At 44.4% G+C, this 288,358-nt stretch overlaps 1 protein-coding gene and 1 pseudogene across 1 annotated transcript; one reads left to right on the top strand and one right to left on the bottom strand.

The window, feature by feature from the left end:
• The first annotated feature begins 47,709 nt into the window (after window positions 1-47,709).
• LOC126184443 (nose resistant to fluoxetine protein 6-like) lies at window positions 47,710-271,470 on the top strand. Its single transcript, XM_049926833.1, has 16 exons — window positions 47,710-47,937; window positions 56,218-56,341; window positions 114,828-114,976; window positions 153,791-153,954; window positions 167,414-167,508; window positions 175,104-175,202; window positions 182,871-183,038; window positions 187,089-187,182; window positions 195,146-195,274; window positions 200,429-200,594; window positions 205,812-205,891; window positions 220,295-220,390; window positions 222,516-222,645; window positions 258,126-258,297; window positions 261,754-261,896; window positions 270,913-271,470. Exons 1-16 carry the CDS (start codon window positions 47,710-47,712, stop codon window positions 271,039-271,041), a joined length of 2,166 nt encoding a protein of 721 aa, XP_049782790.1. The 3' UTR covers window positions 271,042-271,470.
• On the bottom strand, window positions 59,050-59,167 carry LOC126185874 (5S ribosomal RNA; annotated as a pseudogene).
• Window positions 271,471-288,358: the final 16,888 nt, after the last annotated feature.

Here is a 288,358-nt window from a genome sequence, read left to right as displayed (position 1 = left end):
TACTGTGGAGACCTCACGCCCCACGTGTTGAGCAATTCGGCGGTACGTCCACCCGGCCTCCCGCATGCCCACTATACGCCCTCGCTCAAAGTCCGTCAACTGCACATACGGTTCACGTCCACGCTGTCGCGGCATGCTACCAGTGTTAAAGACTGCGATGGAGCTCCGTATGCCACGGCAAACTGGCTGACACTGACGGCGGCGGTGCACAAATGCTGCGCAGCTAGCGCCATTCGACGGCCAACACCGCGGTTCCTGGTGTGTCCGCTGTGCCGTGCGTGTGATCATTGCTTGTACAGCCCTCTCGCAGTGTCCGGAGCAAGTATGGTGGGTCTGACACACCGGTGTCAATGTGTTCTTTTTTCCATTTCCAGGAGTGTATATTCCTGTCATGTGACGCACATGCCGTCACCAGTGTCGTATACAATATATCAGACGTGTTTTCCTGTTGAGGAATCGTTTGACCTATGACCTTGCGATCAAATGTTTTCGGTTCCTATTGGAGAGGCACGTCCTTTCGTCTACTAATCGCACGGTTTTGCGGTGTGGTCGCAAAACACAGACTCTAAACTTATTACAGTGAACAGAGACGTCAATGAATGAACGGACAGATCGTAACTTTGCGAAAATAAAGGAAGTAAAATTTTCACTCGAGGGAATACTCGAACCAAGGACCTCACGTTCCACAGCCGCTCACTCTAATCACGGGACCACGGCACTCCTCAGCTCACATTGTCCTTGATGTTGCTTATCTTCCGCATGGACTACTCAGTTTGTATATTTTGGTTATTTTTCCATAGTTCCACACAACTGCTTCCTGTTTTCTCGATTGATCTGTGTTCAGTTTTTCAAGGTCTATCCCTGTGCCAACTTACAACTAAATCTGAGGGGGATGCGATGGGGAGGTTCCCTTGTGAGTGTAGATTTTCTTTGAATGATCCTACAAGTGTTACGGCGGAATCAGGTGGACGGTAAACACATCTGATGATGAACTTGAGTTCTCTCAGGCCGGTTACAGGACACGAGAGACAGGCGTCCATGGCGTCGACATGAGCCACAAATTGCAGATGTCTGCACGCTGCACCCTCCATAGCTGCAGGCAGGGCCTCCTCAACATCTCGGATGAGCTTTCTTTCCTCACTCCAGCATACCGAGCGCACAGTGGGTTTCTTTCCAGCCCTGTATGCCGTTTTACTAATGGGCACCACACGCGACTAATATCGGAGGCCCCGATAACTTGTAAACCTCTTCCCCTGTGTGCCTGCTGCTGAAGGAACGGCCATCTCTCCACTCACAGGGTGAACAAGCAATGTAGGATGGCCAGTTCCCAGGCAGACCCTCCACCTGAAGCTACGCAAACGTGTTTAACACGCCATTTGCGGTAAGAAAGGATCCCCCGCGGCTGGTACACTGTAAGGTGCCTCGGTAGCATTGCCCGTGGGCGTGACAAGTGACACTTGAGCTATTTTACGTTACTCGGCAGATTCTCCGTCCCCGCTACAGCCCGAGGCAGCAGCCTGCATGGCTGATCGCGGTAAGCATTGTCTTCAGCTATTCGCCAACTGCGGCCAGCTCCTCCTGCACACACCCTATCCACTACTGTTAATTTGAGAATTAAACTGTAAAATCACACCGAAAAAGGTAACTATGTACACTACTGGCCATTAAAATTACTATACCACGAAGATGACGTGCTACAGACGCGAAATTTAACCGACAGGAAGACGATGCTGTGATATGCAAATGATTAGCTTTTCAGAGCATTCACACAACGTTGGCGCCAGTGGCGACACCTACAACGTGCTGACATGAGAAAAGCTTCCAACCGATTTCCCATACACAAGCAGCAGTTGACCGGCGTTGCCTGGTGAAACGTTGTTGTGATGTCTCATGTAAGAAGGAGAAATGCGTACCATCACGTTTCCGGATTGTACCCTATCGCAATTGCGATTTATCGTAACGCGACATTTCTGCTCTCGATGGTCAAGATCCAATGACTGTTAGCAGAATGTGGAGTCGGTGGGTTCAGGAGAGTAATACGGAACGCCGTGCTGGATCCCAACGGCCTCGTATCACTAGCAGTCGAGATGACAGGCATCTTATCCGCATGGCTGTAACGGATTGTGCAGCCACGTCTCGATCTCTGAGTCAACAGATGGGGACGTTTGCAAGACAACAACCATCTGCACGAACAGTTCGACGACGTTTACAGTAGCATGGACTATCAGCTCGTAGACCACGGCTGCGGTTACCCTTGACGCTGCATCACAGACAGGAGCGCCTGCGATGGTGAACTCAACGACGAACCTGGGTGCACGAATGGCAAAACATCATTTTTTCGGATGAATCCAGGTTCTGTTTATCGCATCATGATGGTCGCATCCGTGTTTGGCGACATCGCGGTGAACGCACATTGGAAGAGTGTATTCGTCATCGCCATATTGGCGTATCATCCGGCGTGATGGTATGGGGTGCCATTGGTTACACGTCTCGGTCACCTCTTGTTCGCATTGACGGCACTTTGAACAGTGGATGTTACATTTCAGATGTGTTACGACCCGTGGCTCTACCCTTCATTCGATCCCTGCGAAACCCTACATTTCAGCAGGATAATACACGACCGCATGTTGCAGGTCCTGTACGGGCCTTTCTGGATACAGGATATGTTCGACTGCTGCCCTGGCCAGCACATTCTCCAGATCTCTCACCAACTGAAAACGTCTGGTCAGTGGTGGCCGAGCAACTGGCTCATCACAATACGCCAGTCACTACTCTTGAATGACTGTGGTATCGCGTTGAAGCTGCATGGGCAGCTGTACCTGTACACGCCATCCAAGCTCTGGTTGACTCAATGCCCAGGCGTATCAAGGCCTTTATTACGGCCAGAGGTGGTTGTTCTGGGTACAGATTTCTCAGGATTTATGCACCCAAATTGCGTGAAAATATAATCACATGTCAGTCTGGAGTGAGGAAAGAAAGCTCATCCGAGATGTTGAGGAGGCCCTGCCTGCAGCTATGGGGGGTGCAGCGTGCAGACATCTGCAATTTGTGACTCATGTCGACGCCATGGACGCCTGTCCCTCGTGTCCTGTAACCGGCCTGTAATATTCTTCTACCTTGCCCGATTTAGATTTTCTTGTGGATGTGATAATCACTCCCAAAGAAGTGATGAAAACATGAGAGTTTGTCACATAAACTGCAACAAATGAATGCAACAGTTTCACAGTCGCACAGTTTTCCCTGTGCTCTGTCAAAACATATGTTTTTTACGTTTTCAAATGTTTCCGTGTGTAGACCGTCAAATCCTGCATATGTCCAAACAAATCTGAACATGTCCTGGAATTTTGGAGAGCGAAGTTGATTATGTGTGAGTGCCTGAACTTTGATAATTGTCTAAAAATAAAAAATTAAACTTTTCACTCGAGAGAAGATTTGAGCCAAGGACTTCTCGTTCTGTAGCTGCTCACGCTAACCACGGGACCACGGCGCTCGTAAGCTCACACGTTCCTTGATGTTGCCTACCTTGCACATGGACTACTCAGTTTGTATATTTTGTTTATTTTTTTCATAGTTCCACACAAATTCTTCCTGTTTTCTCGATTGATCTGTGTTCAGTTTTTCTAGGTCTATCCCTGTGCCAACTTATAACTAAATCTGAGGGGGGTGCGATTGGGAGGTTCCCTTGTCAGTAGCGCGGCAATACCCCCATTAGTCAGAGGCGATTTTAGTCTACCGAGTATAGGCTTGGGACGTCTATGGATTCGTTGCATGTTTACAGACAGACCGTCTTCTGAAGTAGTTGTGAATACATTTTCCGAAAGCTGTCTTGAGCAGATATTTCGAGAACCCAAAAATGCTCAAATATGTGTGAAATCTTATGGGACTTAACTGCTAAGGTCATCAGTGCCTAAGCGTACACACTACTTAACCTAAATTATCCGAAGGACAGTCACACACGCCCATGCCCAAGTGAGGACTCGAACTCCGCCGGGACCTGCCGCACAGTCCATGACTGCAGCGCCCTAGATCGCTCGGCTAATCCCACGCGGCTCGACAACCCAAACGCAATGGAAATATTTTAGACCTTGTAGCTACAAACAGACCTTATCGATAGTGTCACTACAGAGGCAGTGATATCATATGGACAATGATTACTAAAATTAAAGAAGGTTCAAATCAAATGGCTCTGAGCACTATGGGACTCAACTGCTGAGGTCATAAGTCCCCTAGAACTTAGAACTACTTAAACCTAACTAACCTAAGGACAACACACACATCCATGCCCGAGGCAGGATTCGAACCTGCGACCGTAGCGGTCGCGCGGTTCCAGACTGTAGCGCCAGAACCGCTCGGCCACCAGCGGCCGGCAAAGAAGGCTAGGATAGCATTTACGCTAGGGAGGCAGATAACAAGTTGTTAGCATAGTTCCAATATAACAGACGTAGAGAAATTATCGGAAAAGTTTAAACTGACTGCTAATCGCGCTATGGAGAAGTATGTGCCGAATAAGTGGATTAAGGACGGAAACGACCCACCGTGGTTTAATAACAGAATTCGGAAAATGCTGAGGAAGCAGAGTTTTCTGCAGTCCCTGGTCAAAAATGAAAGTGGGAATTTCGACAGGCAAAAGTTGGTAGGAATTCGTGCGTCTATAAAAAGATCAGTGCGTAAAGCATCGTCAGACCTTAGCAAAACATTTGTCGAGAACCCGAGAAAATTTTGGTCCAACGTAAAATCGGTAAGCGGGTCGAAAGCTTCAATCGGGTCACACATTGACCAGTCTGGCGTGGCAATAGAAAACAGCAAAAGGAAAGCTGAAGTTTTAAATTTCGCGTTTAAGTAACCATTCAAGCAAAAGGTTTGTACAAAAAACAGTGATTGGAGAATCTCACAGACTCCCTTGGGGAAGACTTAGTATAAGGGGCAGTAAAATGAAAACGAGACAGATGGAAAAAAGTAAGTGAACTGCTTGTTATTTGGAGGGCAACGGCCTTGCCGCAGTGGATACACCGGTTCCCGTCAGATCACCGAAGTTAAGCGCTGTCGGGCGTGGCCGGCACTTGGATGGGTGACCATCCGGGCCGCCATGCGGGGTGCACTCAGCCTCGTGATGCGAATTGAGGAGCTACTCGACCGAATAGTAGCAGCTCCGGTCAAAGAAAACCATCATAACGACTGGGAGAGCGGTGTGCTGACCACACGCCCCTCCTATCCGCATCCTCACTGAGGATGACACGGCGGTCAGATGGTCCCGGTGGGCCACATGTGGCCTGAAGACGGAGTGCTTATTATTTGGAAAGTAATCGCCATAACTGTTAATACATTTCTCTCACTGTGAGACAAGAAGGTCAGTGCGTTCATAGAAAAAATATTTGTGGTTGCCTACAGAATCTTGATGGTATCCAGATTTGCACCTATTCGCCCGAAGCAAATCAACGGCCACCAATGTCTCTTTTTAGGACACCAAAAATATGGAATTCGTATGGGGAGAGATCGGGACTGTGTGCAGCAGATGTGTAAGGGCTTGACTAAGGCGCAGAAGTTTCGTTGAGAAGCCCTTACATATCCTCCACGTGAAACTTCTGCAGCATAATCGAAACCGTGGCAGCATGGAGGCTCCTTTGGGCTGGCGTGAACCAACTCCTGGCCATCCCCGAGGAGTCCTTGGTTCTCATTCCACACGTGGGTGCCTTTTGTACCCGAATTGATGCCGAGTGGCCGCTTGCCTTGTAGAAGCACCCTCCTGCAGCAGACTTGTGTGCATGTGCCAATGACGCTGCTCTCTTCGTCGAGGTCCTGGGTTCAGGTGCGCCCTCTACGCTGCCACCTGGCGCTACAGGGCCTGACACTGCCTGTTAACACGTCGAGTGCGGGGTCGGTCGTGCTGCATCGGCATCTGAAGCAGCGCCACTGGAACACGGTTTTTACACCACAAGGCCACCGCACCGCAGTTCTTGCTGAGCGTAGCAGCTACTGCTGCCACATTTTGCTGTATTGTTTTGCTGGGGAGTGCACTGCTGCTCACGGTCAACGCACGATGACACAATGCCGCCTCTGGTGGCTGAATGAATTCCAATAAATAAAATTTGTTGTTGATACCTCTGTATTTCTAATGCCACGACGGCCGAAGGACAGGTTCCTCGCACCTACCGCCTAGCTTATCTTCTTGAAGCGTCATCTTGACGTTTTACGGTGTCAATAATGTTAGGACCGTCCTGGCACCATAATAGTGTGCTTCACATCAGACTCACAGACGACTTTGGGCTTCTTCGTTTCGGTGTGGACCTCTTAACCACGCCTTTCACCTTAGATAGAGACAGCGATGATACGAGGTGCATTCAAGTTCTAAGGCCTCCGATTTTTTTTCTAATTAACTACTCACCCGAAATCGATGAAACTGGCGTTACTTCTCGACGTAATCGCCCTGCAGACGTACACATTTTTCACAACGCTGACACCATGATACCATGGCAGCGGCGAAGGCTTCTTTAGGAGTCTGTTTTGACCACTGCAAAATCGCTGAGGCAATAGCAGCACGGCTGGTGAATGTGCGGCCACGGAGAGTGTCTTTCATTGTTGGAAAAAGCCAAAAGTCACTAGGAACCAGGTCAGGTGAGTAGGGAGCATGAGGAATCACTACAAAGTTGTTATCATGAAGAAACTGTTGCGTAACGTTAGCTCGATGTGCGGGTGCGTTGTCTTGGTGAAACAGCACACGTGCAGCCCTTCCCGGACGTTTTAATTGCAGTGCAGGAAGGAATTTGTTCTTCAAAGCATTTTCGTAGGATGCACCTGTTACCATAGTGCCCTTTGGAATGCAATGGGTAAGGATTACGCCCTCGCTGTCCCAGAACATGGACACCATCATTTTTTCAGCACTGGCGGTTACCCGAAATTTTTTTGGTTGAGGTGAATCTGTGTGCTTCCATTGAGCTGACTGGCGCTTTGTTTCTGGATTGAAAAATGGCATCCACGTCTCATCCATTGTCACAACCGACGAAAAGAAAGTCCCATTCATGCTGTCGTTGCACGTCAACATTGCTTGGCAACATGCCACACGGGCAGCCGTGTGGTTGTCCGTCAGCATTCGTGGCACCCACCTGGATGACACTTTTCGCATTTTCAGGTCGTCATGCAGGATTGTGTGCACAGAACCCACAGAAATGCCAACTCTGGAGGCGATCTGTTCAACAGTCATTCGGCGATCCCCCAAAACAATTCTCTCCACTTTCTCGATCATGTCGTCAGACTGGCTTGTGCGAGCCCGAGGTTGTTTCGGTTTGTTGTCACATGATGTTCTGCCTTCATTAAACTGTCGCACCCACGAACACACTTTCAACACATCCATAACTCCATCACCACATGTCTCCTTCAACTGTCGATGAATTTCAATTGGTTTCACACCACGCAAATTCAGAAAACGAATGATTGCATGCTGTTCAAGTAAGGAAAACGTCGCCATTTTAAGTATTTAAAACAGTTCTCATTCTCGCCGCTGGCGGTAAAATTCCATCTGCCGTATGGTGCTGCCATCTCTGGGACGTATTGACAATGAACGCGGCCTCATTTTAAAACAATGCGCATGTTTGTATCTCTTTCCAGTCTGGAGAAAAAAAATCGGAAGCCTTATAACTTGAATGCACCTCGTATTGTCATTGTGGACACATGGCTCAACTTTGCTCTATTAGACTTGGAAGGAGATCGTTTGATTGTAGCCTTTGCCAGTTCTGTGAGGCAAAAAGTGCCATCACGGCAACTCCGCCAAGGCAAGAGCACTTGCTTGTGCGTTAGTTTGTGGCAGCTTCCGTTGAAAGAGCCAAAACTGAGGAGACATTTATCTGGAATGTTGTCTTGGTTATTGTAACAAATGAAGTTGCAAAGGTGAATGGTGCTTGAGCTTGCAAATTCGATATTATCGTAGTGACTTTTATTTCCTGGTCTTCTTTTCATCTAGTAATAGGCGGAATGCACGGCACCAAACATTATGGTTGACTTTGCAGTTCACACAGAACAGGGTAGCTAAACTGTTGCCATCATCGTGGGAAGCTTAGCCACATGTTCCGTAAGTTGCCCGTCCACTGCGTGACGTGGTGGTGTGGCCATAGTCCCGACACATAAAGCAGCGTATTCGGTTAGGGACAAATGGTCTCCCTTTCAGGTCAAAATAAATGTAGCTGTCTTTTCGAATTCACCATTCACTCGCTTCATTTGATACTCGAAATCTGTCACGCCGTCATCGTCCCACTCTTCGTTCAGTTTCTCTCTATATCTGTATCCATCCGAGTTATCCATGTTCAGCCCCCTTGCTATAGTGAAGGATGTTATGTACGAAGTTATGTCTCCGAATTTTTTATTGTTCTCAACATCGGTTGAGGTATTATATGTCATGCTTATTAATTGGTCGCCTTTTCCGCTTCCCTGACGCAAATTGCAACTCTCTGCCGATAGTGGGCTCCGAATTGTAGTGTGTCATGGCAGTGTGTAACGTACACTACTGGCCACTAAAATTGCTACACCACGAAGACGACTTGCTACAGAAGCGAAATTTAACCGACGGGAAGAAGATGCTGTGATATGCAAATGATTAGCTTTTCAGAGCATTCACACAAGGTTCAAATGGTTCAAATGACTCTGAGCACTATGGGACTAAACTTCTGAGGTCATCAGTCCCCTAGAACTTAGAACTACTTAAACCTAACTAGCCTAAGTACATCACACACATCCATGCCCGAGGCAGGATTCGAACCTGCGACCGTAGCAGTCGCGCGGTTCCAGACTGTAGCGCCTAGATCCGCTCGGCCACTCCGGCCGGCTTCACACAAGATTGGCGCCGGTGGCGACACCTACAACATGCTGACATGAGGGAAGTTTCCAACCGTTTTCAACCGATTTCTCATACACAAACAGCAGTTGACCGGCGTTGCCTGGTGAAACGTTGTTGTGATACCTCGTTTAAGGAGGAGAAATGCGTACCATCACGTTTCCCACTTTGATAAAGGTCGGATAGTAGCCTATCGCGATTGCGGTTTATCGTATCGCGACAGTGCGACAGTGCTGCTAACGTTGGTCGAGATCCAATGAGTGTTAGCAGAATATGGAATCGGTGGGTTCAGGAGGGAAATACGGAACTCCGTGCTGGATCGCAACGGCCTCGTATCACTAGCATTCGAGATGACAGCCATCTTATCCACATGGCTGTAATGGATCGTGCAGCCACGTCTCGATCCCTGAGTCAACAGATGGGGACGTTTGAAAGACAACAACCATCTGCACGAACAGTTCGACGACATTTACAGTAGCATGGACTATCAGCTCGGAGACCACGGCTGCGGTTACCCTTGACGCTGCATCATAGACAGGAGCGCCAGCGATGGTGAACTCAATGACGAACCTGGGTGCACGAATGGCTAAACGTCATTTTTTCGGATGAATCCAGGTTCTGTTTACAGCATCATAATGGTCGCATCCGTGTTTGGCGACATCGCGGTGAACGCACATTGGAAGCGTGTATTCGTCATCGCCATATTGGCGTATCACCCAGGGCGATGGTATGGGGTACCATTGGTTACACGTGTCGGTCACCTCTTGTTCGCATTGACGACACTTTGAACAGTGTACGTTACATTTCAGATGTGTTACGACCAGTGGCTCCACCCTTCATTAGATCCCTGCGAAATCCTACATTTCAGCAGGATAATGCACGACCGCATGTTGCAGGTCCTGTACAGGCCTTTCTGGATACATAAAATGTTTGATTGCTGTCCTGGCCAGCACATTCCCCAGATCTCTCACCAATTGAAGACATGTGGTCAATGGTGACCGAGCAACTGGCTCGTCACAATACGCCAGTCACTACTCTTGACGAACTGTGGTACCGTGTTGAAGCTGCATGGGCAGCTGTACCTGTACAGTCCATCCAAGCTCTGTTTGACTCAATGCCCAGGCGTATCAAGGCCGTTATTACGGCCAGAGGTGGCTGTTCTGGGTACTGATTTCTGAGGATCTATGGACCCAAATTTCGTGAAAATGTAATCACATGTCAGTTCTAGTATAATGTATTTGTCCAATGAATACCTGTTTATCATCTGCATTTCTTCTTGGTGTAGCAATTTCAATGGCCAGTAGTGTAATTACGTCGGTTCGTGAGAAACAGCGTGCTGTAATCGAGTTTCGAATTCTAAGAGTTCTTCCACACATGGAGCACCCCCTCCTTCAGCATAACAATGCCAGACCACACAGCGTGCTGCAACATCTGCAACACTCCGATGCCTTGAGTTCACTGTCGTCGACCACCCTTCATACAGTCTCAAATTGACCCCTCCCGATTTTCATCTGTTCCCAGAAGTTAAAGAATCTCTTCGAGGACTTCACTTCGATGGTGATGAAGCGATGCAAGCAGAGGTGAGGTGTCGGTTCCGTCAACAAAGTGAAACATTCTACAGTGACTGTATCATCAAACTGGTTTCTTGGTGGGAGAAATTTGTTCGTCGCCAGGGTGACTATGTCGAGAAATAAATATGTAGACACAAAGACCAAAGATGTAAAATGTTAATAAAGTTTGTTTTATATAAAAAGCTTTAACATTTTTCACATAAAAAATTCGTTGGCTTTATTTTTGGGTACGCCCAAGTAATTTAGAAACAACTGGATATTTTCCAAGAGTTTTCACTTACTGTAGGAGTTAGTTTAATGTGATACGGCAGTTTTTTCCATTAGTGTGCCGTTGCTTAAACGCTTGATAGATTTCTGTGTGCCTGCTGTACATTTTAGTCCGTTATTTAAATAGGAAGGCAACACTTATTCAAATCTCCCTAATTACGCGAAACATATTTTGATACACAAGTGTCCTGTTCTTCACAGGCTTTCGTCTTTGCGATCTGCTACCTAAGGCCGTTTTTCTTAGATGGGTGTTATACCTCCCACACTAACCAGCAGTCCCGTTGGGAGCACTTTTATGTTAGAGATTCGCCATGGTGTTCCTACATGCAGCTAGGGAAACAAGAGTCCACCCAGTCAGACGCCAGCTTGCTTGAGTAAACCTCATACAACTGACATGCAAAAGGATCCCCAGACATTGTCCGATAACGACTATTTAACGTCAGCAGCCATCTAACTCATAGGCACTTAGCGCTGCTTGAGGTTGAGATTTATTTTTGTAGAGGTTTATACCACCTTGCGTCTAGGAGGTTAAATCAAGACTCTCGTTCCCTGTGACACACACAGACCCATCACCACACCGCATGATGGTCACTAAATCACATTTTTATTTAATCTTTTACCAACAAATATCTTCGAATAGTTTTACCACCTGTTCATAACTAGCGAGCCGCCCAGGCTTCGCACAGGTAGAACTAAATATCAGAGCTGGATGACTTATGTACATAAACCTTCCTCGTGAATCAGTCTGTTAGATAAGACCGTGTCAAAATCCCTACAGTAGTTCCTGAGCTTACCCTTCACCTACAGGCAGAAAAACGCGACGCGGAACTTTAAATTATGTTATGTATAGGGAGATATATAGTGGTAAACATGTATCTGGACATCTCAGCCATCTATTAGTGAACATTAGTACAGTGTGTGTATCCTTCGCCTTTATGCTTCTTGAACGCTCTTGAGGAGACATCCAATGAGGTGTTCCATTTTGTCTCAAGAGATGAAATCAGAGAAGATAGTGAGGTTGGACGCCGGATCTGGAGCGAAGTCGACGTTCTAACGCATCCAATAAGTTTTCTGTTGGGTTCAGGTTGGGAACCTAGACAGACTATTTCATTTCAGGAATGTTATTGTTCACAAATCATTGCCTCACTGATGCTGCTTTATGATAGGGTGCATTTCCACACTGATAATAACAGTCACTCTCACAACTGTTCCTCTACCGCATTTAGCACAGAATGCTGTAAAATATGTTCATAGCCTTCCACATTTATCGTTTTCTTAAGCGCAATAAGGGGACAACACCTTAACGACGAAAAACACACCCATACCATAACACCATCTCCTCTGTACTATACTGTTGGCGCTACACATGATGGCAGGTAATGTCCTCCAGGACAGCCCAAATCATTCCATTGCCATAAGATATGACGTGTTGCATCTCTCCAAATCGCTACTTTCCATTCATCCACTGTACTATGGCGGAGCTCTTTATATCACCTCAGGCAGTGCTTAGCATTAGGTACAGCAACGCGTGGCTTATGATGAGCTGCTCAAGCACTGTATCCCACTCTTTTTAACTCCCTACGCACTGTCGATATGCTAGCTAGACTGCTGGCAGTGCTTTGGAACTCGCGAGTAATCCCTTCCATTGAACTATTTTATCATCCACCCACCACAATGTTGACGGTTTCTGTCCATCAGTATATGTCTGCCTGGTGTTGGTTCAGCTGTGGTTGTTCCTTCGCGTTTCCACTTTACAATCATAACACGAACAGTCGACTTTCACTGCTGTAGAAGGGTTGAAATGACCCTGATGGATCTATTACTTGGGTGACATCCAATGACTAGGGTCAGTTCAAAGCCACTGAGTCCTACTGATCGAACTGAGCTGTTACTGCTTCTGCGCTGATAACACAATACTTCCCACATCCTTTTATACAGTTGGGTCCGCCTCTCGTCACACCTAGCGGTCAGGGATGTTCGTATACTTTTGATCAAATGGTACAGATTCTGGTCAAGCTTTGATGCTCTCTAGAATTCCAGTGGCTGTTTACTTTACTGCTTTTCCCACTAGATGCCACCTCCGCTATAGCTGACAAGCTCGTAGCTCCCATCATTGCCACGAGATGTCACTCCAAACGCCAATTAAATATGGAACAGGTAATAATAACCGTATTACACACTCATCATTACTATAGCTGTAAATGATATACACTAACCTACATCGTGAATCAGTCTGTTTTACTCGAAACTGTAACAAGTTCCCTACACTCATGAGCAACATACTAACGAACTGCTAAAGCGCCTAAACAAGTATGTGTTTGCAATGCGAATGATGTAAGACATAGGAGATATAAATATAAAAAACTGGCATATTTTACTTATTTTCACTCCATCATGTCATATGGTATCATATTTTAGGATACTCCACAAACAGAGAAAAAAGTTTTAGAGTACAGAAGCGTATAATAAGGGTAATGAGTAGTGTAAATCCAAGAACATCATGTCGAAACCTATTCAAAGAATTGGGCATATTAACCACAGCTTCTCAGCATATTTATTCCTTAATGAAGTTTGTTGTAAATAATACATCTCTTTTTCCAAGTAACTGCTTAGTACACAGTATCAATACTAGGAATAAGAACAATATACATAAAGATTTAAAATCACTTACTCTTGCACAGAAGGGAGTCCAGTATTCAGCAACGCATATTTTCAATAAGTTACCAGCAACCATTAAGAGTTTGGTTTCAGACAAGGCACAATTTAAACATAATTTAAAAGAATTTTTGGTGGCCAACTCCTATTCCATCCATGAGTTTCTCAACAAGTGCAGTAGACCATTTTAATGAAAATTTATTATACTTTAATTTTTGACAATACTTGGTTGTAACAGCCAAGTAACTACCTACTGTGTGAATGATCGATGTACGGAAAGCAGATGTAAGTCTTAAGTCTGTAAATAATGGAAGTTTAATTTTAAATCTTGTACATAATCTGAGTGTTCTTAACTGAGGATCACTGAAATGAATTATTTACTTTAATTTTTGATAATACTTGGTTGTAATAACCATGAAACTAGTAGATTTCTGAATGATGGATTTAATGAAAGCAGATGTAAGTATGAAACCTGTAAATATTAGAAGCTTAAATTTAATTCATGTACATAATTTTACTGTTTATTCACCGAGGATCATTAAAATTAATGAAACTCAAGTTTTTCTAATTACATTTTTGTAATGTGTTTATCTGACATGTTCCACACCCAGGAGGACTCCCTCTTTTATGGGTCTATGGAATGAATAATTAATCTAATCTCATCTAATCTACAGTAGTTCCTGAGTTAGCCTTCACATACAGACAGAAAAACGTAGCGAGGGACATTATAATATGTACAGATGTTGAATTTTATCATTCGTCCCATTAATAATCTCATTCACCCCAGTAATTCCCTCCATCTATCTCCCACTGCTGAAGATACCATAAAATTCATGACAATCGACCTTCCAAACATCCATCCATTTCAACGACAGCACACACACCAACACATCTCCCTTGCTGCTCGCACCGTGTTCCATCTAAACTCTCAAGCTACCTACTCCCATCATGAGGTTCACCTCCTCTTCACTCCACTCGACACCCTATACTAAGCCCCCCACTAGTCCTCATCCCCACAAACAACTCTTATCCCTTATAATTCGTGACACACTACAACGTCCTGTACCACGCTATCCACTTTGTAACCACTAACAAACATGTATTCATGCAAATCCTGTTGCAACACAACGTCCAATTCTTCATTCTTAATGAAACGATCTTCCAACCCTACTGCTTCAAATGACATCCTAGCATCTACCAACCTCCTTGGACGCCTCACTGCAGAAGTCCTCGATCTGATTGGAAGTGACCACCTATCTGTAATCCTCATCATCTCCTTCACACATCGTCGTCCGCATGCATTCCCTCCCAGTTTTCCAAGACTACTCCCATGCCAACTGTAATGCCTACCAGACATCAACAGAAACCTTAATTGGAAGCCACCACCTAACCTTCCAGTAACCTGATGATATCCCTCATGCCATGTCCCTCCTGCAGTAGACCTCGTTGTTGTTGTTGTGGTCTTCAGTCCTGAGACTGGTTTGATGCAGCTCTCCATGCTACTCTATCCTGTGCAAGCTTCTTCATCTCCCAGTATCTACTGCAACCTACATCCTTCTGAATCTGCTTAGTGTATTCATCTCTTGGTCTCCCTCTACGATTTTTACCCTCCACACTGCCCTCCAATGCTAAATTTGTGATCCCTTGATGCCTCAAAACATGTCCTACCAACCGATCCCTTCTTCTAGTCAAGTTGTGCCACAAACTTCTCTTCTCCCCAATCCTATTCAATACCTCCTCATTAGTTACGTGATCTACCCACCTTATCTTCAGCATTCTTCTGTAGCACCACATTTCGAAAGCTTCTATTCTCTTCTTGTCCAAACTAGTTATCGTCCATGTTTCACTTCCATACATGGCTACACTCCATACAAATACTTTCAGAAACGACTTCCTGACACCTAAATCTATGCTCGATGTTAACAAATTCCTCTTCTTGAGAAACGCTTTCCTTGCCATTGCCAGTCTACATTTTATATCCTCTCTACTTCGACCATCATCGGTTATTTTACTCCCTAAATAGCAAAACTCCTTTACTACTTTAAGTGTCTCATTTCCTAATCTAATTCCCTCAGCATCACCCGACTTAATTTGACTACATTCCATTATCCTCGTTTTGCTTTTGTTGATGTTCATCTTATATCCTCCTTTCAAGACACTGTCCATTCCGTTCAACTGCTCTTCCAAGTCCTTTGCTGTCTCTGACAGAATTGCAATGTCATCGGCAAACCTCAAAGTTTTTACTTCTTCTCCATGAATTTTAATACCTACTCCGAATTTTTCTTTTGTTTCCTTTACTGCTTGCTCAATATACAGATTGAATAACATCGGGGAGAGGCTACAACCCTGTCTTACTCCTTTCCCAACCACTGCTTCCCTTTCATGCCCCTCGACTCTTATAACTGCCATCTGGTTTCTGTACAAACTGTAAATAGCCTTTCGCTCCCTGTATTTTACCCCTGCCACCTTCAGAATTTGAAAGAGGGTATTCCAGTTAACATTGTCAAAAGCTTTCTCTAAGTCTACAAATGCTAGAAACGTAGGTTTGCCTTTTCTTAATCTTTCTTCTAAGATAAGTCGTAAGGTCAGTATTGCCTCACGTGTTCCAACATTTCTACGGAATCCAAACTGATCTTCCCCGAGGTCGGCTTCTACCAGTTTTTCCATTCGTCTGTAAAGAATTCGCGTAAGTATTTTGCAGCTGTGACTTATTAAACTGATAGTTCGGTAATTTTCACATCTGTCAACACCTGCTTTCTTTGGGATTGGAATTATTATATTCTTCTTGAAGTCTGAGGGTATTTCGCCTGTCTCATACATCGTGCTCACCAGATGGTAGAGTTTTTTCATGACTGGCTCTCCTGAGGCCATCAGTAGTTCAAATGGAATGTTGTCTACTCCCGGGGCCTTGTTTCGACTCAGGTCTTTCAGTGCTCTGTCAAACTCTTCACGCAGTATCTTATCTCCCATTTCATCTTCATCTACATCCTCTTCCATTTCCATAATATTGTCCTCAAGTACATCGCCCTTGTATAAACCCTCTATATACTCCTTCCACCTTTCTGCCTTCCCTTCTTTGCTTAGAACTGGGTTTCCATCTGAGCTCTTGATGTTCATACAAGTGGTTCTCTTATCTCCAAAGGTCTCTTTAATTTTCCTGTAGGCAGTATCTATCTTACCCCTAGTGAGACAAGCCTCTACATCCTTGCATTTGTCCTCTAGCCATCCCTGCTTAGCCATTTTGCACTTCCTGTCGATATCATTTTTGAGACGTTTGTATTCCTTTTTGCCTGCTTCATTTACTGCATTTTTATATTTTCTCCTTTCATCAATTAAATTCAATATTTCTTCTGTTACCCAAGGATTTCTATTAGCCCTCGTCTTTTTACCTACTTGATCCTCTGCTGCCTTCACTACTTCATCCCTCAGAGCTACCCATTCTTCTTCTACTGTATTTCTTTCCCCCATTCCTGTCAATTGTTCCCTTATGCTCTCCCTGAAACTCTCTACAACCTCTGGTTCTTTCAGTTTATCCAGGTCCCATCTCCTTAAATTCCCACCTTTTTGCAGTTTCTTCAGTTTCAATCTGCAGTTCATAACCAATAGATTGTGGTCAGAATCCACATCTGCCCCAGGAAATGTCTTACAATTTAAAACCTGGTTCCTAAATCTCTGTCTTACCATTATATAATCTATCTGATACCTTTTAGTATCTCCAGGATTCTTCCAGGTATACAACCTTCTTTTATGATTCTTGAACCAAGTGTTGGCTATGATTAAGTTATGCTCTGTGCAAAATTCTACAAGGCGGCTTCCTCTTTCATTCCTTCCCCCCAATCCATATTCACCTACTATGTTTCCTTCTCTCCCTTTTCCTACTGACGAATTCCAGTCACCCATGACTATTAAATTTTCATCTCCCTTCACTACCTGAATATTTTCTTTTATCTCGTCATACATTTCATCTATTTCTTCATCGTCTGCAGAGGTAGTTGGCATATAAACTTGTACTACTGTAGTAGGCATGGGCTTTGTGTCTATCTTGGCCACCATAATGCGTTCACTATGCTGTTTGTAGTAGCTAACCCGCACTCCTATTTTTTTATTCATTATTAAACCTACTCCTGCATTACCCCTATTTGATTTTGTATTTATAACCCTGTAATCACCTGACCAAAAGTCTTGTTCCTCCTGCCACCGAACTTCACTAATTCCCACTATATCTAACTTTAACCTATCCATTTCCCTTTTTAAATTTTCTAACCTACCTGCCCGATTAAGGGATCTGACATTCCACGCTCCGATCCGTAGAACGCCAGTTTTCTTTCTCCTGATAACGACGTCCTCCTGAGTAGTCCCCGCCCGGAGATCCGAATGGGGGACTATTTTACCTCCGGAATATTTTACCCAAGAGGACGCCATCATCATTTAATCATACAGTAGAGCTGCATGTCCTCGGGAAAAATTACGGCCGTAGTTTCCCCTTGCTTTCAGCCGTTCGCAGTACCAGCACAGCAAGGCCGTTTTGGTTAATGTTACAAGGCCACTGCCCACACACCTTCCAAAACCATATATCCCTCAACAAGCGCTACTGCTCCTCAGAATCCCATCGCTTGCACCATTCCTTCATGTGGACTCATGACCAGGATACATTCACATGCCACTGGCATATAAAGGGACACCTCAGGAATTTATTAAATGTATAAAAACACTGGGACTGGCGCCAGACATTCATCAGACTCAACTCTACACTCCCCATTAATTCTTCCAAGTACTGAAAGTATTTCATCGCCTCATTGGCAATAACCTCATCCCTCACTTCCTGCTCCTCCACAACAACCATCACTTACCTGACAACCTTAGCAAAGCTGACCACTTTGCATCCTATCTCTCTGACGTCTTCTCCATCCTTGATGACCCTCATTTTGAGTACTCCCTGTTTCCTAGCATCCAAAACACAGAATTAAATACACCACTCACAGCACATGACATAGAACCAATACTACAAAAAAAAAAAGAAAGAAAGAATCCAGACACCGCCCCTGAGTATGATTGCATTACATATTGACACCTCAAAGAATCCTCCTCCCCCCCCCCCCCCCTCTTCTTTTCAGTCGTCACTGGAACCCTTTACCACATTATTCTTTCAACAGGTTATTATCCTCAGCTATGAAAACCTCAAATATCCTATTTTTCCTCAAATTGCACAAACCTCCAGATACGTCCTCCTACCGCCCCATCTGCCTCACCTCATTGTTTAGCAAAGTCTTCGAATCCATCCTCTCCTGACGCTTCTATCAAGACCTGAACAACACCACCTCCTTCCTGTAAACCATGCTGCTTCCCTCCCAACTTCTTTGATGACCAGTTTATACACCTCATCCATCTCTTATCACCGCGCGACCGCTACAGTCGCAGGTTCGAGTCCTTCCTTGGGCATGGACGTGTGTGATGTCCTTAGGTTAGTTAGGTTTAAGTAGTTCTAAGTTCTAGAGGACTGATGAGCTCAGCAGTTCCAGTTAAGTCCCATAGTGCTCAGAGCCATTTGAGCCATCTCTTATCCCACCAGCTCAACACCTGTAAATTCCATATTTTTGCCTCTCTGGACCTAGAAAAAGCCTATGACCATGTATGACGTACCAGTCTCCTGCACTTCCAGTTAACTATGTCCATCTTATTGCATCCTTCCTCGTTCCTATCTAACTGCCCATCCTTTGAACAGTACCAACGCTCCATCCTCTCACCTCTCAGTCGTCTCCTCTACACTACGGATATGCCCAAACCACCTCCACCAGTACATCTCCTTCAGAATGCTGATAATACCACTTTCCTCGCTCTCTACCCTACACTCAAGAAATCCCAATGATGTCTTCAAATCCTCCTCAGTCAGTTTACTTCATGGTGTAACCGATGGCTCCTTAAGATCAATCCCTCCAAAACCCAGGTAATAATTATAGGACAAACCACCCACACCTCCTATCTCCATGACTTACCTTACCATTCATGACCTTCATATCCAGTTAACTACTACGCTACAACATCTTGGACCGCCAACTAACATGGAAATTGTATGTACCAACCATCCAGCAGAAAGCCCACAATAGACTAAAACTGCTAACTGGCCAAACTTTGGGACTGCATCCCACCACTGTCCTCCACACCTACAAAACCTTGATCCGTTCCATCGTCTGCTATGCAAATGTTGCATTGATATCTGGCCCACCAAAGTTCTATAAGTCGTTCAAATCATCAAATGCTATGCACTCAGTCTTGCTTCTTGCATCTGTTTACCGTCCTCCACATGGATCCTCTAGCATCTCATCAAATTCCCACACCCCCACATCCCCTATACTATACACAAACTAGATTCCAGTAACCCCATTGTTTCCTCTCTGTTCGCCAATGCCAGAATACTGCCACACCTTTACAAACAGATCCTACTGTCCTTACACCTATGCACACTCCACATCCTGTCCCAATATAACTTCAGCAGACTCCCTCTCCCAGACAATGAACTCCACCCGATATTTATCCATGCTTCCAGATTTATCTTTCCCCACCTATTTTCCACTCCACTCCACGTCAGGGCTTACCCCTTCCTCTTCACTCTCCATTTCACCCCATCCTTTCCTCTCCTGAGAAGACGGCCCTGCCCACCCACAAAACTCATCCTTCCTTTTCGTTTTCCCAGTACCCACTCTATCACCCAACGGCTTCAAAATTTACACCCACAACCATCCTCCCTACAGCACAGCCCGCCTTTCATATTCCTACAACCTCTTACCCAGTGCAGGGCCTTTAGCTTTTTAATGACAGTGCTGTGCTCGTTTTTTAAGAAACATCGCCGTCATTTTTAATGATTTTTAAATATATATTTGGTCTTATTTTTGTTTGTCAGAAAGTTATTCTCTTTTCTAATATTTTAAACGAGGAAAATAACTTTCTGTATTATAAACAGCATCATATAGTCATTTCTTTATTAGATTTTAAAAATTTTGTATCCATAAATATTTTTTGTCTTCATACAATCTCTTGGCCGAAGAGCGGAATATTGTACCACTGGCAGCCCACTATCCACCCACATGGGACGAAGGGGATGAAATAATAATACAGGAAAAAAATTTATCATTTAGACTGTGTATACTCAGTTCTATTTTTCGTCTTCTATTCACTGTCTGTATTGCACAATGGAACCTTTCATCTTCCATGGAAACTTTATATCGGCTGTCTGTGTACTCGTATGTGATATTTCCTTTTGAGGGATGTTCCAATTTTTGCATCTGAACAGTAGCGAAGATGTTGCAGTAATCATATCGAATTTTAGCAATGTATCCTAGTAATGAAGAAGACAACTCGCAAAGTCTACTGATTATTCCGATGCTGTTTTTTAATAATTAAGTATTTTGAGAAAGAATGAACGTAAAACAAAAAACAAGGTAATATGATCTGATGAAACGAGAGATTTAATATGGGGTGGAAAATAATTTATAGCTTTCTTATTGGCTTGTATTTCTGTTTTGTACCACCTTGGCGTCCACACGTCCACACCGCTATCGCTTTATTTAAGTGCCTTGCCGTGCAGTCTTGTGAAATAAGTGTGCCCCCTTTGCAGATGTGTGCTGAAACACATCTTGGCAGAACTTCGACTTTTAATGCTAAGTGCCATGACCCCTGCCCTTAAGAACAGTGCAGTCACAAACAAATAACGGGCATGTGGCTGACCCAAAAAGTAAAATGGATGGAGAGCCAGTTGCTGAAATCCAACGCGCAAAATTTCTGGGCGATCAACAGGACCGCAAATAAAAGATGAACTAAGCATATTGACACACTGCTTAAGAAACGTAACGGCGCATGCTTTCGTTATCGAAATATTGACACTGCCGTCAAACGCTTGGAGCACTTGACTTACTGTTCTTGTGTGTAGTACTGTTGGGCAATTTCTGATGCTCTGCTGCTCAAACCGTTTTAAGTTTTTATAGTGCAAATAATATTAGTATCAATACGATTAATCTATTCAACAAGCAGAAAACTTTCCAGTGCTCTCCGAATCATTATAGCAATCAGCCAAGACCTTATGGGGAATCTGAACCACCACGACTCTAGCTATGCTTCTCACAACCGAAACAATGTGATTTTCTGTACACTCTATTTTAATAAAATCGTGTTCAGTTATGCTTTTAAGACTAATCAATTTTCCCCACATACCATCGTCCAATATTTCTTAAAAATAATCTAAAGCCAGCATAAATCTAAAACATGAAGAGAAATTAGTGCTGTCATACCCAGCAATGAACGAAGAAGCTGCTAAATTTAAACGTAAATTACAAAATTCAGTGCCAAGACATCGGGCTCGGCGATGGAAGCAGAACAAATTCATGCCCTCAGAAAATGATATTCGTGTTGCATACATTTTCTTTAGTATGGATGAACGTTAAGCGATTACTGATGGTTATTTATCTCGGAAACGAAGTACGAATAACATAAACCCACGAAACAAACACTAATAATAGTTTTAAGCTAAAATTTCAGTTTACTCTAAGAAATTCATGTTCCATGAACAGGATGTTCGGAAATCCCGTTACAATCTTCTAGGGCTTTTAGAGGGTAGTGAGTGGATGATATTTTGAAGCAGAACTATGTCCGGAAACGTACGACTCCCTGTGATACAACCACTTGAAAACAAGTTGGTAACGATACCATTTTTACAAATAATTGATTAGGCGTGATCCAGTACATCACCCCTTTTACAATTCCACGCATTAATAGCCAAAGAAATTGTTCGTGCGCTCGTTGATGGGTTCTCATCAACGGACGCAGTACGGCCTGTTCCAATTCGGGTGTGCGGCGTCTACTTAGAGGACCACAGTCACATCTGCTGACAGTGAAGGCATCCTTTCTCGAAGCCGTTGCTTAATTGCGGCGATAACGGTATACAATGGAGTCAGATGTCGTGGACAACCATCTTGACAAAGGCGACGAACAGCTCTTGCATTGTGGCGAGTTTCGCCTTTCAGAAGGATCATATCGGTGTACTCTGCAAACGTGTTTTCAACCATGTTGCTCTAACACTCACAGACAATTGAATGAGACTCGAACCAGGTCACAAAGGTAGACTAGACGTCAAATGACATCAACCGATACGGCGTAAACCCCCCCCCCCCCACCGACAGTACTCTGTTGCATACCTACCTAGCGAAGAATGTTTTCAAACGGCTGTGGGTTCCTATTCGAAACATTACGTACTCACTCTGCTCTTAGTCCTAGAAGTTTGGGACAGGAATTTCCGAACACCCTGTATAATTTTAGCGTATATACACTCATACTCATAAATTAAGGCTAATCGCAGAATGTGGTGCCACACAACGTGGCACTACACAAAACTGGCGCTAATAGCATAGGCACATAGGGAACACACACGACACAGATCTGTAAGTCCACGGTATTGGTGATAAGTTGAGAAAACCGTCCCGAAACACATGTGATACAAAACGCCACTGTTTCCTGCGCGTGTACCCCGACATCAATATGGGATGTGGTCACCATGCACACGTACACAGGCCGCACAACGGGTTGGCATACTCTGGATCAGGTGGTCGAGCAGCTGCTGGGGTATAGCCTCTCATTCTTGCACCAGTGCCTGTCGGAGCTCCTGAAGTGTCGTAGGGGTTTGAAGACGTGCAGCGATACGTCGACCGAGAGCATCCCAGACGTGCTCGATGGGGTTTAGGTCTGGAGAACAGCTAGGCCACTCCATTCGCCTGATAGCTTCTGTTTCAAGGTACTCTTCCACGATGGCAGGTCGGTGGGGCCGGGCGTTATCTGTCATCCATCAGGAGGAAGGTGGGTCTCACTGCACCCCTGAAAAGGCGGACATACTGGTGCAAAATGACGTCCCGATACACCTGACCTGTTACAGTTTGTCTGTCAAACAGATGCAGGGGTGTACGTACACCAATCATAAGCCCACTCCACACCATCAAACCAGGACCTCCATGCAGGTCTCTTTCAAGGACATTAAGGGGTTGGTATCTGGTTCCTGGTTCACGCCATATGAAAACCCGGCGAGAATCACGGTTCAAACTATACCTGGACTCGTCCGTGAACATAACCTAGGACCATTGTTCTAATGACCATGTACTGTGTTCTTGACACCAGGATTTAGGGACTCTCCTGTGACCTGGGATCAGTGGAATGCACTTTGCAGGTCTCCAGGAGAATAATCCATGTGTGTTCAGTAGTCTGTAGGCTGTGTGTCTGGAGACCAATGTTCCAGTGGCTGCTGTAAGGTCCCGAGCAAGGCTACCTGCAGTACGCCGTGGCCGTCTGCGGCACTGATGGTGAGATATCGCTTGTCTTGTGGTGTTGTACACCGTGGACGTCCCGTACTGTCGTACTGTAGCGCCTGGACACGTTTCATGTCTGCTGGAATCGTTGCCACTTTGTGGCACACAGAGGGCCCGTGCTACGACCTGCTGTGTTTGAACAGCCTCCAGTCGCCCTAGTATTCTACCCCTCATAACGTCATCAGTATGTGTTCTTTGAGCCATTTTCAACCCACAGTCACCATTAGCACGTCTGAAAACGTCTGCACACTTACACGCTGCACCGTACTCTGACATGTACCAACACAACTCTGCGTATGTGGACTGCTGCCAGCGCCACTGTGTGGCGACCGCAGGTCAAATGCACCGCATGGTCATACCCCGAGGAGATTTAAACCCGCAAACCGTCCACCAGAGCGTTGTTTCACCAAGTATCACCAGTATCCTTAATTTATGAACATGAGTGTAGATGTCGTTTCCTTAGCAGACATCATGTGGGCTGTTACGCCGTTTATACTGAAACAACTTTCAGTTCCGCGACATATATACCCCACCAGGGATGACAGAAACATTAATCGGTGTAACCGAGCAAACTTGCCACTTTTGCAATCTTTACTACTTGAGGGACTTCAGCCTTACTTAAACCTGCGAGACAAGATTACTTTGCTACGCCTCCTGCCTCATGCTATTTTGAGTCCCGTGTCAGTGTGATTGGTACGTAGCAAAAACTCCACAGACTCGACCACTGTACTGGAGTAAGAAACACAGCGTACCTTCTACACTCAAGTAGCTGCTTGTGTCCCAATAACAACACTGAAAAGTCTGCACATAAGAAGGAGAACAGAAATCTTTACATAAAATGAAACCTTTTGGTTCTCTTGGAGTAACACAGCTTATTCGTTTAATTGAAATTCCCCGAGTCCGTTCTTTGAGACCATAGCCTACTCCAGCCGGCTATTAAGATTTTCGCTTACACTAATTTCCTGCCGAAAAGTATAGCACCCGTGAAAAAAGACGTAGCCGCGCTACACACTCTCCCAAAACATTTAAATCGTGGTTCAGTCCCTCTGGACTACGACTTTCATTCCTCAAACTACTAGCACGCCATGGACACTTTCTTCCAATTTCTGTGCACCCATGTTCTGTGGGTACTGGGACAGCAGCTGTTACATATGTATGCTATAATGATAATACCTTCAGCTATATATGTTAGTTTTTATTTATTTGCCACCGTTTTCGGTGGGACAGTCCACCCTTTTCAGGGCCCTATATACAGCAAACATATCATTTATCGTACTACACAAAGAACATCATCATAATATATATATATTTACTCTTTTAATCACGAAATATTAGCTATATTACACAGAACAAATTTTCATTACACATGTGTGTGACCAGTTTTGTACCAAAACTATAAAGACATCAACTACAGATAGCATATTCACTGTAGCAAATTTGTAATAATTGTTGGAAAACCAAATAACCTATACCGTAGGAACATATGGTTGTTCAACAGCGTTTAAAACCTGTGAGGCTACAGAAATCTTAGGAAGAGGACTGTATTCCTCTTTTGTCGGTCTCATTAACACCGTCAAATGTTGTGGTGCCCAATGTTTCACATGCATGGTGCTGGATATGAACATAAAATAAAACACTTATAGCTAAGATGGTTCAAACTGAAACATATGGTAAAAATCATATTCATATAAGGTAGAAATATTATTTTTAATGAATAGGTTACAAATGGTTGCCTATGATGACCCATACACTTCTTCCAACTAAGACAGTAACATCCTATTACTACGAAGGCAACATGGGGTAAATTGTATACCTATCCTCGGCTACACAATGCAAATACACTTATCCACATAGTGTACTACGGCTATGTATGAGGTGGTGTCTAAATGTGAAGCCAGAAGGTATATAAGAAGAAGAACAATGGGGTAGTTAAGAAGGCGCTCGTGGGCTAATCATGTTACGCGATGATATCAGATGTGGCTTTAAATCGTAGTAAGTTCTAAACTGCGTTTTATAATGCACTATTCTATTTCCCCTACGTAACTGAACTGCAACCTAGTAAAGGAGTACATAATAATACATGTTTGTCAATCTGGAAACGGATGCCTATCTAACGTAAACATATCAAGCTTGTCATAAACACAGAATGCGACAATAACACTTGTAGGTCGATATGAACGTCGCTGTAGTTGGTTTACTACAATTAGTACAACATACGTATTAACTCCTATTGCACAAATTTATAAGAAAGAACAAAAAGCTGCTCACCTCTAGAATTCATGGTGATCACATTTTAAACCGTTGATTTAAGGAGAAACTACTGGTTTATATTGATTTGAACTTCTTCTTTACATTTTTCCCTGCAAATATGCTTCTCTAATTTATAGTTCTCCATGATATAAAAATGGGTTCTGTATGTACATGGTACTCAGACAGACATAATATCTGAACTTCCTTCTGACATTCTAGATCGTGGAAGCAACAGATTACGAGGTGCATTCAAGTTCTATGGCCTCCGATTTTTTTTTTTTTTTTCTAATTAACTACTCATCCGAAATCGATGAAACTGGCGTTACTTCTCGACGTAATCGCCCTGCAGAATTACACATTTTTCACAACGTTGACGCCATGATTCCATGGCAACGGCGAAGGCTTCTTTAGGAGTCTGTTTTGACCACTGGAAAATCGCTGAGGCAATAGCAGCACGACTGGTGAATGTGCGGCCACGGAGAGTGTCTTTCATTGTTGGAAAAAGCCAAAAGTCACTAGGAGCCAGGTCAGGTGAGTAGGGAGCATGAGGAATCACTTCAAAGTTGTTATCACGAAGAAACTGTTGCGTAACGTTAGCTCGATGTGCGGGTGCGTTGTCTTGGTGAAACAGCACACGCGCAACCCTTCCTGGACGTTTTTGTTGCAGTGCAGGAAGGAATTTGTTCTTCAAAACATTTTCGTAGGATGCACCTGTTACCGTAGTGCCCTTTGGAACACAATGGGTAAGGATTACGCCCTCGCTGTCCCAGAACATAGACAACATCATTTTTTCAGCACTGGCGATTACCCGAAATTTTTTTGGTGGCGGTGAATCTGTGTGCTTCCATTGAGCTGACTGGCGCTTTGTTTCTGGATTGAAAAATGGCATCCACATCTCATCCATTGTCACAACCGACGAAAAGAAAGTCCCATTCATGCTGTCGTTGCGCGTCAACATTGCCTGGCAACATGCCACACGGGCAGCCATGTGGTCGTCCGTCAGCATTCGTGGCACCCACCTGGATGACACTTTTCGCATTTTCAGGTCGTCATGCAGGATTGTGTGCACAGAACCCACAGAAATGCCAACTCTGGAGGCGATCTGTTCAACAGTCATTCGGCGATCCCCCAAAACAATTCTCTCCACTTTCTCGATCATGTCGTCAGACCGGCTTGTGCAAGCCGGAGGTTGTTTCGGTTTGTTGTCCCACAATGTTCTGCCTTCATTAAACTGTCGCACCCACGAACGCACTTTCGACACATCCATAACTCCATCACCACATGTCTCCTTCAACTGTCTATGAATTTCAATTGGTTTCACACCACGCAAATTCAGAAAACGAATAATTGCGCGCTGTTCAAGTAAGGAAAACGTCGCCATTTTAAGTATTTAAAACAGTTCTCATTCTCGCCGCTGGCGGTAAAATTCCATCTGCCGTACGGTGCTGCCATCTCTGAGACGTATTGACAATGAACGCGGCCTCATTTTAAAACAATGCGCATGTTTCTATCTTTTTCCAGTCCGGAGAAAAAAAATCGGAGGCCTTAGAACTTGATTGCACCTCGTACGACGTATTCGCCCCCTATTGTTCTGTGGCAAGCGTTGGTTACCTGTAATACTGATCCTGTGTCACTCATTGGCTGGAAGAATTGCAAAATTAACTGTACTGCATATCGATGTCACACTATTGACTTTATTCTTTTAGACTTACGAGACATCGACTGTAGCTCGAAGTGGCGGTCGTGTCTTCAGTTATTTAAAACTAGCCAAAGGAAATGATTGAAACAGGGAAGAAATGTTGTAGAAATTCACGTACTATGTGAATATTTGTTTATTTTATATCATTAAGAGATATTAAAAGAGAAGAGACCATCGCAGTGAATTTTGGACGGTCACGTGCCGTTGCCAAGGATACTGAAAGGAATTTATGCCATGAGGTTTTAGGTAATTTAATCAAAAAACTGAAAACGTAGGAAATGCAGGCTTCATTAACTAGCTCATTCGTATCACTATATCTGCTATGTTTGGCCCCAATATCAACGCACAGTTTAGAGATTACTTGGGAGCAGCAACAGTACTACATTTCGTTTGACAACTTCACAGTCGGGTTCCGCTCTAGTACTCAGTCGGTAGAAATCGGAAAAATCGTAAACCTTCGGTCAAACAGCATATTTGCTTCAGCACCCACTCGACGAACACTGGGATGCTACAATACCGTAGCGAAGTAGCAGCAAGACGATTGCTGAATATAAACGACTTCGGTAGACAGTAGCTATATGAATCAAGTGAAATGTTGCCACATAAAACATATTAGGTCAGTAACATTGTTTTTTTTTTACTATGTTATTTGGACAAAGCGGCACTACAGAAATGATACTGTGTTGTAGTCGCAGGTCGAGGGAAAGTCGTCTTCCGGTAGGCAGCAGATAGGAAAACGAGGTTTAGCAGAACTCACGTACCTCTCTTGGTTAATTCTTAAACACATTTTCTTTATTGTTTATTTTTTACGGACAGTTTTGTGTTCCCTCTGCGCCTGAGCCCCTGGTGGGGACTTACCTTGTGAAAAGCCCTGGTTAGTTGCTTAAGAAAACTGACAATAGTGGAGCAGAGTGATCCTGGTAGATCATATTTAAGGACTTGACACAAGAAACTCAGTATATAGGAAAGTCAAAACAACCTCCGGTGAAATTAAAAGCGATGATGGTAACATTAAGAGCACAACGGGAATTCCACTGTTAAATGCCAAGGAGAGAGCGGATAGGTGAAAAGAGTATACTGAAGGCACCTATGAGGGGGACGATTGGTCTGATGTGATAGAAGAAGAAACAGGAGTCGATTTAGAAGAAATAGAAGAGATTAGAATCAGAATTTGAGAGAGCTTTGGAGGACTTAAATCAAATAAGGCAGAAGGGATAGATAACATTCCATCAGAATTTCTGAAATCATTGGAGGAAGTGGCAACAAAACGACTATTAACGTTGGTGTGTAGAATGTATGAGTCTGGCGACATATCATCTGACTTTCGGAAAAATATCATCCATACAATTACGAACACTGAAAGAGCTGATAAGTGAGAGAATTATCGCACAAATCACCTCATGCATCAAAGTTACTTACAACAATAATATACAGAAGAATGGAAAAGAAATCTGAGGATGTTTTAGACGACGATCAGTTTGTCTTTACTAAAGGTAAAGGCACCAGAGATGCAATTTTAACGTTGCGGTAGATAACGGAAGCAAAACCAAAGAAAAATCAAGACATGCTCATAGGATTTGTCGACCTGAAAAAAGCGTTCGACAATGTAAAATGGTGCAGGATGTTCGAAATTCTGAAAAAAATATGAGTAAGCTATAGGGAGAGACGGGTAGTATACAATACGAACAAGAGCGAAGAGGGAATAATAAGAGTCGACGACCAAGAAGGAACTGCTCGGATTAAAAATGGAGTAAGACACTATTCAATCTGTACATCGAAGAAGCAATGGAAATAAAGGAAAGGTTCTGGAATGGAATTAAGATTCAAGGTGACAGGATATCAAAGATACGATTCACTGAAGACATTGCTATCCTGAGTGAAAGTGACGAAGAATTACATGATCTGCTGAATCGAATGAACAGTCTAGTGAGTACGTAATGTGGACTGAGAGTAAATCGAAGAAACAAGAAAGTAATGAGAAGAAGCAGAAATGAGAACAGCGAGAAACTCAACATCAGGACTGATGGTCACGAAATAGATGAAGTTAAGGAATTCTACTACCTAGGCAGCAAAATAAACAATGACGGACGGAGCAAGGAGGACATGAAAAGCAGACGAGCACTGGCAAAAAGGGCATTCCTGACCAACAGAAGTCTACTACACTACTGGCCATTAAAATTGCTACACCACGAAGATGAGGTGCTACAGACGCGAAATTTAACCGACAGGAAGAAGATGCTGTGATATAAGAATGATTAGTTTTTCAGGGCATTCACACAAGATTGGTGCCGGTGGCGACACCTACAACGTGCTGTCATGTGGAAAGTTTCCAACCGATTTCCAATACACAAACAACAGTTGACCGGCGTTGCCTGGTGAAATGTTGTTGTGATGCCTCGTGTAAGAAGCAGAAATGCGTACCATCACGTTTCCGACGTTGATAAAGGTCGGATTGTAGCCTATCGCGATTACGGTTTATCGTATCGCGACATTGCTGCTCGCGTTGGTCGAGATCCAATGACTGTTAGCAGAATATGGAATCGGTGAGTTCAGGAGGGAAATACGGAACGCCGTGCTGGACCCCAACGGCCTCGTATCACTAGCAGTCGAGATGACAGTCATCTTATCCGCATGGCTGTAACGGATCGTGCAGTCACGTCTCGATCTCTGAGTCAACAGATGGGGACGTTTGCAACAACCATCTGTACAAACAGTTCGACGACGTTTGCAGGAGCATGGACTATCAGCTCGGAGACCATGGCTGCGGTTACCCTTGACGCTGCATCACAGACACGAGCGCCTGCGATGGTGTACTCGATGGCGAACCTGGGTGCACGAACGGCAAAACGTCATTTTTTCGGATGAATCCAGGTTCTGTTTACAGCATCATGATGGTAGCATGCGTGTTTGGCGACATCGCGGTGATCGCACATTAGATGCGTGTATTCGTCATCGCAATACTGGCGTATCACCCGGCGTGATGGTATGTGGTGCCATTGGTTACACGTCTCGGTCACCTCTTGTTCGCATTGACGGCACTTTGAACAGTGGACGTTACATTTCAGATGTGTTACGACCCGTGGCTCCACCCTTCATTCGATTCCTGCGAAACCCTACATTTCAGCAGGATAATGCACGACTACATGTTGCAGGTCCTGTACGGGCCTTTCTGGATACAGGAAATGTTCGATTGCTGCCCTTTCCAGCACATTCTCCAGATCTCTCACCAATTGAAAACGTCTGGTCAATGGTGGCCGAGCAACTGGCTCGTCACAATACGCCAGTCACTACTCTTGATGAACTGTGGTATCGTGTTGAAGCTGCATGGGCAGCTGTACCTATACGCGCCATCCAAGCTCTGTTTGACTCAGTGCCCAGGCGTATGAAGGCCGTTGTTACGGCCAGAGGTGGTTGTTCTGGGTACTGATTTCTCAGGATCTATGCACCCAAATTTCGTGAAAATGTAATCACATGTCAGTTCTAGTATAATATATTTGTCCAATGGATACCCGTTTATCATCTGCATTTCTTCTTGGTGTAGCAATTTTAATGGCCAGTAGTGTAGTAGCAAACATAGGCCTTAATGTGAGGAAGAAATTTCTGAGAATGTGCGTTTGGAGCACAGCATTTTATGGTAGTGAAACATGGACTGTGGGAAAACCGGAACAGAATAGAATCGAAGCATTTGAGGTGTGGTGCTACAGACCAATGTTGAAAATTAGGTGGACGGATAATGTAAGGAATGAGGAGGGTCTGCGCAGAATCGGTAAGGAAAGGAACACGTGGAAAGAACCGTCAAGGAGAAGGGACAACAGGGAAAGATTTCCATGGTGCTAGAGGAAAATATAGAGGACAAAAACTGTAGAGGAAGGCAAAGGTTGGAAAACATCCAGCAAATAATTAAGGATGTAGGTTGCAACTGCTGTCTGTGTAGGAGCGAGTTTCTTTAATTTTAGCGTCGCAATGATTACGCGATATGTATAAAGTAACTTGAGGGCGCTGTCGGGCTCATTGACAACCACGTGATTTTGTTATTTTCTGCTGCCCACCAACCGAGGTGCTTTAGTTGAACTTGTAGCTCGATGAATGTTGCAAGGAGAGCAATAGGCACAATTTTAATGTGTAATCTGCTTTCTGCTACGGTCGCAGGTTCGAATCCTGCCTCGGGCATGGATGTGTGTGATGTCCTTAGGTTAGTTAGGTTTAAGTAGTTCTAAGTTCTAGGGGACTGATGACCACAGATGTTAAGTCCCATAGTGCTCAGAGCCATTTGAACAATTTTTTTTTGTAATCTGCTTTGACACAGTCAAATTGCATAAAAATCTCGGCATGTTTATTTTATTTTGTCTACTGTAGATCTAATGATGGTGATCAAAGAGATCCCAACTGGCTATGAGAAACGAAAATACCCTTTTACGATAAATGCGGTGAAAAAGCTTGTTATGAATTGTAAGGATCGCATATCCCAGAACTATGTAAAATATTCATTTTCTTTCCTTTAAATTTCATTATTAAACAAAATTGGGACACAAGTGCATCATTTTTCTTCGACATAGCCTTCCTGTCGTTCAACATATTATTTCCTTCGGCGTGAAGGAGGTGCACCAATGCACCAACACCTAAAAAAAAAAAAAAATTTTTTTTGTCGCGGCTTCTCATGTTCTCATGGTCTGCATCATTTCAGCTTAACGAATACCATTGCCTTTCTAGTGCTCCAGAAGTGGGATTACTCGGTGCGATCACCTGCTGCTTCAAAGCACCGCAAACGTTCTTCACAGGCGTCAACGCGTCGCTCTTTCAGTTATGGAGTGAGCTTCCTTGGCACACATCTTGCAGACACTTATGAAACTTAAGCACTTCATGAATGCTACGTGATGAGCCATGACTACCGTTGAGATTTTCGGATATTTCATCCACCGTCACACAGTGATCTTCCATCATAGTGGCTTCAACTGTTGCAGCAGAATATGGTGTCACAACGCGTTATGCTGGCCCGGGGCTGAGCATCTGTGAGAGAAGTCACGCCTTTTCCGATCTTTCTGCTCCATTCATACACTTGCTGCAGCGATAGACATTCAGCAGCATACTGGACCTCCATACGCCGATGGATTTCAATTGGTTTAGTACGTTCACTGTTCAGAAAACGAATGACAGAGAGCTGTTTTTCCTTTGTTCTAGAAGTATACAAGGGGTGGTTATAAAATAATGGAACTGTTGCTATAAAACATTTTATGTCAAAAATGTACATATTTAGTTATCTTCACCCTCAATATATTCCCCTGTGAATTTTCCATTGGTGGGAACAGTGCTAGAAGTCTTCCTCTGTGAGCTCTCTGATGACGCGTGCCGCTTTCCTTTCACTGCTTCAACAGCCTGAGATCTTGTTCCTTTTAATGAAGATTTGACCTTGTGGAATAAGTAAAAGTCACATACCGCTAGGTCAGTTGGATGGTGTAACATGGTGTGACATGGCTGTTAATATACTTTCCGGGATGTGAGGTCGTGGTCCAAGAACTTTTCTGCTCCTTACGTTTTGTCCAGGACTGCGCTGGACTTCCTCAGAGGCGCTGCTCCGCTGAGTCTTGCATGAAACGGTGTGTTGTCTTGGTAAAAAACCCATGACTTGTTCTGTCACAATTAGATACATTTTTTCTTACTTTCCCACTCAAGGCAGTAATGTTGATTAATAGTTCGACCAACAGAAACGCAGTGAAGACACACAGTTCCATGTAACTCGACGTGACCAGAAATCGAAGACCAACTAAGATACGGACAAGCCTCCCATGCATCGACACGACATGATATCCCGAGTTTTCCGACAAAAACAAATGAGATTAATTCAAGTCATCACAAAATACCACATATTTGGAACCGTTGGAATGTCAGAAATGAGAACTGCTTCACTCACACAATCTCATATACCGGGTGATCAAAAAGTCAGTATAAATTTGAAAACTGAATAAATCACGGAATAGTGTAGATAGAGAGGTACAAATTGACACACATGCTTGGAATGACATGGGGTTTTATTAGAACCAAACAAATACAAAAGTTCAAACAACGTCCGACAGATGGCGCCTCATCTGATCAGAATAGGAATAATTAGCATAACAAAGTAAGACAAAGCAAAGATGATGTTCTTTACAGGAAATGCTCAATATGTCCACCATCATTCCTCAGCAATAGCTGTAGTCGAGGAATAATGTTGTGAACAGCACTGTAAAGCATGTCCGGAGTTGTGGTGAGGAAATGGCGTCGGATGTTGTCTTTCAGCATCCCTAGAGATGTCGGTCGATCACGATACACTTGCGACTTCAGGTAACCCCAAAGCCAATAATCGCACGGACTGAGGTTTGGGGACCTGGGAGGTCAAGCATGACGAAAGTGGCGCTTGAGCACACGATCATCACCAAACGACGCGCGCAAGAGATCTTTCACGCGTCTAGGAATATGGGGTTTTTTGGTTGCAATAAAACCCCATGTCATTCCAAGCATGTGTGTCAATTTTTACCTCTCTATCTACATTATTCCGTGCTTTATTAAGTTTTCAAATTTATACTGACTTTTTGATCTCCCGGTAGCTATACGCCAGAATTCATCCCATGGATATCGACAAAATCATCTAAACCCAGTTCCCAATCCACAAGAAGATCCGGAATTGTACGACATAGTAGTAAAAAACATGATTCACGGACCATACGGGCCATTAAACCCAAATTTGCCATGTATGAGTGATGGAAAATGTACCAAAAAATACCCAAAACCATACTCGGACGACACACAAATCGGAGTAGATGGCTATCCCAAATACAGAAGATGATCACTCTAAAACGGCTGCCTCACAGCAAAAATACGAATGCGAGGCAGCGACGAACTGGAAATATAATCAATGGGTAGTGCCATAAACACACTACTTTCCAAAGTGTTCCAAGAACACATAAACGTACAACACTGCAATTCAGTGAAATCCCTCAAGTATGTCTGTAAGTATGTGAACGAAAACAGTGACATGGCAGTATTTCAATCAGCCAACGACAGCGAACAACAAAACACACACGACGAGATCCTCATGTACCAAATGGGAAGATACGTCAACAGTAACGAAGCAGCGTGGAGGATTTTCGGTTTTCCAATACACGAACGCGAACCAACTTTGCAAGATCTAGCAGTACATTTGGAGAATGGACACAGAGTTTACTTCACAAAAGACAAAGCCAGAAAAATTGCAAAACGAACCACTTCAAAACACAACATTAATGGCTTTTTGCCAACTGCGCCAAACGGATCCACTCGCGTAAACATTATTAAACGTCGACGTCCCTACCAATTATACGTAGAACACAACAATAAAAATCTTTCAACGATAAAAACAAAGAATTCCAGTTGACGATCATCAAGGAATCATGAAAACTGGCGTACTAGGCCGAGTATACACCGTACATCCGAACAACGCCGATTGTTTCTATCTCCGAATGCTGCTACAAGAAATACGGGGACCAACAACTTTCACAGGTCTCAAGACTGTTGACGGTTATCTATGCCAGCCGTACAGAGAAGCATGTCAACGCTTAGGACTACTGGCAAACGACAACTACTGGGAATTAACACTATAAGACGCCCCACTGACAGCCTCAGCTGAACAAATGAGAAACTTATTCGCCATAATTCTAACAAAACAAAAAAAAATGTAACCCATCGAATCCAAAATAGCTATGGTATTCCTTCAAAGAGAGTATGACTGATGACATACTGCACCAAATCCGACAAGATCATTCTGAACTGACCATCGAATCCAACGATGACATCTTCAATGAAACACTTATTCGCCTAGAAGATAAATCTTTAGCAGTAAACAACCAGACCTTAGTACAACTTGGGATGCAAACACCGCGAAAAAATGCTATCAGTGTGCTAAACTTCGAAGTTACAGATGAAAAAAGCTACAACATCAAAGAACTACTTCACTTTATTTCTCACAACAAACCGCGCCTCAGTGACAATCAAAAGGAAATTTACAACGTTATCATGGACCGGATCGACAACAACACTGGCAGAATTATATACATGGATGCACCAGGCGGCACTGGGAAAACGTTTCTAACAAATCTGTTGCTGGCAGAAATACGTGTTAAACAACACATCGCACTTGTACTGGCATCATCCGGCATTGCAGCCAGACTTATGGAAGGAGGACGAGCTGCCCTGCCCTACAACTACCGTTGAATATAGCCGAAGAACAATTCCCGGTACGTAAAATCTCAAGAGTTTCTGGAGGGGTGAACTTCTAAAGCAAGCTTGTGGGACGAATGCACAATGGCACATAAGAAATCACTCAAAGCCAAGGACAAAACATTACAGGCCTGAAGTGATAGGAGTTCTGTTTATACTCTCAGGAGATTTTCGACAGACACTTCCAGTTATCCCCAGGTCAACACCAGCAGACAAGATCGATGCATCCTTAAGAAAAATCATAGCTCTGGCTGCACATACAATACTGCGACTAAGAAAAAGTATGAGAGTTGAACCGCGCAGGGTAACCGTGCGGTCTCAGACGCCTTGCCACGGTTCGCAGCGGGTGTCCCCGTCGGAGGTTCGAGTCCTCCCTCGGGCATGGTTGCGTGCTGTCCTAAACGTAAGTTAGTATAAGTTACATTAAGTAGTGTATAAGCCTAGAGACCGATGACCTCAGCAGTTCTGTCCCATAGGAACTTACCGTCAATTTCCAATTTATGTGAGTTGAACAATTGAAAGACGAAACAACAGTACATTTTGCTCAACAACTTTTACGAATAGGCGAAGGCACATATCCTACTGACCAGAGTACCGGCCTCATTAAACTAAACAGTGATTTCTGCAACACAGCCATTGCTTAAGACGAACTCATCGACCAAATGTATCAAAATATTGTTCACAACTATACCAATCAGGACTGGCTATTTGAAAGGGCAATTTTGGCTACTAAAAATAATATTGTCGATGGTATCAACTTTATCATTCAAAAGAAAATTTGCCGTGAAGAGAGAATATACAAATCGATCGACACGATGGTAAACGTTGAAGAGAGTGTGAACTTTCCTACAGAATTTCTAAACTCTTTCCAAGTACCAGGAATGCTGTCACACTGCCTTCGACTTAAATCCGGATATTCGATCATACTACTCAGAGATCTCAACTTACCAAAACTGTGTAATGGAACGAGGATGATCGCCAAACAGCTATAGAATAACATCGTCGAAGCCGAACTTATGACTGAATAGTACAAAGGACACACACTGTTTATTTCCAGAATACCACTGATCTCTACTGAACTGCCATTCCAATTTAAAAGACTGTAGTTTCTAATCAAATTAGCCCACAGTTTTACAGTTAACAAAGCGCAAGGACAACTTTTAAAATACTGCGCCATCAAACTCAAAAATTCTTGCTTCTCTCACAGTCAACGATACGTAGTTTGCTCTCGTATAGGAAATTCCAAAAATTTGTACATATATACCCCGGGTAACAAAATGAAAAATGTTCTTTATAAACAAGTATTGGATGCAGTTACAATATGTTTTCAATAAAAAAATTTTTACCCCTCAAACTTTAACAAGTATTGTAAATAGTTGCCGGCCGAAGTGGCCGTGCGGTTAAAGGCGCTGCAGTCTGGAACCGCAAGACCGCTACGGTCGCAGGTTCGAATCCTGCCTCGGGCATGGATGTTTGTGATGTCCTTTGGTTAGTTAGGTTTAACTAGTTCTAAGTTCTAGGGGACTGATGACCTCAGAAGTTGAGTCCCATAGTGCTCAGAGCCATTTTTTTTTGTAAATAGTTATAATATGTTTTCAATAACTTTTTTTTTTACGTCTTGTACTCGGCGCTCGGCCCTACCAACAGAAACTGCAACGTTTAACGTCACCTCGCAATTTTGACACTACTGCTGCTGCTTCGCTGGTATTTGCAGAAATGAAAAGAACAAGGATGTAGACATGAAGTATCCCAGACAAATTCGATATGTGACGAAACCGAACGATGGACCCATCGGACACCTTTTATTGTGCCACTTTCATGCAGTTACCATTGTTAGCAAAACGGTTATCGCCAAGCGTGAACGTGCATTGTTTTCCTTTCATTTCTTACTCTAAGGAGGACAAGCAGGCTGCTAGCTTGTTGATGTACGGAACATCTAATAATAAATCAATACTTAATTATGCAGCTCTAAAACTGGCAGTATATGTACAATGCGCAACCGATATTTTTTTGCCCGTATGTCGATTTTTTCCGTCGATATATCGATAATTTTTTCGATATGCTGTGGGCCGATAATGACACTTTTTAAATACCTATATACCGGACTCCCGATATTTTTAAAATATGGACAGTCCTACTGTGTCCTTACGCTTTACTTCTGCCAGCAGAGAGGACACTACAGATCATTATAAAAAAACATTTCTACCACAGTGTGGGGCAAATACAAATGACTCACTACGTTCTCGGAGATGAAATCTTGAGATATAGAGGCGCTTGAAACACCCTTTGCGCTCGAGTGAATTAACGACTTTTTTAAGGCTATTGTCTTGTGGTGGTACAACTAGTCTGCTCACTCGTTCCTGTAACAAGTGGAACCCAACGAAAGTGATTCCATTTCGCGTCGCATCGAAGTCATCATACTGAGTGACACCAATGAGTGTATATAACGGCCTGTAGTGTGTTTTTTGTTAGAACAGCTGGCTACACCTAGGAAAAGAAATACACATGTCAAACACCGATACACCTGAAGATCGGAGTATAAGCGCTGGAAACGAGTCGTGAAGGAAAATAAAAGAGTGACTTATACAGATAGAAAGACTAGGGCTAGCAGAAATCGTCGGGGAATAGAAGAGATTTTGAATTTAACTGATGAAAGGAGAAAATATAAAAATGCAGTAAATGAAGCAGGCGAAAAGGAATACAAACGTCTCAAAAATGAGATCGACTGGAAGCGTAAAACGGCTAAGCAGGGATGGTTGGAGGACAAATGTAAGGATGTAGAAGCATATATCACTAGGGGTTGGGGTTGTTTGGGGGAAGAGACCAAACAGCGAGGTCGTCGGTCTCATCGGACTAGGGAAGGATGGGGAAGGACGTTGGCCGCGCCCTTTCAAAGGAACCATCCCCGCATTTACCTGGAGCGATTTAGGGAAATCACGGGAAACCTAAATCAATATGGTCGGACGCGGGACTGAACCGTCGGCCTCCCGAATGCGAGTCCAGTTGTAACACCACAGCTCTTATGCTGTATGGATTCATTTTGCTTTATTTAATGTCACATTGTTGATCTTCTGTAAGTGTGATTGAATCGATAACATAAAATTGTGTACTCTTTTCTTTGTCAAACCTTTGATGTCGTGATTTGATTCTATGCAAAGTAGTGTATCTGTAATTTAAAGTTCTTTGTCCCATTTGGAGGGAACAAAACTTATTGTATATAATTGTAATTTTGTGTGAATAATTTTTTGTAGAAGTGTCAATATGTGAAAATGTTCTGTTTTATTTAATGTATTTGTTTGCTGTTATGTAAATTGCTGATCCTCACTTAGGGTTCTTAGTTAGTTTGTATGTAAATGGTGTAGTGGTTCCCCTCTGGAACGGAAATGTGTAGCGCGCGCAAATTGTGGTTGGCATAGGTGGAAAAGGTGGAACTGATAGTCAGTCGGAGATGAGCAGTCAGTCGGAAAGGAGCTACGAGTCTGTGCACTGCTTGTATAAAGGTGCATATTGTGATGATTCAGAGAGAGGCTTTTCCTGCTTCTTTCCAATGCCTCGGATGGGTGGACAAATAGCTGGAACTATTCTGGAATTTGTATTTATCATCGCCACCAAGAAATGACAGAGTCCAGCAATTCTACCTGCAATTCCACCTACCAACATGCAGTTGCCACCACATTGCGCAATCACTGTAACGTAATACTATATTGATGTACAGTGAAGGATCAGCCTAATGGATTTGTTAGTGTGCTGAAATATAAGGTAATTCATATCGGAATTTATTTACCTACCTTGATTTTACTCCTCATCATAACACCTCTCAGGGTCCTCTCCGTTTGAAGTAAAGTGATTACCGAGTGTCCTTATTGAAAGTACGTTGAAGCCTAGAGCTCTGTTAAATAATGCCTCTTGAACTTATTAAAGAGAAAGTTAAAGTCAATGATAATTGCTGAAAACAATTTTCCTAGTAAAACTGCTTATCAAAGTACTGTTGCTAACGGTAAAATTAAAAGTCCTTAAGTAAAGTAAATGAACACATTGTTGCCTGTAGTAAATTCTAAAAGGAGAGTCAGTTTCTTGCAATTTTGTCAACATTGTGTTTCGTTGTAGTAAAAGTGAGAAAGCTGCAGTTGTGAAACGTTACATTCTCATGTTTGCCAAATGTTTGTCTCTCTTGTGTATTAGAAGTGCACATTAATAATAATGTTATAAAGACCATTCACTTTGTGTAAACCCTGAAAGTAATAGTGTGTTTCGGTATCTGTTATAATTCTGAAAATAGTTCATGCTGCTCTAACTGTTAGTTTCAATCTTAAAACATATGTGTGTCAGAGTTCATTGCACTCGGGTGTGACTATCTAGGTTGTGTTTGTCCGTTCTGGTTACTTATACCTGCTCTCTTAAACGAGAACGTTAATCTTTCTCGTGCCTAATTAGGCTGGCGACCGTTTCCCTTATTCTAGGAATAGTATAGCTAGGCAAAATTTTCTTTGTCACTATTCCAATATTTTCGTAATTCTTACTTTCATTTCCGATAAGCCACCTCCGTTAGGAACAACACGGTCAAACTAACAAAATTCCTCTCAGAGGATAACACTGCTCTGTTGCTTTGTGCCATAGTTTCTTTTACAAAATTGTTTTATGTTACAACCTGCTTCTGGCATTGAGGTCATGGTACAGTAGTAGCAGACAGGGAGTGTTATACGTGGCTTTTCCGTGACAGGACTATTTGTTCTGTTGGGGCATACTACGTAATAAACCAAATTTGGTAATTGATTACGTAAGCTACGTAAACGCAGTTGTAGTGTTATACAGTGTGCTAACCACTGCCATATATCACTAGGGACAAGATAGATACTGCCTACAGGAAAATTAAGGAGACCTTTGGAGAAAAGAGAACCACCTGTATGAATATCAAGAGCTCAGATGCAAAACTAGCCCTAAGCGAAGAAGGGAAAGCAGAAAGATGGAAGTAGTAAAAAAAAAAAAAAAATTGTAAATCTGTGGTAAGACCTTATGGGACCAAACTGCGTAGGTCATCGGTCCCTAAGTTTACACACTACTTAATCTAACTTAAACTAACTCACGCTATGGACAACACACGCGCCCATGCCCGAGGGAGGAATCGAACATCCGACGGAGGGAGCCGCGCGGACCGTGACAAAACGCCCTAGACCGCGCGGCTACTCCGCGTGGCGAAGGAGTACGTAGAGGGGCTATAAAAGGGCGATGTACTTGAGGGAAATATTATGGAAATGGAAGAGGCAGTAGATGAACATGAAATAGGAGATATCTACATCTACATCTGCATTTATACTCCGCAAGCCACCCAACGGTGTGTGGCGGAGGGCACTTTACGTGCCACTGTCATTACCTCCCTTTCCTGTTCCAGTCGCGTATGGTTCGCGGGAAGAACGACTGTCTGAAAGCCTCCGTGCGCGCTCTAATCTCTCTAATTTTACATTCGTGATTTCCTCGGGAGGTATAAGTAGGGAGAAGCAATATATTCGATACCCCATCCAGAAACGCACCCTCTCGAAACCTGGCGAGCAAGCTACACCGCGATGCAGAGCGCCTCTCTTGCAGAGTCTGCCACTTGAGTTTGTTAAACATCTCCGTAACGCTATCACGGTTACCAAATAACTCTGTGACGATCCGCGCCGCTCTTCTTTGGATCTTCTCTATCTCCTCCGTCAACCCGATCTGGTACGGATCCCAGACTGATGAGCAATACTCAAGTATAGGTCGAACGAGTGTTTTCTAAGCCACCTCATTTGTTGATGGACTACATTTTCTAAGGACTCTCCCAATGAATCTCAACCTGGTACCCGCCTTACCAACAATTAATTTAATATGATCATTCCACTTCAAATCGTTCCGCACCCATACTCCCAGATATTTTACAGAAGTAACTGCTACCAGTGTTTGTCCCGCTATCATATAATCATACAATAAAGGAGCCTACGATTTATCTTAGAAGATAGGTTAAGTAAAGGCAAACCCATGTTTCTAGCATTTGTAGACTAAGAAAAAGTTTTTGGACAATGTTGACTGGAATACGATCTTTCAAATTCTGAAGGTGACAGGTGTAAAACATAGGGAGTGAAAGGCTATTTACAATTTGTACAGAAACCAGATGACAGTTATAAGAGTCAAGGGACATGAAAGGGAAGCAGCGTTGAGAAGGGAGTGAGACAGGATTGTATCCTATCCCCGACGTTATTCAATCTATATACTGAGCAAGCAGTAAAGGAAACGAAAGAAAAATTTCGAGCAGGAATTCAAATCCATGGCGAAGAAATCAAAACTTTGAGGTTTGCCGACGACATTGTAATTCTGTCAGAGATAGCAAAGGACCTGGAAGAATGGCTGAACGGAATGGACGGTTTTCTGAAAGGAGGGTATAAGCCAAGCGTCAACAAAAGCAAAACGAGGATAATGGAACGTAGTCGTATTAAATCTACATCTACATCTACATCTACATTTATACTCCGCAAGCCACCCAACGGTGTGTGGCGGAGGGCACTTTACGTGCCACTGTCATTACCTCCCTTTTCTGTTCCAGTCGCGTATGGTTCGCGGGAAGAACGACTGCCGGAAACCCTCCGTGCGCGCTCGAATCTCTCTAATTTTACATTCGTGATCTCCTCGGGGGGTAGAAGTAGGGGGAAGTAATATATTCGGTACCTCATCCAGAAACGCACTCTCTCGAAACCTGGACAGCAAACTACACCGCGATGCAGAGCGCCTCTCTTGCACAGTCTGCCACTTGAGTTTGCTAAACATCTCCGTAACGCTATCACGCTTACCAAATAACCCTGTGACAAAACGCGCCGCTCTTCTTTGGATCTTCTCTATCTCCTCCGTCAACCCGATCTGGTACGGATCCCACACTGATGAGCCATACTCAAGTATAGGTCGAACGAGTGTTTTGTAAGCCACCTCGTTTGTTGAGGGACTATATTTTCTAAGGACTCTCCCAATGAATCTCAACCTGGTACCCGTTTTACCAACAATTAATTTAATATGATCATTCCACTTCAAATCGTTCCGCACGCATACTCCCAGATATTTTACAGAAGTAACTGCTACCAGTGTTTGTCCCGCTATCATATAATCATACAATAAAGGATCCTTCTTTCTATGTATTCGCAATACATTACATTTGTCTGTGTTAAGGGTCAGTTGCCACTCCCTGCCTTTCCGCTGCAGATCTTCCTGCATTTCGCTACAATTTTCTAATGCTGCAACTTCTCTGTATACTACAGCATCATCCGCGAAAAGCTGCATGGAACTTCCGACACTATCTACTAGGTCATTTATATATATTGTGAAAAGCAATGGTCCTATAACACTCCCCTGTGGCACGCCAGAGGTTACTTTAACGTCTGTAGACGTCTCTCCATTGAAAACAACATGCTGTGTTCTGTTTGCTAAAAACTCTTAAATCCAACCACACAGCTGGTCTGATATTCCGTAGGCTCTTACTTTGTTTATCAGGCGACAGTGCGGAGCTGTGTCGGAAGTCAAGGAAAATAGCATCTACCTGGGAGCCTGTATCTGATATTTTCTGGGTCTCATGAACAAATAAAGCGAGTTGGGTTTCCCACGATCGCTGTTTCCGGAATCCATGTTGATTCCTACAGAGTAGATTCTGGGTTTCCAGAAACGACATGATACGCGAGCAAAAAACATGTTCTACAATTCTACAACTGATCGACGTCAGAGATATAGGCCTATAGTTTTGCGCATCTGCTCGACGACCCTTCTTGAAGACTGGGACTACCTGTGATCTTTTCCAGTCATTTGGAACCTTCCGTTCCTCTAGAGACTTGCGGTACACGGCAGTTAGAAGGGGGCCAAGTTCTTTCGCGTACTCTGTGTTGAATCGAATTGGACTTTCCTCTGCTGAGTGATTTCAGTTGCTTTTCTATTCCTTGGACACTTATTTCGATGTCAGCCATTTTTTCGTTTGTGCGAGGATTTAGAGAAGGAAATGCAGTGCGGTCTTCCTCTGTGAAACAGCTTTGGAAAAAGGTGTTTAGTATTTCAGCTTTACGCCTGTCATCCTCTGTTTCAATGCCATCATCATCCCGGAGTGTCTGGATATGCTGTTTCGAGCCACTTATTGATTTAACATAAGACCAGAACTTCCCAGGATTTTCTGTCAAGTCGGTACATAGAATTTTACTATCGAATTCACTGAACGCTTCACGCATAGCCCTCCTTGCGCTAACTTTGACATCGTTTATCTTCTGTCTGAGAGGTTTTGACTGCGTTTAAACTTGCAGTGAAGCTCTCTTTGCTTTCGCAGGTGATGCTGAGGGAATTAGATTAGGAAATGAGACACTTAAAGTAGTAGATGAGTTTAGCTATTTGGGGAGCAAAATAACTGATGACGGTCGAAGAAGAGAGATGGTGGTGGTGGTGGTACGTTCCTATGGGAGCAAACGGCTGAGGGCATCGGTCTCTAGGCTTACACACTACTTAAACTAACTCAAAATAACTTACGCTAAGGACAATACACACACACATACACACATGCCAGGGGGAGGACTCGAACCTCCGACGGGGGAAGCCGCGCGAACCGTGATAAGCCGCTTCAGCTCGCGCAGCTACCCCGCGCGGCTAAGTAGAGAGGATATAAAATATAGAATGGCTATAGCAAGGAAGGCGTTTTTGAAGAAGAGAAATTTGTAAACAAATGGTTCAAATGGCTCTGAGCACTATGGGACTTAACATCTGAGGATATCATTCCCGTCGAACTACTTAAACCCAATTAACCTAAGAACATGACACACATCCATGTCCGAGGCAGGATTCGAACCTACGACCGTAGTGGTCGCGCGGTTCCAGACTGAAGCGTCTAGAACCGCTCAGCCACCACGGCCGGCATTTGTTAACATCGACTATAGATTTAAGTGTTAGGAAGTCTTTTCTGAAAGTATTTGTATGGAGTGTAGCCATGTATGGAAGTGAAACATGGATGATAAACAGTGTAGACAAGTAGAGAATAGAAGCTTTCGAAAAGTGGTGCTACAGAATAATGCTGAAGATTAGATGGGGAGATCACGTAACTAATGAGAAGTACGGAATAGAATTGGGGAGACAAGGAATTAGTGGCACAACTTGACAAGAAGGAGGGATCGGTTGGTAGGACACGTTCTGAGGCATCAAGGAATTACCAATTTAGTATTGGAGGGAAGCGTTGAGGGTAAAAATCGTAGAGAGAGACCAAGAGATGAATACACTTAGCAGATTCAGAAGGATGTAGGTCGCAATAGATATTCGGGGATGTAGAGGCCTCCACAGGATAGAGTAACACGGAGAGCTGCATCAAACCAGTCTCTGGACTGAAGACCATAACAACAACATACAGATAATTATTTTTATCGTCAACATCATCATCATCATTTAAGACTGATTATGCCTTTCAGCGTTCAGTCTGGAGCATAGTCCCCCTTATAAAATTCCTCCATGATCCCCTATTCAGTGCTAACATTGGTGCCTCTTCTGATGTTAAGCCTATTACTACAAAATCATTCTAAACCGTATCCAGGTACTTTCTCCTTGGTCTACCCCGACTCCTCCTACTCCCTACTGCTGAACCCATGAGTCTCTTGGGTAACCTTGCTTCTCCCATGCGTGTAACATGACCACACCATCTAAGCCTGTTTGCCCTGACTGCTACATGTATAGAGTTCATTCCCAGTTTTTCTTTGATTTCCTGGACACCTTCCTGCCATTGTTCCCATCTACTAGTACCTGCAATCATCCTACCTACTTTCATATCCGTAACCTCAACCTTATTGATAAGGTAACCTAAATCCACCCAGCTTTCGCTCCCGTACAACAAAGTTGGTCGAAAGATTGAACGGTGCACAGATAACTTAGTCTTGGTACTGACTTCCTTCTTGCAGAAGAGAGTAGATCGTAGCTGAGCGCTCACTGCATTAGCTTTGCTACACCTCGCTTCCAGTTCTTTCACTATGTTGCCATCCTGTGAGAATATGCATCCTAAGTACTTGAAACCGTCCGCCTGTTCTAACTTTGTTCGTCCTATTTGGCACTCAATCCGTTTATATCTCTTTCCCACTGACATTACTTTCGTTTTGGAGATGCTAATCTTCATACCATAGTCCTTACGTTTCTGATCTAGCTCTGAAATATTACTTTGCAAACTTTCAATCGAATATACCATCACAACTAAATCATCCGCATATGCGACACTTCTTATTTTGTGTTCACATATCTTAATCTCACCCAGACAGTCTATTGTTTTCAACATATGATCCATAAATAATATGAACAACAGTGGAGACAAAATGGTTCAAATGGCTCTGAGCACTATGCGACTAAACTTCTGAGGTCATCAGTCGCCTAGAACTTAGAGCTAATTAAACCTAACTAACCTAAGGACATCACACACATCCATGACCGAGCCAGGATTCAAACCTGCGACCGTAGCGGTCACGCGGTTCCAGACTGAAGCGCCTAGAACAGTGGAGACAGGTTGCAGCCTTGTCTTACCCCTGAAACTATTCTGAACTGTGAACTCAATTTACCGTCAACTCTAACTGCTGCCTGACTGTCTATGTAAAGACCTTTAATTGCTTGCAAAAGTTTGCCTCCTATTCCATAATCTCGCAGAACAGACAATAACTTCCTCCTAGAAACCCAGTCATATGCCTTTTCTAGATCTATAGAGCATAGATAAAATTCCCTTTTCCACTCGTAACACTTCTCCATTATTTGCCGTAAGCTAAAGAATTGGTCCTGACAACCTCTAAGAGGCCTAAACCCACACTGAGTTTCATCCAATTTGTCCTCAACTAATACTCGCACTTTCCTTTCAACAATACCTGAGAAGATTTTACCCACAACGCTTATTAAAGAGATACCTCTGTAGTTGTTACAATGTTTTCTGTTTCCATGTTTAAAGATTTGTGTGATTACTGCTTTCGTCCAGTCTGATGGAACCTGTCCCGACTCCCACGCCATTTCGATTATCCTGTGTAGGCATTTAAGATATATATACTAAGATGGTATCTGTTCTTTCGGACATGTCCGAAAGAACAGATACCATCTTAGTATATATATAGTTATGGCTCACCGGCCACTTGAACATCTTCTTCTTCTGTGCGAATGCACAAACAGTGCCCGAACTCTTACGGGAATCGGCAACGCGCCGCGAGTAATGAGTATAATGGGCGGGGGCACTACGAATATAGTGCCGGACAATACGTCGAGTATGTGGGTTTCGCGGTAGGCGTGCTAGAGATAAATCCCTGCAGTCGCGCTATCCTCTGTGTCCTCGGTGGCTCAGCTGGATACCGGCACGGTAGCTCAGCGTGTTCGGCCAGAGAGCCGGTTGGCCTCTGTAATAAAAAAACTGAGTGGAAAGATCAACCACCGAACCTGAACAGGATGTCTTGCGACGTCCGCAACGACCAAACACAACGAAAAAAGATGGATAGAGCGTCTGCCATGTAAGCAAGAGATCCCGGGTTCGAGTCGCGGTCGGGGCACACATTTTGATCTGTCCCCGTTGACGTATGTCAACACCTGTAAGCAGCTAAGGGTGTTCATTTCATTGTAATGCCATTTAAGACCTGACATTCCACTGTATTTGATGAGTTCCGACTTAGTTTCATCTACTGCTTTATTGCACTGCAAACTATTGACCATTTTCTCCACTTCCTCAAATGTGATCCTATTTCCATCATCATTCCTATCCCATTGTACATCGAAATCTGAAACATTACTGATTATTTTTATTTTATCTTTTCTATCGAAATAGTCGCGGTTGCCAAACCACAGTCCAACACGGAAGAAATGAGCTCCCTCGACAGGATTTATTCTTTTATGTGAAATCTCATGTGCGAAAAGAGCGCCAGATTGGCCCGAAAGTATGAAAGCGGGCGCGGCCGTCGTTGCCAAAGAGTGTGGAAGCTGCGTGCTGAATGGAGGGGCGGCGAGCCGGGGTTTATAGTAGTGCGGAGAAAGGCGGGCCGCAGCCTCACTGTTACCATGGCCGCCGCCGGGCCGCCACTGCCTCTCCTGCTGCTAGCTGCCGCTGCCGCTGCCGCCGTCGCACACGGACAGGTAAGCCGGAACCGACCGCGCTCTCGCCGCCACTTCTGTTGTGTGCCGCACTTGCTGTGTTCCTGTTCGTGAAGCAAGCTACGCGTTGGCTTAGAAGACACACGGATTTGTGATTTCCTGTCTGAGAGGTCACAGTTCGTAGTAACTGACGGAAAGTCATCGAATAAACCAGAAGTTCCGACTCCCAGGGGATCTCAAGTTGATTCCGTATTTCTAGATTTCCGGAAAGCTTTTGACACCGTGCCTCACAAGCGACTTCTAATCAAGCTGCGGGCCTATGGGGTATCGTCTCAGTTGTGCGACTGGATTCGTGATTTCCTGTCAGGAAGGTCGCAGTTCGTAGTAATAGACGGCAAATCATCGCGCGGTCGGTTCCGGCTTACCTGTCCGTGAAGTGATATCAAGTGTTCCCCAGGGAAGCGTCCTGGGACCTCTGCTGTTCCTGATCTATATAAATGACCTGGGTGACAATCTGAGCAGTTCTCTTAGGTTGTTCGCAGATGATGCTGTAATTTACCGTCTAGTAAGGTCATCCGAAGACCGGTATCAGTTGCAAAGCGATCTAGAAAAGATTGCTGTATAGTGTGGTAGGTGGCAGTTGACGCTAAATAACTAAAAGTGTGAGGTGATCCACATGAGTTCCAAAAGAAATCCGCTGGAATTCGATTACTCGATAAATAGTACAATTCTCAAGGCTGTTAATTCAACTAAGTACCTGGGTGTTAAAATTACGAACAACTTCAGTTGGCAAGACCACATAGAAAATATTGTGGGAAAGGCGAGCCAAAGGTTGCGTTTCATTGGCAGGACACTTAGAAGATGCAACAAGTCAACTAAAGAGACAGCTTACACTACACTCGCTCGTCCTCTGTTAGAATATTGCTGCGCGGTGTGGGATCCTTACCAGGTGGGATTGACGGAGGACATCGAAAGGGTGCAAAAAAGGGCAGCTCGATTTGTATTATCACGTAATAGGGGAGAGAGTGTGACAGATATGATACGCGAGTTGGGATGGAAGTCATTAAAGCAAAGACGTTTTCCGTCGCGGCAAGATCTATTTGCGAAATTTCAGTCACCAACTTTCTCTTCCGAATGCGAAAATATTTTGTTGAGCCCAACCTACATAAGTAGGAATGATCATCAAAATAAAATAAGAGGAATCAGAGCTCGAACAGAAAGGTTTAAGTGTTCGTTTTTCCCGCGCGCTGTTCGGGAGTGGAATGGTAGGGAGATAGTATGATTGTGGTTCGATGGACCCTCTGCCAAGCACTTAAGTGTAGATTGGAGAGTAATCATGTAGATGTAGATGTAGATGTAGAAGTGATTTCTGGCGGTCCCCAAGGTAGTGTTATAGGCCCTTTGCTGTTCCTTATCTATATAAACGATTTGGGAGACAATCTGAGAAGCCGTCTTCGGTTGTTTGCAGATGACGCTGTCGTTTATCGACTAATAAAGTCATCAGAAGATCAAAACAAACTGCAAAACGATTTAGAAAAAATATCTGAATGGTGCGAAAAGTGTCAGTTGACCCTGAATAACGAAAAGTGTGAGGTCATCCACATGAGTGCTAAAAGGAACTCGTTAAACTTCGGTTACACGATAAATCAGTCTAATCTAAAAGTCGTAAATTGAACTAAATACCTAGGTATTACAATTACGAACAACTTAAATTGGAAGGAACACATAAAATGTTGTGGGGAAGACTACGTTTTATTGGCAGGACACTTAGAATATGTAACAGATCTACTAAGGAGGCTGCCTGCACTACGCTTGTCCGTCCTCTTTTAGAACACTGCTGCGCGGTGTGGGATCCTTACTAGATAGGACTGACGGAGTACATCGAAAAAGTTCAAATTATTATCGCGAAATATGGGAGAGAGTGTCACAGGAATGGTACAGGATTTGGACTGGAAATCGATACAAGACAGGCGTTTTTCGTTGCGACGGAATCTTCTCACGAAATTCCAGTCACCAACTTTCTCCTCCGAATGCGAAAATATTTTGTTGACACCGACCTACATAGGGAGGAACGATCACCACGATAAAATAGGGAAATCAGAGCTCGTACGGAAAGATATAGGTGTTCATTCCTTCCGCTCGCTATACGAGATTGGAATAATAGAGAATTGTGAAGGTGGTTCGATGAATCCTTTGGCAGGCACTTAAACGTGATTAGCAGAGTATCGGTGTAGATGTACATGTAGATGTAGAAGTGCGCTGGCTCCCAACATAGAACGACTGATCGTGACGAACACGCGTTCATTACGTTTCCCCTAGAGCACAAATGTCGCGATTTTAATGTGAAAACAAACGACTGTATTAATATTATTATTTCTTTTGACTCATTAACCCTTTATGTGGACTTAACAGATATATCCACTCGTTCTCACTGAGTTCGTCGGATATGTCCGTCCTCGGGGATTCTGTGGTCTTTCCTTAATGGGAATGACGAGTCATAGGCTGACTGGTGTTATGTCGTAGGTAAAGCTGATTTCAATACGCGGTATCTCTCTTCAGTTCCACCGGCCGTTGTGGCCGAGCGGTTCTAGGCGCTTCCGTCCGGAACCGCGCTGCTGCTACGGTCGCAGGTTCGAATCCTGCCTCGGGTATGGATGTGAGTGATGTCCTTCGGTTGAAGTAGTTCTAAGTCTATGGACTGATGACCTCAGATATTAAGTCCTATAGTGCTCAGAGCCATTTGAACCATTTTTTCTCTTCAGTTTCGTGCGTCGGGTGTCAGTAAAAAAAAAACCGCTTTTCGTACAATTTCTGTTGTATTACTAGTGTGAAACTGTCTGTGACGGCAAAAGGGCGTAGTCTGTCGGAATCAGAACTAGAACGGTTTCTTTAGACAGTGATAACAAGTTTAGTGACAAATCTGAGAGTTGGCGAAACATGGGAGGTAAGGGAAACAGGTTTAGAATCATCTGACGACAATACGGCACTGTAACGGACGCCACAATATGCTGTTGTTCGTGACAGTTCGGTTTTGCCACCGCTTTTCTTTTAATGGTGAGAAAGATGTAAATATGTCACTAATACAAAAGCGAGCGATAAATTGTTTTCAGTGTTTTGTACATTAATCTTTGTGCAGAACAACAACTGACGTAACCAGCTTATCTGCACATCAGTACTCAGTTACTCATCCAAATCTTGCAGCAAAATCTAGGTTCGCAGTTGGCAAGACACAACAAGTGATGAAGTAAAGATACTGCTCGGGACATTATTCTTCAGAGCATTCTGAACAAGTTGGGACCCAAACTGCACTTTTGGAAGATGGAGTCGCTTGACATATCATGCTTTAAGAAACATGAATGAAGAAGATTGCACTGATTGTTGAAATTTTTCCACTTTGCAGACAGTACATCATATGACCCCTTAGAAACTGTTAGAAGAAAATATTTCAAAGCAGAGCCGATTGCGAAACAGCTGAGACACACATTCGGATCAGACTGTACGCCAAACACAGACATTAATATTGACGAATCACTGTTTTCCTAAAAAGAACGTTTCGGATGTAGGAAATTAGTTCCTTCCAAGCGTACCAGATTGAGCGTCACTTTATTTTAGTTGTTTGGAAGCTGTTCCACTTTATTGTTTGTACTGGAAAGTACACAGTTCCATTTAATTTTGATTCATAAATTAAAATAGACCAAGAAATGTTTTCATCAGTGAGCAAGACACGCGGTGTGACTAAGCCAGCCTGCACTACCGGAAATTACCCACTGAGGCGTGCGCGCGTAAAATACTCACTTTTTTAGACTCCTTTCTCTTAGTTATTAGGATTTGAGTTCATGAAAATCGATATTCTGCTTGTATGTAGTCCGTGTAGTTGGCAGTAGCTCAACGGCAACTTCTGGCAGCTGATTTTAGGAGGTGACCAACCACCGTACTTCGGTTTTTCGGGTCACGTTTTGATGTGGGAAATTTCATTGAATAATCGTGAGTTGCCCTTTCGAACTAGGTGCCCCTAAATTTCAGACATATTTTCCATCCGAAAGTTTTCTACAATATCTATTGTTCCAATTTCTCGAAGGCACTGACACTGTTAGTGGTAATGTCTGAATTGCGTAGAGTGCTTCTGAAAGAAGGACTGTTTTTCGTGGCGATGTTTGGCGCTGGTTGAGAGGACTTTCTTGTTATAAATATTCCAGAGACTACGTACGCTTTAAGCGGTTTTTCTTTGTGGGTGTTATTGTGTACTCCGTCACTGTCTGTGTTGCCGATGATTGTTTAACTTGATGCATCCCAAGTCTGTGTGGTTGGACTTAAAGTATTGTGTTTTCTCCTAAGATATTTGGTGTCTTTTTTTTTGTAAAAATTCAAGAAGAAAATGTTTCTCGACGTGTAGCCGTTGTCGATAATTTGTCGAACGGTAAATAATTTCAATGATGCGTATATGTCTAAGAAATTTACTCGCTTTCCTCGGGTTTCCGTTTTCGCTGTACATCGCACGTCTTCCGAATTTTCATTCGTTGGTCTTGCGCTGTTTTGTGCTTATTTGTACCCTATGGTAACGTGGACAAGTGTCAGATTACAATACTGAAAGGCATGGGTTCTATCCATAGTCGATCCCAGGGTTTCTTTGTGCCACTTATTATTTGTTTCACCTGTGGCAGTAATTTGTTAACGCGAAAATGCCAAGCTGCGCCGAGGCTCGGGCTTCACCTTAAATAATAAGTCGAACTAAGGTAGCCATACCACCTCCAATAAAACAATGTCTAGTAAAATCATATAGCGTTAAAATAAATATTCGGGCTGATGATACCATCGCCTTTTTTGTTAGTGTTTTAGACCAGACTACATCTGATAGAATTGCAGTATTTATTGCAGCATTCTTTTTAGGCTCTTTATTCTTCGATATAATGTTCGTGGATTCGCTTTGGTTCTGCTACTTCTCTTACGTATAGACGTGCATTAAGTGCTCTGTAACGATATCCTGTTACTTACTTAATGCGCTGGTGTGTGCACGTCTCTTCGTGCGGTAGTTACAAGAAATTCACGCAAAGTTGTGAGAAGCATAACGTCTCTGAAAACAAATGACAAGCTGCACGTGAATCAGATGGCACCACAGTGCTACTATCCACATCGGTTACACCGGTCAGAGCGCAATGTGCAGTTGAGATGTAGGAAAACGTGTCATGCACAACATGTCATTTAAATGTTTTAGCTTTGTTTATGAAGCAGCTTGCATTGGCATCGACAGTGAAAACAGCTTACTTTTCTTACCGTGTGAGTTCTGGGAATGCGATGTAATGTTTACTATAGTTTTGCGGATGTATTTATTTTAAATTACCGAAGCATAGACAATGCGTGTTGCTTGATTATCTGAACGTGCTCTTTCTTTTTGTGCGTCTTATCTCTAAGCTGACTGGCCAAGTTCTAGTATTTGACGCTTTGGTATTTGGTAATGCGTAAAATTTTTAAATGATTCACAAATACAACTAAAGCAGAGTAGAACCATTATGAAACAGGACGTGGAATACGTAAGTTAGTTTACGACTGTTTTGAGACATCTTCCTATTCGTACCAAATTCAGAATCTTAAGAAGTGACATGAGGCCATGCTGCACTACAAGAGACACTCTGCATCACAACGCTTCTTGAAAGTTATTATCGTTTTGAGCATTTGTTCTTGCTAATAGTGTTTCAATTATTTACTTCGAAATTTGTGTTTAGAATTATCTATGTATAGGGGCAAAATTAATTGAGGACCAGTAATTCAACACGTGTGGCGAAATTATTTAGTTTATTATGTCACATTGCCAAGAAACTGCACATCCATTTGTAAACGAGCAACGTTGATGTAATGTAAAACTCTCCAAAAAAATTTACAACTCATCAGGATCTGCAACAAACTACTGGCAATAAAAAAAACTATTTCAAATTTCTGATTGCTGGTTGAGGTAAGAAGGTCATTACTATGCGCTAAAATTGATTATTTGGCATTTCGTTGTGGGTTCGAATATCGACAGCGGTAGTAGGCAAAATGACGGGAAATCTACATTTCCATTCGTGAAAGAAGTGGCCTACAAAATATTCATTGGAACGATTCTTGAATACTGATCGTATAGATCAGTGTCAGATTACCTAACCTGGTGACGTTGGATTAATAGAAGAGAGGGAGAAGATCTAAGGAAAAGAAGCGCGTTTCGTCACGGGTTCGTTTTGCTAGCGCAGGGGCGTAAGGGAGATGTTGAGCTAACTCCTGTGGCAGCAGCCACAAAGTGAGACGCCGTGCATCGCGGAGAGATTAAGAGATCACGCGTTCCGAGAGGAGGCAGGCGACGCCTTATTCCCTACCACACACGTCTCACGAAATAATCGCGACGAGGAAAATAAGAGAAATCAGAGCGCGTACCAAGAATCGTGCTCACAGCGCTCCATTCGCGAATGGAACGGGAAGGGGGAGAAATCCGTTTGGTACCCTAACACCCTCCGCCGCACGCCGTAGGGTTGCTTGCAGAGTATAGATTAGACATGTAAGTACAACTGAAGTGAAAATCTGAAATGCTGTGTAAAAGAGGGACGAAACAAACAGAAATCATAGAATGACAAAACTGTAGAGTGCACTTGTTAAACGACGCGGCAAAAATAATAAGCACGCCGTTAGACGGGGAATTCGGGCCAAGTGACATGTTTCAACTGAATAGATGACCATTTTTCTAGCTTTACTGCTGCTCTGATGTTCGAAACATTTTTCTAGAATTTTTATGTAAATAAAAAGTACCAAAATTATATTTTTCTTTCATGTAAAAAGAAATTAAAGTTTCTTGCAGTTCCATAATATTTAAGAACTATGCACTCGGCATTTCCCCTTTATTGGTCTCGTCTTTTTCGGATCATTGCAGTGACGAAGCCTGCTGTATTTTAGCTAGCGAATCCTGAAGTAAAAGCTGTAGTAGTGATCAGTTCCTTGCAATTGTTTCGGTTGGCAGCAACTGAATTTGACAGAAATCTGTGATTCGTTAGAAGAGAAGTGGTGTTCCGAAAATGCGGTGTCTAGTCTAATGTACATTCACTAATCTTATTCTTTTTTATCACAAGTGATATTTACTTAAATGTACTTATGTTTTAGAGTGTTTGCATATGATTACTGAGTACATTTTTGAGACCTCTCTTCTTCTTCTTCCAATTCTTCACATATGACCTCTGTATGACCACAAGTTGTCCTTTATGGATCAGGTCTTCCTCTTCTGCTTCAGCAACCTTTTGATCCTATCTCTTCTTCTCACTCCTATTCTTCAGTGGTCTGCAGTACCCTCCTTCCCTCTTTTTCTTGTCAGCTCCACTGGTGGTTCTCCCAGATTTTCCTGCACTCTTTTGTCGTTTATCTTTAGCATATTGGTCGGCTTATACTTGCTTTTTCTATTTCACTTCTCTTCCGCCTTGATCCTTACCTCAAATCAAGTCTTCCTGCATCCAACAGTCCACTTAGTTCTTGTCTTTCCTATTGTCTTACCCGTTGTCTCTTACACTTTTGGTCATTCTACTCATGTCTATCCTGATCTCGCAAATCTAATCATTTTCAGCCTGATTTCTCCTGATATTGTACACATTCTCCGGTACCGTTCATCCTTAGGCCTTCGCATCCATATTTCACCGCCTCCTTTAGTGCCCAGTATTTCCCTAAGAAGTTTTTTTTCTTTTTTCTCTAGTTTTTGCGCACCATGTGTTGTTATTGTTATCGTCTGAGCCGCATATACTACTGAATTTCTCACCATTTTATTGTAATCATTGATCTTTATGTCTGTAGATGAAAGTGTTGTATTGTAGACTTCTCGATTCGTACAGAAAGCTGATCACATCTTCTTCGTTCCCCCTATTATCCTCTCACTGCTCCTGTTTGTTCCTGTCGTATATTCCCCTAGGCATTTAGATTTGCCCACATTTTGAGGGGTTGCCCCCTTGCGTTTTGCAATCTCCAGTGGTATTTTGTGTCTTCGTTTTGTTGCTGCAAGCAGTCTTCAATCCTACCCTTCTGGCTACCCTACTTAGGTTGTTAGGTTGTTTCTTTTGCGCATTCTTCTGTCCCACTTACTATCGCTATGTCTTTCGCAGAGACTAGGCAGACCACTAGGGCCCTATTGTCCTTTGTTTCCCTCACGTGCCTCTTCGGTGCTCGCATTTCGTTGTTTATTACTCTCTACTAACTGACCTTATTCTTGCACTTGCCTTTCTGTCCGGCAGGATCACCGTTATCAATACTCGCATTTAGTGAAGTCTCTGAGATATCGGTGGTAAGTGGACGGCATTGTGAACACTATGTCTATGTTCGCAGGAATGGAGCAGTCTGTACTCACTGGAGCGGGCGCAAGGCGCGCAGGAGTTGAGCGACACTTGCAGCGCCCACATGCGGATGTACACGCAGAACCTGCGCAACGGAACCTTCTGGGCGCAGTACAGTGAGTACAAACAGTTATCCTGACATTAAAAAGCTGTACTTATTACCTCAGGACCAATGGAATACCGTCGCATACGTGCGATCGACTGTCGACTGCAATCGCGTATTTACTATCAGAATTTTCGCAGTGCGTTGTACACTGAATAGCCAGAGCCAATGAAACTGGTACACCTGCCTAATATCGCGTAGGGCCCCCGCGAGCACACGGAAATGCCGGAACACGACGTGGCGTGGACTCGACCCATATCTGAAGTAGTGTTGGAGGGAATTCACACCATGAATCCTGCAGGGCTGGATATCTCTTCTGAACAGCACGTTGGAAGGCATCCCAGATGTGCTCAATAATGTTCATGTCTAGGGAGTTTGGTGGCCAGCGGAGGTGTTTAAACTCAGAAGAGTGTTCCTGAAGCCACTGTGTAGCAATTCTGGACGTGTGGGGTGTGACATTGTCCTGCTGGAATTGCCAAAGTCCGTCGGAATGCACAATGGACACGAATGGCTGCAGGTGATCACACAGGATGCTTACGTACGTGCCACTTGTCAGAGTCGTATCTAGACGTATCAGGGGTTCCATAATACTCCAACTGCACACTCCCCACACCATTAAGAGCCTCCACCAGCTTGGACAGTCCCCTGCTGACATGTAGGGTCCATGGATTCATGAGGTTGTCTCCATATCCGTACACGTCCATCCGCTCGAAACAATTTGAAACGAGACAGTCCAATGTCGGTGTTGACGGGCCCAGGCGAGACATAAAGCTTGTGTCGTGCAGTCACCAAAGGTACATGAGTGGGCCTTCGGCTCCGAAAGCCCATATCGATGATGTTTCGTTGAATGGTTGGCGCGCTCACACTTGTTGAGGGTCCAGCACTGAAATCTACAGCAATATGCAGAAGGGTTGCACTGCGGTCGCGTTGAACGATTCTCTTCACTTGTCGTTAATCCTATTCTTGCAGGATCTTTTTTCCGGCGGCAGCGATGTCGGATGTTTTACCGGATTCCTGATATTCATGGTACACTCGTGAAATGGTCGTACCGGAAAACCTCTCCTTCATCGCTACCTCGGAGATGCTGTGTTCCATCGCCCGTGCGCCGACCATAACACCACGTTCCAACTCGCATAAATCTTGATAACCAGCCATTGTAGCAGCAGTAACCGATCTAACAACTGCTCCAGACACTTGTCTTAGATAGGCGTTACCGACCGTAGCGTCGTATTTTGCCTGTTTACGTATCTCTGTATTTGAATACGCATGCCAATACCAGTTTCTTTTGCTTTTCAGTGTAATTGACGGGTAGTGATCCAGTAAAACTGAACTTACATCTGGTTCTCTAAAGCAGTGTGATAAGCCCTTTGAAGTTCATGATCTACAGGGTACACCTATGCGGTGGCGCTGGAGTCTACGCGCTCTTCGAATAATGGAGTCAGATGACATTTTCACGAGTATTTGGGCGACAAGAGGTGGAGAGGTAAAAAGGATGGAAAATGAGGGTTTAAACTCCCGTCGATCTCGAGGCCATTAGAGACGGAGCACAAGCTCCGAATATTACGAGGACGGGGAAGGAACTTGGCCGTGCCCTTTGAAAGCAGTCATCTAGGCATTTTCCTGGAGCGGTTTAAGGAAATCACGGAGGAGATGTTGTGGTCTAATGATCCTGGTTACCAGACTTTGCGCCAAGGTTCTGGATTAAATTCCAAACCTCTCCGTTGCATCTCATGAAGTGAGAGCATGTGACACTGTTGATGGTGAATCGTCCGTCGGATGGGGACGTGAAGCTCGGCGGCCTACCTTGTACTATTCCAGAGGAGTAGGCCCTGAGCCAGCACCAGGTTTTACCTTCTCCCTACTCTCGTCATCGTCGTACAACACATACATAACGCTACACTATACGCGTCTGCATTACATTTACCCACATTCCACAAATACATTCGCAACACAACAAGCCGCAAGGAAACTGAACCCACCCCGTGAAATTTTCCAGCCAACAATACCATACGGCATTTACATCTTTAGCGAAAAGTCACTCGTGTGAAAATACACTATAATAGCAGAAAAAACTACCGGTAGACGTGGGTCCACCAACAAGCCGTTTGGAAGCTGATATGTGGTTATGAGCCGCCACTGACTTTAGTATGAAATATTGTTCTGGTTAGTACAGATGTATTTGAAATGTGAACTTCTCGTTTAATTCATCCAACTGGACTCGAATTTCAGCCACGTCCCCTGGTTGGCGAATGTGTTCAAAATGTTCAAATGTGTGTGAAATCTTATGGGACTTAACTGCTACGGTCATCAGTCCCTAAGCTTACACACTACTTAACCTAAATTATCCTAAGGACAAACACACACCCATGCCCGAGGGAGGACTCGAACCTCCGCCGGGACCAGCCGCACTGGCGAATGTGATAGATGTACGAAAACGTACTGAAAATTAATGCCTCCGAATGTTTTACTGAAAAGCCTTAAAGCTTTTTAAGTAAAAACTAAAAAGTAAACTGTGTCCGAAAAGGCTTTGGAAGGCTCAATGGTACCTACCGGCCGCCGTGTCATCCTCAGCCCATAGGCGTCAATGGATGTGGATATGGAGGGGCATGTGTCAGTACATGGCTCCCCCGGCCGTATGTCAGTTTACGAGACCGGAGCCGCTACTACTTCTCAATCAAGTAGCTCTTCAGTTTGCTTCACAAGGGCTGAGTGCACTCTGCTTTCCAACAGCGCTTGGCAGACCGGATGGTCACCCATCCTAGTGCTAGCCCAGCCCGACAGCGCTTAATTTCGGTGATCTGACGGGAACCAGTGTGACCACTGCGGCAAGGCTGTTGGCACTTTTTAAGTAAAACAAATAGCCAGAGCTATTAACATTCCACATATTTATTCTTCATGTCTACACATTTATTTCTCATCATAGTCACCGTGGCTAAGAACACATTTCTCCCAACGATAGACTAGTTTGTTGATACCACGGTGCCACAACCTCACCTCCACTTGCTCCGCTTCATCACAACCAAAGGGAAGTCCTCGAAAGTGTCCTTTAAGTTTTGGAAACAAACGGAAATCAGATGGGGCCAAGTCGGGACTGTATGGAGAATGATCGATGACGGTGAACCCGTGGGATTGTTGGAAATGTCGCAGCGCACGCGTGTGATCTGGCAGTGCCAAGCTGAAGGAGAGGATGCTCCCTGTCCAAAAATGGTTCAAATGGCTCTGAGCACTATGGGACTTAACTGCTGAGGTCATCAGTCCCCTAGAACGTAGAACTACTTAAACCTAACTAGCCTAAGGACATCACACACATCCATGCCCGAGGCAGGATTCGAACCTGCGATCGTAGCGGTCGCGCCGTTCCAGACTGTAGCGCCTAGAACCGCTCGGCCACTGCGGCCGGCCGATGCTCCCTGTGTGGACGAACTCTTCAAATTCGAAACTCGATTACAGCACTCTATTTCTCAAGCACTGACTTAGTTCCGTTACACACTGCAATGTTACACGCTACAATTGGGACGCTTCTAGTGGCAGCGGGCTGCAAATATGTAGAGATGAACAATAAAACTGCCATGTTACATGCTACAATTGGGAGCCCTTTTGTGTCAGATAGCTGTAAATATATAGAGATGAAGAATAAAGATGTAGAGTTTTAATAACTTTTTATTTAATTTAAAGAGCTTTAAGAATTTTTCACATAAGAAATTCGGAGACGTTACTTTTCAGCATGCCCTCTAGACTGTTTGCAGATAATGCCGTCCTTTATCGTCTAGTGACCGCAACAGAAGTTAAAAACAAATAAAAAATGGTGTTGATAAGATATTTGAATTGTGCAAAAGTGGCCATAGACCTTGAAAAATAAATGTGTGAGTCACTCCTAATTAGTACTAAGACAGCTCTGTTTAATTGCTGTTACATGACAAACGACACAAAGTTATAGGTTGCAGATTTAACTTAACACCTATGTATGACAGTCAGGAACAACTTACGTTTGAAAGATGACAAAGAAAATGTTGTTTGAAAGGCAGAGTACAGACTGCGTTTTACTGGCAGAACACTGAGAAACTGCAAAAATCTACTAAAGAAATTTTTTTCACTACGTTAGTCATTTCTCTTCTAGAATGCTATTGCGCAGTATGGGATTCTTACCATATAGGATTGACGGAAGACATCGAAAACGTCATAGGAGGGTGTGTCGTTTTTTGTTATCACGAAACAGAAGAGAGTTGGGACGACACTCACTCAATAAAACCAAGGAGTTTTTTTATCGCGGGATATCTTTTCAAGAAACGTCAATAAACAACTTTCTCCTCTGAATAACAAACTATTTTGTTGCCTATTACTTACACAGGGACAAATGAAATAGGAGAAATCATAGCTCGTTCGGAAAGATTTAGGTGTTAACTTTTTACAAACTTAATTAGAGAGTGGAATAGTAGAGATATGGTTTTAAAATGGCTTCTTCTACCTTCTGCCAAGCACTTAATTGTAAACTGAAGAGTAATGTTGCTGCTGTAGGTTATCAAAATGACAGTGGATAGACACCTGTAACTCACTTTGAGGATAACTGACAATTTTGCTTTTTTTGCTTCTATCGAACTTTTCATCTTCAAATTATTTCCATACCCTATTTCTGAACCTGTTGATTTATTGTGGCGAGTCCCTGAAGCCCTGTGACCAGCTGGTGCACAAACAAGAGTGATCTTTCCAGAGTTTGGCTGGTAACGGGAAATGATACCACGATAGTTACTGATCAGATTCTTCGCTAGTTCCCTGCATAAAATTCCAAAGTTCTCTTCAGAGTGTCGTTCAGTGACTTTGCTGATGGTTTGTCGGTTAGGAGCCTTAAGCTTGTTGACGCCTTAGTACTTTCCGAAAGAGATACGTTATTGACTGGCACCATATCTTACCTAATGTGTCACTTCCATTATTAACAACACAATAATAGGTCCTGTGGGCACTAAACATTTGCCTGCAATGTAGACGAATACTTGAAAGGCGTCAACCAATTCGCGCTAAGAGGATATGCTAAAGGCGCAAGAACCACAGAACACTCCATTACAGGGCGAGTTGCGCCGTGACTCGCATAGAGGAGGGGGGGGGGGGGCGGATTGAAATCCCTGCCTGGGGTTCAAAGAGTTTAGGCTCTCTGTGGTTTTCATAAAATCACTTTAAATGAACGTGGAGATACCTTCTCTGATAAGGCCCCGCCTGATATCCTGCACATCATCTTCTGGTCTGAAGGAGGAAGAGCAAATTAGGATTTAAAGTCCCGTCGACGACAACGTCATTAGAGAAGGAGCACATGGCGATGTCGGAGCCCAGACTGACGGCTTAAGTGATGGCAGAATGACTTCTTGAATGTGGTGCTACGGTCCCGAAACTGATAGCAAGAAAAAAATGATAAAAGAAATAAATAAAACAGTGTAGTTGTGGGAAGTCTATTTCCAAAACAAATACTTCATTAGCTACTCACCGAGAGTAAAATTCTTCTTGAAAAATAATAGAGAGGTTAACGAAAAAAAGTTATAAGCAAGATTATCTTTCTGTGTCCATCCGATTGTGAATACGGTGTAAAAGGCTAATACGAGGCAGTTCGACGAGGAGCTCGATGGAAATACCGGTATATAGTGCCTATCAGAGCTGTTGAGTCATGGTTTGTAAGTCGCGCAGATATATTTGTATTGGCCTGCGCACATTCGAACAAGTACCTCCTAAGAAGTGCAAATCGCTCGGGGATAGATTATATGCAGTCTTTGGCAAAAACTAGTACTTTAACATATCCGAAAGAATGCACTTCTAACTATTTATAAACTGTGCTGCCAAGCGTACTAATATTTTGCATTTTAAGCACACTATGGATCAAAAGTATCCGGACACCTCCAAAAACGTACGTTTTTCATATTAGGTGTGCTGCCGCCTACTGCCAGGTACTCCATATTAGAGACCTCAGTAGTCATTAAACATCATGAGAGAGCAGAATGGGGCGCTCCGCGGAACTCACGCACTTCGAACGTAGTCAGGGGATTGGTTGTCACTTGTGTCATACGTCTGTACACGGGATTTCCACACTTCTAAGCATTCCTAGGTCTACTGTTTCCGATGTGACAGTGAAGTGGAAACGTGAAGGGACACGTATAGCACAAAAGCGTACAGGCCGACCTCGTCTGTTGACTGACAGAGACCGCCGACAGTTGAAGAGGGCCGTAATGTGTAATAAGCAGACATATGTCCAGACCATTACACAGGAATTCCAAACTGCATTAGGATCCACTGAAAGTACTATGACACTTTGGTGGGGGTTGAGAAAACTTGGATTTCATGGTCGAGCGGCTGGTCATAAGTCACACATCACGCCGGTAAATGCTAATCGACGCCTCGCTTGGTGTAAGGAACGTAAACATTGGACGATTGGACAGTGGAAAAACGTTGTGTGGAGTGACGAATCACGGTACACAATGTGGCGATCCGATGGCAGAGTGTGGGTATGGCGAATGCCAGGTGAACGTCATCTGCCAGCGTGTGTAGTGCCAACAGTAAAATTCGGAGGAGGTGGTGTTATGGTGTGGTCGTGTTTCTCATGGAGGAGGCTTGCATCCATAGTTGTTTTGCGTCCTACAATGATGTTTTAGGCACCTTATTGCTTCCCACTGTTGAAGAGCAATTCGGGAATGGCTATTGCATCTTTCAACACGATGGAGCACGGCCTGTGGCGGATTGGTCACAAGACGATAACATCCCTGTAATGGATTGACCTGCACAGAACCCTGACCTGAATCCTATAGAACACCTTTGAGATGTTTTGGAACTCCGACTTCGTGCCAGGCCTCACCGACCGACATCGATACCTCTCCTCAGTGCGGCACTCCGTGAAGAATGGGCTGCCATTCCCCAAGAAACCTTCCAGCACCTGATTGAACGTATGCTTACGAGAGTGGAAGCTGCCGTGAAGGCTAAGGGTGGGCCAACACCATATTGAATTCCAGTATTACCTATGGAGGGCGCCACAAACTTGTAAGTCATTTTGAACCAGGTGTCCCGATACTTTTGATCTCACAGTGTATCTTAGTTTCAGTTGTAGCGTTTGCGGAAACAAACCTGTATATTTCGACTTTGCTTCATTTGTAGCTTCAAAAAAGGCCAGTAGAACTGTTCTGTGATTGCTGTTTGTATTCGATCCGCACACATCGTAGTGCGATGTCACAGTGATATAGACGACAATACTTCCCTTTGTGGAGAGGATACATCAGCGAATACCGCTAGCACCACCGACTGCATCAGCGAAGGTTTCTTGGACCAAGAAAGGTGAAGAGCAAGCTTCTCGTCCAAATGTCAGGATAGCGAGCAGTTCGGTGATGGGAAGCTTGTTCAGAAATGACTTGTGGCTTTCTGCCAGGAACAGTTCCGGTGTTTCCGAGCGGTCTACGGCGCTGCAGTCCTGGACTGTGCGGTTGGTCCCGGCGGAGGTTCGAGTCCTCCCTCCGGCATGGGTGTGTGTGTTTGTCCTTAGGATAATTTAGGTTAAGTAGTGTGTAAGCTTAGGGACTGATGACCTTTGCAGTTAAGTCCCATAAGATTTCACACACATTTTTAGTCCTGGTGTTTACTGTAAGTTGTTGGAAAAAACGGCAGATAAGCTGCATCATGACTGAGTTAGGACTCAAGACAAAGTATATCAGCAACTAACCAGTGTTTACCATTTTTCAACTCACTTTTCTCGATGGCTATGGCTGTTTTGTAATTCGTGTCTCGAAACATCCCGATGTGTGAGATTTCGGCCAGAGATAGTACGAAATTTCAAAAGCTTTCCATATTGGTGCAGACAGAGAAAGGGAGATTAAGGTTTTACGTTCCGTCGACTACGAGGTCGTTAGAGACGGAGGAAAAACTGGGAGCGGAGAAAGAAATCGGCCATGTCTTTTTCAGAGGAATCGTCCCAGAATTTTTTTAAGCTATGCAGGGAGACCATGGGAAAACTTGGATGACCTAACGGAGAACTGAATCCCAGTCCAGCCGAATGCGGGTCGCCTGTGCCACATTGCTTCGTTATGTTACGGCAAGCGATACTACTCTATAAAATAGCATTTCGCTAATGTTTTGTTTGTGGTCTTCAATCCAGAGACTGGTCTGATGCAGCTCTCCATGTTACTCTATCCTGTGCAAGCTTCTTCATCTCCCAGTACCTACTGCAACCTACATCCTTCTGAATCTGTTCAGTGTATTCATCCCTTGGTCTACCTCTACGATTTTTACCCTAAAAAAAAATGGCTCAAATGGCTCTGAGCAGTATGGGACTCAACATCTTAGGTCATAAGTCCCCTAGAACTTAGAACTACTTAAACCTAACTAACCTAAGGACATCACACGCACCCATGCCCGAGGCAGGATTCGAACCTGCGACCGTAGCAGTCCCGCGGTTCCGTTTTTACCCTCCACGCTGCCCTCCAGTACTAAATTGGTGATCCCTTGATGCCTCAGAATTTGTCCTACCAACCGATCCCTTCTTCTAATCAAGTTGTGCCACAAATTTCTCTTCTCCCCAATTCTGTTCAATACCTCCTCATTAGTTATGTGATCTACCCATCTAATCTTCAGCATTCTCTATATCACCACATTTCGAAAGCTTCTATTCTCTTCTTGTCTAAAGTATTTATCGTCCACGTTTCACTTCCATATATGGCTACACTCCATACAAATACTTTCAGAAAGGACTTCCTGACACTTAAATCTATACTCGATGTTAACAAATTTCTCCTCTTCAGAAACGCTTTCCTTGCCATTGCCAGTCTACATTTTATATTCTCTCTACTTCGACCATCATCAGTTATTTTGCTCCCAAAATAGCAAAACTCCTTTGCTACTTTAAGCGTCTCATTTCCTAATCTAATTCCCGCAGCATCACCCGATTTAATTCGAGTACATTCCATTATCCTCGTTTTGCTTTTGTTGATGTTCATATCATATCCTCCTTTCAAGACACTGTCCATTCTGTTCAACTGCTCTTCCAGGTCCTTTGCTGTCTCTGACAGAATTACAATGTCATCGACGAACCGCGATAAAAATTCTGTCACTACTTAGAATGAGAGGCTGCTGAAATGTTTTGTGTTAGAAAGAACATGGGCGGTACAGCAAGTCAGCTGCAGGCTTAGTTAGGCTTGTGATGGTTAGAGTTGGCTATCGGTCATTCTTTCATAGTAAAGGACATAATGTCCTGAGAAAACCATACCACTGCTGGTATACTGAAAGAGGACTTCATCTGGTTCAGTATACACTCCTGGAAATTGAAATAAGAACACCGTGAATTCATTGTCCCAGGAAGGGGAAACTTTATTGACACATTCCTGGGGTCAGACACATCACATGATCACACTGACAGAACCACAGGCACATAGACACAGGCAACAGAGCATGCACAATGTCGGCACTAGTACAGTGTATATCCACCTTTCGCAGCAATGCAGGCTGCTATTCTCCCATGGAGACGATCGTAGAGATGCTGGATGTAGTCCTGTGGAACGGCTTGCCATGCCATTTCCACCTGGCGCCTCAGTTGGACCAGCGTTCGTGCTGGACGTGCAGACCGCGTGAGACGACGCTTCATCCAGTCCAAACATGCTCAATGGGGGACAGATCCGGAGATCTTGCTGGCCAGGGTAGTTGACTTACACCTTCTAGAGCACGTTGGGTGGCACGGGATACATGCGGACGTGCATTGTCCTGTTGGAACAGCAAGTTCCCTTGCCGGTCTAGGAATGGTAGAACGATGGGTTCGATGACGGTTTGGATGTACCGTGCACTATTCAGTGTCCCCTCGACGATCACCAGTGGTGTACGGCCAGTGTAGGAGATCGCTCCCCACACCATGATGCCGGGTGTTGGCCCTGTGTGCCTCGGTCGTATGCAGTCCTGATTGTGGCGCTCACCTGCACGGCGCCAAACACGCATACGACCATCATTGGCACCAAGGCAGAAGCGACTCTCATCGCTGAAGACGACACGTCTCCGTTCGTCCCTCCATTCACGCCTGTCGCGACACCACTGGAGGCGGGCTGCACGATGTTGGGGCGTGAGCGGAAGACGGCCTAACGGTGTGCGGGACCGTAGCCCAGCTTCATGGAGACGGTTGCGAATGGTCCTCGCCGATACCCCAGGAGCAACAGTGTCCCTAATTTGCTGGGAAGTGGCGGTGCGGTCCCCTACGGCACTGCGTAGGATCCTACGGTCTTGGCGTGCATCCGTGCGTCGCTGCGGTCCGGTCCCAGGTCGACGGGCACGTGCACCTTCCGCCGACCACTGGCGACAACATCGATGTACTGTGGAGACCTCACGCCCCACGTGTTGAGCAATTCGGCGGTACGTCCACCCGGCCTCCCGCATGCCCACTATACGCCCTCGCTCAAAGTCCGTCAACTGCACATACGGTTCACGTCCACGCTGTCGCGGCATGCTACCAGTGTTAAAGACTGCGATGGAGCTCCGTATGCCACGGCAAACTGGCTGACACTGACGGCGGCGGTGCACAAATGCTGCGCAGCTAGCGCCATTCGACGGCCAACACCGCGGTTCCTGGTGTGTCCGCTGTGCCGTGCGTGTGATCATTGCTTGTACAGCCCTCTCGCAGTGTCCGGAGCAAGTATGGTGGGTCTGACACACCGGTGTCAATGTGTTCTTTTTTCCATTTCCAGGAGTGTATTTATTTGTCGAGTACGGTTTTTGGCCTGATAAATAAATCATCTTCAGTGTCGCAAAGTTTGTATGAAGGATGAGGGTGTAGCATTAAACTAAAATTTTGGACAAACTGTTCATTGCAACCTGTAACACCTCCGTTTTTATCCTGACCTGATCTGATAGAATAGCAGCCCAATATTTATTATTAACATGACCATGAACCTAATGGGGCTGGTAATCGGAATTGACTGCTACGGAAGTTGTTACTTTCCAGTTCGTCCTGTTCAATACTATAATACTGAATGTATGGTAATAAGGAACACCAACACAGTTTTACTAATTATGAACTTATATTCTTCTCAAAATACAAAAAGGAGACAGCCACTGCCTTCGTCATACATATCTAATTACGGATAATCTCAGCACAGGCTTTCTTCATTTGCCATTATCATCACACGCTAATCCATCACTGCATCCAACACTGCAACCCAAGGTTAGGCCGGCGCGGTAGACGCGAAACTAAATATCGGCACTAGTAACGTCACTGATCACTTTTACAAAGATACTTCATCACTTTCCCGGCATTCATTTATTATCGAGGGGTCTAACCACGGCGATGGTGACACCCTTCTCGGTTAAAAACCCTGTATTCCAATAATGGCCTCCACACACACACCATTCCCGCCAACCGCTCTGGCGCATCTCGGCATTCGCTCTCTCAACACGTCACAATCGATTGTTCGCCCTATCGACCTGTGCCGAGTGCAAAGTTATAGTAAGGGCCTACGGACCCCTTACAAACCTGACTTCAAGACATTAAATTGGTAATTTTAAAAAAAAAATGCAGTGATCCAGACGGAGTTTTCAAAAATGGTTCAAATGGCTCAGAGTACTATGGGACTTAACATCTGTGGTCATCACTCCTCTAGAACTTAGAACGACTTAAACCTAACTAACCTAAGGACATCACACACATCCATGCCCGAGGCAGGATTCGAACCTGCGACCGTAGCAGTCGCGCGGTTCCGGACTGCGCGCCTAGAACCGCTAGACCACCGCACCGCGGCCGGCTCGGAGTTTTCATTCATCTTTCTTTCTGCCCGTGTAGAATGGTAGATTTAATTCTTTCCATGTTCACGACAATAAATTTCAGAGCCATCAGGGAGAACAGTCGTTCTCCATATTGAAAGACAAAGAGAAGAAACTGTCGGTATAGTTTGGTAAGAGATGCTGTCACTATCCCGACACCTTTGTGGCGTTGCCCTAGGGGAAATCCTAAACGTCTCATCACCAGCTGGATGTCGCAACGCCCGCGCTGCGTCACGCTATTCATTTCACAATGGAGGCTGCTCGTTCCGGCGCAGACAGCCACAGACACGCACGCGGGTCCGGAGGCTGGGCAGGGCAGGGATGGCCGCAGCGGTGTCTCTATTTGGCGAAGCCGCCTCGGATTTCTCTCCCGGCCAAACTGGCTTATGGCCTCTTGCTTTCCCTGTCGCACTTTAGTCAGCAAGGCGGAGAGAGTGGATGACAAATATCCGGCTTCTACTGGGCCGAAATTTTCTGTCCACGAAAGTGAGAACAAAATTCCGGGGCACGAGTAAACTTTTCACTGGCCGGTGTTTTACGCCTGCTGTTTCCTAAGCACTTTTATTTATTTATCGTTATTGTTGGTACATTACTTAGAAAACTACTGTGGTCATTTTTGTACATTGTATTTTTGAAACAAATTGTACAAAAATACACTTAATTGTTTCTAAAATGAAATTTTCACTCTACAGCGGAGTGTGTGCTGATATGAAACTTCCTGGCAGATTAAAACTGTGTGCCGGACCGAGACTCGAACTCGGGACCTTTGCCTTTCGGGGGCAAGTGCTCTACCAACAGAGCTACCCAAGCACGACTCACGCCACGTCCTCACAGCTTTACTTCTGCCAATACCTCGTCTCATACCTTCCAAACTTTGGTAGAGCGCTTGCCCGCGAAAGGCAAAGGTCCCGAGTTGGAGTCTCGGTCCGGCACACAGTTGTAATCTGCCATTAAGTTTCACTTTATTGTTATTTCTTGAAGTACCTGCGTTTATTTCTTTTATCAAAAATAAGGTATTTATTTAACTATTACTAAGTTACCAAAATGGCTCTGAGCGCTATGGGAGTTAACGTGTGAGATCATCAGTCCCCTAGAATTTAGAACTAATTAAACCTAAGTAACTTAAGGACATCACACACATCCATGCCCGAGGCAGGTTTCGAACCTGCGACCATAGCAGTCGTGCGGTTCCAGACTGAAGCGCCTAGAACCGCTCGGTCACAAAGACCGGCTACTAAGTTACCCATTAAAACTGCCCTCCATCTAATATTGCAACAGAAAACTCCAATAATAAGGAAAGAGAACTAATAGTACTAAGAAGTGAGGGAGGGTGAATGGAAAGAAGAACAGAAATTTTTTAAAAAAGTAGTTTGCTTTCATTATAAAAATACGTGGAGCAGGTGACAAATACTACGACAGTTTTTGTATGATCTTAAGTATTCTCAGCCAGCTTCATTTTCGCGCTAGCTTCAGAAATCTCGTGGATCTGAAAACAAGTCGATGGTGCACCGGAATATTTCGCTTTTGATCACGTATGATGCATGTTAGCTTCTGGGTATCGCCGAGCGGTCTAAGGCGCTGCAGTCGTGGACTGTGCTGCTGGTCCAGGAGGGGGGGGGGGGGTCGAGTCCTCCCTCGGGCATGGGTGTGTGTGTTTGTCCTTAGGATAATTTAGGTTAAGTAGTGTGTAAGCTTGGGGACTGATGACCTTAGCAGTTAAGTCCCATAAGATTTCACACATATTTGAACATTTTTTTGTTCTGGGTATCCAGGCTCTATTTCAAGCTCGACTTCGGTTCCGAAGACAGCATGGCTTCGGAAACGAAGACAAGTTGATGATTTACTAGATTTTCCTACCTTTGTTCTGTTTTTTCTGGTAAGTCACATCCTTCTGCACTGAGTATGCATTAACTGATTAGTATACTCTCTTTCCGCTGTCTGTGAGGGTACTGAGGCTATTGCGTTCAAGAAGGCAAATTTCTGCCCATAGGAGAGGTGAGCGGTAGCTGCATTCTGTGTTCTGTCAACAAGGACGGTTAAAATGGATATAGCAGTAGGACTTGTGCAGGTGTTACAATGGTTTCGGTCTCACAACTGAATCGCTGTGTTCTTACGAATTGATGGAGTACAATTGTTGATAATATTAGAGAATGACGCAATGATTATGCTTATGTTGCCATGCCGTCGGCAATGCGTATTACTTCCGCCAGACAAGAAAGGCCATCGCTTAGGTGGTAGATTCTCCGATTAAAATGCTTGAAATGCCCATATGAGTCAAAAACAGAGGTTCTTTGGTGACCGCTTGCTCGCCGTAGTGAGAACATTTACAGTGGGGGCCCAACCTTAGTTGTCGACCAAGTTAACACAGTAGCTAATAGGCTAGACTCGTATATCGGAGGTGCGGATTTAGTCTATTTGTGGCCATCCAGAGTTACATGTTCCGATGATTTTTCCTCAACAAGTGAGCCGCTGTGGTTCCCTTGAATATACCTTGGATGCCAATTTTCCACATCATATGCAGTTGAGGAAGTCCTCCGCCTCTAATGACATTGCTATAGAAGGGAGATCGCACTCAGACCTTTCGTTAATGAACTTAGTATTCGAAAAATGTTATGATTATCTCAGTGAGCTTAAGAGAAGGACATCAGTTATGTCTCGGTTGTAGTCATTAGTCACTACTAAAGGCACTTTCTCACGAAGAGGCTTCAGGGACTGTTCGACTATGACTGCTCCTTTACTGAAAAAATTTAATCTCTGTCCGTGGCGACCGTATTATCTGACAGTTTTATCTTCGTTGCCAACAGAGTGTTTCCACTGCAGGCAGAAGCGGAACAGGATTCACTCAGCCTCATGAGAACAGCTAGCAGCTCCTCGAGAGAGGAGAAGCGATATAATTAAAGCTCTGATCAACCCAAAAGTTGATCTGATCAGCACAGAGTTGTACTGCCAGGGGTCCTATTTGGAGAAGGAAGAAAGATGAAAGTTTCACGTCCCGTCGACAGCGCCGTTATCAGAGCCGAGCATAACATGGGATTACGAAAGGATGGGGAAGGAAATCTACCGTGTCCTTTTCATTAGAATCATCCAGGCTAACCCTCCTGGAAGTGGGTTGCCCTATCTTTATTCTGACTTCTGAACTAACTAATTACAGAGGGTCCTGCAGTTTAGCGGGGGCTCCTAGCCACGGTACAAGTTGGACTTACGTATGCAAATCATTGCTCGATATGGAAGAATCTAGAAGCGACAGAAAAAAAAACACTGTCCCTTATGATCTGTAGTCTCGCACTTACCCCATCAACCACGAAGCCAAAAAAGCGTTTATGCTTCGAAAATTGACATGTAGGAATGTCGTACTCGCCCTTATCCCTTCAGTCCTGTGTTCTAATGACGTCACAAGTATGAGGTGAATCAGCAGTCTGTGGACAAATCAGTGTCCTAAAGTATGACAGCGCCACCATGTAACATGTGCAAAATATTTTCCACTTTCAAAATTCGCGATGCTAGTGGAGTTGTAGTAAAACTCATTGCACCTAGTTTTAATTTGTACTCTACCCATTGTACATCCAATCTACTCAGAAAAAAATTATCGGTAGTGCAAATTGAGATTCATCCTGATTTTCAAATACACTCCTGGAAATTGAAATAAGAACACCGTGAATTCATTGTCCCAGGAAGGGGAAACTTTATTGACACATTCCTGGGGTCAGATACATCACATGATCACACTGACAGAACCACAGGCACATAGACACAGGCAACAGAGCATGCACAATGTCGGCACTAGTACAGTGTATATCCACCTTTCGCAGCAATGCAGGCTGCTATTCTCCCATGGAGACGATCGTAGAGATGCTGGATGTAGTCCTGTGGAACGGCTTGCCATGCCATTTCCACCTGGCGCCTCAGTTGGACCAGCGTTCGTGCTGGACGTGCAGACCGCGTGAGACGACGCTTCATCCAGTCCCAAACATGCTCAATGGGGGACAGATCCGGAGATCTTGCTGGCCAGGGTAGTTGACTTACACCTTCTAGAGCACGTTGGGTGGCACGGGATACATGCGGACGTGCATTGTCCTGTTGGAACAGCAAGTTCCCTTCCCGGTCTAGAAATGGTAGAACGATGGGTTCGATGACGGTTTGGATGTACCGTGCACTACTCAGTGTCCCCTCGACGATCACCAGTGGTGTACGGCCAGTGTAGGAGATCGCTCCCCACACCATGATGCCGGGTGTTGGCCCTGTGTGCCTCGGTCGTATGCAGTCCTGATTGTGGCGCTCACCTGCACGGCGCCAAACACGCATACGACCATCATTGGCACCAAGGCAGAAGCGACTCTCATCGCTGAAGACGACACGTCTCCATTCGTCCCTCCATTCACGCCTGTCGCGACACCACTGGAGGCGGGCTGCACGATGTTGGGGCGTGAGCGGAAGACGGCCTAACGGTGTGCGGGACCGTAGCCCAGCTTCATGGAGACGGTTGCGAATGGTCCTCGCCGATACCCCAGGAGCAACAGTGTCCCTAATTTGCTGGGAAGTGGCCGTGCGGTCCCCTACGGCACTGCGTAGGATCCTACGGTCTTGGCGTGCATCCGTGCGTCGCTGCGGTCCGGTCCCAGGTCGACGGGCACGTGCACCTTCCGCCGACCACTGGCGACAACATCGATGTACTGTGGAGACCTCACGCCCCACGTGTTGAGCAATTCGGCGGTACGTCCACCCGGCCTCCCGCATGCCCACTATACGCCCTCGCTCAAAGTCCGTCAACTGCACATACGGTTCACGTCCACGCTGTCGCGGCATGCTACCAGTGTTAAAGACTGCGATGGAGCTCCGTATGCCACGGCAAACTGGCTGACACTGACGGCGGCGGTGCACAAATGCTGCGCAGCTAGCGCCATTCGACGGCCAACACCGCGGTTCCTGGTGTGTCCGCTGTGCCGTGCGTGTGATCATTGCTTGTACAGCCCTCTCGCAGTGTCCGGAGCAAGTATGGTGGGTCTGACACACCGGTGTCAATGTGTTCTTTTTTCCATTTCCAGGAGTGTACAATCCCGTACATTACCGGTGAAAGAATTGAGTTAACGGACTGTGAAATGCTGTTTCGGTGGATACGGTAACAAATTCTTTACCAGTTGGTTCCGATTAAATTTTGCATTCAAACACCATTTCACTGAAGTTACGAAAATATTTTTACAATACGATACTGCAGTGCCTGCGTTGTTAAGAAAAACGATGTAATGTTTCTTCGGATATGCAAACATGTCCGAAGCAACATTGCATTGTTTCTTCTTAATAACGCAGGCTCTGAAGTACAGTATTTATCCGCCGGTACCAGGCAGCGACTTTTAGTTAAAATATCCCTCCCCCCCCCCCCCCACACACACACCTCTGTACGAGAATTACATAATGTGTGTAGGAGTATAGGTTGTGACGCAGTAACGACGACATATGGAAGTGGCCGTGAATTGTGCACGGATAGCCAAAGCAGTTAAGGCGACGGCCCGCGCAAAGCGGGCGATCTGGATTCGAGTCCCGGCCTGGGACAAATTTTCACTGTCGTCATTCCCTTACGCAGCTGATGGTTGCTGGTATTCGCAACTGCGAATACATTTCATGCATGTTACCATTAGTTGGAAGGCAAGTGAAATCTGAGTTTAAGGAGCATAGCGACGACGTGTTTAGATATTCGGCAAGTGCCGATCGGAGAGGGAAAGGGGAGCGTACGCGAGGCTGCTTGATAAAGTGAAAGATTTTGGATCAAAAATGAAGAAACATGAAAGCTGTAAGATTACTGATTTCCAGCGAGAACGTCATTGTTTACTTTTACCTATGTTCGTCAAATAGCCTCTAGTGATTCTTGATGCAAGGAGAGATGGTAGGGTTCTAACGTTCTATCGTCGCTTAGGTCATTAAAGACTAGGCGCTGGCTTGAACTAGAAAGTGACGGGGATGAAAATCGGCCACCATCGCCTAGATGCACCGTCCTGGTAAAAGAGAAGCGTAAACAGTTATTGGATGGGAGACACCGAAGTGTAAGTTTAGCCCCTTGTCGGAAATTGTGTTCTTCCTCCGCACACAATGGCCTCTTTCCACGCACTGGTTGAGAGTTGTGTATTAAGTGTATCTGCTGAGTGTGGGGGCGGTAGTCCGTGTGCACATAATGTACTGTCTTGTTTGTGTTGTATGAAGATGGGAGAGCGTGAAAGCCGGTGCCAGTACATAGCTTACACAACCTGAATAGCAACAAACCCACCGCCGGACTTAACTACTCCATTAAACTGACATATTACCATCAACAGTATCACATGCCATGACCTCATGACACACTACGGACAGGTCTGAAATTTAATCTGGGACACTGCGTTAACACAGGGTCTGGTCGTCAGGAACTTTACGCCAACACCACTCCTCCTCTTGCCGCTCAAATACACTTTGCGAAAAGTTCTTCCGCCACCAGAAGCGTTATTTTTTACAGCCAAGGAAAACGAAACCTGGGCTGCATTTGAAGTGGAACCGCCTCCTGGTTCTCCCACTTTGGAAACCAATTTTTTTAACTCTTGTGCCACCTCGTTCCATGATCTCTGACGGATTGGTTCAGAAACGTGGCGGGCCATTCTGTCTTCAGATCTTTCCGCAACTGAGATGAGTTAGCTAGTCTTTATACGAATCCCGGCAAAGCCAAGAAATGAAAAACGCAAGCAGAATGTTATCTTTTTTATTTAATCGTATGGCTAGGGCCTCCCGTCGGGCAGACCGTTCGCCGGGTGCCGGTCTTTCAATTTGATGCCACTTCGGCGACCTGCAGTCGATGAGGATGGTAGGATGATGATGAGGACAGCACAACAAACCAGTCCCTGGGCGGAGAAAATACCCCGACCCAGCCGGGAATCGAACCCGAGCCCTGAGGATTGACAATTCGTCACGCTGACCTTTTTCTTTTCATTTTGTTCGTCATGGCTCGTTGTATTTGGTCGTAGTGGACGTCACATGACATCCGTTGAAGTTCGTTGTTGTTCCTTTTATTCAGTTTTTTTTTTTTTTTTTTTTTTTTTTTTACAGAGGGCAGCTAACCCTCTGACCCAACACGCTGGGCTACCGTGCCGGCTTACCATTCAGCTACCGGGGGCGGACAGGATGTTATCTAATAATGCTGATTATTACTCTACTCAGCAAAATTTGCAATAATACTGATGACCCACTTAGGAAAAATAATATTTAGATCTCTAAATCCGTCAGAAAAAACCTGAACACAGACTGACAGTATCAGGCACAAATAATGAGTGTATGCGAGAGCGTCGTGAAGGGCAATGCCTCCGAATTATTTATGGGAAATCTCTTAAAGCTTTTTTAATAAAAGAAACATTATTAACATTGTGCGTATTTATTTCTCAAGATAGTTACCCTAGCAACGAGCACATTTCTTCCAACAAGAGAAGAGTTCATTGACACTGTCACTGTGGAATGTTTGACTTTGTTGACAGAGCTACAACCTCGCTTCTGCTTGCACTGCATCATCACCATTGAAAGAGATGAAAATCGGATGGGGCCAGTCGGGACTGTATGGAGGATGATCATGACAGTGAACCCAAGGCGTTGGATTCTTGCAAATGTCGCAGCGCTAGTGTGTGATCTGGGGCACTGTTATCCTGAAAGAAAGCGTGTCCCATGTGTGGATGAACACCTCGAATTCGAAACTCGATTACAGCACGCTGCTTCCCACGGAGCGACATCGTTACGCTAACCACTGCCACGTTACACACCACACAATTCGGAGCTCTCTAGCTGCAGAGGGCAGCAAAAGTGTAGACATGAAGAACAATACAATCCTTATTGGCGTAGCTACGTGTCGTAAGCACTGTATATAGACTTGATGTGTCAGTAGAACTGCTGTGCCCGCCTTAAGCTACACTTAAAGGGGGGGGGGGGATATGTTTGGCAACCAACAAGCGATAAAGCGAACATAGATAACAGCAAGTAAAAATCCAACGGTCTGGATTCTTAGGTGTAGCGTAGGGAGGCACATCACTCCATTTGACTTACCGTAGCAAGTCTGTGTGCATTTCTTGCGACACGTTACTATATTAATATGGATTGTAGCGATATTTCTTTCTTTTCTGTTTGATCCAAAGTGTTGGTAACCATCATCAAGAAAGAAAACTGCAAAATGGTCCAAATGGTTCTGAGCACTATGGGACTTAACATCGGAGGTCATTAGTCCCTAGAACTTAGAACTACTTAAATCTAACTAACCTAAGGACATCACACTCACCCATGCCTGAGGCAGGATTCCAACCTGCGACCGTAGCAGTCGCGCGGTTCCGGACTGAAGGCCCTAGAACCGCTCGGCCACCGCGGCCGGCAAGAAAACTGCAACAAGCCAGTTTCGCGTAGTAGTGACGGGCTATGATTGGGATCTTTGGGATCTTTCGTCTTTTGTAGTGATGTCAAGATGATTCTTAACTGCTGAAACTGGCTTCAGGATTGTTGTTATTTTTGAGATGAAGATTAACAATTAAATTGTTACAGTTCGTCTTTTATTAATATTGAGGCGCTGACGAAACGTGCAGACATGCAGGGATCTTCTGAGGGATAGAGTATAGCTGCAGTGGTGGGATCGGTGTATAACGCTTAGTGGCACGGTGTCAGCTGATCGTGAGTCAAATGATCTTATGGCATTGTTGGCCGAGAGGTCCCATCCGGGGAAGTTCGGCCGCCAAGTGCAAGTCTTATTTCAGTCGTCGCCACATTGGGCGACTTGCACGCCCGTGATGAGTATGAAATGGAAGGAGGACATTACAACACCCAGACCACGGGCGGAGAAAACCTCTAACCCGGCTGGGAATCGAACCCGGGCCCGCTGCGTGGGCGGCAAGCACATTACCACCCAGCTAAGCAGGCGGACCGTGTGTGTGGCGCGAGGACGCAAGAGAACGCCAGATTGGCAGTGAACTGCACGCTGCCGAAGCCGCCCACGTGGCGCGAGATAACCGGAGAAAGTACTTCCATCAGCGGAGACGCGTCGCTTTCCTGCAGAACCGGTTTCCGGAAAGGACGCCAGCCGGCCCTGCTTTCCACGTTGCGACTCTGGCCTCCGAATGGATCCCAAGTTCATTCTCATCGCAGCCACTGACTCCCCACGTTTTTCTTTTTTTGTATGGTGGCATTTTCCTCTCTGGGCTGTGTAGTACTTTCTTCTACGTGCGCGTGACCCACTTCGACCATTATCTCATTCGCATGTGTGACATTGTACAGAATATTAATGAATTCTATGGAAGGTATATGGTGAACCATCCAGCATCATAAAACTGATCAAAATTATCTATCACCATATGCCGGCTTAAGCACATATAAACTAAGACATATACAGCCAGTAGCGGAAAATGTCTTTATTTTGAGGTTTTATCGGGGTTGTGGAACCGTATCGAAAGAAAACTCTTCAGTATACTTTTTTACTACACTCAAAATAAGTATAAGTCTGGGAGGACGAATATCGCAAACTGATTTACTGGATGGTGTCTGCTGCGTTTCCCTACCATGCTCTTCAACACGTAACGAGATGGTGTAGTGGTTCAACCGTACACGGGAGAAGCGTGGTTAAAATCCTAATCCGGCTACCCACTCTTCGGTTTTACTTAGGCACTTAAAGCGAATGACGAAATTTTTCGTTTACAAATTCGTGGACATTTACCTGCCCTATCCTTGTCCATCCCGATCTTGTCTTCCGTTCCTAACGACAGGACGTTAAAACCCAAATCTGTCTCACTTGCCTTTGCTTGTTGCGTGTCTAATACGTCTATATCGATGGAATATTTAAACTTTAATTTTACTGATTTATTTTTTTGCTTTTAAAACGCAGGGAAGGTGTACTTTAAAATAATGTTTTCTTGACTAAAACACATGAAAAAAATGTGAGAGTAATACGGTCCAATCCTTAAACTTGGGTTTATTTAGGGCACTTCTGACAGTTACTATCACCTGTTAGAGAAATTATGCTATAATGATTTAAAAAATAATTTTTTTAATGTGTAGCACGACATGTTTCAGGAATTTATTCCCATTTTTAAGCACTGTGTAGGAGGAATTATATCTGTAGGTACATAGGCCCTCTACTAAATACATTGGTTTCTAACATTAGCATTTACAAATTCCAATATTGTTCAATTTTGGTAAACATTTTTGGAATACAGTGATCAATAGATTATTATATTTTAACTAAAGTTCAGTCTTCGCAGCAGCTGAGGAGAGCTCCGCCTACCATCCTCCAAGGAAGCCATGGGTCTGAAGATGTTTATATAAATATAACCGAAACCGGTCACCTATGTTATTGAGACATAAGTGTTGTGATCAAGACTGAACTTTAGTTAAAATATCCAATATCGCTATATATAAACATGGGGATGATTTTAACAGGAAAGAAGAAGCCATGAAACTCAGTGATATATGGGCTGTGGGGCTACAGAATCGATGAGAAGTTTTTATCTTTGACGTACTATAATTGATAGTTAAAATAATTTTATCTTTGACAAGGTTTATCTCTGCTATCACGTGAAATACAGACCACGACACTTTCCACGGTGTTTAGGCCACTCTTCGACGTCCGACTCACCAGTCGGCAAGACTCGGCAAAATGAGGAGCACCTGCGAAGATGTCCAACGTAGCCTTGGACGAAACGTCAGGGATTGAAGAGTTCCGTGGACCAGGGCCATACAACACGGAAGAGTTCTCAGCAGTTGAAACATCCGCTCGTGAAAGCCTTCATTGTATGATAGCTGGTAAATGCCATCGTGCCCAGGAAAAACGAACTGAATGTGGGTGCGGAGTGGCCCCAAGGAGAGATGCATACTAGTGGAGATCCATTGTGCCTTCAAGAATGACGAGATCACCCTGGGCATTCCACGAAAACATTCCCCGGACAATAATGCTCCCTCCTTCGGTCTGGACGAGGCGCGGCTCGTAATTAAAGGCTCTGAGGCGGAGCCGCCGCAAAATATACAGTATGTTAAAGTAAATTTCGCAAGAACGTATTACATAATTTAAATTATCAGGACGAATTTCGCATATTTCCCATTCCGATTAAAATAACGACGGTCAACGTTTTTGGAACTGTTTGTATCGATAGATGTTTTCCGAACGGTTAATAGTGCTTAGGCTGCGCCTTGGAACGTCCGTAAGCTGCATGTAGTAGCGGTTTGGGGGCGTGGCTTCTACATAGTACTGCTCTTTATGGGCGACCCGAAGGCTCAGAGTTTGCAGCCTAAGGGTATCATACCAACCACCACACGTTTTTCACGTTCCACTATCTATGTAACAAAGGAATGTAGAGTGGCCGAAACTTCGCTATCCAATCTCTGTCTCTGCACATCTCTACTACGCTTCGATGCGTCATTAATCGACATTTAGTATTATTGTTTTGACAATGTTTTACATAGTTGTTTTCTTTCTGCCATTGCCTGTTTTATCCACATTTAGAATAAGTTTGCAAATATCCAGCCAGAGTGCACTATACTACAGTAACATAACAGTACTGCCGTCTAGCGAGAGTTTCATAAGTGATTAGAGGACAAAGCGCGCGAAATTTGTTCCATTACTTTACTTTCCTTGCTTGTTGATGCTGACTGCTTTTGTTGATATCGTGTGATATTAGCAAGTTTCTTTTTAGGAATGTATTTTGCAAGATTTTAGTGAGTTTTACTTGCACAAGACATGTGACGTCACCAAAAGATCACAATATCGTCATGCGAACTCGTAAAATTCGAGCTTTGGAGGTAAACCACAATAAACGCCTTAAGTTTATAACTGAAAACACCTAAAATATTAATCAGCCACAAAGTTAACATTCATCGCATTAAAGACCTCTCCGAAACGCGTCTTTTCATATGATTTGCTGCAAAGTGTCAGAAAATGTAATGATGACGTATAAAAACACTAACCAAAGATTTTAACTCAAAGTTAGCTTCTAATGATATTTAATACCTGATTACAAAAGACACAGTACGTAAAATTATGGGTAGATGGTGATATGCCCCCTCCCCCTCACCCTGAATTCTTAGTTGTTTATGTCAGACTAATCTGTAGCGTAACCCGAGCTCTATGTTGGCTCCGATCGATAAATACCGCAGCCTTCCCCAGTAGAGAAACCACGAGCCGCGCCTGGTCTGGACGCTTCCGACGAATGTTGCAGAGTCTTTGCTTTCAGACGCTTCACGTCGCACACGCCAGTGGCCATCTGATCGATGGAGCATAAAACGTGATTCATCTGAAAAGACCACCTTTTGCCACTCAGTGGGCGTCCAGTTGCGATATTGACCTGTAAGTTCCAACCTTCGTCACCGATGAACAGCAGTCAGCATGGGTGGATGAACTAGGCGCCTGCTGCGAAGGCCCATATGCACCAGTGGTCGTTGAGGAGACATTGTTGTTAGCCCTTTGGTTCATCTGGACGATCAGTTGCTCAACAGTTGCGCGTCTATTCGTCCTTACGCACTTCCGCAGCCATCGTTCACCTCTGTCATCTATTGGAGTCATACATTACACTACTGGCCATTAAAATTGCTACAACAAAAAGAAATGCAGATGATAACGGGTATTCATTGGACAAATATATTATACTAGAACTGACATGTGATTACATTTTCACGCAGTTTGGGTGCATAGATCCTGAGAAATCAGTACCCGGAACAACCACCTCTGGCCGTAATAACGGCCTGGGCATTGAGTCAAACAGAGCTTGGATGGCGTGTATAGGTATAGCTGCCCATGCAGCTTCGACACAATACCACAATTCATCAAGAGTAGTGACTGGCGTATTGTGACGAGCCAGTTGCTCGGCCACCATTGACCAGACGTTTTCAATTGGTGAGAAATCTGGAGAATGTGCTGGCCAGGGCAGCAGTCGAACATTTTCTGCATCCAGAAAGGCCCGAACAGGACCTGCAACATATGGTCGTGCATTATCCTGCTGAAATGTAGGGTTTCGCAAGGATCGAATGAAGGGTAGAGCCACGGGTCGTAACACATCGGAAATGTGACGTCCACTGTTCAAAGTGGCGTCAATGCGAACAAGAGGTGACCGAGACGTGTAACCAATGGCACCCCATACCATCATGCCGGGAGATACGCCAGTACGGCGATGACGAATACACGCTTCCAATGTGCGTTCACCGCGATGTCGCCAAACACGGATGCGACCAATATTATGGTGTAAGCAGAATCTGAATTCATCCGAAAAAAATATGTTTTGCCATTCGTGCACCCAGGTTCGTCGTTGAGTACACCATCGCAGGCGCTCCTGTCTGTGATGCGGCGTCAAGGGTAACCGCAGCCATGGTCTCCGAGCTGATAGTCCATGCTGCTGCAAACGTCGTCGAACTGTTCGTGCAGATGGTTGTTGTCTTGCAAACGTCCCCATCTGTGTTGTCAGGGATCGAGACGTGGCTGCACGATCCGTTATAGCCATGCGGATAAGATGCCTGTCATCTCGACTGCTAGTGATACGAGGCCGTTGGGATCCAGAACGGCGTTCCGTGTTACCCTCCTGAACCCACCGATTCCATATTCTGCTAACAGTCATTGGATCTTGACCAACGCGAGCAGCAATGTCGCGATACGACAAACCGCAATCGCGACAGGCTACAATCCGACCTTTATCAAAGTCGGAAACGTGATGGTACGCATTTCTCCTCCTTACACGAGGCATCACAACAACGTTTCACCAGGCAACGCCGGTCAACTGCTGTTTGTGTATGAGAAATCGGATGGAAACTTTCCTCATGTCAGCACGTTGTAGGTGCCGCCACCGGCGCCAACCTTGTGTGAATGCTCTGAAAAGCTAATCATTTGCATATCACAGCATCTTCTTCCTGTCGGTTAAATTTCGCGTCTGTAGCACGTCCTCTTCGTGGTGTAGCAATTTTAATGACCAGTAGTGTAATACCTTCAGCTGCCGACGGGCGTTGATATATATCAACGGGAACAGGTGAAAATGTGCGCCCCGACCGGGACACGAACGCGGGATCTCCTGCTTATAGGGCAGACGCGCTATCCATCTGGGCCACCGAGGGCACAGAGGATATTGTGACTGTAGGGACTATCTGGCGCACGCCTCCCGCGAGACCCACATTCACACCTTGTATGTCCACACACTACTTTCGTAGTGTCCCTAGCAAACACACTCATTACTCGTGAAAGACATTCTTACCAAGTCCCGTAAGAGTTCGGGGAAAATTTGTGCATCCGCACAGAAGACGAAGGTCAGGGCCGGTATTGCCAGAACTATATTCTTCAATGGATATGGTGTGTGTTCTTTTGGACATGTCCAGAAGAAAAGACACCATATCCATATAAGTATATCTGTCATCTATGGCCCATGGTGAACCATAGTAACATCGGTGCCGGTTTTGAATAGCGCCATTTTGCCACGCGTGGCATACTTTAACCATGGTGTTACGTTAACAGCTTACAGACTTAACCGTTTCGAAAATACTTCCATCCTTGACCCGAAAGCCAATGGTTGCGCTCTTTTGAACATCAGATAAATCGCTCCGTTTCCACATTAGGACAATGACTGCGCTGTTATCCGCGTCCCTCAGATACGCTTTGTACAGGGTGTTACAAAAAGGTACGGCCAAACTTTCAGGAAACATTCCTCACACACAAATAAAGAAAAGATGTTATGTGGACATGTGTCCGGAAACGCTTAATTTCCATGTTAGAGCTCATTCTAGTTTCGTCAGTATGTACTGTACTTCCTCGATTCACTGCCATGATTTCATACGGGATACTCTACCTGTGCTGCTAGAACATGTGCCTTTACAAGTACGACGCAACATGTGGTTCATGTACGATGGAGCTCCTGCACATTTCAGTCGAAGTGTTCGTACGCTTCTCAACAACAGATTCGGTGACCGATGGATTGGTAGAGGCGGACCAATTCCATGGCCTCCACGCTCGCCTGACCTCAACCCTCTTGACTTTCATTTATGGGGGCATTTGAAATCTCTTGTCTACGCAACCCCGGTGCCAAATGTAGAGACTCGTCGTGCTCGTATTGTGGACGGCTGTGATTAAATACGCCATTCTCCAGGGCTGCATCAGCGCATCAGGGATTCCATACGACGGAGGGTGGATGCATGTATCATCGCTAACGGAGGACATTTTGAACATTTCCTGTAACAAAGTGTTTGAAGTCACGCTGGTGGGTTCTGTTGCTGTGTGTTTCCATTCCATGATTAATGTGATTTGAAAAGAAGTAATAAAATGAGCTCTAACATGGAAAGTAAGCGTTTCCGGACACATGTCCACATAACACATTTTCTTTCTTTGTGTGTGATGAATGTTTCCTGGAAGTTTGGCCGTACCTTTTTGTAACACCCTGTATACCCTCCACTATTAGTTCTGCTGTCTGCCGCCAATAAGTGATTATTGCACGTTGACGTCGAAGTAATCTGTGGACACATTAATGTGACTGGACCGTGGTTTATTCGTTTTCAAAGTCCTATATTTTCCAAAGTATAACACGTACAAATATGATTGATGCACGAATAGAATCGAAAACTCACCGTGTTTTCATTGTGCCTAACAGTTGCCGTTACAAGTGCGGTGCCTTGACAAAATGGTGGCAAAGAAAGAAAAAAATTTTGTGTGTTGGAATAGGCGAATGCTTATCTGTTACAGCATTGCAGCATGTGCTGAGAAGGAATTATGGAAAAGAACCGCTATGTATACGGAGCTTTGTGCGTTGGTAATGACAGTTTGGTTACTCTGGTTGTCTCTGTAAACAGAGAGGTGCTGGTCGACCAAGTGTGTCAGATGCAACTGTAGAGAGAGTGAAGGGAAGTTTCCTATGTTTGTGTCGGGTACCTCTTACCTAAGTATGTTGCAGTTGTGGTTGTTTGCACAGCTGCTTACTGATTAGGAGAGTTTCATTTCCCAAAATGAAGAATTGGAGCATCGAGTACGTCGCTACCTAAACAATGACCTTACGCATTACTGGATTTGGCATAGTGGAGAAAATGATGTAGCTCCGCTCCCTTGGCCCCGCACGTCTCCTGACCTAACGTCTTGTGACTTCTTTCTTTTGAGGTACATTAAGGACCGTGTTTACGTACAGCTTCTGTCAAGAACACTGGAACAGCTCTAAGAACGCATCGATTCTGCTGTCACGACCATTGACTGGATGTAAGTACATAAGGTATGGCACGAACTTTACTACCACTTGGACGTGTGTCGTGTGACCAGAGAGTCACTCATAAAAAATTGTAGAGAGCAAAATAAAAGCTTGGTTAGTTGACGGTTCTATTCTTGCACTATTCACATTTTTACATGTGATAGTTTGGAAAATTTAGAGCTATGAAAACGAGTGAATCATTTATAGCCGCCCTGTAATTTCCTTACCGAATCACGTGCCAGCAACACCAGCAGTCGGAATTCTATCTCGCGACGGACAGTGGTCATCATATTTCAGCTCATCAGGGTATAAACTTGGAGATAGTTCATAGTGAGGCTAGCTGGTAGTTACGTCTCCCGCCTTCATCTTACGGACGTGACAACAAATCCGTAGGTATACTCTCTCGTCCTCAGCATTAGATGACGGTGAGAAGTGTGAACGGGGCCACCTGCAGCCCACATTTCAGGGTCAAGATTATACAACGGCAGAGGAACCTAGACGGAGCAATTAGTGGTAAGGAAAAAATCTTCTCTCACACCTTCCTACAACATCTCCTCACATCCTACTGTGCGAACGATAACGACCCAGTTTCTCTCCGTTAGGACGATGTCAGACACGAATCTTTTCTCTGTACATTCGTTCGGCTTTCCTAAAACTTTATCCTGCTGCACAAAATATTAGATGCATATCTGTAAGTTGATGTACTAAGTAAAGCTCCGTCTTCGACTACTAGTGGCGAACTGTAAACGATGGTAAACTCCGAAACGTGGACACGTCACAAAGGATTCTGTATTATTATTCGAGACCCAGCAGTCCTCAGTCTGTTATGAATCATAGGCTGTTTACAAACACCTGCCCCCAACACACTACTACGTCAAGACCTCATTTTTACTGAAATATTTGTTCACTTCCATTGATTCCTCATCTTACAATGTTCATTTCACGATCCTCTATCGTCTGCATAACATAGGCCAAGAGGGTGTGGGGCACACTGAATAGTTTATTGTTCGGCTGGTAAACAATGGACACCGTTACTGAGACATGTTCGGGAAAACAGACTTATAATTTTAAAAAAGAGACAGAAATATGGACTGTCTGCTATATCTGAGTCATAAGTGATGGGAGGGTAGGAAAGATCTGTACACGTTTTTAAAGAACGTTTTTTAATAGTGCTTCACTGGAATGAACACACGTTAGTTATAATTTATTTCTAGGTTGTGGGAACTATTTCATTCACCAAACTTTATCGAATCTGATGAATAGGTTTTAAAATGAAAATAATCAGTGTTATCAACTGCCATAAATCTAAAACATCTATATCGATTATAGTTATTTTAAAGCAGGTACCATCTCCTTTGTTTCGTTTAAAATCAACTCTGACGAGATAACTTTTCCTGCTACAATAGGATGTGAGTTTAACTACGAGTCCAGTTATCTCATGAAGAAAATCAGCCGACATCTTGTTCATAAAACAACTCGAGCATCCGCCTAAGGTCACTTACGGAAACTACTGAAATCAGAATGTTCGGATTAGTCTTTGAATGCTGCTCACGCCGTGTAGGAGTTAAGTGCCCTATGTCTAATACTGTACACTCGGCTGTAGCTTATCTCTGATGCTTTGCATCGAGAATAACAATTTTCGCCACAATCCTCACCCACTTGGGAACTCGTGATAAACGAGTATTTGGAGTCGGAATAGTATGAAAGCCCACTTCCTGTGACGGCGTTGACAGAATGTGTACTCACTAACCAAAGGAGACCGTTTGTTATCTAGAAGCGCTCAAGACTTTCATTGCAAACACGTATGTCAACATTTTCTGTACCAGTGTGTCTTATTCTAGGATTGTAGACGCAGTTCTGTTCAAACTGTGTCAATTTTAAAATCTGTAGTCCCCATGGAAATAAGTGGTTACTCAGAAATCCAGTTATTGTTAAATAAATTAAGTAATCAGTCTTATTCTAGTATAGTAGATGCTGTTTTCTTCGTTTTTTAATCATCATCTCATCATCATCATCATTTAAGACTGATTATGCCTTTCAGCGTTCAGTCTGGAGCATAGCCCCCCTTATACAGTTCCTCCATGATCCCCTATTCAGTGCTAACATTGGTGCCTCTTCTGATGTTAAACCTATTACTTCAAAATCATTCTTAACCGAATCCAGGTACCTTCTCCTCGGTCTGCCCCGACTCCTTCTACCCTCTACTGCTGAATCCATGAGTCTCTTGGGTAACCTTGCTTCTCCCATGCGTGTAACATGACCCCACCATCTAAGCCTGTTCACCCTGACTGCTACATCTATAGAGTTCATTCCCAGTTTTTCTTTGATTTCCTCATTGTGGACACCCTCCTGCCATTTTTCCCATCTACTAGTACCTGCAATCATCCTAGCTACTTTCATATCCGTAACCTCAACCTTGTTGATAAGGTAACCTGAATCCACCCAGCTTTCGCTCCCATACAACAAAGTTGGTCGAAAGATTGAACGGTGCACAGATAACTTAGTCTTGGTACTGACTTCCTTCTTGCAGAAGACAGTAGATCGTAGCTGAGCGCTCACTGCATTAGCTTTGCTACACCTCGCTTCCAGTTCTTTCACTATGTTGCCATCCTGTGAGAATATGCATCCTAAGTACTTGAAACCGTCCACCTGTTCTAACTTTGTTCCTCCTATTTGGCACTCAATCCGTTTATATTTCTTTCCCACTGACATTACTTTCGTTTTGGAGATGCTAATCTTCATACCATAGTCCTTACATTTCTGATCTAGCTCTGAAATATTACTTTGCAAACTTTCAATCGAATCTGCCATCTCAACTAAGTCATCCGCATATGCAAGACTGCTTATTTTGTGTTCACATATCTTAATCTCACCCAGACAGTCTATTGTTTTCAACATATGATCCATAAATAATATGAACAACAGTGGAGACAGGTTGCAGCCTTGTCTTACCCCTGAAACTACTCTGAACCATGAACTCAATTTACCGTCAACTCTAACTGCTGCCTGACTATCCATGTAAAGACCTTTAATTGCTTGCAAAAGTTTGCCTCCTATTCCATAATCTTGTAGAACAGACAATAACTTCCTCCTAGGAACCCGGTCATATGCCTTTTCTAGATCTATAAAGCATAGATACAATTCCCTGTTCCACTCATAACACTTCTCCATTATTTGCCGTAAGCTAAAGATCTGGTCCTGTCAAGCTCTAAGAGGCCTAAACCCACACTGATTTTCATCCAGTTGGTCCTCAACTAATACTCGCACTTTCCTTTCAACAATACCTGAGAAGATTTTACCCACAACGCTGATTAAAGAGATACCTCTGTAGTTGTTACAATCTTTTCTGTTTCCATGTTTAAAGATTGGTGTGATTACTGCTTTTGTCCAGTCTGATGGAACCTGTCCCAACTCCCAGGCCATTTCAATTATCCTGTGTAGCCATTTAAGCGGAATTAAATTTGAAATCTGTAGTCTCCAAGAAGAAAGCGGTTATTCAGAAATCTAGTTGTTGGTAGAGATATTAGGTAATTTTTCGTAGTTCCCATGGAGAAGCGTATGATCAAGTGCTAAGAGTCCTCATGACACGGAATGCAATATTTTCATTCTGACTGACGACATCGTTGTTGGCCGTTAGTCGTGCCGCAAAATTGCTTCTCGAATTTTCCTCTTCGCTTATTTCAGTGATATGAGTTGCATTTTAAGCAGTACAATAACTTAGCTGTACTTTCCGAAACTGGAAAAGCCGAAACTTTTCAGGAGAACGCTTTTAAAGAACTTAAATTAAGTCTCCTTGAGGTAAATTGTTGTGTGGATGGACATACTGAAGTTGTTGTTATTTCTATATAGCGACGAAACCGGTGCCAACGACAGCGGACGTTTCCGTTGTTTGCGCGCGACTGATTCCGGTCTGTTTCGCTGGTGCTACCTGGCTTTTCCTGACTAATGAGAAATCCTTGTGTACAAGGGCCCGTTCCGGCTTACGTAATTTCAGCCGTAAGCGGACTAAAGTTTCACGTAGTGCGTGTTGCATCAGTTAAGAGGAAGCCGGCAACTTTCTTCCAGTAACTAGGCGAAAGTCTCCTTTCGCACGTAGTCCGCCTTGTATTCCTTTTGTAGGATACTGGGACCATGTAAGTATCGTTTCCTCAGTATTATGTAATACACAGAAAGGGTGAGTCTCAGATTCCCTTCCTTAAACTCAGATTTAGGCTTTTACAAACCGAATTAAGGCAAATGCCGACAGGGGCATCAGAATTAAAAGTCAGACATAAAAGTATTGCATAAAAACAGAAATGATGATTGGTCTTTAGCCTCCCGTGTATAACGATATCATTGAAAACGAAGCACAAGCTGAAACTGGACAGAGGTGGGAAAGGAAATTGGTTATGGCCATTTAAAATTGGTTGTGTCCATCTCTGTCCAGTCCTAGTTTGCTCTCTGTCTCCAATGATATCGTCATCGACGTGATGCTAGACTCTAATCAACGTTCCTGTTTGTTACGCAATATTTTTGCATCTGACTTTTAGCTGTGATGCTCCTGTTGCTAGTTTCTACATTGATCAGCGTGTTTTCATAAGAGATGGCATTCCACTAGGTCAGCTACACAATTCGTTCCGTAGGCCCACAATCGGGAGATCCTGGAGGAAGTTGAACATATCAGAAATACTGAATACATAAAATGTGATAATGTACCTTGCACGGATCCTAAGCGCTACAGTCCTCAAGAATGAGAACAAGACCAATGGTGCCTTATACCAAAATACTCAGATAATTTCTCGGAAAACCTCAGAAGTTTTTTCAGAATTCGAGTACACACAGGATGAAGAAAAGTTCACGCGTTAAGACTTTTCAGCGCGATTGCCTGCACACTGCAATATAAAAATGTCTGAAATAGAATTTCGTTCCGTGCATAATTTTGGTAGAAAATGGACGTCAAAGAATCACAATTTAGCGAAACCATAATCAAATGTACGAGAGGTACCTTTAAAAAAAATGGGTCAAATGGCTCTGAGCACTATGGGACTTAGCATCTGAGGTCATCAGTCCCCTAGACCTTAGAACTACTTAAATCTAACTAACCTAAGGACATCACACACATCCATGCCCGAGGCAGTATTCGAACCTGCGACCGTAGCGGTCGCGCTGTTCCAGACTGAAGCGCCTAGAACCGCTCGGCCACACCGGCCAGCAGAGGTACCTTTACTCAATACATTGTAACAGAGCTACGCAATAACTCCAGTAGGAAGAATTTTGAATTAGGAGATAAGGAGCTCGATCCTGGGCACAGAAATTCCGAGAATGCCCACACGAAGCGTAATCAAACAACATACTACTGCACCTCATGTATATCTCGCGAAATGAGGAAGATGAGAAAAATCAAAGAAATTAGAACTCATAATGAGGCTTATTGACAGTCAATCATCTTGTGCATGGATTGTGAAGTATGCGAGGTGGACCACTGATAGTATATATAGTACCTTCCGCCATACACAATAAGATAGCTTGCGGAGAATAGATATACAAGGTAGGCAGAAACAGTCTGAAAAGCTTCTAAGAGGATTGCACAGTAGGGTGTGCTGAGAAATAATTTTTAAGAAAAAAAATTCGATACTTTGCGTTGTTTCCGAGTTAATCAGAACTGAAGTTAGCCAATCAGGCCGCTGCGGGAGCTAATTCAAGCGGCTCGCCAGATACTATGTGTTTTCGTCGTAGCGTGGATGATAGCACACGAGACTGCTCAGCCTTTGGTTCGGGTTCGGTTCTTACTACCGTCTCATGTCCAATTCCTGTATCACTGTTTTGTTTGGTTTTAGGAAACCAAAGGAAGGACATGCTTGGCGACACCATCCCTGGCGGGCCACTTGAATTTGCGGGCTACGGCCTGATTGGCAATCTTCAGTGACAATAAACTCGGAAACGGCGCAATGTATTGAATTTTTTTCTAAACGATTATTTTCAGCATAACCTACCCTGCATCCTTAAAAGTTTTTCAGACTGTTTCTGACCACCCTGTATACAGATTGTTCCACAATTTCTATTAAAGGGTCCTCGGGTTTGCCGGCCGCGGTGGCCGTGCGGTTCTGGCGCTGCAGTCCGGAACCGCGGGACTGCTACGGTAGCAGGTTCGAATCCTGCCTCGGGCATGGGTGTGTGTGATGTCAAAATGGCTCTGAGCACTATGGGACTCAACTGCTGTGGTCATAAGTCCCCTAGAACTTAGAACTACTTAAACCTAACTAACCTAAGGACATCACACACATCCATGCCCGAGGCAGGATTCGAACCTGCGACCGTAGCGGTCGTGCGGTTCCAGACTGTAGCGCCTTTAACCGCTCGGCCACTCCGGCCGGCTGTGTGTGATGTCCTTAGGTTAGTTAGGTTTAAGTAGTTCTAAGTTCTAGGAGACTTATGACCTAAGACGTTGAGTCCCATAGTGCTCAGAGCCATTTGAACCATTTTTTTTCCTCGGGTTTGTAGAGGGGACTTATTGTATAATGTTCTGATAAGGATCTCATGGATGGAAATGTACCGTTTGGATGTGAAATAAAACTGCTCTTACGTTTCAAGGTGCAAAGTGGTGCAGGACCCACTTAACTGTCCACATTTTATGAAACCAATTTTAAAAATGTCCTGAATTTTTCTCACCTTAAAACTCTGTAATTGAGGGCTTTTCTCACCTTAAAACTCTGTAACTGAGGAATTAAGAACTTAAAACTTTGTAACTGGGGAACTAAGAATGCTGCTTAAGTAGCTTTACTATGTTATACATCACTTAGTTCTACAACTCACAATATTTACAGTCGCAGTACAAAATACAACCTCATGTCTCACAATAACAAAAACAGCAGAAAATGCTGGCGGTTTCTAATGCTCATTCTTTCATGTAAATATAAAATCAGTCACTGGATTTAAACACCAACCAGAAAATATCATGTGTTCCTAGGTTCACTACCCTCCAGGTACAACACTTTCCTCTACGAGTTTCTCGCAGCTGTTGTAGTTGGACGATAATGGTATGTGATGTCATAATTACAGCAAGGACTGACGACTCTGTTGATCCATTGTGGACGTGGGACAGCGGCTGGTCAAATATTTAACTAAGAAATTCGCCAAGCAGCCGTGCAAATTGAGAAGTTATTTTATTTGATTTTCGCTACCAATTTCGACAATTCAATATGACATCTGCAGGCCAGTGCGTAAGAGATAGAGTATACATATAGTGTGTATCAAGGTGTAACACAACAAACTTTACAGAAAGTGATGGGTAACAATAAAAGTACTTAAAACCTACAAAATGCACGTAACAGCGTTAAGATAAGTACCTGTCTACATATAGCACAATAAAATTGAATATGTGCACATACTGGCTAGCCGGTTACATTTTTAGACCTAAATTGACACATTCCTCGATCATGTGTGGGATATTAGGTACTCACTGACTGGATTTCATGACTAGGATTCAGTTAGTTTATCATTGTTCTAGCTTTGTGACCTTTACGTCACCATACAAATTATGGCGAAAATTATGATGTTCTTACCAGATGCGCGTTTTATGATGTTTATGGATTTCTGATTGTTGTCGACGTGACGATAGTTATGAATTTTGAGTTTGTGGGCTACTTTTGTGAGCCATAATTGATTTGAGACTCCAGGCATATTTAGGCTTGTACCAAGACATTCTTTCATCATCTTGGGTTCCTCCGTCACTTCCAATGTTTTGAGTAGTATTGTTCCACTCCATGAATAGCTTATAATATGATGCCATTTAATAACTCTTTTTTCGCTCACAGTTGTTGCCCCATTTTGTGCGCAAGTATGTTCCTTAATTAGTGGGCTTGTACTTTCGTCTTTTGTTGGTCTTCACACAGTTACCTATCTTTTAGGTTTGTCTATCCCCGCATTACCTATTGCGATTCAAGTTGCTATGCATCAGTTCCTATTTGGTTCGGTTTGTCATTTTATATTTAGGGCATTAGTCTGATCCATTATATTCCCAGACATTGTAAGACGTTGTCAGCTGGAGGAATCCCCTTAGTTAATATGGATTTGAGATTCTTGTTTGTTCCACTCTTGAATTTCCCGCCTGTTAAGTGCTGTAAGGGATACCAAGTCATATCTTTTTACTTCGATCTGGTATATATGTATGCTCTCAAGGTATTTTTGAGTATTCTTCGCCTATTCTTTGCTTTCCGTTATTCACTTAATATGTTGTCTGCCGCTGGGTTTAGCGTCAGGTTGCATGTTTGATGTTGTGACAACTAATTATGATATATCACCAGTAGTGATAATACTTAGGCGCCTTGCCACGGTTCGCGCGGCTCCCTCCGTCAGAGGTTCGAGTCCTCCCTCGGGCATGGGTGTGTGTGTTGTCCTTAGCGTAAGTTAGTTTAAGTTAGATTAAATAGTGTGTAAGTCTAGGGACCGATGACCTCAGCAGTTTGGTCCCATAGGAACGTACCACCACCACTATAGATATGCACACTGTTGTGCACTTCACAGATTATAGTGCAACGTTTTACTTTGAACGAGGATACGTCCTCATATGAACTAGGGGTTTTCTCATCAGTAAGAGTTGTGTAGGTATTTTTTATATTAAAAATAATTAGACAAACTTTGTTCGGGTGAGCTTCTGATTGTATATTTTCTACTTTTGGTCTCCTTAAAGTTTGGCATGTTTACTTATAACTCTGCGATATTAAAATAGTTTCAGTGCTAGCCAGTATGTGCACATATACTATTTTATTGTGCTTGTGTACACAAGAACTTGTCTTAACGCTGCTACTTGCATTTTTTATGTTTTAAGTACTTTTATTAATACCTGCCACGTTCTGTAAACTTTGCTGTGGTACACCTTCATATACACTGCGTGTATACTCTTTTTATTATGCAGGTGCCTGAAGATGGCATACTGAATTGCCGAAACTGGTACCGAAAATAAGATAAAATAATTTATCAATCTGCACGGCTGTTTGGAGAATTTCTTTGTTGAATATAGGACTGACGAAGGTTCCCTCTTCTCAGTTTGTGAGCGTACTGTGAAGCAGAAGATTTGAAAGTGATTCATTCATCAAACTTATTTTACATCCAAACGGTACATTTCCAGAAACTGGTTTTTTATCAAAACTGTTCCATCTACAAAAACTTTGGAGGCTCTAATAGTAATTGTGAAACACCCCTTTACAAAAACTATAGGGAAAGCTGAAACGCTGTGTTAAAAGAGGGACGAATCGAAATGCATGACAAAGCCGTGGGAGGACTGAGGGGGGACAAAACGTCACGTCAGAACACGTGTTTCAGTTTAGTAGATAAAAACTGTATCAGTTCTGCTCTGATTAAATAAGTTTATTTATGGCAAATATTGGACACTAGTGTCTAGCGACAGTGCATAGGCGATGCTGATGCTCGTAAAATACGTTTTACATACTTAATATTTTTTACTGTGTAACAATATTTCCTGAAACTGTTGATTCAGGTAGTTACAAAACATTTCTTAACTATGCAACAAGTCCCATTTTTGGTCTTCTCTTTTCCGTAATGTTGCAACAACGAAGACCGCTGTATTTTAGCCAGAGAATCCCGACGAGCAAGCTGTAGTAATGAGTCTTCTCGCACTCGGCTGGGTTAGCAGCAATTGAGGTTAGGAGAAATCTTTGTTTCGTTAGGAGAGAAACGGGATTCCGAAATGGCCTCCGCCGAAGTGCCGTGTTGTCTGCGAAGCGGTGACTGGCTGACTCACTTTCTTCCGAGAGGTGGGCGGCAGAGTGGAGGTGCGTTGCGGCTCCGTAGCTGGTGGACCCAGCACCTTCGCACCTCTGCCGCGTCCGCTCGCGTAATTAGATTCGAAACCACGGCTTGAAGAAGATCAGTTACAGATGCTCTGGCCACGGCTCAGAGCGGTACACTGGTTGGCTTCTCAACCTCGCGACAACTGCACGTAAAAAATAACACTGATTCGTTTCCCAACAGGCTGAGCAAGTTTGTTTTACGAACAGTTGAAGACACTTTTAACAGGTTCCACTAGCTCAAAAAATCTGTCGTCACGTCTTATCTAACAAATCCTACTGTGAGTTGAGGATTCTGAACCTGAGAGCCGCTCTTACCAGGCTCTAGTTTGAAACAGATGCCGAATAATGATCGGTTAAGAAAGAAGCATTGCTTCAACAACCCCTCCAACTGGCTACCGTTTTAATCATACACGCTGTTGCCATTGAATACAGATGCATCCCAACTAATTTCAGAGCGAACATTGTGACAGAAACTGCATGAAATGAACGTTTTGGATTGGGTCCCACGCAAAACGTCATTGCTCACAGCAGCACATAAAGCTGGACGTCTCCAATGAGCCAAACAACTCAGGAATTGGGCAGGAGCTGAATGGAGATCTGTACTGTTCTCCGTCAAGTCGCGACTTTGCCTCTTTTGAAATGTTGCAAGGTGTCGACGGCCCATTGTGGAATTTAATACGTGGAGAATGTAGCACAGGCTAAATGTTGGTCTGTAATATTTTGGGGGTGTTTTGTTACTAGGTCCACCCCGATAGCTGAGTGGTCAGTGCGGAGGTCTGTCACGCCAAGGGGACCGGGTTCGATTCCCGGCTGGGTCGGAGATTTTCCCCGCTCAGGGACTGGGTGGTGTGTTGCCCTCATTATCATTTCATCATCACCAGTGGAAGCCAACGAGAAACCACCACTGGAATCACATCTCTAGACACTCATGCGGTGGACCTCTCTGACGAGACTTCCCCCATGACAAGTAAGGCAGAACACAAGGTTTTTTTTAATTTTTTTTTTACTAGGACATGGGCCCACGCATACAGGCTACTCAGGCAACTTATCGCACTCTGATGGGTCAACTAAATCACGCGACCTTAGTCCCACAGCAAATGTCGTAGTATTTGGAACAGTGGGTGAGACGGAGCAATCAGTATTCCCGCAACTTTGTAGCTATACGGACTCTTAACCATCAATGCGTGGCTGCAGCAGGGCATAGCACAACTGAAAAAGCTTGTGGACTGCCTTCCTCGCCAATCTGAGGCCATTATCAGGGCAAGGGGTAGTGTTACACGGTATTACTGTGAAATGTCCTTGGCGAGGCTAATTTTTTATACAGTCTGATTACGTAGCAAGTATACTCTTATTAATTTTATCTCTAATGTAAATATATCAATTATCTAGGTATGTACTGTGAAGCTTATATTACGGTTTTTCTCTCTCTCTCTCCCTTTCGTTTTCTCATTTTATTTAATTCATCTAACGTGGCACCATATAATGTGTATTCTGAGACAACGTTCTCTCTCCTCACGTAGTTAAGAAAAAGATATTGTATGCGCTTCACTTAAAGCAACCAATAAACTGGCATTCAAGATTTTTGACTTAGGTACTAAGGACTATAAACTGTGTGTAGAAGGCTGTAGTTGAAGAAATCTAAAGATCAACGAAGAAGTTAAAAAATAACTACGTAAGTGGAAGCCGTTGTAGAGTAGACGAGGAAGGAGAATGTAAGAGCAAGACATCAGCACTACTCAACCACGGTTCTGTCTTCTCCTTGCAGTGTCAGCCCTCTTAAGCCAACTTGGAGATTACTCGATCACTCCATGTGACATGATGCACAGCAAAAAGTATGCACGTGGGCGCGCTGAAAATTAGTACCTCCGAATTTTTGTGTGACATCTCTCAAAGCATTTTAAATACACTCCTGGAAATTGAAATAAGAACACCGTGAATTCATTGTCCCAGGAAGGGGAAACTTTATTGACACATTCCTGGGGTCAGATACATCACATGATCACACTGACAGAACCACAGGCACATAGACACAGGCAACAGAGCATGCACAATGTCGGCACTAGTACAGTGTATATCCACCTTTCGCAGCAATGCAGGCTGCTATTCTCCCATGGAGACGATCGTAGAGATGCTGGATGTAGTCCTGTGGAACGGCTTGAAATGCCATTTCCACCAGGCGCCTCAGTTGGACCAGCGTTCGTGCTGGACGTGCAGACCGCGTGAGACGACGCTTCATCCAGTCCCAAACATGCTCAATGGGGGACAGATCCGGAGATCTTGCTGGCCAGGGTAGTTGACTTACACCTTCTAGAGCACGTTGGGTGGCACGGGATACATGCGGACGTGCATTGTCCTGTTGGAACAGCAAGTTCCCTTGCCGGTCTAGGAATGGTAGAACGATGGGTTCGATGACGGTTTGGATGTACCGTGCACTATTCAGTGTCCCCTCGACGATCACCAGTGGTGTACGGCCAGTGTAGGAGATCGCTCCCCACACCATGATGCCGGGTGTTGGCCCTGTGTGCCTCGGTCGTATGCAGTCCTGATTGTGGCGCTCACCTGCACGGTACCAAACACGCATACGACCATCATTGGCACCAAGGCAGAAGCGACTCTCATCGCTGAAGACGACACGTCTCCATTCGTCCCTCCATTCACGCCTGTCACGACACCACTGGAGGCGGGCTGCACGATGTTGGGGCGTGAGCGGAAGACGGCCTAACGGTGTGCGGGACCGTAGCCCAGCTTCATGGAGACGGTTGCGAATGGTCCTCGCCGATACCCCAGGAGCAACAGTGTCCCTAATTTGCTGGGAAGTGGCGGTGCGGTCCCCTACGGCACTGCGTAGGATCCTACGGTCTTGGCGTGCATCCGTGCGTCGCTGCGGTCCGGTCCCAGGTCGACGGGCACGTGCACCTTCCGCCGACCACTGGCGACAACATCGATGTACTGTGGAGACCTCACGCCCCACGTGTTGAGCAATTCGGCGGTACGTCCACCCGGCCTCCCGCATGCCCACTATACACCCTCGCTCAAAGTCCGTCAACTGCACATACGGTTCACGTCCACGCTGTCGCGGCATGCTACCAGTGTTAAAGACTGCGATGGAGCTCCGTATGCCACGGCAAACTGGCTGACACTGACGGCGGCAGTGCACAAATGCTGCGCAGCTAGCGCCATTCGACGGCCAACACCGCGGTTCCTGGTGTGTCCGCTGTGCCGTGCGTGTGATCATTGCTTGTACAGCCCTCTCGCAGTGTCCGGAGCAAGTATGGCGGGTCTGACACACCGGTGTCAATGTGTTCTTTTTTCCATTTCCAGGAGTGTAATTTACAGCCCACTGCCGTTGGAGGGCTCCGAATTGTAACGTGTAATATAGTGGCGTGTAACGTAACTATGTCGGTGAGTCAGAAACAACGTGCTATAACTGAACTTCGAATTCTAAGAATTCGTCGATCCATGGAGCTGCTTCTCTTTCAGCATGACAATACCAAACCACAAACGAGCGAAGAGACATCTGGAATAATCCAGCGCCTTGGGTTCACTGTCATCGATCATCCTCTACACAGTCCCGACTTGGACCCATCCGATTTTCATACGTTCTCGAAACTTAAAGAATCTTTCGAAATCTACACTTTGATAGTGATGAAGTGGTGCAAGCAGATGTGATGCTGTGACTCCATCAACAAATTCAAACATTCTACAATGATGGTATCAACGAACTGGTCTCACCTTGGGAGAAATGGGTTCCTCGCCAGGGAGACTATGTTGAAAATAAATATGTAGACATGAAGAATAAAGATGTAAAATGTTAATGAAGTTTGTTTTATGTAAAATAAAAAAATCAGAGGCATTACTTTTCAGCAAGCCCTTGTATAACGGGCTGTTTTATTTAAAATAAAAAAATATGCAGAGGCATTATTTTTCAGCAAGCCCTCGTGTAACGACCAGCTCGCGGTTCTAGGTACAGACTATCCTCTTGGGATTGTCGCAATGCTACCTTCCCTCTCACCAGTGGCGTGTCTCTGGCGATGCAGCCTAAAGTATCATATCGCTGTGTTCGTTATCCTAGTCGACGTCGGATACAGCAGAATTAAGTTCGCTAACGCACTCTTGTGCGATGGCCCTTGACTTGAATGTAGCCAGTTCGAATGTGAGACTGTTTTCTAGTTTCGTCACATTAAAAAATACGGTACCAGCTCCCAGGGTCTTTTATGATACACTTTTCCACGGCTCGTTCATTCGTAAAACGCGAATACGTTTCTCTTAACTTTGTTGACTACAGTCAGGGTCGTACAGATGAACAGGTTCTGAAACCAGCGCGGGCCTGGAATGCTTAAAGTGACTTTTCTTTTTTTTTCTTTTAGGTATTTTACACGTTATTTCAGGAACACACACATACTCACACCCATCCACCCACCCACCGAACCACACACACACACACACACACACACACACACACGCACGCACGCACGCACACGCACACACTAACTCTGATGAGCCAAAAATATTATAACCACTGCTCACCGCGTGACTGAATGTCTCCTGGCCGTGTTCCGCGCACGTGACGCAATAAGGGAGACGAATGGGCAGTCAAAGCGAAGATACAGACCGCGGAAATCCAATGAAGTAAGCGGTTTTGACAAAGAGCATATTTTTGGCCCTGATGCTGGAAACGAGAACCTCTGAAATGGCGAAGCTGGTCGCCTGCTGGCGTACTACTGTCGTGAACACCAATGGAAAGTATATACGTATATGGATATGGTGTCTGTTCTTTCGGACATATATTAATACTTTCAGGTGCTGACGGGCGTTGATATATATCAACGGGGGGACAGGTAAAAATGTGTGATCCGACCGGGACTCGAACCCGGGCTCTCCTGCTTACATGGCAGACGCTCTATCCATCTGAGCCACCGAGGGCACAGAGTATAGGACGACTGCAGGGACTATATCGCGCACGCCTCCCGCTAGACCCATATTCTCTCCTTATATGTCCACACACTACATTCGTAGCGTCCTTACCAAGTCCGGTAAGAGTTCGGGGAATATGTGTGCATCCGCACAGAAGAAGACGGTCGTGGCCGGTATTGCCAGAACTATATACTTATATGCATATGGTGTCTGTTCTTTTGGGACTTGGTAAGAATGTGTGGACAAATAAGATGAGAATGTGGGTCTTGCGGGAGGCGTGCGCGAAATAGTCCCTGCAGTTGCATTATCCTCTGTGCCCTCGATGGCTCAGATGGGTAGAGCGTGTGCAATGTAAGCAGGAGATCCCGGGTTCGAGTCGCGCTCGGGGCACACATTATCACCTGTCCCTGTTGATATATATCAACGCCCGTTAGCAGCTGAAGGTATTAATACAGGGCTATTACAAATGATTGAAGTGATTTCATAAATTCACTGTAGCTCCATTCATTGACATATGGTCACGACACACTACAGATACGTAGAAAAACTGGTAAAGTTTTGTTCGGCTGAAGCCGCACTTCAGGTTTCTGCCGCCAGAGCGCTCGAGAGCGCAGTGAGACAAAATGGCGACAGGAGCCGAGAAAGCGTATGTCGTGCTTGAAATGCACTCACATCAGTCAGTCATAACAGTGCAACGACACTTCAGGACGAAGTTCAACAAAGATCCACCAACTGCTAACTCTGTTCGGCGATGGTATGCGCAGTTTAAAGCTTCTTGATGGCTCTCTAAGGGGAAATCAACGGGTCGGCCTGCAGTGAGCGAAGAAACGGTTGAACGCGTGCGGGCAAGTTTCACGCGTAGCCCGCGGAAGTCGACGAATAAAGCAAGCAGGGAGCTAAACGTACCACAGCCGACGGTTTGGAAAATCTTACGGAAAAGGCTAAAGCAGAAGCTACAATTGCTACAAGCCCTGACACTCGATGACAAAGTCATGTCGGTCGTGGTGGAGATCATGATCAGCAATTCATGTCATGGCCTCCACGCTCTCCCGACTTAACCCCATGCGATTTCTTTCTGTGGGTTATGTGAAAGATTCAGTGCTTAAACCTCCTCTACCAAGAAACGTGCCAGAACTACGAGCTCACATCAACGATGCTTTCGAACTCATTGATGGGGACATGCTGCCCCGAGTGTGGGAGGAACTTGATTATCGGCTTGATGTCTGCCGAATCACTAAAGGGGTACACATGGAACATTTGTGAATGCCTAAAAAAACTTTTTGAGTTTTTGTATGTGTGTGCAAAGCATTGTGAAAATATCTCAAATAATAAAGTTATTGTAGAGCTGTGAAATCGCTTCAATCATTTGTAATAACCCTGTATATAATTCTAATTTGTTCCTATGGAAAGTGGTTGGAGGATGGTGAAACGCCGAGTAGGCCGTAAAGCATTGTACGACCACGTCTCATCGCAGTTAATAGAGGACGGAAGATCTCTCACTGTGTAATACAGGACAGGCAGCGACCAGTGCCAGATCTGACGACAGAGTAGAGTACTGGTGTAGGCACAAGCGCTTCAGAGCACACCGTTCAAAGGCCGTTGTTGAACGTGGAGCTCCACATCACACGCCCCCTATTAGTTCTTGTGTTGACCCGACGACATCGTCAGTTATGATTGCAGTGGGTACAGCGTCAACGAGGAACAGTAGAAACGTGTGTCGTGTCGAATGAATCGCATTTCTTGTTACTCCAGGTCGATCGATGGTTGTGTCCTTACACGCCGTCATCCAGACGAATGGATGCACGAAACATGAACCACGCCACAGATGCAGGCCGGCGAGGACAGAATTATGCAAAGAAGTACACTGAGTTAGGCTTTCATGGAGTCTGTTGACGGATTGCCGTCGTACGGGCCCGGCTTCGATTTCTGGCTGGGCCGGGGATTTTTTCCGCTCAGGAACTGGCTGTTGTGCTGTCTTGATCATCATTTCATCCTCATCCGGCGCGCAGGTCGCCCAATGTGGCGTAGAATGTAATAAGACTTGCTCCGCAAGGGTCCTCCCGGCCAATGACGCCAAACGCACATTTCCATTTTCCACGGAGTCTGTGGTGGTAATTGAAGGCATCATGACAGCAGTGAACAGCGTGAACGTTGTTGAGAACGACTTGCATCGCTTCATTTTTGAAGTCTTCTCCTGCGACGGTGACATCTTACAGCAAGATAACTGTACGTGTTACAAGGTCAGAATCGTGCTACAGTGGTTTGAGGGGAATTATAATGAACTCACATTGATATCTTGGAGAGCAAATGTGCCCAATCTGCACAAATTGGAACACATATCGGGCGCCAGCTACTTGCCCGTAATTTGCGTATATTGGTTGACCTGTGCTAGGCATATCGTGCCACGTACTTCTGGAATCCTGTCAAGGATTTGTAGAATCCACGCCAAGCAGAATCTCTATTGTACTGCGTTTGAAAAGTGGAACAACGCGCTATTAAACAGGCAGATGGTCATAACGTTTTGGCTCATCGGTATGTACAGGGTTACAGTTATTGAACTATATGAAATACAATCGTCATAACTTCTGAACGATTTGCATTTGGACGTTCAAACTGCACGGTTGGCCGCGGAGCATGATGAGAATTAGTATGGGCATACACGGTTTGGTTTAGCGACGAAGCCCACTTTCATTTGGATGAGTTTGTCAATAAACAAAATTGGCACATTTTGGGGGACTGAGAATCCGCATTTCGCAATCGAGAAGTCTCTTCACCCTCAACGTGTGACTGGGTGGTGTGCCATGTCCAGTCACGGAATAATCGGTTCGATATTCCTTGATGACTACCGAACGGTACGTGAAGGTTTTGGAAGATGATTTCATCCCCATTATCCAAAGTGACCCTGATTTCGACAAGATGTGGTTCGTGCAAGACAGAACTCGATCCCATCGAAGCAGGAGAGTGTGTGACGACCTGCAGGAGCAAATTTGGGGACCGCATTCTATCTCTGGGGTACCCAGAGGCCCCTGGTATGGGCCTCGATTGGCCGCCGTATTCTCCGGATCTGAACACATACGACTCCTTCTTGTGCTGCTATATTAAAGACAAGGTGTACATCAATAACCCCAAAACCATAGCTGAGCTGTAAACAGCCATTCAGGAGGTCATCGACGGCACTGATGTTCCGACACTTCAGCAGGTCATGCAGAATTTCGCTATTCGTCTGCGCCACATCATCGCCAGTGATATCAGGCTCATTGAACACGTCATAGCCTAAATCAGAATATACGTAGTGACCTTTACATGTTGAATAAAGTGTGTGCACGCCATATATACAGGGTGAGTCACCTAACGTTACCGCTGGATATATTTCGTAAACCACATCAAATACTGACGAACCGATTCCACAGACCGAACGTGAGGAGAGGGGCTAGTGTAATTGTTTAATACAAACCATAAAAAATGCACGGAAGTATGTTTTTTAACACAAACCTACGTTTTTTTAAATGGAACCACGTTAGTTTCGTTAGCACATCTGAACATATAAACAAATACGTAATCAGTGCCGTTTGTTGCATTGTAAAATGTTAATTACATCCGGAGATATTGTAACCTAAAGTTGACGCTTGAAACCTCCGACATTCAGTTGCGTGTTGTAACAAACAGCTGCAACATACATCGCGTTTCTACAGAATGATCTGCCAACGTTGCTCGAAAATATCCCACTGGAAACGCGTCGACGTATGTGGTATCAGCATGATGGTGCAGCTGCACATTCCGCAATTAACACTAGGCTGACCCTTGACAGGATGTTCGACGGGCGTTTCATAGGACGTGGGGGACGCATAAATCGGCCAGCCCGTTCTTCTGATCTTACACCTCTGGACTTATTTCTGTGGGGTACGTTAAAGCAGAATGTGTACCGTGATGTGCCTACAACCCCAGAGGATATGAAACAACGTATTGTGGCAGCCTGCGGTGACATTACACCAGATGTACTGCGGCGTGTACGACATTCATTACGCCAGAGATAGCAATTGTGTGCAGCAAATGATGGCCACCACATTGAACACTATTGGCCTGACATGTCGGGACATACTCTATTCCACTCCATAATTGAAAACGGAAACCACGTGTGTACGTGTACCTCACCCCTCATGGTAATGTACATGTGTGTCAGTGAAAAAGACCAATAAAAAGGTGTTAGCATGTGGACGTAATGTGCTGTTCCAGTCTCTTCTGTACCTAAGGTCCATCACCGTTCCCTTTGGATCCCTACGTAATTCGGTGCTCTCCGATACACACGATCGAACAGCGGAGGAGTGGTACTCAAGCGTCAACTTTAGCGTTATCTCCGGATGTAATTAACATTTTACAATGCAACAAACGGCACTGATTACCTATTTGTTTATATGTTCAGATGTGCTAACAAAACTAACGGGGTTCCATACTTCCTTGCATTTTTTTATGGTTTGTATTAACCAATTACACTAGCCCCTCTCCTCGCGTTCTGTCTGTGAAATCGATTCGTCAGTATTTGATGTGGTTTACGAAATATATCTAGCGGTAATGTTAGGTGACTCACCCTGTATATATAGTGTGTTTCACTAAATGTGTTTGCCTCTGTGAGTTACAAAGTAATAGGCGACGGAAATACACTCCTGGAAATGGAAAAAAGAACACATTGACACCGGTGTGTCAGACCCACCATACTTGCTCCGGACACTGCGAGAGGGCTGTACAAGCAATGATCACACGCACGGCACAGCGGACACACCAGGAACCGCGGTGTTGGCCGTCGAATGGCGCTAGCTGCGCAGCATTTGTGCACCGCCGCCTTCAGTGTCAGCCAGTTTGCCGTGGCATACGGAGCTCCAACGCAGTCTTTAACACTGGTAGCATGCCGCGACAGCGTGGACGCGAACCGTATGTGCAGTTGACGGACTTTGAGCGAGGGCGTATAGTGGGCATGCGGGAGGCCGGGTGGACGTACCGCCGAATTGCTCAACACGTGGGGCGTGCGGTCTCCACAGTACATCGATGTTGTCGCCAGTGGTCGGCGGAAGGTGCACGTGCCCGTCGACCTGGGACCGGACCGCAGCGACGCACGGATGCACGCCAAGACCGTAGGATCCTACGCAGTGCCGTAGGGGACCGCACCGCCACTTCCCAGCAAATTAGGGACACTGTTGCTCCTGGGGTATCGGCGAGGACCATTCGCAACCGTCTCCATGAAGTTGGGCTACGGTCCCGCACACCGTTAGGCCGTCTTCCGCTCACACCCCAACATCGTGCAGCCCGCCTCCAGTGGTGTCGCGACAGGCGTGAATGGAGGGACGAATGGAGACGTGTCGTCTTCAGCGATGAGAGTCGCTTCTGCCTTGGTGCCAATGATGGTCGAATGCGTGTTTGGCGCCGTGCAGGTGAGCGCCACAATCAGGACTGCATACGACCGAGGCGCACAGGGCCAACACCCGGCATCATGGTGTGGGGAGCGATCTCCTACACTGGCCGTACACCCCTGGTGATCGTCGAGGGGACACTGAATAGTGCACGGTACATCCAAACCGTCATCGAACCCATCGTTGTACCATTCCTAGACCGGCAAGGGAACTTGCTGTTCCAACAGAACAATGCACGTCCGCATGTATCCCGTGCCATCCAACGTGCTCTAGAAGGTGTAAATCAACTACCCTGGCCAGCAAGATCTCCGGATCTGTCCCCCATTGAGCATGTTTGGGACTGGATGAAGCGTCGTCTCACGCGGTCTGCACGTCCAGCATGAACGCTGGTCCAACTGAGGCGCCAGGTGGAAATGGCATGGCAAGCCGTTCCACAGGACTACATCCAGCATCTCTACGATCGTCTCCATGGGAGAATAGCAGCCTGCATTGCTGCGAAAGGTGGATATACACTGTACTAGTGCCGACATTGTGCATGCTCTGTTGCCTGTGTCTATGTGCCTGTGGTTCTGTCAGTGTGATCATGTGATGTATCTGACCCCAGGAATGTGTCGATAAAGTTTCCCCTTCCTGGGACAATGAATTCACGGTGTTCTTATTTCAATTTGCAGGAGTGTATTTATTGCGGTAGGTCACCATAAGAAACGTTACACGGTCTGCGGAGCTATGGACATAGCTTATTGTGTTATTATGCAAAGAGTTACAGCAAAAAGATACAGTTTTTTAAATGGAACAATAGTTGTTTCTATCATGCACTGGAATCAGTAACGGAGCACAAGCTCTGACTGTGTGAAGGGTGGGGAAGAAAATCGACAGTGCCCTTCCGAAGGAACCATCCCGGCAGTTGCCTGGAGCCTGAATCTGGGTAGCTGAACGTGGGTTTGAACCGTCGTCCAGCCGAATGCGAGTCCAGAGTGCTCAGGCAATCACTGGAGTGGAACCATCGGCAATCACCAAAACAGAAGATATTCAAGGCAGTTCCCTCTGCTGGTAAAGTCATGATGACAGTCTTTTGGGGCAGTGATAGTGTCATGTTCTTGGATGTGTTACCAAAAGGGTCAACCATTTATTCAGAGGCATGTGTGAAGACTCTGTAAAACTTAATAATTTTTCCGACATGTTCCATGTGACAAGAATCCAATAGCAATCTTGTTCTAACACGACAGCGCGCGCCTACACACAGTCACAGAACCCGAGAACACACCGCATCCACCCTATTGCTGAACTTGACGCCCTCGGACTTCCATCTGTTTGGGCCACTTAAGGATTCACTACGTGGTACACACTTTGAAGGCGATGAGAGCGCGATTCATGCATTGAAAACAAAGCTACGAGTGCGGTGTAAGATCATAGAGCCTGATGGATCCTATGTTGAAAAACAGTACATAGAAGAGAAATATTGATTAGTATTGCTACCACATTCTAGCTCTTAAGAATACATAAGTTCTGAACCAAAAATTGTGGGGCAATATTAATTGGACGACCCTCATAATACAGCGCTGCGTTTATTTTATAAACAGCTTCGAAGTAAGTCTTTTTTATTGCTATTGTTACTATATGAGATCACTCCTAGACAGGCACACTATGTGATCAAATGTATCCGGACACACACAAAAACATACGTTTTTCTTATTAGGTGCATTGTGCTCCCACCTACTGGCAGGTACTCCATATCAGTGACATCATTAGTCATTAGACATCGTGGGAGAGCAGGATGGGGCTCTCTGGGGAACTCACGGACTTCGAACGTGGTGAGGTGATTGGGTATCACTTTGTCATACGTCTGTACGCGAGATTTCCACACTCCTAAACATCCCTAGGTCCACTGTTTCCGATGTGATAGTGAAGTAGAAACGTGAAGGGACACGTACAGCACAAAAGCGTACAGGCCGACCTTGTCTGTTAACTGACAGAGACCTCTGACAGTTGAAGAGGGTCGTAATGTGTAATAGGGAGGCATCTATCCAGACCATCACAGGGAGGTGAGAAAACTTGGATTTCATGGTCGAGCGGCTGCTCATAAACCACACATCACGCAGGTAAATGCCAAACGACGCCTCGCTTGGAGCGTAAACCTTGGACGACTGAACAGTGGAGAAACGTTGTGTGGAGTGACGAGTCACAGTACACAATGTGGCGATTCGATGGCAGGGTGTAGGTATGGCGAATGCCCGGTGAACTTCATCTGCCAGACAGTGTAGTGCCAACAGTAAAATTCGGAAGCGGTGGTGTTATGGTGTGGTCGTGTTTTTCATGGAGGGGGCTTGGACACCTAGTTGTTTTGCGTGGCACAATCACAACACAGACCTACATTGATGTTTTAAGCACCTTCTCGCTTCCCACTGTTGAAGAGAAATTCGGGGATCGCAACTGCGTCTTTCAACATGATCTAGCACCTGTTCATAATGCATGGCCTGTGGTGGAGTGGTTACACGACAATAACATCCCTGTTATGGACTGGCCTGCACAGAGTCCTGACCTGAATCCTATAGAACACCTTTGGGATGTTTTGGAACGCCGACTTCGTGCCAGGCCTCACCGAAGACATCGATACCTCTCCTCAGTGCAGCACTTCGTAAAGAATGGGGTGCCATTCCCCAAGAAACCTTCCAGCACCTGATTGAATGTATGCCTGCGAGAGTGGAAACTGTCGCCATGGCGAAGGGTGGGCCGACACCATACTGAATTCCAGCATTACCGATGGAGGACGCCACGAACTTGTAAGTCATTTTCAGCCAGGTGTCCGGATACTTTTGATTACGTAGTGTATGTCCCATCTACAAATGCCTCTCGTGATGTTCACGCTAACAAGATCTAATGGTTTGTTTTGCATCCATATAGATCTACTTAGACCTTACGGTTGATAAGAGTGGAGATGCAGACTTCCGCGTTGTTTTTCGCAGCTGGACATGTTTCCTGGCGATCTGTGGCACACATGGAATTTGAGACCCAAGTCCAAGATGTGGAAAGTGGCTAACTTTCCACGGTACTTGGAGGCACCACAAAATCACGGAACGTAACAGCGGGAAAGTGTTCCGCTCTAAGCAAGTCGTTAGCCTCTTCTTAGTGACAGATCTAAAATGCAGATGGTAACTACATTTTCAAATATGCTTTATTCAGAGAAAGTGTACTTTGGTCAATCAAGGGTTTACAGCTTGCCTTTTCAAGAATGTTGTATTATGAATACGTCTGTAGGCGTTCTTAAGTCGATTTGTTCCGCTGTGGCTACAGATATGAATTCTTTTCAGTTTACTCTGTGTCATCTTACAGTAAGACTTTGTTGATGAGTCTAGCCATTTATTCTTCGTTCTCATTCTGAATTATAGATTATTCTGATCAGTAGTTCTTCATCGTTATAATTGACATATACAGCCAAATTTAATTTTAAAATTCAATTACAAGTAAGACGACATTTACGACGACAGACTGGTTCACAGATGCTCAGACTTTTGTCTTATCGTAATAGCTGTTGTCCATTAAAGGTAATCCCGAGTAGAACAGAGTTACGATTCGTTCTTTAGTACTGTAGTTTCAGCTTATAGTCGTAGCGAGGCATTAATTGAAATTGGCGAAGGAAGTCATGGACAAATAATTCCCACTGATACGCTGTTTAGGTTCATATTGTGAGGTTAGTGCGTTGTTCCTTACATACAGACACCTAGTGTGGGAAATATCTCAGGACGGAAAGAAAAAATTGCAACTAAAATTATTGAATCACGAGCAGTGTACAACATAAAAAATCGGGATAAAAAAAATTGTGAAGGTGGACGCTTTGAAAGATTAAACGTGACGACGAAAAAAAAAAGAAAGAAATTACAAATGATGGACAAATGTTTCTTAGTATCGTTACAACTGCCAGTAGCAGAACATAATAGTACATTTATGCCATGATGAACGTGATTGCTATCATTCTGTGCAGCATCATCTGCTAGGTGTGTTAAATAGTCAGATTAGACACAGCCAGCTCCGAAATGTGGGTGGGAGTATCACATCCTAAAACCGTACGCTAAACCTTGAATTTATCCCTGTGCTGCATGTAGAATGCAAATGTTACGTCGATACTTCACATTTATCGGTTCAAAAAAGAAATCAAAATATTATGAGCACCTGCTTAAGAGCGTGTTAGTCCACCTTTGGAATGCAGTACAGCAGCGATTTTGTGTGACATGGAATCGACAGGACCTGCGTAGGTTTAGGGAGATATGTAGCACCAGAACTCTACCCACAGGTCACATAATTCCCGTAAATTACCGGCCGGTGGTTAGTGGGCGTACGATAGTGTCCCAGATGTGTTTTATCGAGTTCACATCACGCTAATTTTGTGGCCAAGACCTTAACGTGAGATCACTATAACGCACCTGAAACCACTATAACACTTTTCTGGTCTTGTGACATCCTGTTGGAAGATGCTTTCGCCGTCAGGGGAGACATCAGGCATGGAAGGACTCAGGTGATGCGCAATAATGTCCCATGGAAGACCAGGCGAATATTTCCCTATTTCCCACAGATAATACCGCAGTAATCGGCCAGAGTCCGTGGCGCGGTTGTACAGGTTGCCCATAAAGTAAGTATCCATTTTCATTTTCCAGATGTGCTACAACAAAATAAACATTATATTTAGAGAGAGTAGCTAATACTATTCAGCAAGTCCATCTTCATTGGCAACACACTGTTCCCACCGCCTTGTGGTTGCATGGAACACGCGCTGTAACATTTGAGGGGTTGCTAGGCATGCCTCTCGTATTCGCCGTTTCAGTTCATTCAAATGTGGCACCCTGGTAGCATAAACTCGGGTCTTGATGAAACCCCACGCAAAAAAGTCCTCTGCCGAGTTCCGGCAATCGTGTTTCTTGACGACGCCGCAGTCATGAAATGTCGCCTCGTCGCTGAACATAGCAAGATTCATCAGGTTCTTCTCGGTTACAGCCTCCAACAGATACACATCGCTGCTCGTGCCGCATGATCTTCACCCTCTAGCTGGTGAAGCACCTGGATATGATACGACTTCTTTTTAAGGGTGTAGTGAAGCACTTTCTACACTCTGGATTTCGGCATGGATAGTTCACGACTCAGCCGGCTGGTAGATGCCGTTGGACTTCTTTCGATAGCTTCCCTCACACGCTGCATAGATTGTGGGCTGACCGGTGGTCGCCCAGCGCATCTCTCATCAGCAACAGATCCTGTACGCCGGAATTTGTTGACGTGCTTCCGAATGGCAATTCTTGTAGGGGCATCCTTCCGATACTTTCTCTCAAACAGCCTCTGGACCTCAGCATAGGTTTCGCCACGTAAACGATGTACCAGAATTGTGATTCTTTCGGCAATTGTTAACATTGTGATGTCTCTTCACAGTACAGTAGAGTCTCGATAGTTCGAGTTTCCAATAATCCGAGCCTCTTTTTTTTTTTTAAAGAAAATGTTGCAACGATCTACTTTCTTTTTTTTTACTGACATGATAAATAATGAAAACATCATTGTAAAAGATAGATAGGGAGAGCTCAGTGACAAAGCAGACAACAATGCAATCAACACTGACGATTAGCTCGCTGCCCTGTTGCACGAACATCTGTTGTCAGTATGGCACGAAATACCCCGACTGCTGCCGGCTACTACCGATCAAAACTGGGGAGTTCATTCGCTGCTGTAGTTCCCAGTACCTGTACTGTCCAGTGTTGTGTGTCGTTTTGTTTGTTGACTGTGTATTCCGTTGTACACCTTACAAAGATGAGTGCTGTAACAAAAAAGAGGATATTTGTGCCTTTGCATCTAAAATTAGAAGCGCTAAGATGACTTGACAAAGGAGAAACAATAAAAAAATTTGCTCTCGAATATGGTGTCGGTGAAGTTACTATTGGTGACTGGCAAAGAAACCGACTTAAATTGGAACAGTTTTCTTCACAGAAATGCTCACACGAATCTCTCAATCGAAGAAGTATAAGGAAGTCAGACTTCGAAAAAACAAGTGAGGCATAGTTCATGTGGTTTACCCAACAGAGACAGAAGGGTGCTCCGATTTCTGGCCCAATCTTGCAAGAAAAAGCTTCGTTTTTAGAAACCAGCTGCAGGAAGGAGATGACAATTTCACCGCTAGTGTGGGATGACTTGTCAAGTGGAAGAAGAGGTATGGAGTGCGTCAACTGGACGTATGTGGAGAAAAACTCTCTGGTGACGCTCAGGCCATTTCAAAATTTATCGTCGAGTTAAAAAAAATCATAACTGACGAAAATTTGTGTAATGAACAAATATATAACTGTGACGAAACTGGGCTACATTTTAAAATGTTACCAGCGAGAACACTTGCTTCTTGTGAAGAAAAAAGTGCTCCTGGGCACAAAAAAAAGCAAAGCGCGGCTCACAGTAATGGCAGCTTCAAATGCAACTGGAAACCACAAACCAAAACTAGTTGTGATTGGGAAGTCTGCCAAGCCAAGAGCATTCAAGAATGTATCCATCTCAGCTCTTCCGTTGTCTATACACATCAGAATAATGCCTGGATGAATCAGGAAATTTTCAAGAACTGGATTTTTAACTCATTTGTATCTGACTGCAAGAATTTTTTAAAAGAAAGGGGACTGCCATGCAAAGCAATTTTGCTTATGGATAATGCGTCCTTGGCGTGACATTGCCGCGATGAAACGTTGCAGCTTCGCCAAACAAAAGACACTTCACTATTACTTGTCTAAATAAATAATTATTGTTATTCTGCCAATGCAAATGTATGTGTAAATACTTTTATTTTAATAAAGTTCATATTGTGACCTGTATTACTTACAATATCATAATATTTCTTTTTCCCATTTAAATTTCGATAGTCCGAGTTTTAGATAGTTCGAGGTGGTTCCAGTCCCGTTCACCTCGAACTGTCGAGACTCTGCTGTACCTGTAACAGAAACAATGCGTATGTACGTTTTCCCCAAAATGGATACTTACTTTATGGGCACCCAGTATTTCGAGCAGTCGTTCGGCTGGATGACGGTGCGTTTGTAGACGACAATCGACCTGGTGTAACAAAAAACATAATTCATCAGATTAGGCGACACGTTTCCATTGGACCATATTCCAAGCTCTATAATGTCGTGCCCCTGCAATCGTGAGTGACGATATCATTGGTTCAGCATGGGAACACATAGGAGTCATCTGATGCGGAGCTCCCTGTTCAACAACAACGAAACACCAGAATGAGATTTTCACTCTGCAGAGGAGTGTGCGCTGATATGAAACTTCCTGGCAGATTAAAACTGTGTGCCCGACCGAGACTCGAACTCGGGACCTTTGCCTTTCGCGGGCAAGTGCTCTACCATCTGAGCTACCGAAGCACGACTAACGCCCGGTACTCACAGCCTTACTTCTGCCAGTATCTCGTCTCCTACCTTCCAAACTTTGCAGAAGCTCTCCTGCGAACCTTGCAGAACTAGCACTCCTGAAAGAAAGGATATAGCGGAGACATGGCTTAGCCACAGCCTGGGGGATGTTTCCAGAAAACATTTCTGGAAACATCCCCCAGGCTGTGGCTAAGCCATGTCTCCGCTATATCCTTTCTTTCAGGAGTGCTAGTTCTGCAAGGTTCGCAGGAGAGCTTCTGTAAAGTTTGGAAGGTAGGAGACGAGATACTGGCAGAAGTAAGGCTGTGAGTACCGGGCGTGAGTCGTGCTTCGGTAGCTCAGATGGTAGAGCACTTGCCCGCGAAAGGCAAAGGTCCCGAGTTCGAGTCTCGGTCGGGCACACAGTTTTAATCTGCCAGGAAGTTTCAACAACGAAACACTTGCGCCTGCACCAGCAGTGTACTCTGCCTTCAGATCTACCACAGCTCGCAGCGGGCAAGCCTCCGACCCCAACAGTTTGTGATGAGGAAGTCCAACACCTTGTCGCCTACTCATCACATCATCGTCCTTCAGCCACTCACGACATTATCAAGCGTACAGACGACGCGCTTCGCCGTTTCCGAAATTCTCGTTCCCAAGCACCGGGCCGTAACAATCTGCCCTTTGTCAAAGCACCTATGTTGGGAGATGTCCCTATTTGTTGCTAATACCGTTGCTAGAAGGAATCCTCATTCGTCTCTGCTCCGGTCACATGCTTGCAATACCACCGCTGAGGGCAGTAATCACAACATTTTAGTTCGTCGATGTATATTAGAAATATTTCATTTCAAGATTCGATCTTTCGTAATCTGTTTGATAGTCAGCCACAGTACCGACCTACTCTACACTTCCGTAATAAAACCCTCTACATTGTATACAATTACCGGTTTCTTCGCAATCAGACACGCAGAGAGATCTTTTCTATAATGAGTATTGATGGTTAGTAGTGGACAATGTATTTCTGGATTTCCGGAAGGCTATTTACACTGTATCACACAAGCGACTTGTAGTGAAATTGCTTGCTTATGGAATAACGTCTCAGTTATGTGACCGGATTCGCGGTTTCCTGTCAGAGAGGTCACAGTTCGTAGTAATTGACGGAAAGTCATCGAGTAAAACAGAAGTGATTTCTGGCGTCCCCACAGGTAATGTCATATGCTATTTGCAGTTCCTTATCTATATAAACGATTTGGGAGACAATTTGAGCAACCCCCTTAGGTTGTTTGCAGGTGACGCTTTCGTTTATCGACTAGTAAAGTTGTCAGAAGATCAAAACAAATTGCAAAACGATTTAGGATAGATGTTTGTGTGGCGTGAAAATTGGCAGTTGTCCTAAATAACGAAAAGTGAGACGTCATCCACGTGAGTGCTAAAAGGAATCCGTTAAAATTCGGTTACACGATATATCAATCAAAGACCGTAAATTTAACTAAATACCTAGGAATTACAATTACGAACAACTTAAATTGGAAGGAACACATAGAAAATGTTGTGGGGAAGGCTAACCAAAGACTGCGTTTTATTGGCACGGCACTTAGGAAATGTAACAGATCTATTAAGGAGGCTGCCTACACTACGTTTGTCCGTCCTCTCTTAGAGTACTGCTGCGCGGTGTGGGATTCTTACCAGACAGGACTGACGGAGTACATCGTAAAAGTTCAAAGAAGGGGAGCACGTTTTGTATTATGGTGAAATACGGGAGAGAGTGTCACTGAAATGATACAGGATTTGGGGTGGACATTAAAGCAAAGGCGTTTTTCGTGGGGCCAGAATCTTCTAACGAAATTCCAGCCACCAACTTTCTCTTCCGAATGCGAAAATATCTTGTTGACACTTGAAACTTCCCCTTTGAATATTAAGAGTGGCAGTGCTGGAAAAACTCTTACGCTAATTGATTTTAAAACAGCTGAGCAAAACTGAACGTACTCAGATAGTTCTCTCTTTACTTATTGTGATCATCACTGAACTGACACACAATATTTTTAGCGCAACGGAATCTGACTTTCAATAATCCCTAGAAAAGAATGGCTCTGACTAACAATAACCTATACTTTTCATGAATCACTTACCTCACAAAAATCTTCGTTACTCGAACTACTGCAATATAGCGAGCGCCAATACTGCCAGCTAAATAAAAGATTCTAACTACTGAAGGCACTAACTACTGATAGGCATAGTTAGCAAATGAAAGATTTTGATATAGAACAAACAATGTATTCACCTTAATAGTGTTCAAAAGTCATTATATATATATATATATATATATATATATATATATATATATATATTTTCTGACGGACACACGTCCAGATCGTCAGCTCATAGTAACCTCTCAAAACTCTGCCATCTCTCTCCCCACATCCACCACTGCTGGCGGCTCACCTCCAACTGCCCAACGCTACGCACTGTTCACATCCAACTGCCCAACGCTACACAAGCGAATATTCCAAACAATGAGTCCAACCAGCCACAGACTGCACTCAGCGCATTCAGCAATTTTCATACAGAGCAGTACGTGGCGTAACCGACATAAAAACCTAAACAGCCTACTTACACACCGACCTACATAGGGAGAAACGATCACCACGATAAAATAAGGGAAATCTGAGCTCGTACGGAAAGATATGGGTGTTCGTTTATTCCGCGCGCTGTGCGAGATTGGAACAATAGAGAATTGTGAAGGTGGTTCGATGAGCCCTCTGCCAGGCACTTAAATGTGATTTGCAGAGTATCTGTGTAGATGTAGATGTAGGGGAATCATGACACCTGTTGACAAAGTGTATCGCAACTGCACGCGAACGGCAATATGCAGTGAGGCAAAAAACTGGCGGAAAGTATCTCACCATCTACCGTATGGAGGATCTCATCTAGATGTGCAGAGCAAGTAACGGCGATTCATTTGCTAAACTACACGACGGCTACAGTGAGGCAAATCTGTGCACCTCTCCTGTGAAATGACGAGTAAGGCTGAATGTAAAGCGCGTCGCTAGGCTCTCTGCGTGTGGATGGACTGCTTCCCGCATGAATGAAACGTTACGTGGTGTGTTGCAGTGTGGGACGCGAGCGGCCGCTACTCGTCGCAGTTCCTGTGGGGCAACAGCTACCGCCTGGGCTCTTACACGCAGTGCACGGAGACCGAGGCGCCCTTCCCGGCTGCCTTCAGCGTCGCCTCCGTCGCCTTCCAGCAACCCGGGGCAGAGGTCGGTACCCACCATCGTCTTATCCAGATCCTTTAGACAGCAAGTATCCTGAAATTTCTGTGTTAAAAATTAAAAAAAATACACGTAAAGGTAGACGTAGTAAACACACGCTAGTGTGGCGGTGTAGCCGCGCGGTCTAAGGCTCCTTCCCATTGTTCGCCGACTCCCCCCGTCGGAGGTTCAAGTCCTCCCTCGGGCATGTGTGTGTGTGTTATCCTTAACGTAAGTTAGTTTAAGTCAGATTAAGTAGTGTGTAAGTGTTGTGTACATAGTTCCGCGCGCCGGCCGAAGTGGCCGCGCGGTTCTGGCGCTGCAGTCTGGAACCGCGAGACCGCTACGGTCGCAGGTTCGAATCCTGCCTCGGGCATGGATGTGTGTGATGTCCTTAGGTTAGTTAGGTTTAACTAGTTCTAAGTTCTAGGGGACTAATGACCTCAGCAGTTGAGTCCCATAGTGCTCAGAGCCATTTTGAACCATAGTTCCGCGTAGTCAGCGCGTACACAACTTTCCCACTAGAGCGCGCTCCGCTAAGCACAACAGCGCAGGCGCAGCGCTCGTCCGTCTCCGCACTACGAGATGGCGCTGCCTTAGAAACGGACCAAATTCTGCTTCCGCCGATACGCGTATTAATATGTAACGCAACCAATGAGATTGCTGCTAACGTAGAACCTTTTCTCCTCGTGGATCACACTCGCGCAGTGATACCTGAATGCGCGAGGTATTATGAGTGTACAGACCTCCGATTAGTCAGTCTGCGTTTGTCTGCACCAGTCTGTACCAGTCTGTAGTCAAGTTTCAGTGTGCACCTAATAAGATTATCATATTCCTGTACATAGCCATGAAGATAAATGTATAGACACTTTGTCAAGTATCAGAGATATGTAAGAATAAGATTAACGTACCAAGACCAATTTTAAATAGCATCCAGAATCAAGTTAAGTAATTTTATGCTTGTTATTATTTTAATAAATGTGTGTGAAAATTAATCAAGTTCTGTTTAAAGTTGGTCACCGTCAATCTGTTACTCTAAGTGTGCAAGTGGCATTTCTATCGTCTGACCTAACGGCAGAAGATAAACACGCCACGATAAGACCACGAGACATATTGCTGACACTCGCCTACTTCGTTAGAGCGACAAGTTAAATAATCTGATGGTGTGTGTACCGAAGGTCTTACAGTACGCACAACACAGTAAGCCTAGGGACTGATGACCTCAGCAGTTTGGTCCCATAGGAACTAACTTAGCCGGCCGCTGTGGTCGAGCGGTTCGAGGCGCTTCAGTCCGGAACCGCGCTGCTGCTACGGTCGCAGGTTCGAATTCTGCTTCGGGCATGGATGCGTGTGATGTCCTTAGGTTAGTTAGGTTTACGTAGTTCTGACAAGGGAACCTCCCCATCGCACTCCCCTCAGATTTAGTTATAAGTTGGCACAGTGGATAGGCCTTGAAAAACTGAACACAGATCAATCGAGAAAACAGGAAGAAGTTGTGTAGAACTATGAAAAAAATAAGCAAAATATACAAACTGAGTAGTCCATGTGCAAGATAGCCAACATCAAGGAGAATCTGAGCTCAGGAGCGCCGTGGTCCCGTGGTCAGCGTGAGCAGCTGCGGAACGCCAGGTCCTTGGTTCAAGTCTTCTCCCGGGTGAGAAGTTTACTTTCTTTATTTTCGCAAAGTTATGATCTGTCCGTTCGTTCATTGACGTCTCTGTTCACTGTAATAAGTTTAGTGTCTGTGTTTTGCGACCGCAGCGCAATTAGTAGACGAAAGGACGTGCCTCTCCAATGGGAACCGAAAACATTTGATCGCAAGGTCATAGGTCAAGCGATTGCTCCACATGAAAACACGTCTGATATATTCTACACGACACTGGTGACGGCATGTGCGTCACATGACAGGAATATGTTGTCGACCCACCTAACTTGTACACTTGGCGAATGGGTAAAAAGATTCTACTACCTTGCCCGATTTAGGTTTTCTTGTGGATGTGATAATCACTCCCAAAAAAGTGACCGCATCGGACGGACGGACAGATAATAATTGTCTGAAAATAAAACTTTTCACGCGAGGGAAGACTTGAACCAAGGACCTCTCGTTCCGCAGCTGCTCACGCTAACCACGGGACCACGGCGCTCCTGAGCTCACATTATCCTTTATGTTGCCTATCTTGTGTATGGACTACTCAGTTTGTATATTTTGCTTATTTTTTTCGTAGTTCCACACAACTTCTTCCTGTTTTCTCGATTGATCTGTGTTCAGTTTTTCAAGGCTTATCCACTGTGCCAACTTATAACTAAATCTGAGGGGGGGTGCGATGGGGAGGTTCCCTTGCAAGTCTAGGAGACTAATAACTTCAGATCTTATGTCCCATAGCGCTGAGAGCCATTTGAACCATTTTTTGAACTAACTTACTACCACTACCACACACTAGTGTGAGAACTTTAGGTAGCCGGGACGAATCCTGTTCGTACGAAACTTCCCCCCCCCCCCCCCCCCTCCCCGCCGACAATATGGCCCTCAACGGGAGATAGGATGGCGATGTGCAGTTGGAGATTACCTGCCTGTACTCAATTCCGAAACTTCTTCACTGTGTCTCAGGGCCTATGGCATTTATAGTAGTCCCCTTGCTGCTAATCGAGATTAGTACACTAGGTTTCACTCTAACCTTTCATTCATCTGTACTATGATTCACAACGACAAAACTCCAGTCTACACTACAGAGCGAGTGGCGCCGAGATAAGGCACTGGGCTCGCATTCGGAAGGACCAGGTCTCAAGTCCCAGTGTGAACATGTAGATTCATATTTCCTTACCTAGATCGCTTAAGCGAGTAGCAGACAGTTCCTTCGAAAAGGACACTGCCGATTTCCTTCCTTATACTTGTACACTTCAAGATGAAACTCCTAAGCCGGCCAGTGTGGCCGAACGGTTCTAGGCGCTACAGTCTGGAACTGCGAGACCGCTACGGTAGCAGGTTCGAATCCTGCCTCGGGCATGGATGTGTGTGATGTCCTTAGGTTAGTTAGGTTTAAGTAATTCTAAGTTTTAGGGGACTGCTGACCTCAGAAGTTAAGTCCCATAGTGCTCAGAGCCATTTGAACCATTTGTAACTCCTACTCCATCCCTAATGACTTTATCGTAGACTGGACGATAAACCCCAATATTCTTTCCAGCTCACACTCAACAAGGACTGTTGTATGTTATCTGTCATGTTGTAGTTTTGAAATAGTGGTAATTAACTCAGCAGTAGCGAGGTATTTTCCATACCACGCATTACTAAGAGGGTGGGCGGGGGGGGGGGGGGTAGGAGTACTTTATACCTAACCTAAAAAAGTTAAAAAATCTTTAATTATTGTTCATTTATATTAACAACATGCTATTAACCAGGTACTGATGTTTTACTAGGGTCCAGAACCCGAAAATATCTTTTAGAACACTTTTAGCAACATCAACGCATTTTCAATAACGTGTGCTACCAAGCTGGCGGTACTCCAGTACAAAAGAAAAATAAAACGCAACTTTCGTTAACTTTTGTGGACTTTTACTCGCAACATACTGTTTAAATAGGTGCTGATGGGTAAGTAAGGTCCTGAACCTCAAAATATTGCAGAAAGTAACATCTATTACTAAATTTTTGCGTTAAGTTTAACTGAAAAATTTATAACATTTATGGATTCTGGTAGAAGAACTCATCAAAAATAGTAATAATTTTTTCCAAACTTTTAAAATGTAAAGTAATTGACGACATTTCAATATTTTAGAATGCCTTGCCCGCCTTGCAGGCGTTAAAGTACCACAGAAGTTTGCCCTCATAAAATGCCTTCTTTCAGTTATGAATATTGACCTATAAAGATAATTGTGTGATACAACGCATCTACTGTTCAGGAATAACTCAACACAGGTACATATATTAAGCGCAGCGGTTAAGAGAGGCCTCAGAATTATTTAGTATTTTGTAACGAGTGATCTTCCTATCACTGAAACTAACATGTGGTCCTACAGTCATTTCATATGTTATGCGCTATGGGCAAGGCAAGTTCAAAGAACATGTTTCGTTCTTGCTTACAAACCAGAATACTTTTCTATAGAGAAACTGAGCACACAAGACGTTTACAAAACATTGCGTAGAACATGGCTCCACCACTGCTAATCCGAATTTCTCATCTAAACGTTCCTTCTGGAACCTGAAATGAGTCTACTACAATACAGCAAGTCATCTTTCGCTTTGAAGAACCTGTACGTTGCGAAAATAATTATGATTGAAGTAACGGTCGTGCTGATGGCACAGGACTGTAATTAATCCTTACCGCACGATATAAATGCACCTAGCGTCATGTATTTCAAAGACAAACTTCATAAAAATGTACGTTTGTTGTTAATTTTATGAGGGATCGACGTGTAAATAAATCCAAAATATTTTGTAATATCTGATAATTATTGAAAACCACAATGTACAATAAGTTTTACAAGTAACATAGTGATTTATATTAGAAAAGTCACGTGAGACCCATGGCCACGAATGTTACAGGTATTCTATTATATTTTATCGGATGGCAGGCAAATATGTGAAGGGATTATGATGTGTTTGGTGCACAATACTGCAATCCTTCACTATGGTGGTCAGACAAGTATGCTTGTCCTCAAATTACCGTAACGTCCAACATTAGGCCACTGTTTGATTAGAATTCCGTACAAGTCTGGATCTCGCTCGATTCGACCAGCTGCCCGGATGGAGGAGACCCACAATGAGGTCCCTTTCAAACACTGTTAAGTGCTGATAACTATGTCTCACACGAGTACGAGGCTTCTTCGTGTCCTTCACGGTGATCGCTCAGCATTTGCTGATGTTCACGTCTATACTCTACCAGGCCTGGTGACAACACCAAGCACGAACAGTACACACCTCTGTGGCCGTTCCACGTGTCACAGAGAATAGCAACATTACCAATGATGAAACAGCAATACTGGAGTCAGCCGCTTGAGGGGACTGAAACATTCAGTGGTGACATTTCCCGCTTTACGTGAGTAGTCGCCTTAACCGCTTCAGATATACGGGCAGCTTCACGTCCAATCCAAACTTCCAACTTGTCCCAGACTACTTCGGCCGAGCGGCCGCTTCAGTCCGGAACCGCGCTGCTGCTACGGTCGCAGGTTCGAATCCTGCCTCAGGCATGGGTGTGTGTGATGTCCTTAGGTTAGTTAGGTTTAATTAGTTCTAAGTATAGGGGATTGATGATTGCAGATGTTAAGTCCCACAGTGCTCAGAGCCATTTGAACCCAGACTACTTCCGTAGCGCCTTCCATTTTCCTCATCGCTCGCAGCATCTCGCATGATTCCCGCAAGAGGACGGACCTAATGTGCATTCACACTGAAGATGCTATGAAATGAATCAAATGAATTCGCAACTGCGAATAAGGCTCTGAGCACTATGGGACTCAACTGCTGAGGTCATTAGTCCCCTAGAACTTAGAACTAGTTAAACCTAACTAACCTAAGGACATCACAAACATCCATGCCCGAGGCAGGATTCGAACCTGCGACCGTAGCGGTCTTGCGGTTCCAGACTGCAGCGCCTTTAACCGCACGGCCACTTCGGCCGGCTATTGCGAATAAGGGCTACCATCGACCGTAGAATGGAATGGCGACAATGAAAATTTGTGCCGGATCGTGACTCGAACCCTGATTTCCCGCTCATCGCGATCGGTTGCCTTACCATTTGGCTATCCGCGCACCACTCACAGCAAACCCAAACTTCCATATGTCCATTGTCTATATTCCCGTGCAGGTCAGACGTTGTACTTGAAAGTCGCTTGGCCGGTATCGGCAGATAAATACGATATTGCAGCGCCTGTGTTATTCTGATTACGATGCAAAGTTTCTTTGGACATGCATGCACATCCAAAGGAACAGGCACTGCGGCGGCCACAGCCGTTACGAAACACAAAAATGAATTCGCAACTGCGAATAAGGACTACCATCATCGATAGTCCGGCACAAATTTTCATTGTCGTCGTTCCATTCTACAGCTGATGGTAGTCCTTATTCGCAATCGTGAATTCATTTGATGTGTTTCGTAACGGCTGTGGTGGCTGCAGTGTCTATTCCTTTGGACCAAAGAAACTTTGCATCGTAATCAGAATAACACAGGCGCTGCAATAGCGTATTATGAAATGCCATCAACGCGTAGTATTAGTGTTATATGTGTGGTATCTGTTCTTCCAGACATACTCCAATGAAATGTTAAAAAGTCTCCTTTGATAGTATGTCATGAAGATTAGAGAACCTTGTTACAGCATGTAGGGGCTTCCTACATTACTGAACCAGCGGAAAAATGCTCCTATTTGAGCTCAAAGAAAGCATATATATTCGTGTTTATTTATAAGACTGTGACTGAAAGCCCCCCGATGTGGCCGAGCGGTTCTAGGCGCTTCAGTCTGGAACCGCGTGACCATTACGGTCGCAAGTTCGAATCCTGCCTCGGGCATGGATGTGTGTAATGTTCTTTGGTTAGTTAGGTTTAAGTAGTTCTAAGTTCTAGGGGACTGATGACCTCAGATGTTAAGTCCCATGGTGCTCAGAACCATTTGAACCATTTTTTGTGACTGAAAAGTGGGGTATCAGCTGCCACAGTCTTCTTTCCTTAGCACCTCTAACAATTTTCGCAAAATTCTGGCATACGAATAAATTCGCGCTTTTTTTAACATGCAGCACACCTCAAATTACCACAAGATCCCCTAACTGCATCTCACTCACACCCACTAGTCCATCAATGTAAGTCGCTCATACGCGTCCACTCCCAGCTGGCCTTTCTCACTCACTCATCCAGCCAACTCATTGTTGTTATCTCATGTTGTCTCTCTGTCATTTGTCTCCTATGTCACAGCCCAGTCCCCTTCGTTCTGTCCTACTACTACAGTCTCCGCCCACTGTCTCCCTCTTGCTCTCTCTTAACGCTACTATCTTCTTCCTTCCTTCCTATTGTTGCTGTATCTTCTCACTGTCACTGTCTCCGTCTCTTTCTCGTTGTCATTGTCATATACTCTGTCTCTCCTTATCACTGGCTCTCATCCACTTCCACTTACTCTTTCTCTCCATTGCCCTCCTCCCCTTGGCACTGCCTCCATCACTCTTTTCCTAGCACTGTTCTGTCAACTATGTTCCACTGCCACAGGGTTCCTTTCATTCTCCCACGCTGCCATTATCTCCTTCGCTGTTTCTGCAGAGTGAAAAGTATTTAAACCGACAAACTCTGGGAGGTTGCAGGGGACATCAAAACAAATATTTTTCCCTAATGTCATTTTTTCCTATGAGGAGTATTTAAACCGGTAGAAGAAGATTTATCTGGCGGCAAATTAATTAAACCAACAAACACTTTTCCATTTTTTTTATGACCAAGAGACAACACATTAACACAAGCCAATTTCAATTACAGTAGATTTTCAAAAATGCCTCCATTGACACATAAACAAAGGTTAAACCGTCGGATCATGTTCTGTCTGACACGGGCAAACACCCCAGGAGTATCCTGAATTGTTCCTGCTGTTGCTACTATCTGGGCAACCAGATCCTCTTCTGATGCAGCGGGAGTTGCCTAAACAAGGTTGCGCATCTCTCCCCACACAAAAAAGTCCAGAGGGGACATATCTGGGGATCGAGCAGACCATGATACAGGACCACCTCTGCAATCCACGTTTCTGGGAACCGTCGGTCCAGGAATCGACGCACACGACGACTGAAAGGTGCCAGCGCCCCGTCATTGTGGAACCACATGTGTTGTATTGAAGCGAGCGGGACGTCTTCTAGCAACTTCCTCAAATTGCAGCGTTCTTGCTGTGCGACGGCGTCCCTCTCCACGTAATCTGCTAAATGACCCGGTCTCATGTAGACGTTGGTACACAGCAGCAAAGGTCGTATGATGCGGGATACGGCGATTAGGATATTCTTGTTGATAAACCCGCTGTACAGCTCGTCCGTTGTGGTGTGCTACGTAGTACTCACCAACCATATCAATGTGCTCACTCCAGGTGTATCGATCCATTAGTAAACAGAGAAATGCACTACTACACTGGTGGACAGCAGTTGCCTACAACCGAAGAGCTTAATACGCCCTCTAACAACCGTAATACGGCCTCTAACAACTGAAGAGCGTAATATGACCTCCACTGGTTTAAATAATCCTCATAGGAAAGAATGACATTAGAGAAAAATATTTGTTTTGATGTCCCCTACAACCTCCCAGAGTTTGTCGGTTTAAATACTTTTCACTCTGTATAACATAACCGCCGTCTGCCATCTTCCAGAGTTTATTACTTTTCTCTCTATTTGCCACTGTCATACTTTGTTCTCCGTCAGCGTAAAAAACCGCGAATATCTCCGCATGCCAAAATTTTGAAGGTGCTGAGGAAGGTACAATGTTGCAGTTTGTACCCCACTTTTCAGTCAGGCTGTTTTAAGTAAACAGGAACAAATTCTCATTTTTTTTCTCCGATAGGAGCATTTTTCCGCTGGTTCCCTTCTTCTCCCTGCTGCAGCAGGGCATGTAAATCATATGAAAAGAAATATGTGAGTCAGCGAAATTTAGGTAGTTGGCTTATGTGAAACTGAAGTAACGCAAAACTAATTTTACACCTCAGACCGGATTTTAAGTGAAAAAAAAATCCATGTGCTTCATTACTAGAACAGCATGGGATTGCCGGACGGTAATGGAGACACATTACAGCATATTTCTACGTCACATGTCACTTTATAACTACGTTTCCGCCTTACACCAGATTTTACGTGCATATTTTACCTGTACAAGTAGGGTAACTTGGAACCTCTGTATCTTGGAAACGGACAAAGGTATGAAGGAAAATTTCAAGTTTATTCTTGCGGGAATCATGAGAGATCGGTATCTTAGGCATGCATAGTAAAATTAGTCGTTTGATATGCTTAGCTATCTCGGAATCCGCGGCTGGGTTTTGGTACCCGAAAAACAAGTTTTTGGGGTGTTTCTCCATAACGGATAAAGACTTTTGGAAACGGGGAGATGTCCCCTCCAGGTAAATGCCTTGAGGATATACCAGTAAGATTCGAGCAATTTTCTGCTGTTATTTATTATCTAGATCTCGCCACATACCGAATTGTACGTGTAGAAGTAGGGTAAATTTGAACCTGTGTATATTAGAAATGGATAAGGACATCAAGAAAATTTTCGAGATATTTTGAGATCGAGCTCGTAGGAATATATCGTAAGAATTTCAGCCATCTGCTGTGCATAGTTATCTAGGAATCCTCGGCTGGCTTTTGGTCCGCTGGGACGGCAAAAATATATTGGGAAAACCCTTTTTTGGGATTTTCAGAGGAACCGCCCATGAACTTATTGTGCCTTCATAAGACACATCAAGACCACCGTAGACGACATCAAATGCGAAAAGAACCAGCCGATTTGCTCCATTTGCTAAGCAGAAGGAAGTGTGTAATAGCCGGCAGCGGTGGCCGTGCGCTTCTAGGCGCTGCAGTCCGGGACCGCGGGACTGCTACGGTCGCAGGTTCGAATCCTGCCTCGGTCATGGATGTGCGTGCTGTCCTTAGGTTAGTTAGGTTTAAGTAGTTGTAAGTTATAGGGGACTGATGACCTAAGATGTTAAGTCCCATAGTGCTCAGAGCCACTTGAACCACTTGAAGTGTGTAATATTCATACTTTGACCCTGTAGTGTAGAATAGTGACTCTAAGGCGATTCTTCTGTTGGATATACAAATGGTCCCTAGCCCACGGGATCTCCAAAACACTTGATTCTACCTTTTTATCAGCAACAGAAGCCCGTTTTTATGTGCAGCATTTTGGAACATAATAGGTACGCATGATTCAACATGGATACCGATTCTGGAAGTGGGAGATCATGTATTGCTACGTAATCCTCAGAACTAACGTGTGATATAAAATTAATTTTAGTCATTCGTATCCCCTTGACTGTAATGCTTTCACAAACGTTAGTGTGGTTTTCTCAGTACGTCTACATATACAGGGTAAGTCACCTAACGTTACCGCTGGATATTTTTCGTAAACTACATCAAATACTGTCGAATCGAATCCACAGACCGAACGTGAGGAGAGGGGCTAGTGTAATTGGTTAATACAAACCATAAAAAAATGCACGGAAGTATGTTTTTTAACACAAACCTACGTTTTTTAATGGAACCCCGTTAGTTTTGTTAGCACATCTGAACATATAAACAAATACGTAATCAGTGCCGTTTGTTGCATTGTAAAATGTTAATTACATCCGGAGATATTGTAACCTAACGTTGACGCTTGAGTACCAGTCCTCCGCTGTTCGATCGTGTGTATCGGAGAGCACCGAATTACGTAGGGATCCTAAGGGAACGGTGATGGACCTTAGGTACAGAAGAGACTGGAACAGCACATTACGTCCACATGCTAACACCTTTCTATTGGTCTTTTTCACTGACGCACATGTACATTACCATGAGGGGTGAGGTACACGTACACACGTGGTTTCCGTTTTCAATTACGGAGTGGAATAGAGTGTGTCCCGACATGTCAGGCCAATAGATGTTCAATGTGGTGGCCATCATGTACCGTGTGTACCGTGATGTGCCTACAACCCCAGAGGATATGAAACAACGTATTGTGGCAGCCTGCGGCGACATTACACCAGATGTACTGCGGCGTGTACGACATTCATTGCGCCAGAGATTGCAATTGTGTGCAGCAAACGATGGCCACCACATTGAACATCTATTGGCCTGACATGTCGGGACACACTCTATTCCACTCCGTAATTGAAAACGGAAACCACGTGTGTACGTGTAACTCACCCCTCATGGTAATGTACATGTGCGTCAGTGAAAAAGACCAATAAAAAGGGGTTAGCATGTGGACATAATGTGCTGTTCCAGTCTCTTCTGTACCTAAGGTCCATCACAGTTCCCTTTAGATCCCTACGTAATTCGGTGCTCTCCGATACACACGATCGAACAGCGGAGGAGTGGTATTCAAGCGTCAACTTTAGGTTACAATATCTCCGGATGTAATTAACATTTTACAATGCAACAAACGGCACTGATTACGTATTTGTTTATATGTTCAGATGTGCTAACAAAACTAACGGGGTTCCATTAAAAAAACGTAGGTTTGTGTTAAAAAACATACTTCCGTGCATTTTTTTATGGTTTGTATTAACCAATTACACTAGCCCCTCTCCTCACGTTCGGTCTGTGGAATCGATTCGTCAGTATTTGATGTGGTTTACGAAATACATCCAGCGGTAATGTTAGGTGACTCACCCTGTACACTCCGCCAGTCACTGCGTTTGCATGTTGTAGGATACTTCGTGCCAATGATAGAGATTTTCTGTTCAAGTCCATTCAATTATTGTCCGAGGGGAAAGTTACTGCCAGGGTGACTCGCTATCTCGAGTATCTTATTCCCAAGACCCCTACGCAAGGTACAAGGTAGAGGCGATAGAGTCTTCTTCAAATATCAACCTTTCGTATGAATCAGTTGCACAAAGAATCGGATTCACGGTATCCAGTTTTATGGTACTATACGATAAGCTTGTTGATTCGAAGAAAGCGTATGGGGCTTGGCCAGAAGATGGCAAAATGAATTGCCGAACCTGGTAGCGCTCGAAATAAAATAAAATAAAGTATACGGCTGTTGGTAAAGTTTATTGAATTGAAAAGTACGTACCAGCCGATGTCCCCTGGCCATAATGGACCGACAGAGAATAAATCAGAATGGCCGGACGCGGATTTGAATCATCGTCCTCACGAATGCGACGAATATCAATTCTCGGTACTCGACTCGTATTCGAAGGCGGTGGTTCTAATCCCTTTCTGGCCATCCAGCTTTTCTTCGACAAAGAAGATTAGTAATCGTAAGCTAAGAATCGAAATTATATCAGAAATTTCAATGTAAGAGACAACTTTGAATCCTAACGCGAAACATTTTGGATTTCTTACTTCAGACAACATCCCTTCGAGAGACGAGTACGCTGCTAAGTAGAGGACATCGGTAGTCAGATATCATCTAGTATTCTAATAGGATGTCGCAGGGAGCACTAAGAGACTGTATAGCATAGAAAAGTGTCAGTCGCTGTCGTATAACATCACAGTAGCAAAGACGGGGAAATGAAACATTCGCGACTAAGAGCATTCAGTTATCAACGTATTCCCCCCCCCCCCCCCCGATTTCTTAAATGGGCAGCGGTAGTTACGGGTACGGGGCAAAATTGCAGATGGCTGAAATTCTTACGATATATTCCTATGAGCTCGATCTCAAAATATCTCGAAAATTTTCTTGATGTCCTTATCCGTTTCTAATATACACAGGTTCAAATTTACCCTACTTCTACACGTACAATTCGGTATCTGGCGAGGTCTAAATAATAAATAACAGCAGAAAATTGCTCGAATCTTACTGATATATCCTCAAGGCATTTATCCGGAGGGGATATCTCCCCGTTTCCAAAAGTCTTTATCTGCTATGGAGAAACACCCCAAAAACTTGTTTTTCGGGTACCTAAACCCAGCCGCGGATTCCGAGATGGCTAAGCATATCAAATGACTAATTTTTACTATGCATGCCTAAGATACCGATCTCTCATGATTCCCGCAAGAATAAACTTGAAATTTTTCTTCATACCTTTATCCGTTTCCAAGATACAGAGGTTCCAAGTTACCCTACTTGTACAGGTAAAATATGCACGTAAAATCTGGTTTAAGGCGGAAACGTAGTTATAAAGTGACATGTCACGTAGAAATATGCTGTAATGCGTCTCCATTACCATCCGGCAATACCATGCCCCAACAGTGGAAGATTCATTTCACGAAAATGGTCTGCCTGACGGACACCACAAATTAAAGATAGTCTTATTTCTTGCCGGCTGTGGCAGCATACATCACGTTACAGATTGTATCCGAAATGAACCTAAGTGCATCGATACCAGCTGACTGACAGATCAATATTCTGCACGACGTACTGAAAAGGCAGAGATATGGAAACCGCTCAACTAGCAGCTGTTTGCGAGGGCTGATTAAGACGTATTACGCATCATTTCGTGTTTAATTCGTCATGTGAAAGGTATCACGAAATGTACTGAAGCCGATTACACAGACAGCAGCAGCATACGAGGGTTACCCAGAAAGTAAGTTCCGATCGGTCGCGAAGTGGAAACCACAGTGAAAACCAGAAACGTTTTATTTGCAACAGTTAGGTACACCTTCCACCTACTTCCCTATATAGTCGCTGCTCCAACTTCGAGTGTTGTCGTAGTGTTGTATCACCTATGCAACATCCTCGTCATAGAAAGCAGCCGCCTGTGCTTTCGGCCAGTTATCTGCACTGGTCTGCAGCTCGTTGTCTGTGGAAAAAATTTTGTCTTCATAGCCAGCGGTTCTTGTGAGCAGAGATGAGACTCAGGTGGAACCTGTGGTGTCACCGCCAGACACCACACTTGCTAGGTGGTAGCCTTTAAATCGGCCGCGGTCCGTTAGTATACGTCGGACCCGCGTGTCGCCACTGTCAGTGATTGCAGACCGAGCGCCGCCACACGGCAGGTCTAGAGAGACGTCCTAGCACTCGCCCCAGTTGTACAGCCGACTTTGCTAGCGAAGCTACACTGACAAATTACGCTCTCATTTGCCGAGACGATAGTTAGCATAGCCTTCAGCTACGTCATTTGCTACGACCAAGCAAGGCGCCATTACCAGTTTATATCGAGATTATAATTCATGTATCAACAAGAGCGATGTTCTCCAATTATGAATTAAAGTTAAGTATTACATCAACTACGTACTTTATTTGGTACTATAATTCCCTTAACAGTTCCAGACCTCACGCCAGCCTGCGTGAGCTTTAACCCGTGCCTTTCGGCTTCCTCGCATAGTGAATTGGCTGTCTTGCCAAGTCACAACAAGTTTGCATCCAATGTGCTGTGCACGCGTGGGTTCGAATCCCATCCTCGTCACCAAACTTGTTGTGACTTGGCAAGACAGCCAAGTCACTATGCGAGGAAGCCGAAAGGCACGCGTTAAAGCTCACGCAGGCTGGCGTGAGGTCTGGAACTGTTAAGGGAATTATAGTAGCAAATAAAGTACGTAGTTGATGTAATACTTAACTTTAATCCATAACTGGAGAACATCGCTCTTGTTGATACATGAATTATAATCTCAATATAAACTGGTAATGGCGCCTTGCTAGGTCGTAGCAAATGACGTAGCTGAAGGGTATGCTAACTATCGTCTCGGCAAATGAGAGCGTATTTGTCAGTGTAGCTTCGCTAGCAAAGTCGGCTGTACAACTGGGGCGAGTGCTAGGACGTCTCTCTAGACCTGCCGTGTGGCGGCGCTCGGTCTGCTATCACTGACAGTGGCGACACGCGGGTCCGACGTATACTAACGGACCGCGGCCGATTTAAAGGCTACCACCTAGCAAGTGTGGTGTCTGGCGGTGACACCACAGAACCAATTACGGTCTGTATTGTGGGTGATCAAACATTTCTCATCGGAAACGTTGCAGGAGCGTCTTCATTGCCCCTGCAGTGTGCGGCCGAGAATTGGCATGAAGAAGGAACTGCTCGACAGTTGTGTTATGTGGGCTGCAAGACACAGGCGAAATCTCTAACCAGGCCCTCATACTTGGCGGGGGACGCTATTCCCTACGCATCTTTACGTGCTCACTGTTCACTCAAAACAGAAAAGAGCGACGCGACACGATCGACGGGCACACTAGAGACACTGCCCAACACATCTGTGCAAATTTTTACCGAATTTTGCCAGTGGTTTCAATTTCGCGACCGATCGAAACTTACTCTCTGGACAACCCTCGTATATCAATATTACCTGAATTGTGTAGTAAATATACAATTTTCAAAGCAGTTTCTCCGTATTTTGTGTGACACGCAACATACGCAGAGGTTTTACTGTCTTAGTGGGAGTGTGGGGGTTCAGATAAAGTCATACAGGACTTATTGGTCCACTGCTGACAGCCAGTTGCAGAATACTGCTCTAATTCTATACAGAATTTAGCTCCCCACTTAACCACAATATGTCGTAGATTCTTTGAAGAAAATAATGTGCTCAATAGTTGAAAGAAAGCGCAGGTGACACCCATCTAAAGGAAGCATAACGGAAGTGATCTACAAAACAGTCCAAAATCTTTGACATGTATTTGCTGTAAAATCTGAGAATATATTCTGAGCTCAAACGTAATTCGGTATCTCGAAAATAATCGCTTCCTCCATGGCAGCCAGAACGGATTCAGGAAACGCCGGTCATGTGAAAGCCGTTTTCCTCATACGCATCCTGAAAACCATGGCTCAAAGCAATCAGATAGATGCAGTGTTTCTTGACTTCCGAAAAGCATTTCATTCAGTGCCACACCAACGCTTATGGAAACACCGTTATATCTGATTTCAGACAAAATCTGTGGCTGTATTGAGAATTTTTTGGTAGGGAGGACGCAGCACTTTTACTTGGATGGAGAGTAATCGACAGTCATATAGAAGTAATTCCAGGCGTACTAGGGAAATGTTTTAGGACCCTTGCCATTCGTGTTGTATATCAGTTATCTATCAGTGATCACTTCAGATATTTACAGATGATGCAGTTATCTATAATGAGGTATTAAGTGAAAAAAACTGTGGAAATATCCAGCGCTTTACAAAACGCAAAGAGCTAGTATCTTGTGATTAAAACATCAATGAGGCACACTTGGAACCAGTCAACTCATACAAATACCTGTGTGGGGATACGAAGTGGTCTGCTTCTGTCATAGGTGTAGCAGCTGGTAGAATTCAGTCCATTAGTGGGATACTGGAAAAATCCTGTCGGTCTACAAGCTCCGTCCGTGCAGGCCTTGAAGGCCGATTGGTGCCGACCGCCGTGTCATTTTCAGCCCATAGGCGACACCGGATGCGATTGTTAAGGGGCATTAGGTAGGCACAGCGCGCACCCGGCCCTTGTCAGATTTCGTAACCGGAGCTCCTCAATTGGTCTCACAAGAGCTGAGTGCATCCCGCTTGTTAACAGCACTTAGGCAGACCCCAACGGTCACCCTTGCAGCTGCTAACCAAGCCCGACAGGACTTAAGTACGTGATCTGACGGGTACCGATGTTACCACTGCGGCAAGACCGTTTGTGTCTGTCTATGAAGGAGACTATTTACATAAATCTCTTGCAACCGATCCTAGAATATTGCTCAAGAGTTAAAACCTGCACCAAATACAGCGTGTATTTAATTGTACGATGATAGGGAAAGGCAGTGCGAATGTTCACGGGTTTGTTTGATACATGAGAGAGCATCACCTAAATGATGAGAAAACTGAATTGACAGAGTCTTGAACACAGACGCCAACTGTATGCGAAAGCCTATTTATCAAGTTTCGAGAAATAATATTAAGAGAAGAAACTAGGAATATATTACAGCCTCGTACGTATGTCTTCCGTGCGGACCTTGAAGACAAGATTAAACTAATTACACGCAGAGGCATTTGAAATATCATTCGCCATGCGCCACATGCTCGAATGAAACTCTAAGAAACCCTCACATACACATGTGGTACAATGAGAAGTACTCTCTTCCATGTAGTTACTTTGCGAATTATGGATATAAACCTAAATCAACATACATTTATGGCAGTAGTTTTCAGTCTGTTTTAGCCGGCCGCGGTGGCCGTGCGGTTCTAGGCGCTTCAGTCCGGAACCGCGAGACTGCTACGGTCGCAGGTTCGAATCCTGCCCCGGGCATGGATGTGTGTGATGTCCTTAGGTTAGTTAGGTTTAAGTAGTTCTAAGTTCTAGGGGACTGATGACCTCAGATGATAAGTCCCATAGTGCTCAGAGCCATTTGAACCATTTTTTCAGTCTGTTTGTGTCAACAAAAATAACCGACAGTACCTTACGACAGAAGAATTGAGATGAAAATATTTTGTTTGCCTGAATTGCTTTTGTTTTGTAGGTGGATCGACGAATCCCTAATTAATCTAGAGAGTAACGGAATCTCCTCGAACTGCATTGAATCGGAACAATGTACTGTGAAATAAGATACTTCTGCTCTATGGTGGAATCTAAATACATTGTCGAAACTAGAACAGTAACTCAGGTCATTGAAGTATCCACATAATAAATAGACTTTATTCCGTGATTCTGGTATGATATCGTTAAATAACAAAGAGTACCCATTTATAAAAAATTTTCATTGTGCTGGCTAGAATGTATTGCCATGTTTAAGAGAGATTCTAATTACGGATTAAACGGAAAAAGCCGCTTAATTCGAAAATCTTGTATGCCGATTGCTCCGCATCTGCATGTTCCTGATAAAGCATATCTTGATGCACACCATGCGCTGCGCTTCTGAAGTACTTACGTGCCAAATCGGTGTTCGGGCTTACAGCTTCAACATCAGTGGCATGTGTTACGCAGGAGAAACAAAAAAATGTTTGAATACTTGCGTCAATAACACAAGAACACTTTCATATGCCCCAAAGTAGGAGAAAAGATTACATACATTCTGTGCACGTCTCCGTCACACGCTGTGGCTGATCGTTAATATTCTACGAAAAAAGAAAATTCTAAAAGATTATACAACCCCTGTACGCTGGTAAACTTGAAGCAGTCGCTAGTTACAAAAACTGGTGCATCATCCCACATGTTTACAAAACTTCAGATAACCTCGAAAAGCCGCAGATTAAGACCTGTATTTCGTAATACCAACAGCATCAAAAATTTTTATTTAATTGCTAAAACAAGCTGCAGCCCTTAACACAGAGTAGTGTGTGTAAAATCACATGCAAGCACTATGGAAAAATATATGTTTGTCAATAAGATATTACTGTGATAGCTGGGTTATGCGAACATGAGAGAAGTTAGAGGTTAAAAAAGAAAGTTTCAGCCCTTGCCGAATATCTTTTGACTGAAAACCAGGCATTTAATATAGACTCTGACGTTTTACATTCTGTTAAGAAAAGCAGGAAGATGACCCTTTTATTTTATTATATGGAACTGGGGACCTAGAAACTACGAGAGGCTTCGTCCCCGCCGTAGCCCTGAGTGGTCCACTCACCACACCATCGTCCCACACCAAACCCAGGGTTATTGTGCCGTTCGGCCCCCAGTGGACCCCCCTCCTCCCCTCCTGGGAACGTCTCATACCAGACGAGCGTAACCCCAATGTTTACGTGTTAGAGTAATTATGGTGTACGCGTACGTGGAGAAAGTGTTTGCGCAGCAATCGCCGACATAGTGTAACTGAGGCGGAATAAGGGGAACCAGCCAGCATTCGCCGAGGCAGATGGAAAACCACCTTAAAAACCATCCACAGACTGGCCGGCACACCGGACCTCGACACTAATCCGCCGGGCGAATTAGTGCTAGGGACCGGCACGCCTTCCAGCCCGGAAAGCAGTGCGTTAGACCGCACGGATAACCGGGCGGGCTCAAGATGACCCTACTGGAAATCATGGACATCAATAAATATATGAGACAGCATGACAGCTTAGTGTTAAATGACAAAAAACAATTTCGTTTTTGTCCTGTGTTAAATTAGGTTTTAATTAGAAAAATATTAGATTTAGATTGTAAATTCAGCTTCATTCTTCATCTCTTGTTAAATGTATCTCCGCATAAAAAGTTTTACTTTTTCGTAAAGGGAACTAATTCTGCATGGCATGAGAATGTAAAAATCTACATGTCAACAATCGCACCTCATTTTATCTGTGTTTGCGACATTCATTTGACACCTAAGACGTCAAAAAGTGATTAGTGACCAAATAATTACAATTTTATAGAACATTAGCATGTGTTTCCTATTTAGTATTGTTATCATGTTGTGCCAAGCACCGACGAAAAATTCAGTTAATGTTAAAACCTTTGTGGTGGTTATACATGGTGGTCAGGAACAGTCTAAAAGGCTTGTAAGGGTGTTGCAGGAGAGGTTCCAGTGCTAAATAATTGTTGAGAAAAAAATTCTATACGTTGCGCCGTTGCCGAGTTAATTATCATTGAACTTCGCCAATCAGGTCGTTGCGTACGCAAATTCAAGCGGCCCGCCACAGTCAGTGTCGCCAAGCGTGTCCTAAAACCGAAAGAGAGAGCGATACAAAAATAGGACATGGGACAGTAGTAAGGATCGAACCCGAACCTAAGGCTTAGCAGTCTCATGCTCCAGCATCTATGCTATGAGAACATCTGAGTCTAATAGTATCTGGCGGGCCGCTTGAATTTCCGCAGCTTTTCAAACTGTTCCTTACCACCCAGCATATATTATCGATCTAGAAACACAGAAATCCGACGAATATTTAAAAATATAGTGCACAAATTTGCTATTTATTCTCTGTATCAGGTGAGTCTGATGATGGGCTATATACCCCAATACCGGTTTGGCAAATAAAATACTTTCGAATTGAGGTTAATGGTGTACAACGAGATATCAAATGGTTCAAATGGCTCTGAGCACTATGCGACTTAACTTCTGAGGTCATCAGTCGCCTAGAACGTAGAACTAATTAAACCTAACTAACCTAAGGACATCACACACATCCATGCCCGAGGCAGGATTCGAACCTGAGACCGTAGCGGTCGCTCGGATCCAGACTGTCGCGCCTAGAACCGCACGGCCACTCTGGCCGGCAACGAGATATCCTTTTTCATATACTGAATACTTCGTGTACAGGATTGGGAGTCAGTGATCAACAATCCGCGAACGTCGTTGCCATGTGTAACAATACGTCTAGTTCTGGCGCATCGAGGAGATATAACAAGATATAGAAAACATCAGTGGCACAGAAAACACATGGGTAAAATGATTTATTAGATCTTGTGTCAGTGAGGTTGAGCGGTTTACATAAACCGCACTTATAACATCGGATACAGCAAAATTGACATTGACGTGAAATGTTTCATTGTATCGGCCGTATGATATTTCTAATTGAGTACCTACAGTGTGATTGGGAAAAAAAATTGTTTTAAGTTCACAGACGAGCTGCGACAGAATCTTCTGATGAATCCAGTTTTTGCTGAAGCGACACAGTGAACGTAACAAACCAATTGGTTTCGACATGGTGAATAAAGTAGCGGTAATTTAAAAGTGCTCGCTTTCTAAACTCTCACACTATCACTGATTCTCCGACGGTTTCGCTTTTTAATTAGAACGCTCAGCTCTTCTGAGCTTTACCTTGTTTAACGAAAAATACCGTAATATTGTCATCTATGGAAGACAGAAAGACTTAGACTTTAGCTTTGTAAAGCAGTTCCCGTAATTGTTACATAATAACCCGTAAAAATCTGCAAGTATAATTGAACCGGGAACACAGTAATTGAAAGTAAGCTACCACCGTTTCTAATTTGCTAGCTGCCGGCTTGTTATTTTAGGCAGATTTTCGTATTAAGCAAACAATGGACTGGAATTTCATTTACTCCTTCCGGCGTACTTGCCGTAAAACCGTCTAATGGCCACAGCACATTATATTATGTCGATGGAGGCCGTTCATGGATCGTGACCGACCAGGGTACCGCGCTTGGGATTAGCAATTAATCATTCGCTCAGTCCAGTCCAGATACCTCATCTGTCCCGCTGATTTTCTGGCTATGCTCTGTGTCATTTATAGGCAGTGCACATGAAAGCCGGCACTTAATTAAGGAAGTAGTCAGTGGCTGTCATCCAAAAATAAAATGAGTGATTGTAGTTAAAATCAAAATATAAGGTGCTTTAAACCTACGTACAGCCACTTCTTGTCGGAAATTGTGGTCCTGATCCTTTTCGCATGAAATGTGTTTTAAACAAACTACATCTACATCGACATCGATACTCTGCAAATCACATTTAAGTGCCTGGCAGAGGGTTCATCCAACCACTTTCACAATTCTCTATTGTTCCAATCTCGTATAGCACGCGAAATGAACGAACACCTATATCTTTCCGTACGAGCTCTGATTTCCCTTATTTTATCGTGGTGATCGTTTCTCCCTATGTAGGTCGGTGTCAACAAAATATTTTCGTATTTGGAGAAGAAACTTGGTGATTAAAATTTCGTGAGAAGATTCCGCCCCCACGAAAACGCTTTTGTTTTAAAGATGTCCACCCCAAATCCTGTATCATTTCAGTGACACTCTCCCCCCTATTTCACCATAATACAAAACGTGCTCCCCTTCTTTGAACTTTTACGATGTACTCCGTCAATCCTGTCTGGTAAGAATCCCACACCGCGCAGCAGTATTCTAAGCGAGGATGGACAAGCGTAGTGTAGGCAGTCTCCTTAGTAGATCTGTTACATTTTCTCAGTCCCGTGCCAATAAAACGCAGTCTTCGGTTAGCCTTCCCCACAACATTTTCTATGTGTTCCTTCCAATTTAAGTTGTTCGTAATTGTAACACGTAGGTATTTAGTTGAATTTAGTGATTTATCGTGTAACCGAAGTATAACGAGTTCCTTTTAGCACTCATGTGGATGACCTCACACTTTTCGTTATTTAGGGTCAATTGCCACTTTTCGCACCATTCAGATATCTTTTCTAAATCATTTTGCAGTTTGTTTTGAACTTCTGATGACTTTATTAGTCGATAAACGACAGCGTCATTTGCAAACAACCTAAGACGGCTGCTCAAATTGTCTCCAAAATCGTTTATATAGATGAGGAACAGCAAAGGGCCTATAACACTATCTGGGGAACGCCAGAAATCACTTCTGTTTTACTCGATGACTTTTCGTCAATTACTACGAACTGTGGCCTCTCTGACCTCTCTCTGGATGATAAGGGTGTACAGAATAACTATCCCCACATTGCATGGAAAATATTGGCAAATGAGAAATGAATTCAACTTCTGAATTTAAAATGGGAACTTGGGGAAAAAATAGTACCATTGCCAAAATGTCCCAAAACTGAACATTTTGTATGAACATTTTTTTTGTGTGTTTCGCGCCTTAACTTATTCTTGAGCTGACAATTTGATTAACGCTTGAAGAAAAAAAATTAAGTTTGTAGGATAGTGAGGGTACTTTTTGACCTTGTTCTAATAACTTAGAACAAATTTCACTTGGAATTTTTATTTTTACAGCAAATTAATAGATAATATTATCTCGTTCTGTTTCGGCTTAATAGGTGTTTGAAGTGTTTTCTGCCTTGCTTCTAGCACAGTCCTGCCCGTCTTTGTGCACTTCGCGTACCCATAAGTATCACTGAAACTGCGAGCGACCGCCATTTTTCACGAATCGCGATTTATATATCACCTCTCGTTGCAGCACATTGTTGATACGTTCCCATCATAAATGATAAAGAAAATTTAAATCTGGTAACCGTGGTGGCTAAGTCGCTGGCCCTCCTCTTTCACTTCTAAGACCAGGAAAAATTTGATTTAAGCTACACGTGATCACCAAGGAAAAATGTGCTGGACATTCGTCTTGTTGCAACGACATTAACAGCCGTGCTGCTAGCGAAACTCCTTCTGTCAACTCTGTCAGTACATCAACTTAGATTCAGAGTACCAGTCGTCCATTTAAATGTTTACCAAAAAATAATGTCCAGTAATTTTATCATGATAAGTCCATATTAGATACCTATGTTCCAGGCAAGCTGGTTGTCTTGCTGATGTAAACAGTGAGAGTTGTATTCTGATCGACAGTTAGCATTGTTGATATCAACCGCACCATTAGTTTCGAAAGTCGCTTCATTAGTTCAAAGTATGGCCGTCGAAAATTTCCGATTTCGATTTAGTAACCTAGTGTAGAAAGCGGTTCTTGTATGAAAATCACTTCTCTTAATGTCTAATGAACATGAATGTGATGCGGACGTAAATAATTATTCACATCTACACAATTACTCTGCAATTCACACTGAAGCGTTTCGAAGACGATTCATAGAACCACTTTCAGACTACTTCTCAAGGGTTGCCTATTCGAGTAGCACATCGCTTGGCCTGTTTCGGAGGGAGCTTTTTCGGTCGAAGATCTGAACTTTCATAGAGGTTGAGATTATTGGTAGTTGGGATCTCCAATATTAGGAGCATGATGGAGGCCATTAGGGATGTCATACAGCACAAGGTGCAGCTAACTGCAGACGGTGACTCATGTCGATGCTAATAATATATGTCGATTTGGATAGATTCTCTCTGGTTTCCGGCGCCTATATGATGTGACAAAGATAGTGACTCTTTCTTGCAAGGTGAAGGCGGAGCTCAGCATATGTGACATCTTTGATAGGAACGACTTCGGACCTATGGTACAGGGCCGAATGGAGGGTGTGAATCAGAGGTTCAGACCATTCTGCGACTGTTTAGGCTGCAAGTTCCACTTAACAGATGAGGGGTCCATCACACACAGGGAGCGGCTACAGTGGTAGTGGGGGCTGTATGGAGGACATTGTACAGTTTTTTTGGTAGAGGATCTCGGCACTGTAGTTATAAACTGTCATGGCTGTGTTGGGAAAGAACCAGAGCTCCATCCCTGATAGAAAGCAATGAAGCAGAAATCGATATAGGAACTGACAGCTGGCTAAAACCGGAGATAAGTTCAGCCGAAGTTTTTGCCGAGGACTTAACAGTGTTCAGAAAGCATGCTTCATTTGAAAGAACCTAAAATCTGATATATTGGAGATGTTTTACAGAATCTCGAAATATAACGCGGACTTCAATGTGAGATGCTTTTAACAATTTCCACAACGAAAGTCTGGTTAGAATTCTGGCAGAAAAACCAAAGAGATTCTCATCGTATGTGACGCAGACCTGAGGCAAGACGCAATAGCTTCACTGCTCGATAGCAATGGTAGCTAATGCAACCGACAGCAGCGTCGGTAAAGTAGATTTAGTAAACAGGATTATCCGAAACTTCTTCACCACATAAGATGGAGTAAATTTTTAAGAATTAGAATCAAATTTGGAAATTTGTGGTACTTTCCTATGGGACCAAACTGCTGAGGTCTTCAGTCCCTAGGCTTACACACTACTTAATCTAACTTAAACTAACTTACGCTAAGGACAATACACACACCCAAGCCCGAGGGAGGACTCGAACCTCCGACGGGGGGAGCCGCGCGAACCGTGGCAAGGCGCCCGTAGACCGCACGGCTACCCCGCGCGGCAATTCGAAAGAAGAACAACTGTTGGGAACATGGTTCAAATGGCTATGAGCACTATGGGACTTAACTGCTGAGGTCATCAGTCCCCTAGAACTTAGAACTACTTAAACCTAACTAACCTAAGGACATCACACACATCCATGCCTGAGGCAGGATTCGAACCTGCGACAGTAGCGGTCGCGCGGTTCCAGACTGAAGCGCCTAGAACCACTCGGCCACCTCTTGGGAACATGAGTAATTTAGAAGTAGATACCTTACGTGTAGCGAAACGACCTAAATCATCCAATAAAGATAAGCCTTCCGGCTCAGATTGGATTTCAGATAGGTTTCCTTCGGATTGTGCTGACGAAATACCTCCATTTTTGGCACTTATACAACTGTTCGCTGGACGAAAGATGCACATCTGAAAACTGGAAAATTGCACAGTTAACATCAATACGCAACAAAGGAAATAGACGTAGTTCGCTGAATTATCGACCACTGACATCGATTTATTGTAGGATTTTGGAACATACATGTTGTTCTAACATTCTGAAATACCTCGAAGAAAACGAACTAGCACGGAATCAAAAAGTATCCTTCTTTTGAAACACAGTTCGTTCTTTGTCCACACGAAGTATTGAATGCTATCGATATGGCATCTCAGATTGATTACATGTTTGTAGATTTTTCAGAAGGCTTTTGATACAGTTCCTCACAAGCAGCTTCTAGAAAAATTGCATACCTATTGTGCGGCTGGATTCTGATTTCATGTGACAAAAGGTCGCTGTGCAAAACAGGGAGGTCATTGAGTGACACAGAAGTGAAATCTCCGATTCTCTAAGGAAGTGGTATGGGCCCTCTGCATTTTTTGATATAGTGTGTTTTTGATCTAGTGTGGTTGCACCAGCGTATCGATGACGATGAATGAGCCCGCGAGAACTAATATGGTTCATCACGTCTTGAGGACTGATAATTTTCACACAGAGCCTCTTGATGTGCAGAACAATGAACGGAAGGTAAATTCGGTATTTTAAGCTTTTTCTGCAGTATACCAATAAACGCGTTTACTTTACCGCGTATTGCTGGCGACCCGTCTGTGGTTACAGAAAAAAGTTTTTTCCAAGCGAGTCCTATTCCTTCAGCTACCATTTAGACTGCTTCCAAAATATCCGCCCCTGTAACAGTGTGCTTCATCGAAATTATATCCAGAAGCTCTTTCGTTACATGTAGGTCGTCGTCCACGCCATGAAAAAAAAAAAAAAAAAAAAAAAAGTGACTGAGCCGTGTCGCTAATATCCGTCGACTCATCAAATGCGAGGGAGTTTGCTAGGAGGTTTTCAGTTTTGACTGCCAATTAGTCATTCATTATTGATTCACTGAGATACTGTCATGCTGGAAAGTGATATTCTACTGTATGCGGTAGCTAATGTGGAATTCATTGTTTCTACTACATCCAACAAAATATTCTTTATTAATAACCCTTCAGCCGCGCGGGATAGCTGCGCGGTCTTTGACGTCTTGTCACGGTCCACGCGGCTCCTGTCGTCGGAGGTTCGAGTCTTCCCTCGGGCATGGGTGTGTGAGTGTGTCTTCCTTAGCGTGAAGTTGGATTAAGTAGTGTGTAAGCTTAGGGACCGATGACCTCAGCTGTTTGGTCCCATAAGACCTTACCACAAATTAAAAAAAAAAGAAATAACCCTTCCATAAACGACTTCCCAGCTCGTACCAAATGTAGAGCGATTTTATAACTAGCTCTAAGAGTCTTTTCGCAGCACCCGTCATCTTCTTCGCCCTAAATTATACATATAAAAAGTTTGTGTTCGGAATAATACAAGCGAAAACAAATATACGTTTGAGAAGAATGTGTCCCGCGCCCGGGTTCCCGGGTTTGATTCCCGGCGGGGTCAGGGATTTTCTCTGCCTCGTGATGACTGGGTGTTGTGTGATGTCCTTAGGTTAGTTAGGTTTAAGTAATTCTAAGTTCTAAGGGACTGATGACCACAGAAGTTAAGTCCCATAGTGCTCAGAGCCATTTGAACCATTTAACCGAAATAAACATGCTAAGTTACTGGTACAAAACTCATTTGTGGATACAGGATTCTCTTCTGCACGAGTTTGCTACTTTCTCAGTTCTTCGTTTCTGGCGTCTCCTATGATTTTACTGCACTTTTCTGATGCATTTTGCTGCAGCTTCTTCAGTATACGATTTTCTTACACAAGTAATCGTTGTACCGCAGATTAGACGTTTGACTCTATCGTCACAACTAACAACGAAATAAGGAAGTTGCGTCTCTGGTTTAGGTGGACTTTCGGAAGTCTTTGCATTTTTCGGAGCAGGCTGTCCTGACCGTCTTGCGCTTATCTATTTTAGTGTTGAATAAACCGTCTATCAACGTAGTCAAATGGTTCAAATGGCTCTGAGCACTATGGGACTTAACAGCTGTGGTCATCAGTCCCCTAGAACTTAGAACTACTTAAACCTAACTAACCTAAGGACATCACACACATCCATGCCCGAGGCAGGATTCGAACCTGCGACCGTAGCAGTCGCGCGGTTTCGGACTGCGCGCCTAGAACCGCGAGACCACCGCGGCCGGCTCAACGTAGTCGGCAGCGCACCACGGCGACTTCACCACGCAAGCCAAGTTGAGGCGAATTAAGCGGTGTTTGACCGATGCACCGTGGAAACACTCTCTGCACCTCGCTTTGCATGCACGCGATTTTCCGTTTGCGAGAGGCCATGATCTACACAAATGATTTAGGAAATGACGGGAATAGCCCTCTTACATTGTTTTCAGGCGATGCTCTAAACTCGTTAGAAGGTCAGTACGAATTCCAAAATAATTTACACAAGATACCTGCATGGTGCGAAGCCTGGCTATTGACCCTGAACAATAAAAAGTGTGAGGTCCAACACACGAGTAAGGTGATGACAGGACCTTCCCTAGCAGGCCTCACAACCTGTAGTCATGCGAGCCAGCATACTGCCTCTGAAAATCCCGCTGCCAGGACCACAGAATGCTCAAGTGACATGATACAAGCCACCAGACCGACCACCTCATACTACACTGTCCGCATCTCTGTACGCAGCTACACTACTGGCCATTAAAATTGCTACACCACGAAGATGACGTGCTACAGACGCGAAATTTAACCGACAGGAAGAAGATGCTGTGATATGCAAATGATTTGCTTTTCAGAGCATTCACACAAGGTTGGCGCCGGTGGCGACACCTACAGCTTGCTGACATGAGGAAAGTTTTCAACCGATTTCTCAAAAAAATGGCTCTGAGCACTATGGGACTTAACATCTATGGTCATCAGTCCCGATTTCTCATACACAAACAGCAGTTGACCGGCGTTGCCTGGTGAAACGTTGTTGTGATGCCTTGTGTAAGGAGGAGAAATGCGTACCATCACGTTTCCGACTTTGATAAACGTCGGATTGTAGCCTATCGCGATTGCGGTTTATTGTATCGCGACATTGCTGCTCGCGTTGGTCGATATCCAATGAGTGTTAGCAGAATATGGAATCGGTGGATTCTAGAGAGTAATACGGAACGCCGTGCTGGATCCCAACGGCCTCTATCACTAGCAGTCGAGATGACAGGCATCTTATCCGCATGGCTGTAACGGATCGTGCAGCCACGTCTCAATCCCTGAGTCTACAGATGGGGACGTTTGCAAGACAACAACCATCTGCACCAACAGTTCGACGACGTTTGCAGCAGCACGAACTATCAGCTCGGAGACCGTGGCTGCGGTTACCCTTTACGATACATCACAGACAGGAGGGCCTGCGATGGTGTACTCAACAACGAACCTGGGTGCACGGATGGCAAAACGTCATTGTTTCGGATGAATCCAGGTTCTGTTTACAGCACCATGATGGTCGCATCAGTGTTTGGCGACATCGCGGTGAACGTACGTTGGAAGCGTGTTTTCGTCATCGCCATACTAGCGTATCACCCGGCATGATGGTATGGGGGGCCATTGGTTACATGTCTCGGTCACCTCTTGTTCGCATTGACGCCACTTTGAACAGTGGACGTTACATTTCAGATGTGTTACGACCCGTGGCTCCACCCTCCATTCGATCCCTGCGAAACCCCACATTTCAGTAGGATAATGCACGACCGCATGTTGCAGGTCCTGCACGGGCCTTTCTGGATACAGAAAATGTTCGACTGCTGCCCTGGCCAGCACATTCTCCAGATCTCTCACCAAATGAAAACGTCTCGTCAATGGTGGCCGAACAACTGGCTCGTCACAATACGCATGAACTGTGGTATCGTGTTGAAGCTGCATGGGCAGCTGTACCTGTACACGTCATCCAAGCTCTGTTTAGACTCAATGCCCGGGCGTATGAAGGCCGTTATTACGGCCAGAGACGGTTGTTCTGGGTACTGATTTCTCAGGATTTATATACCCAAACTGCGTGAAAATGTAATCACATGTCAGTTCTAGTATAATATATTTGTCCAATGAATACCCGTTTATCATCTGCATTTCTTCTTGGTGTAGCAATTTTAATGGCCAGTAGTGTAGAAGTGGCGCCTTTTCGTAACCGAACCGAGCAAGCATAAATACTTGCCACGCAGCACAAACAGTATCTATTGTCGCCTGCTGGCTACATCGAAAAGTACTCCATGCCAGCCGTTGACCCGATGTTGGTCATCCTGCCTCATCTTCAACTGCTATGGGCCACGCCTAGAAATGATACTACCGGGCTGTGAACTGGCGGCATCTGGATGGGCCCTCCTTCAGGCTGACATCAATCTACTCTCGGGCATCTCCGAGGGGTTCTCGGTTTGCTGTCCGCGCTTCGGTGCTTCTTGCACCTGAATTACTGCAGGCCTGATCGGCGCACACGCGACCTGTCGCTGTAGACCTGCGTACGAGTATCAATCACGCTACACTCCTCGCCGAGGTCCCGGGTTCGGGGCACTGCGTACGTCGCCTCTACGCCGCCTCCTGCGCTACGGGCCAAACCCCTGGCACGTGTCACTGCCTAATAGACCGTCCAGTGCTGCGCCACTGGGACACGATTAGAGCACAAGGCCACCGCACCGCTGTGCTTCGCTGAGAGGAGCAAGTACTGCGCCGCCACACGCTGCCGCGTGTTTAGCAGCGGCGGGTTCCGATGCTCAGGGACAACGCCGCACCATAACACCGTCCACAGCGGCTGTACGAATCCTGCTGACTACAGTGTGTTGCTGATACCACCGCTCTTATGATTCTACGACAGTCCAGAAGTTGGTACATTACTGACCATTACAACTGCTACACCAAGAAGAAATGCAGATGATAAACGGGTATTCATTGGACAAATATATTATGCTAGAACTGACATGTGATTACATTTTCACGCAATTTGGGTGCATAGCTCCTGAGAAATCAGTACCCACAACAACCACCTCTGACCGTAATAACGGCCTTGATATGCCTGAGCATTGAGTCAAACAGAGCTTGGATGGCGTGTACAGATACAGCCGCCCATGCAGCTTCAACACGATACCACAGTTCATCAAGAATAGTGACTGGCGTATTGTGACGAGCCAGTTGCTCGGCCACTATTGACCAGACGTTTTCAATTGGTGAAAGATCTGGAGAATGTGCTGGCCAGGGCAGCAGTCGAACATTTTCTGTATCCAGAAAGGCCCGTACAGGACCTGCAACATGCGGCCGTGCATTAGCCTACTGAAATCTAGGGTTTCGCAGGGATCGACTGAAGGGTAGAGCCACGGGTCGTAACACATCTGAAATGTAACGTCCACTGTTCAAAGTGGCGTCAAGGCGAACAAGAGGTGACAGAGACGTGTAACCGATGGCACCCCATACCATCACGCCGGGTGATACGCCAGCATGGCGATGACGAGTACACGCTTCCAATGTGCGTTCACCGCGATGTCGCTATAAACGGATGCGACCATCATGATGCTGTAAACAGAACTTGAATTCATCCGAAAAAATGACGTTTTGCCATTCCTGCACCCAGGTTCGTCGTCGCGTTCACCATCGCAGGCCCTCCTGCCTGTGATGCAGCGTCAAGGGTAACGGCAGCCATGGTCTCCGAGCTGATAGTCCATGCTACTGCAAACGTCGTCGAACAGTTCATGCAGATGGTTGTTGTCTTGCAAACGTCCCCATCTGTTGACTCAGGGATCGAGACGTGGCTGCAGGATCCGTTACAGCCATGCAGATAACTTGCCTATCATCTTGACTGCTAGTGATACGAGGCCGTTGAGATCCAGCACTGCGTTCCGTACTACCCTCCTGAACCCACCGATTCCATATTCTGCTAACAGTCATTGGATCTTCACCAACGCGAGCAGCAATGTCGCGATACGATAAACCGCAATCGCGATAGGCAACAACCCGACCTTTATCAAACTTGGAAATGTGATGGTACGCATTTCTCCTCCTTACACGAGGCATCACAACAACGTTTCACCAGGCAACGCCGTCAACTGCTGTTTGTGTATGAGAAATCGGTTGGAAACTTTCCTCATGTCACCACGTTGTAGGTTAAATTTCGCGTCTGTAGCACGTCATCTTCGTGGTGTAGCAATTTTAATGGCTAGTAGTGTATTTTGCACCTACCACACGTTCAACCTCCTGAGACGCCTTCCTGGCATGTTACGGTTTTAATAGCGCTCGGACCGTCCTGACACCCTAATAGTACTAACAAAATTTCGTTAAATTTCGGTTACACAACAAATCATCCAAATTTAAGGGTTTTAGATTCAAATAAATACGTAGGGATTAGGGGAAAGTTGTGTTAGATCGGATAACTAATACTCCAAGGTCCTTTGGAAAAATGGCTCTGAGCACTATGGGACTTAACATCTGTGGTCATCAGTCCCCTAGAACTTAGAACTAATTAAACCTAACTAACCTAAGGACATCACACACATCCATGCCCGAGGCAGGATTCGATTCTGCGACCGTAGCGGTCACGCGGTTCCAAACTGAAGCGCCTAGAACCGCCAGGCCACACCGGCCGGCGGTCCTTTGGAGTTAAACTATTTAACCTAGAGATTGTTTGTTTGACTAAAAACAATCGTTGTTTAATTGGGTACAATATATTATTCTTGAAAAGATTATAGCTTCAGCGCTTCTTTAATCAGAGATTCTTTTATAGAAAAAGTCAAATCACCTGGTCTTACCTCACTGGGAGGATAACAACGGGTATACATACTGACCTTATGGGAATATAGAAAAACAAGATTTTAATAGAAAAGATGTGGAAATGTTTATTCAAATATAATTTAACTAACAATATTATTCACAAAATTCTAACGTAAAGTAACAATCCTGGTTATCTGCTCCACTGCAGCTTTCATGGATCCCACAAAATCATTCCAGTCATCTTCGTCCCATCGTTGGATTTATGCGTCATATTGTTTTTGGTTGCAAGATCTTATGCTCATCTTTGGACATGTATCGAAGTTAAACCAAAAAGCATTAATGCATGATCGACTATTTGTTTTTCTTGTTGTTCTGAAATCAACTGTGGGCATGAACGGGCCCGGCACGGTATTAGGAGATGATGATGATGATGATGATGAAGTGCCGGCCGCGGTGGCCGAGCGGTTCTAGGCACTTCAGTCGGGAACCGCGCGACTGCTACGGTCGCAGGTTCGAATCCTGCCTCGGGCATGGATGTGTGTGATGTCCTTAGGCTAGTTAAGTTTAAGTAGTTCTAAGTTCTAGGGGACTGATGACCTCAGAAGTTAAGTCCCATAGTGCTCAGAGCCATTTGAACCAAAACATAAAACTAATTATAGCTTAGTGTACCACTACAGGCGCAGATATGACTGGTTGGAGCAATTTTCAAGCGTTTCATCCATAATTAGATTGATGACGATGATGTTGGTTTGTGGGGCGCTAAACATCGTGGTCATCAGTGCCCGTACAAGTTGAAATCTTTCCATTTCCAGTCTCGCCACTAACTGAATAATGACGAGATGATAAGGACAACACAGACACCCAGTCCCCAGGGAGAGAAAATCTCCGACCCGGCCGGGAATCGAACCCGGGACCCCGTGATCTAGAGGCAGCAATGCTAGTCACTAGACCACGAGCTGCTGGTACAATTAGTTTTGAAAATCAGATATATCCCACGTGAAAAAAAATGAATCCAATGTCATCTGTGAAATTAATGTGCTGTGTATTCATGCAGAGGCCAATGTCTAAGGTTTTTAGTAATTAAGTCATACCTCGTAATTGAGTCGCTTCGATAAGAAAACTAAAACCTTAACGAGCATTCTCCTCCTGAAAGTTCCAGCACTTGCGGTAGTTTCGTTATTATGGAGCCAAATCCAAATGACTGTTGCAACAGTTCTCTGCGCAATCAAGCCTTGCCTCTGCCGGGTTAGAACTCTACTTCAATAGCTTCGCGTCCCATTTACTTCCGTAACTCGATCCTCATTTACTGTGACTTTCTCGACTGCGACGTGATAAAGGCTGGAAGGAAAGCAGCTACTTTGGTGGAAACCGCAGAATTATAATGCGCCAGCTACGTAGTGTGTTCACGCCGAGAATACTGTAGAATGGTGTGTGACACGAGCGGCCGATACGCTGCTAAATTTTTCAACGCTCCGAATTGGGAATTCCATAGGATAGGCAAAATAAAATTGTTCCGGAAATTGATTTTGACATTCCGGGTGAACGGAATTTAAACATCAAAGAGATCAATAGAAGACATTACCAACGGAATCAGAGCACGAAAAAACATCGACACAATGGCAGCGTCGGTTAACTGTACACCACAGAGGAGGCTTATATTATGCAACTGCTGTTCAGTGTACATATGAGGATTTTGTGATTCATAATGGCGCAAGTTCTTTGAGCCACATAGCTATGCAGGCTAAACTAAGCCTCACCTGAAGAAGTGAAAAACTGAGGATCCAATGTGCCAATACCAATGCAGTTAGAAAACATTGGTACAACTTTTCGTATTCATAAGAAACAATTAAGGATATGTAGCACTATCTGTAACGTGTTTAAAATACAATCACACAAAAAGCTAGAGAATTTTTATAAAAAGAATGATCATGTAGGATCTTTTAGTACTTCTTCATGGAAGTGAATTGGGGGCAGGGGGTCAAGGGGGTATCTACAAAAAGAACTTTGGGTAAGATTAGAAATGAAATTTATGACAACAAAACGTTACTCAAGAACAGAATATATAAGAAACGAAGTAGTGTAACAGGGATTAGAAGCAGGAACGATTGAATGTGCAGTGCAAAAAAGCCGCAACACGTGGTACGAACACGTGCAAAGGATGGGCAATACACGACTTCTGAAAGTAGTATTAGCTTATAAACCATTCGCATGAAGAGAAGAAGGAACACCTAAGGGGTGATGAGCATTACTTTTGTGACGACGAACACCTAAAGTTTAATCCAAGAAGCTAAAATGAACTAGGAGAAGAAGAAGAAGAAGAAGAAGAAGAAGAATCCAAATACCTTGTTATTACACCCCTAGTGTTAGGGTGTCCACCTCGATAGGCAATACAATTTTTCACACAATTTTTCAGTGGCAAATCTAGTCGTCTTCATCCTATGTTGCCAGTGACGGTCTTGAAGCGTTTACTACATCGCAATGGACTTACCAATTAAGCTGAAGAGTAGGAAACATATCTTCCACAACCACGATTCTGTCAGCAGAAACCTCTGCACTTACCTAATTGCCATGACCTCATGAAGTTAAGGCTTGTTTTACACTAGCGACTTTCTTATCTAAATCGACTACTCCTGGTGTGTGCGCGTCACACGGCAGAGTGTAAATCAACCGCCAGCCACGTCACTAGTGGATCGGTGACGTCAATGATCAATTGATCGAGACGAGTGTAGTGTCTAAAAATCTTGAGTATCCTGAAGACTGTGCCTGCGCAGAGTGGGGGCAGAGGGGGAGACCCCATAGTCTACTAACACAGGAAGCTGATCAGTTCTCGTCTCGTTTACTCGTGTCGTAATAGTTCATTTTGTGCTTTCGTGTCTTCTTAATCTTTACTGCATTGTTTGCTTTGTTGCTCTGCATAATGCGAAGACTGCACGGACTCTTTATATTTTTCCTAAGGGTGTTCTCCTACGAGAGACACCAAAAATATCTACATCTGCATCTACAGCTACATGGATACTCTGCAAATCACATTTAAGTGCCTGGCACAGGTTTAATCGAACCACCTTCACAATTCTCTTTCCAATCTCGTATAGCGCGCAGAAAAAATGAACACCTATATCTTTCCGTGCGAGCTCTGATTTCCCTTATTTTATCATGGTGATCGTTTCTCCCTATGTATGTCGGCATCAACAAAATATTTCCGCGTTCAGAGGAGAAAGTTAGTCATTGAAATTTCGTGAGAAGATTCTGCCCCACCAAAAACGCCTTTGTTTTAATGGTGTCCACCCCAAATCCTGTATCATTTCAGTGACACTCTCTCCCCTATTTCTCGATAATACAAAACGTGCTCCCTTTCTTTGAGCTTTCTCGATGTACTCCGCCAATCGTATCTGGTAGGGAGCCCACACCGCGCAGCATTATTCTAAAACAGGACAGACAAGCTTAGTGTAGGCACTCTCTTTAGTAATTCTGTTACATTTTCTAAATATCCTGCCAATAAAACGTAGTCTTTGGTTAGCCTTCCCCACCACATTTTCTACGCGTTCCTTTCAATTTAATTTGTCCGTAATTGTAATTACTAGGTATTTATTTGAATTTACGGTCTTTAGATTTGACTGATATATTGTGTAACCAAAGTTTAAAGGATACCTTTTACCACTCATGTGAATGACCTAACATTTTTCGTAATTAAGGGTCAGTTGCCAATTTTTGCACCATACAGATATCTTTTCTAAATATTTTTGCAATTTGTTTTGATCTTCTGATGACTTTACTGGTCGATAAACGACAGTATCATATGCAAACAACCTAAGACGGCTGCTAAGATTGTCTCCTAAATCGTTTATATAGATAATGATCAGCAAAGGACCTATAACCCTACCCTGGGGAACGCCAGAAATATGAAAACGTTCTTTAGTTTTTACAGTACTTGCACGAAGAAAAATCCTGTGTATGTATGAGAAAGTAAATATATAAGAAACATTTGTGAATGTAGGTTACCGGTTTGGTGGTCTAATGATAGAGTGTGCGCGATGAGGCCACAACTTCAAGCGATTTATTTTCAGTCTGTCTTTAAGCTAGCCTTCACATTTCAATGTTGTGAAAATATGTCAGGGACGACACGTCCTTCAGATTCCACTTTAAAATGTAGGACCCGTTTCCCTGCTATAATTACTGGGACAGCTTAATTGTGCGAAAGACTCCGAAGTGGCGTTCAACCGAAAGAAATTGCAAAAAGGAGGCTGAACATCCCTCTTGAGGGTCTGCCAACAAATTATGACACATGAATTTAATTTAATTTTAATGAAAATTATTGGAACAATGAAAAACGCTCTATTAAAGGAGAAAAATAGTTTGGTATGTTATTTCTTATTTAGGTCGAATACAAGGTAACAAGACACAAAGGATAAAGTGAGAAGTGGCTTATACCGTCCGTCCATCAGGGACATTTCACTACTTCTAAAGACGCCCAGTCGACTGTTGGTCCCGTGATTGTGAAGAGGAAACGCGAAGGAACAACTACAGGTAAATGAAGACAACGGAGACTTCATGTACTGACGTATAGGGACCATCGAGCATTGCGGAGGGTGGTTCTAAAATCACTCGTGACCTCTAAAGTGCTACCAGCATTCCAGACAGTACAATGGCCGTAAGTAGGAAGTTAAAAAGAGTGCTAAGAACAGTACCACTGAACAGTGACTCACTGGAAATGAGTGATTTGGAGTGATGAATCACGCTACACTCTATGAGTCTATGGCAATCCGACGGAAGGATTTGGATTCAGCAAGTGCCTGGAAAACTTTACCCGGCCCTACCGGATTAGGGAAGCATGGGGAAGGGAGTCGGCCGTGCCCTTTTAAAGGAACTATCGCGGCATTTATGTGAAGCAATTAAGGGAAATCACGGAAAACCTAAATCAGGATAGCTGGACGCGGGTTTGAATCGTTGTCCTCCCGAATGCGAGTCCAATGTACTAACCACTGCGCCACCTCGCTCCGTCTGCCATTAGGTGTAGTGCTAGCAATGAAGTATGGAAGGGGTTGTTTTACGGTATGGGGATGTTTTTCGTAGTTCTCAAAAATGGCTCTGAGCACTATGGGACTTAACTTCTGAGGTGATCAGTCCCCTAGAACTTAGAACTACTTTAACCTAACTAACCTAAGGACATCACACACATCCATGCCCGAGGCAGGATTCGAACCTGCGACCGTAGCGGTCGCGCGGTTCCAGACTGAAGCGCCTAGAACCGCTCGGCCATATGGCCGGCCTTTGCTGCTAGTCGAGAAGAGTAGGTTATCTGCCGGTATCTGCCACCTCTCATAATGTCCGCCCCAGTAGCTGAGTGGCAGCCGGCACGGTAGCTTAGCGTGTTCGGTCAGAGGGTTAGCTACCCTCTGTAACAAAACAACTGAGTGAATGGATCAACGAAGAATCTAAATGCGTGTCATCGGACGTCCGCCTCGAATAAATTCAACGAACAATATCAAACAAAATGAGATAAAAAAGTGGTCATCGCGACAGAATGTGAATCCTAAGGGCCTGGGTTTGATTCCCTTCTGGATCGGAGATTTTCTCCGCTCAGGGACTGGGTGTTGTGTTGTCCAATCATCATAATTTCATCCCCATCGACGCGCAAGTCGCCGAAGTGGCGTCAAATGGAAAGACTTGCACTCGGCGAACGGTCTACCCGATGGGAGGCCCTAGTCACACGACATTTATTTATTTAACTCTCATAATGTCCAACATGAACATGAGGAGGAGGGGGAGGAGATTAGTGTTTAACGTCCCGTCGACAACGAGGTCATTAGAGACGGAGCGAAAGCTCGGGTGAGGGAAGGATGGGGAAGGAAATCGGTCGTGCCCTTTCAAAGGAACCATCCCGACATTTGCCTGAAGCGATTTAGGGAAATCACGGAAAACCTAAATCAGGATGGCCGGAGACGGGATTGAACCGTCGTCCTCCCGAATGCGAGTCCAGTGTATGAACATGACAGTACATCTCGCACACACGCACACACACACACACACACACACACACACATTACAGTCAACTAGACTTCACAGATACACTTACGCACACAATTCTCATACTTCGCGAAGGAAAGGTGCCTGTGGGGGCGAGGGATAGGAGAAACGTTTCCGCTTAGGCAGCTGAACCTGTCCTTTGGTGTCTGTCAGCTGTTCAGACAGACCCATTTTAGTTAAACAAGACAAGATAGACATTACTACCAAAAATTACGACGATTAAGAATCTTACATTACTTAGACGAGCGAAGAAGAGCATTATTACGCAAATTTTTAATCATTCGGCTGGGGGAAACTTAAATTTAATGAAATGATAATTAAATCAAGACCCTAAGCTGTCGACAGGCGTAGGTATACATCAAGGGGGAAGCTGAAAATGTGTGACCCGACCGGGACTCGAACCCGGGATCTCCTACTTACATGGCAGACGCTCTATCCATCATTTTTCTTTGGACGGTATTGTTCGTTTCGTTTGCTCTGGGCGGACGTCACATGACATCAGTTCAAGTTGATCGTTCATTCCCTTATTCAGTTTTTTATTATTACAGAGGACAATCGCCCCTTTGACCGAACACGCTGAGCTGCCGTGCCTGCGTCCATCTGAGCCACGAGGCCACAGAGGATAGTGCGACTGCAGGGATTTATCCCTTGCACGCTCCCCGCCGGCCGCGGTGGTCTAGCGGTTCTGGCGCTGCAGTCCGGAACCGCGGGACTGCTACGGTCGCAGGTTCGAATCCTGCCTCGGGCATGGGTGTGTGTGATGTCCTTAGGTTAGTTAGGTTTAAGTAGTTCTAAGTTCTAGGGGACTTATGACCTAAGATGTTGAGTCCCATAGTGCTCAGAGCCATTTGAACCATTTGCACGCTCCCCGTGAGACCCACATTCCCAACTTAATGTCCACACACTACATTCGTAGTGCCCCTGCCCATTACACTCATTACTTGCGGCAGACAATCTTACCGAATCGCGTAAGAGTTTGGGCAATGCGTGTGCGTCCAGCACAGAAAAAAATGGCTGTAAGCACTATGGCACTTAACATCTGAGGTCATCAGTCCCCTAGACTTAGAACTACTTAAACCTAACCAACCTAAGGACATTACACACATCCATGCCCGAGGGAGGATTCGAACCTCCGACCGTGGCAGCCGCGTGGTTGCAGACTGAAGCGCCTAGAACCGCTCGGCCAGCACAGAACAAGAAGGTCAATGGCCGGTTAACCTTAACTATATAAAAATGATATATGTTCTTTCGGACATGTCCGAAAGAAGAGATACCATCTTCAGACACTTAAATTTAATCCTTTAGGGAGAGAATACTATCGTTTTCCTCATTAGTAGCAATGAAAGAATTCAAAAGCAAGCAGCAAAGCACATTTTTTCAGTTGTAACTGCGGGTTGATTACATTGGCTGTCCGGCCTATCTGAATAGTTTACACCGATATCATTTCACGTCGTTGCATCTCCCTCGATTTCACCTCCCCCACCCCTCTACACCGATCCCTATAGACCTACATATTTGATTTCACTGCACTGAATCCATTTCAGAATCAGAATGCGATTCAGGCAGAGCATGTAAGCAGTAGAGTGAGACATGTATTTTTGGCAGACGCGGCAGCTGCGACTGGGGCTGTGCCTGCCCGCGGCCTGCTCGGACAACGCGTCGGCTCTGCTGTCGGCGGCGCTGGTGCCCTCTGCGTCCCTGCAGCGCGTGCGCCCAGTCCCCGACCCGCGCTTCTCCTTCTGGACGCTGCCCGCCTTCTACTGCCTGTGGTAAGCACTCGCGCTTCTCTCTGCTGCGTACTCCTAATGCTCGAGGCAGAGCTATACAGGCTGTCCCAAACATTTCAGATAATTGAAGATAGTAACTGTTCTCGAAAGAACAGATACCATTGATGACCGTGCAGCTTCTCTAGAATAAATGATAATTAATTGAAACCCTCAGCAGCCGACATGTATTGTTGATATACCTCAGCTGTCCCCATCGAGGTATATCAACAACACCTGTCCGCAGATGAGGGTTTCAATTAATTATCATTTATTCTAGAGAAGCTGCACGGTCATCAGAGGTATCTGTTCTTTCGAGAACAGTTACTATCTTAATCTATATAGTTAAAGGCTACCCAGCCATTGACCTTCGTCTGTGTGGATGTACACAGGTTCTCCGAACTCTTACTGGAATCGTCACAGAAATACGGAAGCGTCCGATCCCGTCCGTCTGCTTTGACCCATGACGTCACAAATATGGCGGAAACGACCATAAACCACGATTTCAATATGGCGCCTATAAAGTCGGTACGTACACATTATGAGGGCGAAAATACATCGACAAACACACACACTTTCCACAAAAAGTCTAATGGCACTAACGGGACAAGCGCGAGAAATGGGATGTTTTTAGGTGGGGGCAAACTAAATATAAACAAATTTAGACACCCACCCCCATACAAAACCACGAAAAAAACCGACATCACAAAACTCCCCAAATACCATTAAACACAATATCATCTGGAATCGGACACTGCCCTTGACCTAAACAGCTCAACAGCAGCTCCCGATCCCATAAATTAGGATCAAACACTTCCCTTGGCCTATACACGGTGAGTCACCTAATATTACCGCTGGATATATTTCGTAAACCACGTCAAATACTGACGAATCGATTCCACAGACAGAACGTGAGGAGAGGGGCTAGTGTAATTGTTTAATACAAACCATACAAAAATGCACGGAAGTATGTTTTTTAACACAAACCTACGTTTTTTTAAATGGAACCCCGTTAGTTTTGTTAGCACATCTGAACATATAAACAAATACGTAATCAGTGCCGTTTGTTGCATTGTAAAATGTTAATTACATCCGGAGATATTGTAACCTAAAGTTGACGCTTGAGTACCACTCCTCCGCTGATCGATCGTGAGTATTGGAGAGCACTGAATTACGTAGGGATCCAAAGGGAACTGTGATGGACCTTAGGTACAGAAGAGACTGGAACAGCACATTACGTCCACATGCTAACACCTTTTTATTGGTCTTTTTCACTGACGCACATGTACATTACCATGAGGGGTGAGGTACACGTACACACGTGGTTTCCGTTTTCAATTACGGAGTGGAATAGAGTGTAAATAAGTTATACACAACTGCAACCAGTCACTTTTTTCAATAATAATGCTTTATTACATTAACCGGTTTTCGAACCCTTTCAGGTTCATCTTCAGATGATTTCGGGAGGATCCGGGAAGTTACATCATTACTGGTAGTAGCATGGGCCATAGAACCAGCACCCAGCATTATGCTACTACCAGTAATGATGTAACTTCCCGGATCCTCCCGAAATCATCTGAAGATGAACCTGAAAGGGTTCGAAAACCGGTTAATGTAATAAAGCATTATTATTGAAAAAAGTGACTGATTGCAGTTGTGTATAACTTATTTACATTAATATACAGTCACGGTTCTAAAATATCCGTAATGGATAAGCATAATAAAGGAATAGAGTGTGTCCCGACATGTCAGGCCAATAGATGTTCAATGTGGTGGCCATCATTTGCTGCACACAATTGCAATCTCTGGCGTAATGAATGTCATACACGCCGCAGTACATCTGGTGTAATGTCGCCGCAGGCTGCCACAATACGTTGTTTCATATCCTCTGGGGTTGTAGGCACATCACGGTACACATTCTCCTTTAACTACCCCACAGAAAGAAGTCCAGAGGTGTAAGATCAGGACAACGGGCTGGCCAATTTATCCGTCCTCCACGTCCTATGAAACGCCCGTCGAACATCCTGTAAAGGGTCAGCCTAGTGTTAATTGCGGAATGTGCAGGTGCACCATCATGCTGATACCACATACGTCGACGCGTTTCCAGTGGGACATTTTCGAGCAACGTTGGCAGATCATTCTGTAGAAACGCGATGTATGTTGCATCTGATTGGGCCCCTGCAATGAAGTGTTTGTTACAACACGCAACTGAACGTCGGAGGTTTCAAGCGTCAACTTTAGGTTACAATATCTCCGGATGTAATTAACATTTTACAATGCAACAAACGGCACTGATTACGTATTTGTTTATATGTTCAGATGTGATAGCAAAACTAACGTGGTTCCATTTAAAAAAACGTAGGTTTGTGTTAAAAAACATACTTCCGTGCATTTTTGTATGGTTTGTATTAAACAATTACACTAGCCCCTCTCCTCACGTTCGGTCTGTGGAATCGGTTCGTCAGTATTTGATGTGGTTTACGAAATATATCCAGCGGTAACGTTAGGTGACTCACCCCGTATATCTCAAAAACATCTCCCTATACCAATGTCAACATACACAGCCACACATTTGGGTCGAACACTTCCCTTGACCTGCGCACTGTTAATTTGATCCGTCATATCCATTCCTGAACAAAAACAACAAGCGATTAATTTTACTAAAATTACCACACGATGTACAGCGAACAACACTAAATTAACCTTCACAAAAAATCGTTAACTCACTGAAACGAATTCCACTACAAACACAGCCGACACTCGAACAATTCTGGATAATGAGCAAAAGCAAACTGAGCCCATTACACCACACAAACGAAAATCCTGAACATACCACCAGAGAGCACAACAAACGACAACACGACGACATCTACAAACACGCCACACTCACAAACCAAACTCCTCGCCGTCACGACGTCACACACGACAACACCCGTACGTCACGGGTCAAAGCCGACGCGTGGGATCGGACGCTTCCGTCGACCCATCGTCACCTTAGTGTGCGCGAGTCATGAGTGAATGGGCAAATATCGATTAGGTGGTTTACGTATGTAGATTGTGGACAGTTGGGAATGTGGGTCTCACGGGAAGTGTGCAACGGATAAGTCTCTGCAGTCGCGCTATTCATCTTTGTTTTCGGTGGCTCAGATGGATAGAGCGTCTGCCATGTAAGCAGGAAATCCCAGGTTCGAGTCCCGCTTGGGGCACACATTTTCACCTGTCCCCATCGAGGTATATCAGCAACACCTGTCGGCAGCTGAGGGTTACAATTAATTATCTTTTATTTAAGATAAAATCTCACCGGCAATGTGGAGGACGAATTCGCAGAGCGGTAGCGATTTTATCTGTGTGACATGCATTGGTGAGTAGAGTTACTCTCTATCAAAACTACGGTTCGGTAGTCTTGGTACAGTACATAAATGACGTAGTAAATGGTAGGATTGTCTGTAGAATTGGTATGGTTAACAGGGAAAGAAACAAAGATGAACGTGTAAGAGAGAAACTGTGAGCAGACAACTTCTCCTTGTTTATTGTTTGTTTGTTTTGCACATAATCAGAACCGCACGTCTTTCGGTGTTAGTCCATTGTGTATTTTATGTCGTTGAAAAATATAAATTGCATTTTATAAGTAACAAATATTAGTCGATTGTGTAACTTCTACTCTTCCATTTAACCTAAGCAATTAGTCTTCGTGCAGGTACAGTTTACACGCAGGAACATAAAAAACCTACACACTTATTGCTATCTTTTACTGAATGGAACGTTCTACATCATGGCCAAAGACAAGAATTTCCTCTTGTTATTGATAAGTCAAAAGTTGTTTATCAATAACAGAAACATATTTTGTATAAGCTCGACGAAGTACTGAAGCGGTGTTTCATATATTTGCGTTTTTTTATTTTACCTTCTTCTTTTTTTTTAAGGAAATTACATTTTGTAGCACTATATTATAAATCTGTAATTTTTTTTACTACAACATCCCTCTGTTTCACGTTGCAAATCAACGATTTTCGAATAAAACCTGAGTGAAACATTCACAATTTCAGTTTTGCTGCAAATACTGCTTTTTAAGTAAGAAACAGGAGGACAACGATGTAGAACAATCATGTTCGATAGGTTAGGCAGTCCTTTGTATACCCATACTCAGTTTATAGACGGTTCATCGTTTGCAAATGGTTCAAATGGCTCTGAGCACTATGGGACTCAACTACTGAGGTCATTAGTCCCCTAGAACTTAGAACTAGTTAAACCTAACTAACTTAAGGACATCACAAACATCCATGCCCGAGGCAGGATTCGAACCTGCGACCGTAGCGGTCTTGCGGTTCCAGACTGCAGCGCCTTTAACCGCACGGCCACTTCGGCCGGCTCATCGTTTGCAGTTTCTACGGGAATCTAGTAAGACATAGGTCGCATATGCAAACAAAGCGATTGAAATTAGGTGACGCGTGACAGGTATGCAACACACCTAATGTACAAGTAACACAGTTCCGATCTCAACTGAGCAAGACTACTAGGAAAATTACCGTAGTCTACGCTTACTTATGATAGTCTACAGAAGCCTGCGGTAGTTTCACAGCTCTACTGACGAGCCAAAACATTCCGACCAACGACCACCACAATACTGAATGCCAGCTGGAGGCGTTGCATGTATGTAATGCAGTTTGACAACGCATGAACCTATGTTCAGTGTATGCCGCCTTTACAATCTGAAGATGGTCATTGTATGGCCGAAACCGGTTATGACTGTGTCATAAACATGTGATTGCGTCTATAAATAAAAAAATTACAAAAGAATCAATCACGCACTCCACAGACCAAATGTCGTTTTTTCCAAAAGGAAAGTATACTATTTGATCAGAAGTTTCCCAGTATCACTGTGTATGCCCACTCGGTTAGCCGTGCAGTCTAACGCACGGCTTTCCGGAGTGGGAAGGAGCGCCTGGTCCCCGGCACGAATCCGCCCGGCAGACTTGTGTCGAGGTCAGGTGAGCCGGCCAGTCTGTGGATGGTTTTTAGGAGGTTTTCCATCTGCCTCGGCGAATGCAGGCTGGTTCCCCTTATTCTGCCTCAGCTGCACTATGTCAGCGATTGATGCGCAAAGTTCTCCATGTATGCGTACACCACCGTTTGGTTTGATGTGGACCACGGAGGGGTGAAGTGGACAGCGGTAGTCGTCGTGGGGTTGTGGACCACTGCTACTGCGGCAGGAACGGAGCCTCTCCGTCGTTTCTAGGTCTCCAATTGGCTGTGCTTCAATATATAAGCGGTTAACATTTAGGCTGCATGAGGTGTTTTACTGGTCAGGACGGGTGGCGGTGTGAGTGTGAAGTTCTAAGGGCGAGCAGGTGATCAGCATTGATTGGGACTTAACATCTGTGGTCATCAGTCCCCTAGAACTTAGCGCTGATTTACTTAACTTTATTAAAATCATGTTAGATATAAACAGCCTTGCAGGCTGCCCCCCACTATGGCCCTCTTCACCCCTCCCCCCCCCCCCCCTCCCTATGCGACGCAGAAGTCCGGTGGCTGACACCCGACATCAACAATGACCCTCCAGCCAGTAGAAAGACCTACTTTTATTCCGCTGACTCGCACTGGCGACGACCCGGCGATGCTGACTCAGCGGGTTCGGAAACATGCGTTCCGCGCTGGAGGCTGAACGATCGCTTGCCCACTTCAACAATTTTTGCTCATGATTGAATCAGTCTGTCGCATTCTTGGAGTCACTATCTGTCAGACTATGTTAAACGTCTTATAACTTCAAATACAGTATGTTCTGTTCTGTGCCGGCTGCGGTGGCCGAGCGGTTCTAGGTGTTCAGTCTGGAACCGCGCGACTGCTACGGTCACAGGTTCGAATCCTGCCTCGGGTATGGATGTGTGTGATGTCCTTAGGTTAGTTAGGTTTAAGTAGTTCTAAGTTCTCGGGGACTGATGACCACAGATGTTAAGTCCCATAGTGCTCAGGGCCATTTGAACATTATTTTGATCTGTTCTCCTTGTCTCCCTTCGTCCCATTTCTCAGTTCAGGTCTCTTAACTCACCATATAGAAAAGTTCTGATTGGAGAGAAGCTCTGTCAGTATACATAACAAATCCAGGATGCCACTCCTGTGCAAAAATGTGGTGGACACAGTCAGCAGTGATGATTTAATAGTACAGGGAACAATACAGTGACTACCTAGCGCTGTGGATTTTGGAGAAGGAGCACCAGACTTAAGGAAAACATCTAGAAAATTTAAACAAACCGGTATTTATGCCCCTCTACGTTAACAGTTTCATCCTGACCTGCGTACTAATAAACTGCTCAAAACAAGTTTCACACAACCCTCGAGACGTGCATAGGTTGCAGTTCTTTGGTTTCGCTCTCTGGAAGTCTTTGGCGCAAGCGTGTGACTGGACTATCGGCCTGGAGGCGGGTAGAGTGCATCCTTCTATTCTACATCCACATCTACATACATACTGCGGAAACCACCGAACGTCGCATGGCGGAGAGTGCGTTGTACCACTACTGGTCATTATCTACCCTGTTCAACTTGCAAATAGAGCGAGGGAAAACGACTGTCTAAAATCCTCCGTACGAGCCCTTATTTTCGTATCTTACCTTCATGGTCCTTACGTGAAACGTACGTTGGCGGTAGTAGTATCATTCCGCAGTCGGCCTCAAATGCCTGTTATCTAAATTTGCACAATAGTGCCTTGCGGAAAGAGCATCGTCTTCCTCCAGCGATTTCCATTTGAGTTCACGAAGCATCTCTGTCATACTTGCGTTGAATTGCTTCGATGTCTTCCTTTAATCCGACCTGATGGAGATCCGCGAACAGTACTCAAGAATGGGTCATACTACCGTTCTATACGTCGTCTTCTTTGTGGATGAGCTACACTGTCCCATAACCTTTGTAATAAATCGAAGTCGAGCATTCGCCTTCCCTACTATCAACCTGACGTGCTCATTCCATTTTATATTGCTTTGCAGCGTTACGCCTTGATATTTAACCGAAGTGACTGTGTCAAGCTGCACTCTACTAATGCTCTATTTCAACGATAAAAGACTGCTTTCCTAATCATTCGCATTAACTTAACATTTTTGTACACTTAGGGCAAGCTGCCATTCATCACACTATCAAGAAATTTTTCATACTACTCCTACAGTCACTCAACGACGACACCTTCCCGAACACCAAACAGCCTAAACCGTATTGCTGCTCACCAAGTCTGGCATGTCATTTATCTATATAAAAAGTATTCCCTGTGGCACTAGGAGGGGGAAGGCTGGTGGTCCTCTCGCTCCTGCCGCCTTTTATCCCTGGGAAAGACCTCCAATACTCATTTTGACAGCAAACTGACGAGACCGGTGGTCATCCTGAAGGGCCTGGAGTGATGTAAACTCCCCGCCCCTATTCACGATTGAACCGGTATCCGCAGGGGTGGAGTCTAGTGATCTACCCACTAGACCACCTCGTCCACATATTTTGCTGTACACCCATGTAATGCAACGTCTGTTGAAAGACAACTAACTGCTGAATATGGTATGGTACAAGAACTGTTTTAGGGGGTAATTCGCCTGATCACTATGATTATGAGAGCTACAGTATAGTCAGCATCCCCTGAGAGGTCATTCAGTGCCTTTCGACGAATTAAAAACTTGCCCCAGATCAACAACGATACAGCCAAGGCTCGCCCATCTACTTCTCCTTTATGTTCATCAAGACAGTGCTTGGAAAATAAATTTTATGGGTATCATTAAAGAATTTATTTCCCGGTTCAAATGGTTCAAATGGCTCTGAGCACTATGGGGCTTAACTACTGAGGTCATCAGTCCCCTAGAACTTAGAACTACTTAAACCTAACTAACCTAAGGACATCACACACATCCATGCCCGAGGCAGGATTCGAACCTGCGACCGTAGCGGTCACGCGGTTCCAAACTGAAGCGCTTAGACCCGCACGGCCACACCGCCCGGCTTATTTCCCGGACTCCGGAAAGAAAAACTATGTTCGGAAATATAATGCAAAATTTTTATTTTAGAAGGAAACAAAATACCTCCGAAGTAAACTAATACCTCTGAATTTTTTATGTGGAAACTCATAAAGCTCTTTATACAATGTGTTTATAAATGAATATCGGGGTTTTAACGCTTTATAATATTTATTACATTGAACTTACAGTTATAAATGACATGTTAAATAAAAGAGCAACTCAAACAGTTTTACCGAGAACCTTATAAATTTTCAATGTGAGCACCATTTGTCACATGGCAAACATCAAGTCTATAGCCCAAGCGCTGGATAGGCCCCAAGGGGCCCAATGACAGGGCTTGCTTTGCATGGCCTCCACGTTCACCCGACCTAACTCCATGCGATTGTTTCCTTTGGGGTTTCATTAAGGATCGTGTGTACGTGCCTCCGCTACCAGCAGACCTCCCTGAATTAAGAAACCGGACTGAATCAGCTGTTGCTACAATCACTGAAGACACACTTATCAACGTTTGGAAAGAACTCGGCTATAGACTTGATGTGTGTGCCGTGTGACAAATGGTGCTCACATTGAACATTTATAAGGTTCTTGGTAAAACTGTTTGAGTTGCTCTTTCATTTGACGTGTCATTTATAACTGTAAGCTTAATGTAATAAATATTATAAAGCGTTAAAACCCCGATATTCATTTATAAACACCCTGTATAAAACATTCTACCACTTTATTCTTCATGTCTACTCATTTGTAGCCCTCTGCCGCTAGAGTAGAGTGTAACATGGCGGTGTGTAACGTAACTACGTCGGTGCGTGAGAAACTCCGAGCTGTAATCGAGTTTCTAAGTCGAATAGTTCGTCCACACAAGGAGCACCCCCTCCTTCAGCATGACAATGCCAGACCACGCATGCGGGCTGCGACATCTGCAACAATCCGACACCTCGGGTTCACTGTCGTCGATCATCATCCGTGTAGTCCTGACGTGGACCCACAAGATTTTCATCTGTTTTCACAGTTTAGAAGACAGCTTCCATGGTTTCATTTTGATGCTGATGAAGCGTTGTAAGCTCAGTTGAGGTTGTGGCCCGTCAACAGAGTGAATCTTTCTATAGTGACGGTATCAACAAACTGGTGTCTCGTTGGGAGAAATGAGTTTTTTACTAGGCTGACTATATCGAGAAATAAATGTGTACACACGCAGAATAAAAATGTAGAATGTTAGTGCTATTTTCTGTCTTTAAAAATCATTAACATTTTGTTTGTTTTGTCTACTGGCTATCGCCAACGGCTTTGCCGCAGTGGTAACACTGCTTCACGTCAGATCACCGAAGTCGGGCTTGGTTAGCACTTGGATGGGTCACCGTCCAGGTCTCAAATGGTTCAAATGGCTCTGAGCACTATGGGACTTAACATCGGAGGTCATCAGTCCCCTAGAACTTAGAACTACTTAAACCTAACTAACCTAAGGACATCACACACATCCACGCCCGGGGCAGGATTCGAACCTGCGACCGTAGCAGTCGCGCGGTTCCGGACTGAAGCGCCTAGAACCGCTCGGCCACCGCGGCCGCCCGTCCAGGTCTGCCGAGTGCAGTTGGCAAGCGGGGAGCACTTAGCCCTTGTGACACCAATGAAGGAGTTACTTGCTGAGAAGTAGCAGCACTGGTCACGAAAACTGACAACGGCTGGGAGTACGGTGTGCTGACCACGTGTCCATCGACATCCGGTGACGCCTCAGGTTGAAGGTGACACGGCGGCCGGTCCGTACCATTGGGCCCTCAAGTCCAGTTCGGACAGTGGTGTCTTTTTTTTTCTGGCTACCGGTTTTGTTACACAGTACCATCCTCAGGCCATCCCCTGGCATGCAGTCGTCATCCTCGCTTTGCAAGTAGGTGTGTCAAGTACACTGCTGTCCAAAACGAAAGCAACAAACTGCTATTCTCCGTCCTGAGTCTAATTCACGGTATAATCATACGAACTGCCGACAGATGTCCTTACGATCACGTTCTGCACGGAAGATGGCATTCAGATCAACTTACAACCACGCCAGCAGTGACGTCAGGGCACTTATGAAGTGGGATAGTGCTTGCAGGGTAGTATCTCATCCACAATCGCTGTGCACACAGTCAAAGACGGCGCAATATGGCACAGAGTAGACGCCTACAGACTCTCTGCTGTGGAGACATTACGAAAAACTGAAGCGGACGAGTTGTAAACTGATGTTCAAATGGTTCAAATGGCTCTAAGCACTATGGGACTTAACACCCGAGGTCATCAGTCACCAAGACTTAAAACTACTGAAAACTAACTAACCTAAGGACATCACACACATCCAGGCCCTAGGCAGGATTCCAACCTGCGACCGTAGCAGCAGCGCGGTTCCGGACTGAAGCGCCTAGAATCGCTCAGCCACAGCGGCCGGCTAAACTGATGTGACTCGGTGGCTTTATGTGAATCGTTCTATTGTTTCTCGGATGAGCTGACAGTTTATGGAGACCGAAACTGTCTCCCAGAGACCAGGACAGGGCCGAACACGTGTCACATCAGAGAGAGTGGATCGTTATTTGGCTGTAAGAGCACGACAGTACCGCTTAGGTACTGCACTGCGACTGACATCTAACCTCGAGCATCCCATGGACGTGCTGTATCGAGACAAATGATGTACAGAAGGTTCAGCAGAGTGGCTGTTATTGATGGAGACCTGGAGTCTGTTTACCTCTGGCATGTCTTCACCAAAGGAAACGTCTAGAGAGGAGCCTCAAAATGCCATCTGGACGGTCGAACTGTGGACCAATGTTCTTTTCACAGATGAGTCCCAATTTGGTTTGAAGAGTGATCAAAAATGGTTCAAATGGCTCTGAGCACTATGCAACTTAACGTCTGAGGTCATCAGTCGCCTAGAACTTAGAACTAATTAAACCTAACTAACCTAAGGACATCACATACATCCATGCCCGAGGCAGGATCCGAACCTGCGACCGTAGCGGTCGCTCGGCTCCAGACTGTAGCGCCTAGAACCGCAAGGCCACTCCGGCCCGCTTGGAGAGTGATTGTAGACGGTTTCGCACCTGGAGGGCACACGAATTCGGGACCACAAACATTGTGGAAAGAGGCCGATATCGAGGAGGATCCCTATTGGTGTGGGCAAGGATTATGTTCACCAGTCGAACATCTCTTCATCAAATTGTACAGGTCAATCAGCAAGATTTAACTGCTGTCAGGTACCGTGAGGAGATCTTGGGCTCTCATGCATAGTTGTTGCGAGGTGCTGTGGGCCCAGACTTCGTCTTGATGGACGATAATGCTCGACCTCATACAGGACGAATGGTTGGGGTTTTTTGGAAACGGAAGATATGGCATGTCCTGCTCGCTCTCCTGATTTGAATCCCATAGGATGTATCTGGGATGCACCAGGGAGATGGGTTGCATCACATCAGCATCCACCAACCACTCTCCAAGACTTGTGAGCTGCTCTGCAGGAAGAATGGGCGTTATTACCTCAACATGAGATCGATGATATCATTCACAGCATGTCCCGTCGTTGTCAGGGCTGTATTTGTGCTAGAGGTGGCCACACCCCATGCTGAGCACATTAAACTGTTGCCAGAATGTGTGTGCAAATCCGTTAAGTTGGGAAAAAAAAAGGAAATAAACTACTGGCCATTAAAATTGCTACACCAAGAAGAAATGCAGATGATAAACGGGTATTCATTGGACAAATATATTACACTAGAACTGACATGTGATTACATTTTCATGCAATTTCGGTGCATAGATCCTGAGAAATAAGGAACCAGAACAACCACCTCTGGCCGTAATAACAGCCTGATACGCCTGGGCATTGAGTCAAACAGAGCTTGGATGGCGTGCACAGGTACAGCTGCCCATGCAGCTTCAACACGATAGCACAGTTCATCAAGGGTAGTGACTGGCGGATTGTGACGAGCCAGTTGCTCGGCCACCATCGACCAGACGTTTTCAATTGGTGAGAGATCTGGAGAATGTGCTGGCCAGGGCAGAATTCGAACATTTTCTGTATCCAGAAAGGCCTGTACAGGACCTGCAACATGCGGTCGTGCATTATCCTGCTGAAATGTAGGGTTTCGCAGGGATCGAATGAAGGGTAGAGCCACGCGTCGTATCACATCTGAAATGTAACGTCCACTGTTCAAAGTGGCGTCAATGCGAACAAGCGGTGACCGTGACGTGTAACCAATGGCACCCCATACCATCACGCCGAGTGATACGCCAGTATGGCGATGACGAATACATGCTTCCAAGCTTCCAATGTGCATTCAACGCGATGTCGCCAAACACGAATACGACCTTCTTGATGCTGTAAACAGAACCTGGATTCATCCGAAAAAATGACGTTTTGCCATTCGTGCATCCAGGTTCGTCGTTGAGTACACCATCGCAGGCGCTCTTGTCTGTGATGCAGCTTCAAGGGTAACCGCAGCCATGGTCTCCGAGCTGATAGTCCATGCTGCTGCAAACGTCGTCGAACTGTTTGTGCAGATGGTTGTTGTCTTCCAAACGTCCCCATCTGTTGACTCAGGGATCGAGACGTGGCTGCACAATCCGTTACAGCCATGCGGATAAGATGACTGTTATCTCGACTGCTAGTGATACGAGGCCGTTGGGATCCAGCACGGGGTTCCGTATTACCCTCCTGAACGCACCGATTCCATATTCTGCTAACAGTCATTGGGTCTCGACCAACGCGAGCACCAGTGTCGCGATACGATAAACCGCAATCGCGATAGGCTACAATCCGACCTTTATCAAAGTCGGAAACGTGATGGTACGCATTTCTCCTCCTTACACGAAGCATCAAAACAACGTTTCATCAGACAACGCCGATCAAGTGCTGTTTGTGTATGAGAAATCGGTTGGAAACTTTGCTCATGTTAGCACGTTGTAGGTGTCGCCTCCGGCGCCAACCTTGTGTGAATGCTCTGAAAAGCTAATCATTTGCATATCACAGCATCTTCTTCCTGTCGGTTAAATTTCGCGTCTGTAGCACGTCATCTTCGTGGTGTAGCAATTTTAAGGGCCAGTAGTGTACATTTTTCTATAATGTTATGGATGTTGCAGTTGATTAAGTTCTGTATTCTTTACATTGTTTCTTCTTTACCATCACTCTATACTGTTTTGTGGCAAAATAAACCCAATCTTGCAAAATTTCCAATAGTTGCTTTACTTCTGGACACCATTGTACTTAAGTATATTCTGGTATTTGACACATGGACTTGGGAAGCGAGTGTGACGAGACTGCGTACCAGGGGATGTCCTGAGGATGGTGCTGTGTATCGAAACGGGTAGCCAGTAGGCAAAACAAATAAACTGCGACTATAGAGTAAAACAAACTCTCAGTTCTAATAGTTTGCCATTGAAGTAATGTTGAATCTGAAGATTTGGGACACCCTGTGCGCTTGTCTGTTCGATGTCGTATTTTGAACGTGCAGCTGAGGTTGGGTGTTGTGTTGCAGCGTGGCGGTGAGCGCGATGGGTGTGCTGGTTGCGACTGGTACCGTGGTGGACCTACTGCTGCAGAGGAGGCGGCGGACGCGCTCCCGCGAGCCAGGTACGTATACAACTACTTGCTACACGTTTGCCACGTGTAGCCACACCAACTATCCTTTGACTTTAACTATGTATCCAGGATATAGTTGGGGCAAGTCATATTAGTTTCGTGGAAGGGAGAGGGGTAGCGGAAAAAGGGCAATTTCTTACGTAAATGTATTGAACATTGTGCTTATTACTCAGTGAACACGTTGGGAGACCATTTTAGATTGGGTACTTACTAAATGTAATGTATTTAAATGATGAAATGAAATAAATTCTGACATAGCGCGCAACTGGGTGTTAAAATGAACTAAATGACAACAAGGGAAAGTATGTGCTGGACCAGGATTCGAACACGTATGTGTTAACGGCTTCGGCTGTCAGAGCACGCTTTCCTTCCGACCCAAATTCTAACTTGTCGCACACTACTTACGCAGCGCCCCCTGTCCAACATACTCATTGCTCGTCGCATCACGCTGGATTTCCGCAAGGTATATTAATACGTGTATACGGCTTGACGGCCATTAAGGAGGAGGAGGAGATTAGTGTTTAACGTCCCGTCGACAACGAGGTCATTAGAGACGGAGCGCAAGCTCGGGTGAGGGAAGGATGGGGAAGGAAATCGGCCGTGCCCTTTCAAAGGAACCATCCCGACATTTGCCTGTAGCGATTTAGGGAAATCACGGAAAACCTAAATCAGGATGGCCGGAGACGGGATTGAACCGTCGTCCTCCCGAATGCGAGTCCAGTGTGCTAACCACTGCGCCACCTCGCTCGGTGGCCATTAAGGTCATTTCAGTGCGGTTTCACTCTCTCTTCTGAGCTTTTGCGGGAATCCAGCGTGATTTGGCTAGCAATGAGTATGGTGGACATGGGCGCTACGTAACTAGTGTGCAACAAGTTGGAGTTTGTTCAAATGTTCAAATGTGTGTGAAATCTTATGGGACTTAACTGCTAAGGTCATCAGTTCCTAAGCTTACACACTACTTAACCTAAATTATCCTAAGGACAAACAGACACATCCATGCCCGAGGGAGGACTCGAACCTCCACCGGGACCAGCCGCACAGTCCACGACTGCAGCGCCTAAGACCGCTTGGCTAATCCCGAGCGGCTTGAGAGTTTGGACCGGACGGAAAGCATACACAGATAGCCGAAGCGGCAGCTGGCACGGTACCTCAATGTGTTCGGTCAGAGGGATAGTTGCCTTCTGTAATTAAAAAGTCATCGATGAACTTCAACGGGTGTCATGGGACGTCCATCCTGAAGAAATGCAGCGAACAATGACGAACAAAATGAGATCATTGAAAAAATAAAAAAAAGAGGGCAAGGGGACCCCTCGCGTTGGGCAATCCGGGTTCGAGTTCCAGTTCGGCACAGATTTTTATTTCTTGGCATTGAATTCAATTCAGTCCCCAGTTGAGGACGATGTCAAAATTTTATTTCATTTTCTCATGTATATGTTTGGCTGCGGAATGAAGAATGGCTTATATTCGAAAGAACAGACACCACACGTTTAAAAATAAGAGTGTATTTGACCGAGAGATTAGCGTGAAGGGGAACCCAAGCTCCACCTATAAAATTTCGGAGGTTGTTCAGGGATATTTTCTTCAACATTTTGAACATAGCTGCACAACAGCAACGGTTCCACGTAATAAAATTATAATCAGCCAACCAGTTGCAATGGATAAAGAAATTCTTTACCTAGGTTTCGACAAATATAAATTTGAGTCGCTTGTGAGCTCTGCAAGATCCATGAACTATTTTGTTCAAAAATGGTTCAAATGGCTCTGAGCACTATGGGACTTACCATCTGTGGTCATCAGTCCCCTAGAACTTAGAACTACTTAAACCTAACTAACCTAAGGACATCACACACATCCATGCCCGAGGCAGGATTCGAACCTGCGAACGTAGCGGTCACGCGGTTCCAGGCTGAAGCACCTTTAACCGCACGGCCACACCGGCCGGCAACTATTTTGTATTTACGTGACAAACCCTAATTCTAGGGCTATCTTTCACTTTTGACAAATGGATCTATGCCGACAATTGTAAAAACGGCGATGGTACATTAGTCCTTACTAATGTAAAATTGCGACCTTCTGAAGAAGACAAATTTATATTTGTCGAAACCTAGGTAAAGAATTTCTTTATCCATTGCAACTGGCCGGCTGGTTATAATTTTATTAGGATATTTTCTTAGTATTTTGGTATGAGGTGACCAGTGGCTTGTTACAGAACCGTAATGTCATTACTGTTTATTCGGTTTGTTACTTCAATTAGGAGGTGACATCAAAAAGTAAGTTACACATATGAAGAGTAGATATTCTGAGTTTCCTGCAGACGCAGTTGTGGTGCGGTACGGATAACAGGTGCATCACAGTTTACGAGTCAAATGACGCTGCAACTGGAAACGTGCTCCAAAGTTGAAGTACGCGGGACAGTACAATTCCTGTGAGCAAAACGTCTAAGACGGATGCAGATTCACCGAGAAATTCAGACTGTATATGCACAAACGCAATGTCACGTACAGCCTTAGAAAGTGGTACCAACAATTGGATGAAGGCCACACAGACGTGGATGATGCTGATGAGGAGCTAAAGCCATCGACATCGGCGACAGACGGGAATGTCCAGCCAACCTAGGCACTGCCATTGAGGAATTCAACGATTGGTAGAACGTTCCGACTGTTGTTTACAGAGACTTGATGATTATGTTAAAACATAGCGTCATTTATCTGCTTCACTTTGCCATAATAATCTGTAACTTACTTTTTGGATTCCCTCGTACTTTTGCTTCTGTGAAAATTGGAGGCCTGTCTAAAAAGTATCCGACTTTTGGCCAGAAAAAATATTTCGAATACCTGAGGGATTGGGCCTTCAAAGTAGGCCCCTTGTGCTTGCACACACTTAGCCCACCGATCCTTCCAATGCTGGTAACACCTCTGGAAGTCTTCTTTTGGAATGGTGTTCAGCTCCGTCGTCGTGTTCCACATTACCTCTTCTCTACTCTCAAACGGGGTCCTTTCAGTGGCGTCTTTAATTTTGGAAACAACCAGAAGTCGCAAGGAGCCATTTCTGGAGAGCAAGGAGGTTGGCGAACGGCTGTGATTCCATGTTTGGCCATGAAATTTTGGATCAAATGGGATGAATGTGGGGGGGCGTTGTCGTGATGCAGTTGCCAGTTTTTCGCCGTCCACATGTCTGATCTTTTGCGCCGAACTGCGTCGCGGAGTCGCCGGAGAACAACTTGATAGTACTCCTTTGTCACTGTGTGTCCTTCTGGTGCGCATTCGTGATGCACAGTTCCACGGACATCAAAGAAGACAGTCAGCATCACCTTGATTTTGCATCGCACCTGCAGCACTTTCTTTGGCCTTGGAGACTCGGGTGCTTCCATTGCGACAACTGTCTTTTTGTTTCTGGGTCGTACCCGTACACCCATGACACATCTCCAGTAATCACGGTGTTCATAAACCTAGGATCAGTATTGGTGGCGTCCAGAAGATCCTGTCCAACGTCAAAACGGCGGTCTTTTTGTTCCGGCGACAACAACTTGGGCACGAATTTCGCATCCACTCGGTGCATGTTCAAATCATCACGCAAAACTGCATGTGCAGAATCTTTACTCACTCCAACCTCTTGGGCAATCTCCTGCACGGTCAATCGACGATCTGCCATCACCAAATTTTGCACCCTCTCAACAACAGCTGCACTCCGAACAGTTTGGGGCCTGCCAGAACGCTGGTCACTCTTTGCTGATGTGCGGCCATTTTTGATCGGTTGAACCACTCCTTAATTTGTGTTACACCCATGGCATCTTGTCCAAACACCTGCTGAATCTTGCGAATTGTTTCGCTTTGAGAATCACCAAGCTTTTGACAAAATTTGATGCAGTATCTTTGCTCAACACGTTGTCATCTTGAGAGAATCGGTAATCCGACGAACAGGTTGTGTAGCACCTCACTCAGAGACCAACAGGCAGCGACTGAAGCCCTGGAAGGTGGGGACAAAATTCACTCATGCGCATGAAGGTCTCTTCCTTTACTGTGAACAGTGGCGCCGCGCTATCGTCTCTATTTTGCGCGAGAAAATCAAAGGTCGTATACTTTTTAGACGGACCTCGTATCTCTACAACAGAGAAAAAGGCGGTACTGTGAGATGACTAAAACGTACACTACAGAACACAGAGAACTGTAAAAAATCTCATACAAAGCACGCAGGCTGTGATGTGGATACCGTCTCTGCTGGAACAGTTCAACAGATCGTCGTCTCCCCCCTGCCTTTTCATTCAGTGAAAACATATGCTTATTACATATTGGCCAGCTCCTCATCAGTAAACGAATCTGTTCTGCTGTGTATCACTTAACGTATATCTAACACTGCCGGAAAAGCAGGCCCGAGACAAAAGCGAGCAGTGCTAAATGCAAGGAGAGGGCGAAGAATAAATTGAGCATTACTGTTATCAACTTCAAGTACCGTGAATGAATGGAACAAGTTTGTTTCCAGGCAAGACACACAGCACTGGTGTGCAAATGTAAAGATAAACTGAGGTAAGAAATCAAACGAAATGAAATTACTCTGTAACGATCCGCCGGAGAAAGGGTCCGTCGTACCAAACTATGCAGAAAATACTCCTGAAAAACCTTCGAAGTTTTGTCGGCGGAGTTCAGGGTTACCCAGCATATTATTTTACTTTCATGCAAGCCTTTAGAATTTAGAGCCACCTCACATTTTCAGCCGCAAGTAGAACAGAGGCGAACGGTGAAAATATTTTAAGATTTCACGACAAATGAATCTGGATACAATAACTGCTAGACAATCCCCGTTACATGCTCTGTCTTTTTCAGTTCTATACTTAATTGATAGCCGTATCTGTGTGGCGAATTCGGTTTGTTAAGGTGATAACCTTTTTCCAGAGAGGAGAAGGCAGTCCATCTCTGGGCTCCTCAATTGCAGAAAGCTTACTTGCCCGTTGTGGCCGGCGACAGTCAAACAGAGAGCGGACACATTACAATGACAGATTAAATAACCGTCGGCACAGGGGACTAGGCAACTAACGTCTACGTGCACGCAGATGGGAAAAAATGGTTCAAATGGCTCTGAGCACTATGGGACTTAGCATCTTAGGTCATCAGTCCCCTAGAACTTAGAACTACTTAAACCTAACTAACCTAAGGACATCACACAACACCCAGCCATCACGAGGCAGAGAAAATCCCTGACCCCGCCGGGAATCGAACCCGGGCGTGGGAAACGAGAACGCTACCGCACGACCACGAGATGCGGGCGCAGATGGGATATCCCGAGTCACGAGACACAGCGCTGGCAACACACGGGACTAGCTGGTTAATGTGATTTTGTGCTCTCTGCGCTCTCCACCGGCAGGTCGTCTGCTTTATTTGGCTCGAAAACCAAACACTTTGTTCACGAAAATGGACGGGCGTAGAATTTCTACTGACGCTCTTTTGTGGCACATTGGCAGCGTACAGAGCTGTGGTTCGAGTTACTCAGCCATGTGTTTAACAATGTGTGAAACTTTTCGCCTCAAATAATTCCGAAAAAGAATGAAATAAGCTCGAATCTACATCTACATGGATACTCTGCAAATCACATTTAAGTGCCTGGCAGAGGGTTCATCGAACCACCTTCACAATTATCTATTATTCCAATCTCGTATAGCGCGCGGAAAGAATGAACACCTATATCTTTCCGTACGAGCTCTGATTTCTCTTCTTCTATCGTGGTGATCGTTCCGCCCTATGTAGGTCGGTGTCAACAAAATATTTTCGGATTCGGAGGAGAAAGCTGATGATTGGAATTTCGTGAGAAGATTTCGTCGCAACGAAGACCGCCTTTCTTTTAATGGTTTCCAGCCCAAATCCTGTATCATTTCTGTGACATTCTCTCCCATATTTCGCGAAAATACCAAGCGGGCTACCTTTCTTTGAACTTTTTCGATGTACTCCGTCAGTCCTACCTGGTAAGGATCCCACACTGCGCAGCAGTATTCTAAAAGAGGACGGACAAATGTAGTGTAGGCGGTCTCCTTAGTAGGTCTGTTACATTTTCTAAGTGTCCTGCCAATAAAACGCAGTCTTTGGTTAGCCTTCCCCACAACATTTTCTATGTGTTCTTTCCAATTTAAGTTGTTCGTAACTGTAATACCTAGGTATTTAGTTGAATTTACGGCTTTTAGATTAGACTGATTCATCGTGTAACCGAAGTTTAACGAGTTCCTTTTCGCACTCATCTGGATGACCTCACACTTTTCGTTATTTAGGGTCAACTGCCACTTTTCGCACCATCAGACATTTTTTCTACATCGTTTTGCAGTTTATTTTGATCTTCTGAAATGTTCTTTTCGGATGATGCAAGCATCATAATCAAATGCAATATAGATACAACAGCAGAAAGAAAGATAAATGGAACATTCACAAAAATTATCGGTTTGTGATTTGAAAATAGTCCATCACTCTATTTACAAAAAAGAAACACCGTTCATTCAATCCTGCAAAATATAGGATATATCGCCATAAACATCAACAACGCACAATGGAAAGGAAATACGTGATACTGAATGCTGAAAATTCATGGCCGTTCTTATTCATCAGACCTTGAACTGGAAGTCACACATTGTGGATCTTCTCAAGAGCTCGAGTTCAGCAACATTCGTTCAATATGTAGTTGCTTATTTTGGTGATGAAAGTCTCAGAAATTGTAATTTCTTTTTTAATCCACAGCTCTCGTTGATAATGTTGCTCTTCTTTAACATAATTGCTGATCCTCAAATATATCTAGTCTGCCTTCAAGCATACATCCGAAATGAGTCAGGTATAGTGCTCGGATTGGACATACTTTAGCTTTTCTTTCTTTCTCGGGCCTTTGTCACGCTCCAACGCGGGGTCGGCTTTGTTATGACGGATTTGGCAGTGTTAATGGCAGATGGTGGCTGGAAGCCCTTCCTGATGCCACCCCGAACCGCCCAGGACGTGTAACTGAGGCCGAACGTGGGGACCAGTCTGGTATTCACCTAGTGGGATGTGGAAAACCGCCTAAAACCCACATCCAGGCTGGTCGGCATACCGGCCCTCGTCGTTAACCCACCGGGCGGATTCGATCCGGGTCTGGCCCGCCTACCCGAGTCCAGGAAGCAGCGCGTTAGCGCTCTCGGCTAACCTGGCGGGTGACTGGACATGCTTTTGTTTTGTTTATACTCGTTCAACTGCCAAACGTGACAACTGAGAGTGAATGCTTTAAAAAAGTTCTCTGCTCTTGATAAGTAGATATGACTGAAAGCCATGTGTATATTTGATCGGAAAAGTAATTAATCAACTCCGTAAAACTGAATCGGATCAGCGAACTCTATTCACAATGAATAGCAGGTTGTCGATGCATTGTACAGTAAGTATTGAAATTATTTCGTGTCGTCGATATCCTCATTCTGCAACACAAATTTCATTTCATTTGGATACTGTCTTCCGCTTACAGAAGTTCTCTTATTTTAAGGTGAAATTCCAGAGACGAGCTCACTGATGTAGAAGTTATTACTAAGAATTATTTCATAGCGCTGCACTTTTAAATACAAATGTAATAAACAGCTATTTTGTTCGCAGAGGTGATCGAGTGTAATGGAAACCATCTGAGCTACACGGCGAGTGGACCACCTGAAGCTAAAGAGCCGCCGGTTAAAAAAGATGTGAACACAAGGCAAGGTAAGCACGGAATTCCTTCTGAGTAAATGCGTGTTGTTAAATTTCCTACGGAATGACTGAAACATTTCTGTTTTTATGTACATAAAGCGACACAATTCAAATTAACTATTTAAATTCATTTGAAGCTGAAACCGCTTTCATCTGCTGTATCCATCCAAATTCAACACGAGTTAGAATTATTACAAGTACGTAAATTGACGGGGATCACTGCTGTCAGCTGCAGGGGGGAGCACTACGCGAGATCAGCAGCGACGAGTGAAAATAAGTGCTGGACCTGGATTAGGACCCGGAATCTTCTGTTTACTAGCAGATGCGTTCACCATTGCGCAATCCGGGACACAGCGTTATCGCAACCGCTCGGACTATCTCTGCACGCCTCACGGCCGATCCACATTCCCACCGAGCTTTATCTATCCGCAGCCCCTGTCCATTGACTCCGTGTTCGCTACTCTGAGATTCCCACAGGAGGTCGAATGAGTTATCCGAATGGAACGGAAATCGGGAGATGTGATGTAGATTTACAGACAAACTACTGATTACAGTTTCAGAAAAATTGGATGATTTATTGAGTAGATAGAGCTTCACAAGGCCGCGCGAGGTAGCCGAGCGGTCTAGGGGGCCATGTCATGGTCCGCGCGGTTCCCCCCGTCGGAGGTTCGAGTCCTCCCTCGGGCATGAGTGTGTGTGTTGTCCTTAGCATAAGTCAGTTTAAGTTAGATTAAGTAGTGTGTAAGCTTAGGGACCGATGACCTCAGCAGTTTGGTCCCATAAGACCTTACCACAAATTTCCAAAAGAGCTTCACAAATTGAGTAAGTCAACAGAGCGTCGGTCCATCTCTGGACCTTACGTAAGAAGTTATTCTGCTTGGCATTCATAGACAGAGTTGTGGACGTCCTCCTTAGGGGTATAGTGTCAAATTGTCAAGTTAGATCGTCAAAGCCCCGAGATGATTGGAGAGCCCTACCTGTAATGCTACAAACGTTCTCAGTTGGGGGGGGGGGGGTACAGTTACCTTGCTCGCCAAGGTAGGGTTTGGCGAGCACGAATACAAGCAATAGAAACCCCTGAATTGCGCAGGCGAGCATTATCTTGCAAAAATGTAGGCCCAGGATGGCTTACGATAAACGGCAACAAAAATGGTACCTAGAATATCGTTTACGTACCGCAGTGCTTTGAGGATGCCACGAATCGCAAACAAAGGAGTCCTGCTATGAAATGAAGTGACCCTCTAGATCATCACTCCTGGTCGTCAGGCCGTATGGCGGGCCTCAGTCGGGTTGGTATCACACAGCTGTCCGGGGCGACTCCAGACACGTCTTTTCTGGTCATCGAGAGATCTCTTCGAGGCGGGAGTCATCATTGAAGACAATTCTACGCGATTCGGTAAGATTCCAGGCTGAAGACGTGTCTGCAGACAGCGGTGGGACACAATCCTGACTACCGCACGCCATGCAACGCGACAACTAGTTGTGATGGTCTGGGTTGCCACTTCTTTTCAAAGTAGGACCCCTTTGTTTCTTTTTCTTGGTACCCTTACAGCACACCAGTATGTCGACGATATTCTACGCTCCATTTGGTTGCCGTTCATGACAAGCAATTCTAGGCTTACATTTCAGCAAGATAATGCTCATCCGCGCACGGCGTGAATTCCTACTGCTTGTCTTCCTGCTTGATAAACTCTACCTTCGCTAGCCAGGTTGCTGGATCTCTTTCAAACTGAGAACGTTTGGAGCTTCATGAGTAAGGCTTTCCAACCTTCTCGGGATTTTGACGGCTTAACGCGCCAGTTGGACAGAATTTGGTACGATATCCCTCAGGAGGACGTCCAATAACTCTGTCAATCAATGCAAAGCCGAATAACTGCTTGCATACGGTCCACAGGCGGACCTATGTTTTACTGACTTACTCAATTTGTGAATAACGTATCCAATTTTTCTAACATTGAAATAGTTAGTCTTTACGCGTACATAAGATCTACCGATTTCAGCTCCATAAGGATAATTCTTTCGTGGTGCTTCGTTTTTTTTTTTTTTTTTTTTTTTTTTTTTTTTTTTTTTTTTTTTTTTTGTCTTAGCGGGTGCAACAGCTCTGGAACAAGAACTTAAGGCCTTGTAAGTAATCCTAAGCTAGTGAAAGCTGTGGAACGTATGGAACAACAAACACCTTAAGTTCACCATGTCAGTGTACTATTTACTCAACAATGTACTACATTACAGAATGTGTTCAAAATGACGATCACCACAATCGATACATGCATATCATCTTCGTAGAAAATACTGGTGCACTATACCACGTAGACCAGGCATCGCACGAATCTCATCAGGCACTGCAAGTATCCTGACGGGAAGTGTTTTTTCGTCGGCAATCGGTGTCACGTACATGGGGCTTCTCAGGCGCCCCCCCCCCCCCCAAAAAAAAAGCAAGGGGCGAAAAACGAAGTGAGCGAGGTGGTGACCGTGCAATTGGATATCTCCTTCCAAACCAGCCCCTGAGATATATGACTCTGAATGCACCACGTACTTCTACGGGAAAGTTTGTAGGTGCTGCATCAAACCATACTACACAAAACAATACGTTACCTTTACTGAATTTAAGACGCGTGTGAACTGATTGTCCTTGTTGTTCCTGGCAATCCAAAGCTTTCACTAGCTCAGGGTTACTTCCAAGCCAAAAAGTTCCTATCCCAAAGTTGATGCATTTCGACTCTTCAATTTGCGTGCAACCTTCTGAATTCCCGCCTGGTTGGCTGTGCGGTCTAACGCACGGCTTTCCGGGCGGGAAGGAGCGCCTGGTCCCCGGCACGAATCCGCCCGGCGGATTTGTGTCGAGGTCAGGTGAACCGGCCAGTCTCTGGATGGTTTTTACGCGGTTTTCCATCTGCCTCGGCGAATGCGAGCTGGTTTCCCTTATTCCGCCTCAGTTACACTATGTCGGCGACTGCTGCGCAAACAAGTTCTCCACGTACACGTACACCACCATTACTCTACCACGCAAACGTAGGGGTTACACTCGTCTGGTGTGAGACGTTCCCTGGGGGGTCCACCGGGGGCCGAACCGCACAATAACCCTGGGTTCGGTGTGGGGTGGCGGAGGGGTGAAGTGGACTGTGGTAGTCGTCGTGGGGTTGTTGACCACTGCGGTTAACATACAATACGATACATACCTTATGAATCATTCAGTATTTATTAGTGTGACACTTTAATAGGCCTGACACGAAGTTAGTTATCACAGTTAATGATCACAAGAATTGTTTTCCACAGAAGAAGTAGGAAATGGCAACCGATGACTTTAATGCAGCGTCGTGCGCGATTTTGCACACTGTGACAGACATAGCGACTCTGTCTAAGGGATGACAGCAATAGCGTTATCATTGCTATGCTGCAGGTCTTCCAGAATATGTGGAAGCTGTTTCAGCGCACCTGGTTCTTCAACTGTCTCCACAGGTGAAAACCACAGGGAGGTATATCAGGCCATCTTTGATGCCAGGATATGTTACTACTCTTGCTGACTGTCCTGTCCTCACAGAACGCGTCACGATATAGCGCCAAGACTGCATGTGTGATGTGTGCTGTTGCTCCATCTTACTGAAAATGTGCAGTCGTTCCTCTTGTATTGTTTGACAAATTGTTGGAACAATTTTGAGGCTAGTTTCATTTGGGCCATCCTGTAAAAAAAGAAAGATATAAATATTACCGGCCTCGGTAGCCGAGGTCGCTAATGCACGCCTCTGCGGTGGCACTCGGCTCTTAAATAAACCGAACCGAGTCCTGGGGCGGATGACGTTTCCACTGCCCATATTTGGCTAGCAAGGGTAGGAGTAGTGGGAGCCTATAGTTCCTGATCACCAGTCTTTGCAGTAATGTCCTGGATTGAATATCAAACCCCTCCGCAGTGTTTCATGTTGTGAGGGAGTGTGGCACTGGTAAGATGATCTGTCTGTCGGTTGGGACGTTAAGCGTGGCGAACACCCGAGAGGAATAGCTTGTGTCCGGCACCGGAATCCACCCTCTCCCTTCTCTCATCCTCATCGTAAAACGCAAACATAACACTTCACTATTCAGGCATCCATGACACTCACCTACACTTCACGAATGCACATAAAATACAACTCTCACATATCTCCAAGGAAAGGGGGCAATGTATGCGGAGAAAAAACACGCTTTTCGAGAGGCTCTGAACTTTCGCCTTGGGATATCCTACTGAACAATGCCTCGCGATATTTAAATTTTTTTTACCGAAACATTAAGGTACTCCGGTGATATTCACTGAAAATCATTTAACAACACAAAAATTAACACCCTTGTACATGAAACTTCCTGGCAGATTAAAACTGTGTGCCCGACCGAGACTCGAACTCGGGACCTTTGCCTTTCGCGGGCAAGTGCTCTACCATCTGAGCTACCGAAGCACGACTCACGCCTGGTCTCACAGCTTTACTTCTGCCAGTATCTCGTCTCCTACCTTCCAAACTTTACAGAAGCTCTCCTACGAACCTGCAAGGTTTTTACTTCTGTGAAGTTTGGAAGGTAGGAGACGAGATACTGGCAGAAGTAAAGCTGTGAGACCGGGCGTGAGTCGTGCTTCGGTAGCTCAGATGGTAGAGCACTTGCCCGCGAAAGGCAAAGGTCCCGAGTTCGAGTCTCGGTCGGGCACACAGATTTAATCTGCCAGGAAGTTTCATATCAGCGCACGCTCCGCTGCAGAGTGAAAATCTCATTCTGGGACCCTTGTACATCGTTGGTGAATTGCTGTAAGGGTAGATTGTTCGATTTGGATTTATTACTAATAATAAGCGAAAAAGCTAAAGTCATTACACAGTGCGCCAGGCACATTACTCCCAGGCCAAAACTTCATTTAAGACACAGCATTCATTACTCAGCCTCATAACTTTTAAGTAGGGTTTTGTGTAATATTTAGCGTCTATCTTCAAGCGTCTGCCAGTTAAGGAGTGTCGATTATTCTGTGATGTTTTCGTGTACGTCCAACAAGCCGTTGACCGTTTGTACTGATATTATTTGTATAAGTCAATACGTGCTGTTACGTCTATTTGGTAAAGTGCCAAATATTTGATCAAAGTTCTAGGATGGGTCGCTCAAATGTTTTTGTGGTGCGACTGAGCCCACAAAGTTCAAGAGGTGACTGTTTCTATAGGACCGACGAAATAAAACTGGCCCGAAAAATATTTTATCCGCCTTAAGATAGCAAACCCAACATTCATTACTTGCAGTCAGGGCAGAATATGTAAACTGGGTCGTCTCCTTAAGGTGCATGAAATATTTTCAGGGCGTTTCATTTTATTCACTCTGTAGATATGACTCCTTGATATCGTAGACATAGGATACTACATCTTTTGCCTTTTGTGATATGCACAATTTTACATTCCTGAACACCTACAGGAAGTCGCAATCTTTGTGTCGCTTCGGGCTCTTGGCAAGACTTGCCATACGATATTGCAGTGCCTGTGTTATTCTGATATGTTATTTATCCGCCGACACCAGGAAAGAGTCTTTCAAGTAAAATGTCTCACGTGTACGGGAATATGCACAATGGATGTACGAGTACAGGCTGTTGACGCATAGTTGACGACATATGAAAGTTTATGTGTGGCTGTGAGTTGCACACGGGTAGTCAAACGATAAGGCGACCGCTCGCGATAAACGGGAAATCGGGGTTCGAGCCCCGGTCCGACACAAATTTTCTTACGAAATTAGAAATATATTAATACCTTCAGCTGCCGTCGGGCGTTGATATATACCAACGGGGCAGATGAAAATGTGTGCCCCGACCGGGACTCGAACCCGGGATCTCCTACTGACATGGCAGACGCTCTATCCATCTGAGCCACCGAGGGCACAGAGAATAGCGCGACTGCAGGGACAATCTCGCGCACGCCTCCCGCGACACCCACATTCTCACCTTGTATGTCCACACACTACATTCGTAGTGTCCCACCCCAACACACACACTACTCGTGGAAGACATTCTTACCAGTCCCGTAAGAGTTCGGGGAATATGTGAGCATACGCACAGAAGAAGACGGTCATGGCCTGTATGGCGAGAACTGTATGCTTATACAGGGCTATTACAAATGATTGAAGCGGTTTCACAGCTCTACAATAACTTTATTATTTGAGATATTTTCACAATGCTTTGCACACACATACAAAAACTCAAAAAGTTTTTTTAGGCATTCACAAATGTTCGATATGTGCCCCTTTATTGATTCGGCAGACATCAAGCCGATAATCAAGTTCCTCCCACACTCGGCGCAGCATGTCCCCATCAATGAGTTCGAAAGCATCGTTGATGCGAGCTCGCAGTTCTGGCACGTTTCTTGGTAGAGGAGGTTTAAACACTGAATCTTTCACATAACCCCACAGAAAGAAATCGCATGGGGTTAAGTCGGGAGAGCGTGGAGGCCATGACATGAATTGCTGATCATGATCTCCACCACGACCGATCCATCGGTTTTCCAATCTCCTGTTTAAGAAATGCCGAACATCATGATGGAAGTGCGGTGGAGCACCATCCTGTTGAAAGATGAAGTCGGCGCTGTCGGTCTCCAGTTGTGGCATGAGCCAATTTTCCAGCATGTCCAGATACACGTGTCCTGTAACGTTTTTTTCGCAGAAGAAAAAGGGGCCGTAAACTTTAAACCGTGAGATTGCACAAAACACGTTAACTTTTGGTGAATTGCGAATTTGCTGCACGAATGCGTGAGGATTCTCTACCGCCCAGATTGGCACATTGGGTCTGTTCACTTCACCATTAAGAAAAAATGTTGCTTCATCACTGAAAAAAAGTTTCGCACTGAACGCATCCTCTTCCATGAGCTGTTGCAACCTCGCCGAAAATTCAAAGGGTTTGACTTTGTCATCGGGTGTCAGGGCTTGTAGCAATTGTAAACGGTAAGGCTTCTGCTTTACCCTTTTCCGTAAGATTTTCCAAACCGTCGGCTGCGGTACGTTTAGCTCCCTGCTTGCTTTATTCGTCGACTTGCGCGGGATACGCGTGAAACTTGCCCGCACGCGTTCAACCGTTTCTTCGCTCACTGCAGGCCGACCCGTTGATTTCCCCTTACAGAGGCATCCAGAAGCTTTAAACTGCGCATACCATCGCCGAATGGAGTTAGCAGTTGGTGGATCTTTGTTGAACTTCGTCCTGAAGTGTCGTTGCACTGTTATGACTGACTGATGTGAGTGCATTTCAAGCACAACATACGCTTTCTCGGCTCCTGTCGCCATTTTGTCTCACTGCGCTCTCGAGCGCTCTGGCGGCAGAAACCTGAAGTGCGGCTTCAGCCGATCAAAACTTTGAGTTTTTCTACGTATCTGTAGTGTGTCGTGACCATATGTCAATGAATGGAGCTACAGTGAATTTATGAAATCGCTTCAATCATTTGTAATAGCCCTGTATGGATATAGTGTCTGTTCTTTCGGACATGCCCGAGAGAACAGACACCATACCCATATAAGTACAAATTTTCTTTGTCGTCATTCCATTCTACGGCTGATGGTTGTCCACATTCGCAATTGTGAAATTGTGAAAACACTTGATGATTGTGAAGACAGACTGAATATTTGTGGAAGCTTTTTCAGAATATACTTCGTTATAGGTAAGTGCGTCATCTGCAGAAAGTCTGAGGTTGTACTGTGATGTGACTGCAGGGACGTGGCTGCGCCTGTTGCTGTGCTTTTCGCTGCGCACCAACATCGGCAAGCTGCTGGACGTGGGCTCCGGCAATGATGCGCTCAGCTGCGTGCACGGACTGCGCGTCTTCAGCTTGCTGTGGGTCATCGCCGGCCACACCTGCATGTTCGCCTTCCCCTTCGCAGGTGAGCACGCCACCTGATTCTACTGCCACTGCTTATCCTCACATTTCTTCGCAGCTTGGGTCCTAAAGATTTTTTTTTTTTTTAAGGCAACCGAAGGCGTATGTTTTGTCGAGTTACATTAAGAGTAGTATGACCGAGGTTGCATCAGTGTTCTACTTGATACCGCTGTTGGTTGCTAATGTGTAAGTCCTGGGTTTGGTTCCCAGATGTTTCTTGGTGACTAGATCTGGAGCGGGGTCCATTCAGGCTTCTGAGACCAAATAAAATACTGATATAATAAATAAACAGAGAAACTGATATGTAACCAGCCGAAGTGCCGTCGAATTGAAAGGTTATTCAGTTTAATATGACAACTTCCTTGACTTTCATACACTGATATGCCAAAGAAACTGGTACAGGCATTCGTATTCAAATACAGATATATGTAAAGATGTAGAATACGGCGCAGCGCTCGGCAACGTCTATATAAGACAAAAAGTGTATGGCACAGTTTTTAGACCGGTTACTGCTGCTACAATGGCTGGTTATCAAGATTTAAGCGATTTTGAACGTAGTGTTATAGTCGGCGCATGAACGGTGGGACACAGCATCTCCGTTGCGATGAAGTGGGGATTTTGCCGTACGACAGTTTCACGAGTGTACCGTGAATATCAGGAATCCGACAAAACATCAAATCTCTGAGATCGCTGAGGCCGGAAAAAGACCCTGCATGAACGGGACCAACGACGACTAAAGAGAATCGTTGAACGTGACAGAAGTGCAACCCTTCCTCAACTTGCTGCAGATTTCAATGCTGGTCCATCAAAAAGTGCCAGAGTGCTAAGCACCATCGACATGTGCTTTCGGAGCCGAAGGCCAACTCATGTACCCTTGATGACTGCTCGACACAAAGCTTCACGCCTCGCCTGGACACGTCAACACCGACATTGGACTGTCGATGACTGGAAACATGTTGACTGGTCGGACGAGTCTCGCTTCAGATTGTATCGAGCGAATAGACAATTCATGGACACTGCATATCAGGAAGGGACTGTTCAAACTGGCGGAGGCTCTGTAATGGTGTGGGGCGTATGCAGCTGGAGTGATATGGGATCCCTGATACGTCTAGATACGACTCTGACATGTGACACCTACGTAAGCATCCTCTTTGATTACCGGCATCTATTCAGTCCATTGTGCATTCCGACGGACTTAGGCAATTCCATCAGGACAATGCGACACCCCACACGCCCAGAATTGCTACAGAGTGGCTCCAGGAACACTCTTCTGACTTTAAACACTTCTGCTGGCCGCCAAACTCCCCAGACATTAACATTATTGAGCATATCTGGTATGTCTTGCAATGTGCTGTTCAGAAGAGATCCCCAACCCTCGTACTCTTAGGATTTATGGAAAAAGCCCGGCCGGCCGGTGTGGCTGAGCGGTTCTAGGCGCTTCAGTCTGGAATCGCGCGACCTCTACGGTCGCAGGTTCGAATCCTGTCTCGGGCATGGATGTGTGTGATGTCCTTAAGTTAGTTAGGTTTAAGTAGTTCTAAGTTCTAGGGGACTGATAACCTCAGATGTTAAGTCCCATAGCGCTCAGAGACATTTTGAAAAAGCCCTACAGGATTCATGCACAATTTCAGACATTAGTCGAGTCCATGCCACGTCGTATTGCGGCACTTCTGTGTTCAAACCGGGTTACTACATTATATCAGACAAGTGTACCAGTTTCTTTGGCTCTTCAGTGTACAACGTATCTACAATAATTTACAGATTGGAAATAACTTATTCCTCTTTATCTGTAAGTATAATCTCGCTAGACGTCTATATACATATATTAGAGGACAAAGTAGTACCAACTAGTTAAACACCACATGTTACTGAAACTACTAACCCTATAGTTTCGAACTTCCTTCCAGAAATAAAATAACAACAAACGATGTGTAGTAATTAGATTACCAAGTAATTTCGTAATTAATGAGCCTTTAAACCATAAATTCAACGTAAAACTATTTCCTCACTGAGGCTTTGAGCTTCCTAGGTGCAGGCCAAATTGTTTATAAATTTTCTTCTTAGATACCGTTACGAAATTGCTTAACAGTAATTTTATAAATACGGCGAATGTTTCGTAGAACTATGTCGCTGTGAGGCCGATTTCCTTCCTTTACGCAAGACTACACCATCAAGAGGTTATTGGCTACTTACTATATCAGTTGGTACCTAAATAATGCTCGTTTACTTTTTCATACTGCCTTGACAGAGATATAGCTTTCTGGTAACTTTCTGTCAGACTGGTTACAAAAAATACAAGCTTTACCTCTCGCGCTCATTTAACCTCTCCTCTGTTAGTTGTTGCGTTTGATTGGCACCATGTATTTTCACTCTGCTCTCGACTGTACACGGTCACACGACTGAATGAGCCTGTGGAAGTTTTCATGCGTTTGTATTCCTCCATAATCCTCGTTGTCAATTACTTTGTGACTGTTATTTATTATTAATCTACATACGTTCAATAGTTTACATTTTTTGCCGTGTAAGCACAGTTGAATTAATCTTGTGTCGCAACAGTCATCTTGTAACACTGCATCGATGACAGAGACCGAGTCACCTAAGCTGTTAACCTCAAATATTTCTGAAACTATTTAAGTCATCGTAAATCTCTTTTCACCAAGAAAACTTTTAAGTAACCCCTCTTTAAACACTGTTTAGCCTCTTGTAATAGCAAATATTAGATACAGACATTTCCGTATCAACTTCTCTTTGAGATATAGAACTATAGTATCATCCTGGATTTTTAAGACTGTGTGACTGTGCTTGGATCAACACGACCAACAGGACCCGCCTTCTTATCTTCACCAAAACATGCTCCAGCACAGGCCATGTAGTGGAACTGAAGTAGAAGAATTCAGCGCTGTTTTGCACACCGATACGTGATTAGTTTCGGAAAAATTACTGTATTTAGAATATAGGATGCTGTATTTTGAATATCAAAGTGATTGCTCTCTTATACAGAAGTTCATGATATCATACAGCACTCTCACACATGGATGATGGGTCGCCACAACTTGATGTACCTATGTGCAAATAATTACATATTCAATGTAGTGGACATACAGAATACATAGCTTCATTTTCTCTGTTCCCTTTTTACATACGTATCGCTGCAGTGAAACATTCCATTTTCCCTCTATTTGTGGCGACATATTTACTTATTCGGGTACTGATATGCAATACAGAGATATTATTGTCCCAAATGCTTTTATTTTTCTGAAATTACATATGGGATCCCAAAGAAAGAAAGAAAGCGGATTCATCTCTTTCAAATCTACGATACTAGCAACAAAATTTTATATAGTTCCATTTGAAAGAAACAAATTTGATGCCAATATCTAAGTAATTAACAGTATTATGAGATAAAGTTATACGTCGTTTACTGAAGACTTTGATACATTTCGTCTGGATGATAAAAAAAAGTGCGCTGTACGGTTTCAGAAACATTTGAGGTTGACAGCTTGGGTTACTCACTCTCTATGGGTCTGACTGTGTCTAAATTGTGCTATGAATTGTTTGTTGATTGAAATATTGTGTAACCTCATTGCTGAGCGCTCACATTCATATTATCACGCTAGTGATGGATATGTAGCTTGTCTCATGTGACGGGTCAGATAATCCAGTCATCCAGTTACATTCTCGTATGGTTAGGCAGACAACAGCCGTCTTTTAACCACTCACTCCTCAGTTTTGTGAGTTTAATGTTAAGCAGTGTCGCAGTACTACAAGAGAAGTTAGAGAGTTGTGTTGATATTCGTACGCTGAAGATTTCTTACGCAGATTTGTGTTCATTTACTTACATACAGTATTACAACACTGAAAGGATTTGAAGATTAATAAACCGGTGGAAGGTTGGGTAAATTAAAAAAAAATGTTGTCCACACCGAATCCTTAGTGGAAAGTCGGTCCCGGGAGTAGCAAGTATCAGGTAACAGGTAGCAGGTAGCAGGTAGCAGGCTGGTGTGCCGGCAAACGCGCGTTGTGTGCTCAGCGAACCGGCCTTCCTGTGTTGCAGACAACCGTGGCTTCCGGAAGCTGGTGGAGAGAGACTTCCTGTTCCAGTCGATCAGCAGCGGCGCTTTCTCCGTGGACACGTTCTTCTTCATGAGGTGGGTGCAGTACCACACGCGGACACGGCCGCTTTCACACACCGCCCGCTGGCCCTCGCATGCAAACTGCCTTCCTGCTGTCCCAGCCCATTACTCTCGTGCTTTCTCACACACCATTCACGCACAGTCCTCAGCTTTGTAGTCCTTTGCCGAGGACCTGTTGTGGGTGCCAAGTATTTTTGAAAGTCTAAGATTCTGTATGCGAAAAGAGCAACAGTTGCGGCTACCCTGTTTCCGAGACGAAAAACATGCTGGATAAAATAATAGTTAATGCATGATTACGTAAATCTGTTTTTGTATTTTTGAGCGGAATCATACGCATCAGCCGGCCGCGGTGGTCTAGCGGTTCTAGGCGCTCAGTCCGGAGCCGCGCGACTGCTACGGTCGCAGGTTCGAATCCTGCCTCGGGCATGGATGTGTGTGATGCCCTTAGATTAGTTAGTTAAAGTAGTTCTAAGTTCTATGGGGAGCAAAATAACTGATGATGGTCGAAGTAGAGAGGACATAAAATGTAGACTGGCAATGGCAAGGAAAGCCTTTCTGAAGAAGAGAAATTTGTTAACATCGAGTATAGATTTAAGTGTCAGGAAGTCATTTCTGAAAGTATTTGTATGGAGTGTAGCCATGTATGGAAGTGAAACATGGACGGTAAATAGTTTGGACAAGAAGAGAATAGAAGCTTTTGAAATGTGGTGCTACAGAAGACTGCTGAAGATTAGATGGGTAGATCACATAACTAATGAGGAAGTATTGAATAGGATTGGGGAGAAGAGAAGTTTGTGGCACAACTTGACCAGAAGAAGGGATCGGTTGGTAGGACATGTTCTGAGGCATCAAGGGATCACCAATTTAGTATTGGAAGGCAGTGTGGAGGGTAAAAATCGTAGGGGGAGACCATGAGATGAATACACTAAGCAGATTCAGAAGGATGTAGGTTGCAGTAGGTACTGGGAGATGAAGAAGCTTGCACAGGATAGAGTAGCATGGAGAGCTGCATCAAACCAGTCTCAGGACTGAAGACAACAACAACAACAAGTTCTATGGGACTGATGACCATAGATGTTAAGTCCCATAGTGCTCAGAGCCATTTGAACCATTTTCATACGCATCATATTATGAAAAATAGTACAACAGGTTATTCTAAATCAAATTTCCTTCGAAGAGTAGTAGCAACACTGTGATGCGACTATTACGCAACATTTCGTCTTATAACATTTTCATGTTTTATTGATGCTATCTCTTTTGACCCACCGTCTAGTATATTAAAGTGGGCTGTAATACACTCCTGGAAATGGAAAAAAGAACACATTGACACCGGTGTATCAGAACCACCATACTTGCTCCGGACACTGCGAGAGGGCTGTACAAGCAATGATCACACGCACGGCACAGCGGACACACCAGGAACCGCGGTGTTGGTCGTCGAATGGCGCTAGCTGCGCAGCATTTGTGCACCGCCGCCGTCAGTGTCAGCCAGTTTGCCGTGGCATACGGAGCTCCATCGCAGTCTTTAACACTGGTAGCATGCCGCGACAGCGTGGACGTGAACCGTATGTGCACTTGACGGACTTTGAGCAAGGGCGTATAGTGGGCATGCGGGAGGCCGGGTGGACGTACCGCCGAATTGCTCAACACGTGGGGCGTGAGGTCTCCACAGTACATCGATGTTGTCGCCAGTGGTCGGCGGAAGGTGCACGTGCCCGTCGACCTGGGACCGGACCGCAGCGACGCACGGATGCACGCCAAGACCGTAGGATCCTACGCAGTGCCGTAGGGGACCGCACCGCCACGTCCCAGCAAATTAGGGACACTGTTGCTCCTGGGGTATCGGCGAGGACCATTCGCAACCGTCTCCATGAAGCTGGGCTACGGTCCCGCACACCGTTAGGCCGTCTTCCGCTCACGCCCCAACATCGTGCAGCCCGCCTCCAGTGGTGTCGCGACAGGCGTGAATGGAGGGACGAATGGAGACGTGTCGTCTTCAGCGATGAGAGTCGCTTCTGCCTTGGTGCCAATGATGGTCGTATGCGTGTTTGGCGCCGTGCAGGTGAGCGCCACAATCAGGACTGCATACGACCGAGGCACACAGGGCCAACACCCGGCATCATGGTGTGGGGAGCGATCTCCTACACTGGCCGTACACCACTGGTGATCGTCGAGGGGACACTGAATAGTGCACGGTACATCCAAACCGTCATCGAACCCATCGTTCTACCATTCCTAGACCGGCAAGGGAACTTGCTGTTCCAACAGGACAATGCACGTCCGCATGTATCCCGTGCCACCCAACGTGCTCTAGAAGGTGTAAGTCAACTACCCTGGCCAGCAAGATCTCCGGATCTGTCCCCCATTGAGCATGTTTGGGACTGGATGAAGCGTCGTCTCACGCGGTCTGCACGTCCAGCACGAACGCTGGTCCAACTGAGGCGCCAGGTGGAAATGACATGGCAAGCCTTTCCACAGGACTACATCCAGCATCTGTACGATCGTCTCCATGGGAGAATAGCAGCCTGCATTGCTGCGAAAGGTGGATATACACTGTACTAGTGCCGACATTGTGCATGCTCTGTTGCCTGTGTCTATGTGCCTGTGGTTCTGTCAGTGTGATCATGTGATGTATCTGACCCCAGGAATGTGTCAATAAAGTTTCCCCTTCCTGGACAATGAATTCACGGTGTTCTTATTTCAATTTCCAGGAGTGTATATCGCATTTGAATACAATATTAGCTTAAAAAATGTAACCAATAACCAGACTTAATATAGAATATTATGCAGGGTGGTCCATTGATCGTGACCGGGCCAAATATCTCACGAAATAAGCGTCAAACGAAAAAACTACAAAGAACGAAACTTGAAGGTGGAAACCAGATGGCGTTATGGTTGGCCCGCTAGATGGCGCTGCCATAGGTCAAACGGATATCAACTGCGTTTTTTAAAATAGGAACCCCCATTTTGTATTACATATTCGTGTAGTACGTAAAGAAATATGAATGTTTTAGTTGGACCAGTTTTTTCGCTTTGTGATAGATGGCGCTGTAATAGTCACTAACATATGGCTCACAATTTTAGACGAACAGTTGGTAACAGGTACGTTTTTTTAAATTAAAATACAGAACGTAGGTACGTTTGAACATTTTATTTCGGTTGTTCCAATGTGATACATGTACCTTTATGAACTTATCATTTCTGAGAACGCATGCTGTTACAGCGTGATTACCTGTAAATACCACATTAATGCAATAAATGTTCAAAATGATGTCCGTCGACCTCAATGCATTTGGCAATACGTGTAACATTCCTCTCAACAGCGAGTAGTTCGCCTTCCGTAATGTTCGCACATGCATTGACAATGCGCTGGCGTATGTTGTCAGGCGTTGTCGGTGGATCACGATAGCAAATATCCTTCAACTTTCCCCACAGAAAGAAATCCGGGGACGTCAGATCCGGTGAACGTGCGGGCCATGGTGTGGAGCTTCGACGACCAATCCACCTGTCATGAAATATGCTACTCAATACCGCTTCAACCGCACGCGAGCTATGTGCCGAACATCCATCATGTTGGAAGTACATCGCCATTCTCTCATGCAGTGAAACATCTTGTAGTAACATCGGTAGAACATTACGTAGGAAATCAGCATACATTGCTCTATTTAGATTGCCATCGATAAAGAGGGGTCCAGTTATCCTTCCTTCCATAACGCCGCACCATACATTAACCCGCAGAGATCGCTGATGTTCCACTTGTCGCAGCCATCGTGGATTTTCCGTTGCCCAATAGTGCATATTATGCCAGTTTACGTTACCGCTGTTGATGAATGACGCTTCGTCGCTAAATGGAACACGTGCAAAAAATCTGTCATCATCCCGTAATTTCTCTTGTGCCAAGTGGCAGAACTGTACACGACGTTCAAAGTCGTCGCCATGCAATTCCTGGTTCAAAAATGGTTCAAATGGCTCTGAGCACTATGGAACTCAACATCTTAGGTCATAAGTCCCCTAGAACTTAGAACTACTTAAACCTAACTAACCTAAGGACATCACACACACCCATGCCCGAGGCAGGATTCGATCCTGCGACCGCAGCAGTCCCGCGGTTCCGGACTGCAGCGCCAGAACCGCACGGCCGCAATTCCTGGTGCATAGAAATATGGTACGGGTGCAATCGTAGTTGATGTAGTATTCTCAACACCGACGTTTTTGAGATTCCCGATTCTCGCGCAATTTGTCTGCTACTGACTTGCGGATTAGCCGTGACAACAGCTAAAACACCTACTTGGGCATCATCATTTGTTGCAGGTCGTGGTTGACGTATCACATGTGGCTGAACACTTCCTGTTTCCTTAAATAACGTAACTATCCGGCAAACGGTCCGGACACTTGGATGATGTTGTCCAGGAAATCGAGCAGCATACATAGCACACGCCCGTTGGGCATTTTGATCACAATAGCCATACATCAACACGATATTGGTAAACGGTCCATTTTAACACGGGTAATGTATCACGAAGCAAATACCGTCCACACTGTCGGAATGTTACGTGATACCACGTACTTATACGTTTGTGACTATTACAGCGCCATATATAACAAAGCGAAAAAGTGGTCCAACTAAAACATTCATATTTCTTTACGTACTACACGAATATGTAATAAAAAATGTGGGTTCCTATTTAAAAAAAACGCAGTTGATATCCGTTTGACCTATGGCAGCGCCATCTAGCGGGCCAACCATAGCGCCATCTGGTTTTCCCCTTCAAGCTAGTCGAGTTTCGTTCTTTGTAGTTTTTTCGTTTGACGCTTATTTCGTGAGATATTTGGCCCTGTCACTATCAATGGACCGCCCTGTACAGCTTCGTAAATACCTCCCGAACTAAATACAACTAGAAGAACAAAAAATACTGGTGGAATACTCCTCAATGATAACATAAAACAATAATAATATTAGCCAATCATCACCACTGCAATCAAATAGAGAGAAATCCTCAAAGAATGAGCTGAAATAGTTGACCTCCAAATTTCCTACCGAAAAAACTCAATTCTTGCGCTAAAAACTCGACAGGCAAAAATTGTGCGCAAACTGTGATCAAATCGAGAGAATCCTGTACTTATAGTGCCTAGGCGAGATCCTTGAACACACTGAAGGAAAAATAAATAACACAGAGAAATTATTAATAGAGTAAATAAATTTCCTGTATGAATTCGCGATAATTGTGAATATTTTGTGAATAAAACCGCCTAGATTGTTTAATAGTGTCTTTATTTATGACGTCGTTTCGGCTACTGCCATCATAAGATTTGTAATTAAGAATGCAAGAACATAAAAAACAAGAGGCCTTTGTTATACATTATTAGCTCCAAAAGGTGAAAAAATAAAAAGTTAAAAAATTTGACAATGTTCACTCACCAAAACTTAAAACTTGTAACACAAGGTACAGTGTTAATGTCAATAAAGCCTAGACGCAGTAGGGGCGTTCACTGTCAACTTAGCTCAAAAATGTTTTCTAAAGATGTAAGTTCTAGTTGAATATCCCCACACTAGTGCCAGATGTCGGTTAGAACTTACATCTTTCTAACAATTTTTTGAGCCAAGTTGACAGCTGACGCAGCGATTAGGTATAGCTTTTATTGATACCGACACCGAACCTTATTTTACAACTTCTAAGCTTGGTGAATTAACGTTGTAGGATTTTGTAACTTTTTAATTTTTCATCTTTTATCGTTCGATAATGTATAATAAACGCCTCTCGTTCTCTATGTTCCTATAAAATTAATTACAGATCTGATAATGGCACTGGCCGAAACTACGTTATAAATAAGGACATATATTAACCAATGTAGACGGTTTTATTCACAAAACAGAGAATTCACCTACAGGAGCTAAGCAGTGTGTGCGGAAGAACTCATGACATGTACAACAAAAAATGTCTTTCCAGAGTCACAAAAATCAGGCATTACAACACAGTTATCAAGTTAGAAGCCCTGTATAACAGCGAAATTTTCGTACTTCACATAAAATGTAATATAGGAAACTTTCTGAAAGTGAAACAAAAAATTATGAGAAAGATACTCGGCCCAAATAAAACGGAAGATGGATGCACAGAAAAACCCTGGAAAGCAAGAGAAAAATTGTCCAACAGACACCCAAAAAAAGACTACTAATAAAATTTTAACATACACTAATCTACTGAAAATTATACCCTGGGTACAAGAAGTCAAAACAGATCTAGAAAGAGCCCAGAAAATTTTCCGTAAGGTTTGTACAGAAACTCGTAGAGACAAAAAATCGATCGATGGGAAGTTTAGTCAGAGAGCGAAAGTACGATAAACACAGGAAAAATTGAGTCGTAAAGCTTCATGCGATGCAGTGGGACCCAGTCGTACGTGATAAAAAATATTAATAATAGGACCAAATAAGCAAATAAATATGCCAAAGAGAAGCTACTCATGATAGAGGCAAAGGCACGCCTCCAGATAGCTACGAGAAGACCTTTTACGTGGAAAACTGGCTGCAAAAAGCACGGAGGTTCAACTAAAGATGGAATATGGAAGATTTGAAAGATGTCCTCCTTCAAATACCTTGGAGAAGCTGTACAGCCATTAGTGTTGGGCAGTATCGAAAAATTAGGAAGAGGCATCAAATTTCAGAACACACTCAGAATTACGAGAAACAACTGTGCCAACAGACCAGTAGCGTGCAAGGCCAAATAACGATATTATTACACGTTTTCTTGCTGGAATCACTAAATCCATCAGAGACCATAGCTATTGGAGGACACTACAGTTGCTGAAGTAAAAAACCAGGAGAGGAAAATTGTTCGGAAAATATTTATCCGCACAGAAGGCAATGGAATTTGGACGGAGTGGAGAACATCTGACCACTACACGCTGACAGATTTCACAATTTTCAAATTCTATGGCTATATTTATAGCGTCTACAAGAATGGATTCACCAAGTGAATAACGTTATTGATGCAAAGGTGAAAATGACCTGGTTACAAACACCAGAGAAAATTTACAAGACATACACATCATAGAAGATGTCATAATGAATCGTTCAACCTTTGTATCACTAATAAGGAAGCACAGCTTCACGGAAAACTTTAAAAACAAGACTGGCAAGATATTGTCAGAAGGATGGAGAAAAAAATATAGTGAATCCATGAAGAGTTTTTGGGGAGCTAAGAAAGCAAAATCTCTCCAGCTATCAAGTTTAAATGCGGTCGTTAAGTGGATAAAGAAGAACTGCAAGTAAATTAATTCCAGAAAATTTTAAGCAGTATTTTGTTTTAAAATCAGTGTGTATCCCACTGGCTTAGTCAGTGTCTTCGAATAACGTTAAGTCTCTCAGGAGCCAGATGGAACCTACAACTACTGCAAGGATTTTTTACTAGAACTTTCACCCCAACCAGTCTAATCTCTCTCCTGCGAGCACATTGCCCATTAAGTTATAAACTACGTAAATAACATTAATCATTACAACTACATTAGCAATTAACAGATATACAGATTTTATAATGTTACAACAAATTACTCTGCGCTATTACTTGACAGAAAATTTTTTAAAGTTGTATACAAAGAGTGTTGATATTTGTCATGAGAAGTGCGACAGAGATCGAAATAAGACGATAAATGAATGAAAAACCACCTCTGTGAATTGGAGCGGATCAGTTTTCAAGAACCTTTCTTTAAATTGGAATTATAAGGACTGGTTGATTTCATGACTCTTAATAAAGGACACTAAGTAAGACATACTGTAAATATTAAACTCTTTTTATTATCTTTGTATGATCTTCATCAGTGGATGCATATTCCTTTACAGACTATATTCCGCAAATTTTCCTTTAACATTTCTACACTTCGCATAACTAACATTCTCACACTGTAAACATATTTATCAAACAAAACATCATAGAATATGTTATACAAGAATATGCTTGGTAACAATATTGTTTTATGTTAACAGTGGTCTTCTGCTGGCGTTCATGTATTTCAAAATGGACAAGAAACAGGAGGTGTCAGAAGTCCCAGTTTGCACCAGGTTCAAATCGTCTTTTCTGCGCTTCATCGGTATATTCTCGTACCGATTCCTTAGGTATGTTACCGTACAGTTATCTATGCGAGTTCCTCATTATATACAACTTTCAGACTAAAATCATACTTTTTGCAATATGGTTGACGTATTGTATTAAAATGATAGTTCACTGTGCCTTTTGTTTTAATGTTGTCCATTGTAACAATAATAATTGTAGCGGAAGCTTATAGGAAAGCACGTTTGAGAGCAGATTTATGATTCGCGGCCGTGAATACAAAAGCCAAACTAAATCACAATCATGACAGTTTTTACTGTTGCATAGGAATCTTAATACCAGGATCTAGTTACGACTGTACTTTTGCAGTTCCAGTGAACGTATATGGAAAATAAATTATGTTTATGGACAGTAAAAATGTTGTAACATGAAATTCGTTGGCGAGATGCAGATAAGGAAAGCTATCATGTTTAGATGTTTTGCTAGAATCTAAACCGGGTGGCGGGTTCGACCACTTTGTTTACTGCAAGCTGACGCAAACTGACTTATAACTCAGCGTACATAGCTTCCACCACCCAGACCAGAACAGAGCGGTTTTAAATTTGAAGATACACAGAGCTGTTTCTGACAAAGATCACTTGCAAACAGATAAACCACTGAAGTACGTATTCCTAAAGAGCGGTCATGGTGATCGGGTTATTAAACTATCTCTCTCCAAAAAATGGAAACTCAGACACGTTTAAGAGCAAGAAGTGATCCACCTATGGCTTCTTCCTTTCTGTGAAAGTATGCCTAGCAAAATATGTAGTGTCGTTGGCATGATATGGCATAATCAGCGGTTGCTGAGTACAGTCTTACTAATAAATATAGTGTCCCACGAGGAATGGTCAATATTCATTGATATGACAGGAAGGCTCATTTGAAGCAAAAACTTCAAATGAACACATGCCCGAGAAAGAACGCATTTAATGTCCATTTGTTTTTGGCCTAGTAGCGCGCATGTCTGGGCCTTTCCCACTCAGCCCCTTTGACGTTTTATTAGAAGAGCGAATAACGGGAAAGAATTACTCGTATTTTTTGGAAAATTCGTTTGTTGAACACCTTGAGAACGTTCCTTTGGCCACGCGAACTGCAATGCTGTTCCAAAATGGCGGAGCCAGTCTGCATTTTACGACATGCGAGGGAGCAACTCAACCACACTTATCCTAATCGCTGGATTAGTAGTGGTGGTATAATTACCTGGCCTCCAAGATCGCCAGACCTTACGCCATTAAATTTTTCTTTATGGGGTGAGTGAAGTCTGAGTTGTACAAACGGAAGGTGGAATACGAAGAACTGCTTGGTTCCTCATTAGCGAACGTGCAGAGGCACCTGGACAAGCAGCTCAACATTTTCTCTCAAGAGTGCACAGATGCACTGAAGTTGATGGTGGGATATTTGAATACCTATTGTGAGCTGTGCAGTGGCTGTGACGTGTGCGATAATGTGTGGAGGTGAAAGTATTAAAAATTCGTACTTTTCAATCGATACTTTGTGAAAGGCATATTGTAATGTTAACTAATTGTTTTACATTACTGGCCATTAAAATTGCTACACCAAGAAGAAATGCAGATGATAAACGGGTATTCATTGGACAAATATACACTCCTGGAAATGGAAAAAAGAACACATTGACACCGGTGTGTCAGACCCACCATACTTGCTCCGGACACTGCGAGAGGGCTGTACAAGCAATGATCACACGCACGGCACAGCGGACACACCAGGAACCGCGGTGTTGGCCGTCGAATGGCGCTAGCTGCGCAGCATTTGTGCACCGTCGCCGTCAGTGTCAGCCAGTTTGCCGTGGCATACGGAGCTCCATCGCAGTCTTTAACACTGGTAGCATGCCGCGACAGCGTGGACGTGAACCGTATGTGCAGTTGACGGACTTTGAGCAAGGGCGTATAGTGGGCATGCGGGAGGCCGGGTGGACGTACCGCCGAATTGCTCAACACGTGGGGCGTGAGGTCTCCACAGTACATCGATGTTGTCGCCAGTGGTTGGCGGAAGGTGCACGTGCCCGTCGGCCTGGGACCGGACCGCAGCGACGCACGGATGCACGCCAAGACCGTAGGATCCTACGCAGTGCCGTAGGGGACCGCACCGCCACTTCCCAGCAAATTAGGGACACTGTTGCTCCTGGGGTATCGGCGAGGACCATTCGCAACCGTCTCCATGAAGCTGGGCTACGGTCCCGCACACCGTTAGGCCGTCTTCCGCTCACGCCCCAACATCGTGCAGCCCGCCTCCAGTGGTGTCGCGACAGGCGTGAATGGAGGGACGAATGGAGACGTGTCGTCTTCAGCGATGAGAGTCGCTTCTGCCTTGGTGCCAATGATGGTCGTATGCGTGTTTGGCGCCGTGCAGGTGAGCGCCACAATCAGGACTGCATACGACCGAGGCACACAGGGCCAACACCCAGCATCAAGGTGTGGGGAGCGATCTCCTACACTGGCCGTACACCACTGGTGATCGTCGAGGGGACACTGAACAGTGCACGGTACATCCTAACCGTCATCGAACCCATCGTTCTACCATTCCTAGACCGGCAAGGGAACTTGCTGTTCCAACAGGACAATGCACGTCCGCATGTATCCCGTGCCACCCAACGTGCTCTAGAAGGTGTAAGTCAACTACCCTGGCCAGCAAGATCTCCGGATCTGTCCCCCATTGAGCATGTTTGGGACTGGATGAAGCGTCGTCTCACGCGGTCTGCACGTCCAGCACAAACGCTGGTCCAACTGAGGCGCCAGGTGGAAATGGCATGGCAAGCCGTTCCACAGGACTACATCCAGCATCTCTACGATCGTCTCCATGGGAGAATAGCAGCCTGCATTGCTGCGAAAGGTGGATATACACTGTACTAGTGCCGACATTGTGCATGCTCTGTTGCCTGTGTCTATGTGCCTGTGGTTCTGTCAGTGTGATCATGTGATGTATCTGACCCCAGGAATGTGTCAATTAAGTTTCCCCTTCCTGGGACAATGAATTCACGGTGTTCTTATTTCAATTTCCAGGAGTGTATTATACTAGAACTGACATGTGATTACATTTTCACGCAATTTGGGTGCATAGATCCTGAGAAATCAGTACCCAGAACAACTACCTCTTGCCGTAATAACGGCCTTGATACGCCTGGGTATTGAGTCAAACAGAGCTTGGATGGCGTGTGCAGGTACAGCTGCCCATGCAACTTCAACACGATACCACAGCTCATCAAGAGTAGTGACTGGCGTATTGTGACGAACCAGTTGCTCGGCCACCATTGACCAGGGCAGCAGTCGAACATTTTATGTATCCAGAAATGCCCGGACAGGACCAGCAACATGCGGTCGTGCATTATCCCGCTGAAATGTAGGGTTTCGCAGGGATCGAAAGAAGGATAGAGCCACAGGTCTAACACACCTGAAATGTAACGTCCACTGTCCAAAGTGCCGTCAATGCGAACAAAAGGTGACCGAGACGTGTAACCAATGGCACCCCATACCATCACGCCGGGTGATACGCCAGTATGGCGATGACGAATACACGCTTCCAATGTGCGTTCACCGCGATGTCGCCAAACACGGATGCGACTATCATGATGCTGTAAACAGAACCTAGATTCATCCGGAAAAATGACGTTTTGCTATTCGTGCACCCAGGTTCATCGTTGTGTACACCATCGCAGGCCCTCCTGTCTGTGATGCAGCGTCAAGGGTAACCGCAGCCATGGTCCCCGAGCTGATAGTCCATGCTGTTGCAAACGTCGTCGAACTGTTCGTGCAGATGGTTGTTGTCTTGCAAATGTCCCCATCTGTTGACTCAGGGATCGAGACGTGGCTGGACGATCCGTTACAGCCATGCGGATAAGATGCCTGTCATCTCCACTGCTAGTGATACGAGGCCATTGGGATCCAGCACGGCATTCCGTATAATCTCCTGAACCCACCGATTCCATATTCTGCTAACAGTCATTGGATGTCGACCAAAGCGAGCAACAATGTCGCTATACGATAAACCGCAATCGCGATAGGCTACAATCCGACCTTTATCAAAGTCGGAAACGTGATGGTACGCATTTCTCCTCCTTAAACGAGGTATCACAACAACGTTTCACCAGGTAACGCCGGTCAACTGCTGTTTGTGTATGAGAAATCGGTTGGAAACTTTCCTCATGTCAGCACGTTGTAGGTGTCGCCACCGGCGCCAACGTTGTGTGGAGGCTCTGAAAAGCTTATCATCTTCTTCCTGTCGGTTAAATTTCGCGTCTGTAGCACGTCTTCGTGCGGTAGCAATTTTAATGGCCAGTAGTGCATATGTGTAAATGTGTAGACCTGAAAACATAGAAAATAAATAGCAATGTACATTAAATGCGTTCTATCTCGTAAATCATTCGGGAGAGGGAGTATGTCCATATGAAGTTTTTTGCTTCAAGTAATCGTTCCTGTTAATTCCTTGAAAATTAGTCGTTACCCCTGGGGCTTCCTATATAAAATTGTGTTTGACTAAACCAAAATCTTGTCCAACTCACTAATCTTCTGAAACTCTTTCATCTCAGAGGCCATAGAGACCAGAATGTGCAGAAACAACTTTCACTGGCAATGAGGCTATAATCTTGGTGGTTCACGGAAGCGGGCTTTCGACGCTGGGATGTTAGAAAACATTGAGGATACCTAGAATATTTTATACTCGTCATATAATTTGATCATAGTGCTACGTTAACACTACGTCGGAAGGCTTTTTTATGTAAGTTGTTTTAAGAGTAGGGATCGAAAGCAAAAGGAAAAATTGTTCAAGTACTTTTAATCTGGAAGTTAAGGAAAATGATATGAGAATTATACAATGCACTTCTTCACAACCGGTACTGGCGTCCTTGAAGATGTTAGTTCTATGGGCATTAGGCCGTGGTCCAGAGCGTATTTCTCTGCCTACCGTTTCGTATCCTTATGCAGCAGACATCATCAGAGGCTATAGCGACTCAGAAAGCAGATAAAATCTAAGTGGATGCAGCCTCTGGTGGTGTTTCCAGCTCTGGAAGACGAAACGTTACCAGGAGAAATACAGTACGACTTGGACCCTGGCCTAACGCCCAATAAACGAAAATCTTCAACGACGCATGGCGAATTATGATAGAGCTTCTGTGATGATGGCTTGGGAGCAGTGCGTGCCATAAATGAAGGGAGGTGTTGCTGCAGGTTGACACCACCGTACCTTTTGGTGCTGTGCTTGGCCTACCTCGTGACTATCTGGTTCGCACACAACTCCGTCATGGACCCGCCAACCCAGGACCACCTCAACTGTCCCAAGTACTGGTGGCGGAACCTGCTCTACATCAACACGCTGTTCCCCGTGAATAATATGGTCAGTACTATCCACATATTAAAGGATTATTATAAATAACTGAAGCGATTTCACAGATTGTTGTAGGTATATTATTTGACATATTGTCAAATGGTTCAAATGGCTCTAAGCACTATGGGACTTAATATCTGAGGTCACCAGTCCCCTAGACTTAGAAGTACTTAAACCTATATATTAAAGGATTATCATAAATAACTGAAGCGATTTCACAGATTGTTGTAGGTATATTATTTGACATATTGTCAAATGGTTCAAATGGCTCTAAACACAATGGGACTTAATATCTGAGGTCACCAGTCCCCTAGACTTAGAAGTACTTAAACCTAACTAACCTAAGGACATCATACACATCCATGTCCGAGGCAGGATTCGAACCTGCGACCGTAACAGCAGCGCGGTTCCGGACTGAATCGCCTAGAACCGCTCGGCCACAGCGGCCGGCTGACATACTGTCCCACGGCTTTGCACGTACACACTAAAATTGAAAAAAGAATTTTTGACATATTACAAGTACATCTACATCTACATGGATACTCTGCAAATCACATTTAAGTGACTGGCAAGGGTTCATCGAACCACCTTCACAATTCTCCATTATTCCAATCTCGTATAGCGCGGAAAGAATAAACACCTATATCTGTCCGTACGAGCTCTGATTTCCCTTATTTTATGGTGGTGATCATTCCTGCCTATGTAGGTCGGTGTCAACAAAATATTTTCGCATTTGAAGGAGAAAGTTGGTGATTGGTATTTCATGAGAAGATTCCGTCGCAACGAAAAACGCCTTTATTTTAACGATTTCCAGCCCAAAACCTGTATCATTTCTGTGCTGCCTTTCTTTGAACTTTTTCCATGTACTCCGTCAGTCCTACCTGGTAAGGATCCCACACCGCGCAGCAGTATTCTAAAAGAGGACGAACAAGCGTAGTGTAGGCGGTCTCCTTAGTAGGTCCGTTACATTTTCTAAGTGTTCTGCCAATAAAACGCAGTCTGTGGTTAGCCTTCCCCACAACATTTTATATATTTTCCTTCCAATTTAAGTTGTTCGTAATTATCATACCTAGGTATTTAGTTGAATTTACGGCCTTTAGATTTGACTGATATATCGTGTAACCGAAGTTTAACGAGTTCCTTTTAGCACTCATGTGGATGGCCTCACAATTTTCGTTATTCAGGATCAGCTGCCACTTTTCGCACCATTCAGATATTTTTTCTAAGTCGTTTTGCAGTTTGTTTTGATCTTCTGATGACTTTATTAATCGATAAACGACAGCGTCATCTGCAAACAACCGAAGACGGCTGCTCAGATTGTCTCCCAAATCGTTTATATAGATACGGAACAGCAAAGGGCCTATAACACTACCTTGGGGAACGCCAGAAATCACTTCTGTTTTACTCGATGACTTTCCCCGCCAATCTATTCAAAAGCACTTCTGATGCGAGCTCGCAGTTCTGGTAGGTTTGTTTGTCAAGTGAGGCGTAAATACTGAATCTTTCATACACAAAAACGTTACGTTTGGTTAGGTCGGGAGAGCGTAGAGGTCACGACAAGACTTTCTGATCATCAGCTCCACCACGGCCGATCTATCTGTTTCTCAATTTCCCGTTCAAGAACTCACTGAGTGGAGTTAGCAGTTGGCGTATTTTAGTTGAACTACGTTGTGAAGTGTTCTTCTACTGTTTCATCGAACGAGGTGACGCAATGGTTACCACACTGGACTCGCATTCTGGAGGACGACGGTCCAAACCCGCGTCCGGCCATCTTGATTTAGGTTTTCCGTGATTTGCCTAAATCGCTTCAGGCAAACTGCGGGATGGTTCCTTTGAAAGGGCACGGCGAATTTCTTTCCCCATCCTTCCCTAATCCGAGCTTGTGCTCCGTCTCTAATGACCTCGTCGTCGACGGGACGTTAAACACCAATCTATTCCTTCTCCTCCTCCTTGCACCATTACGGCAAACAGATGTGAGTGCATTTCAGACACAACGTTCCCTTTATCGGCGCCTGTCGCCAGCTTGCCGAACTACTGACTTCTGCGCTCTTACGTTAGAAATCTGAAGTGTAGCTGCAACAATACAAAATTTCTGAGTTTTTCTATATGAGCGTTGAGTTCTGTGATTTAATGTAGCAACAGTGAATTTATGAAATCGCTTCAGTCATTTATAATAACCTCGTAGTCTCCAATTATCTGCAGGATATTGTAGCTCTGCTTAATTTCAGAGCTTGTAAGGAAAAGTTGGAGAAAATCTCCATTTTATGCAGGATAAAATTCATTTACTTCCTTTCGTTTATCCATACATGTTTCAGCACTTTATCTGCTAGCTTCAGTGTTTTCTCATTAATTCAATTATTCTGTCTTGTATAACGTCATCTGTTGTTTTCTGCTGGTAATTTCATATGTAACATCCTCTATACTACTGCTAATATACAACTAGCACTAAAATTACAACACGAGGGAGCATAGGTTATAACGAAATTTTCTTTATTGTTAGGACTTGGGATATAGGTGGTGAGAAATTTATATACTGAGTTGCCTCCTCTGACAGCAACAGTGATTCTAACTCCGCCTTGTAGTGAGTTGAACAGAGCTTGGCTATCAGATACGGATACATTGTTCCGTGCTACTTGGGCTCTGTGCCAGAATTCTTCATTCGAAGAGGCTGTCTCTCGGCAAGCCATAACCAGATGTTTTCATTGGATGAGAGACCTGGAGAGCATGAAGTCCACGGCAACAGTCGAACACCCTCTCTATTGAGATAGGTCAGGACTATTATGGTGACGACGAACGAGTCGTCGTCAATCTTGACTGGTGGCCAAGGCTAAATAGAAACATAGAAATCACAGCAGGTTTGTCAGTAACGTCGATAAGGTGCTGGCTGCATGGTCTGGATTTGCAACGACTAAAAAAATTAGAAGTCGTTGGTAAAAAATAATATTGTACTTACCTGGTTGTACAGGATTCTTCTTGGCTGCATACATATAATTATAAATAAATAGCTATTGAGGCCTCGCTTAGGTCATAAGTTACTAAGCGCCTTGTTAGAGGTTGCTTACTATCAGCTGAAGGCTATGCTACTATACTACTTGACGTCCCGAGCAAGAATGGACGAGAGCTTGCTAGAACCTTGATACAAGCCGCGGAGCGGCGCTAGTCGCGACTCGCGGGTCCAACGATACTAATACGGACCGCGGTCGATAACTGCAACCCTAACAAGTGGGGTATCCAACGTTGATACCACAAGGATAGCACGGTAAATATGTAGTCTTGCGTAATCTTGTTGTAGGATAACATCTGAGAGACTTCGAAGATAGAGCACAGCCACCAAACATAACACATCTTGAATGCAATGGCTGCTGTCCAAACTACCTCCTATGCGCACTAACGATGATCGTGTTGTGCACCAATTGCACTCCAGACTGTAAAGCCAGCTGCTGGGCCTCCGTGACGATGGCGAACGTAATCTGGCAACGTTCGTTCTCCTCGGAGTTTCCACACGTAGATACGTCCATTGTCAAGTTGTACTACGAGGTGCATTCAAGTTCTAAGGCCTCCGATTTTTTTTCTAAATAACTACTCACCCGAAATCGATGAAACTGGCGTTACTTCTCGACGTAATCGCCCTGCAGACGTACACATTTTTCACAACGCTGACGCCATGATTCCATGGCAGCGGCGAAGGCTTCTTTAGGAGTCTGTTTTGATCACTGGAAAATCGCTGAGGCAATAGCAGCACGGCTGGTGAATGTGCGGCCACGGAGAGTGTCTTTCATTGTTGGAAAAAGCCAAAAGTCACTAGGAGCCAGGTCAGGTGAGTAGGGAGCATGAGGAATCACTTCAAAGTTGTTATCACGAAGAAACTGTTGCGTAACGTTAGCTCGATGTGTGGGTGCGTTGTCTTGGTGAAACAGCACACGCGCAGCCCTTCCCGGACGTTTTTGTTGCAGTGCAGGAAGGAATTTGTTCTTCAAAACGTTTTCGGAGGATGCACCTGTTACCGTAGTGCCCTTTGGAACGCAATGGGTAAGGATTACGCCCTCACTGTCCCAGAACATGGACACCATCATTTTTTCAGCACTGGCGGTTACCCGAAATTTTTTTGGTGGCGGTGAATCTGTGTGCTTCCATTGAGCTGACTGGCGCTTTGTTTCTGGATTGAAACATGGCATCCACGTCTCATCCATTGTCACAATCGATGAAAAGAAAGTCCCATTCGTGCTGTCGTTGCGCGTAAACATTGCTCGGTAACATGCCACACGGGCAGCCGTGTGGTCGTCCGTCAGCATTCGTGGCACCCACCTGGATGACACTTTTCGCATTTTCAGGTCGTCATGCAGGATTGTGTGCACAGAACCCACAGAAATGCCAACTCTGGAGGCGATCTGTTCAACAGTCATTCGGCGATCCCCCAAAACAATTCTCTCCACTTTCTCGATCATGTCGTCAGACCGGCTTGTGCGAGCCCAAGGTTGTTTTGGTTTGTTGTCACACGATGTTCTGCCTTCATTAAACTGTCGCACCCACGAACGCACTTTCCACACATCCATAACTCCACTACCACATGTCTCCTTCAACTGTCGATGAATTTCAATTGGTTTCACACCACGCAAATTCAGAAAACGAATGATTGCACGCTGTTCAAGTAAGGAAAACGTCGCCATTTTAAGTATTTAAAACAGTTCTCATTCTCGCCGCTGGCGGTTAAATTCCATCTGCCGTATGGTACTGCCATCTCTGGGACGTATTGACAATGATCGCGGCCTCATTTTAAAACAATGCGCATGTTTCTATCTCTTTCCAGTCCGGAGAAAAAAAATCGGAGGCCTTAGAACTTGAATGCTCCTCGTAGAACCTGACCTCGTCTCAAAAGGCAACTGCAGAGTGAAAGGTCCATTGCGGAAACGATATCCTAGGCTGGGGCTAAGCCATTTCTCCACAACCTCTTCCAGTAGTGCTAGTCCAGCTTTTGTGTAGTATGGAAGGTAGGAGAGAGGTACTGGCGGAAGTAAAACTAGTGGGCGGGTCGTAGTTCTGCCTGCATAGAATATGAGGCTCATCTAGTTGTGAATTAACGTTGAATATCGTCAACTATAAGAAATTGTAAAATAAATAAAGTTTACTACTTCTTTCAAGTATGGCGGTAGAAGGTTTTATTCCAATGTCTTAATATGTTCTGTGTACTTTAGAAATATACACCATTATATGACTGTTAATGTGCAGTGCATGATATGGAGTTGGTACCTGGCGAACGACACGCAGTTCTACGCCCTGGGAATGATCCTGCTGCTTGTGTCTTCAGTGTAAGTCACCTTTAGCGCTTTAACGAATTAATTTTTTCCATTTCGTGTTTTCCTTTTCTCAATGCTAGTTTAGTACTTTAATATAAAGGGTGATCCAGCTGCTCTTACCGTTGTCGTTTTATGTAACCTGCAATCTTCTACTTGGCCTTCGACAATTACGCGGGAGATTTTAATATTCTGTCGTTAGCTACGCGCAAACTATTAGTCCCAAAGATAAAATGGGCAGGATCTTTTTGTAGGAAATTTATTGCACCTAAATGTTGTACTAGGATACGTTTTCGCTGGTGGCCACGGTTTTCGAGTTATTCAAGAAAAACTTTCAAAAGTGACCTTAAAACGCACCTCCACCGCCACACTCATCCGTCTCCAGACAGGATTTCTAATATGCTCTACGTGGCACTCTCTCCTACCACTGCACAAAAATTTCGGACTACGAGAACTATTCCCGATATTCAACCGTTTTTGGTCTCTATTAATTGGGTTATTACGTCACCAGCATAGTCGGCTATTTCGTTAACATGATTAATTTAAACGTGCCCATAAGGTTAATAATAGATAAACAGCTGCTGAAAACGTTACGCTAAAACTAATTACATTGACAATTCGATCCAAATGTAACCCTTACAAGCACAGTAGTTTCGTATTCAGAAGGCTTGACCAGAACAACGACGTAATTATTTATTTTATGCTGCTAAAATTCGCAAAATTGTTAGGTAAAATTTACATAAATGTCAATGTCATAATTTTTAAGTGGTCAACTAAGCCGATGGCGTAACAAGGATTGTCGATGAAGACCAAAGAAGGTCGAATGTGAGAAGTAATTCGTGCAGCAGCAAATTTTTGTACAGTGGTAGGAGGGAGTGCCACGAACAATATACTAGAAACCTTGACCGGTGGGGCCACAGTGTGGGAGTGAGGGTGCATTTGAAGGTCACTTATGCACTTTTTTCTTGAATAGCTCAAAAACTACAGCCTCTAGCGAAAACGTGCCCCAGTACAAAATTTTACATTAAATTTCCTATGAGAAAGTCCCGTTCATTTTTTCTGTAGGACTAAGAGTTTCAAATGGTTCAAATGGCTCTGAGCTCTGTGGGACTTAACATCTGAGGTCATCAGTCCCCTAGAACTACTTAAACCTAACTAACCTAAGGACATCACACACAACCATGCCCGAGGCAGGATTCGAACCTGCGACCGTAGTGGTCGCGCGGTTACAGGCTGAAGCCCCTAGAACTGCTCGGCCACACCGGCCGGCGGCTAAGAGTTTCGCGTAGCGAGTAATGGCATATGAAAGCCTTGTGGGTGGTTTCGAGAGTATATGAAAAAAATGTGCGAGGTTTTTGAAGGCCAGAAGGCGGGTCACATAAATCGACATCGGTAGGGGCATTTGAATCACCTGTAACTGTATAATACCCAGAAACCTTCTTGTCTTCCTGGTTACAAAGAACTAGTGACCACTTTCTTTAATATTCTAAGACAAGTGGAGGAAAACTGAATTTCTATTGATGTCATCTTCACATTCTCATGTGACGCACAACCATAATTTTCTGAAAAGTAACAAGTGTTTTAGTGTCAACATTAATCTGGCAAACCTGCTGCCTATTTGTCAGATAAGCTTATTATTTACGTTCTTTATTTTGTCGAAACACGGCAGTGGCTTTTCTGTTCAAATGTTCAAATGTGTGTGAATTCCTAAGGCAACAAACTGCTTAGGTCATCAGCCCCTAGACTTACACACCAGTTAAAATAACTTAAACTAACTTATGCTAAGAACAACACACACACCCATGCCCGAGGGAGGACTTGAACCTCCGGCGGGAGAGGCCGCGCAGTCCGTGACATGACGCCTCAAACCTCACGGCCATTCCGAGCGGCGGCATTTCTGTATCTGAATGATTCATTTTGAGTGTATACTTGTGTTGTTTAACCGAAAGATACTAACCACATCATCAATCACATCTTGCTCCCTATAATTGAAACACACATACTATCCTTAGTGAAATTATGAAAAGTCATGTATATCAATGAGAATTCATTAATTACGAAATTTCCAATCATTTTATCGCCCTTGGACATAAAATGCGTTACTGTATATAAAAGCTATCTGTCAGGCATCAGGAATTTAGGAAAAGGTCATTAAGTAGACGGCCGAAATTTGTAGTTACATAATCTTATGAGTAATATAATTTTCAATAAATAAGTCATAATATTGGTACGTCTCACGAGCAAGAACGCAGCGGGCATTAGGGTGCACACAGAAAGAAAGCGGGTTACCTACGTAGGGGAACCCAGCGCGAGGTGGCTTTAGCCAGCACGGAAGATATTCCCTTGTTATCTAATGAGACAGCACACAGCGGCATCTGGGTGGCAGCGCCGATCGACGTGCCCTCGCGCCTGCTGGCGAGCCGGAATGAATGAGACATTCTTTGCCTCCTTTCGGCGCACCAGTTGGCGCTGCGCTTCATGGTGAAGTGCCCAAAATTTCGATATTCTCATTGAAGTAAGACGCTGCGCCAAATTCAAAAAAGTTTTCAATGAAATACAGGGTGATTCAAAAAGAATACCACAGCTTTAGGAATTTAAAACTCTGCAACGACAAAAGGCAGAGCTAAGCACTATCTGTCGGCGAATTAAGGGAGCTATAAAGTTTCATTTAGTTGTACATTTGTTCGCTTGAGGCGCTGCTGACTAGGCGTCAGCGTCAGTTGATGCTAAGATGGCGACCGCTCAACAGAAAGCTTTTTGTGTTACTGAGTACGGCAGAAGTGAATCGACGACAGTTGTTCAGCGTGCATTTCGAACGAAGTATGGTGTTAAACCTCCTGATAGTTGGTGTATTAAACGTTGGTATAAACAGTTTACAGAGAATGGGTGTTTGTGCAAAGGGAAAAGTTCTGGACGGCCGAGAACGAGTGATGAAAATGTAGCACGCATCCAGCAAGCATTTGTTCGCAGCCCAGGAAAATCGACTCGCAGAGCTAGCAGAGAGCTACAATTTCCACAATCAACTGTATGGAGAGTCCTACGAAAAAGGTTAGCTATGAAACCTTATCGTCTGAAATTGGTTCAAGCACTGTCTGCAGCTGATAAGATTAAAAGAATCGATTTCTGTGATTTTATCCTTGCTCAAATGGAAACAGATGAATCTTTCGTTTCAAAGATTGTGTTTAGTGATGAAGCAACTTTCCACACTAACGGGAAAGTCAACCGTCACAATGTCTGTATATGGGGCACTGAGAATCCGCGGGAAACAACTCAGTATGAACGTGACTCGCCTAAGGATAACGTTTTCTGTGCCATTTCAGCCAATAAAGTTTTTGGTCCCTTTTTCTTCGAAGGTGCTACTGTAACTGGACTACAGTATCTGGAGATGTTAGAGAATTGGCTGTTCCCTCAGCTCGAACAAGAAGCACAACAATTCATATTTCAGCAGGATGGAGCGCCACCACATTGGCACTTATCTGTCCGTAACTACCTGAACGTCAACTACCCGAGGCGATGGATCGGCCGCCAGGCAGCCCGTGACAGAGCACTTCATCACTGGCCTCCAAGAAGCCCTGCGATTTTTCTTATGGGGGTATGTTAAGGATATGGTGTTTCGTCCACCTCTCCCAGCCACCATTGATGATTTGAAACGAGAAATAACAGCAGCTATCCAAACTGTTACACCTGATATGCTACCGAGAGTGTGGAACGAGTTGGAGTATCGGGTTGATATTGCTCGAGTGTCTGGAGGGGGCCATATTGAACATCTCTGAACTTGTTTTTGAGTGAAAAAAACCTTTTTAAATACTCTTTGTAATGATGTATAACAGAAAGTTATATTATGTTTCTTTCATTAAATACACATTTTGAAAGTTGTGGTATTCTTTTTGAATCACTCTGTATATGGGTCACTATGATTTTGAGTTTGGTGCATATTACACCATATGTTGCTGTGAACGAAATTTGGGTAAGATATTGAATTTTTATTAGGACTTGGGAGGAGGTCTCTGTCTGTCTCCAATCTCGAGAAAATGGAATTTATGTAGCCCGTACACTTCCGATTGCCCGCGCCCGAGAATGTAATATTCAAAAAATGGTTCAAATGGCTCTGAGCACTGCAGGACTTAACAGTTGAGGTCATCAGTCCCCTAGAACTTAGAACTACTTAAACTTAACTAACCTAAGGACATCACACACATCCATGCCCGAGGCAGGATTCGAACCTGTGACCGTAGCGGTCGCTCGGTTCCACGCTGAAGCGCCTAGAACCTCTCGGCCAAACCCGCAGGCTGAAATATACATAACATACCTCCTAAGCCATTCAAGATATCAATATGAGATTTTGGTATGTCATACCACGCAAAGAGGAGAGAATTTTGCTATATGGCTAACAAATGGAACTTTCATACCTACGGCAATATAGCAGAACCTATGGCTTTTATTTTAATTTTTCAGTCAACAACTGTAATTTTTTTTAGCAGTTTCGACAGCTATTGAAAAGCGAATTTGCTGGTATGAAAAAAAAATCATCAAAATTTCTTATATTACAGCAAACCGACACAATGAGGTTTACCGTAAGATACTGACCGATTTGGTCGCCTATTGCTTGTTTAATAAGACACTCTGTTTCAAGATTCTGTCGCAATAGCTATTGCAAGAATAGTTTGCGCAATTTGTACTCTGTTTTTGCAAAAAGAATTAAACCTGTCAACAAGAGAAATGTAGTCGTTCCTCATAACTGATGAAGCTTCTCCATAGGAGAAACTGTTAACAATTGAGAAACAAATAAATCGCCAATTCTGTTGAGGTTTTGGTGGAATCCTGTAACTTGCCGTATTTGTAATAGTGAACGTCTGGAATGATGACTTAAAAACTCCGTCCGAACAGGCTTTGGTGCGCAGTGGTACCGACCGACCGCCGTGTCATCCTCAGTCCACAGGCATAACAGGATGCGGATATGGAGGGCCATGCGTTCAGCACACAGCTCTCCCAGTTGTTGTCAGTTTTCGTGACTCGAGGAATGGAGACTTAGCAAAGGACTTTCTCCCTGTTGCTCATCTGAGAAATATGAAATTAATTCGCGGTATTTAGTGTACCATATTTCTGTTCCTATCCCCATTCAGAGTGAATTGGTGAACTTCTCCACGATATTTATCTTTTAATGTATTAAAGATATGTCACCTATACCTATGATCTATTTTAACGTTAATGAGTAGTCCCAATAAGTTAATAAATTAATTTGATTATCGTGTTGTTGTAACATTCTTATCCGCAGACACACAGGCACGAAGTTTGTTATATATTACTAATAGAACAATAATGCATTATTTTCTGTAGAGTAGAACAGACCCAATAAAACCCTTTCGTAACTCTGAAGCCGTGAAGACTTGCAGAACCTTGCCAATTATTCGTGAAAGGCAATATCACTGATGCATTAAAAATATTAGTAGTAAGAAGATTCACTCCCTAACGCTGTACAGGGATAGGAACAGATAGATAGTATGGTATTTGCTGTACGTTTTCATATGTCAAATATTATTGAGGCGTAGAAACGAAATCCTTTGGTAAATTTCAATTCCAGCTGTTCACTATTAAAGAATTGGCTATTCATTTTCATCTCAGTTATTAACTTTTTTAAATAAAAATTGCCACTCATGACCCTTTTCGGAAAGAGAGAAGGTTAACAAGTCGCGCCACAATGAATCGTTCCTTTTGTTACAATTTCAGAGTCATCTGGTAACCCAACGTCTTTTTAATAATTAACAGGAGATACTGAAACTTAGCAACTGATTCTTCCTGTATCTTACACTTCCTTAAACAGTGCTTTATTAAGAGAGGAACTGAGGAAAAATCAGGCATTCTCGATATGAAAATAAACATCTAATTTCTTCACTTAGCAAATGTCGTTTCACCAGCTACCGATGGCCCTAAAAATTACATTGTTTCAAAATTAATGAACTGCTTGAGACTACTCGTTGACGTTAAAATAAACTATAAATACGTATAATCTATCTTAAACACATTAAAAATAATTATGATGGGGAAGTTCACCACTTCACTCTGAATGGGGATATGAACAATTCCTGTGAATTATTTTCATATTTCTCAGATGAACAACAGGGAGAAAATCCTTTGGTAAGTTTCCATTTCAATCATTCACTGTTAAAAATACGCTGGATTACAGAATGCTGCCAAAACTGCTGCAAAATTGGCGATTTGTTTTTGTCTGAATCGCTAACAATTCATCATACGAAGAAGTTTCATCAGTTATGAGGAACGGCTACATTTCTCTTGTTGACAGTTTCATTTTCCTTTTCTTTCTTTTTTGTAAGAACACTGAATAAATTGCACAAACTCACCTTGCAGTAGCTCTCGTCTTATTAAACAAGCAGTCTTATTAAACAAGCAAGCAAGTAAACCTCACTGCGTCATTTATTGTAATATAAGAAATTTTGCGTTTTTATTTTTCATTCCAGCAAATTCGTTTTTCAGTAGCTGTCGAAGACAGCCAAAAAAATTACAATCCTACATAGAAAAAATAAAATAAAAATCATAAGTTCTGCTATTTCGTTGCAGATAAGAAACTTCTGTGTGTGAACCATACAGCAAAATACTCTGCTTTTTGCGTGGTATCACTTGCCAAAGTCTCTTATCAGTATATCGTACGGTTTAGGAGATACGAAGTATGTTATGAATATTTCATTCACGGGCAGGGTCGATAGGAAGTGCATATGCTACATAAATTCCATTTTCTCGAGATTGGAGACAGACAGAGGCCTCCTCCCAAGTCTAAAGAAAAATTCAATATCGTAGCTAAATTTCATTCTGAGCAATATATGGTGTATGCACCACCAAACGCAGAATCGTAGTGATCCATATTTTTCATTGCAAACTTTTCAGAGTTTCAGGCAACGACTTACTCAAATGATAATGTTGATGTTTGGTTTGTGGGGCGCTCAACAGCGTGCTCATCAGTGCCCGAACAAAGTCCCAATTTTTACTGAGTCCTAGTTTTACACAGTCCAATGTAGCCACTGTCACGAATGATGATGATGATGATGATGATGATGAAATGATGGGGACAACAAAAACAACCAGTCTCTGAGCAGAGAAAATCCCAAATCCGGCCGGGAATCAAACCTGGGACCCGATGATCCAGCGGCAGTAACGCTAGCCACTACGAGCTGCGGACTTTACCCAAAGGAGAATATCACAATAAGTATGAATAATAGCGAGATGATGGGCACATCACCATGAAGATGACATATAAAGCTGTGCGTAACGCAAAAAATCAAATTTTTGGGGTCAATAGTTTCTGTAAAATCGCGTGAGAAAGACTACAGAGATAACGGTGCGCGCTTGGCGTTCTACCATAACGGCAAAGCTGCACCACGACCAGCAGGCTAGCGTCCTTCGTCCGCACTCGTATGTGGGTGTAGCTGCGCTGGACAGCACGCCGAGTCGGCACACAAGCTAATTCGCTTTCTGTTTTTACTCTTAGTCGCGCTACGGGATTCGCCTGTGAGCTACCCAGCAGTTGTCTGAATTCCTCGCATGAAACTTCCACGCATGCCTTCATCACGGAATTTCATTACATACGAGTTTGCAGAAGTATTCTAGCAACACCCACCGAATCCAACAAGAGTTTCTGCCGATTTATTATACACTCCAAACAATAAACAACGACTGAAAACATTCCCTTATAACGCAGACGCACACCCATAGGTCTCGTGTTGCAGCGATGTTTTGTCTCATTTGTGTTTAGGTTCAAATGGTTCAAATGGCTCTGAGCACTATGGGACTTAGCATCTGTGGTCATCAGTCCCCTAGAACTTAGAACTACTTAAATCTAACTAACCTAAGGACATCACACACATCCATGCCCGAGGTAGCACACTGGACTCGCATTCGGGAGGACGACGGTTCAATCCCGTCTCCGGCCATCCTGATTTAGGTTTTCCGTGATTTCCCTAAATCGTTTCAGGCAAATGCCGGGATGATTCCTTTGAAAGGGCACGGCCGATTTCCTTCCCAATCCTTCCTTCAACCGAGCTTGCTCTCCGTCTCTAATGACCTCGTTGTCGACGGGACGTTAAACACTAACCACCATGCCCGAGGCAGGATTCGAACCTGCGACCGTAGCGGTCACGCGGTTCCAGACTGAAGCGCCTAGAACCGCACGGCCACACAGGCCGGCATTTGTGTTTAGGATCCTCTCTTTTGTTTTACACTCAATGACTTTCGATCAATGTCCACATTACGGGCGTAATACAAGTCCTGTCTCACTTCCGGTAAACGTATATTTATTTAATTCGTGAGAGTGAATTGTTGATATGAATATCAGCCAGCTGCACTGCTCTTTAAATGGTTTTCATTTTATAAATCACTGACGATGAGCCCACTCGGCATATTGCGCCGCGCGGGGTAGCCTCGCGGTCTAGGGCGCCTTGTCAAAATCCCCCCGTCGGAGGTTCGATTCCTCCCTTAGGCATGGGTGTGTGTGTTGTCCTTAGCGCAAGTTAGTTTAAGTTAGAGTAAGTAGTGCGTAAGCCTAGTGACCGATGACCTCAGCAGTTTGGTCCCATAGGAACTTACGACAAATTTCCAAATTTTCCGGTATATTGCCATCATCAGGTGCTCTGTAAATACGTAAGTAAGTGACGGTATTAATATAATGGTCTGTAACTATGATCAGAAAAGTTATAATACATTCGTTCGGTATTTTCACCTTACAGTTAATATCGTTGATACAATGTCCTTTCCTTTTTTAGAATTATTAGTTTCTCCTTAGATACACGTTGGAGATGTATCAGTGGTATTAGATGTTTACATAGCTACCATTATAAGTAAGTGGAGTGTGAAAATTTTGTTGCTTTTTTATTATTTTTATATGTTTTGTTCTAGTTATGTTTTTGCCTAGAATTTGTTTTAGTTTTAGTTGAAATTTGGGTGTTATTTTTTTAATTTTTTCGTAATAATTTTGTTATTGTCAATGATTTGTAATTTTTTCTTGGTGTTATGTCTTTGTTGTATACTCTTCATGTTGCTATCGCTGTTGCGTGGATATGTATTATTTAGTGGTTCTGATTTATTACTTTATCCGTTTTCTTGCTTTATAATGTGAATAAAGTTTTCTATGTACTTTTTGTGCATTAGGTCGGTTTTTTCATTCAGTAAATTTGTGGCGCTGCTGTATGCATGTGAATATATCGCTATTTCCTTTTGCGTAGTATGGAGGATTTATAGTGCTTCGTTTATGGGTTTTACATGGTGTTTTTCTGCTTGTAGATGTTGAAAAAATGGGGATTGGTTGGTTTCTCTTTCCCTGGTCTTCTCTTTATATCGAATGTCGTGTAACTATGATTAGAGAAGTTATAATACATTCGTTTGGTGTTTTTACGTTACATGTAAATAAAAACCATTTGAAGAGCATTGTAGTTGCCTGATATACATAATAATCACGTCATTAGAGGACATATTTTCCTCTGCGAGTCCCAAGTAACAAAAGTGAATTTTTACGTAACACAGCTGTAATACCGAAGGAAGGAAGGAGAGTTTTTTCACCACGAGTGATGCCTACAGAGATTCAGAATTTCTACTGTTCAGATCGGTTACGACACCATGACTTGATATTGTCAAACTACACTTCTGCTCAGTGATGCTGAGCAAGCCGCAGACTACCCACCGAGAGGTTCAAATTCAAATGGCTCTAAGCACTATGGGACTTAACATCTGAGGTCATCAGTCCCCCTGCTGAAAGGCCTTTGTGACATGCCGGCGAATACTAATAATCTACTTGTTCATCTCTGAGTATTAAAATATAAGTTCTTCTAATATAGTGATTTGTAACAGAGCTCCGCAGCGAATATCATTCACGGCATTTAGTAGTTCAGTAATACTTTTTTTTTTTTTGCATAACTTCTGATACAGATGTTAGGGCAGATAACAGTGTGTGGACTGCATCGAAGACGTTACAGACACATCTTAGCCTGGGCTTGTAACGCATCAACAATATCTGTCTGACGGATAATTAATCACAGATTGTATAACGTTTCTCTCGTCTTGGCAACAAAAGAGATCAGTGCGACTATTGGCCGTGTTGTCGACAGGTGTAGCACAGGTCGAGTGCGTGACAACCCCCCACACGATGAGCAAGACATGAGAGCTCAGGTTAGGAGTTTGATACCAAATACACAGCACATTTCAACCCCAAAGTTGTGCACGCATTTGACATTTCTGGAGAAACAGTGAAAAAGATCTACCGATGAAACTTCCTGGCAGATTAAAACTGTGTGCCGGACCGAGACTCGAACTCGGGAATTTTGCCTTTCGCGGGCAAGTGCTCTACCAGCTGACCTACCCAGGAACGACTCACGCCCCGTCCTCACACCTTTACTTCTGCCAGTACCTTGTCTCCTACCTTCCAAACTTTACAGAGCTCTTCTGCGAACCATGCAGAACTAGCAGTACTGAAAGAAAGGATATTGCGGAGACATGGCTTAGCCACAGCCTGGGGGATGTTTCCAGAATGAGATTTTCACTCTGCAGCGAAGTGGGCGCTGATATGAAACTTCCTTGCAGATTAAAACTGTTTGCCAGACCGAGACTCGAACTCGGAACCTTTGCCTTTCGCGGGCAAGTGCTCTACCAACTCTTTTTTTTTTCCTTCATTTTGTTCGTTGTTGATCGTTGTGTTTGGTCGTTGCGGACGTCACATGACATCCGTTAAAGTTCGTTTGTTGATCCTCCGACTTTTTTATTACAGAGGCCAATCAGCTCTCTGACCGAACACGCTGAGCTACCATGCCGGTAACCAACTGAGCTACCCAAACACGACTCACGCCCCGTCCTCACAGCTTTACTTCTGCCAGTACCTCGTCTCCCACCTTCCAAACTTTCAGAAGCTCTCCTGCGAAACCATGCAGAGCTAGCACTCCTGAAAGAAAGGACATCGCGGAGACATGGCTTAGCCACAGCGTGGGGGATGTTTTCAGAATGAGAGCTTCTGTAACGTTTGGAAGTTAGGAGACGAGGTACTGGTAGAAGTAAAGCTGTGAGGACGGGGCGTGAGTCGTGCTTGGGTAGCTCAGTTGGTAGAGCACTTTCCCGCGAAAGGCAAAGGTCCCGAGTTCGAGTCTCGGTCCAGCACACAGTTTTAATCTGCCAGGAAGTTTTATATCAGCGCCCACTCCGCTGCAGAGTGAAAATCTCATTCTAGAGCTACCGATGATACCTCGGTTCGCGTATCACAGACACTGCCGTGTCCAACAACGCGTGGATTCCAGGGGTTTCCTAAGGGTGGCTCGTATTGTTGCAGCGGATAGGCAGTCCACAATGCTGCCGATCTCTCGAAAATTCACAGTTGAACAACAATGTGTGAGCTGCCATGTTATTCAGACCTACCTCTTCGCTGCGGGGTGCAAGAGAAATCGCCTATACGAGTACCTCTGCTAATCACACCGTCCGCCCCTGTAGCTGAGTGGTCAGCGTGACAGACTGTCAATCCTAAGGGCGCGGGTTCGATTCCCGGCTGAGTCGGAGATTTTCTCCGCTCAGGGACTGGGTGTTGTGTTTTCCTAATCATCATCATTTCATCCCCATCGACGCGCAAGTCACCGAAGTGGCGTCAAATCGAAAGACCTGCACCAGGCGAATGGTCTACCCGACGGGAGGCCCTAGCCACACGACATTTCCATTTGCTAACCACGCGCCACGGGGCACGGTCGTTAACACGGATGCAGGACTACTACGATCGGACCCTTGAAGGACGGACAAGTTCGCCTGGACCAATGAGGCGTGAAGAATGTGGATACATTTCGATCATTGGCTACGATTGCAGGGTACTTTTCAAACATCAACTGTCTCTTCACATAATGAAGTTGGTTGAATTATCGGTATCGGATGTCGGCTTTAACGCATAAGGTTAAGATGTGATGCATGACGACGTAGTGCGCTAATGGAGATAGAACAGAACTTTGAAAATATTTATTTTGTTTCTACATTATTTTGTGGAATATACGCCATGAGATGAAAAGTATCCGGACACCTGGCTAAAAATAACTTACAAGTTTGTGGCGCCCTCCATCGGTAATGCTGAAATTCAATATGGTGTTGGCCCATTCTTAGTCTTGATGACAGCTTCCACACTCGCAGGCACACGTTCAATCGGGTGCTGGAAGGTTTCTTGGCGAATGGCAGCCCATTCTTCACGGAGTGCTGCACTGAGGAGAGGTATCGATGTCGGTCGGTGTGCCCTGGCACGTAGTTGGCGTTCCAAAACATCTCAAAGGCGTTATATAGGATTCAAGTCAGGACTCCCTGCAGGCCAGTCCATTACAAGGATGTTATTGTAGTGTAACCACTCCGCCACAAGCCGTGCATTATGAACAGGTGCTCGAACGTGTTGAAAGATGCAATCGCCATCCCCGAATTGCTGTTCAACAGTGGGAAGCAAGAAGGTGCTTGAAACATCAATGTAGGCCTGTGCTGTGATAGTGCCACACAAAACAACAAGGGCTGCAAGTCTACTCTATGAAAAACACGATCACACGATAACACCACCGCCTCTGAATTTTACTGTTAGCACTACAAACGCTGACAGATGACGTTCACCGGGCATTCGCCATACCCACACCCTGTCATCGGATCACCACATTGTGTACCGTGATTCTTCACTCCACACAACCTTTTTTCCACTGTTCAATCGTCCAATGTTTACGCTCCTTACACCGAGCGAGGCGTCGTTTGGCATTTACCGGCATGATGTGTGGCTTATGAACAGCCGCTCCACCATGAAATCCAAGGTTTCTCACCTCTCACCTAACTATCAAAGTACTTGCAGGGGATCCTCATGCAGTTTGGAATTCCTGTGTGATGGTCTGGATAGATGTCTGCCTATTTCATTTTACGACCTTCTTCAACTGTCGGAGGTCTCTGTCAGTCAACAGACAAGGTCGGCCTGTACGCTTTTGTGCTGTACGTGTCCCTTCACGTTTCCACTTCACTATCACATCGGAAACAGTGGACCTAGGGATGTTTAGGAGTGTGGAAATCTCGCGTACAGACGTATTACACAAATGACACTCAATCACCTGACCACGTTCGAAGTCCGTGAGTTCCGCGGAGAGCCCCATCCTGCTCTCTCACGATGTCTAATGACTAATGATGTCGCTGATATGGAGTACCTGGCAGAAGGTGGCAGCACAATGCACCTGATACGAAAAACGTATTTTTGGGGGGTGTCCGGATACTTTCGATCACATAGTGGTTATTCTGGTGACAGATTGATGTGTGCCGCACCACGATGTTCAGATTAGGTAGAAATGTGACAATTCGGTTGCGAACTGGCGAATTCCACGAATGTGATGTTATGATTATAAGCACAATTTTTGTTAAGGCGCATATTTGAAGTGTACTGCATTTCAGTGAGTGTATCGTTTATGTCCGCTATTTTGACGACGTAATGGATCAAATGAAATGGATGACTTAGAAACATTGACTAAAAATGTCGATCTCAGGCGATCCATTATCTGTTCGATAGAAATTTGTTCACCTTTGACCCTCCTCCAAGCAATCTTGTTTATTCACGGGTGGCTGTTGCACGATCATGTATCATCTTAGGTCTCTAACGCTTTCAATGTCTAAAAGAGCCCATGTAAGACGAGTTGTCACCAATATTCGGCTGAAAGAATTCACTGTTCGCCATCAGAGGAATGCACATCGGTGAAAGCTGCCACCACGAAACACAAGGAAAAATGTGCATATATTTTAGAGTCATAAATGTATTTAGCTTTTAATCATCAACATTTAATTACTGAATTGGTCAAAAGTGAGTATGGATGAGACTTTATTAATTTTATCCGTAGACAAACTTTCACCCATCGACCATTTGACAGTCTGGTGTCGGAATGTGAGCATATTGCCGGTTTGGTTGTTGAACGTTCCATTAGCACCCGCTGACGTTTCCCGGGATGTGGAATGCAAGACGAAAAAGAAATTAAATTACACATCTCATGGAAAGATCATGAATGTCAAATCGTCATTAGGTGCTCTGAGGCAAAAAACAATTTCTATTTTTCTTTCATCTCCAGCTTCCCATTGTCTCAAATTTATTCGTCACTGTCCTACAGAAACCATCTCTCCTTACATTATCAATAGAGAAAAGTCACAGACACTAGTGAATTTCAACGGAATCTGGCGAGCTCTAATCGAAATATCACCCATAACTTTTGCAGTTGGATGTATTTCTTTGTATCATAACTTAATACTGCAAGCTGTCATGCTTTCCACAGCGCACCACACGCTAATTCAAAACTTTGCCGTGGCGCTTACTATAATTTTAAGTATCCTCTCCCATTTTCTTTGTTATTGTGTATTTTTCACTTTCTTTGTTATGTTCATTGTTCGACTTTGTTGCAGATATTTCAAGACAGCCGTTGTTACGATGTTCACACTGCTCGTTTGTTCTTGGATTACTACTGCGGTGATTACACTTAACACGAATCACACACCTAGGTAAGGAAAGTTAGAGATCCACATTTTTTTAGAATGAAATTTTCACTCTACAGCGGAGTGTGCGCTGATATGAAACTTCCTGGCAGATTAAAACTGTGTGCCGGACCGAGACTCGAACTCGGGACCTTCGCCTTTCGCGGGCAAGTGCTCTATCAACTGAGCTACCCAAGCACGACTCACGCCCCGTCCTCACGACTCACGTGCTTGGGTAGCTCAGTTGGTAGAGCACTTGCCCGCGAAAGGCGAAGGTCCAGATTTCGAGTCTCGGTCCGGCACACAGTTTTAATCTGCCAGGAAGTTTCACATTTTTTTGATTGTAAGAAATGTTTGTTCTGATAGATTTACGTATAATTAACCCATCTGGCTACTTGTTTTATATACATCAAGCACGGCACCTACTAATACTCTGAGAAGCCAAAATATTATGACCACTGCCCACCGCTACGATGAAAGCTGCCTGGTGACGCTGTTGGCACTTAAAGCGGTAACAAAAGTGTGTAAGCGGAGAAGACATGGACGGGAGATCACCCTAGTGAGAATACGGGCTATAAATGGGAAAATCCATTGAAATAATGGATTCTCACAAAGGGCAGATTATTATTACGTAGAGCCTGTGAACGAGTATCTCGAAAACGGCGAAGCTGGTCGAATGTTCACGTGCTACTGTCGTATCTACGGAAAGAGGTAGGACAGGGAAACTACCACTTGGCACTAAATGGTTGGACGTCCACGACTCTTCACAGAACGTGGGGTTCGGAGGCTTGTCTGCCTTGCAAAGTAGGATAGATGGTGATCTGTGACGTCTATGCGAAAGAACACAATGCTGTTGCACGCACAAGTGTTCCGGAGCGCACCGTTCATCGTACATTGTTGAACATGGAGCTCCGCAGTAGACCACCCGTACGTGTTCACATTTTGACCCAACGACATCGTCAATTACGACTGCAGTGGGCACGGGGACATTGGGATTCGACGGTCGATCAATGGTCGCTGGTCGTCTCCAGAAACGCCGTCATCGGGATGAACAGCTGCTCGAAACGTGCAGCGTGCCACGGACGCAGGCTGGCGGGAGCAGTATTATGCTATGGAAAACATTCTCTTGCGCTTGCATGGGACCTGTGGTAGTAATCCAAGACACACTGACAGCTGCGAACCAACTGCATCACTTCATGCTCGATGTCTTCCTCGACGGCGATGTCATCTTTCAGCAATATAATTGCCCGTGTCCCGGAGCCAGAACCGAGCTAGAGTGGTTTGGGGAGCATTACAGTGAACTCACGTTGATATCTCCGGGACCAAATTCACCAGCCGTAAATCCTATGGAACTCATCTGGGTCGCTATCGGGCACCATCACCGCGTACGCAAATCAGCTGCCCGTTATTTATGCGAAATTACGTGACCTGTGCGTACACATCTAAAGCCACATACCTCCACAAACCTACCAACAAACTGTCCGATCGCCGATAAACAGAATCAGTAATGTATTTCGTCCTAAAAACGGACAAACTAGCTATTAAGCAGGTGGTCATAATGTCTTGGCTCGGCAGTGAATTTAGTACGTTGGCTTCAAGATTACGGAAATGGTTCTAGATATCTTTGTAATAATTAACAAAATTTCACCTTTTGACTGTCTTTTCAATGTATCATTTATCTGAAAGCAGCATATTTAAAATAATAAAAAATAAACTCACTGTCCAAGTTGTGGTGCAATTCATTAACTGCTCCTGTTTCTAATCGTACGAAAAATACTGGTCCAACATGGCTCTTCCAAGACTTACGTTCTTAAATGAAGGGAGAAACTATAAAAAGAAACTGTCATAGAAAATATTTGTCATTCACTTCATATCGCAAATACTGGTAATATACCCTCACTTTATGCACTAAAAATAGTGTCTGGAAACCATCGACGGATATTCATTCCGAGACAAACAAGTTATAACTTTTCTGACTTCCTGAGAAGAAGTATTAATGAGAAAATAGCCTAGATGCTAACAATGGACCACGTAATTTTTTGATGCTGGGGCTATCCTGCTTTAAATCTCTCCATTGTTAGACACAGTGTCTCATTTATTGCTCAAAATAATCTGTTATTTATGCAGCTACCTCAAGAACATCTTTTTTCAGCATAGATCAACCTCTCGGTCTATTCGACGAGCTGTACGATAAGCCCTGGACCAGGCTGGGACCTTACGTTATTGGGATGTGCGTCGGATATCTGCTGAACAGGACTAACTGCAAAATTCGCATACCTAAGGTGAGAAGCTGCGCTGTGGCATCAGAGTATCCTGTAAATCAAGAAATGCGTCTAGTATCAAATTAGGATTATGTCTCAGAAATAACATATTGTAGCACGTGAAGCTATTGTATAATTTATTTCTAACTGTTGAACCGGTTTTGGTCAGAAACCATTTTACAGAACATTTTTTTCTTAATAGCAGGTGTTACATATACACATCACAAAAAATGTAAAAATATTATTTATAAATATTATTTTTTTGACATTTGTTTCATGATATATACAACCAACACCTACTATTGACAAAATTCGTCTTGGAAAATCGTCTCTGACCGAAACTAGTCGCACAATTACTAATGAATTACACAGCAGTTTAAAGTGTTGCAATATGTTATTTCTAAGATTTATCAAAGCTGTGGAACACAGTCAACAAAAATTATTATGGAATTATATGTTTATCAGTTGAAGTAATTATGACATTATTCATAGCAGGATGCCGGTATCTGTCAAACGATATTTTATTATTATTGTTATAAAGCAATTACAAGACATGTAAGCTCTCTGCTGCTAACTTGAAAATATTTTGACGACTTGTCTTTCTTTGGCATAGCTTTTCCAGTTTCTAATTTCTATAAATTTTTGGCCCTTTTTCATGTTAACTACAAATGTCATTCCTTGTCGTCCTAATGGTTTTCTTCTTCCTGAAATTTCTTCTACCACAATGTTCTAATTACACGACCAGTTCGTTTAATCCCTCTTACGTTTACCTTTCTTGCAATGTAAGGTTCTTTAATCAGCTGATATAGTTCTATGTTTCTTTTTTTATTTTGGATTCGATATTCACCATTGACAACGTCCTTTACTACCCCAACCATTTTGACTTTTTTACTCTTCGGTAGCCTTAGTGCTTCTTCATCTCGTTTTGTCAAACTCCAATTTTCTATGCGTATGATAAAAGAGGCCTATAAATAACTTATACAGGGTGTTTCAAAGCATTTTTATCATTGGTTATGCCCTTGAGAGGCGGTAGGGCATAGGCACCCTGTAGTGTGTGTTGCCTACAGTACAGTCATCTGCTCCGTGTGAAAGTAGCAAGCCAAGAAAAATTAAAGTTCCTGATTAATTACTAAAATATCTGTCCCCTCTTAGAGACACTCATTCTTAAGATTTTCTTGTTGAAAATCAGCCTATCAGTTTACTGGGGTAGTATGGAAACGCATCACACCTGGCAGTGGACCATTCAAGTTCGGTGAAATCTCATTCATCCAGGGGTCCCGAATTCAATGTAGACAGCTCGATTATTCCTATGAGATCTCCTCGTAATTTTCCTCCCTTATGATTATTTCTTACTACAAATCTTCTATGTGCTAAAATTTATCCGTAGCCTCTGCTACGAGGGAAGTAACTTTTCCGATGATTTAAACAAAATCTCTCGGGAATATCGGGATAATTTCCTCGAAATAAAACCCACAGATTAACTTCTAACTGACAGCGAGGCACGTCCTCTACTTGAAACACTGACAGACAATACAGTTTTACCACAACAATCCACTTCCCCTCGGAGCTACTGTCCACTTTGGCTACGAGGACAAAACACGAAAAAAGCGCGTCTTATAAAGAAGCGACGCTCCAGAATAAAATAAATTCGTTAACGGAAATCTTAATTTAAAGTATGTTGCGGCTAATACACTCCCTGATGTTTGCTGCAGAACATTGAAAGAAATAAATAAGAGCGAAACTGAATACAAGTAAGGAAAAGGAAGCACCACGTTGATTTACGAAACGTTTGCTCCGGTCTTATACTGTAAATGAAGTCCACCTAGCTCTTGTTACATCAAAACGTCCACGTATGAACTTAAAGCAGGTGCTCAAAATGGCGACCTCTCGCCTGATTACAGGCTTTGCAACGCCGATGCATTGCCTGGTGGACTATCGGAAGATTCCAGGAATTGTTTAAAAGGCATTTCATGACGCCTGTATTCGTTCGAACAGAAAGTCATCGTGATATTCTACGGGCATAATATACACGCTAGTTTTTGGGAGAGGCGGCCCTGTTCCATGGCCATGACGGTCACTTGACATCATGCCAATCGATTTCGTCCTGTGGGAAAGAAATATGTGGAAAACACTAACAAGGAGAAGGAACAGGATGATAGGACATCTGTTAAGACACCAGGAAATGACTTCCATGGTACTAGAGGGAGCTGGAGAGAGTAAGAACTGTGGAGGAAGACAGAGATTGGAACACATCCTGCAGATAACTGAGGGCGTATGTTGCAAGTGCTACACTGAGATGAAGAGGTTGGCACAGGAGAGGAATCCGTAGTCGGCCGCATCAAACCAGTCAGAGGACCGATGACTCAAAAAAAATCTGGTCTTGAGTGCGATGCCCGGTGTCCATGAACACACAACTGTTTCATCTCAGGCAGCGGCAGCTACGTAAGAGTACCGAACTCCGAACTGCACACAGCACATGCAGTCAACAGCAGTTCTTGTTGTGATAGAACATCTCGGAGCAAGTGCGGGGCTCTGCCACAGGTTGTCACGAGCAGATGATTGGATTGCAGGCAACACGCACTGCATACGCAAGGGACACAGTACCTATGCCCTGTGCCTCTTACAAGGAGAGGACGCCTAATCGTCATCGCCGAATTCGTCCAAACTCATGGTACATGATGGGATGATAGTGCCCCAAGTGGGAAATTCAGATGGCCAAGCGTTTAGGAAATAAAAGAAATTTTGATACAAATCTATCATCATGTGCATCTTATCAATTGTCCCTGTGACAATGAGCTGGCTGCTGTGGCCGAGCGGCTCTAGTCGCTTCAGCCCGGAACCGCGCGACTGCTACAGTCGCAGGTTCGAATCCTGCCTCGGGCATGGATGTGTGTGATGTCCTTAAGTTAGTTAGGTTTACGTAGTTCTAAGTTCTAGGGGAGTGACGACCTCAGATGTTAAGTCCCATAGTGCTAAGAGCCATTTGAACCATTTTTGTGACAATGGGTTCATAAAGGGGTGTTTGGCTCAGCGGCAGACGGACCTTGGCGGCCGTAGCGTGCGGAAGTGAGTCGTGTTTTCGTCTCCGCTGCTAGCGGCCGTGCGCTGTTGTCGGTGAGTGTAACGCCGTAGAGCGTTCGTAACTTATTCGCGCAGAGCAGATTCGATTTCTAATGGCAGAGCCTGTAAGAAAACATACTTTGAAGCTTATGTTTGACTATAATTGTGCACAGCTGAGGATAATATTGGAATTCATCTGTCGATCAGTAGCTCCGTCGGAAGTTCGAGTCCTGCCTCAGGCATGGGTGTGTGTGTTGTAATGTGTAAGCTTAGGGACCGATGACTTAAACAGTTTGGTCCCACAAGATCTTACCACAAATTTACTCACGCTGGAGGATGTGACTTCCTTACACATCTAAACTCCATACACCCCAACATCAAATTCACTATGGAGACTGAAACGGAGGGTAAATTACCTTTCCTTGACGTCTTGGTCAAGAGAAGGGCTGACGGCACCCTAGGTCATGGGGTGTATTGGAAGACACCGCACACTGATCTGTATTTGCACGCAGACAGCTGCCACTACCCTTCACAGAGGAACGGGGTACTTAAAACTCTAGTACATAGGGCGCGCACTATCTCTGACGCAGTCTACCCCAGGAATTGGAACACCTGAGAACTGTATTTCGAAAAAAATGGGTACTCAGAGTGGCAGATTCAACGTGCTCTCCGCCCAACCACTGCAGCACAACCTGTTGAGATGGATGAAGTCACGAGGGAGGAGGTAGGCACTGCATTTATTCCATACACAGGCGCACTCTCGGGGAAAATCGCCCGCATTCTGAAGAAACACCAAGTCGGAACTGTGTTTTGTCCTCCAAATAAAACTCGTGCACTGGTGCGGAGCGCCGAAGATGACCTCGGTTTGAGGAAGGCCGGCGTGTACCAGATTCCGTGTCAATGTGGCAAGTCGTATATTGGTCAGACGATGCGTACCGTCGAGGATCGATGCCGTGAACACCAGAGGCACACTCGACTGATGTATCCGAGCAAGTCGGCGGTCGCTGAACATTGTTTGTCGGAAAATCACGCCATGGAGTATGACCGCACGAGGATTCTGGTACAGACGTCGAGATACTGGGACAGCGTTGTTAGAGAGGCCATCGAAATTCGCACCAATGACGACCTCATAAACCGTGACTGTGGCTATAATCTTAGCAAGGCTTGGGAACCAGCGATCGGGTTAATCAAGAGTAAATCGAGCAAACGTATAGTTGTGACGACCACGGCGGACAGAGCCATCACACCGACGTCATCTCAGACGCCGTCGCAATCTGTTCCACCGCGCGACCGGGGCGCGGACGGCGGAGGGAGCGCGCCGCGGGCGGAGGGTATTTAAATCGGCCGCCGCCGCGACCGAACCCAGTTCCCTCTGAGCAGCCATAGCGTACGGATCTCCGTGCCGGCACGTTCACAGGAGCTCAGTCCGTCAGTTCACCTGATGATGGCGACATGTATGATCGCCGAAATATTGTGCCCGTTGGACAATATAGACCGGCAGCACACCCGTGGATATTATGATTATCAAATACGCCGGGAGAAACTCAAGAATCACAGAAGAATTAGAGTTTTCGAACTACCATTTGAAATAACCTCAGAGCAGATTAATGCAGTGTGGGAGCCTTATGGCACCATTCTAAATAACATTGCTGAGAAGTGGTCCGGTGCACATAAATTCCCGGTCATAAATGGTGTGCGGCAGGTTAAAATTGACTTGATGAAGCACACTCCCTCCTATGTTAACGTCTGTGGATATTGGGCCATTGTTATTTATGAGGGGCAGCCAAGAACGTGACTTCACAGGACACGTACGCGCTCGGTGTCTGCAGCGCCGAGCGACACAACTACCGACAGGGGAGGCGCCTGTTCCACCCACTATGCCACAGCTACCGGTAACGCGCGTCGCAGCAGCTCGTAGAACGGCAGCTACGACATCACAGGCAGTTATTGATAACACTACGGGCCACGCCGAAGAGGACACTCGAACGAGAACGACCACCGCAGAAGAAAGTCTAGAAGATACAATTACAGCTCACGCCTTTGGCACTGAACGAGGCAGTGAGGCAGACATTGGTACGACCGTAGCTCCGAACATCGAGAAGCAGTCTTCACATGAAATTGAAGCACAAATGACAAACGACGAAATACCAGCAAGCTCCGCCACCGAAAAGGAAAACAAAAAACGCATGATTGCCCATCAGGGAGCTGAAAAAATTGTGCCCACCTTGAGAGAAAAAGCGCAGCAGGTACGACAGAAACTACATGACATGCCATCGGACCGCCAAGAAGAACATCAACAAAAAAAAAAAATGGGTCAAATGGCTCTGAGCACTATGGGACTCAACATCTGAGGTCATCAGTCCCCTAGAACTTAGAACTACTTAAACCTAACTAACCTAAGGACATCACACACATCCATGCCCGAGGCAGGATTCGAACCTGCGACCTTAGCGGTCGCACGGTTCCAGACTGAAGCGCCTATAACAGCTCGGCCAAACCGGCCGGCGAACATCAACAAATGTCTAAGAAATCACGAAGGACAGTACCGTCAGATCGAGGAACAGGAAAATTAGAGGAATCCACAAACACCAAAATGATTCAAAAAGACAGCAAACACGAACAACCAACCTACAGACGCACCGAAGGGGATAAAAGAACCACGGAAAGCCAACAATCTAGGGGCATGGGAGGAGGATAAGGAAGTCGGTACTCAAAACCAAGCAATGGCAGCAACACCTGAAGGTAAGGCACGAAGAATAGGAGGAGAGGGACTCCGTCCAACACGAGACGCCCCATCGCAAGCAGCAGACGCTGAATCTATCGTCACCTGAGAAAAGTTTCGTAACAAATCGCAAAGCCGCGAATGCGTGACTTTTGGCACAGAACATAGTGATTGCCGTACTGACAATCTCGCTCCTAACAGTATGGAGGTGTCTGCAACAGCACAGGACAACTCACCTTGACATGGGGGTTTGGAGGAGTGTAATCCGCCGGCAACACACGGCGGCGGACGCGAGCCGTTGAAGCTCGGTGGAGCTGATGCAGACGTGGAAGATAACTTCTATTAACACACAACTGTGAATCGAAGCCTGACAGAAATGTGTAGTAGCACTGATCTACAATCGCATAGTACAGCTACAGATAACATTAACAGAATCACTAGTTTGACAAAAACTGAATGCCTATGTGATTTTATATTTGCTTTCGATATAGACTTAGTCATGTTGCAAGAAGTGTGTATGGACGGAGTGGAACATATCGCAGGATACAATGCTATCCTCAATAGCGGCACTGCCACGTTATTCAAGTACGGGATTATACCTAGAGGTGTTAAAAAGTTAGCAAGTGGAAGAGGAATTTCTGTCGAAACAGACACCGCTCACCTTATTAATACACTCCTGGAAATGGAAAAAAGAACACATTGACACCGGTGTGTCAGACCCACCATACTTGCGCCGGACACTGCGAGAGGGCTGTACAAGCAATGATCACACGCACGGCACAGCGGACACACCAGGAACCGCGGTGTTGGCCGTCGAATGGCGCTAGCTGCGCAGCATTTGTGCACCGCCGCCGTCAGTGTCAGCCAGTTTGCCGTGGCATACGGAGCTCCATCGCAGTCTTTAACACTGGTAGCATGCCGCGACAGCGTGGACGTGAACCGTATGTGCAGTTGACGGACTTTGAGCGAGGGCGTATAGTGGGCATGCGGGAGGCCGGGTGGACGTACCGCCGAATTGCTCAACACGTGGGGCGTGAGGTCTCCACAGTACATCGATGTTGTCGCCAGTGGTCGGCGGAAGGTGCACGTGCCCGTCGACCTGGGACCGGACCGCAGCGACGCACGGATGCACGCCAAGACCGTAAGATCCTACGCAGTGCCGTAGGGGACCGCACCTCCACTTCCCAGCAAATTAGGGACACTGTTGCTCCTGGGGTATCGGCGAGGACCATTCGCAACCGTCTCCATCAAGCTGGGCTACGGTCCCGCACACCCTTAGGCCGTCTTCCGCTGACGCCCCAACATCGTGCAGCCCGCCTCCAGTGGTGTCGCGACAGGCGTGAATGGAGGGACGAATGGAGACGTGTCGTCTTCAGCGATGAGAGTCGCTTCTGCCTTGGTGCCAATGATGGTCGTATGCGTGTTTGGCGCCGTGCAGGTGAGCGCCACAATCAGGACTGCATACGACCGAGGCACACAGGGCCAACACCCGGCATCATGGTGTGGGGAGCGATCTCCTACACTGGCCGTACACCACTGGTGATCGTCGAGGGGACACTGAATAGTGCACGGTACATCCAAACCGTCATCGAACCCATCCTTCTACCATTCCTAGACCGGCAAGGGAACTTGCTGTTCCAACAGGACAATGCACGTCCGCATGTATCCCGTGCCACCCAACGTGCTCTAGAAGGTGTAAGTCAACTACCCTGGCCAGCAAGATCTCCGGATCTGTCCCCCATTGAGCATGTTTGGGACTGGATGAAGCGTCGTCTCACGCGGTCTGCACGTCCAGCACGAACGCTGGTCCAACTGAGGCGCCAGGTGGAAATGGGTTGGCAAGCCGTTCCACAGGACTACATCCAGCATCTCTACGATCGTCTCCATGGGAGAATAGCAGCCTGCATTGCTGCGAAAGGTGGATATACACTGTACTAGTGGCGACATTGTGCATGCTCTGTTGCCTGTGTCTATGTGCCTGTGGTTCTGTCAGTGTGATCATGTGATGTATCTGACCCCAGGAATGTGTCAATAAAGTTTCCCCTTCCTGGGACAATGAATTCACGGTGTTCTTATTTCAATTTCCAGGAGTGTATTTACGCTCCGTACGGTTCGCAAGCCAAACTGGATCGATCTACCTTATTTCAGGAAAGTACAGTTGAGTTAATCACTCCCGCGAACGAGAACATCCTCCTTGCTGGTGACCTTAACAGTGTTCTCTCCGCCGGCTGGTGTAGCCGAGCGGTTCGAGGCGCTACAGTCTGGAACTGCGCGACCGCTACGGTTGCAGGTACGAATCCTGCCTCGGGCATGCATGTGTGTGTTGTCCTTAGGTTAGTGAGGTTTAAGTAGTTCTAAGTTCTAGGGGACTGATGACCTCAGCAGTTAAGTCCCATAGTGCTCAGAGCCATTTGAACCATTTTTTTTGTGTTCTTTCCGCCGCCGACCAAACGCCCAATCCTAACATATGCCTGGAACTGGGAGACTTAGTGAACAGACTGCAGCCCATCGACACCTTGCAAAGCCAGCCTAGAGCGAACCCAGGGTTCACTTGTATTACTGGCCATTCCATGTGTAGGATAGACCGCATCTACGCCTCTCGTCGTATAAAAAATAGTGTTCTCAGCGTTGAAACTTCTCCAGTGACTTTTTCTGATCATTTGGCAGTTGTGGCTACGATTAACATGCCCAGGCAAAGGACATTTCGGGGTAGAGGTGTCTGGAAGTTCTATATCTCACACCTGATGCGCACTGGAATTGAGCACGAGTTAACGCGGGGTTGGGAAATGTGCTGAAGGAATATACGACGCTACGGAACTAAAATGGAATGGTGGGTAACACATGCGAAACCTAAAATACGAACTTTACTCAAACACAACGCTTTTGAAAAGAAAGAGTGGGAAAGACACACAGAGGAATTCTACTTCCAGTACCTAAGGAAACTATACTCAGATGCCGCCAATGTATCACCTCACACCATGAGAATAAAATGAATTAAGGCCAAAATAACTGCTCTGAAACGCCAGCAAATAGAGGGAGTTAAAATAAGATCGAGAGACAACAGCGGCCTTGAGAATGAAAAAACTGCGCTTTTCCACCTTCTGGCCGAATTGAAAAGAGGAAGCCGGCTGCACATAAGTTCTCTCCGAAATGATGATGGAATCCAACTTTCCACCAGCAGGACATCAAAAAGTTTGCCCATGATTATTTCACGAGACCATATGCTGAAGGAGCGACAACGACAATTGTGAGGCCTTTTTAAACTACGTTGACTCGACTGTGACGGATGCAGAAAACGCAGAACTGGAAGCTCCTATCACTACAGAAGAACTGTACGAAGCGTTGAAAGGAAGCCCGAGGAACAAATCCCCTGGACCCGATGGGGTACCCGTAGAATTTTACCTAAAGTACTGGAATTTAATCGGTAGTACGCTGCCTGAAGTGTTCAACGAACTACCTACGTCTGCCACTATTCCTTGTGAGCTTTTAGAAGAGCTAATAGTGTTGGTTCCTAAAAGTGGATGCACTAAAGATTTGAAAACCATGCATCCTATATCGCTCGTATCCGCTGACTATAAGATAGTTGCTAGGGTATTGCTTAGTCGATTGAACACCATTGCTGGTGACCTCATCGGTCAATACCAGTCGTGTGCCGTCCCAAGGAGGACAATACAGCAAGCGCTGGCAGAATACTGGGATGTAACGGCTGTCGCCTCGGCGTCCAACTGCAGAGTGGCCATCATGGCGTTGGACATGGACAAAGCGTTTGACAGGGTCCGTCACAACTACCTGCTACGTGTCATGTCGAAAATGGGAATTAAACCTTCTTTCATCGATATCATCAGGAGATTATACACTCATGCAACTTCAAGAATTCTTGTCAATGGACAATGCACAGTGCGAATTCCCATCCTAGTGTCAATACGACAAGGCTGCCCCCTCTCGATGCTGCTGTTCTCGTTATCAATCGAGCCTCTTCTACGGTCATTACTTGTCGAGCTCCCTGGAACTGAAATCGGAGGCAACAAATTCGTCTTCAGATGTTATGCTGATGACCTAGCCGTGTATCTGACTGTTCCGACCGATGTTATGAAGATACAGGACGTGATTCAGACATATAGTTCTTGTTCTGGAGCTAAAATTAATGAAAGTAAATCTAGCATTTTACAGTTAGGCAGAGGGATAGGATTCGTTGAAACAGGACCAGTAGAACAAGCGGATACTATCAAACTTCTGGGGATACGGTTTAGCAAATGTCCTGTCAAGACAGAGGCCTGGAATTGGTAAATTAAGCTCAACTGTCTCCGGGCGGTATTACGAGAGAATTCCACCCATTCTCTAGATATGATACACTGATAAATCTTGCTATACTTCCTAAGGTGTACTACCTCGCAAGTATTTTCCCTTTGCCTTCAAGAATGGGGGAACGAATTGAATCTGCTCTAGCGTGGTTCATATGGAGAGGGCGAATCTTTAGGGTAGATTATGAAACCGTGACTACCCGAAACAAGAGGTGGTTTAGGTCTCACCTACGTTAGAGACAAATGGAATAACCCCTTCAGAATCCCAAAAGACAGTCGCCAAGACCCTACCTGCTGAGAGTGCGGTTTAGAACTTTTTCTTTGGAGGAGAGGTGGTGTGGCTCCACTCTATCGACTGCCGTTTTCATTCCGGTTCGAAATGAAGAACCCATTTTTCTTATCCTGTAACGGTGTTCCACAAAATAGTGTCACTATCAGCCTCGTAATGTGCAAGCACCTCCGCACAGTTGGTCTTTCACTGCTCTTTATGATCTTCTCTTAGGCAGCGAGGAAGCCAGCGGCCACATATCTTTGAGTACCCCAACTGGTGGACAAGTGTGCCAACACTATCAACAGGGACGTTCAGTTGTGTAGCGAGGTGTTTGATTGTTATCTGTCGATTACCTAGAATGAGAGTGTCCGCACGTTCCAACACTGCAGGAGTCACAGCTGTGTATGGTCGGCCGGCACGCGAGAGACCGGACAGCTCTCGCCCAACGACTCACCGTGCTTTTGTTTACTGCCAGGTCGCTTAGACATTCTGCAGGCGCCTATGAATATCTGCAATGCTCTCGTTTTCTGTCAAAAGAAACTCAGTGACAGCTCTGTGCTTGGAACGTACCTCCATTACAGACGCCATTTCTAAGGATACGTATAACGCCGCTTCCTATTAGAATCTCATGAAACTATAGGGGATGAAGCGGGAATATTCCACGATGTCCCGCAGCAAATTCTGCATTCTTCCAACCGAAACTGGCCGAGAAAAAAGGGTTGCGTTACTTACGAAACTCTCCTCGTACTATGCCTTCATTACTGGTATTTGTAGCCCGCATCTCGTGGTCGTGCGGTAGCGGTCTCGCTTCCCACGCCCGGGTTCCCGGGTTCGATTCCCGGCGGGGTCAGGGATTTTCTCTGCCTCGTGATGGCTTTCTGTTGTGTGCTGTCCTTAGGTTAGTTAGGTTTAAGTAGTTCTAAGTTCTAGGGGACTGATGACCATAGATGTTAAGTCCCATAGTGCTCGGAGCCATTTGCACTGGTATTTGTCATGTACTAACAAACAAAGCAACATTATTACAACTCCGATACTACGACACGTCAGAGAAAAGAACACAAAATTGTACATATCCCAGTAAATAGAGTAACATATAGAATTCTGCGGCTTATTGTTAACGTCGTTAAACTGCTTGGCGATGAGAAGGAGAAAAGAGTGGCAGTGGTGACGGAAGTGATCCAGATGTGGGTAAGGAAAAGGTTAACGTTGGTTGGGTGGTGCACACATTACGACAAGAGGGACACGATGCTGAGAGGAGTGGGATCAACCATCTACCCCAAAGAGAAAGGACCAAAGGACGCTTAAATACCCAACTAACGGTGCGAATAAAGGTTTTATTTAGACCCAATTTGTGAGATATTGTGAACAGTACAAAAATATGACAACTCTTCGTAAACATCTAAGCTTAGATTTCAGTGCTGGCAAGGAAACTCAAAAGGAAAATGTTCTGTGTGTGGAATTTGGTTTTAAAATGTGCATGGACGAAGGAATCATATTTTTACGAAAAAAATGTAGCTTCAGTATTCAGGTGTATCCAGACGAAACGTGGTTGTCACAGTGATAGCATGATAGGAGTATTTGGGGACAAAATTGTGGATCAAAATTTAATTTTTGTGTTATGCAGAGTGTTTGCGAAATGGCTCTGAGCACTATGAGACTTAACATCTGAAGGTACGTTTACACTGGGATACATGTATCGCGACATGTATGAGCGACATGTCAATTTGACATGTCGCGATACATCACCTCATACAAAAATTCACGGAACTTGTATGCGGACCCTCGAGCTCATACCTGTCGCGTATACATTTTGTATATCGCTTTTTGGCCATATACGCGACATGTATGAGCGACATATGCACTCGCGCATGCGCAGTACTATCATTTCCTGTCGTCTTGTTGCCTGCCGCTTATTTTGACGATTAGCGCATGCTTAGTACCAGGCTCTTTGGCGGCTGTTTGAGTTTTGGAGGTGCCGACTATCGTTTCGACGTTAATGTATCTGCATAGAACATCAAAAAGTGCCATATGCAACATTATTCTTCGTGTTTGCGAGGCCATTGTGCAAGTTTTATTCCAAGAAGTGAAGGTAAAAGTTTTATATATATCAGAGTATGTAATACATTCTATAATTTTTTCATGCATCTTGCACGTACATCAATTTTTTGCTATTATTCCGGCGGCCTCGCGTGATAATGTTGACAACGGATGCCGACAATCGTGTGTGAGACGTTGGCATTAGCGATAGCGCGACAATGCAAATGTTTTGCAATGAAATCTTCGTTTCAAGAGGAATCCCCAGTGGCCAAAAAACGGAGTGTTACTGCCAACTGATCCTCTGGTGGAATCGCTTCCCGAAAGTTTGTGTTGGTTTTGGACACAAGAGGAGCCACAAGTGATAACAAACCGCGGAAATCCTTCATACTCATCCTAACATAATTTCTAAAATATGCGCCATCCTTTCGCGTTAAATCGCGAGAAACTCTCTCTGCCAGCATCTACGCTTCCTCCGCCATTTCTTCCTATCATCTTCCAAAAGAGCAAGTGTACCAGCACATAAAAATGTGAAATCTTCCAAATCGTCGTCGAAAGCTATCGCACAGTGATACATATCAACCAGTGTAAACGCACGCTCATACATGTATGAGGTTGATACTTGTCAACTCATACAAGTCGCGATACATGTCGCAAAGTCGCATATACATGTATCTCATACATGTGCCGATACAAATCGCAGTGTAAACGCACCTTGAGGTCATCAGTCTCCTACACTTAGAACTACTTAAACCTATCTAACCTAAGGACATCACACACATCCATACCCGAGGCAGGATTCGAGCCTGCGACCGTAGCAGCAGCGCGGTTCCGGACTGAAGTGCCTAGAACCGCTCGGCCACAGCGGCCGGAGAGTGTTTGCATATAGGCGTATATCGCGTAGGTACAGTTCGCACGAGCAGGAAAAATGTGCCAAAATTTAGAGGCGAACTCAAAGAGGAGAAATGGAATTTATAAAGGGCGATCAAAAATTCCGTCCGAAAGCCCTAAATACCACTATCGGTCTGCCAATCAGGCAACATCGCCGTGAGCATTGAGGTAATACCCCACCAACGCACCAGTTAGAAGATACCCTTTTGGTAATACCCTGTTCCTGTTGCGTGAAGAAGCATGCTGCACATGCTCGTCCGACGGGGATGGTTGAACCTTGAAAGCCTTTGTTAAGGGACCAAAGAGATGAGAGATCAAGACTACAGGGCGGGTGCTCGAGTCTCTCCCACTTGAGTTGGTGTAACTTCTGCGTTACAATATTTGCAATATGGGGACGTTCGCTATCATGAAGCAGCAACACCCCTTGTGGCGCACCATTCCACAACGGTGATTTTTAACAGACATGCTGCCTCATATACTTTCTTCATTATTCGATGGATGTCTGCCGCTGTTTGTCCTTCGGCAGCCGAGTAAAGAATAACTGCACCTTAGTCCAGTTTGAATGCACTTGGTGATAACTTCGTCGTAGTTCACTTTGCCGCATTTAGCGCACGCACGGCGGAAAGGCACTAATGCCACACCACTGAGCGCAGACCGCAATGCCAGATCGCCAAGCACGCGTGTGAAGTGTCTAGTCTCTATACGGCTGAATGCATCTTTACGGCGAGCTCAACAGCCGAAGGATTAACCGTACAGCGGGCTCGGCTAGTCAGTAGGAACAGTCGCTAAAATGAGTACGGTACAACAGGCGTTGGGCTAAAAGCACCAAGCGAGGTGGCGCAGTGGTTAGCACACTGGACTCGCACTCGGGAGGACGACGGTTCAATCCCGTCTCCAGCTATCCTGATTTAGGTTTTCCGTGATTTCCCTAAATCGTTTCAGGCAAATGCCGTGATGGTTCCTTTGAAAGGGCACGGCCGATTTCCTTCCCAATCCTTCCCTAACCCGAGCTTGCGCTCCGTCTCTAATGACCTCGTTGTCGGGGGAGGAGATAGTGTTTAACGTCCCGTCGACAACGAGGTCATTAGAGACGGAGCGCAAGCTCAGGTGAGGGAAGGATGGGGAAGGAAATCGGCCGTGCCCTTTCAAAGGAACCATCCCGGCATTTGCCTGAAGCGATTTAGGGAAATCACGGAAAACCTAAATCAGGATGGCCGGAGACGGGATTGAACCGTCGTCCTCCCGAATGCGAGTCCAGTGTGCTAACCACTGCGCCACCTCGCTCGGTGACCTCGTTGTCGACGGGACGTTAAACACTAACCACCACCACCACCACCATCGGCTAAAAGCGGTGGATTTGGTTGTGGCGACAGACTGGTCAGTAGCGTAGCCCGAGGTCTATGTTATGTCGGAAGGTGACAATTTTTTCTCCTTTTAGTTGACGAAGTAAAAGAATGTAAATGCCAAGTAGAAGCTGTGGCGACAGATTGACCTGTAGCTCTGCATAATTACATTCGCGCCATATTTAATCGGTCGATTTCAGTCAAACGCCAGTTGTACCATATTCATTTTAGTGTCCGCAGGTGCACATTGCACTGAAAGATCGCCCCTGTTTCCTTTCACTGTACTTACGCAATACTTTTGGAGCCGGCCGTGGTGGCCGAGCGGTTATAGGCGCTACAGTCTGGAACCGTGCGACCGCTACGGTCGCAGGTTCGAATCCTGCCTCGGGCATGGATGTGTGTGATGTCCTTAGGTTAGTTAGGTTTAAATAGTTCTAAGTTCTAGGGGACTGATGACCTTAGAAGTTAAGTCCCATAGTGGTCAGACCATTTTTTTAATACTTTTGGAATGCAGTATGAGGCAGCAGCAAAATTATTCATTCAAACTATGGACTACGTATTTTCAGACAGAATGACTGCAAAACACGCTACTCTAAGAGTGTGTTATGGATTAACCTCTCATTAAAGTTATGGATTAACCTCTGATTAAAGCGCGTTTTGGGAGCTTGATCTACTCTCAGCGACAAAAATGTGAAGCACCTAGAAGGATCGGTCCTATGTGCATGTATCTGTGTACATGTATACAGAGGGGGTCCAAAAAAAGGTTTCCACTGTTTAAAAGCCCATAACCGACAAACTAATTGACGGAGTTGTCTCATCTTTGGTAGTGTAATAGTTTGTAGTTCCCGCAATCGCTACACAAGCGTCGTATTGCGTTGTTTTGTTTCGTCAGATGACAGTCGCCAGATAGTCAGTGTTTCGTCTTAGTTGCACCTAGTTACTCGAGTAAACTTGGCTGGCGCAAGACTTACATTCGATGAAAGGAAGTCAGTTTTGAAGTGGTATTTTAAGTACGAAAAAATTAATGAGGTTCAACGGCAATGGCGAAATGAGTATGAAACAGAGCCACAGACACGTTTAACGATTTCGCAGTCTGCTTTCGGCCGGTGAGCGGCGAGGACGTCTTGTTTACGTCCCGTCCGCAGAGTCGCGGTCCCGTCCGCAGAGTCGCGAGCGCGTGTAGTTTGTTTACTCGCGTCCGTTAACACTGAGTCGCCATGGCTCATTCGTACAGAAAAGCTTCCATCAAGATCAGCTTCCAGCCCGACTACGCACGACCACGAGCCTTTGAAGTCGAACGATTCATCCGTGACGAAGTTCAAATACCAACACAGCACATCGTCGGTATCCATCTATCCATCACAAGCAGCGTCGTTTACGTCAAGATGGTCGATGACGAGTTATGTCACGCAGTTGTGAACAGATGCGCGAACACTCTCAAGTTCAAACACTCCGATGGTCACATCGGAGAGGTTACTGTTGACCATGCTGGACTAGGATTACGCACACTAAGAGTCTTCGAACTCCCTTTCGAAGTACCACCGGACATCGTTACCTCAGCTTTCCGCCCGTATGGGACAGTAATTAGCCACGTGGCCGAAAAATGGAACACCTTCGAGACGTACCAAGTCCTCAACGGCGTCCGACAAGTGAAAATTGAATTAAAGAAACATGTGCCGTCCTACTTAGTCATAGGTGGCTGTCGAGCAATAATAATGTACGACGGCCAACCTCGTACTTGTTCTGGTTGCGGCCAGGAGGGTCATGTGCGCTCGGCGTGTATTCAACGTCGGCTTACACAACTTCCATTGCATGACACGACACCACCTCCTACGCTCACGGCCCTCCCCCTCAATTACGCAGAGGTGACACGATCGACCGTCATGACAGACGACAACCCCCCCGGAAGACAGGAAGCGTTAGAATGCGCACCTGTCGCCGATCCTGGATTGACCAACACCATTACGGTGTCTGCAGGGGTTGAAGAACGCCGCCCATCGACTCCACATGAAGATTCGGACGAGAGAATGGAACTCGACGCTAGGGTTGTACCGACCTCTGCCTTTCTCCTTGAGGGGGATGCTATACGGGAACCACAAACTCTTTCGGACACAGAAACCCACGTCCGCAAACAAAGGTCACCGAGAAAACATAAAAAGCGACGTCGCACACCCTCAGACGATTGCCTCCAGCGGACGTCTTCTCCAGTTGACGACCGGACGGCCGACGAAACGACGAGGAGAATGGATGACACGAGATCGCCCTCATCTGTCACTTTGTCTGATGTTGACAAATCCGATTCCGCTCCCTCGGACAAACGGATGGCCAGCACAGCGCCCGCCGTTGGTACACAACCGGAAACAACTGCGGATTCACCCTCAGTCACTCAGCCCACAAGTGTTCTACCGCAGCCACCGTTAACTTACGGACCTTGGGCGGATGACATTGACGACGATTCTACGGCCGCTGTGGTGGATGAGGAGAGGGGTCTCTCCTCCCACACCTCGGTCCCTCCCGAGTAGCAGCAGATCACAGTCCCCACCTTTTACGGCGACACTGACGGCAGCCCCCACCGCAGGAGACGATCTACAAACCTATCGCTTAACGACCATCAACATTAACACCATTCGGACACGTACGAAGTTGTCGCTGCTCCAAGACATGCTCAATGCAGCAGACGTTGACATTGTCTTTCTCCAAGAAGTCTTCGTCGCCGATTTCCCGGGTGTGTATGGTTATACGGCTTATGTGTCCCACGCCTCGCCAACTAACAGTGGAGTCGCCATTCTCCTCAGAGAAGGCCTCGAGGCGGACGAAGTCCGATATCTCCCCGACGCTAGAGGAATGGCCGTAACGGTGCAAGGCGTCCGGTTTATCAATGTGTACGCCCCTTCCGGAACGAATCGCCGTCGTGACCGATCGCTCTTCTTCGCAGAAGGAATAGCACCGCTTTTTCAGGGCAGGCACGATGACTTGATATTAGGGGGCGATTTCAATTGCACCCAAGCACCTAAAGATCAGCTGCCACGCCATTCACCGTGCCCCGAACTTGGAACACTCATCGGCAATCTCCAGCTGGTAGATACATGGGAACATGTCCGAGGAAATAGACCGGGATACACCCATTTCACGAGTCACTCGTCTAGTCGCATCGATAGGATTTACGTCTCCCGTTCCCTCGCGGCAACAGTGAGTGACGCGGAGGTGTGGCCAGTAGCCTTTTCTGATCACGAGGCCTATATATGTGCCGTCACCCTTCGTCGCCAACGGGTGTGGCGCAGCCGACATCCCTGGAAACTAAACCTTGTTCATCTCGCTTCTCCGGATTGTCGACGCGCCATCGAAGACACGTGGAGTTTGTGCGTCCGCCACCTCCCAACGTATCCTACGTCGGTTAGTTGGTGGTTAACCTGCGCCAAGCCGGCCCTACGGCGAACCTTTATTACGTATGGTCGTGAGACTGCTGCTTGGAGGCGGCAGACCCTTGATTTTTATTTCACCGTCCTTCGCGAATGCGTCTCCTTGCCACCCACACCGGAAAGACAGCTGACAGTTCAGCGTGCGAAAGCATAGATCGTAGCCCATATGCGCCGACACCTCGAAGGAACGATCGTCCGAGCGCGGACACAAGACAGACTCGCAACGGAACGACCCACCATGTACCACGTCATCCGAGAACGTACACTGCGAAGACGGGCGCTGATACATACCATCACCACTGAGGACGGCCATCATCACACCACACAACGCGATATTGCTGCAGCCTTCTTCGACCATTACGCACGACTTTATTCTGCTCAATGTTCCGACCCGACGACGGTGACAGCAGTCTCACAACTGGTTTACGGCATTGTCCCACAGGATTTACAAACTGAATTATTGAACGGCATTACGGAAGACGAAGTTATCGACGCCATCGGTAAAGGAGCGGCGAATAAGTCTCCTGGCCCCGACGGGCTCCCTGTGGAGTTTTATAGAACTTTCCAGTATTTACTGGCTCCCAAGTTAACAGACATCTGTCGGGAGCTCATGTCCCCCGCGGTGCCGCTCCCTGCGACCTTCGTAGAAGGAATAATTGTACCGGTTCACAAGCCTAAAGGTGGGGCTCGAATACAAGATTACCGCCCGCTAACACTCGTCAACTGCGACATGAAGATATTCACCAGACTATTAGCAAACCGTCTACGACCGACCCTACCTTACGTCATCTCGCCAGATCAGACTTCCCTAGGGGGTATCAACAACATCCACACAGCACTGTGTCGATACCGTGACTTAATAGCCCTAGCCAGGGCACGCCGCATCCCGGGAGCGCTGGCATCACTAGATTTTAGCCAAGCTTTTGATCGAGTGGATCACGCGTACCTGACATCCGTTCTCCAGCACATGCAGTACCCACAGCAATTCACAGACGTCGTGATGCGCCTACTCCGAGGGGCGACTCCCAAAGTGCTCGTTAACGGGCGTCTCTCGCAGTCCCTCCCGATTTTCCGCTCCGTCCGTCAAGGCTGCCCCTTGTCGACGTTACTATATGCTCTGGCCCTGGAACCGCTCCTCTGTGGTCTCCGTCAACTCCTCACCGGTCTTACCCTACGTGACGTCACATTTCGCTGTACAGCATATGCAGACGACCTGGTTCTCGTGTTCCGCAATCGCGACGATGTCAACAGAGCACTAGAATGGATTACCACGTACGGTGTGGCTTCCGGCAGCTGTCTCAACGTCGCCAAATCGGTCGCCATGGCCATAGGAGACGGGTTGACTCCAGCGTGTGTCGAACCCCTACAGCTTCGTGGCACTATCAAATGTCTCGGAATAGAGTTTCACGACGACATACGGCGCACCGCGGCTCTTAACTACCGCCGCTTATTACAACAAATTCGGGTCCAGATCTTCAACCTTCGTCTGCGGACCCTCGACATTCTCCAAAGGACACACTTCGTCAATGTTTACCTCGCATCGCGCCTTCCACATATAGCGCGTGTTCTCCCAATACCGCCAGCCGGGGTGGCCAAGCGGTTAAAGGCGCTACAGTCTGGAACCGCGTGACCGCTACGGTCGCAGGTTCGAATCCTGCCTCGGGCATGGATGTGTGTGATGTCCTTAGGTTAGTTATGTTTAAGTAGTTCTAAGTTCTAGGGGACTGATGACCTTAGAAGTTAAGTCCCATAGTGCTCAGAGCCATTTGAACCATTTTTCTCCCAATACCGTTACTGATGGCTCGACGTCTATTAGCGGCATTCGGAGCCTACGTCAGTACAGGCATGCTCTTCAAAGTCAGTTATGAGTCACTGACCCTTCCCCCAGAAAGGGGAGGTCTTGGTCTAGTCCATGTCCACGACAGAGCTGTGGCCCTGTATGTCAGCTCACACATCAAGCTGTGGCGCCACCACCCGGAAAGTTTGACAGGTTTGCTGTTGGAGTCCTTATCTCCGCCCTCCATTATGCCCCCACTGACGACGCAAGACATACCCCCACCCTTCTACTACTTCGGGAACTTTTATATTGAACACAGCTATGTCCGTATCGCAATACCACCGACGAAACAGGCGTCGGCGCGAGATATATATCATGTCCTACAGCAGAGGCGCCCACCAAACATCGTGGAGATCAAAAGCCCTCAGGTTAATTGGAAGGTGGTGTGGAAGACGATTCACGCGATTCCACTGGACACAGCCGTCCGATCCACATGGTACATCACAGTCAATGGTAAACAGATCACCCGATCACGCCTCCACAAGATAAACATGGCGGAATCGCCTCTCTGCGTAGACTGCGGGATACCAGACACGGACGAACACAGTCTCACATGTGGCGCGGCAGAAGACGTATGGCGCTTGGTGCGACAAATTTTGTCGTATTTTCTACGAGTGACTCCGAAACACATTACACCCCGGTTTCTACTATTTCCGGATCAACAGTATTTCCCGCGCGCCAAGACCAACGCTGTCACGTGGATCCGTGCGCATGCGGTACACTACTTATTTCACGATGGACCTAAAGATGTATTAGACTTTTGGAACTACCTACAAGAACGTCATTGCAAGATCGTACGGAACCCAAAATACAGACAGTATTTTTCTAATTACTTAGGGAGTGCCCTACGCGACCCTCCACGCAGCTGGATCATCAACAGGTAGGAGAAGATACCCATTGAGTGAGCTGACATGACTAAGTTCGATTCTCGGTGGAACAACATGATATACGTGAAGACGTACCTGGATGATGAAGCGTAAGGAGAGTAGCGACACACCCTTCTGCATCCTGTATGAAGCACTTTTTTTTCGTTTTCCCCATATACATTACCTCGGTGTAGGAACGTGCCGAGATATTGTTTTCTTTTTCTCAGAGCACGATGCGGTGCTAGATACATTTATTTTTGTTGTGGTATAAAGTAAAACCACATTAAGAATGTATTAAAAACAGTAAATAAAAATAAATAAATCAATAATAATTCCCACAAAAGATTTCCGCTTCCCATCCCTGATTCCTTGACGGACGAGGGGGACGTTTAATTTTTTATTTTCAGTTTATGTGACAAAAAAAACGATTCGTCGCATTCGAGATAAATTTGAAGCCGAAGGCTGTGTTAAAGATGTACACAAACAACGATCTGGACGACCTGTAACAGTAACAAGTCCAGCTAACTCCCGTCGTGTGTTATAACAATCCACTCGCTCACCACAGAAGTCTGTGAGATCGTGTGCCCGTGAAACTGGAGTGAGTCGCTCAAGTGTTCGTTTGAAGACAGCAAAGTGGAAGTGCTACATCCCACGATTGCTACACGCAATGAACGAGGACGGCCCAGATTGTAGAATGGAGTACTGCGAGTGGTTTACTAACATGGTGCGCAACAATGAAGAGTTTGCAGAGATGATTGTGTGGTCTGATGAGGCACAGTTCAAACTCAATGGTACAGTAAATCGCCACAATTGCATCTACTGGGCCGCCGAAAATCCGAACGTCCATGTAGACAAAGCCGTGACTTTGCCAGGAGTAAATGTGTGGTGTGGGTTGTCTTACCGGGGCTTGACTGGGCCATTCTTCTTTGACCGCACAGTTACCGGTGAGGTGTGCCTTCAGAAGCTTTAGACATCCATTTTACTTGCCATCTGAGACTTGTATGGAGACGGAAGAGTTTACTTTCAACAAGATGATGCCTCAGTCCACTACAAAAATCGTGTTAGGGCGTATCTCGACGAAAATCTACCAGGAAAATGGATAGGCCGTGGAGAGGCTGTGGAGTATCCACCACGTTCTCCAGACCTAACTCCTCTGGACTTTTACCTGTGAGGAACACTAAAGGACGTCATTTATTGACAAAAGCCACGCACATTGGATGAACTTTGAGAATTCATCGTACATTCGTGTGCAAATATCCAACTGAACACGTTGCAGTCAGTAGTTCATGCTGCAGTTCGGCGGCATCGTCTGTGTGTGGATGTTAATGGTGACCATTTCGAAGACCTACAGTGATATATTTTTAAGTTGGACTTTAAGCTACACTTTCACCATAAAGGAGACAACTCCGCCAATTAGTTTGCAAGTTATGCACTTTTAAACAGTGGATACATTTTTTTGGACCACTCTGTATATACCATAAATGGGTGCGTAAATGATTAGAGTTGCAGTCATATGTGACGGCTAGAGCTGTCAGCAGAGGGTATTAAAGTTGTCACCACGTGGTCATATTAGCAGGTCTGGTAGGGTATGTATCGGATGTGCGCTTTGACAGACAGTAAGTATTTTTTTCTGGAAACTGGAGCTCTATAGCTAACATTTATTGTGCTTATTATTTTTATTTCTTTATTTGGGACTAGTTTGCGGATCTTAGCCATATTATTAAGCACTCTTGTGTAAAAATAATACATAAAACGCAAGGAGCAGCCTAAAGATGCAGAATTTGGTAAACTGAACTACCACATCTTTATACTACTATTTATTTATGTAATACCAAATAGGACATTACATAGCATAAAATGTAGTGTAGGTTACTGACAGCTATGCCGTCCGCTAAACAAATAGGCATAGTCCGTCAGAGGAATAGAGCAGAGGCACTTGTAGGTAGAGAAACTGCTATGCTTGGTGCAATGTACGCCAGGATGTTAGATCTTGTAATGTCACTTTCCGCACTCCATGTCTTGTACTTGATGTTAAGCGTGGGTATAAGACGCATTTACTGTTTTTACAACTGTATCAAACAAGTGGAAAATGGAAATGGAAAATGTTGTAAGCGCCAAATCTGACATTTATCTCTGTTTATACATATCTGACTTGTATCCAAAAAATTCAGAAGGTATTCTGATACCACAGAATTGTGCTGATTATCACACCACAAAAAATGTGCCAAAATAAAAAACTTTATTAAGAAAGTGTTTAATGCCATACCAGTAAACTATATGGTTCTGAGTGCCAATGGGAAAGTTTTTGCAATTGATTCTTGCATAGAAGAAAACAGCAACCAGCCACTGTTTACAATGCTATTTAATTACACAGACAGCGCCGTTTCGAACCGACAGGTTCACCTTCAGACAGATATTCACTTTTAAATTACATTTGTTGCTGTTTACATTGCTTGTTGGTTGTTTTTTTCAAGAACTAATATAAACAATAACAAATGTAATCCAAACGTGAACAGCTGTCTGTAGGTGAACCTACCGATTCGAAACTGGTAACGGCGCCGTTTACGTAAATAAACAATATTATTAACAACGGCTGGTTGCTGTTCCTTCTTTGCAAGAATCAGCTTTTATTTTGTACACAGCCATCGTCTCAAAAATGTCCGTTTCCTACAAAATAGCAGGAAGAAAGTTTTGGTTCTAAGTGCCATTAACACTGAAGCACTACGTACTATTTGTGGTAATACAAATACAGTAATACAGCTTTAAGTTTTTAACTACTACAACAGTAGTCAACAAAAACCACTTCTCATTCTTTTTAAATTGTGGAACCCCAGAAGGAAGCACGATTTGGCACAAAGACCATGCACCATCTAACAGCGCATGTTTGAAAGACTTCCTCCATGATTCCATCTGAATCAAGTCTGGGTACATGGAACAGAGTACCGAGAAAACAATACCACAGAAAACGCGTTTTTGAAAAAGTGACACTGAATGTTTTCCATTTACACACTTTAATTGTCGAAGACTTACTTATTCCGGTTATATATTTTATATTCGTTATTCCTTCTTGGAAGTCTCTGTGTCGAAGTATAGCTGTTTGTTTATCAGATTACGTAGCTATCTGTAATCTAAATTACATTTTATTATTTGTAGGGATTAATGTTATATTGGGTATTACATAAGTTAGTGGTAGTTTAATGCTACTATATCGTAATTTGTATCTTAATGATGAGACTAATTCTTTATGCAAAAATTTTGATGCAGGAACGCTTAAGAATGGGTCTGCGACTCCGGAACTGTTCGCAAGGAAAAACAAATGTTCTAAAACTTAGTCATTACAGCAAATAACTAAGGACAATACCGCATGATGGCATGAGAAAAAGTTACCAACGTTGCGTAGTTGGAAACGGCAATCATTGCCTATCTGTGTGTGACTGGCTACCGAATTGCACAATATGCTGGTATGTGGGCCATGTGGATATGACAGTGACTCAGTAGTGTGCTGTATCGGAACATATATCGTAAGCATTGTGGTTGACGAAGCCTGGCTATGTTCATCTCGGTAGCTGCGCGGTCTGCGGGTTCGACTCCCGGCCGGGTCGGTGATATTCTCTGCTGGGGCAGCGGGTGTTGTGTTGTCCTCACGTTCGTATCGTCTTAATTGACATTCCACGTTTACGATAGCTGAATGGGCATGTCCCGAAAGCCACTAAATTAAAAAAAAGTCTAGTTACACCAACGAAGGATTGCCTTATTGTGCAGCAAGCACATCATAATCCCTTGACATGTGTACCTGTCAGTCAGGCACAAGTAAAGATATCAGCACGACACACCATGACAACCCATATCATTGGACGAAGAGTGGCAGAGGCCGGTTTACTGTATCGTGCCGGCCAGTGTGGCCACGCGGTTAAAGGCGCTTCAGTCTGGAACCGCGCGACCGCTACGGTCGCAGGTTCGAATCCTGCCTCGGGCATCGATGTGTGTGATGTCCTTAGGTTAGTTAGGTTTAAGTAGTTCTAAGTTCAAGGGACTGATGACCTCAGATGTTAAGTCCCATAGTGCTCAGAGCCATTTGAACCATTTTACTGTATCGTAATCCAATGATTAGGCTGCCGTAAACAGCACCACACAGAGACCTGGCCGAGAAGTACTTTTTATTTATTTATTGTATGGTGTTGTGTTGGCAGAAGAGCCAACACCGTGTTACGATTGGAGGCCGAAATGCACGCGTTTTAGCTCACGCAGGCTGGCGTGAGGAGGGAAGGACTATACTGACGTGAGGTCTGGAACATGCCAAGGAATTAGAATTCAGAAAGCGGACGTAATTAGTTTCAGAATTCATTCTAATTACTGAATATGGCGCCTTGCTAGGTCGTAGCAAATGACATAGCTGAAGGCTATGCTAAACTGTCGTCTCCGCAAATGAGAGCGTATGTAGACAGTGAACCATCGCTAGCAAAGACGGCTGTACAACTGGGGCGAGTGCTAGGGAGTCTCTCTAGACTAGACCTGCCGTGTGGCGGCGCTCGGTTCAAATGGTTCAAATGGCTCTGAGCACTATGGGACTTAACTTCTGTGGTCATCAGTCCCCTAGAACTTAGAACTACTTAAACCTAACTAACCTAAGGACATCACACACATCCATGCCCGAGGCAGGATTCGAACCTGCAACCGTAGCAGTCGCGCGGTTCCGGACTGAGCGCCTGAACCGCTAGACCACCGCGGCCGGCACGCGGCGCTCGGTCTGCAATCACTGATAGTAGCGGACCGCGGCCGATTTAAAGGCTACCACCTAGCAAGTGTGGTGTCTGGCGGTGACACCACATATGGCAACAACAGAAAACATTGACAAGTACAGATAGTGTACCCCGGGCAACTTACTGCTAAGGCAGGACGTCGAAAAGTCTACACTACCGGCAGCCATACTAAACTATTGGCCATTAAAATTGCTACACCACGAAGATGACGTGCTACAGACGCAGAAATTTAATCGACAGGCTTTCCAGAGCATTCACACAACGTTGGCGCCGGTGGCGACACCTACAACGTGCTGACATGAGCAAAGTTTCCAACCGATTTCTCATACACAAACAGCAGTTGACCACCGTTGCCTGGTGAAACGTTGTTGTGATGCCTCGTGTAAGGAGGAGAAATGCGTACCATCACGTTTCCGACTTTGATAAAGGTCGCATTGTAGCCTATCGCGACTGCGGTTTATCGTATCACGACATTGCTGCTCGCGTTGGTCGAGATCCAATGACTGTTAGCAGAATATGGAATCGGTGGGTTCAGGAGGGTAATACGGAACGCTATGCTGGTTCCCAACGGCCTCGTATCACTAGCAGTCGAGATGACAGGCATCTTATCCGCATGGCTGTAACGGATCGTGCAGCCACGTCTCGAACCCTAAGTCAACAGATGGGGACGTTTGCAAGACAACAATCATCTGCACGAACAGTTCGACGACGTTTGCAGCAGCATAGACTATCAGCTCGGAGACCATGGCTGCGGTTACCTTTGACGCTGCTTCACAGACAGGAGCGCCTGCGATGGTGTACTCAACGACGAAGCTGGGTGTACGAATGGCAAAACGCCATTTTTTCGGATGAATCCAGGTTCTGTTTACAGCATCATGATGGTAGCATCCGTGTTTGGCGACATCGCGGTGAACGCACATTGGAAGCATGTATTCGTCATCGCCATACTGGCGTATCACCCGGCGTGATGGTACGGGGTGCCATTGGGTACACATCTCGGTCGCCTCTTGTTGGCATTGACGGCACTTTGAACAGTGGACGTTACATTTCAGATGTGTTACGACCCGTGGCTCTACCCTTCATTCTATCCCTGCGAAACCCCACATTTCAGCAGGATTACGCACGACCGCATGTTGCAGATCCTGTACGGGCCTTTCTGGATACAGAAAATGTTCTACTGCTGCCCAGGCCAGCACATTCTCTAGATCTCTCACCAACTGAAAACGGCTGGTCAATGGTGGCCGAGCAACTGGCTCGTCACAATACGCTAGTCACTACTCTTGATGAACTGTGGTATCGTGTTGAAGCTGCATGGGCAGCTGTACCTGTACACGCCATGCAAGCTCTGTTTGACTCAATTCCCAGGCGTATCAAGGCCGTTAATACGGCCAGAGGTGGTTGTTCTGGGTACTGATTTCTCAGGATCTAAGCACCCAAATTGCGTGAAAATGTAATCGCATGTCAGTTCTAGTATAATATATATGTCCAATGAATACCCGTTTATCATCTGCATGTTTTCTTGGCGTAGCAATTTTAATGGCCAGTAGTGTAGATCACTCTCTCATGGTTACTCAAGGCAACAACACACGAGAAGTACATGAGAAATACAGTCTGCTGTCGAGGAGCGTCGCCTCATTTTCAGCGTTTAATTTCAGTTCTCCTCGGATGACCTTCGTCTGCTAGCATGGCTACACCGAAGGGAAAGTAGAATTTTGGAGAAGCACATTTGTGTTATGCCTAGCATCACTGTGCGAGAAGTCATAGGGAATAGCCTCACTTCACCTCTGGTAGTGATTCAGGGAACCATGAGGATACAGCAGCACGCTACAAATATCCTGCGTCCTCATGTGTTACCTCTCAAGAGAAAGCATTCTGTCCCCATATTCCAGCAGAACAACGCTCATCCTCGCACGGCACATATCTCTATCAACTACCTGTGTGCTGTTGGTGTACTCATTTGGTCAATAAGATCCCCAGATCGGTCCTCAATAGACCTTGTGAAGAAAAACTCCATACTAGTGCTAATATTGTGGAAATCGTAGGCCAGTTACAACAGTTGTGGCCCCGAAATTTCAGGAGAGGATACACCTTTCACAAACGAAACAGTGCGTGGATCCAAGTCTGAGTCGGTGCAACATATTACTGACAAGACACCAGCAGTGTGATAGTAATGCCAACTTTGTTGTTAATTAAATTTGGTTTTGTTATCACCAAAATAAAGCCTCGTAGCCTCTCAAGACGTTAAATTGAATTCCTTCTAGGCAACTAGGTTCTTAAATGAAGACGTGAGGCCCATCTTGACCACGTTAAACGTCTGATGTTCATGGCTCATTATCTCAAATACTAGATAGACATTAGGAATATCACCCATATATTAACTACAGTGGTCTAGAATGAAGGGTTTAGCTTTAATATGCAAGGTTTTATAACTTTTATAACTGCAGTTTGGTCCCTTTAATCCTTAAACCAACCAACCTATTCAAATTCTGTAGGTTTGTTAGAATTTTGACAGCGTAAAATACATAAAACGAAGCCAGTTGAACACAAATCTATGAGTGTAGATCCATGGGTTTGCGGTTGGCTGTGGAGATATCTATAAAAGTTTCAGAGTAAACCGTTAAGTAGTTTCTGAGAAACAAGGCATTTTACTGGAAAATGTACAAACTGAAGTTTATTAAAAACACGCTGCTCTATATCGTGGGTTATCTTCATCCTCACTGTTATCAGGAAACTGTTGTTTTCTCCTTTTTCTAGCCTCTTTGATGATACTTTTTGCTGAGACCTTAATTTTTCTCACTCTTACAATGTTTATTTTTTCCCTTTATTGTTATTTCATCCACCTCTCCCCAAATGGGTGCGGGGTGGTCTGCCAGCGGTACAATTTCCACTCTTCATCCAAACGAATTAAAAAAAAATTATAATGACAATTAGAAACAAAATACGGAGCTGTGTTTCTACATTAAATTAAAAATTAAAGACAGACAGTTAAAAATGGAACTTATATACATTTTAAAAACACATCACATGAAGATGAAATTCTTCTGACAAAAGCAAAAAAAAGAAAAAGAAAAAGAAAACACTGAAGGACTGAACTTTTATTAAAATCTGAAGGACCTGCACAGGATGGGAAGTATTTTTGGAAGAGAGAGTATGTTCCATAGGGTTGAGGGGGTGTGTGTAAAAAGATAATGGTCTGTTAGATTGGAAAATTATGGAGATAGTAGGTAGGAGTTGATGTGGATAGTGGGTAACAAAGTACACAGAGGATGAGAAGTAATGCGGTGTGTGGTTAGGATAGTGGTTACAAGAGGAAAGGAATGGAGGTGGATGGAGAGGCAAAAGGAGTGGGATAGAGGGAACAGCTGATTGGTGGCGCTAGGAGTGAATGCGGCTCGTCCAGCAAGCGTGGCGAGATAGTCTGCGCAACTGCGAGAGGGAAGGAGGGAAGGAATATAGAGTCAAAGTTGGTAGGCGTGACAGGTACTGGGGCGGATCTTATTGTCTCGGAGAGGGAGCTGGTTGAAGTTGCGTTGGGATAGGATATGGAGTGTGTGTAGATGTAGGAACGGGAGGATGTGTTTGTGAAAGCGTGGCAGCATACTAGAATGTGTGATCAGAGGAGAGACAATGGGGTTACTGGAATGTAGTCTGCGGATAGTGTAGGAGACGCAGAGGTTTCGACGTTGGTGAGGAGCGGTGGGAATGTGAAGAGATGGTAGAGGATCTATGCGGGTGAATGTATACGGACCCAGAAAGCGAGACAACGTTCAAGGATTTGGAGGGTCTTACAGAACTCTGGTGTGGTGGAGATCCAGGTAACATTTGCATAGCAGAGGCTGGGTCGGATCGGGGTATTGTAGGTGTAGACGATAGTGGAGGAACAATATTAACGATGTGAAATCTTTTTACTGCAAGCTTTCCCAAACTCGCTTCTAGATTCTCAAGTACTCTGTCTAGAAGAGCTAAATGTCCCTTATATGAATGCGGGGTGTCTGTTTCTTCGCAAATATCTGAAAGAATAGACACTACCATTCATATAACTGATTCGCCCCAACGGGCAATGGATCCACCACCTTCGGTGCGGATGCTCAATTGGGTTCGACCTCCTGCAGGAATCTCAAAGTAGCAAGCATGTCAGGACGTGGACGAGAACAGCTGATTGGTGGCGCTGGGAGTGAATGCGGGTCGTCCAGCAAGCGTGCCGAGATAGTCTGCGCAACTGCGAGAAACCCTGTGTTCAGATGGCGTAGTGGTTAACGCGACTGTCCAGTAAGCGGAGATCCTAGGTTTGTATCCCAGTCTGGCACACATTTTCACTCGTCATCACTGATTCCGCATAAAATCCTGATGCAAATGACATCAATAGTTCTCTTCTCTTTCCTTCGCTTTATCCCCCCCCTTTAATTTACATAATAATAGGTCCCTAATTTTAGTGTTCTCTCCCTAGCAAACACAAATGCATTTCAAATAGTTTGAACAAAACTTCTTCGTTGTTGTTGTGGTCTGCAGTAGGAAGACTGGTTTGATGCAGCTCTCCATGCTGCTGTAGCCTGTGCAAGCCTCTTCACCTCCGAATAACTACTGCAACCTACATCCTTCTGAATCTGCTTATTGTATTCACCTCTTGGTCTCCCTCTACGATTTTTACCCGTTACACTTCCCTCCTGGACTAAATTGGGGATCCCTTAATGTCTCAGAATGTGTCCCACCAACCGATCCCTTCTTCTAATCAGGTTGGGCCACAAATTTCTTTTCTCCCCCCACCTCCCCTAATTCTTTTCAGTACCTCTTCATTAGTTACGTGATCTACACATCCAATCTTCAACATCCTTCTGTAGCTCCACATTTCAAAATATTCTATTCTCCTTTTGTCTAAACTGTTTATCGTCAATGTTCCACTTCCATACATGGCTACAGTCCATACAAATTCTTTCAGAAAAGTCTTCCTGACACTTAAATCTGTATTCGAAGTTAACAAATTTCTCTTCTTCAGAAACGCTTTTCTTGCCATAGCCAGTCTATATTTTATATCCTCTCTACTTCGACTATCATCAGTTATTTTGCTGCCCAAATAGTAAAACACTTCTACTACTTTAAGTGTTTCATTTCCTAATCTAATATCCTCCTTTCAAGCCACTATCCATTCCGTTCCATTCCTCTTCCAAGTTCTATGCTGTTTCTGATAGAATTAGTATTTACAATGTCATCGCCAAACTTCAAAGTTTTTATTTCTTCTCCATGCACTTTAATTCCCTCTCCAACAAGTTTTTCTTTTGTTTCCTTTACTGCTTGCTCAGTATATGGATTGAATAACATCGGCGATAGGCTACAACCCTTCTCACTCCCTTCTCAATTACTGTTTACCTGTCATGCCCCTCGACTCTTTCAACTCCCGTCTCGTTTCTGTATAAATTGTAAATAGCCTTTAGCTCCCTGTATTTTATCCCCGCCACCTTCAGAATTTGAAAAATGGATTTCCTGTCAACATTATCGAAAGCTTTCTGTAAGTCTAGAAATGCTGTAAACATAGGTTTGCCATTCCTTAACCTATCTTCTATGAGAAGTCGTAGCGTCAGTATTGCCTCATGCGTTCCTATATTTCTCTGGAATCCAAACTGATCTTCCCCGAGGTCGGCTTCTACTAGTTTTTCCATTCTTCTGTAAAGAATTCGTGTTTGTATTTTGCAACTGTGATTTATTAAACTGATAGTTCGGTAATTTTCAGATTTGTCAGCATCTGCTTTCTTGGGATTGGGATTATTATATTCTTCTTAAAGTCTGAAGATACTTATATATCTTCACACCAGGTCGAAGATTTTTGTCATGGCTGGCTCTCCCAAGACTATGAGCAGTTCTAATGGTATGTTTTCTATTCCCGGGGGCTTGTTTCGACTGAGGTCTTTCAGTGCTCTGTCAAATTCTTCACGAAGTGTCATATCTCTCATCTCATTTTCATCTACGTCCTCTTCCATTTCCATGATATTGACCTCAAGTACATCTCCCCTGCACAGACCCTCTATATACTCCTTCCACTTTTCTAAGGACTGATTTTCCACCTGAGCTCTTGATATTCATACAGGTGGTTCTCTTTTCTGCAAAAGTCTCTTTAATTTTCCTGTAGGCCTTATCTATCTTTCTCCTAGTGGTATATGCTTCTAAATCCTTACATTTGTCTTCTAGCCATTCCTTCTTAGCCATTTTGCACTTCCTGTCAATCACATTTTTTAGACGTTTGTATTCACTTTCGCCTGATTCATTTACTGCATTTTTGCATTTTCTCCTTTCACCAGTTAAATTAAGTATCTCTTGTGTTACCCAAAGCTTTCTATTGGCCCTCATCTTGTTACCTACTTGATCGTGTGCTGCCTTCACTATTTCAATTATCAAAGCTACCCATTCTTCTACTGTATTTCTTTCCCCCATGCTTGTCAATCGTTCTCTAATGCTCCCTCTGAAACACTCTACAACCTCTGGTTCTTTCAGTCTATCCAGGTCCCATCTCCTTAAATTCCTACTTTTTTGCAATTTCTTCAGATGTAATCTACAGATCATAACCAATAAATTGTGGTCAGAGTGCACATCGGCTCCTGGAAATCTCTTACAATTTGAAACTTGGTTCCGAAATCTTTGTCTTACTATTATATAATTAATATGAAGCCTTCCGGTGTCTCCATATCTTCTTTCACGATTCTTAAACCAAGTATTGGCTATGATTAAATTATTCTCTGTGCAAAATTCTACAAGGCGGCTTCCTCTTTCGTTCCTTTCCCCCAGTTCATATTCACCAACTACTTTTCCCTTGGCCGGAGTGACCGAGCGGTTCTAGGCGCTTCAGTCTGGAACTGCGCAACCGCTACGCTCGCTGGTTCGAATCCTGCCTCGGGCATTGATGTGTGTTATGTTCTTAGGTTAGTTAGGTTTAAGTAGTTCTAAGTTCTATGGGACTGATGACATCAGCTGTTAAGTCCCATAGTGCTCAGAGCCATACTTTTCCCTCGCTTCCTTTTCCTACTATCGAATTCCCCACGACTAATAAATTTTCGTTTCCCTTAACTATCTGAATAATTTCTTTTATTTCATCATACATTTCCTCAATCTTCGCATCATCTGCAGAGCTAGTTGGCATATAAACTTGTACTACTGTGGTGGGTATGGACTTCGTGTCTATCTTACCTACAATAATGCGTTCACTATGCTGTTCATAGTAGCTTACCCGTGTTCCTGTTTTGTTATTCATTATTAAACCTATCCTGTATTACCCCTGTTTAATTTTGTATTTATAATTCTGTATTCGCCTGACCAGAAGTCCAGTTCCTCCTGCCACCTAACTTCAGTAACTCCCTTTGTATCTAACTTCAACGTATCCATTTTCCTTTTCAAACTTCTTTACCTGCCAATATTTTTTCAGACAGTGTTACTACATAACCAAATACAGAACAGCTCACTTGTTCCCTTAGAACATGAGCCAAAGTGACGAACTCTACAACTGTATTAATATACACGTCATTTTCTACACTTAACTTCTCATAAACACAGAAGTCTAGTTTCTCTGTTCCACTGCAGTGTTCTAGGCAGAAATAGCACTCACAGTTTCTAAGTCATATTCAAACACGTGAGTTTGACATCAATTTAATATCTGAGATAAGACCTGTTACCTTTGTTTGTGCGCTTCTTAAACATTCCTGTCAGTTTTGTAGTTATTCTACTGAAGAAACACCGAACACATCTGACTGCAACAACACTCGAGAAACACAAAAACTAAGGTACTTTACGTAACACACTGCACCAGTCATACAAAAATCTTCGAGAACAAAACGCTACGTAGAGCAAACTGTCCGCTACAAAACAACGAAAATCATAGTCTTCTGCAATAAATAAAGTACATATGTCCAGTCCAATAAGCCAATGTAATTTTTTAGATGGACTATTGCACCAGATTTGAAAAAGATGATGAAACCAACAAGAAACTGTTTCTTCCCAATAAATAATACAGTGAGAAAATTTTAACAAAAATTTAGAGGACATAAATATATTTAATGCTAAAAGAATTCTGTTAAACGACGCATGCGGGAAAAATAAAAATAATAAAAAGAAAAAAAAAAAACACTCTCTTCTCTGACTTCAGAGTACTGTGCAGCAGTTCAATTTCTTACTGAAATTTTCTGTTGTAGGTATACACTGAACATAGAAAGTTTAATAAAATGTACTGTTTTTTGCATCTACAGTCTCTTATTCGTACTTGTAGTGTCTTCTTCAGTGCGGCTGGTCCCGGTGGAGGTTCGAGTCCTCCCTCCGGCACGGGTGTTTGTGTTTGTCCTTAGGATAATTTAGGTTAAGTAGTGTGTAAGCTTAGGGACTGATGACCTTAGCAATCCCATAAGATTTCACACACATTTCAACATTTTTGTCTTCTTCAGTATCAGATTTTCATCAAATTGTTCGATATAGTCCGTCTTTATATTCGTTCTCGCCGTTAGAATAAGTATCTAAATAGTTTTGCACACTTTTCATGGAGTTCTACATTTCTGATGTAGTGGAGGCAGGATCTTTAATGTCGATTTCATCGTTGTCGTCGCCCACGTCTACGCGATTTTTTGTTCTGAGTAATCTCTTGAATGTCTTCGCCTGTCGTAATCGGAGCTGTACACACGTCACTGACTACAAGAAATTTGTACATTTATACTGTAGGACAGTCCAATAACGTAGAAACTTTCCTGCGCGTAAAAGAAGAGTTACAGTACCTGTATTTAAAAACACAAAGAAACAAGGGAAAAAAACGATTTTGTCAGAAAGTGTACTGATTTCGACACACGATTCACCGACTTCGACACAACCGTCACCATAATCTAAAACTGACTCTCAAGTGTTTTTACAATTTTAGTACAATTATTTTCAGTTATCGATCTCATATGCCCTTTATTATGACTGCCTGTTTCGGTGTTAGCCATCTTACGCACGCCAATTCCTTGTGTTTGCCTGATTATGTAAATACGACAATACTGCCCATCTGCAGAACTTTAAAATTTTGACGTGTACATGCTATGCAGAAAAACTAATGACAGGATACATTTTGTATCGAGCAGTGGGAAAAATATGCATGTTGGTACACTGTGCATTCTGCATTGTTCTTGTAGAGGCCATACAAATATGAATGTGCAGTTTACTGGCGACCTGTCCTGGCTTCACATGGGTGGCACTAAATACGTTCGGACAGCTTGTCTGACGTAGAGAGAGTATGGGCTCTCTGGTCTGACTTAGCGGTAATTACTTATACACGAAAACATTTCTCGTGAATCAGACAATCAGTGAAAACCGTGTCAAAATCCCTACAGTAGTTCCTAAGATTGGCCTTCACATGCACACAGAGAAACGCAGCGTGAGACTTAAATTTAGTGATATGTGTAGATTATGTTTTTTTGTGATGCAGTCGTTAGTTGTAATTTTTCGTCTTTTTTGCTGTAACAGATCTGAAGGTGCGTAACGCCGAAACGAGTAACCATACTAAAGTGCATATCAGTAAGTGAAAATAATTGAAGTACAAGTGCCCCACCATGATTGGGGGCTCTCAGTTTGATTTTATGTCTGTCTTTGTTTTGACAATGGCAGTATCGAAAGACAAGCTTAATATATCAGCATTATTAACCGTTGTTTGCTTTGTTCCGATTAAGGAAAAGCAGGTGAGCCAATAAATCTGAGTGACGTTACGACTGCAAAAACCAGGTGTATTTGTTCGTCGGAGAAGAAGTTTTGTCCAGGTTAAATAATCTTCGTAACGTGTCAAAGGAGAATAAGGAAATGAAATTACTTTGTATTTTGTCCAGACCACAGCCTCACCGGTACTTCGTGTTTCGTGTTAAACATTTTTTCTTTTATGTTAAAATGTTCAGTAAGTGCGATAGCTTTTAAAGAAGCGAGAAATAAAGGTCGCTTTTTGTTCATTTTCTGGAGAATCTCCAGTTGTTTTGACAGTAGGTGTAGTTCCTGTTACCCCTTGCAGGTGGCGGTGGCGGCGGGCTGGGCGCTGAGCATGGCGGTGACGTTCTGGCTGGTGCACGGACTGTACGGAGAGCTGAGTGCGGGGGCGTCGGCCGCCTACGTGGCGCTGGGCCACACTGCGTGGGCGCTTGCACTCGCCTGGGTCGCCATCGCCTGCTGCACCGGCCACGGAGGTCAGTTTCACCCACTGTGCTCATATTGCATAACCCGAGTAAGAGCTGAGCTTTCCGATGTGAACTACACTGACGAAAGTGGAAAGTGTTACACCGTGAACACTCTTACAGAACGCTACCAAACACATAGTCCAGATTTTCGTGTTTCCTTGCCTATTGGATATGTTGATTAAAATTTCATCCTTATGCGAGCTTGTTTTCATTACACAATAGAACAATTACTACAGATAAAGATAGATACTGCCTACAGGAAAATTAAAGAGACCTTTGGAGAGAAGAGAACCACTTGTATGAATATCAAGAGCTCAGATGGCAACCCAGTTCTAAGCAAAGAAGGGAAAGCAGAAAGGTGGAAGGAGTATATAGAGGGTTTATACAAGGGCGATGTACTTCAGGACAATATTATGGAAATGGAAGAGGATGTAGATGAAGATGAAATGGGAGATAAGATACTGCGTGAAGAGTTTGACAGAGCACTGAAAGACCTGAGTCAAAACAAGGCCCCGGGAGTAGACAACATTCCATTAGAACTACTGATGGCCTCAGGAGAGCCAGTCATGACAAAACTCTACCATCTGGTGAGCACGATGTATGAGACAGGTGAAATACCCTCAGACTTTAAGAAGAATATAATAATTCCAATCCCAAAGAAAGCAGGTGTTGACAGATGTGAAAGTTACCGAACTATCAGTTTAATAAGTCACAGCTGCAAAATACTAACGCGAATTCTTTACAGACGAATGGAAAAACTGGTAGAAGCCGACCTCGGGGAAGATCAGTTTGGATTCCGTAGAAATGTTGGAACACGTGAGGCAATACTGACCTTACGACTTATCTTGGAAGAAAGATTAAGAAAAGGAAAACCTACGTTTCTAGCATTTGTAGACTTAGAGAAAGCTTTTGACAATGTTGACTGGAATACTCTCTTTCAAATTCTGAAGGTGGCAGGGGTAAAATACAGGGAGCGAAAGGCTATTTACAATTTGTACAGAAACCAGATGGCAGTTATAAGAGTCGAGGGGCATGAAAGGGAAGCAGTGGTTGGGAAAGGAGTGAGACAGGGTTGTAGCCTCTCCCCGATGTTATTCAATCTGTATATTGAGCAAGCAGTAAAGGAAACAAAAGAAAAATTTGGAGTAGGTATTAAAATTCATGGAGAAGAAGTAAAAACTTTGAGGTTCGCCGATGACATTGTAATTCTGTCAGAGACAGCAAAGGACTTGGAAGAGCAGTTGAACGGAATGGACCGTGTCTTGAAAGGAGGATATAAGATGAACATCAACCAAAGCAAAACGAGGATAATGGAATGTAGTCAAATTAAGTCGGGTGATGCTGAGGGAATTAGATTAGGAAATGAGACACTTAAAGTAGTAAAGGAGTTTTGCTACTTAGGGAGTAAAATAACCGATGATGGTCGAAGTAGAGAGGATATAAAATGTAGACTGGCAATGGCAAGGAAAGCGTTTCTCAAGAAGAGAAATTTGTTAACATCGAATATAGATTTAGGTGTCAGGAAGTCGTTTCTGAAAGTATTTGTATGGAGTGTAGCCATGTATGGAAGTGAGACATGGACGATAACTAGTTTGGACAAGAAGAGAATAGAAGCTTTCGAAATGTGGTGCTACAGAAGAATGCTGAAGATAAGGTGGGTAGACCACGTAACTAATGAGGAGGTATTGAATAGGATTGGGGAGAAGAGAAGTTTGTGGCACAACTTGACTAGAAGAAGGGATCGGTTGGTAGGACATGTTCTGAGGCATCGAGGGATCACAAATTTAGCATTGGAGGGCAGCGTGGAGGGTAAAAATCGTAGAGGGAGACCAAGAGATCAATACACTAAGCAGATTCAGAAGGATGTAGGTTGCAGTAGGTACTGGGAGATGAAGAAGCTTGCACAGGATAGAGTAGCATGGAGAGCTGCATCAAACCAGTCTCAGGACTGAAGACCACAACAACAAACAAAGAATGGTATATGTGAACACGATAACTGTTCCGTGTGTCTAACGTTATTGGAAATTTTTAGTTGGAGATCGCAACACAGAATGTCCAAAGGACGTGCACGTGCAGCTTATCACCACCTTTCGGACTCTGAGAAAGGTCTAATATTTGGTATGAGGACCGTGGGAGAATCAGTATGCAATTGCTGCAGAACGAGTGGTGACGAGATGGAGTCGGGACAGTAGTGTGACAAGACGAGCATATACGGGTCCTTTGAGAAGGACAGCACCACGAGAAGATCGTAGGTCTGTTGGACTGGCTCTGGCGAATAGACAGGTGACAACAAATGAAATACATCCAAAGGTTACAGGCAGTGTCAGTACGAACCGTATAGAACATACTACTAGAAGCTAGGTTGAGATATCGAAATGCCATGTGTTGTTTGCCGCTGACGTCACACCGCAGACAACAGACACTTGCGTTGTGTAGATCCAGCGTCGACTACGACGTTAGGTGGCACTCTGTGGTGTTCAGCGACGAATGTCGCTTCTATTTGTGGTTGTCAGATCGACGCCAGAGTGTCCGTATATGGTCTGGTGAAAGGTTATAAGAAACAGCGATTCTCGACACCTATACTTCTCCAGTTCCTGGAATGGTGGTGTGTGGAGGTACTGGATATGAAAACAAGACTGGGAGGCTGAATAGTTGCCAGTAGTTTAAAGACGAAACATGTGGAGTAGTAAAATTTATACAATAAAATGGCTAACAAGGCGGAGAATTACATTTCCAAGAATGATAAACTCTGGTATCGTACCCTTCGCGACCAGTGTACCAAAGTGTACATTCCATCAGGATAATGCAAGACCCCACACTGCATTTTAGTGCTCAAGCGCCTCGAAGTATGAACAGAACCTTGATAGGCTTGCCCTATCACCCGATTTACTTCGCATAGAGCATATCTGGAATGAGTGGGAAGCCTCCAGTCAGTAATCTTGATGGACCGCCACAGTATGTGTTTCAGGCACGACAACAAATCCTCAATAAGACATTCTGAGGCTGCTCACTTCCGTGTCACAACGAACGCAAATGACTGTTTGTGCCCATCGGCTTTACACTTCGTAATCATGTTGATGACAGACACCAGTGCCGAATGGAATGACAGTCTAATCATTTCATTTATGTGATGAAAATCTTCAGAAAGTTTAAATGTCGCACAACTGTTTCGTGGTGTAACACATTTCAGTCAGTGTAATTGTAAGTCTGTTACAGTATTATTCTGGTTGCGCCTGGTTTGGATGTGTTAGCTATGAGTATCTTTTTTTTATGTTACTGAATCACAGTTCCCTACTCTTAGCTGCATCATCCAAATTCTGAGTATAGAAAAAAATCTGAATCTCATTGTATCAGTAGCAGAAGAGGAGCCATATAGACACAAGACCAGATATACAGCTGTGCCTGATTGATAGATGCTACCCCCTGCTGCTAGAGGCTCAGCTTGGTTATTGCTTGTGCTTGCAGGAGTGGTGAACACGGTGCTGTCGCAGCGGATGCTGGTGCCGCTGAGCCGGCTCACCTACTGCGCGTACCTGCTGCACCCCGTCATCATGCTGTCCGTCATCATGCACATCGACGCGCCGCTCCACCTCTCTCGAGACACCGTGGTCCGTACACCGCCTGTAGTCTTACCATTAACTACTAACATATCTGAGCCACGTGGGGTAGCCGCGTGGTCCGAGGCACCTTGCCACGGTTCGCACGGCTTCCTCCGTCGGAGGTTCGAGTCCTCCCTCGGGCATGGGTGTGTGTGTTGTCCTTAGCGTATGTTAGTTTCAAAAATGGCTCTGAGCTCTATGGGACTTACCATCTATGGTCATCAGTCCCCTAGAACTTAGAGCTACTTAAACCTAACCAACCTAAGGACAGCACACAACACCCAGCCATCACGAGGCAGAGAAAATCCCTGACCCCGCCGGGAATCGAACCCGGGAACCCGGGCGTGGGAAGCGAGAACGCTACCGCACTACCACGAGATGCGGGCTATGTTAGTTTGAAATGGTTCAAATGGCTCTGAGCACTATGGGACTCAACTGCTGTGGTCATAAGTCCCCTAGAACTTAGAACTACTTAAACCTAACTAACCTAAGGACAGCACACAACACTCAGCCATCACGAGGCAGAGAAAATCCCTGACCCCGCCGGGAATCGAACCCGGGATGTTAGTTTCAATTAGACTTTAACTTAAACTAACGTACGCTTAGGAAAAGCCTAGGGATCGATGACCTCAGCAGTTTGGTCCCATAGGAACTTACCACCACACATTTCTGATGCTGTTCTCTACACAGGTGTTTAAAAAATGGCTCAAATGGCTCCGAGCACTATAGGACTTAACATCTGAGGTCATCAGTCCCCTAAAACTTAGAACTACTTAAACCTAACTAACCTAAGGACATCACACACATCCATGCCCGAGGCAGGATTCGAACCTGCGACTGTAGCGGTCTCGCGATCCAGACCGAAGAGCCTAGAACCGCTCGGCCACACCGGCCAGCAGGAGTTTAAAAATTCAATGCTCAGACTGACAGATTTCATGACAGAGACAACAAAAAATATAATTCGAAAAGCTATCAAGAGTCAAAAATGGATGTTGAGTGAGTACAGAGTGTAGTGGACTGACAAGACAGCCAGTCCACAGTGACGGGTAACCGAAAGGCACGCGTTTAATTCACGCAGGCTTGCTTAAGTCTGAAACAGGATACGTAATGAATGCTATAAAGAAAAGTACGTAGCTGCTGGAATACTTAACTTTAATCCATCATTTGTATACAGCATTCTTGATGATACAAGTGAGACTCTCTCTAGAATGGTTAATGGCGCCTTGCTAGGTCGTAGCCATGGACTTAGCTGAAGGCTATTCTAACTGTCCCTCGGCAAATGAGAGAAAGGCTTCGTCAGTGTAGTCGCTAGCAAAGTCGTCGTACAACTGGGACGAGTCCTAGTACGTCTCTCTAGACCTGCCGTGTGGTGGCGCTCGGTCTGCAATTACTGACAGTGGCGACACGCGTGTCCGACATGTACTAATGGACCGCGGTCGATTTAAAGCTACCACCTAGCAAGTGTGGTGTCTGGCGGTGACACCACACAGAGTATCTGAGGTCACTGGTTGTGATCGAGATTCAAACCATATTAAATGTTTGTATTGCTCTCGAGTGTCCAGCGAGGTACCGTCGCATAAGTAACATGATATTTCGACAGCGTACCTTGTCATCTTCAGATGATATCCGTAGAACGTCTACATATCGTCTCCTTTATACTCTTATCGCTCCCCACCCTTTCTCTCAGTACCCGGCCGCACGCCGCACCGCATGGAGTGGTAGGGGGACGCGATCGATGGACGCCGGGCGTTAACTCTGATACCTCAGTGCTTCTGCCACCTCGTCGGAAGAGAAAATCGCTCTCGGCCGACGTTGTGACTTCAGTTGACTGAGGACTGGGTAGCACGTTTTACTCAAAGTGATGCCACTGTCTCTGTTTGATGATGATGATGATGTTTGGTTTGTGGGGCGCTCAACTGCGTGGTTATCAGCGCCCGTACAATTTCCCAACCTTTGCTCAGTCCAATTTCGCCACTTTCCTGGATGATGATGAAATGATGAGGACAACACAAACACCCAGTCATCTCGAGGCAGGTGAAAATCCCTGACCCCGCCGGGAATCGAACCCGGGACCCCGTGCTCGGGAAGCGAGAACGCTACCGCGAGACCACGAGCGGCGGACCCTCTGTCTCTGTTGACCAGACCGTCGGCCACTCGTATTTCAACAACCTCCTTTAGAACACAGTCCCAAAATGACCAAGTCTGTCTTAGCACTTTCGTTTGTTCACATTGCATGCACTGTTCCCCAACCGTAGGTTTTGTTGTTTGCTTGAGCTCAATGTCTTCTGTGTTCCTGGCACCTTCCTGCGACTGTCCGCACAGTCTTCCCAACGTACCCATACCGAATTTGCGTGGAATATGGTAGACACCTTGTTTACGGAGCCCCAAGTTATCATGTGTATGTCCGCTGCATGAATTCTTGCAACTAATTTCTCTTCTGAGTGCACAGTTTTCGTGTAGCCCTAGAAGAATAAAACTAGTGGGTTAAGATCCAGTGCTCTTGCAGGCCATTTGTGGCGCCACATATCATACTGCTGCCCCTACCGATGTCGTTATATACAACCCGCAGAGTTATATCAGACCCTCAAAAACCACGCGCAAGATTTTTGTGTTCTCTCGCTCGCTACGCGCGAACTATTAATCCTACAGGAAAAAATGAATAGGACATTTTTATTCAAAATTTCATTTAGTTTAATTTTGTACCGGGATACGTTTTCACTGTTAGCCATGGTTTTCGAGTTATTCGACCGAAACATACGAAAGTGACCTTCAAACGCATCTCCAACACATTGCTCCTTCCTAACCAGTCACGATTTCTAGTATGTTGTTCGTAGCACTCAGTGCTACCACTGTACAAAAATTTAGGACTACACGAACAATTCCCTATATTTGACTTATTTTGGTCTCTATCGATTGAGCTATTACGCCACTACCATAGTCCGCTATTTAGTTAACATTACTAATTTAAATGTGCCCTTGAGAGCAATGAAAGAAAAACGACTTTTGTAAACGTTACGCTCTCACTAATCACGTTGACTATTCGACCCAAACTTAACCCTTACAAGCACAGTCATTTCGTAGTCAGAAGGCCTGTCGAATACAACGATGTAACTGTTATTTTACTCGTACACTGTTAGGCAAAATTGTTAGGTAAAATTTACAGAAACGTCAGTTTTATAATTTGTATGTGCTCGACTAAGCCGTGGGGTAATAAGGCCAGTCAATTAAGACTGTAAAAGGTCGAATGTGGAAAATAATTGGGGCAGTGGCAAATATTTGTACAGTGCTAGAAGAGAGTGCCATGAACAACATACTAGAAATCCTGACCGGTGGGGGCTTAGAGTGGGAATGGGGGTGCGTTTGAAGGTCACTTTTGTACATCTTCTAGAATAACTCGAAACCTACGGCTTCTAGCAAAACCACATCCGAGTACAAAATTTAAATACATTAAATTTCCTATAAAAAGGTCCTGTTCATTTTTTTCTGTAGCACTAGTAGTTTGCGCGTAGCGACCGACAAAACATGTAAATTTCGCAAGTGATTTTTGAAGGCCAGATACAACATTGCGGGGTTGCATAAAACGACAGCATCGGTAGGGTCTGCTGAATAACCCTATAGACTGTGACCGTCAAGCAGGCACTATAGCGCTACATGCATTTTACTGGCCCAATGCGAACGTCAAGATTTCTCAATTCTTCGTACCTCAAATCAACTCTGGTGCAACAGTGTTAGAAGACGGTACTTTTTGTTTATTTCCTTCGCCACGGACGTACTTACGCATGCTTAGTGCTCACTCAATATGCATTTTGACACCTGTTTGCTTAACGAAATATTTTTTACTGTCTCGGTCATCATATGTGTCAGTTTGGGCAATGAATTTTGATCGCGCTGTATATGTAATACTATAGACTGTCATGATGTTATATTTTCAGTTTTAGGGGCCAAGTTCACAAGCCTATTTTATCTGACACATGCGACTGAAATAACTAAGTAAGTCGGCCGTCACCGGAAACTATCTGAAATATAGTCACGAAAATTAGGTGTAATAAGAACACTATCGTTTTATGGGTTCAAGGATCTTAGAACACGCTAATTAAAGAGTCTATCGAAATTGGTATAGCAAGAGCAACACCAAAGGTGTGGGCTCATGAAATTTAGAATATCATAATTATGGAATCAGATGTAAACGAGCTGCCAAGAACCACAACAGATCAAAAGAGGTATAGTTAAATAATTTTCTTTGTATTATAGGTCACTGATGATGCCTAGCATGTATTGAAACATGTTTGGTACACAAATAAAACATACACATGCAAAAGGCGAAATTTTTCTTATCTCTACAGTAAAGTACAAATAACTATGGAGAGTATCAAAACATGAAATTTGAAAATATGAATAGAGATGGACGTTCCAATCTAAAGGAACCTCAACTCGCTCTACTCGTTCATGAGATGTCGAAGGAAGTAAATGGCACTCGTGTCGATGCCGTACTCCTTGACCCCCTGAAGGCATTCGATATAGTTGTGCTCTGTGCTTATTGAACGAAATACTAACTTACGTCATATAGGATGAGATACGTAATTTAATTCAGGACTTCCTAGCAGAAAAATCTAAACACATCTTTCTTAACACGACTAAAAGATCAAATTCAGAACTAACTTCCAGGGCACACCAAGGCAGTGACATAGTGCTGTTACTGTTGACTATACACACTGACGGAAAACATCGCAATACCAAAAAATAATTAATGTAGAGAAATGAAATTTCAAGGAATACATTCGGCTAGGTATTTTGTTTAAGTGGTTAACATTGATAGCGCGAATTAAGCTACTGCGGTTCTAGGCGCTTCAGTCTGGAACCGCGTGACCGCTACGGTCGCAGGTTCGAATCCTGCCTCGGGCATGGATGTGTGTGATGTCCTTAGGTTAGTTAGGTTTAAGTATTTCTAAGTTCTAGGGGACTGATAACCTCAGATGTTAGATCCCATAGTGCTCAGGGCCATATGAAACAAATAAGCCACAGCAAATGTGAAATGCTGGTAATGTTGAATGCAAGCATACAAATTGCATGCATTCTGTTTTACAGGTGGCGGATGTCAGTTTATGAGATGGAGCTCCACGCCTGTTGCACTTGGTCGGTCAATACAGGGACGCAGGTTGTGGATGACGCTGGAGTTGCCGTCGGATGATGTGCCATATGTGCTCGATTAGATACAGATTTAGTGATCTAGCAGGTCAAGACAAATTGTCGATACTCTTTAGAGCATGTTGGGTTACAACAGCGATATGTGGGCGAACGTTATCCTGTTGGAAAACACCCCCTGGGATGCTGTTCATAAATGGCAGCACAACAGGTCGAATCACTAGATTGATGTTCAAATTTGCAATCGGGGTGCATGGGATAACCTTGAGAATGCTCCTCCTATCATAAGAAATAGCATCCCAGATCATAACTTCAGGTGCAGGTCCAGTGTGTCAAGCACGCAAACAGATTGGTCGGAGGACTTCAGCTGGCCTCCTAACCAACACACAGCCATCACTTGCATCAATTCAGAACCGACGTCCATCAGAAAACACAACAGACCTCCACCCTGCCCCCCAATACGCTTTCGCTTGACACAACTTAAGTCGCAAATGGTGATGGTTTTTGGTCAGTGGAACGCACCTACAGGGCGTCTGGCTCGGAGGTGTCCTCCAGGGGACCGATTTGTAACAGGTCTTTGTGTCACTGTGGTGCCAATTATTGGTCGAATTGTTGCTACAGATGCAGTAGTATGCTTCAGAGCCATAGACCGAACACGATGACCTTGCCTCTTGATAGTGCCACGCGGCCGTCCTGAGCCGGGTCTTCTTTCGACCATACATTCTCGTGATCACTGCGGTCAGCAGTGGTGTAAAATGGCTACATAACGCCACGTCTTCCTGCAGTATCGCAGAAGGAGCATCCATCTTCTTGTAGCCCTATTACACGCCCTCTTTCAAACTCAGTGAGGTACTGATAATGGCGTCTTTGTTGCCTTAAAGGCATTCTTGACTGAAATCAACTCACCTCGTCCAGTCTCAAAGGTAACTAACGCTCACGACCATTATAGCGTGTATTTAAAGCAAACTTGATTTTCATCCTGATAGTGGCTGTACTAGCACCACTCTTACAGCGAAATTTGAACAGATATCATCCTTCAGGTTTAAAACCACGCCTACCAACTTTCGTTTACATCGCGCAACTCCTTCTTGGTGTTGCGATTTTTCTTCGTCATTGTATACAAATACTGTAGCGGATCAAGTCGCAAATTTCGTAAAGTTGTTCACGAAAGATACTGTTATGTATAGGGAAGCTACAACGCCAGAAAATTCTAGCGAAATGCAGGAAGACCCCAAGAAGACCGACATTTGGTGATTGGACTGACAATTGGCCCCAAACATAAACAAATGCGCGTATTGCGCGTAAACAAGCAGAAAGACCCATTACTGCTCGATAGCGCTACTGACAATCAGTCACTGAACAGCAACAACCGTAACATATATAAATATCAAGGCCGTATGCGTCTCGACGACCTAAAGTAAAACTGCTATGTACGAATAGAACTAGTTATAGAAAAAGCAGATGACAAGCGGAAATCCACTGGAATAATACTAAGGAAATAACTTTCATCCACGAAAGAGGGATCTTACAACACACAAGTTCGAACGATTGTAGAGTATTGCATGTGAGTCTGAAGCATTTGTCAGGTAGGCTTAATACAAGAGATAGAAATGATTCCATGTAGAGCGGCGAGTTTTGTTGCAGATTGGATAAAGTAAATGCGAGAGCGTCGCGAAGATTCATCCTTCAATGGCAGACGCCAAAAGAAATCCATAGCTGATCATGGGCAAGTATCTGTTAAAATTTTCAGAGCGTACATTCCAAACAGGGTGAGACAAGATATTACGTCTTCCTACAAATATCTGAGACATGACTCTGACAGGATCTCATATGGGGACTTCCCGAGAGTCATTCTTTCCACGCATGAACCGCCTAAAAGGGAACACTTGTTTTGCTACCATAGTACTCTCTGGCACATACTGCAATGTATCTTGCGGAGTATACATGTAGGAGTAAAACCTTGTGGTGCAGTCATTTATTAAGACTTCATCGGTCATCTCATCCATCAGAGCCGAAAAATAGCAAAGAGATGCGTGCCTTTCATGGAGTAATAGCATGGTTTCAAGAAACGAAGTGCCCGTTAATAAGTGAACAGGGCGGCAGAGTCGAATTCGGCTATAAATTGGCATGTGGCAGCAACTAAGCCTCCTGGTACTGTCAGGAAACAAGGCAGCGCGCTAACATAAGACTGTGCAATACATATTCAATACACTGCTGATATCTCTGAATCCCTAACCGCTTCCTTTCTTCTTCAGCATGTTGAGGACACTGCTTACCTAACTACCCTTCACATCTCTCATGTCTCCCTCCAGTGCCAGCTGAATGTCTTCAACAAATGGTGTAATAAATGGAAACTCCAAGTAAACTCAAGCCACCATCTTCGGTCATATTACTCTATAAGATTTTGAAAACGCAATTTTCGTTTTTCCAACTTCAACTAACCCTTTCATCTTATTAATAGTCCGCCACGATAACTGAGTGGTCAGCGTGACGGATTGCCGCACTGCGGGCCCGAGTTCGATTCCCGGGTGGGTCGAGGATTTTCTCCGCTCAGGGACTGGGTGTTGTTGTACTAATTGTCATCATTCCATCCCCATCCGGCGCGCAGGTCGCCCAATGTGGCGTCGACTGTAATAAGACCTGCACCAAGGCGGCCGGACCTGCCCCGTAAGGGGCCTCCCGGCCAATGACGCCAAACGCTCATTTCCATTTTCCATCTTATTAACACAACTAGATACTTATGAGAAACCTTTCATAAAAAACTGACCTTTAGTGTACACCTCCTTACCGTCACGAAGAAAGAGCTCTGCATCCATCTATCATTATCATTAACTATAAATCCCTCATCCCTTCCATCCTCACCTGACCTATGCCAATGTTACCAGGAGTTTCATCCGCGCTCCCCCCCCCCCCCCATACACACACACTTGGGCCAATTTTTATAAATCTCTTGAAATCCCTTCGATACATACACTCCGCCTCACTTTCCGCATCCGTCTATCTTCCCCATTTCGCATCTAATACCAACTTATCCATTTTACACACTTTGTTCTCTGCCTAGAGCACCTCATAACACAGTGCATAACCGAAAAAACCAATCCCTGTACCCTATATTCTACACAGTATCCCTAATCTACGTAGTCCGTTGCACAACTATACCCATATCCTTCCTTCCATGACCCTCATGTCTTTTACATTCACTGTCACCGATATTTCAACCAACTTCTATTTAACATCCACGAAACTGTCCCGAGATACCATCCACAGTCAGCAATTCCCCATCCTAACATTACCTTAGGGTGTACCCGTTTCTCCTGCTACTGCCCCTCGCCTTCTCCCAGTCATCTTCAAGAGCCTCTTAGCGTTCCTTCAGGGTCTCATTATAGCAATCATCCTGTTATCACAATCTTAAGCACGATCATTTTAATACTGAGTCACCACCATCATAGCAGCTCAAACATCATGATGTCTAGCTGTTTCTGTTACAGAAATAGCCTGCTTGTGAAGTTTTTAAAATTCCATCAAATTGTCTTACTTCAATTCATTACAAGTTCTACTTGTATAGTTTTAAATACACATTTTTCACGGAGTTTTTTTACGTTTTACGTTTATTGTAAAAATGTAAATATTTTGGATGGTGTGTGTGTGTGTGTGTGTGTGTGTGTGTGTGTGTGTGTGTGTGTGTGTGTGTGACAGAGAGAGAGAGAGAGAAACAGTATGACACATGTGCACAAAATGGTATCGACTCCTCGCCTAAAAACTTGAAACCCACCAACAAAGCTGAGAAAGCTTTAGTAATCTTGTTGTATAGTTATTTACATGCAGATACTGAACAAACGTCGATTCTGTTTTTTAATTTGAAACTACTTTCATTTTTTTGCAGATAATGGTGATCTTCGGCTACTTTACCTGTTCCTACTTGTTGTCGTTTTTGGTGTCAATGACATTCGAAGCACCAGTGATAGCTGTGCTTAATGTAGTGCATCCGCTGAAGAAGAACATAAAAAAATGATGTTCCATAGTCAGCAGAAAGTGGGTTTGGATGAAATCGCCTCTAAAGGGCGGTGTTTAATGGTCCTGGAGCGTTGGTCTGAAACTACGAGAGAATCAGAAATTTTGCGGATGTGGTTTGAAGAAAAAGCCGCTGGACCATACCTACATAGATAGACGACTTCATTACGTTCATTCATACTTGCCATTCGAGAGTTTGTTTCTCAGCGTACTTCTCAACAGACAATGAATATTTCACGGAATTCTTTGCTGGAGAAGGACGGCAGAAACCCAGTAGGACTTCTGCAAGTCTCTGGACGCGCACCAAAGCCCTTATCATTTAGGACTGATACCAAAATATACTTCGTTTACAATCTGAATACTATATTTCAGTGGATGTGTGATGTATATAATATGTTTAAAAATACTAAGTATTTTTACGAGTATACAATGGAACTGATATGGTTAGAAATATAAGCTGATTTCTTTGTGTTCATAATTTGTTTTTAAAGAATCCTTGAACATCGTTCCTCATAAGCGGCGTATACTTTGTATGTAAGTGTGAGTATTAGTTTTGACCATGACAATGTTTTGATAACGTTGATGATGTTTCAAGTTGCGGCTTCTCTCTGGCCGGAAACCGATGATACTAATTTTCCTCGCCACGTTTATCGTAAATCAGGTGTTACGACCTCTCTCTAGGGAATGCGATTTAGGATAAGATGCTGAATTTATTTCCGGAAATACTAGACATGAATCCTACTTTAACCATCATTATTGGAGGTTCCCATTAGCTAATTAGATCACTGTACACTGAAGACAGAGGTGCTGTCGGAACAAAACAACCAACTGTCGTTATCGTGTGCGCCACAAGCACTTTATGAGAGCTCTCCTTGAAGATGATGAGCATTAAATTCAAGTAATAGACATTCTTGTGCATGTGATGACTTCCGTCAGCAAAAAAGTCATTTATTTTAGTGACAATATATACTGGATGGATGACGACACCATCACTTCCACCTGGCGATATGGAACGCACGTTACATACTGTGTATTTCTATTTGGCTGATCTTGTAAACAATAGAATGGCTGTGATTCCAAAGCAAAAAACGTTTTCTTCTGTTTAAAATTTTGGAGAATCCTGGCAGATGTTGCCCTATGTACTAAGACATATTGCCAAGCGTAATCATGTATCACTAATAGTTCTTTTTAAATGGGGCAGATCTCATAAAGATAAAACACCCAATCTTTACAATGCGCCTTCATATGAAGGGGGGCTGCTTTCTAGATGAGGGCGATCCTTGGAATTGAAGCATACCTCTTTTGTTCACCTTGTGTAGTTCAGATATCTCACCTTAAGGACCCCAACAAGGTATTATATTGCTATGGAGTATGTTTAGGTAGGAAACTGGCATACTATTGGCGCAGAAATTCTCCCATGAACAATGTCTATCCTGTCTGGCGAGTTAAGCACGTTCACCTCTACGATCACTGCAGTCTACGCTGCTTTGCCAGCCCTTCGTGGAAGAATCATAAATTGAAGCAGCTGACTATCCTGCAAAGACTTGCTTACACACTTGAAAACAAATTCTCAAAAATCGGTTTTACTCGATGGATAGGCTGTTCCATATTCAACCCGATTTTATCTCAGAAGTAACACGAGAGCTATTTGGAAAGTAAGGACTGATCGATCGCGAAATGGAAACCACAGTGAAAATCCGATGAAGCTTTGCGTAGATGTGTTGAACAGTGTCTCTAGTATGCCCATAGGTCGCGTTGCGTCGCTCTTTTCAGTTCTGAACGCACAGTGAGCACATAAACGTGCCTCGAAAGTACTGTCTCCTGCCAAGTATGAGTGCCTGTGATAGACTTCGCCTGATTTCATGCAGCCCGTACAACGTGACTGTCATGCATTTCCTTCTTCATGACAATTCTCGACCGCACATTGCAGGGGCAATAGCGGCGCTCCTGCAGCGTTTTCGATGGGCAGCATTTGATCGACCACCATACAGCCCGGACTTGGCTCCCTTTGATTTTCATCTCTGATCACATGAGGCGCTGTCCATGAAGGCAGCATTTTGGCACAGCCAACAATCTGCGGATCAGTGTAGAGAATTGGTAGAAAATACAGATGGCTGTCTTGTATGACGAGGGTATTGGAAAGTTGGTACAATGCTACGACAAATGTCTCAGTCGGAGGGGCGACTATGTAGAGAAGTATCTGGAAGGTGCAGCTAACTGTTACAAACAAAAAAATTTTGAATTTCACTATGATTTCCATTTCGCGACCGATCGGACCCTACTTTCCGAATAGCCCTCGCAGAAACTGTTTTTTTATTTTTTCGTAGTCGTACCGAAGCACGATAGGCTACAAGTTGCAATGTTTTTTTACGAATTTTCAAGTGTGTGCTGGATGAGTTAGATTCTCCAGCTCCGAGGAGTTTGAGTTGTAAATGTACCAAGCAACCTGAATATGGTTTTCAGAAAGACATTTGCTTTCACTTGTGGAATTAAGCCACTGTCGTGTTGCAGAAAAGTCTTCTTTGCTTTGTTAAGATCCACGCAGTATTTCCCACGATTACACACAGTTTACGAGATCCTGAAACTGACTGTGTGGTTGTATACTCTAATATTCACAAATACAATGACGAGATTTTGAAGAATTATGAATGCTACTTCTTCAACTTTCATTTGAAGTGTTTGTTTATGGATCGGCTCTTGTCCATTTCTAAGTGGTCGCCGTATTGGACCACCGTGAGAAAAACCCATGTTCGACCACCGATACTGGAATAATTTTTTTTACTTCAAGGGGCGACTGGAAGGGTTACGTACTTGAAGAAGGAGACGTGGATACAGTTTTGAAATTCTACATCAGTGGTTGTAAATATAATGGTAACGAACGTATCTACTGTTAGGTGGTCTTAAGTTATAGGTGTAGATGAAACAATGATGTGCTGACCTTTAGTTGCCCTCATTCTGCTGTCCAAAGATACATTAGACAGAGGATGAAGCGCAGCTCACCTGGCTTCATCATAGAGTCAGTTTTTAGGTTTAGTTATTGGTTTACATGAAGAGCGACTTTTTACCCCGAGTTTCTATGTTTCTTGGTATTCATTTATGAAGGCAGTTCCTGAGGTTTGCTTTCTTGTGACAGAGATTTTGAAGAATTATGAATGCTACTTCTTCAACTTTCATTTGAAGTATTTGTCAATGGATCGGCTCTTGCCCATTGCTAAGTGGTCGTCGTATTGGACCACCGTGACAAAAACCCATGTTCGACCACCGATGCTGGAATAATTTTTTCCTTCAAGGGGCGACTGGAAGGGTTACGTACGTGAAGAAGAAGACGTGGATACAGTTTTGAAATTCTACATCAGTGGTTGTAAATATAGTGGCAACGGTCGTATCTACCGCCACATATTGTATGCATACCCCCTGCATATTGTTTCCTTTTGTGGTTATAGTTTAAAGCTGTGGTCGTCAAACATTTTTGCTCAAGAGGCAATACTGTCATAACAGGGCTCCACCTCGGGACGCATATGTATCGATCTTATTATTAACTGGCAACCTACGCAAATCAGTATGTTATGAGCCTTCAATAGACTAAAAAACTAAACTCCGCCCGAAAAGGTACCGACCGGCCGCCGTGTCATCCTCATACCACAGGCGTCACTGGATACGGATATGGAAGGACATGTCAGCACACCGCTCGCCCGGCCGTATGTCAGTTTACGAGAGCGGAGCCGCTGCTTCTCAGTCAAGCAGCTCCTCCGTTTGCCTCACAAGGGCTGAGTGCATCCCGCTTGCCAACAACGCTCGGCGGACTGGACGGTCACCCATCCAAGTGTTAGCCCAGCCCAACAGCGCTTAACTTTGATGATCTCACGGGAACCGGTGTGAGCACTGCGGCAAGGCCGTTCTTCAATAGACTGGTTGTAGCAAAAGCTCTATAAGACGCCGCTGGCACCCAACTACAGTTAAAAGTCGCCATCATTGGGAACACTCCGTGTCGACTGTGCCCTGTTTCAGCTTGCTCCCACACCCAGTGACCCAAAAGTTGTGACAATGTAATCGCTTGATGAAGTATTGTTGTGTCGTCTGTGTGAACGGATTATTAACAAATTAATAACAGCAATTGTACTGATATCTAAACGCGTTATGCAATATGAGACAAGATTGCAAATGTCCTTTGTCTTCTACTCATTGTGCTGTATTACAAGTCTTAATGTAATATCACATTAACTGCTACAAGTAAGTACCACGTTTGAAGATGACCGACCCTCTCTGTAATATGCATTCAAGAATCCATGATACCTCCGTGCAAAAATTTACACTATAGCAGCTAATCGCTACGAGTCGCGCATGTGCGTGAGTTCTCTATACTCGAAGACAAACAGTAAAACATCCTTCCCTTTAACATCCACTAACACCGCAGTGGTAGCGCTACTTATCACACCATCTCTGAGGTAAGCGATCAACTTTACTTAGTTCACCGTCGAATTCACCAATGTCAGTTAAATTAAGTACATCTTAAAATATTACTGTCTCTGCAGGTACTTTTTTTTGTTGCTGAGCGGGAGAACTACGCTCTAAAGAACCTCCTAACGTTAGTTTATGTTTTTGGAATGAGCTATTAGTTGCCACCCGCATATTATTGTAAAATACGGCTATGAATGGCGGGCCGCACAAATACGGGATTCGGGGTGCATGCGGTCCGCAGGCCACAGTTTCACAAGAACTGGTTTAAAGTAATGAAACCGTTAACACCAGAGACGAAGCACTGTTTTAGAGTAATGAAAGGTTGTGAGAGCAATCGCTAGTCATTATTCTTTTTAGAAACCATCTAGCAAGTCCTCTACGATCTGTGAGGGCAGTGCATCGAAGGATCGACGACGATGTTATCTGTTGAGTTATCATTTCACTAAAGTGCATTGAGTTTTTGTATGTCCAGTCTTCTGATTGGAGGTTGAGGGACTTCAGCCGTTCACTTATGTAATAAAATGGAACACCTACAGCCGTCCTGACGATGTTATTTATTGTATGGCTACCAGTTTCGGTGCTTCAATACACACGATCTTCAGGCCTTAACTGAAGCTGAGGGGGTTAACTCCAAGCGTATACGTGATTACATCAGTGGCCAACATCTATGAACTGCTTTTCGCAAACTACCTGTAACAACGATGTTGTGTCAAATGGTTCAAATGGCTCTGAGCACTATGGGAGCGGTTCTAGGCGCTACAGTCTTGAACCGCGCGACCGCTACGGTCGCAAGTTCGAATCCTGCCTCGGGAATGGATGTGTGTGATGTCCTTAGGTTAGTTAGGTTTAAGCAGTTCTGAGTTCTAGGGGACTGATGACCTTAGAAGTTAAGTCCCATAGTGCTCAGAGCCATTTGAATCTTATCTTAGTAACGCAGACCTGGCTTGCTGCACATATTCGTGACAACGGAAACTGGCACGAAAAGTCTACTTGGCGGTGTTTACACCGCAATAGCCGAATCTGGCCGCATTGATTTTCAATTTTAGTACGTTTATCGGATCCTTTTGCTAAAGTTCAAATGACTCTGAGCACCATGGGACTTAACATCTGTGGTCATCAGTCCCCTAGAACTTAGAACAACTAAAACCCAACTAACCTAAGGACATCACACACATCCACGTCCGAGGCAGGATTCGAACCTGTGACCGTAGCAGTCACGCGGTTCCAGACTGAAGCGCCTAGAACCGCACGGCCACACCGGCCGACGATGTTGTGTCCTTAACCATCAATTACCAACTCAAGTAGTAGTTGTTGGTAGTTGATGGTTGGAGACACAACATCGTTGTTACAGGTAGTCTGCGAAAACCTGTTCATAGATGATGGGCACTGATGGAATCGTGTAAACGATTGGAGTTAACCCCCTCAGCGTCAGTTAAGGCCTGAAGATGCTCTATTCAAGCACCGAAACTGGTAGCCATATAATAAATAACATCGCAAGGACTGCTGTAGCTGTTCCATTTTATTACAAAAATGCATTGATGTCAATCGCTCTTTTTTATTTGTTCACGAATTTGCAGTTACATACTCGATGTCGCTTAAGACAACAGTTTTGTACGTTTGTCCCATTGTGTATTACATGTTTCATTACCATCCTGAATTTGTGTTTTATTTCTTCGATATTTACAGTTAAGTTTTTTTTCTACCAGTTCAATGTTCGCCGAACAGACTACACACACTAACAAAGTTCAACGACTACAAACTAGTGAAATAATTTTTAAATAATTGAATTTTAAAAACAAATGTGGAATAAAAAGTATAAAATTTATTTGTAAATATTCAAACAAGCAATTTTCACCTTTAGGAGTGTGAAATCAGATTAGGTCAGGATTTTGGTACACTGAAAAATTAACGACGGATGAAAGAATCATTTGAAATGAGTATGAGCAAACTAGGTATGAACGTCGACCTTGGGCTGATGAAGATGAAGTTTTGTCTCGAAGAAAGAGGGAGGTGAGTAAGTCGTCACGATCTGTTTTCAGGAACCATTCCAGCATTCGCCTGCAGAGATTAGGAAAATATGACACCTCTTTCACTGAGAAGTACAACATTTCTACGATTCATTTACAATAGTCAGCTTTATTTCTTTAGTTATATACGAAATTGGAGAAATGGTAAGGACAGCTTTTGTAAATGTTTCCTTCAAAGTACGCATGTCTCGTCGTTATTGCGCACGACGCATCAATAATTCACATGAACTGGAAGATAAGGGTATCATTATTAGTATGTTTCCTACTGTGCTCTTGCGTACACACGACGCTGTTTTTTGTGCACTTACTCATAGTGTGGCATCATCAGATGGATTTGGGAATTAAGATGAAAATATTCAAAAAATATAATTATTAATTCGATTTTTTGGTGCCCCAAACTTCTTCAGTTTTTACAGTTAAACTGTTACAGCTGCAGTACACAATCTACAAAATGCATGTATTGCTGTGAGATGTGCTTAAACCGTTACCATAGGACTGCGAAACATCGCAATTACTATTGTGTTCTAGCTGTTCCCTAAGAGTGATTCTTCTCTTGTGTGTGTGTGTATGTGTGTGTGTATGTATGTGTGTGTGTGTGTGTGTGCGTGCGTGTGTGTGCGCGCGTGCGTGCGTGCGTGCGTGTGAGAGAGGAGGAGGAGGAGAGAGAGAGAGAGAGAGTACTAGTTATGTAACTATCAGCAAGGAAACAGATATACGAGGGTTGGAATTTTAATATTGACAACTATTTATTTACAGCTCGTACAAAACAGATACGTGTTCCAAAGTTTTACTGACCTTCAAACTAGTCACAAGCTTTGTGTATAGCCCGTTGCCAGCGATGTGAAAGTCGTAGGATACTCTTAGCAGTGCCAGTTGTGTTGACAGTTCGAGCGGCGCGGTCTATTGCCCGACGAATTTGCAGCAGTTCTGTAGCGAATGTCGTGAAGTGTTTCCTTCAGCTTAGAAATCGAACTCATGAGGGTTTAAGCCAGGGGAGTGCAGTAGGTGGTATAGCACTTAACAGCCCCATCAGCCAAACAAATCAGTAACAGCTTGCACTGTACGTACTTGAGCAATGTCCTGCAAAATGATGGTGAGGTCCTGCAGAAGATGTCATCACTTCTGTCTCTATGCTGTTCATTTTTGGAACACAACCTACGACCAGCTTGACTGATGGGGTTGCTAAGTACTGTACCACCTAATGCACTCCCCTGACTTAAGCCCTCGTGAGTTCAACTCGATATCTAAACTGAAGGAAACACTTCACGGCATTCGCTTCAGAACTGCTACAAATTCGTCGGGCAATAGACCGCGCCGCTCGAACTGTCAACACAACTGACACTGCTAAGAGTATCCTACGACTTCCACATCGCTGACAAGGGGTTATACACAAAGCTTGTGACTACTTCGAAGGTCAGTAAAACTTTGGAACACGTATCTATTTTGCACGAGCTGTAAATAAACAATTGCCACTATTAAAGTTCTAACCCTCGTAATTTAACCACAGCCAGACAGCAGTTTTCTCTCTCTCTCTCTCTCTAGGTCAGGTTGTAATAGCCGTCTTATTAACAACAAACACTCATTTAACTTAAAGATGAGCGCATCTGCAGAAGGAAGTTGTGAACATGGAAGGGGAGGTGTGCCGCCAGGGCGATTGCACCTTCCTTAAATAACGTGCAGTCTTTGAGAGCATATAGCGACTATTTGCTCAGACGTAATTCTAGAACACACAGTATTTCACCGAAAACAAATCATAATATGATGTACAAACTTAATATTGTACTAAAGTGACTGTACTCCCAACATTCGTCTTTCATTGTTCCAAGGAGGAGTCATGGTTAAGACTACGGGTTGACTTTCGGGAAAAGTGGCATTCAAATCCCCCTTCTTCCATGCAGATGTAAGTTTTTCTTGGTTTCCCTGAATCGTAGGCAATTAATTGTCAAGATGATTTCTCTGAAAAGGACATGGCTAATTTGCTTCCAAATCTTTGTCCTACCTGACGTTTTGCTCTGTCTATAATTACTTCCTCGTCGACTGGACATTATATCTTTATCTTGGTTCCTACCTACCGTAGATATTTTGAAACATACAGTGACAAAAGCACAAACAGTAGTTTTCTCTGAAAAGGACATGGCTAATTTGCTTCCAAATCTTTGTCCTACTTGACGTTTTGCTCTGTCTATAGTTACTTCCTCGTCGACTGGACATTATATCTTTATCTTGGTTCCTACCTACTGTAGATATTTTGAAACATACAGTGACAAAAGCACAAACAGTAGTTTTCCGAAAACAAAAAAAAATTACTCTCAAAACGACAACGTATAAACCGAGATAGTGGTAGGAGAAACAGGCATCTGACTGTGTCCGTGGGGAACTGTATCTGTTGGCGGAATTACAATGGCTGGGCACGCCTGACAGTGCAGTACAATTGCCAACAGCGGGTTGCCTCTAGTAAGGACGTTCCACTAAACGCCGTAAGCTTCTCAGCTCACTGCTGCTTCCAACCCATCGATCTTCCCAGTGTAACAGCACGAAAACCCAACGACTTGGCGCAGTGGTCAACGTACTGGATTCGTCTTGGTGATGATCAGAGCTCGGATACCCTTACCTCCACATTGACTAAGCTTTTCGCTACCTCATGACATTAACGTAGACGGAAAGTCGAATCACAGCCTTCCTCCCGCCTCTCATTTTCTTCAACAGTATCATGGTACGACATTTTATGTGATAAAACATTATTAAATGGCAGAAATGTGTAATAATTCTGCCGGCCGAAGTGGCCGTGCGGTTCTAGGCGCTGCAGTCTGGAACCGAGCGACCGCTACGGTCGCAGGTTCGAATCCTGCCTCGGGCATGGATGTGTGTGATGTCCTTAGGTTAGTTAGGTTTAATTCGTTCTAAGTTCTAGGCGACTGATGACCTCAGAAGTTAAGTCGCATAGTGCTCAGAGCCATTTGAACCATTTTTTTGTAATAATTCTTGTAACTGTCGAGTGAAAGGTAAATTACTTATTCAGTCCCTCTACACGTAAGCTATATCTAAACCAAAAATAACACTATTTAACACATTAAAGCGACTTCTCAGAAAAGATAACACAAACAGCTAAAACGTCTACCCACACACAAACACACACACACAAAAAGAATCCGGACACCCCCCAAAAATATGTTTTTCATATTAGGTGCATTGTGCTGCCACCTACTGCCAGGTACTCCGTATCAGTGACCTCAGTAGTCATTAGACATTGTGAGAGAGCAGGATGGGGCGCTCCGCAGAACTCACGGACTTCGAACGTGGTCAGGTGATTGCCTGTCACCTGCGTCATACGTCTGTACGAGACATTTCCACACTCCTAAACATCCATAAGTCCACTGTTTCCGATGTGATAATGAAGTGGAAACGTGAATGGACACGTACACCACAAAAGCGTACAAGCCGACCTCGTCTGTTGACGGACAGAGATCGCCGACAGTTGGAGAGGGTCGTACTGTATAATCGGCAGACATCTATCCAGACCATCACACAGGAATTCCAAACTTCATCAGGATCCACTGAAAATACTATGACAGTTAGACGGGAGCTGAGAAAACTTAGATTTCATGGTCAAGCGGCTGCTCATTTGCCACACATCACGCCGGTAAACGCCAAACGACCCCTCGCTTAGTGTAAGGAGCGTAAACATTGAACGACTGAACAGTGGAAAAACGTTGTGTGGAGTGACCAATCACGGTACACAATGTGGCGATCCGATGCCAGGGTGTGGGTATGGCGAATGCCCGGTGAATGTCATCTGCCAGCGTATGTAGTGCCAACAGTAAAATTCGGAAGCGGCGGTGTTATGGTGTGGACGTGTTTTGCATCGAGGGGGCTTGCACCCCTACTTGTTTTGCGTGGCACTATCACAGCACAGGCCTACATTGATGTTTTAAGCACCTTCTTGCTTCCTACTGTTGAAGAGCAATTCGGGAATGGCGGTTGCATCTTTCAACACAATCGAACAACTGTTCATAATGCACGGCTTGCAGCGGAGTGGTTACACTACAATAACATCCCTGTAATGGACTGGCCTGCACATAGTCCTGACCTGAATACAATAGAACACGTTTGGGATATTTTGGAACGCCGACTTCGTGCCAGCCTCACCGACCGACATCGATACCTCTCCTCAGAGCAGCACTCCGTGAAGAAAGGGCTGAAATTCCCCAAGAAACCTTCCAGGACCTGACTGAACGTATGCCTGCGAGAGTGGAAGCTGTCGTCAAGGCTAAGGGTGGGCCAACACCATACTGGATTCCTCTCTGCAAAGGCTCACCATTTTACACACTAAAGGAACACCATGTAAAAGACAAACTAAACTGCTTTTAAAGCATAAAATGATAGGCTAACACCCAACAAAATTTCTCATTAACATCGTTTGGTTGCAGATGACAAGCTACCAGTACGAAACAATAAGCAAGTGGTCCTGCAAAATCATGCAAACCAAATGTAAAGGTAGTAACTAACAGAAACAAATAGTTGTTTGAACTAAATATTTCCGTAATCTTGTAATAGTTCAGTAAAAATGTTCACATTATGGATTAAATAAAACACAAACCCACCTGATGATGGCGCAGAGGTGCTGAAACATGGTTGGGAACTTTGAAAAAACGGTGTTTTGCATAACTGGCGGACATTACATCCAACAATTATAACGACGTTGGATCACTGTTGCCGTGAGTTAATTCCGTTGTATATTGTTATCTTGTGATGTCCTGAGTTTCATTTTTTACCGAAGAAAGCCGATGTTAAGCAGACAAATAAGGTCAGAAGCCACCTAGAGAGGTGTGAGTCATATACCATAAGATATACGCCGTCCGGCCCGCAGAACTGTACTGGTCAAATACGTTGACAACAAATGTCAGAAAATTCTGTTTTCGCATATTACCTTGAACCTATACAAGTCTTGGCGACAAAAGATTATTAATTACGCTAACGGAAGACGACTCTGATCTCATATCTAACTATGGTAAGGAAGAAAGAAAGGAAAGAAAGAAGTTTAGGGATTAATGTGTGCCGGCCAGTGTGGCCGTGCGGTTCTAGGCGCTTCAGTCTGGAACCGCGTGACCGCTCCGGTCGCAGGTTCGAATCCTGCCTCGGGCATGGATGTGTGTGATGTCCTTATGTTAGTTAGGTTTCAGTAGTTCTAAGTTCTAGGGGACTGATGACCACAGATGTTAAGTCCCATAGTGCTCAGAGCCATTTGAACCATTTGACTAATGTGTCACCGATGGAATGGTCTTTAGAGGTGGACAACTAGCACACCAGGACAGTGATGTCTTAGGAAATCGGTAATGTCTGTTTTGAAGAAACAATTTTGAAATTTATTGAAAGAAATCAATTACCTGCATCGGCCGCTTTCTTAAAATTTGAAATAAACGCATTATTTCATTGTGATTAGTTAATTTTGCTCCCTTGGGTATTTTCAAGCAACCACGTGAAAAAAAGCCAATACACAAGTCACGGGCAGCTTCATACAAACAAGAAATAACAATATACTTGTCTGATGATGGAAAATGACTTCTTTGGTGAAATCTGATGCGGTTGTGGATCCAAGCAGAAGAAGACCAACGTGACACTCATCAGACGTGAATGAGGCAAACCACGGAAATCTTAAATGTAGATAGTCTAATGGGGATCAGGACTCCAGTTTCCCAATACCAACACAGTTTCTTACGCATTGACAACTGACTCGGTCACTGACATCCCATAAAAGTGACTATCAGTGGATGTCCAAGTAACCGAACATAACCAGGACCGCATCCATTTCATGTAAACAAAACCCACACTATAATGGAGCCACTACCAGCTTGTACAGTGCCTTGTTGACAACCTGGGGTCTGGGGCACACTCGAACCCTAACATCAATTCTTACCAACTGATATCGGGACTAATCTGACCAGGCCACGGTTTTCAAGTTGTCTAGGATCCAAGCGATATGGTCACAATCCCAGAAGAGGAGCTGAAGGCGATGTCGTGCTCGGTGGTCTGCTGCAATAGCCCAATAACGCCAAATTTCCCCACATTGTCCAAACGGATACGTTCGTCGTACGCCCCACATTAATTTCTGCGGCTGTACCACGCAATGTTGCTTGTCTGTTGGCACTGACTACTCTACGCAAACACCGCAGCTCCCTGTCTATAAGAAGACTGCCAACCACTGCGCTATCCGTGGTGAGGGGCAATGTCTGAGGTATGGCATTCTCGGCACACTTCTGGCATTGTGGATCTCAGAATATTGAATTCCCTAACGATTTCCGAAATGGAATGTCCCGTGCTTCTAGCTCCGACTACCATTACGAGTTCAACGTCTGTTAATTTCCGTCGTGCAGCCATAATCACGTCGGAAACCTTTTCACATGAATCATCTAAGTACTGCACTGCCCTGTTATACTTTGTGTATGCGATACTACCGTCATCTGTATATGTGCACTTCGCTATCCCATGACTTTTGTTATCTCAGTGTATTTTTGAGCCATGATCTTTCGTAAGGAAGAGCAATATGAACATATTTGTAAAATGAGTTACGTAAACTAAGATAGGCGCGGATACTGTGAACCAGCCTTATTTTTCGATAAGTATCGTGGTACCAGAAATTCTTCCGGATAGCCGCGTGAGCTAACAAGCCGATTCCCGGATTCGGAAAGCAGCGCCGGAACCGGATCGAATCCGACGGAGGATTAACCACGTGGGTTAGTGTGCCTACCTGCTTGGCTGAGGTTTTTAGTCGGTTTCCCAAAGCCGACAAGGTGAATACCTGGCTGGTACTCACATCCTGTCTCAGTTACACGATTGGCAAACGCTTATAAAACGTTCTCACACTTTGACACGAGATAAAGTAAGATACAGACAGATGGGTGCACAAATTCCATCGCTAGGGAGAAGGGGTGACGACGGGAAAGACATCCGCCCACCTTAATCTTCCCAATACAGAATAACGTGCTGACCCCGTGAAGATATGGAATAAGGCCAGGAAAACGAAAATCATGGTGTCAGAAGTACCCTCCGCCACACATCCTAAGTTGGCTTGCGGAGAGCAAATGTAGTTGTAGAATACAAGGTTGGTACATTACTGATGCACCGATATCCTCACTTGCTGCTTCTTATGACTGGATCCTCTCCACAAACTTCATCCTTACAGTGTCGATATCTTTTCACCAGAATATTTGGACTCATTATTGCAAATGGTACCAAAAATGATGTGCAAAAATATAATTTATTATGTTAACTGACTCTTCCGTCGGCTCTTGGTAGAACAACGTTATAATAAATGAAAAGCACTAGTTCGCTTTTGTTCTACAGTATTAAAGTGATACACTCTCCATGTTTTATCCCTCGTGAAGTTGCCTTGTGAAGTACTAATTTTATTTTATTTTATTAGTTTTGTTTATTAATAGAAACTCTTATGTAGGCATGCGGTTTCTGTTCTGTGTTAAAGCTTTTTCCTGCTTGCTCCGTTCTTATTTATTTACTGTTCCATTTTTTACTTTTTACATACCATTACCACAACACTGTCAAAGTTGTTACTTACGGTATGTTTCTGCTTCAGTGTAGGCGTGTAACATCTCTTCCAATGTTGTTTACAAGCATTGTAACTTCTTTGGTGATAATATTCAGTAAATATCTGAAGATAGCCTTGTAAGCCGAAAACCGGTTAACACAATAAAAGTAATACTCTAGAACAAAAGCAAACTAGTGCTTTTCGTTTTTTTTTAACAATCGTATTGACCAACTAGGATCACGTTAACAATTATCATTAATTAATTTATTTTTAGTTAAAACACTTTTTATGCTGTAGAGTCACGTAGGTCGTCGGAACTGAACTACTGATCATAAATGATATTTCTGAAATGTGTATTGCCCCAGACTCCAGAGACAATTTTCGATTATTATTGATTTCCCATTTTTCGATTTAAATTCCAGTCTGGTCACCACGATTTAGGTTTCTCGTAGCTTCCCACAGCCGCTTAAGGCATACGCCAGGATGGGTCCATTGAAAAGCACCTGTTAGATTTCCTTCTCCACGCTTTCTCAAGCCGATCTGGTGTTCCATTTCTAATGAACCCGTCGTCGATTGGACATTCAACCCTAATATTTCTCACTTCTCCACTTTGCACCTTAAATTACACGTAATGATACCTATGCAAAATATACTTCCGCCTGTACTACTGGTATCACTACAGGTTCTAAAACACGTGCAGCTGGCAGCTTAATCGTAATATTTATTTATTTTTCTTGAAATAGCACACAGAGAATTAACGAAAAGAGGACGCAAAATAATCGACTGATATCTACAGAACTCATTGAGTTTGCAAACATATTCTGTCTGGAAAGTAGGTGTTGAAAGGGCTGGACAACCAAACATCTCGGCTGTGCATCTGATCAGGAAACAGAATGCTAGACCTATCTCGTACACTGTGGGCTAGACTCAACAGAGTAGGGTCGCCAAGTTCTACGTTTTCCCGTGTTCTTAATTTTTTTTACTGCTAATTTAGCCTTACGTTTTTAATTTCCCCGTACAGGACTCTCTTACGTTTTTTTAATATTTGGCACTCGCCTAGCGTAGAACCAAACCCAATTCTTCCCACTTAATATACACATAACAAAAATGCTCCATAATAATGATTATATTTGTTGTTATTACTGTTCGGATACAGGTATAAGGTGGTCTATGTATATTTAGCTTGGTACTTCTGAAGATCACTCGACTGCACAGTCGATAGTATTTTCGATATACTTCATTTCCGATTCTGATGTTATACACATGCAGTGACAATTCCTTGAATTCACACACTATATACCCTAGTTTTCTTGATTTACTTTTGTTTGAGAATCGTAACGAGTCCACAAGCGAAGAAGAAACGCTACAAGCAACAGCGCTACAGTCAAGTGTATTTAAGGAAATGAGAAGATACTTCCACGTAGGCTAGACCTGGTTCAATTTCCGACAAATACGCTTTCTGCACATTGTGCAGAAAGGAATTCTGCATTTCGCGTGGTGGACAGTTTGATCTCAAGCGACATGCCCAGTACAAAAGACATCAGCTAAAGAAAAAAGCAAGCACTAAAACCATGAAAGTGTCTAAATATTTTGTGAACCCTAAGAAATCTGAAGTCAATGTTGTCACAGTATGTGAGGTAGGACTTTTGTATCTATCCCACAGTCAAACATAACCTGAGTTATACAAATCTGGACAGCAGCAATAAAGTGACATCATGTATATTTGCAGATTCAGAAACAGCTATAAAACTATCCTGTGGCACGACGAAGACAGAAATGTTAGTGAAAAAAAAAGTGTCAGGGATTTTGTTAATATTCTAAAATCTCCCGAAAGTGGTAATTTTTTTTTCAGTAGCAACAGATGCATCCAACAGAGGCAACAAGAAGATGTTCCCAGTTTGTATTAGATGCTTTGAACCGTCAGTAGGCTTACAGAAGGAACTATTAATATCGACTGCGCAATCTGATGAATCTTCAAATGCAGTGGCAAGTTAAATGTTGATAGTCTGGAGAGACATTCACTAAATGTTAATAATTTAGCAGCGTATAATGTTGACAACACTAATGTGAATTCTGTCAGTAAACAATCTGTTTATCAGTTGTTACTTTCCGAGAATCCCAGCCTGCAGAAATCCAGTTGTTCAAGCTAAGTAGTTTATGATGTGATGAAGAATGCCATGGAAGAGCAGGAAATAGGTGTATGGAATCTTCTTTTGAAGATCTATAATCGTTTCTCCTTATCAGCTAGAAGACGTGAGGAACTGAAACCATTTTTTGAATTTGTGGATCTTGAATGGTCTGAGATATTAAGACAAGTTCCCACAAGATGGCTCTCCTTAACTCCTTCCATTAACAGATTGATTGAATACTGACCAGCTATCAAGAGCTATTTCAAGAACACTGGTGCCTGTCCAAAGCAACTTGCTCTTTAGCTGAAGACCCATAGAAAGGAATTATTCCTGAAATAATATTTTCATTTTGTGTAAAATATAGGAGGTCAAATGCAGTCAGTATCAAACTACGTGGATAAAAGGGAGCTAAGTGTTACTGATACACATAACAATCTGTGCAAGATCTGTAAGAAGACCACACAAAGAGAGAACGATAAATTATGTAAGAGTGAAACCAAGAAATTAATGAGAGAGATTCCACTAACATCACTTAATAAGATTTCATGTGAATTTGATTGTTTCTACGACACGTTGTTGGAATATCTCGGAACCCATTATGATTTCTCAGTTAGTAATAAGTACGCAAGGCTGGAGGCATTTCTTTGAATGTAGAACTACAATATTGTTACTTTGAACTTGCAGTGGAAATATTCATTCTACAAGATCAGGTCAACCTGGATCAACTACATGAAGAATTCTGTGAGGTGAAAGCTAACTTCACTAACTGCATCACTAACAATGGAAATGTTGTATCTAAGTGGGCGAAATTTTTCAAGCTAGTGTCTCAACAAAGAGTGACCAATATCTCTGGCTCATATGCGTTATAGTAAGCATACCAGGTTCAAATACATTCGTGAAATGAGTTTTTTTTTTAATGAAGAACAAGTTGACTGATATTAGGAACAGTTGTTCATCGGAAATCATAAAATCAGAGCCTCAAACTGTAATAATTTTTGACATGTCCTGCAAAGACTTTTTTAACCTACGAAAGAATGACAGTACATTCCTAGATAAAGCTAAATCAATTTGAAAATACCACAGTGATTTGAATAAATAGGATTTAAGACGAAAAAGCGAGAGCTTTCTGATCAAAAATGGCATTCAATAAAATATGAACCATGA

This window comes from Schistocerca cancellata, chromosome 4 (assembly GCF_023864275.1).
Source record: "Schistocerca cancellata isolate TAMUIC-IGC-003103 chromosome 4, iqSchCanc2.1, whole genome shotgun sequence".
NCBI lineage: Eukaryota > Metazoa > Arthropoda > Insecta > Orthoptera > Acrididae > Schistocerca > Schistocerca cancellata.
The sequence above is the reverse complement of the archived record's forward strand: the minus strand, read 5'-3'. Positions and strand labels throughout refer to the sequence as shown.

Coding starts and splice junctions, on each gene's coding strand:
- LOC126184443 (XM_049926833.1), top strand. CDS start 47,710: ATGTGCGAAAAGAGCGCCAGATTGGCCCGAAAGTATGAAAGCGGGCGC. Junction 220,391..222,515: donor AACACGAATCACACACCTAG/GTAAGGAAAGTT, acceptor ATCTTTTTTCAG/CATAGATCAACCTCTCGGTC. Junction 258,298..261,753: donor CTGCTGCACCGGCCACGGAG/GTCAGTTTCACC, acceptor TTGTGCTTGCAG/GAGTGGTGAACACGGTGCTG.